Here is a 243793-nt window from a genome sequence, read left to right on the forward strand (position 1 = left end):
CTTTTACTTCACAACCAAGTCTTGTGACTGCTTCCTGAAAGCCTACATGGAGCACAGTCCCAATGTTCAGGCATGTTCTGGAGAGTAACATCTTTTGACCAAATGAATTAGCCCCTGTCATATTTCAGTATTTAGCATAAGAGTCAGAAATCTTGCCCTCGTGAGTAGTATCTAAGCAGTGAGGCAACACCGAAAAAGAGGTTTGCAGCTTTCATTTGTTAAAAGATGCGCCCATTTTCACAGACAAAGTGGAAAAGCTTGTAACTTTAATAGATTTGCCAAGTGGATGAGCATTTAGCAGGTTTCAAATTTTATAGAGGCTGCGAGAAACCTGTCCCTTTACCTCAAGGAAGAGAGAATTCAGTGGTAAGTGAGCTGATCTGTTCTTTTACATCGGTTACTGATCATATTGCTACCCACACAACACTGCCTTGTACAACATAACCAAAACCAACAGTTAGAATTGGCATACAGTGTGCATGAGGACGGCGGTGGTGAGCTGCCTTTTTGAATTGCTGCTGTGCTACATACCCCTACAATGTAGGTATTGTTTACTTTTCCTAAACATTATTTTTGTGTAATTGGATAAAACAGAAAAATATAGACATCATTCATCTGAACATCAAGAGTGAGGAAGAACGACAATCTCTTTCCTGCTGAAGCAGAAAGAAGTGATTTCAAGCACTATGTACAGCTATGCATTTATGGCATTGCTAAATGGCCCTTAAGCTGATTAGCACTTTGATTCGATTATTCTCTGAGGAAAGACTGTGCACTGCAGCATATCTGGGAGAAAGCTAGATTCTGCACAATTCAACATAAAACCTTTTACAGTAACATTGACAAATGTCAGGTATTTGTCCTTTAGTACTAAGCTAGTTGGTATTTTCAGTGAAGATGTACAAATTCATGAGCAATTAAAAACCTTAGTCTTCCAGAGATTAAAATTGTAATATTTTACAAATATAAACCATAACTGGTCAAAATGAATTACACTTTACACTGAGACACCCCATCTTATATATCTGTAATACAGGGCATTGGTGAGGCCATGTCAGAGTATAGTAAACAATATTAATTTCCTTATTTAAGGAAAGATTTAAATGTGCTGAAAACCATTTAGAGAAGGTTTATTACATTAATACCTGGAATAGCTGATTTTTTAATGAGAAAATATTGGACAGGCTAGACTTGTAAGACCATAAGACCATGCATTTGTGGAATTTAGAAGTGAGAGAGGAAACTCAATTTAATCATATGCAATCCTGAAGGATCTCGACAGGGTGGTTGTGGAGAGGATGTTTCCTCTTTTGAGACAAAATAGAACTGGGGTTACTATTTCAAAATTAAAGTTTCCTATTTGGGACAGAGATGAGAACGATAGCTTCCTCATAGAGGGTCATGAGCCTTTGGAACACTGTCCCTCTAAAGACAGTGGAAGCACAGTTTCCAAATATTTTTAAGGCAGAGGTTAATGTATTTTCGATAACCAGTGAATGAACAGTTATAATGAACAGGTGGGAATGGGGAGTAGTCAGATCATCCATGATCTTATTGAAAAGTGGATCAGGCTTGTGAGGCTTTGAGCTTATTCTTGTTCCTAATTTGTGCGTTCTATCAGTTATATCGTTACATTCATCCGCAACATATCCTTAAAATTCCACATATTTTCATTCATTTTGATTAGATTAGATTCCCTACAGTGTGGAAACAGGCCCTTCGGCCCAACAAGTCCACACCGCCCCTTGAAGCATCCCACCCAGACTCATCCCCCTATAACCCACACACCCCTGAACATTACGGGCAATTTAGCATGGCCAATCTACCTAACATGCACATCTTTGGACTGTGGGAGGAAACTGGAGCGCCCGGAGGAAACCCACGCAGACACGGGGAGAATGTGCAAACTCCACACAGACAGTTGCCTGAGGCTGGAATTGAACCTGGGTCCCTGGTGCTATAAGGCTGCAGTGCTAACCACTGAGCCACCGTGCCACCCCAAATGATTCTAAAGCATTAGATTGGTTAGCTGCCAAATACACACTTCACCTTGAGTTTTAAAAGCTATAGGAACATCTGTGTGCAACTTCACCATTAGTAAGCTAATGGACTGTGGAAAATACATCTGGGTAAGAAATCATCAAGTGGCCTTTCTTGATAGACTTTAATTGATAACAAAGAAAGGTCTATTTAAATTTGTCAAGAGCTATCTCTTTCCCCTTTCGACATTGGGTTGAACTGACTACTTCTTTTTCAGGCAGTTGTTGGGTACTAATGGAATATGATGGATTGGGCGTGAGACAGCTTCAAGCCAGGGCCGTATGAAACAGTACCAAGATAAGAACTTCTGCATGTGTCTTCCAAAATTTTGGATGCACTTGGATGAAACTGGAATATTTCAAATTACCATGATCAATTGCACATACAGTTTAATCCACTAAAACAAGTATAATTGTGCATGCTATTGAGATTATTTCCAACATGATGTTTTTAAATTAATGTGCAATACTGTTTGTACATTGGGCATGGTGAAATCATGATTTTTCTTGAGTCTTCTGTTATGATCCCAGCTGATACTATTATTGGACAAGTTGGATCCCAGATTGAAATCTGACCTGACCAGTGATGACATCAGCTGGGATCATGACAATCATCCAAGATTTGAATTTACAAGATTTAAAGAGGAATCCATGTCTTTATTTTCAAAGTAACGGGTTCTAGACGTAAAACAGCTGCATTGCAGGAAGTGGAAGAGCTGTCTGGAAATGAAACATTTCACAGTGTATTATTTGAATTATCCGTGACTAAAACTAAACTGAGAGAGGTAGCAGGTCTACGACAGTTTCACCGGATCTACATTCTCCTGAAATGTATAATAATCTTTCTCATCAGTGACAGCACTGGCAAGATTTGTGTCATTCACAAATCTTGAAATTACGCCTCCAATATCTCAATCCAGGTAACCAATACTTTTACAATAAAAATGATAACACTAGCACCGTCTGAGAAGTATCGCATTTTATTTAATTCACTCATGGGATGTACACGCCACAGACTGGGCCAGTATTTATTGTCCATTGCTAATTGCCTTTGAGAAGGTACAGATGAGTTGTGTTTTTGAACCGTTGATATCTCAGGAGTATAAGGACACCAACAGTGGTGATGGGAAGGAACTTCCAGCATTTTGACCCAGTGACAGTAAAGAAATAGCAATATACTGCTGTTAGGGAAGGGAAGGGCTTTGTGCTGGACAATTAATCTAGAGACCCAGGTAATGTCTGGGGATGCGGTTTCAAAATCCTGCCACAGTGGATGTTGAAATATGAATTCAATAAAAATCTGGAACTAATGATCTAATGATGACCATTGTCGATTGTCAGGAAAAATCCATCTGGTTCACTAATGCCCTTTATGGAAGGCAACTGCCATCCTTACCTGGTCTGGCCTCCATATGATTCCAGAACCACAGCAATGTTGTTGACTCTTGCCTGCCCTCTGGGCAATTAGGGATGGGCTATAAATGCTGGCCTAGCCAGCAACTTCCTCATCCTGTGAATGAATAAAGATGAAGAAAACATAGTTTCAAGTCAGGATGATGTGTAGCTTGATGTGGAACTTTCAGCTGGTGCGATTTTTAAATTCATTTATAGAGACTAGAATTTATTGTCAATCCCTCGATGCTCTTGAACCACCGCAGTCCATTTTATGTAGGACCCAGAGTGCTGTTAAAGCTTGTGGGGACTAGAGTGGGGGAGAGGGTTGTTGGGGGTGGAATTACAGGATATTGGCCAAGTAACACTGAAGAAAATGTAAGATATGACCATGTCTGAATGGTTGAACAGGAATTTTCGATTAGTAAAGTTTCCATGAATCTGCCACTCATGTCTTTCTCGATGGTAATGATTGTAAGATTGGAAGATGCTGTCAAAGGAGCCTGGTTCAGTTACTGCAGTGCATCTTGTAGACGGTACACACTGCTGCCACTGTCAATGGTGAAGGGAATGAATATTCAAGGTTCAAAATACTGCTTAAGATTCTAATCAATGTAAAGTGTTACTATCGAACAAACATGTCTGGGGACGTACAAGAAGTGGTGAACCCTGACGAACAGGGTGTTATAGAGCCAACAACAAGTAGGCAAATTTTATCCAAAAAGGACATTGTTATGAATCAGATTACACAAATTTGAATATAACCTCTTGTGCATTTAGTGGATCATATGAATACTTTAATCTATTGTCCTCTGGCACCATAAAATGGAAAGCATCAAGCTTCTTGAGTGTATTTGGTGCTGGCCCCAGCCAAGCAAGTGGAGAAGATTTCATCACTTTCCTGACCTGTGTCTTGTAGGTGATGCACAGACACTAGGGAGTTAGGAGGCAAGTCACCTGCCACAGAATTCTTAATCTCTTGACCTTTTCTTTAGTCAATGCATTTATATGACTAGTCCAATTCAGTTTCTGTCTACTTACCTCCAGCTGAAAAACCACCATTCACCATTAATCTTTGCTCTCTATCTCTTCGTCAGTTTTGTATCTATGCTGCCTTGGTCCTTTTATTCCAATGGTTTTGATTTTGCGATCCAATCTATTATGTAGTACTTTTGAAAGTCATATTTATCACCCGTATCAACAATTTCCATTACTTTATCAACAATTCTGTCAACCCACTCAAACATAATTTACCTTTTACAAATACACACCGGATTTCATTTTTAAGACTATACGTCTCCAATTGCCAATTCACTTCATGCTGCCAGACTTGCTGAGCTTTTCAAGCAATTTGTTTTTGTCACCAATTCCTTTCTGTCTGTATTATTGACTCAGAAAAGTTTCACTACTTTACTAGTCTGTAGATGCGTGATATATCATTCTCCATTTAATAAAGATAAGTAAGCGAGTAGCCTTGCTCCATGGAGGACCATTGACATATCTCACTATTTCAGAAAGAAACGTGGTTATACAGCTTGAGGGTCACTGCAATGCAAGTGTAGGTCACTGTAAAGAGGCAGACCTCCAGGAACACCACAGCCAGTGTGGGGAGTGAGCTACATTAGTTTAATTCTGAACCGTTCTCTAGCCATCAAGCTAACTATAATAAGTGCCATACTTCAGCCCTCTAGTAACACGTGTCTAAATTATTAGGATTGGAATATTGTCACTAGTAGGATTGGAATATCACTACTTTCTTTAGCAATCTAGGATGCATCTCACTCTGGCTGGTTGACTTTTCTACTCTGAGGAATGTCAGCTTTTCAAGTCAATTCTTTCTATTTTGATCCTGTCCAATGTTGCTATTGTCTCCTCCTTCACTGCTATATGGTAGTATCCTTTCCTCCAGTGTTTAAGGGCGCTTTAAATGTTGATTTTTTTTTGAATACTCAAGTCCAAAAGATCGATTCATTTGGAGAGATGAGGTGCCTAAACGTGTTTTATCTAAGAAAGGAAAGGAAGGTGGAACTTTTTTTACCAAAAACCCTTAACAAAAAAATACGGTTTAAGCAAACAGTCAAGCTTGTGGAAGTGCTGGGATTTACTGGAAGTCACATGTCTTCAGTTATCTGCTTGATTTACTGGAAAAAATATGCCAAAGTTTATGGCTTTGTTTTGAACGTCAACTGCAGTTGAGTTCAAGTGCAGCCTTCTGAAAAGAGAGAACCAGTCAGCTCTTCCATTGCTTTTCTGAGAAAACCCTCCTGGAGGACCCAACATGATAACTGAAATACTCCTGAAAATCCACTAAAGGAGATACTTGCAATGATGTTTTGTGATCTCCTTTGAATGATCCACATTTGAAGATCTCAATGACAAAGCTAGTGTATTGCGAAGCCTGTTTACATGCACTAGGATGCCAACTGAATGCTGTCTCCAGCATATTTCATACTGTATTCTCCTTTCCTTCAAGAACAAATAATTATTGGCCAAAAGATTATTTTCAAAATTAATCTCTGCAGAGAAAGTTCTTCTTGCCCCCATTAATTAGTGTATATTTTTATTGGAAGTATTTAGAAGAAAACATATTTACATTTCCCTATTTCCAATAGTGTGTCAATCAGCTTTACATCTTTACTGAATAAATCCTGACTTCACAATAAAGAAATCAATAATTCTGTTGTTTATCAAAGAAACCTAGTTATGAGTTTTTTTAATTTTAATTTAATATAGATTAGGAACATAAATAACCATATTGGTGACTTGTTAAAACAGTTAAATTGATGTTGGGGTCTGTGAATTGGTGGGACTACAGAATAACAGGACGTTTTCCAATCTCCTAGGAGCACAAAAGCTGACATTTCGGGACTAGACCCTTCATCAGAAAAGGGGGATGGGGAGAGGATTCTGAAATAAATCGGGAGAGAGGGGGAGGCGGACTGAAGATGGATAGAGGAGAAGATAGGTGGAGAGTGTGGGTGGGGAGGTAGGGAGGGGATAGGTCAGTACAGGGAGGACGGACAGGTCAAGGGGGAGGGATGAGGTTAGTAGGTAGGAAATGTAGGTGTGGCTTGAGGTCAGAGGAGAGTATAGGTGAGAGGAAGAACAGGTTAGGCAGGCAGGGACGAGCTGGTCTGGTTTTGGGATGCAGTGGGGGGAGGAGAGATTTTGAATGTTGTGAAATCCACATTGATATCATTGGGCTGCAGGCTTCCCAAGCAGAATATGAGTTGCTGTTCCTGCAACCGACGGGTGGCATCATTATGGCACTGCAAGAGGCCCAAGATGGACATGTCGTCTGAGGAATGGGAAGGTTCTTCTTTTTAACTTCTTATTAAACATGTAAACTATTGGTTTTTGTGTAACCAATTCGAGATTGATGAAGTTATCATACTACACAAAGAAGAAATGAACAATTGGTATCAACAAGATCTCCTTTGATCCTATGAGTTTATTCCACAATGGAATATTGGAAGATTTCTTATGATTCTTGAGATAAAAATGTTCCTTAATTAGAAATAGTTCCTTATGTACTTGCAAAGCTGTAAATTTATATAACTATCAGAGGTAGAGGAGCAGCCAACAAAATTTTCAATCAATTGTTAACGTGGAAGTAACCTCATCTGTATATCTGTTTCGTTTTATTTTTAAGCTTGAATATTAAAGGTATGGTGTTTTATTTTTTATATGCCATCTGAGACCCAGTCATTATTCCTGGCAAAAATCTAGCTTAGCATTCATATGAATGGCCATCTGCAAAGATATGACAGGCATACAGTATCAAGTCTTGTGTACATTCTCTACAGCATTTGATTGTATGTTCAAACAGATAATTTAAACTTTCATTAATAAGAATGATTTTCAGTACAAGTGAGAAGGGGTAAATCAGCTTTCTTCTTTTTAAACCACCCAGTTGGCGCAACAAGATTTTCAAGTCTTTTTAGCACACAATTGTTTCACACTTCAATTATTATATCTTTTTTTGTCAAAATTAATGATTACAAGATTGCCTTGAATGAAAGAAAGAGGAATGTCACTTACTAATCCCAAGAAAAATAATGAACTGTAATATTAAACACATACCAAGTATAGGTATAAAAGGAAAATTAAAAACATATAGTTGAGGAAGTCCTTTGAGATAGAGACATTATGCTTTAGCCTGAGACCACAATTGTCTTATATCCTCAACAGTAGTGAAGATTATAGATATCCTTAAATTCTGGATAGATGATGTTTCATTAATTTGCACTATCATTAGATGCAGTTTTGAGAGGCTGCGAGAGACACGTAAACAATGAGAGGCAGAGAGAGAAATTAAGACTTTTACTTTTGCTGTTACAAATCTATTATTCTTCTCTCCCAATCTCTGTGCCCAAAAGTTGTTTTCTGAAAACAGTTCCTTTACGTATCCCTGTGACTGCTTCACATTTTCTTTTCTCAGATTGAAAGCTGTTTGCAGATTACCTTTCTAAAGAGCGAAACTTCCAGCAAGTTGCACATCAAACAAATATGAATGACTTCTTCCAATCATATTCATGTTTTAATTTTAATTTAGACTGGGCTTGGTTTATTGATTGTTTCATGAATTAGTTCACCCTGTGGTTAGGCGATCACAATGGTAACTGTAGACAGTATTTCTCTTTCTTTAAAAAAAAGTCCATAAAGAGTTGTAGGAATTAGAAATCAGTTCAAGGAAGTCAAAGTTGATAGTCCATTTTTAATCACTATCATAACAGCACATTTGGAGTACTCAAGTGAGGTGGTGGCCTAGTAGTTATATAACTGGACTGTTAATCCAGAGACCCAGATAATGTTTTTGCACCCACATTCAAATGCCACCACAGCAGATGATGGAATTTGAATTCAGTAAAAATATCTGGAATTAAGAATCTAATGATGGTCATGAATTCATTGTTAATTGTCAGGAAAAAAAAACTATCTGTTTTACCAATGTCCTTTAGGGAAGGAAACTGCCACCCTAACCTGGTCTGGCCTACATGTGACTCCGGAGCCACAGGAATGTGATTGACTCTGAACTGCCCTTTGGGCAATTAGGGATGGGCAATAAATGCTGCCTGGTCAGCAACACCCTCATCTCGTTAATGAATGAAAAAAATCTCAACGTAATGTCATTTACTTGTATTCAAAAAGATTGAAGCTTTGAAGAAAGTTCAGAGAGAAGCAACATGGATGGATAGATAGACTATTTAATGTATTGAACTATGATTTTAGAATATAGAATGTGAAAAGAAATTATGAAGCCTGAAGGATTAGAATAGGAATAGATTCTAGCTAAAATAATTAACCTCTTCACAATAATGGTAATGTTATGGCTGTTGTTGGATGAGTACACTGCCACTCTAGTCTCACTACTCTACAGGTCACAACATAAAAGAAAAACAGTGTTTCCAATTAATAAATTGACCAGTTAAATGTTTTGTCTGTATCAGGTTTTAAAACATAAAAGATCTATCAACCAGGTTTCTAATGTACAAAATTATTGGTTTATTATCTAAATAAAACATATTCCATAAAATACATAACTTGAAAGTACGAACGTTTATCAATCTAAATATCTTCAAGACACACATAAAACACACATGCTTCAGAAAAAGAGCGTGACTACTCACACCAACATCCATTGATGAATTCTAACTCTACGTGTTCATCTCTTCATTAAAATGCATATTTGCATATGCAATATACTGTCAATATTTAAAAATAAGAATTATACTTTTTCATTTACATTTGTTGCACTTCACTGATACTTTTGTCTTTATTTTCAACTTATAAGGCTTTATTCACTGCAATAATGGATGCTCCTGGGTGTCAGCAAATGCAGCCAACACAAAATTTCTCTGCTAAGATTGACTTTTGAAAAAAAAACTTTGGCCAATGGTGTGTATTCTTGACAGTAAAAGAAAAATCTAATGATGTTCCAAAGTCTGTTGTTCTGGCAGATGGGCTAAAGACAGTGATCATACATGATTCTCTCTGAAGTCCTGCAGGCACAGCCTGCTCATGAAATGCAACCTTTCACTCATACTTGAAAAAGAATAAATAACTTTCATCCACAACCGATGTAGAGAATTTCGTTTTCTGAAATGGGAGATATTAGTAGGAAAGCTTATTCCCAGCTTTCGTCCAACTCAGCTTGTTCTATGCAAACTTTTCTTCAACTCAACAGATTAAAAACAAGAAGCTCTCTAAGACAACATTGTTTAAAATAGTCTCAGCAGTGGTTTGTAACAAATCAAGCAGTTATCACTGGTCATGTTATTTAAAGAAAGCCTTATTCAAAAGTTCTCCAATGTCCACTGGCCATTTTTTCTGAAAAAGGAAATCATTTTGGGTATTTCCACAAAATTTGAAATAAACAGATTTTGCACAATCCGTAAAACTTAAATCCTCCATACAACATTAAATATAAAGCATCTTTGTGACTAAATGAATATGTGTTTAAAATGGGATGGTGCCAAACACTCTTTAAAACTCTGGATGGTCACTTGCTACAAGCGAGTAACGGAAGTCAATAATTCCCATAATTTTTTTAAAAGTTAATTTCTAATCAATCTGCTCAGAGATGTTATTACAAACCCCTGGAGCAGGGGGATGAACCCATGCTTCCTGGTCCGGGGTTAGGGATGCTATCACTGCACCACAAGGGCTTCCTCACCCATGTTTTTAACTCATTGTTTTACCTGTGCATCACTTGCTTTGATTGTCAAACATAGAACACATCCTTCACTTGTATATCTGCTGGAGTTGCAACCATTATTTTCCCTATTGCTGCTGGCAATAAAAGCAAACAAATGAGTGGCACATAGTTCCTATTTAATTGACAGCAAACTAAGCAGCTTGGAAAAATAGATCTAATCATCTGTAATTGAATAGACAGATCCTAATTTTCTTTTCTCATTTGCATCATGCATTTTTTCAAGATAATGTACAACAAAACCTTTATTTCATAGAAGTAAAATACTGTGAACACAGAAAATCTCTACTGCTTCACTGTCACTGGGTCAAAATCCTAGAACTCCCTCTCTAATAGCACTGGGCATGCATCCAATTACTGCAGCAAAGTCAAAAACAGCACTTCAGCATCTCCTTCTACTCTATGAATTACCTTTTAGTCAAAAACAAAATCAGCAAGAATGTTGTCCAGGTCTGTTTAAGATGCTGTTTCGGTATGTGAGGATTTGTATTAAATATTGTGAAATCATCAGTGAACAGCCCATTTCTGACCTTACACAGGAGAGAAGTCACTAAGGATGTTCTTTAAAATGGTTGGGCCTAGGACAGTACCCTGGAGAATTCCTGTATAGATGGGACAGACATAATCATAAACATCTTCCTTTGGGCTACGTATGACTCTGTCTAATGGAGAATTACCACCTCGCACATCTCCCCCTTTACATTGACTCCAACTTTGCTATGGCTCTTTGATGCCACAAATGTTGCACCAATGCCAAGAGCAGTCACTCTTACCTCACGTCAGGTGAGTTTCTTTATGCAGACCTAGGTTGTAGTGAGATCAGGAGTGGCTCTCAGAGAAGCTAAACTGTGTGTTAGTGAGCGGATTATTATTATGTAAGTGCCATCTGATAGCATTATTGATGGTGATACATTCCATCACTTTGCTGATCATTGACAGTAGACTGAAGAGACATCAATCGGCCAGATTGGATTTGGTCTGTTTTTTAATCCATGAGCAATATTCCACATTGTCAGGTAATGCCAGCGTTATAATTGTACAACACTTTGACTTGGGGAACAGCTCATTCCAGAGCCAGTTCTTCAGTGCCATTCCTAAAATATTATTAGCATTCATTGCCCTTGGCACATCTATGCCTGTAGCTATTTCTTGATATCACATGGAATGAATCAAATTGCCTGAAGACTGGCTGTAATATGCAGGAAACTCAAGGAGGGGCTGAGACTAATCAGCTTCTCTAATATCTGACTGAAGGTTGTTGCAAATTCTTTAGTCTTGTCCTTTGCACTGATGCGCTGGACCCTCTTATTCCAATTAGTTGTTCAACTGGCCATCATTATACACCAGTCTGTGTGGCCGGGCCATGAGTTTAGCTCTGATCCACTGTTTGTGGCATCACACATCTGTTGCACAAAACTTCCACTATTTGGCTTAGCAGTAGTCACGTTTTGTAGTTTTCCCAGGTTGATGCTACATTTACATAGTGCAACAGGAACAGCAGCAGGCATTTATCTCGTACTATTCAGCGAACCCTGGTTGATCTCCAAATGATCATGGTGGAGCAGGAAAATGTGTCAGGCTTTATAGTTGAATAAAAACCTGCTGTTACTGAGGGCCATGGTACCTCATGGGTTGAATTGCTAGCCCAACTCAAAGTCTATCCAGTTAGCACGTTGCTACTACCACACAAGGCATGTTTTACAATTACCTGTAGTTCAAGCAAGAATATTCTGGAAGCAGCAAAAGATACAAGGCTTCAGCGAAAGAACAATGCAGTAGCATTAGTTTTGGATTGTTGTAGCAAAGTGTTTGCACAGATTCAAAGGTCCAAATGGAACCCTTCTGTTCTATAAAGGTATATAATTCAACAATTCTTCACTGCTCCAAAAACGATGCAGAATCTGAACAAAAAGTTAAGAAAGGCAGAACTTTTTGAACATTATCCCTTTTCATTGAGTCAATGGGAAAGATGATACAATTTACATAAACAGTCTTACACTGTTTACATTTCAGGAAGAAGAGTTTCATTGGGCATTTGCTTTGCAAAGGCATTGGTTATAATTCCATTTTATTTTTCACATTTAAATCATTGATCAAAGAAATTTTAAAACCAATGTTGGCTTACTACACTGAGGCCTGGAATTAGAAGATTCTGGAGATTAGAAGAGTGACTTGATTTAAGTTGATAAGGTCTTGACAAGATGGATGTGAAAAGAGTGATCTCTCGTATGGGTGAGTCAGCACTAGAGGGTACTGTTTTAAAATTAGGAGTTGTCCTTTTAAGACAGAGGTAGGAATTTGTTTTCTGTGTTGTGCAATTTGGCAACTTTTCTGGTGGCAGAATGGTTGAATATTTTTAAGTCAAAGGTACATGGATTGCTGTGAGGCAAGGGAATCAAGTGTTACTGGGGGCAGATGAAAAGATGTGGAGCACAAAACACAAATACATCAGCTATAATGGTACAAGCACTGTGGATGCTGGAAATCAAAAAGAAAAGTACAAATTGCTGGAGAAACTCAGAACTGAACCTTCACCACTTGAGACATTAGCTGATTTCTCTCCACAGATACTGTCCACCTGCTGAGTTTTTCCAATAGATCAGCCATGGTGTTACTGATTGGCTGAACAGGCTTGAGGAGCAAAATGACCTTCTTGTGTTCCAATTTCATTGTTAGCAAATGAGTGCCTGAACCATGCTGGAGTGTTAAACAGGATACTTTAAATATGCATAACTTCTAGGTTGCAGATGCATACTGAATTGCAAGATTGAATAGGTATAGAGATAGTAAGGACTGCCGATGCTGGAATCAGCTAACAGTGTGGAGCTGGAGGAACACACTGAAGGAGGGCCCTGGCCCGAAATGTCAACTTTCCTACTCCTCTGATGCTGTCCGGCCTGCTGTGTTCCTCCAGCTCCACAGTGTTATCATTAAATAGGTACAAGCTCTTTTCTTTATAAAAAGAGGTCAAGGTGTGACACAGGATACAGGTAAGACAATATTTCTACTTAAAAGGAAGTCCCAAATTTCAACAGGGCCACCTATAAATCTAATTGAGAAATCAGAAATAATTTGCTTACTCAGCAAGTGGTCAGAATGTAGAATTTCCAACTACATGGAGTGCTGTAGTTGAAATAAATAAATTTAAGGGGGCTAAATATGAAAGATGAAGGAATTGGTCATGCTGATAGGGTCAGTTAAATAGAGCGAGAGGACATTCATGTGAAGAACAAATGTTGACAGGAGCCATGTACGTTAAACGTGTGTCACAAACTCGGTGATATGTGATATTCTGAAGTGGCAGTATTACAGTTTTCTAGACCAAAATTTAAGTGGAAAACTGTATTCTTACTGAGAATACTATTCTCAGCCCAGTTTAAAAAGAAATCTTAAAGGTTCTGAAAGTGAGTTTGCTCGCTGAGCTGAAAGGTTCGTTTTCAGACATTTTGTCACCATTCTAGGTAACATCATCAGTGAGCCTCCGGTAAAGCTCCGGTGTTATGTCCCGCTTTCTATTTATCTGTTTAGGTTTGCTTGGGTTGGTGATGTCAGCACTTCACCGGAGGCTCACTGATGATGTTACCTAGAATGGTGATGAAACGTCCTGAAAACGAACCTTCCAGCTCAGCGAGTAAACTCACATCCAGAACCTCAACCTGAGCTACAAATCTTCTCAAAACTCGCTAAATCTTAAAATGGTATTTTGTAGTACTGTTTTCATTCAACGAACCAAAAAACTTCCTCAAAGTTAATTCAAAGAGAGGCAAAGTGGTAATTGTAAAATTGCAAATCAATTTGCTGTACAAAGATAGGAAATAATTCATTCCCGAATCAAATATTGTACCACAATGTACATTTATTATTGAATGCTTGGTACCTGAAAATCTAAAGCTGCTATAACAATCAAAGATAATAGCTTATTGGCTTATCAAATAATGCACCAAGCTTAAAATTTCAGTGTGGCACATCAGTAATAAGTTCTTAAGATCAATACAATCAAATCTATCAGGTGAAGGGAATTAATCCAAATTAGTGAAACTTAAAAATGAGTAAAGATTTGAATGTTTAGGTTTGGATTAAATATCAGCATAGAAGCAATTAATGCAAAATTTAAAAATAATTCATTCATGGTTAAAAAGTTAATAAATCATTGATACCTTCAAACAGTTGTGGATTAAATTTCACTTTGTGCATGCTCAACTGGCTTTAAAACTAGGCAGTAATCTGTTAATACTCCCTTTGCAAAGTATGTAATTATCCATCTCATCATTGTCCTTCAAGCTACCTCACAGAACAGTACAACATCAAACTATCTGTTAAATTAAATGTCATACTGTCAGTGGAGAACTGATTAATTTGCCCTCACTATCTTGTCATTAAGCTCAAGAAAATGCTTCAATCATTATGTTAAATACTTTAAAAAGTTACATTTTAGATAAATTTCATAAGTAACTAGTAGATAATCCATGAACAGCAAACTTTGTGTAACTTAGAAGGTAATTAGTTTATGGATTTTACTTGGTAATTTGGTTCCAAAACTTGAACCTAATCAGCACTTTCTTATTGCTGGCTGGTTTTCCAACATGCTTCCTACAAAGTATTGGCAGCAGAGTGAGATCAGCCTCCAGGAAATACCAAACTATTCAATAACTTCCAGGAAGTGAATGGTTGGAGTCCCATGACAGATGCAAGTGAAGCCTTGAGCACAGGAAGACAGGTTCTGGGTGTGAACGATTGGGCAGTAGAAAGGGCTTCATCTTCAGCACCAACAACTCTTGCGTATAAAGCGTGCAGATACTTTTCCCAGGTTGCTTGTAGTTATCCAAGATCTTTTCCATTCTGGGAACCACTGACAATTGGGAGGCAGTTGGCAACCCTTGGTAGCAAATACAAACAGAAAAAGAATAGTTCAGGTATATTTCATCAAAGTCAAAATTTTCCTTGACCGATTCTGCTCGATGTTGAGTGTTTCTGCCTTTGCTGTTTTCATTTCAAGATTTAGACTCTGTTGTACTGATTTTGTTTTGAAAGGGGTCATGCAGTTAGCCTTGCTTCTTGGGTCCCCTGTGCTAGGTAATCTACTGTAGATCCACCTGTTCCAACACGGTGGCTCAGTGGTTAACACTGCTGCCTCACAGCACCAGGGAGTCAGGTTCAATTCCACCCTTGGCTAACTATCTGTATGGAGTTTGCACATTCTCAGTGTCTGCATGCGTTTCCTCTGGGTACTCCAGTTTCCTCCCACAGTTCAAAGACGTGCAGGTTAGGTGGATTAGCCATGCTAAATTGCCTGTATTGGTGTGGTATTGTGTAGATTAGGTGGGTTATTGGGGGCTGGGTCTGGGTGGGAGGCTTGGAAGGTCAGTGTGGGTTTGTTGGGCCAAGGTGATCTGTTTCCACACTGTAGGGATTCTATGATCACAATCTCAGGGAATTTAGGTAGCTGACCAAGTACATAAATGTTTCATAAATATTTTTGAAACCTTAATTCCAACTCATCAGGTATTTTAGCATCACAGTATGTCTTATTCTGCCTTGTCAATAAATATATTTTCGACAGGGACCACCAAACAGCAGCCAGGAGCAGGCCCCTAAGCAAATTAATTCTTCTTCTCAAGCATCAAGGCAAACTGTTGCCCCTGTATCAGAGATTAGAAAAAAGTTAGAAGAATTCAAGTTCTTTTGGCTAATATGGCTTGGTTACTACATGGATAAATTTGCTGACCTGCCTGCAGGCTCTCCCGAACTAACTTGATTCTGTTAAACTGTCAACATACTGAGAAACAGTAAAAATTTTCAAAAGAAAGTAAGGGTTTGTTTTAAAACTATTATTGATTTCAGTGAAGAAATAAAAACACAATATCATTGTAAGTTGTTTTAATTTATTGCAATTTGGATACAGAGCAAGGAGGAAATAGGTTATTTATACTAGTACAGAACAATTTTCCTGATTAAAAAGAGTGGTCACTTCAAAACTAAAGTTTTGCTGCATTTAAACAGCCATTCGTGATAAGAATTAAACAACTTTTTAAACAGAGAACTATTTGTTCTTTCAGTACAACAAAACATACATAGAAAGAAAACACAGCACAGAAACACAAATATATAAAACGAAACAGAAAATCTTGTACAATACAAATGTTAACACCTGCTCAACAGGAAATCCACAGTATCCAAATTTGAATTCAAAAATGCACATTAGCATAATTACCAAAAGTAATTTTTTTTAAAAAACTCATACAGTATAAACTACCATGTTTGACAAAATTCAAAGCAACAGTCACCCTATTGGGTTTTTATTTGATTAAATTTATTGAACGCACTGCTGCAAGAGTATAAAAGATGACTGCATTAAGCACACACTCATTTCTATGCTTTTACTTTGATTAAGTTCAGCTGCAGTTTTCTAAAAATGGCTGAACTATATTGATCACCCATGTGTCTCAATGTTAGTACATCAAAACTGAGCACTGATTTACCAACTGTTTTCATGGATCAAGAGGTAACATTTACTATTAAATATCTAATCAGGTCTGTTTAAGTAAGGAAGATTAATTAAAAAGATACAGATCCATTCATATCTTAGCTGGATTCTTCTCGGTCAGTGCCCAGAAGGGTAGATTCACTTAAACTTTAAAAAGGACATCATTCTTCAAATGAATGTGTATTTCAAGTAGAGTCAAGTTAAATCATACAACTGGTTAGGGGTGTGGAGAGGGGTATATCAGAGGGCGGTCTGTCCGAAACACACTTGTTCTTTTTGTCCTTAAGAAGACCATTTCTTGGGTAGGTTGCTATTAACAGATGACATATCGTTAGATTAAATCATTTGCTATTCAGAATTATGAAGGATGGAAAACTGCATTAATATTTTAATTAAATTTGAAACTGTCCTAAATTTTGAAAATTTATAGGAAGAATAGATTTTTAAAAATTGCCCTAAAAGCAGTTTATTGAAACCTCCGGAGAATACCCATTAAAAATAACCATGCCTGTACAGGTTGTATTCTGCAAAACTGCATACAGAAAACATGCCTCACAAATGAAGAGTGAGAAATTCACATTACGAGGCACCAAGTGGAGAATGAAAAATATAGTATATCTTCAATCAAAAAAATTCTCATATCATTTCATAAAAAACCTCACATTATACTTGAAAAGGGTAAAGAATAAACCAGGCACGGTGCAGAACATCTCTAACAAAATGCATTATTGTTGAGAAACAGAATTTGAAGTTGTGTGAATTATTGCTATTTGCTGTCCTGGACGCATCTGAGGAATAATTGCCTTAAACAGGTCTGATAACAATTCCTGCACCGTCTGCCCTTCGGTGACTGTACCTTCACCATCACCATCACCATCACCACATTACCCTCAGCCCATCCCGTATTCAATTACGCATCCAATCTCTCTCTTCACAAACTCCCACTTCAAACTTGTAAATTAGTGAAGCAATATTCAAAGCAAGACTGGTACATCAGCCAAAAAGGTAATATGCTATAAATTTTGCTGTTTATGGATTGCTGTCAAAAACAGATGCTTAGATCTTTCCTTAAAATGAATACCAAACTTCAAAAGAAGGAATACAAGTTATAAGTAGACATTAATGATCTAACAGGAGCACTTCCAAGAGTTCACAAATTTAGAATTTCTTAACTAAAAATCACATTTTTGAATTTTCTTCTAGTACTGTTATTTTTGGTAGCTGGACTGGCTTCAATGCAGACACTACATCTGTGACTATAACAACAGGGCCTTCATTACTAATAGACCCATGGAAGTTCTTATTGGATATGGGGATCTGTGCAAATAATATCACAAAATGGATGCTGCTTCCTAATATTTCTGTCAAATACTATACATGTATCTGGAGATGGACTCAATAATTATAATCTACGGAAAACAAAGGATATGTGAATCAGGCAGGAAATTTAAGGTCAAAGATTAAGTGTGAACTTATTAAATGAAGATAATTTGCACGACTGTATGGCATATTCATGGAGCTACTTATGGTAGGATTAATATGGTTATTAAAGAAGTGAAGATGCTTCTGGGTATGTTTGTTTATCATTACTTTCTCGAAAAATCTTGAATTGGTCCAGGTATCTGTCAATTACTTCAAAAGCCATATGACATTTCCTAGCACTCACCTGAAAATAATGCTTGAGCCATTTATCATCTATTTACTGCAGGGATGCAAAACCAAGAATGCTGCTAGGTTTTCTACAGAAATATTTTCAATATTCCAAGTTACCACAGAGCAAGAATGATAAAGTCTCAGTTGTTTACATCAATTAAGTGAAACCATGAAATCTGACCAGACCAAAATGCCCTAGATTCTGCTTGCAATTTTACCTTAATTATATTCTGTGTAAGAGGGATTTGCCAGTGAGTTCCCACCTGGAATAAATTTAAAGTATCAGCAAAAAATGAAAAGGGTTAGATTTTCAAATCCAATCTTAAACTGGAGTTGCAAACTGCCTGCTGTCAAAATGTTCTCCAGATAAAGGCATACTCAAAGACTAGTCTAAATTCCTTTATGGGTAGATGGCAAGTTCATCATTGGATCCACTGATCATAATAGAGCAAAGAAACTCTTAGTTTAAAAAAAACTGCTCTGTGGGAATAGGTACCCAACACCTTAAAATGAACAAAAACAGGGATCAATAATTGTACTTAATTCTGAATCAAAGATTTTCTGAAATTTGGGTGACAGGCTATGAATAGCAACAGGTATTTGTGGAAAATGAAGTCCATTATCAATAAAAACTGCATCTATTGTGACTCAAGGCATGTCAAGGAGTTTGATCCACAAGCATTTTAAAAGAAAAGCACAACTATGTGGGAGAGAGGAAGACAGCAAAGAGGAAGATGACAGCTGATAGAATAAACTGAAGTCATGTGCATTCCAGATTGAAATTTTAAGTAGAGATCACCCCAGTGGATGCAGCATAGTATGAAAAGCTGTCTTTAATCCCCTATGGTAGGTGGGGTGAAGGGATAGCACTGGAAAGACAATTTCTTTTACCACCACTCAATTATTTTTGTGAAAATAAGCAAACACTTAGCATAACTGAATAAAACAAATAAATCATATGCTGAGAATGTTATAATATCCTTGGTTCTTTAGTGTTCTGCTAGCATGTTGGTTAAATTCTAATCTAACTTCAACATTTCTTTTAAACAACGTTTATTCAATATCATTTAGAAGTCAGCAAGCTCATTATAGCTAACAGTTGTAATTCATTAATAAATACTGGCTGGCTCTACACAATTATTCTAGCATTTCATTTTTAAAAGAAATTAATGTTACTATTCAATCAGTGAACCTGGCTGTGCAGTTCAGTACAAAGCTAGCCAATGTACCCATGTATACTTTATGGAGTAAAGCAACTTCTCTCATTCAGGAGACAAATAACAAACAGATTACTCAAAATGTGAGCCTGCAGTCAGCATTTAAACATGTGATTAGACAATTTAATAACAAAGAATCTGAATAGAACTTAATCCAATACAAGTAGCTGCATACAGATATAATAGGATTATAACTGGACAATGCTGATATTAGATTTATCAATGACTGCTATAATATTACGAAACTCCCATTTCTACTCTGCAAATTTGTTCCCAAATTTTTACCTAAAAGAAAATTACAACAAAACCCATCTGCCATGGCAACAAATAAAAATAATTTCACGCCATGGTCCTTCACCGTTACGGATCTTCGTAAGTAACTATTCAGAAATTGTTCTCCTGAAGCATATTTAAGATAGGCACAAGCATCTACTGGCTTTGCATTTTTAAGTACTGTTGTGGCGCATAACGTAGTTCTATATACTGGACCCGTACACAAATAGATCTTGAATAATTTGCCTTGAATAATTTGCCTCAAATAATTTGAACTTACATTTCACAAAGCAGGAAAACATGATTCTTTACAAAAAGGATTGAATCACTTTTCCTTTATAAAACAGCTGCAACAACTTGGATGTGTTTTGGTGTTTTTGTTTCCATCTTCTTTTAGTCAGGCTTGGAACCACGTGCTGAGCATGCCTTCATTACATTCCAACACATGCACGCAAGGAGCAGTCAAATGGGCTAGCACCTATTACACAAGCAAGGTGCTGAAAAGTATATAGAACTGCATTCTTTTGCCTACTGCAAACATTCAATTGTTACATGTATACTGCTGTATTACAACATTGCAATTCAGCACATTGAGATCGTAACATTAATACCCAGGTTCCCATGATCTGCAAAAAGATGAGCTATGGAGGTATCAAAGACTAAGCAATCACTATTCATGATTGCTGCTGCAACTCCGTCGTGGATGGACCTTGGAGTGGCCTCCCATGTGAGGCGTCTGCGGTTTCCATTCAGTTCCAACCTGTAGGCGAAGTTTTCGGCTTGCTTACGCGTGCCTATTAGAAGAACAATGGCAAAGAACTGTTGATGGCCTTCATACTTCTCTTGTTTCTCAAGCACCAGCATGAAGTGGTGACCAAAGCAGGATTGCATCATAACCCAATCTACAGCACCAGGAAGGTTGATATCAGTTGCCAGAAATACTATGTCCTCCCCTTGCAGAGTTGTAATGCTTTTGTGCGTATGCATGAGATGAGGCATGACGGCTTCCAATGATCCTTGCCACTTGCAAGATGCTCCTGGGCAAGGGCACATGTACGGTCGAAACTCACAAACCTCTTCATGTTCTGGCTTTTCCGTGTGGTGCAGCGACAAGAGACAACCAGCTGTAGCATACTGTATTTGGGCAAGGGGGACAGGAGAGAGACGGTGCAAAAGAGGGAAGAAAGGAGAAAAGAAGCAAAATCTCAATTAGTGTAACAAATACAAATTAAAGATGCACTACAGAAGAACAAAGTACACAATCTTCATATAAATGATAACACACGGATCGAAGTCTTGAATGAAATGTATGAATTAAAAAAATCTTCGTAAAGTCCAGGATTCAAACTTTTTAATTCAATTTCTGCTATACGGTTAATTCAGAGAGATGCTACCAAGTAGCCAATCTATGCGATCAGGTATGGACACTTTCTAAATTCAAGTACGTTGGTAACAAAAAGCTGAAGGCATTCAAGCTTCTTGTTGCATTCTGAAATTCCATTCATCAACATGAATCCTATATGTGCAAGGGCTTAATTTTATGCCAATTCTTAGTTGTGCAAGGCCAACAATACGCAGCGAAACTCAAAAAAGCAGCCTTCAAATTTTTAACCTGTCGAAAGTGACCATGAAAAAGAAGGGAAGAGAGGCTAATAACCTCTTAAATTTATTAAATTCCAACAAAATGGAAAAGTGAAATTTGCAGTCAGTAATCTAATAGCTACATATGGTAAACCTTTATGGTTCATTATTCAACATTTACATACAAATGAAAATCAAGAGCAACAGAAATGGGGACTTAAAAATGAAATAACTGTTCAAAGTTACAACATCCAAATTGCCAACATAAGCTAAAATCCAAGCAGAGAATTGAAAGCTTAATCAGTCTGACAAACAGGTCTCAAAAAGAGATACAAAGGGCCAGATTTCCCAAGAAGTGACAATTACATGCAGATTGTCACTGTGCTTCTTATTATTCATATAATGAAAGATCTCTATTTCTGACAGAAGATTCCAATCAGAATTCCCTCAAAATGCAGACTTTATTTTCATTCTGACAGACCACTAGTAGTGCAGAATAGTTGAGGGAAGGTAATCCACGTCCTCTTTTTTCTTACAGCAGTCATTTTGCCTTTTACTGTTATATAGTTCCAGCATCACTGACACCTGTGTTGACAGCTCTTATGAAAAGATAAACATAAAGTAAGTGTGAAGTCAGGGTGCCAGTCGGTCAGTTGCCAAATATTTAAGGGTAGGGTGCCAGGGAAGGTGGCTGCTGGGCAGTAAGCGATCAATTCTTCAGGGTAGATACTGGTGTACGGCAGTTAGAGGTGGCCAATGCATGGAGTTGTGGGGGAGCAGTTTAGGGATTTCAGATCAGGTTCTGGGAGACACAAGAGGTCTGAGGGAGCTGTGGTTGGAGCAGTGTGATAAGCTGAGGGCAGGAGATTTGGTTTAACAGTCATTCAGGATTTACATTAGCTATTTAATACTCTAACTTTTACTGAGTAATTGCTTAACTACAGCAGAACCCCAAGTTGTCCAATTTAAATTGAGACTCAGTAGGTTTCAGGCGTAGGGGAAAATGCCCAATTAAAAATTTCAATTTCCCTAGCAATTCCCTCAGTTTCTGCTACGCTGGAGATTCTGCAGGGTCCCCATCTGTACTCCCATCTACCATGCAAAAACAATTGTCCAGCTGCCAGAAATTCCTGGTCTAAAAGGGCAAACACTGGGGTACAGGGCATAGGAAAGCCTCAAGATTCACAGGACCCCTACAGTGCAGAAAGAGGCCATTTGGGCCATCTAGTCTGCACCGGCCTGCTGAAGAGCATCCCAACCTAATCCCCCGTTTACCATGGCTAATCCTAGGTTGCACATCGCTAGACACTACAGGGCTACTTTTAGCATGGCCAATCCACTGAACCTGCACACCTTGAGTTGTGGGAGGGAACTGGAACACCCTGCAAAAACTCATGCCAAGGGGAAAACTTGCGAACTCCACTCAGTCACCCAAGGCTGGAAGTGACCCTGGGGCCCAGGCACTGTGAAGAAGCAGTGCTAACCAGTGAGGCACAGTGATGCCAACACATAGGAACTCTCAAATAACAGGAATGAACCTACAGTCAGATTCTATGCTTGACGAAAGGCTGAAGAAATCTGGGCTTAGATCATCCAAAGGCCAACCTTAGAGATAGGGAGAGCAATTTTAAAAACAGACTAGATCAAAGCTCTGGCCTTGCCAGTTGTGAATCACTGGTGGTTTGACGGGCAGTGTCTAGTACTCCAGGGGAAAAAGACAATGCTAAAGCAAATGCCTGGCAACACCACCACTTGCAAACTCTGCTACAAGCATCATGTCTTCCAGAATTGGAATCACATTGACTTTGCAACAGCGAAGGAATGACAAAAGTGTGCAGCTCCGCCTAATGCGTACCTACTCCATACAGACTGCAGCGACTCAAGTAGGTGGCTTACGACAACGTTCAAGGGCATATTAAAGTTGGACAAATTTAGTGGCCTCACATCCGAAGAACAAATTTTAAAAACATATTTCAACATATATTAACATCTGTAACATGGCAGGTTGTTTGTTCCAAGCACAATGTAGTCCCAACATACATAGGGACACAACAAAAGTTAATTGTCTTGAATATATGATAAACTCTCGCAGTTCCTAATCAACAAGTCCACACTGACCATCAGAGCATCCCCACTAGACCCCCATCCTCCATAACACACATAATCTACTCATCCCTGAACATTTTGGGCAATTTAGCATGGCTGATCCACCACGCCTGCACATCTTTGGACTGCGGGAGGAAATCGGAGCACCCAGAAGAAAACCTCAGACATAGGGAGAATGTGCAAACTCCACACAGAGAGTCGCCAGAGGGTGGAATCGAACCTGGGTCCCTGGTGCTGTGAGGCAGCAGTACTAACCACTGAGCCACTGTGCTGCCCCTGTTATCTATTCTCTGAAACTGCTCAGATAGACTAGGAATCCATCTAAATCTTGTCCAAAACTTGCATTCGTATGGCACCTTTCACAATGCATGGTCACTACGCAAAATCATAGAACCCCTGCGGTGTGGAAACGGGCCCATCGGCCCACAAGTCCACAGCAAACCTCAAAGCATCCCACCCAGGCCCATCCCCCAAAACCCACCTCATCGACGCCTCCCTGAACACTACAGACAATTTAGCATGGCCAATCCACCTAACCTGCACATCTTTGGACTGTGGGAGGAAACCGGAGCACCTGGAGAAAACCCATGCAGACATGGGGAGAATGCGCAAATTCCACAGACAGTCACCCAAGGCTGGAATTTAACCCGGGTCCCTTGTGCAGTGAGGCAGCAGCGCTAACCACCGTGTGACCGTGGCGCCTGTAGGAAACGTGGAAATCAAATTGTAGTGTTTTATTGTTATTGGTTCAGAGATAGATAAATATTGGTCAGTACATACTGGAAGAGGGATGGGCAAACATCCTTAGTCTTCTTCTAAGTAGTGTCAGCTTAATCTGGTGGAGAAGGAAAGAACTGTGATTGGCCAATTCACTATGATTAATTTATTTGAGCCAAAAATGTGACATTTGATTTGTTTTCAGTACCAAACAGAGCTTGTGCAATATTTAGCTATATTGTTAGGTTTATAAAACATATCTGCTTGTACGCTTTATATGGTAATGTTTGGAGATTGGGCTCATTATATGCAAATTAACATTCACCTTAAACATGATACCACGCATGTGGGAGGGCAAATGCTCACATTCTCTTCATGATGGCAATTTATTTCAACTAAATATGTTAGTGAAGATCAAGGTCAGAATTCTAAGTTGTGTAAGGCCTGATCTAGACAAAATATCAAAAGGCTCTTTTACAAGCAAATAGCAGACTTCTCTGCTGGCTACCACAGAATCATAGAATCCCTACAGTGTGGATGCAGGCCGTTCGGTCCATCAAGTCCACACCAACCCTCAAAGAGCAGTCCATCCAGACACACTCCTTACCTTATTCCTGCATTTCCTACCCTAGACACTATTGGCAATTTAACATAGCCGATCCACCTAACCTGCACATCTTTGGATTGTCGGAGGAAACCCACACAGACAAAGAACATGCAAACTCCACATATTTCACAGTGAACAGTGCATTCCCTCTAGGAAGGCTGGACTTGATTCAGTTCAAAAATCAGCATCTACAAGAATAAAAAATTGTTCAAGAGAAACAATGTAAGTGGAAGCATCATGAAGTACATCCTCTGATCTGGCTAAAAATCTGATTTGAGAGGTACTTGCTAGAAGAGAAAATATTTTAATAAATTAGTATGCACAAAATTACCTACTATTATTCAATAGTGTGTTCCTCTTACCAGGACTTTATATTGTCTCTAAACTACCATTCAATTCTAGATTAACAAGGCTGTGAAACTGCAAGTTAAGTGCACACGTGAAATTCACAATTCCAGGCATCATCCTCTATCTGTCCCATGAAGCAATTTAATACACTGAATTATAATCTTACAAACAGCTTTACTGAATGTCATTCTTTATCCTTGGTACTCCACATAAGTACGACACTGTCTAAGTTTGGAAATGGAAAGCCTCTGCTTGGATACTGCAATGTCAGTCATCATGGCCATACGCCAAAAGTTGTTGACCTATGCTGCCGCCATACCTAGACATCAGCTATGAGTTCTACTTCATGTGTTTGCCTTACATGAGGCATCAACTGGAATACATTTTGACTCGTGCTCGGAATTTACAGCACACCTTCAGCCCTGTAATGTGACAACTGTGCACTTAACTAGGTACTTGGCAAACCACTGTTTTCAGCAATGATCCTATGCATAGTTAAACGTAGAAAAAGGGACAAAGTAACAATTTCTAATATAATACTTGTAGAAACTTGAGACATTTCTGACTTAGAGGGATTGTTAAAACAATATATGCAAATAAAGCAGGATAACTAAGTTGAAACCAGAGTTTTAAGACCACGCTTCAAAAATATACTATGAATGCAAATTGAAGCCATTCATCACTTTTTTATAATTATTTGAATCAAAACTTTTATGTTAATGTACCATTTCAAGTAATCTATTTGGAGGCTATCCTTGTAATTTTTCAAAACAAGAAATTCCAGAGGCCTGAGAGGATTCAGCTGATGGATGTATCACTTACAAAAATTAAGGATCCAAACGTAACCAAAAAGGGTTCAACTACAAGTTGGGATATTTCTCAGATTAGTTTTGTGCATTATGTTATCTTTCAGACATTCACTGGCGGACACGAACATCTCAAGACCCTTGAGAATGCTGAAAATGCAGAAACCGAGGCAAGATGCCTTAAGAGTAATCTAATCTATTCTTGTGCAGAATGCAAGCTTTGTGATAGTATGCTTGGTGACATCAAAAAGGTCAACTTGAGGTGCAAGAAATGTTCATTGTAACAAGCCCAAAACACTGCTACAGCTCATTTATTTTCAAGCATGTAGTACAATATTAGATCACGTGTACCTTCACCCACATGCAAGTTTCAGTTAACATGGCAGTTACGTTTACTTCAACAAATTTTTACAGTAAGTGTTGATAAGAACAAATTGTTTTAATTAATTATGCTAAAATAAAGTGACAATCGATAATAATTTTCACGTCACTATTACTAATACAGCAAGGCAGCTATGATGTCCCATAGAGGCACAGTATGGAAGCCAATACTATTTTTACTGACCAAAGATATTGAGATAATATTTTTATTTGTTACCAGCTTCACACAAAAAACAGCTCCACAAATCTTGCTGCCTGCAAGATGGCAGAGACAACATATTCCCTATATCCAATATTTTGTCCTAAAGGCCCATGCAAGAAAAAAACTGGGTTGTTTCAACTAGAGCTACCTTTACCACAGACTGCAAACTTAGAAGGAAAATTACCAGCAAAGACAAATTGCTTCTAGTTTTTGATTCTTTCTTCAAAAATAAAATGGCATCATAAAAATGTGACTTAATTCTACAATAATTCTCCTGGTAATTCTAAATATAGCACATTTTGTTACTTGGAAATTTTCACTTTTTAATAACAAATCAAGTCCTCAAAATCATAACAGTTGCAACAGTAATATTATACTTGAATACAAAGGAGACAGTGTCTATTTTTCTTGTTTGCTTACTACCTGGTGTAGTGGATTACATAAAAAAATTCCCTAGAAATGTGCTCCTAAGTGATTCCGTAAGATGAACAGGTCTCTGAGGAAAAGCAATGCTTTTCAAAATTATGTTTACTCGCAGTTTACCTGCCAGCTCCTTTCAAGAAGCTGACTACATTCATTTTATTCAGACACTGCTTCAATCGCGTTCTTAGAATGTAGTAGCAGCAGCACTAAAGTTAACAAAAATTAAGTTAGTGATTATAATAAATTCCCCTTTTTAAAAAGCCTGCCAACATAAGATTATTTCTCCAGTAATCACTGCACGCTGAAAAACGGTTAACTTGGTGCCTCCCTCAAAGCAGCCCAGTTGTGCACATACGATTAGCTTAGCAATATTTATTAGTTCAGTTAATGTCATTTCTGTTCCAGCTAAAAACAGATTTACGTCTCACTGCCTAAAGTACTGGCACCGGTTTAACTTGAGTGTTCAATATTGACATGGAACAAACAAAAACATACTGATTCAACTGCTAGTTTGCCCAACAACTTACCATATGCCTGTGCTTTGGACGCACTCTACATACGTGTGGTGCTGAGGACGATAGCAATCGCTTTGTTTTGTTGAATTGACATTGCAAATGCATAAGATCCAGCACAAGACTGAAACATTGAGCAAAGCAAAACATCACAACCATCTAATTTCATGAAGCTTAAAAAAAAGCTTTTTCGATTTACAAGAAAGAAATTCACATTTCCTTTCCTGGTAACATCCTTGTACTTTTGCTTTCTTCACCCTGTAGTTAAAGTAGAGGTTGGAATATATCTGCAGCAGTAAGGCAATCAATCGGGACTACAATATGATGTAATCATGTGATCATACCTTCAACAGAAAAGCCATCTAATTAGACCTCCCATCTTAAATGCGATATTCAGAATACTCTGGAGAATTCACTGTTGAATCCTGACTTCTGGGATTAAAAACACAAGTGAACCAATTCCATTTAGGTGGATCTTTATTGATACGCCACTGTTACAAAAGAAGTAAAGCTGCAGATAACTTTCAGTGGCTAGAAATACTGAATTGCCTTCCATCTACAAAATGCAAGATGTTCTAACAGCGTGACCTGATTAGAAGGAAGGGAAAAAAGAGCATCTACAATATACCTTGGTTAAACCCACTATCGTTTTAATGAGAGTTAACTTAAAGGCAAAATTTATTTAGTGCTATGATAAAGACAATTAAAAGCCTGACTGAATCTGAACAGGGGTCCTTTGGATTAAAAAAAAGCAACTTAAAGTGTAGATGCGTGCTGATCAGTGCACATTTACAGCTTGTTGTGCACTGCATTTTAATGGCATACAATGTCCGAATGAACTGAACTAATCAAAATACACTTTAGAATGTAATCAATGAAATGTACCAGAAGTAAATGTACCAGAAGTAAATACATCAGTCACAAGTTAAGAAGATATCACACAAGTCATTTCAAAATGCTTACGTTGGGGCGTACACACTTATACACAACGGAGGACACTGTACGCTTAACTGGAGGTGATGAGGGATCTCATTGTGCACAATCAGTGTTCCTACCTCTGGGCCAGAAGGTCTAGATTCCAGTCCCAGCCCAGGATATGATGGTCACTGAGGTGGGTCATGACATGCCTGAAAATGTGGTTGAATTTTCATTTCAATAGGGAGCAGGAAGATCAGCAAAGATGAAAAATTCATGGACCAAAACATAGCTACTTTTGTTCCAGTAACAGTAAATAAAACGCAAAGATATACAAGTGTATCAAAATTAATGGGGTGCCGCACTATCGCTCAACATATGACAACATTGATTTTTACTCTCACCTTGAAAGGAGAAAATGCTTCATTTACTTGAAACTATAATGCTAAAATAGCATATTCAAAACATGAAGCAAACAAAAAAGAGACAGTAAAATTTTAAAAAGAGGTTGTCAATCTCCAAGTTTTGAAAAATGGCAATTGTGACTTTTAACTAAGCAAACAAAGACAAGATGCAAGAAAATTGTATACCAGGACACCTAATCACCTTCCTTACTTTGAGCAATGCAGTTCAATGTTCAATTTTTGCATCACTGCTCCCTAATGTCACTACTCCAGGGATTAAGGAAATCACAAGAGAAATAAGGCAGCAATTCAGGATTACATTATTTGGCAAAAGAATCACACATTATACGAGGGCATTAATGTCCATTATAAAAGTACAGTTCCGACTTCACAAAGAAGATGCTGTGAGTCAGATTTATAGTATATCAATTTTTTTTATTCATGTGTTAAGTGTGAAAGTATTGCTACCATGGAGAATTAGAACCACCATTAGCTTTTGACTTAAGGTAACAGCGCTGAATTTCTCCAGATGAAGGCATCCTTATATGGTGAAGAAAACAGATAACTTATTATCACATTCTAAAATTAGCCATATGACATCATCAACCAATGTCCAAAACAAAGATGTCCAAGGCCTCTCAACAACAGAAATGAGCCTGCAGCACCCAACAACTTAAGGGGGCAAAAAAACAGCCGTTTCCAATGTTACTTAAGTAAGTCTCTCTTTTATAGAATGGCCTGGATGTCTACTTGAACATAGCAAAAAAAAACTGGCCCGAATACTATATTTCGTTTTTCCCCTAAAATACATACTTTATTCTCTTGTACTTCAAGATGGTGCCAGATCGTGGCGACAGACACTTGTCATTATATCTCCCTAGATTTATGAGATAATAAATCATTCATTCATGACTAAAAATGAATTCGCATCTAGGGGTAGGTCTACCGAAAATCTATAGCAGGAAAGACTGCAAAAAAAGAAATCAGGCACTGCGAACAAAAGCCATGCCAAATTCTGCACATATTTTAATGTGACATAAACTTGATACCGATTAGAATTTGTTGAAAATTCTACGCAGAATAATTTCTTGTCTTCAGGGGCGGCTGAGTGAGGAAAGATGGACTATTTCAAGAAGTCTAATTAAGCACAATAATCAGCAAGAATAAAGAACAACACGGTGGCTCAGTGGTTAGCATTGCTACCTCACAGCATTAGGGATTTACCTGGTTTAATTCCAACCATGACGACTGTCTGTGCAAGCTCCACATATTCTCTGGGTGCTCCAGTTTCCTTCCACGGTCCAAACATGTGCAGATTAGATAGATTAGCTATGGTAAATTTCCAGAATGTGCAAACTAGGTGGACTGGATTAACCATGGGAAACAGAATTACAGGGCTAGAGTAAGGGATGGGTCCAAGTGGTATGCTCTTCAGAGGGTCAGCATGGATTTGATGGGCTGAGTGGCCTGCTTCCACACTACAGGAATTCTCTGATGATTATGTGAATGAAAGTAACAGGTAACATTGGGATATGGGAGAGAATGCACAAATTGTCCTATCTGTCAAAAACTTTATAGTTTGTCAAATATTAAGATTCTCCTTCATGAGCATGTGCAAGGAGGATCAAATTCTCTCATATCAACGAGAGAACTGGTTTGAATAGAGCAAATTATTTTCACTGAAGACGAAACACAAATGATCCAACAAAAGGAATGGAGCACCATTGCCAAATGCAGTTGATGAGGTGGTGATCAGTTACTTTCTTAACCAGAGTCATTCAATACTTTCAGGATTTTTATTGAGAGGCACTGAAAGAATGGCAGTACAGTTCCAAACCAGGACTGAGAGAAATTGTGGTGGTCCTGTTGCCGTGGATCCGCTGTCCTTGTTCTTGCAGGTGATAGGACTGTATGTTCTGAAGGCAGCTTTGGAGAGTTGTTGCAGTGAATCTGGCAGATCATACAACTGCTGCCATTGAGTGTTGGCCTTACAGGGAGTGGAAGGTGAAGGTGTCAGATGGGGTGCTGACTAAGTGGAATGTTTTGCCCTGGATGGTATCAAGATCCTGAATTGTGTTAGAACTGTACTCATGTAGCAAAGTGAAGAATATTCAGTGACGCATAGATGGTGAACAGATTTTGGGGAGTCCAGAGGGGAGTATTTGCCAGAGTTTGCGGGTCTGACACGTTCTTGTAGCCAAACTATTTACATACTTCTCCAGCTCAGTTTTCAGTCAATGGTAACCACCACCACCCCCCCCACCCAGGGTTTTGACAGTGGGGAAGTCCATTGATGAAGCAGCTGAATTTGGCTGGGCTTACAACATTACCCAGAGGAAACTGTGCAGTGAAGTCCTAGGACTGAGATGGCTGACATCCAACAATGACTACAAATGTTCCTTCCCTCATTTCAAGCTGCTGACAGTGCTTGGCATGCAAGTAGTCCTGTGTTGTAGCTTCACCAACGGATCCCTGGTTCAACTCCTGGCATGCCCTCCTGCACGCTGACTTTGGACCAAGTTCAATGCATTCTTGGTGATGGAAAGTAAAAACTGACTCGACCCCAGCCCCCCCACCTCATTACCAAGTATTGTGTTGCATTAAACTATTCAGTATTTAACAAACAAAAGTCACTGCTGAAGCAGGTGAAGACAGTTGGTGGTTATGCCTACACAGCCCCAAGGATTTCCTGTATTGTTGACTATGATGGTTAGCCTGCAACAACCGCAGCCATCTTTGTCTATGTTTTAATTTAAAACTTCTTTGGTCTCAGGTATAACTCCAACCAGTGGGCACTTGCCCTCCCACCGACTGCCACTGAATTCAATTTTACTTTCGTTCCTTAATGTGGCAGTCTATTGAGTGCTGGCTTGATTTCAAGGCTATTCACACACAATTTCTTGCAATGAGATTTGGATCATAGATATCCCAGCAGAATCCAAGCTGAGCATTAGTAAGTAATTAAGTAGTGAGTAAATGTCACTCCACAGGACTGTTAGCAACTTTTCACCAATTTATCAGATGATTGAAAGTAGGAATTGGTTAAATTGGATTTGCTCTGCCTTTTGTGGACAACATCTACCTGGACAACATTCTACTGTCTTGGGTAGATATCAGTAATGTAGTTGTACTGCTTGGCTAAAAGCACAACTCTTTCTGCAGCATAAGTCTTCAGCACTAAAGCTAGGACTCGGCTGAAGCTCAAAACTTATCTGTACCAGCTACTTCTCAATCTTCAGTACAGTAAACTAAATTGATTAAAGATTGGTTTCTGCAACAATGAGAGACTTGAGATGAGACAGAAACACATCATCCATTTTTAACTCCTGGCCAACGGCATTTGCAAACACTGAAGCTTTATCACATGTGGGGCTGGACTGAAGTTGCAAGTGGGAACGTTGATGGAGGTTTCCCCCTTACGTTTAATTCTCCAACATCATTCTGAAAGCAACAGGACTGCAAAGCTCTGAGTTGATTAACTGAAGAGTTCAATCCGCCGAAGAATAATTTAGCCCTGTCTGTATCAAGCTGTTTTTATCATCATGTTTGTGGCATGTGCTGAAACATGTGTCAGTAGCATATTCTCAGGGATCCCTTCTGAGGCTCCTGAATGAACTTCAACTCTCTTCATTAAGCCAGAATTTGTCCCCTGACTGGATGATAATGATAGTGTGAAGAACAAACAAGGAATATAACAAGTTATTTGTCTACAAAATAAAAAAAGGTGCTCCTGCATCTTCTACTTGAATCACTATGCTCTGCATGATGAAATTGTTCCAAAGCCACAGAGTAGGAAGTTCCATGGATTCTGACTTCAGTCATAATGAAAGAACAATGACGTTTTCAAATCATGGCGCATGTGTTCCTTGAAGATGATACTACTTCGATGAACCTGCTGTCCTTGCCCTTCCAAGTGGTCATGGGTTTGGAGGTACTGTCTCCACAATGGCAATACAGGTGTCACTTGCGGCATAAAATGAAAATTAATATTCTAGCTCTACTTAAACTGACTAGAAACATCTTTACCCAAAGGGCATTCCAATGACAAATTCAGGTTACAGCTGAGCTACAACTGATCCATGACAAGTTCAATACAGGCTACACTCCTAGGAAAAGGCATTAGAGCCTGCATGGCGAATAATTTAAATTTTGCTGAATGCATGAAGTCATACATCTCACTTCACATATCACCTGCCTTGGAATAAAGATGTAGAGGCCAAACGCTCGTGCAGTAAAACATTAAATAATGTCTAACATGGCTTTCAGAAGAAATTAGCAACAGTAAAATCATGTTGTGTACTAAAGTTGCAAAATAAAAATTTGGCAAAGTCTTCTCATCAGCCACTACCAGCCATAGTTTGGAATTAAATATAGTACATATTAGATGAGTTTTGACACCAAAAAGTGAACAGGATGCAATTTCCTAATTTGGAAAGAGGTTGATTTGGAACCTTGTTAACTCAAGATGTACAAATAATTCAAAACTACTAAAAACATAAGCATTAAACCAAGGGAACAAAGGGAAATGTTTTGCCAGTGTTAAGTGGTTAACAAAAATTTCTACTTGGGAAAGAGGCCAGTGGTAGAATTTGAGGAGGAGGATCTGTGGAAATAGTAAGTAGACAGAGCGGGTGAAGATTCAGAAAGAAGCAGTGGTGTTAGAATAATAGCATTCCTGCTCATGACGGCTGTCATAATGACATCTCCCACCCATCAGAAACTCACAGCATTGTCAGGACAAAAACATTTTTTTAAAAAATGGTGTACTTAGCCTCGCTGGCAAGCTGTTTTTCAGGCATGCCCTGACAACACCATTGTTAACTGAACAATCTTTGGAAAATATGATTACAAAGTGCCATTCAAATTCCTTCTACATCTTATTTCATGATGACAGTTTTATGTCTTAGTGATCGCCAACCCACTATATCAATTATGCAAACACTACAGAACGACCACTAATTTTTTTAAGACATAGATTAGATTATATGGCAGAATCGTAAAGACTGTCAACAATGATGCATAGCAGTCTTCTCTCTCCAGTAGAATACTCAGTTAACATATACAACTATGGCACGGAATAATCTCCACTTTGAATGCAAAGACAGAGTTAATTTTACAATAAACTGTAGTAAGGAAGAGAGATTGTCCTGAAATGATTTTGAACATTAATATCACCTTTCCTTATGGCAAATATGATAGATGATAAATTCCATTATCTTATAAATTTTGCATTGTGTGTCTTCTGTAAGCCTTTTAACTTTATCAACAGCAGGTCATATACATTATTCCCCTGCTGACAAGAGGAAAGAACTACCTGTTACAATGTTTTACTGATTACCACTATGCTTTTTATACCACTTATACAACAGTGCAGGCTGTTAAATAAATTTATTACTCACTGTTATCACTTTCATAATTTATTCAATTGTGAGAATTGGGAGTGCTTGTCCAGGCTGTACTCAGTTCACAATCTAAGTTGATGGCCTGAAAATACACTTTTCAAATAATGTTAACCTTTGGTCTAAATTTGGCACTTTTAAGATGGAATTGGTGATAGCTTTAATTATTTAAGGATTTATGTCTGGTTATTGGTAACAAAACTGGAACCAGGTTTCTTTGTGAAACATTGCAAATATAGATTTTAAAATTCATGAGAATTGTTTTTATTTAATCTATTTTTCTAATCAACCTGTTCAGAGAAGATATTATATACATCTGAAGCAAGTGGAACTTTAACCTGGGCCTCCTGGTCCAGGTATAGGGCACTATCACTGCACCACAAAAAGGGCTGGGACACCCTTATAGATCAGAAATCTAAGTTACAGGGAAACATTGAAGAAATAATCAAGATAGGCTACAAGTCAGGCACAAGGCACAAAGATAAAACTGTCGCAGCAGCAGAAAACAAAATATCAAAGCATATTTCCCAAATCATAAGTTAACTAAGTTGATAAGCTTGAAAAATAGGACAAATAACATTACCATCTCATAAAACTACCAAGTCATTTTACGGCAAACACTAAGAGCATTCCCAGAATTGACAATAGAAAATTATGTTTTTGCGCAAATGGATAGAAATCCTGATTGGCTGGATGAACTGAAATCTGCAAAGTGTGAGGAAAAGCATTCTGACAATTTAATACACGAGATTCAAAATGAGACTGAAGAAGCCAGCTGCAGTTAAAGATAACGTAAACGCAAAATCCTGGAGAAGTTCAGCATATCAGACTGCATCTGTGGAGAAAGAACAGTGACATTTCAGGTCATGGGCCTTCCGTCACAACAAAAGTATAAGGCCTTTAATTCTGTCCAATAAGATGCAGAAAAACAAATTGCAATGCAACTGTTATTTCGGTTTTGAGGCCAACAATGATTGCCATGGACGGGTTCACAATCTCTTTGGAAATTTCAGGCAAACCAAAAACGGTTTCTCTCATTATGTTTCTCCTTTATCTACCAAGAATGCAATACTAGGATGCATCTTTCAAAAGTATAATATTTTAGGCAAATAAACGGAACATCAGTATGATCTAACTGAACGATGGAATAAGTCTGACATGCTGAATAGCTTCTTCCCGTGTTCCAAGGGCCACTCCCTTACACTTATAACAAATGCCAGAACTGTGTACTTGAATTGGATACTACAACTATGAACTTCCCGCTCATCTACTCTGCATAAGCTAGCAGTCAACTTCATAATCAACATCAGCAACTATGTCAGAAGGTTTGAAGCTAGGAGCATCTAATTTTTCCAGTGTCATATTTGGTATTTTTGAGTAATGTTCAGTAGAGTTCTGGGAAAAATTTCTATTAATAGTGTAATGTTAGATACAGCATATTGGGGCAAATACTTTCACTGTCGGAAAGTAAACTGGATCAACAAGCAAGGTGCTAATGATCTAGCTTTGATGTAGCTTCCTAGAAACTAAGTAATTCTTACTCCAAGAACCAACCAAAAACACATCAACTAACGAATTGGAAAGCCTTGATCCTTTTGTAACTGTGAACAGAGATACAAGGTCAAGGCTTAAACAAGCTGGCAAGGAGGGTCTATGCAGCTGTGAGGCTTTCTCTTTGAAAAAGAAAGTCTGTGAGGACTGCAGAAACAACTTAAGATAGTTTCCACAACTGTGGATTGGGATTTTGGAGTTAAGCACTCTGTGAAAGGAATGGCTGCCTTACTTTGTAGCTTAGACTGAGTGCCAACACCTGGTGAGATCTCTTTAGCTAACCTGTGACAGTTTGCAATGTCAAGGAATCAAATGCATGGTTCAAAGATTGGTGTGGGTGGAACAGCCTTCAGTTTGTGCAGAACCGGCACCAGTACTGTGACAGAAGTGAGCCATTTAGGTGCTTCATCTGAACTGTGCTAAGACCAGTACCCAGTCAAATCAAATACCTTGGGCAGTAAAGAGGATTCTAAACTAATTTTGTGGGGCAGCTATTTGGATTACAATACCTAGTGTGGGACAGGAAGAAACAGAGCACAGAAAAACTGTAGTAAATAGGGTCAAAAGTCAAAAAAAAAGGTTACAAGGGCAAAATTAATGGCTTTTACTTGAATGCACGCAGTATTAGGAACAAAACAAGTGAATTAATGACGTAAATACAGGTTAACAGACAAGATTTTCAAGCTACTGCAGAGATACGCTTACAAATAAATCAAAGCTGTGAACTAAATATTCAGGAGACCTTTCAAAAGGGCAGTAGGGTAGCATTACTGGTACGGAATGAAGTACAATTGCAAATAACAACTTCTGGATCAGAAGAGGCAGAATTCACATGGATGGAGGTAAGGAATAAAACAGAGAAAGAAGACACTCGTAGGTGTAGTTTATAGCCCTAACGTAGCTATACAATAAGACTGCAAAAACAAAATTGCGAAGGCACACAACAAATGCAGTGCAGCAATCATGGGTGACTTTAATCTTCGTGTAGATTCGGAGAGTCAGATTGGCACAGGAAGCCATGAGGAAAAATTCAGAGTGTATACAGATCAATTTCCAAGAACAAAATGCTGTGGATCCAACAAGGGATCAGGTGATTTTAGATTTGGTGACTTGTAACAAGGCAGGTGTAATAAATTATGTAAAAGATGCACTCATAAACAGTGGCCATAATATGGTAGAATTTAGCACTCAGTTTGAGAGGGAAGAACTTGCATTGGAAACAAACATTCTAAGCTTAAATTAGTACAATTACAAAGGAATGGGGTAAAGCTGGCTGGAGTGGACTGGCAAAGAAATGTAGCAGCTCATGTTTCATGGCTCTCAGCAAAGACACATTCTAGTGAGGCAGAAGGGCTTCAGGAAGGTGATAAGCCAACCACAGTTAACCTAGGAAGATAATGGTATCAAATGATAGGAAAAACATTCAATGCAATAAAGATTGGTGGTGAGGCAGAAAATTTGGATAAAACCAATAAGACAACCAAAGGGAGAAAATAAACTTTGAGGGTAAACTTACAATATATTTTAAGAACCTCTTACTGCCTATTATGTTAAATATATAAAAAGGAAGAGAGACACCAAAGTAAACACAGGCCCCTTAGAGAATAAGGCTGGGTAATAAAAATGGGGAACATTTAAAATTAAAAATGGTAGAGGACAGGAAATAAATACTTTGCTTCAGTCAACCTTGCAGAAAACACTAAATCTATCAGCAAAAAAGGTGGCAAGGAAATAAATTCAATAGCTATCACTGGAGAAAAAGGTTCTTGGGAAACAAATGGAACTAAAGACCAAAGGTTCCCTTGACCTGATGGGATGCATCTTAAGTTATTAAAGGAAGTAGCTACAGAGGTAGTGGATGTACGAGTAGTAATCTTCCAAGAATCCTCAGATTCTCAAAAAGTCCCAGAGGATTGGAAATCTGCCAATGTGTCACCTTTATTTAAAAGGGAAGGAGAGAAAAATATGTACCTATAGAACACTAAGCTTAACATTGGGAAACTGTTCCAGTCTATTGTACCGGGTGTAATAGCACAGCATTCAGAAATGCATGATATAATCAAGTAGTCAACATGGCTTCATGAAGAAAATCATCCTGCCTGATAAGTTTACTGGAATTTTTTGAAGAGGTAACAAGTAGCAGAGACATTAGGGGAAGGACTGATGTAATATATTTGGATTTCCCGAAGGCATGGATGAGGTACCACACATTAGGCTACTTCGCAAGAGCCTATGGTTTTGGAAATAGCTAGTCCTCTACTGATGCTAATAGACTAAAAGGAGACAGTTGACATATGGGGGTGATATTTTCAAGATAATGACCTGTAATTTACTAGAATGCCACAGGACTTTGTGCTGGGACCACAATTATTTACAACATATTTTCATCACTTAGATGAGGTAAGTGAATGTACAGCAGCTAACTTTGTGGATGACAAAAATAGGTGGGAAGGCAGGTGGTGAGGATGATATAAACAATCTATAGAGGGATGCAAAAAGATTGAGCATAAGTAAATTATACATTTACGAGAACAATGAGGAGGAATTTCTTTTCTCAGAGGGATGTGAACCTTAAGATGATGGACAGGCTTTGGGGAGTCAGGTGTTGAATTGCTCACTGCAGGATTCCTAGTCTCTGACTGTGTTTGTAGCCATGATGTTTTTAGGTCTAGCCAAATTCAGTTTCAGATTAATGGTAACCCCCAGGATGTTATTAGCAGGACATTCAGTTATGGAAATGCCATTCAATGTCAAATGGTGATGATTAGTCTCTTGGAGATAATCACTGCTTGACCCTTTTGTGATGTGAAGGTTACATACCACTGGTCAGTGCAAGCATGACCACTGTCCACTACAGAAAGACCTGGTCATGGACTGCAATGCTATCTGAGGAATCACAAATGGTGCTAAATATTGTGAAATCATCTGCAAACATTTCCATTTCTAAGCTGATGTTGGAAAGAAGGCCATTGATGAAGCAGCTGAAACTGTCATAGGCACTATCCTGACGAACTCCTGTAGTGATGTCCTGGAGCTAAGGTCTTCAACAATCACAGTCACCTTCCTCTGAAATTGAATACTGCTAGACTTATAAACATCATGGCTACAAACACAGATGGAAAAGGTAATCACAGGCAAATCAAACACCACTTAATAACCTGCTTGCTGGCAGATTGAGTCAAGAGCATTCAGCTCCTGACCCTCATTACAGCATTCATGCAAACATGGACAAAAGAACTGAATTCCAGAGATGAAGTGAGAGTGACTGCCTTTGACATCTAGGTTACATATGGCCAAGTATGGCATCAAGTAGCCTTAGCAAAACTAATCAATGGGAATCAGGAGAAATCCTCACTATGTCTTAAGGTACAAGTCAGAACTGTGATGGCTTACTCCCAATATATCTGTATGAATGTAGCTCTAGCAATATTTAAGATTGACACCATCCAGGACAAAGCAGCCTGTGTAACTAGTACCACATCCACAAACATCCAGTCCCCTCACCAGCAATGCAGCAATGTGTACACTCACAAGACGATCCACAGAAACTAACCAACAGTCTCAGACAGCACCCTCCAAACTAATGATCACTATCTTCTATCAGGCTAAGGGAAACAAATGCACTGGATTAACAAATACTAGCATCTGCACATTCTCCTCCAAGCTATACACCAGTCAGACTTGAACTACGTCACCATTCCTTCACACTGTAACCAGGTCAAAATCCTACTCCTCCATCCCTAATTGTGGGTGAGAAATGATCTGCAGCAGTTCAAGGCAACAGATTATCACTACCATCTAAAGAGCAATTAGCGATGAGCAATAATTGCTGTCCCAAATAGCATAGCCTATATCTCCTGAATGAATAAAAAAAAGCTTTCCTGACTGAACGTATGGTGTATGACAAAGTAAGTAACTCAAACTTACACAATACCGATCAATTCAAGATTGCAACACTGACCTTTAGCCTCTACACAACATATCACAAAACCTACATAAACACAATTCTCATCAAGGCCTCTTGGGGAATATGGAAAGTGGAAGCATGGGATTGCACATAGATGCTGAAGATCAATATCATAATACAAACCTTTAGGATTTACTGAACATCAGACGACAGTGGTATTGGTTTTCCATTTTTAATCTCCCATATGTTTTCGATATTTACTCCAAGGGACGAAACATCCTACTTCAAGGGGTTTACTAATTGATGTAGTCCTAGTTTTGCCCACTGTGATATCTACCACGGAAACAGGCCATAAACTAGGAATAGCAAACTTTCTTTTAACCAGCAGATTATAAAATGGAACTCTTGATAAACCGTCAAAAATTATATACTCTAAAAACCAAAAGCTTACCGTATTGCCACGATTTTTTGTGATGTCCAGGTAGTCAGTTCAGTGTGTGCACGAGAAGGCCCTCTGCTGCTAAGTGTTATGTAGGGCAAAGTTGCATTACTAGTTAAGTGATTTATGCTGTGAATACAGTATAAACATTGATGCGTATCCCCCCTGCATTACGTTTCTATTATTTAGCATGTCTTTTTACGCTGATTCTGCGGACCTCTTGATCACACAGAATATCTATCAAATAGCACAGTACTGGTCTCATAGGTGCAGGTTAACAAAAGGTTTGCTGTACTCCATTAACACCAGAATATATTTAGTTCTTACCAGAACTACCGTGTTTCAGTTGACAGTCTTCAAAAGTGAACTATGGAATCCGAATTGATGTAAAATTTAAAGCAATTGCAATCCCCCAATCACTCTGTTATCCAAAGAAAAAGCCCATTTTACAGAAAGAAAACCATAAGGTTGTAAAATTGGCAAGTACTGCTATACCACCTTTATTTTAAACACTGCTCATTACATAATACCCATTTAGAAAATGAATGCTTACATTCCACAATAAAACAAAATCTGTTGGTATATAATTCAAACCAATCACAAGCTTGATGGGTTCCCTAAAGCAGCATGCCAGCCAATGAGTCCAAATTTCAGTGAGGGAGAAAATATACACCATCTCATTTACAAGCAGCCTAAATTTTGCTCATTGGCTGAGTGTTACTTCTGCGGTGCGATAAGCCATCAACGAGATCTGTGAAAGACTCAGCATTACCAATTGGAAAAATAACACCAGCAAACAGAGGCAGAAGGAATCAAATACATGTTGGGTTTTGTTCTTCCTCATAGGACTGTTGAAAATCCTACACCAACAAGTAGGAGCGGCATGAGCAACACCCCAAAGAAAGGCAAATGTAACTAGTGTGAGACAAATCCATTATGAAAGATCTAAGACAAGACCAGACAAGGGTATCTAAACAGGACATTTGATCACATCCTTGTGGAATACCAAGAGGTCTATTTTACATTTACCTCTTGCGCCTCCAAAGGGTTAATTCTTAGTCCCTGCTATTTCTCATCCATATGCTGCCCCTTACCGTCATCTGAAGATATGTGAGAAAATTAATACCATATGCTGATGACACCAGCCTATACCTCACCATCACCTCTTCTCAACTCCTCCACTCAGTTACAAGCTTGTTCATCTGAAATCCAGAACTTAATCAGAAATTTCCTCCAACTAAGCATCAGAAATTACACTGTGCCATTGAATTAGGATTCAACCACCGCCCTAGATCTTTCAAAATTTACCCTCTACGGATTCTATCCCACTTTGTGATCAAATCCAACTGATATGTTTGTCCAAATTAAACTTGACTGACTACTGATCAGCCATAATCCACTGAACAGCAACGGAAAAATCAAGCAATAAATGGACTTTATTCTCTTCCTGTGTTTCCCACACCAAATCCATTTCTTGGAGACGCTGGTAGCTTCCTGGTGCTATGGTCTCATTTGCTCTGAGATCTCAGAAGCAAAATTAATAGCATCGATATCCTCTCACCAACCTGTTCAGATTTGTTATCACACTATCTCAGAGTGAAGGTGTGCTTGGAGCCAGACTCCTGATCTGGAGGTAGGGGCCTACCACTGTACTACAGCCCCTACCAATCAGCACTGATGCTGTAATTTCAGGTCACTTATATGCAGTGCAGATGAAGCTGCACTGGCTGGAAGGGAGATGAGAAAATTGCCAAATGGAACAAAAGTTAATCAGGCAACCAAGCCAATATTGTTAAGCCTTTCTGTGGCACAATATAATAAAACATATTTTCAATACAAAAAGAAAACATTGCAAATTCAGTTTTTAAACTCTTTCTGCAGCCAAAATAAATAAAGCAAAGTGATTGGGAATAGGGTGAAAAAAATAGAAATGCTACTGATGTGGTTTTCTTTCTTCACTTTCATGACAAGCATCAGCTGCTGTAAACTGAAATGCAGGTCAGTAAGAAATTTATCTTAATACCCATTTTGTGGTTGAACATTTTGAGGATGTTCAATTGTATTTTGTTCTCCTCACAAACTGCTAGATCAAGCAACATCCTGTTTTGAAAATCCCCCCAAAGAACTAAATTTAAAACCTGCCTAAAATTAAATTCAATCTACAACGCATCCGAAATAATGAAACAGCCAGTGAAACAAAATCAAATAGCACTGCCACAAGACCAGTCTGGTCTTCAATTAAATGATCACTACTAAGATTCCACAAATATGTACCTGACAAACATCACTAAAACGAAGCTTTGACATCTCACATCTAATCATGTTTGCTAAATGCGTCATAGAATCAAAGAATCCCTAGTATGGAAGAAAACCATTCGACCCACGGAGTCCACACCAACCCTCTCCAAAGAGGATCCTACCTCCTCCCCTATCCTTGGAACCCTGCAATTCCCATGGCTAATCCACTAAGCCTACACATCTTAGTCACTATGAGCAATTTAGTATACCAATCCATCTGACCCACACATCTTCGAACTGTGCGAGAAAACCATGTTACCCGAAGACACGGGAAGACTGTGTGGAGTTTGCTTGGTCTTCTGAGGCTGGAATCGAACGAGGATGCCTGGTATTGAGAGGCAGCAATGCTAACCACTGGACCACCATGTCACCCTATTCTATCCAAACACTAATAAGATTAAGTGTAAGGAAACATAGATAAATCTGATGAAATGCCAGCGGATAAGCAGTACTGTAGCAACTACATATACCCTCCGGTGATTTACGTAAGAGATATTGCTATTAAGTGACCTATTCTTTACTGCTCAACGAAGCAGTGAATTCAGAAGTTTCAATTACTCAGCTGCACACGCCAAAAGGAATACCAAGCAATTAAGTTCAGTTTTCTGCGATGCAATTGACTAATTATACCAGAGCTTTGGTCAGAAATGGAATTTATTAAGTCACAGATGCTCTCGGACAGCTGCATTTAGATGGTTTATAGGTATCCTTATTTTGTGCAATTCACTGTAAGGAGAGACTATCTGCTCACAATATTATCAAAAAGAAACTGGATAACTTACAGCATTTGCACATGCACAGTTGAACAATGAAATCATGAACTGCTGTTCAGGCTGCCTATTCCACTTCAAGGTTTGTTGATCATTGATGAGTTGAAGACCCATGTCCTTCAATCAACGTCCTGAAATCTTTAAATACTTCTTTATCCATAGTACCATACATTTCAATTTATAAAGTTGCTTTCAATTTCTTCATTTGTTACAACAGAAACAAATCTACTTTTATCCTAGAGATAATGGGAACTGCAAATGCTGAAGAATCCAAGAGAACAAAGTGTGGAGCTGGATGAACACAGCAGGCCAAGCAGCATCTTAGGAGCACAAAAGTTGATGTTTCAGGCCTAGGCCCTTAGGCTTTTCTGATGAAGGGTCTAGGCCTGAAACATCAACTTTTGTGCTCCTAAGATGCTGCTTGGCCTGCTGTGTTCATCCAGCTCCACACTGTACTTTTACCCTATTAAATTTAATGAAAACTAAAACTTAAAGCATTACGTTACTTTTTATCCATTTGAATTCTACAGCCTTGAAGCTTTTAAACACTCACTACCTCATGAGTAGATGAATCCTAATCAAATGACCAACTGTTTAGGTCAGAAATTTGAAGTGTACATAAGCTAAGGCAAACATTCACTTAAGCCGTGCAGAGTGCAGGATTCACATGACACACTCAAGGAGGTACACCCCAAATAAATTGATGTACACAAGTTCAAAAAAAATCACAGTTGCATTACGTAAATCTGCTCACTTTTGTTTCCTTCTACTTCCCACAATTTTCCATTAAAACATTTTGTTGTTCACCCAATCCAGTCTGTTGCTATCTTTATTCATTTTTCAGAGAATTTCACTCCATTACATCCTTGCTCATTTGAGGTTAAATAGGCTAAAAAATGATATTTGCTTAAAAGTCAAGCTTAAAGCTGAATTTAACTTTTCAAACACGTACCAGGAAGGCTACAATGTCCATATCTGACTAGACCACTGGAACCCATTCACACTATTACTGAGGCTAAATTATAAAGTAAAAGATCTCAGTATCTATTTGACCCACAAGCCATACAAATGGTCTGTTAATGTTTCCCAGCCTATTACAGGAATAAATGTATGGTCAGCAACCCACACTGCACAAGGAACAGCCCAACTATAAGAGAAAAATATGCTTCATCTCATCCAAAACAGACCTTCTCAGACCTGCTTTTTACATGAGATTTTCTAAAATTATACATTATTTATTGTCCATTCCTAAGCCTGGCAATATCTTAGGCTAGAGATATTAAATAATATCTAAGTACTAAAAAAAACTTACTGAACCTATTTTTCTAAGCAACTTGCTCAGAGATGTTATTATACACCTCTGGGCAGATGAGCTTAAACCCAGGTCTCCAGACCCAGGATTAGATCCACTACCTCTGCCCCACAGGAAAGTCTTAATATGGACATTTACATGCAGCATGAGCAGGTGAATGGCAGCATCTTAAAATATCTATAGCTGTTTAACATTAATTTTAGGACGCATTTTCTAAATGTGGCGCTTGGCCATTGGCATATTTACAGTATGATTATCAGTTTCCTGGTCTGCCTCAATGCACGCAGACTGTTTCAAAAGCTAGAATAATGATGAAACATGAACACTAATATGAAATTTGATATACCAAATGTATTTTACAACATTAGCCAATTTTTGCATGATTATTTGTAAAAACAGACAAATCTAAGCACTGGGCAGTGATGCAGGCAAAACTTTAAGCAACTACCCTAATTATTTATACTAAAATTCTTGAAGAAAATGAAATGTTTAGGTTGCATGCACCTACATTTGTAACATAAACTATTAAACCAACTACACATTAAAAATTAAAAACTATTTAGCTCTGCAGGTTTAAATAATATTGGGAGCTAACTTACAAGAAAGTTGTCAAAAACTATAAAATCCAAGCTTTGTACAATGAATTACCCTTCTCAATCTTAACATTCAATTTGACCATACGAACTCATAAGAAAGAGTGAGATTCTGTTCTAATATTCCCGATCAAGATGTCATTTTTTACATGAAAGCATGAAGTCAGAGAGAACACTGACAGGAGAGAGAGAAAGCACTCGTATTACATTTCAAGTTAAGCTGCAATATTTTTTAAACAAGTCAGTCATTCGTAATTCTGCACCATGTAAAAGTCTAGCTTTTCTTTTATATGGACAAATACATCAGTCATTGTCCAAACAGCAGAATGTTAAAGGAGCAAGCAAAAAAAAATTCTGGCCATTAATCTTTGATGCTTCTGGCCAAGGAAAGAATGCTGAACAAACCATTGATACAATAGCCTCTCTTCTGATTATGAGAAAGGTGACACTACTGAAAATACAGCACTCCTTTGGCTCTAGTCATGTCAACCCAGATTATGTTCTCAGTCCTCTAAGTGTGGCTTGAATTTGCAACTTGACTTAATCATGAGTGTTTCCATTGAACATAACTGGTGCAACTTCTGCACTCAGACAAATGACCAGGTTTGCTAACCACATTTGCTGGAACCAATAAGCTAGTCAACAGGTGGAATACCATGTCCAAAATTTTAAGACATTATTTCTCAAAAGTAGCAGCAAGGAAAAGATGGTGACATTTTAAAAGAAGGCAATACAGCCTAGGCGCACACATATATGGGATATTTAGCCTTAAAAAGATAGTATATAGGGGCCAAGTGAAATTCTGAGTTTCATATCTTGAATCACAGAATGAAAAAGTTACATTTTAATCACACACAATCTTATGCTGTTACTGCATCAAGTCTGGATACTTGATTATAGAAATAATTGGAGAAGAAATTGCTGGTTGCTTGGAAGAGAGAATAAATTAGTTTATTAACAGCACAGGGATAGTAATGCAGCATTTTGATTGCTTCCCATCATTCTTCAAATCTAGCCTTTAAAAATAATTAGCAAGATCAAATTTTTTGCCTAAGTGGAACCTCTTTACTGTTTGCCTCAACTAACCTTGAAATAATTTCCACTTCCTCACAATTACTTTGCAAAGTTTCATGTACATTGTTCTAAATTTTTTAGATGTAATTCTTACATAGTCTATTATTTTTGATCAAACCCTTGCCGAAGATTTATAACAGCCTATCCTTTCAAAATTTTAAACATTTCTCTCCTATAACCTTATATTGCCATTTGTCCCAACAAAAATGAGCCAATATTTAATTATTTATTTTTATTTGTAATTTTTAAAAAAAATATCAGACAGCATCATAGGGAATCTGGTTCCTGAAGTCCCAACACGTTCCAATAGTGTGGAATCTAATACTTCAAACAATAGTAGAAAAAGAGGTATTAAGTTTAATTTATGTTAGTTAATCAGTAGTTGCAATGCTCACATTAACAGGAAATTATTGCAAATCATGAATCTATCAGAAACTATTACCTGGACTTATGAAAAAATTGCTCAAACATTTTACTATGATGTGGATAGTACTGCCACACAGTGGCCGTATTGTTCAATTACATGTTGAAACTGCCCATTTGAGACAGTCAATCATAAATCTGTATTTAGAGCATGACTACAAAATGTGAGGCTGGATGAACACAGCAGGCCAAGCAGCATCTCAGGAGCACAAAAGCTGACGTTTCGGGCCTAGACCCTTCTTGTGCTCCTGAGATGCTGCTTGGCCTGCTGTGTTCATTCAGCCTCACATTTTGTTGTCTTGGATTCTCCAGCATCTGCAGTTCCCATTATCGCTTAGAGCATGACTGCCTGGCTCAGAGAACTCATGCTAAGGGCCTTGCAGTGTGATGGAAGTATTTGTGTCTCTACATCACAAGATTCAGATTCAAGTCCCAGATGCCCAGGATATATACCATAACATGACTGAGCAGGCTGATTTAAATATAACTACAGCCATTCAGCGACAGTACAGCCAGCCAAACATTTTCATCTCCTCCTTATTATCGTCGTTGTCATTGACATCATGTTAAAGCAACAAACATTCAAACTAGTGTGACCTCATTTTTGTTTCAGATTTTTAGTGTGTAGAAAAGATTTTCTAACAGATGAAGTTCATCTCACGTACAACTGAATTCTCATTAACCGTGGGACATATGTTCATCTAAAACTGCTCTCCAACACTTGCTGCAATCAAGAGCTTATTGTGTCTCTTAACCTGTGCAAATATTCTGCCTGACTACATTGTGAATGTAGGCAGATATTGACAACACGTGCAAGCCAAAAACGGTAACAAACTAGTTTACACATCTGAATGTTATTTGTAAATGTACACCTTTTTTGATGTTTGGAATTTTGACATTTTTCATCATCCTTTCATAACACTGCTCAGAGAGTCAGAATTGTACAGCACAGAAACTTCAACTTGCCCATGCCAACCAGATATCCCAGATAAGTCTATTCCCATGTGCCAGCATTTGGCCCATATCCCTCTAAACCTTCCTATTCATGTACCCATCCAGATGCCTTTTGAATGCTCTACTTGCACCAGCCTCCACCACTTTTTTGGGCAGCTCGGTCCATACACACACGACCTTCTGGGTGAATAAATTTCCCATTAAGTCCCTTTTAAAATTCTTCCACTCTCACCTTAAATATACACTCTAGTTTTTGGATCCCCCACCCCAAGGGAAAAATCTTGTCTATTTACCCTACCAATGCCCCTCATCATCCTATAAATCTCTAAGGTCACTCCTCAGTTTTCGACGCTCCAGGAAAAATAGCCCCAGCCTATTCAGCCTCTGCTTATACCCCAAACCCTCCAACCTTAGCAACATCCTTGCAAATCCTTTCTAAACCCTTGAAAGTTTCACATGATCATTCCTTCAGCAGGGCGACCAGAACTGCGCACAGTACCCCAAAAGTGGCCTAACCAATGTCCAGTATAGCCATAACATGATCTCCCAACTCCCATATTCAATGCACTGTCCAATTAAGACAAGTATACCAAATGACTTCTTCACTATTCTACCTAACTGCGACTCCAGTGTGAAGGAACTATAAACCTGTACTCCAAGGTCTTTGCTTCTGTGCATAATCCTCAATGTTTAATGTTTAAGAAGAAATCTGAACATCCAACAATTAACCAATGGAGCCAAGCTGCAATATTTCACTGCTCTTAAAGTCAGACTAATTATTTAATTCTTCTTGAAATAAAAAGGAAAACCAATAATTTAACACTTTAGTTTCTAAAGGAGATGTGCTATTATTTCTGTTAAACATTTTACTTCCATCTCTGCACATCATCTCACCTACAAATTTCCCATAGCCTCCAAAGTCTTTATGGTTTGTTCAACTTTCTGGGAAGAATGCCACGGCCTTTGTATGTTACTTGAGTACTCCAGCCAATCTCTCAGATAAGACTCTACGGGGTCCTTACATTACCTTTGAGCTATGCAACGAACAATCTGCTCTTATCAATCTCATGGCTGTTGAATCCTCAGATACCTGGCTGGGGTGCTGGCAGATATCCAGCTGTCTTCCCATGGCTAACCTTAATGACTGCTAAAGCTCTATGAGGACAACTGTAGGTGTGTTCCATTAGTAGCAAATTACAGCAGACCTCAGACTATTTTTTCCTCACAAATCACAAATGGACCTGCTTGTTTCCATCAGTAAATACAGATAAATGGTACAAAAAAATTCTACCCAAGATTGCAACCTAATCACTAGTGCCTTGGCAACATGGTACACTAATTCAACCAGAAATGGAAATCAATTATTTCATCTTCAACACGTTCCCTGATTCTGTTATCCATGTGATTAATTACTATTTGTAACAGAGTTTACAATTATTTAGAAAAACTGCTAGCTTTTAGCTTTTTCTATTGATATAACAATATAGACACCCTAGTTCCACCCAAAGGTCTAAAAATGAAGCACCTCCATTTTCAAAACAATTTTTCACTACCAACTCTGGCCTTGAAGACATACATTTGCTTTAAACTATAATGAATTGCAAGCTTGTTGGAGAAGCCTTAACCTCAGGGTCACTTACTAGTTTCTTAATTGGATGAGCCTATTGCATCTACAGTCAAAATTTTAATCCGTAAAATTAAACAATATGTTCTGAAAATCAAATGAACAAACTACATATTCAAAGCACCTTTGATAAACAGGAGGCAGTGATACAGAGGTCGTTTTCCTATTTTGCACCAGGTTCCAAGAACGTTTGTCAAAGTACAAACGGCAAGATACACTTGCTGCTGTACATCCATCTCACTTGAGGAAAAATTACAGCTCTAGACTAGCAAAGAAAAAATTTTTTACATTTTCTAAAGGTACAGTTTTATCATTATTATTGACTGTCACTGAAATATTAGCACAAGTTTAGTTAACAAAATTTGTTACGTAACATCCTTTTTATATTGCTAAGAAAGCATATCCTTTTTTGTACCAAATGGCTCAGGGATTGTTTCATTTTGCAGTAACTGAAAGCAAGACAATCTGAACTAAAACACATAGATAACAGCACAGCCAACTTTTTATTGACTGGCACCTATGGGTGTGACAGTTGATCAAATATTACAGGTTAATCAAGACGTACATGCAAGTGTAGCAAACCCTCACTGAAGGGGATGTGACTGTGGTACCTGGTTTGCTCCAGGACATGGTTGAGGAGTTTCAAGGCCGAAGAGATTACAAGAGAGTTGCAGTGGGAGAGCGAGCCTCTGAGGTTGGTCCGGAGGATAACTTCTTCAGATTAGGCATCCCTGGAAGAGGCTTCGCAGTGAGGTTAAAATTGTGATCAGAGGTAATGGGAACTGCAGATGCTGGAGAATCCAAGATAACAAAGTGTAGAGCTGGATGATCCGATAATAACAAAACAGCCACATCACCTTCCTCAGCACCTGCCTACGGAACCAGATCATCTTTGTTCGCTTAAAACAATTGCACCTCCCAGTTGCGAACCATTTCAACTCTCCCTCCCATTCCTTAGACGACATGTCCATCCTGGGCCTCCTGCAGTGCCATAATGGTGTCACCCAAAGGTTGCACGAACAGCAGCTCATATTCCGCTTGGGAACCCTGCAGCCCAATGGTATCAATGTGGATTTCACAACCTTCAAAATCTCCTCCCCCCCCCCCCCCCACTGCATCCTAAAACCAGCCCAGCTCGTCCCCTCCTCAACCTGTTCTTCCTCTCATCTACCCCCTCCTCCCACCTCCATTTCCTACCTACTAACTTCATCCTGCCCCCTTGACCTGTCCATCCTCCCCGGACTGACCTATCTGCTCCCTAACTCCCCACCTATACTCTCCTCTCCACCTATCTTCTCCTCTATCCATCTTCGGTCTGCCTCCCCCTCTCTCCCTATTTATTTCAGAACCCTCTCCCCATCCCCGTTCTCTGATCAAGGGTCTAGGCCCAAAACGGCAGCTTTTGTGCTCCCAAGATGCTGCTTGGCCTGCTGTGTTCATCCAGCTCCACACTTTGTTATCTCAGATTCTCCAGCATCTGCAGTTCCTATTACCTCTGAATTGCCAGAGATATGTTTTTCCATTCTTTTCAATATTCTTCCATTTGATTTGGTTAACTAAGACTTTTGAACCACATGGCCAGCTATCCACTGTGAACCCCTACAGTGCATGCTCTGACCCAGCTTGTACCCTTATTATTTGAATACTCAACTCAAGCAGTTTCACTGATTCTTTGTTCCCCCACACCCCTGTCAGGACTAATATTAATTGCTAAAATTTTATAGCTAGCAGCTGAAATGACCTCATGGCCTGGCTCCAACATAGCTCTAAGATGATGGACTGTAAGTCAGTGAGAAATACACTTTCATTTGGCACAAAAGTACTCCACATAAGCAGAAAGAAATGAAGAAACTATCAGGAAAAATCCTAAGAGGAATCTCAATGTCATAGAAAACACAGTCAAGCATTTTCTGCGCATGTGAAATGATTGGGGATGGGGATGAGCGAGGCCCATAAAGCAGACAAGAGTCAATGTGATGAATGTCAGATGAAGGAAGGTAAGCTTTTTTACAAGATGGTACTTGGACAGCTATGCAACACAGAAATATTGGGATAAGAATATGGTGAGCTAGAAGTCTGGATAAACAATCCAGTTGAGGAGAAGCCACCACTTCAGAAAAATGAAACCTGCTTTGAGAGGCAAAGCAAAAGAAGATCCTGCAATTGAGAAGCAGAGAAGGGGTGCTGTGTTAACAACCAAGCAGATGCTTGAGATAGCTGCTGTCTGTCGAAGTGGGAGAATGGGTGGAGCTCAGAATTTAGCAACAGGAAGTTGCTGAGTTGGGGACAGGTGGAATAGATGGGACTCGGTGGGTAGCTCTCCAGCCTCTAGGCCAGACTGTCCTCAAGAACACAATTGCTGATACAGGTAGCCCGATATGTTACAATGCCAGACCCCAGTTCAGAAAAAAATGAAAGAAGGTCAATGGCTGGAAAGGGCACCCAGCTGCGAAATCATGTGACAAATACAAAAGAGGATGATAATGAAGGAATGATCAACAAACAAATGGGTTTTCTAAGATACTTAATGCAAAAATAACTTCTCTTTGCTTTAATTATTAGTTGCATATTATGTTTGTTTTTTGTTAATTCAGAGATTTAGTTGCAAAAAAGCTTTAAAAATGTGAAATTCTCAGTTCTTTCTGTCTGCTGCTGGGAAAATTCATCCTTTTTTGAAAAGGTTATTACTGTCCACAGGGATCACAACTGCAGCCAAAAAGTTAAAAAAGTAATACAAACAAAAGCAAAATACTGCCAGTGCTGAAAATCTGAAAATAAAGTACTGGAGAATTTCAGCAGATTTGGCAGAGAAACAGTTAACATTGAGTCCAATACAACTTTTCTTCATAACTGAAAGGAGCAGAAAAAGTATAGTGATTCTCTGATGGTGAATGATGTGCCAGAAGCGAACGTCATATTTTTGCTTTACATCCCCACTTCAAATGAATTTCACATACTACATGACGTTGAAATCTTCTTGCATCACCTACACTTCCATGCCCATTTAGAGTCAGAGAGCTGTATAGAATGAAAACGACCCTTCGATCCAACTCATCCATGTCAACTAGATATCTTAAATTAAACTACTTCCGTTTGCTAGCATTTGGCCCACATCCCTCTAAACCCTTCTTATTCATGTACACATCCAGATGCCTTTTAAATGTTGTAATTGAACCAGCGTCCATCATTTACTCTGATAGCTTATTCCACACACGCAACACCCTCAGCATGAAAAAGTTGCCCCAGGGTCCCTTTTAAATCTTTCCTCTCTCTCTTATACCATCTAATTTTTGACTCCCTCACCCCAGGGAAAAAGCCTTGCCTATTCACCTTATCCATGCCCCTCATGATTTTATAAACTTCTGTTTTTGACACTCCAGGGAAACTAAACCCAGACTATTCAATCTCTCCCTATTGCTCAAACCCTGCAACCCTGGCATCATCCTGGGTTTTCCAAACCCCTTTAAGTTGCACAACATCCTTCCTCTCACAGGGTGATCAGAACAGCACACAATATTCCAAAAGTGGCCCAACCAATGTCCTGTACAAGTGCAACATGACCTCCCAATTCCTATACTCAATGCACTGTCCAATAAAGGCAAGCATACCAATTGCCTTCTTCACTATCCTGTCTACCTAGGAATCCACTTTCAAGGAACTAAGAAGCTGCACTCCAAGGTCTCTTTGTTCAGCAACACTCCACAGGACCATACCATTAACTGCATAAGTCCAGCCCCGATTTGCCTTTCCAAAACACAGCACCTCACATTTCTCTAAACTAAATTCCATCTGCCATCCCTCGGCCCATCTGAGCAAGAACCCCGTTGTACTCAGATAACCTTCTTTGCTATTCATTATTCCTCCAATTTTGGTATCACCAGCAAACTTACTAACCATACCTCCTATATTCACATCCAGACAGAGGTGCACCCACTGCTCCTTGGACATTTTCAATATTGCCCCTCCACCTGGAGTCCCGCTTCTAGCCTTTTAGTCGCACTTTATGTATTCTAGAGTCGCCAACACTACACCAGTTGCCCAAATTTCTCTGCTCACCTCACCCATTCTGATGCACCTCCCTCTGAACAACTACACTCTGTTCTTCTGAGGTATCTCAGGGGCAGCACGGTGGCTCAGTGGCTAGCACTGCAGCCTCACAGCGCCAGGGACCCAGGTTTGATTCCAGCCTCGGGCCACTGAGTACGAAATTTGCACATTCTCCCCTTGTCTGCGTGGGTTTCCTCCAGGTGCTCCGGTTTCCTCCCACAGTCCAAAGATGTGCAGGCAAGGTGGATCAGCCATGCTAAATTGCCCATAGTGTTCAGGGGTGTGTGGGTTATAGGGGGATGGGTCCGGGTAGGATGCTCCAAAGGGCGGTGTGGACTTGTTGGGCCAAAGGGCCTGTCTCCACACTGTAGGGAATCTAATCTAAAAAAAAGCCCTGACTCTTATCAAACCTGCTGAGCTGTTGTTGCCTGGTATGCTGACCACTACCCTGAAGGTGCTGAATTGGCACTCAATATTTCTTCCAATCTCCCTTGGATCATTAACCTACCACAGAACAACAAATGGTTATTTTCAAGTCTGTCACTGACCACAAATTCCCACCTCATAATACCACACAGCCCTCGACTACCTCCATTAAAAAATCCAAAAGGAACTGCACTGGCAAAGCCATCATTTCAAATTGTTCTGGCCCCACATGAACTTATTTCTCCCAACTTGATTCAAAATTCAAGTGTCCCTCTTCCCCAGTCCCATCCAGTCGCTTTCTACTTACATGTGTGATTCTTCTGGCACTTTATATTGGTTTCAAAATTTCCAGTTTCTGGCCCTAGCTTCCATCTCTTCACTATGGATGTGCTGTCTCTTTACACATCCATTCCCCATCAGGATCAACTCAAGGCTCTCTACTTTTGCTTGAAGCTAAGCCTGAATAGTTTAAATGCACTGACATCTTCCTTCATCTAGCTGAGCTCATTTTCACTTTCAACAAATTTTCCTTTAACTGGTCTAACTTTCTCCAAGTCAAAGGAATGGTTATGGGTATCAACTTGGGTTCCAGTTATACTAATGTCTCTGTGAAGTATGTGGAATATTATTTGTTTTGCTCCAACTTGGGCCTCACCCACGTCTCCTTCTTTAATCCACCCTCCTCTTCTCATCCAGATTTGGAAAAGTTCATTAATTTTATTTCCAGTTTCCATCTTTCTCTCATCTTTTGGTGAGATGGTTCATCTCCATCTCTTCCTTTCCTTGACATCACTGTTTCCATTTGTGAAGTTGGCCAATCTACCAATACACACTACAAACTCACCGACTCCCACTGCAAGCTAACTTCCTCACATCCTATTTCTAGCAAGGATTCCATCCCATTTACTCAGCTTCTCCATCTCTGTCCTATCAGTTCTAATGATGCCACCTTCTAAGAGGGTGCCTGTAACAAATCCTCCTCTTTACTCAAGCGAGAATTACTCCTTAGCGTGGCCGACAGGATGTTCAACCATGTTTGACATCTCTTGCATTTCTGCCCTCACCACTTCTCCTCCTCTCAATACAACTTTAGGATTGCCCATGCCCTCATTTTCCACTCCACTAGTTTCTCCATTCAAAGATTCATCTTCCTGTATTTCTGCCACCTCCAGCCACCAACAAAAAAGCATCTTCATCTTCCCCTTCCCGCCATTGTCAGCATCCTGCAGGGATAATTCTCTCCATGACACCCTGGTCTACTCTTCCATCACTCAACACTCCCTCATAGACCCATAGCCTATGCTCACGCAATTGCAGAAGGTACAACACTGGCCCATTTATATCCCCACCGTTCCAAGGCTCAAACTACACATGCCAAGTGAAGCAGCGTTTTATTTGTACTCCTTTCAATTGAGTCTACCAGATTTGCTACTGTATTTATGTTTTCCTTTTGCAGGTGATAACCCAACTTTCTAGAGGCTTGTCACTTCAATAACCATTGTGCTCATATGCTGACATTTCCAAAGGTCAACACAAGTCAAAGGCTCAACAATTCATTTTCCACTGAGGCACTTTACAGTCTCAAGGACCCAAAATTGGAGTTCCACAACTTCAGAGTATAAGCTCTGTAAAAAAAAATGAAATTGCTGGAAAAGCTCAGCAGGACTGAAGAAGGGTCACTTGACCCAAATGGTTAACTGATTTCTCTCCACAGATGCTGCCAGACCTGCAAAACTTTTCCAGCAATCTCTATTTTTGTTTCTGATGTACAGCATCTGCAGTTCTTTTGGTTTTTATAACCACTGTACTCCCTTTCTCTTACACCTGTCTCCCCCATAGCCCCGATGTCTCGATAGTTTCAGTCTCAGCACAGTGGACCTATTTTCCCCTTTTCATAGTTAACGCATGGAACTATTTTACACACCTATTGCTCTTTACTGTTGTCACCTCTGCCTTTGCTGTTCTGGGCATGAATCACCATCTGTCCCATTCGTTCCTTCTTTCCTTCTGTCACTAGTATTAAGAAAAAATTCCAGCACCTTTCAGTTTTGAAGAGAGCTAGGCTCAAAACATCAACTTTGCTTCTCTCTTCACTAACATTGCCAGATCAGCCGTGTTTCGTCAGCACATTCTGTCGAGGATAAGCCTGGGTAACAAGACCAAAACCTTAATTGAAGCAGGAATCAAAATGATGCAAAGTTAAATGCCAATCCCATCAATAGAGGAATTCTTGGGGAAATTAGTTGAACAACAGGGTCAAGAAAATTTTAACAAAGGAAAGTGCATCCAAATGAAATGGTCAAATGCCAATTACAAACTCACAGGAGCAAGGATCCCACTACTACATTTGTCCCAGCAAGAGCAATCTCACTACCCAGCACTCTGTCCACAGTTTTGTATTACTGCTTCAAAAATATTATCCATTTCCCCCACAAGTTATGTAATAGACTCTGCCTTAACCATTTTCTATGGGAAAGCAATTTCGGCTTTAACAAGTTTCTGCATAAAATGTCTCATGTGCTAAATGATTACCACATAACACAGCAGCACCCCACCACCCCCCGAAAGCAAAGTGTCTAGAATTGTATGTTTCTACTAAAACAAATGTTCAGTATTTATACCCAATATATTCTTATTTCACAATTTGTGCCTTCTAGGCCTCCAATTTGTTAAATTCAACATTTGCTGACTTTTTAAGTGATTACCTACTTGTACTCACAGTTGCAAGGAGATCATTCTTAAATCTCTGTATCAATCACACCCTTCAGCTTTGCTGTTGACTGCACGATCCCATTCTTTGCTCTTCCTCATAAAATGTAATACCACACACGTGCTCACATTAAATTGCCATCTGTCTTCCTTACAAAGCTCTCCTCTATTTATCAAAAACTCCTTAATTACACGTTAGTAAACTTTTAAAAACTATGCTCCCTAAACCCAAATCATCTGCACACAGACCAAGAACACACAGATTCGGCAAACTTCCACAGTACACTTACAATGTTTATATCCATGTAACATCCAAATACTACAAACCAATGTTTCAATCCACATTGCTACATTTCCTCATATACGATGGGACTGAATAGACATGCACAAGAATTTCTACAGGCATGGTTCTCCAACCATATTGCAATCAACAAACATACAGAACTGGACCCCATATACAAACCCTTACAGATAAAAACTGGAAATGACACCACTTGCCATAACCGATCAAACAGTATAAATTCCAAGTGGAGTAAAATAACACTTCAGAGGGCCCACTGATGATGTCACTTAGCACAGTGACAAAACATCTGGACGAGAACAAGCCAGCTCTCCGAGCAAGTCAGTAACCTCACCCACAACCCAAGCTACAGATCTTTCCCATTTAAAGTTTTGGCACTGAACTTCTTGAAAAAGTGTTATGACATTAATAAGTGCCTACTGAAAATCCATTTACGTTACAATCACAACTGTTTCTCACCAAACAACTTCGTCATTGCATTTCTAAATGTTCACAACTTTATCTGGAATATATGAAACTAGGAGCAAGCTCTTAGAATCTATCACAATTGGCATGTCCAATAAAAGAAAAATTCCAACCAATGCCCATTACCAATTGCAAACTCAATGCCAGCTTTTACGTCCTTTGTCAGGTTGCCATGTGGGCCTTTGTCAAAGGCCTTGCTGAAAAACGTAAGCTATTATTTTACTCTCTATCCATCACTGATGTCGTAATTTTGTTTACCAAACTTTGAGTAAATTTGGGCCACATTCCTTTTTCAGTCGTGAGGCCTCAGCTTTTACTTTGTAACTTGTTTTCTTAAACTGAAATTGTTCTCTGACAATCATTGGTTAGTTTCCCTACATTGGTCCCTTGAAAAGAAATCAAAAGACAATTCTCTGCTCGTTGAACTTGAAACATGCTGAGCTAAGCAGAAACCAAAAGACATTCAGCAAAGCATTCCCCAATTGTATTATGTTTATTCCAGTCTCAGGATAGACAAAAACATCCACTTTTGTCCACTTACTCTTTGATCTCCCCAAATTGTTTGCATCTTCATTTTGATGATTTATTTTTAAATGTACAGTAAGAACTGTAGCATTTTCCTCCTATTTGTGACTATCCACAAGCAGACGTCATTGCTTTCACTTTCCATACTTTCCAGAATTCTTCCAGTATTCTTTAATAGCAATTCAACTTCAACTTCTGTTTCCAAGTATTTCTACTACTGTTATAGAAAACAGTATTCAGTTCACAAGTCAATAAAATTGTGTTTGTGGAGTGTCATGCTTGCAAGATATTTCGCATATCAATAAAGGGAGGCTGACTGACTTCGCTTCCCAACTTTTGTCAAACAGAAAGAAAATAAACGTTGCTCTACGTGGTGCAAAGGCACTATGAAGATGGACAAGTTAACTGAATTCCTGGAAGATAATAGCCTGCACTGGGAACACCAGTAGAACACTAAGATCAATTCGGCATGATGCAACAAATTAGTAAGAGAGAACAAAAAGCATAAACCAAGAAAGGAACATTGGAATCTAGTTCTGAGGAAGGGTCAGTGGACCTGAAATGTTAACTGATTTTTTTTGCCCCAAGCTGCCACACCTGCTGAGCTTTTCCAGCAACTTCTGTTTTTGAACAGTGGAATGGATCAAAAATAAAGAATTAAAGAGCTGGTATACAACTTAATAACCAAGCATGTAACAAGATGCGACAAAGTTACACACTGATAATAATAAATTTAGTGATGTATCAAAATCCCAAATTGTAAAGGCACAAGACCTGTGAAATCACTGTACAAATTCAGCTGTATTTCAGGGACAAGCAATTATTAGATCCAAAGGCAGTGAATATAACAAATTAAACATAAATAACGTAAAACTCTCAATACGTTAAGCTACAATTTAAGCTCCACGTATGAAGTTGTAAGTATTCATATCTGCTTAGAAAAGAAAGTATTGAAACATTTTAGGGGTATTAGCTGCTTACAAGCGATAGGATCCTACAAAGCACACACCTGATGCAGGGTAGCGTGCAGTGCCTAAGTTTAACAAAACTAATTTCGAAAGTTGCCGGACGAATCTCTCGGCTTTAATGGACTCACCTTACATGGGAAAGGGATGGTTGAAGCCACCTTCTCCATAGCCAAGTTTCTGATGCTGGGGGTGAGAGGGCCCCTACAAGTCGGACAGCAGGAAAGTTTCTGCCGGCACTGGTTACATACCAGGTGCCCGGCCTGGCACTGCAGGATGGGCGGCAGCACATAATCAAAACAAACCGGGCACTCGAAGAGGGAAGTGAGTTCGGGCTGAGGCGGGCTGGATCCTCCCGCTGCTGCGGCCGCCGCGGCCGCTACCGCCGCGGCCGCTGCTGCTATGGCTGGATTGCCGTTTCCTCCTCCTCCTCCTCCTCCTCCACCACCACTACCACCACTACCACTTCCACCTCCTCCACTACCACTACCACCTCCACCTCCACCTCCACCAGCCGCTGCCGCCGCCACTGCCGCCGCCGTCGCCGTGTGCTTGCCCGCTTTCCCGCCGCCGGCTGACGATGGTCGGCTCATGGCTAACGACACTCCAGCCGACAATTCATTCAAGAGGACGGGCGAGATCGAGTCACTCTCAAAAACACAAGAACAAATCCAAAACAAAAATCCCCTTTCTTAAACGGTACGGCAGGTCGCACAGCTTCGTCCTTTCCTTGTTACTAACGCCATTATTATTATTATTATTATTATTTCTGAAAACAGCGTCCCTTCTCACGGCCGTACGTCAACATGGCGACAGCGCCTCTCCGTGCAACTGAATACCCGTGCGGGGCGGGGCTCAAACCGCCGTTACTACAGCCAATCAGGATCGAGCTCATGCAACAACAGAGTCTCTGAGTGGCTCGGAGCGGTTGTGGGAGGAGGGGGCCAATGGATGACGGCCCGTCGCGCATAGCCCTCTGGGGATTGTAGTTCATGAGGTCAAACCTTGCATTCCATTGGTTCTGCAGACCAACATGAAAGGACTCCAACTCACAGAATGCCTGGTCAAAGAGCCGCGGCCGCCCCATGTTTCAACATTGTAGTCATGTGCGCTTCTTTGACCCTTTTCTCATTGAATTGATGGTTGAGTGGTTTTGTGGCGCAGTGGTAGGGTGACCTGTTCAAGTTCCCCCCTGTTTCAGAGGTGTGTCATAATATCTCTCAACAAGTCATGTATAATGTCAGTCATTTGAAGTTATGTCTGATTTGGTGGGTTGCTGCATTTTAAGATAAAAGATATGCCAGACCTTTTGTGGACTGATGCTTACAGTATAAAACAATACAGTGAATAAAATTTAAAACAGTGATTATTTTGCTGATAGTGTCTAAAATGTCAAAGGACCCTATTGTCTTAAATAAGCTTCGCACGTAAACAAAATTACATGTGTATGACAACCAATTGATACAGTTGATTCAGTCATTTTTCAATTGCCAGTATTTTCAGCGTTACTTTTTTTTCAATAGTATAGGAGTTTATCCATGCAAAAGTCATTTGGGGCAGTACTACAATTTGTCGCTGAGATCTGTACGTACTCCTCCTACTGTTTGTGTATGAGCATGAAAGTCAGGACTATTTTTAAACGAGTTAATGGTTTTGAGATTAGATCGCTATTTCAGAAATAAGACATTACCAATTAACTGCTTAAACTGCAGTTTAAAAAAATCTTCAAAGGAATTTTCTGGCTTATGTCTGAATTGAATCTTCATGTTTGTTTAATCTGAAATTAGTTATAGCTGTGTTGTATAAGAAGGATGTTGTCCGATGTTTAGCTTTGTTGGAACATTCTGAGAACTACTGTAGGTTGGAATGAAGGGGTGATAAGTTTTACTAATCCTTTTCATTAAAAGAAAGGTATACTGAAATTGCTGGCATTTATTCACAGGCTCTACGGCCACCTCTTGACCAATACATGTATATTTTTGACTGTTTTAAAGTAATACAGGAGTTCAGTACATTTGTGTGTGACACTTTGATTTTTAAATTTTTTTTGTGTTTTTATAACCTCCACGATCTCTCTAGATCTGCTAAACTTCAGGATCATTTCTTCAGTGCTGGTCACCATGCCTTCAGCTGCCAGGGTGCTGAACTCTGGAATTCCTGCCCAGTATTTCTTTACACCTCTACCTTTGCGCTATCTTAGGGGTCTAGGCCTGAAACATCAGCTTTCCTGCTCCTAAGATGCTGCTTGCCCTACTGTGTTTATCCAGCTCCACATCTTGTTATCTCTATCTTCGAAGAAGTTCCTTTTACCTTCTTTAACTGACCTAATATCTCTCTACTTGATTCAATACCAAAATTTTATTTGATAGCTCTTGTGATGCACGTTGGCATGTTTTATTGAGTTAAAAAGCAGTATGTGAACACCACAGAAATAGCATTCTATAGATGTTCTTCTAATATCACACTAAGGCTGTTTATTGTGTATTTTCTACTGAAATGGTTTTGAATAAAAGGAGTCCTGGGATGTCCCAGCACTGGGGACCAGGCTGTTGAATAAGATAGTCATCACTAATAGAACTTGTTAGAATAGACTTGTCCTCTGGCTGATATGCTGCGATGTATTAATCATTTCAACCAAAATAGTGACTGAAGTTAACAATAATTGACATAGACATTGATCCATTCCACAGTCATTTCAAATTCATTATTTCTTCTGTACATCAAGCAGTAGAGACTGCCATTAAAGAAATTGCTTCGCAGTCTCAGCCTGCAGTTTTATTAGGACACCATTGGTAGTTTCAACAATTCCCTTTGATGTACTGCTTTGACAGTTGGAGAAAAGGTGGATCCTGATGTTTCCACTGATTGCTTTATTAGCAGAAAGTCCCAGGGGATTCATCTCCAGGAACCAGCTTTAATACTGAAAGTCGTAGCCTTAGCAACAATTATTTAAATACAGTTACGCAAGGGTCTAGACCCCAAAATGTCAGCTTTCCTGTCCCTATGATGCTGCTTGGCCTGCTGTGTTTATCCAGCTCTACACCTTGGTAGCACAGAAAACATTTACTTTTTTTAGAATATACTCTTCAAAGTCGCAATTAACCCTTGGTCTCATTCAACTGTCTCAACAGTTGGTCATTAGTGCTGATTTCATTACATCTACCTCTGACTTTAAATCCAGTGTTTCTCAGTATCAGTCACTACTTTCCAGGCAATTTAAAGCATTGCTTTCTTAACCTAGCATTTCTTTATTTGTTTGCAAAATGTGAGTGTGACCGGCTGGGTCAACATTTATTGCCCATCCCTAATTGCCCTGATAGGGTGATGATGAGTTACCTTGAACTGACGCAGTTCTTAAGGCGTAAGAACACTTCCAGCACCATTAGGGAAAGAATTCCAGGATTTTTATCTAGTGAAACTGAAGTAACAGTGATACAGTTCCAAGTTCAAGATGGCATGAGGCGGGGAGGGGAACCCAAAGGTGTCGGGTTCCCATGTATCTGCTGCCATTGTCCTTCCAGGTCATGGGTTCAGAAGGCACTGGCAAAAGAAACTACGTGAGTGTTTGCAGTGTATCTTGTAATCACTGCTCCCTGTGGATTAAAGAGGAAATGTTGAAGGTGGCAATTGTGATGCCAATCAAACAGGTTGCTTTTTCTGGATGGTTTCAAGCAGCATGGGTGTTGTTGGAGATGAAATAAACTCATCCAATCTCTGTGTTAAATAGCAAACCCGTTGATTTTTAAAATAGTGACTCCTAATTCTAAATTCTCCCATGACAAGGAAACATCCTGTCCACATCCATCCTATCAGGAGTGCATAGGATCTTATATGTTCCAATCAAGTCACTTCTCACTCTTCTAAACTCCAGCAGGAACAAGCTTAGCCTGTCCAAATTTTCCACATAAGGTAATCCATCTGTTACAAGTATTAATCAAGCAAACTCTGTTTGAATGCTTCTAATGCATTACATCCTTCCTTGAATGAGGACACCTGTATTATAAACAGTACTCCATATGTAGTCTCACCGATGCAGTATAAAACAGAAATATAACCTCCCCAATTTTGTGTTCAGTTCCTCTCCAAATGAATGTTAGCATTCTACTAGCTTTCCTAATTAATTGCTGTGCTTGCATACTAAACTTTTGCAATTTACATGCTAGGATACCCAGATCCTCCTGCCTCTTAGAGCGCTGCAATCTCTCACTGTTTAGATAATATATTGTTTCTTATTCTTCCTGCAAAATGTACTATTTCACAATTTCCCAAATTATACTCCAATTTACCAGATTTTTACACACTTACCGAACATATTTTTGTTTATCCTTCTTATGTTCTCCACAATTCATCTAAATTCAGCAATCATGCATTTGGTACCTTCATCCAAGTCATTCATATAGACTAAAAAATATTGAGGACCAAGTACTGATCCCTGTGACACACCACTCATAATATCTTGCCAACTAGAAAAAGTCCCATTTATGCCTTCTCTGTGTCCTGTCAGATAACCAAACTTTTGTCCATGGCAATATGTAACCCATATCATTGCTTCAAATATTCCTTGGGCAAGGATCCCCAAATCATTATGATTCCGAACAGTGTTATGATTCCAGCTGATGGTATCACTGGTCAAGTCAGACCACAGTCTGAAATCTGGCATGATGGATTTTATTTGTTTGTTTTTATTCAGCAAGGTTTTTTAATGTTGAAACACAAACACACAATGCTGCAGATTTGGTTTTAACAACAAAACCGAAGTTTATGACACAAAAGAGAAAACAAAATACAATAAACCAAGTTATTTAAATATTCTTATTTGAAAGATTTCAAAAGTCTCAGCAAAAATACAATCCCATCTTTGCAATCACCATCACTTTATAATCCTCGAGTATCAGAGACCACTTCTCTGTCACATCTTTAATTTCCAGTTTTGAGAGTTTGTTTTGCTTCATCCTGAGCTTAGAAGTTCTCATTTTTAACTTTGAATAGCCCCTTCATGGCTCTAACCAAATATTTCTCATCTAGGAGTCTCACATTAAAATGCTTACACTGAAATACCTTCCCTTACCATGTCTCCTAAAATATTGGCTGGTTAACTCATTAAACACCGCACACACACAGATGAAAACCTGCAAGCCGCGAGCCAAAATCCAAACTCTAAGATATATGATATTATTGTGTACATAAATCACAGACCTTAAATCATAACAGAATAACCCCAATATGTTAATAGTTCTGGGTGAGGAAGGCTGAACTGATTACCCTTCTTACTTCATTCCCTCTTTTGGTTGGTCACTACAGGGTTAATTTAAACAAGAATCTTTCCCTGGTGGGTTCCTCTTCCCAATTCAAATGTATTAATGTCTTAAAAGGAGTTAAGTAGGCTTATATGTTTTGCTACTAAATCTAAGAAATATAATGGGTCAGGATGAAGCAAAACAAACTCTCAAAACTGGAAATTAAAAATGTGTTAGAGAAGTGATCTCTGGCTAAAGACTGGTATCTGTGATGTTGGGGACCACTGGAGGATGGATCATCTACTCAGCACTCCAGTGGTCCCCAACATCACAGATACCAGTCTTTAGCCAATTGCATTCACCCCACGTGATATCAAGAAACAGTTGTAGGCACTTGATAAAGGTTCATGGTCTAACATTACAGTGAATGGAAAATTTGCCAGCTGGCAGGAAAACAGGTGGTATGCTTAAACGTGTCCTTGTCTGATTGGCAGGACGTGACAAGTTCAGTCCTGCAGAGATTTGGGCTGGAACCTCCACCTTTTATTATTTACATAAATAACTTAAATGGGGGAGTGGCATCTAAATTCACAGGTGACACCAAGATAGTTTGGATAATGTATTGTGAAGAGATTATCAAGAAGTTGTGGATGGATGTAGTTAGGTTGAGTAAATAGGAAAAAACCAACCAGTTAAGTATAAGGTGGGAAGAAGTGAAGTTGTTCTTTTAAGCAGGGTGAATAAAAAAGACAGAGTATTACATAAACAGAGAATGACTTCAGAATTCTTAGGTGCTGAGGGATTTAGGTATTGTATTGCATGAGTCACAAAATGTTAGTATGCAGGTATAGCATATAATCAAAAACTCAAGAGAGATGCTGTCCTTTATTATTAATAGGAATTGAACATAAATTGAAGTGAACATGACCAATCTGTGGAAGGGTCACCATACCCAAAACTTTGATTGTTTTTTTCCTTCACAGATGCAGCCACACTTGCTGAGCTTTTCCAGAATCTTCTGTTTTTGTTCCTGATTAACAGCATCCACAGTTCTTTCAGTTTTTATAAATGTACGGATGTTATGCTTCAGTTATACAGGGTATAACTTGAATACTGCATGTCATTTTGGTCTCCTTATTTAAGGAAGGATGTAAATACATTGGAGCTTGTTCATGGGAGATTTACTGGATTGAGACCTAGAATGAGCAGGTTGTTTTGTGAGGATAGATTGGGCAAGCTAAGCTTGATTCCCTGAAGTTTAGAAAAATGAAGCCTGACGTAATTAAAGTACATAAAATACTGAATAACCTTTATAAGATGGATGTGAAACACGTGTTTCCTCTTGTGGATGAGTCCAGAACTTAGGGGTACACTTTTAATACTGGGGTCATTCTTTCAGGGTAGAGAGGGGGAGAAGTTTTCTTCTCTCGGCTGCATTGTGCGACATTGGAATCCTTGCGTCAAGGCAGTAGAGGCAGGATGATTGAATATTTCTAATACAGAGGTGGATGGATTCTTGTTAGACAGTGGAATAATTTGGGGTAGATTGAAACAAAGCAGACTCAGCTCCAATCTTATTGAATGGCACAGCAGACTTGAGGGATTGAATGGTCTAGTTCTGCTCCTATTTGTGTTTGGATTTATTATTAATCCCTGCATGTTGCCTAAGACCAGGTCTAGTATAGCCTTATCTCCCGTTGGCTCTAGAATGTTATGTTCTGGACATTATCCCAGAAACAATCCTCATCTTGGCAATTTTTGCCCAACCAATTTTCCAGTCAGTATGTAGATTTAAATCCCCAATGAATGATTATCGTGCAACCTTTCTGACAAGCTTCTGTTATTTCTTCTGTTATACCTTTCTCTATTGTGTCTTACTGTTAATGATCTCTGTGCTCTTCAAGGGTAATATGACTGTCTTCTCTCTGCTACCTCCCACTCATTGTAACTCTGCTCCAGCAACCATCTCCCACTAGGACTCACGGTCTTCCACTCTCCATTGCATTCAACCTCTTGCCTTAATCATTTTCACCACCTACAGCTCACCAGACTAGTGATCCTGCGTGTCCTCTGTGCTTCCTATTTGCTCACTTGTGATACCTCACCACCTTGCCCCCACCTGCACCAGCACGAACAGTTGTGCCAGTTACTTTCATCTCACTCAGTGCCTCAGTTTGTGTCATTCCAAGAGAAAATGCTGTAAAAGTGGTTGCAGAGAATCAAGTTGGGTGGTGGGGTGCCTGATATTTGTCTCCATAACCTCTGAAAGAATATATTTTTAAAGTGCCTAAACGTCTACTCCTATGTCACAATTCATTCCCTCTCTTGTCTTCTGCAGGCAACAGCAGCACCCATAATGCCCATGAGCAGAACACACCGGAGACTTCCAGGCATCATATGCCCCTCAAGCTCTGAGGAAGAAACCACAGATCCCCGAGAGGAAGTAGCAGCAAGGTTGCCTCCTGCGCCCTCCATCACACCAGATGCTGACACATTGGCGAGTACTTCAGCTGGAGTAGAATCGGAAGCACGTTCTAGTAAACACATCACTAACACGTTTCTGCAGGTGGTTGGGGAAGAAATGTCCAAGTTGACTAGCATCTAAACAACTGCCAGGGAAGAATCGCTTGCTCAGGAAAGAACTCGATGGTATTGGCTATTAATAACTACAGCCAGTACAGAAGCAGACATAGGAATGATAGACAGATTTGTCGGAGGCACACGGGAAACTGAATTGAAGGTTGGAAGGGTCTACCATTACAATGTGTACTGTACTGACTCCAGTCTGTGAGCATCTAGCTGCCTCCTGGGACAGCTTGGTGGCTGTCAATGGGACCCAAGTTCAGCACACTCGCTGTCTGCTGGACATACGCACACGCAGACTTCCCTCCATCATTCTAGCCACTGGTAATCAGCCCCAGTGGGAAAGTGACAAGGAGACAAGATGATACCAGAGACACCCAGTCAGAGGAGGAGCCACATCCTGACCCTCCCCTAAGATTTTTCTTAGAACCTTCCAGATGTGTCTGGTCCCTCCACCTCCAACTTGCCTCAACCTTGAGGGGTTTCAAGCCATGGAGGGTGAATCTGTCGCTGGGCAGGAGACACTCAGCACGTCTGAGCCCACTAGCCACAAATGGACCTGGGGGTCACTCGCCATAGATCCAAGGCGAATGGGCTCTACTCTAGGACAGCCAATCTCCACACCAGGACTGCACCTGGATGTGATGGGAGGAAAAAAGAAAAACGAAACATTCTGAGGGCAAATAGGTGGAATGGGTAAAACATGTTCACTTTTTATCATCAGGTCCGTAAGCAACTGTCATGTTTGCTCCTATTAAGAATGAAGGTGGAGAGACTGGCCATACTTAGTGCCACACCCCATTGAATGATAGCTTTCCTTTCCAAATCACCCAAAACAACATGCAACTTTGCCATAATTGAACAATGGACCATCAGATGTTGGAACCTTAAGTTTTTATTAATCAACAGGAGAAACATAAAGATAAAATCATTAAACTGGATTTGCAGTTGGGATTATACAATGTATGCTGGCAGCATCAAAACATTTACAGTCAGTGAAGGATGACTTTATACAACTCAATTCCATTGAATAAGGTTCATAAAGAAGTCTTGCCTGTATTTCTTTTGCTGATGCTGCAGGATGTTGAAGGTGCTGCTCCATCTAAAGGACAACCTCATTTTCTTACTAAGTAGATTGCAGCCGCTCCCACAAACCCTCAGTATTCATCACAAAGCTTTATTGTGTTCTTTAGTTGCCTGGAGCAAGGAATTCAACAATTAGGTAGTGTCCTTAACACTATACTGCAACAAACTACGGGACATGATCTACCTGGCCACCAGATATGAAGGAGCCATCCCATGGGCCTTGCTGGCCCCATTGGAAGAAGATGTTACATTACAAATACAGCATGACATGTTGTTCAGACCTCCACCTTTGGTAGCGTTGCTGCCCCTTTCTCATCTGCACAACATTCCATCAATGAATGACTGCAGGTCATCTGCATCTTCTTCACATCATGAGGTTACTCATGGCAAAGCAGCCACCGGGACAACAGCAGCCTTCAGTGCCTGTATCCACTGGGGTCAGTTCCAATGATCCTGTGGGCAATATCTGAATCAAAGCAGCTCCTTAGTAATGTGATGGCTCAGCAGTCATAGCACACTCACGTAGTGTTTAAATAGCTTCCTCCAAACATTGGGTCATGGAGCTCTCTGACAAGGAGATCAATGAGATGCCTGTACATGGAGCTTGTACGTTGTTGGCTTTATTCAGATGATTGCTGCACAGTCTTTTGGCACAGAAGCAGTAGGAGGTTATATGTGTGGCAGCAATAATAAGAGCCTCTCCCCACAGCCCAGCCCCCACATTACTGACGAAAGGCAGCACTGCATATAGGGTAAATGGTGTGGATATGTTATAGTCCACATTGTGAAGTGAGCAGCCCTGTACCTTGCTTAGGCATTGGTACCATATGAGTGATTTTGACGTTTATAACTAAGGTGAATCTTTACAACTCATCTGATATAACTTGTGTTCCACACCTATTAGTGGGACTAATTTGCAATATGAATAATATGGTGAAGATTGCTTTGGTCAGGAAATTTAGTTGATACAGTAAGTTTATGCATGAGGTCCACATACAGAATGATGTGACAATAGATAGCTTTCAGTGTACTGCATGTGTGCCTGTATAATGTGAATACCCTTGAAGGGCCTCAGGTAACACACAGGTAGAACCCAGAGAAATAAAAAGCATTTACTCCATGCAGCCTGTATGTTGTTGCAGCAATTTTCTGTTCATTGCACACTTCCAATTTGCAGGAGGATGGAAGGCAACAGGCAGCTCTTAGTGTAACCAGGCTCAATCTTTAAATCAAGATGACCCCTTAAACGTTTATATCTTGCTCTGTCTGTCAATCCTGTTGGCATTGATCTTCCCCACATCCCCACTTAACTCTTTTATATAACTGCTCACTTTGCCACTTTACTCTATGAGCCGTAGGCATATGGCTTAGTCATGTTAAACATAATTATATACTGACCCCTCAAAGCCAGAGGTGGTGGCTGTCCGTGAAATCCCCTCCTGCAGTACCCCTTGCCCTCCCATGCTCTAATGTCTCGCACCTTCATGTTGAGCTGCCCCACTCCATGATTATTATCCCTCTGCATCCCAGCATGTTGTCTCCAGTCTCCACAGTTGACTTCCCCATCAACCCCACCACAGCACTGACCCATCATAACTCCCCTCCCTTTGTACTTCATTTTTAATATTTTTGCAAACTGACCTTTTAAAAAAGGCAATATGATTTTTGGCTATGATAGTGGATGAGTACTCAATGTGTTTGCTTGGCATTCCACCATCTGCTATATCAATAGATGATGTCAATCACAAATTTTATTTTAATCTTATATTTTAAATGTTAACATTTATCTTGTACAATCATACAGAATGCAAAGCGACTACTTAGGTAAAGTAACTACAACACACTCAAAGAGAAATTATCCTTGTAAGCTGGGAATTACAAGGTAGGCTTCAGGAAAGTTAACCAAAGTGTAAAAGATAGGAAAACTCTCTTGGTGTCATATCGAAGAAGTAGTAAAAAGTCTCATGCCTTCAGGGCTCAACTCCTCTTCTCTAATTTTCAAATTGCCTGAACTGCCAACAGTGATGTTAAAATCTTGGGTATGCCTACAGCTGAAGTTACAACTGTCACATGTTCCATTGCACTATTAAGACCTTCACCTTCAGATATGATAACACTTATTTTCAGTGTCATTTACCAAGTGAAGCAGTTGGCTTCATTGGGTTTAGTCAGCCATTCAAAGCTGTTTATCAAGATTTGCTCATTTTCTAGGCATTTATTTGTAGCAAAATAAAATCGTACGTTATATCGTATAATACTTACAACGTGTATACTGTCACATCATATATGAAGAAATTTTAAACTTTGTTACAATGTCATGCACATATAATAATTCTAGATAAATATAGTAACAAACTGAGTAACCTTCTGTACAAAAATAATCTGTTAGTCATGTGACTTTTCTAACGTATTTAACTAAAGCTTAAAGCCACACACTGAAAATAGTACTAAACCATGTTGCTCAACAATGCAAAATATTAGAATGTGATAAAGTAAATAAATAAGTCTAATTTTCTGATTGTTTGCATACAGTAACCATCAATTTAACATGAAAGCTTTTAAACAGGGATATTTAAAAAAACATAAATATATAGTAAAAATGCAAAGGTGTCAAAAATGAGCAAAAAATGTTAACTAAATGTAAAGTTCGCCTCCTGGCTGAATGAGTGATCCAATAAATGTTAGTATACGATGAAGTACTTTGAGAGCAAAACAGGTCTCCATTCATACAGCTTTGCCCTGAGGACCAGCACAAGATCTCTGGTTTCTTTCAATATCACGTTAAGAGAGACTAAGAACACTACAACATACTGCCAGGGGCAGCATGTTATTTCCTTTATAACATTAGTGCATTTCCTGTGCAATTACTGGTGGAAACGTTTGGCAGGTAACTGTTTTTTAAGAGGAGAGGTATGTGGAAGGAGACTGATTCCAAGTATGAAACATGAGTGCTATTGACGGGTAAAAATTTTCCAGGCTTTTCAAGAAGTGACAGAAGCTTTGCACTCTGGACACATTTAAAGGATGATGCTTCTGTACTCAAAAAGTTTCAATGTAACAGTATTTATAATAAATATATTACTGTTGATATTTAAATAAAACCAAGTTTCAAGTCACACAAAGTGTAATGAAGATTTCTATCATTGACACCGAGTATGGACAAAGCTAAGAAAGATGTGGATGCTTTGGAGAGGGTTCAGAGGAGGTTCACCAGGATGCTGCCTGGACTGGAGGGCTTATCTTATGAAGAGAGGTTGATTGAGCTTGGACTTTTTTCATTGGAGAAAAGGAGGAGGAGAGGGGACCTAATTGAGGTATACAAGATAATGAGAGGCATAGATAGAGTTGATAGCCAGAGACTATTTCCCAGGGCAGAAATGGCTAACACAAGGGGTCATAGTTTTAAGCTGGTTGGAGGAAAGTATAGAGGGGATGTCAGCGGCGGGTTCTTTACACAGAGAGTTGTGAGAGCATGGAATGCGTTGCCAGCAGCAGCTGCAGAAGCAAGGTCATTGGGGACATTTAAGAGACTGCTGGACATGCATATGGTCACAGAAGTTTGAGGGTGCATACATGAGGATCAATGGTCAGCACAACATCGTGGGCTGAAGGGCCTGTTCTGTGCTGTACTGTTCTATGTTCTATGTTCTAAATAACTCCATTTTGTGCAGAATAACAATTTCTGGAGACTGTTCCAAGGGAATGATGCATATGGTGATTGAGATGATATTAATAAATCTTTCAATTTTGCATCATGATGTATCCCAATTCTTAACTTGTTGCAGCTTTTGTCACATACTTTTTTTTAAATACAATATGAATTAAGGGTCCTATAATTTCAAGGGAAACAGCAATTTTTTTCAGGCAACACCTTGTTCAAAGCTATTTGACTCCTTGGTTTACTTATTTGGGTCTGGACTTTTCCTGAGCCAAGATAAGTTGGAAGCCCTTTAAAATGGCAGACTATAACAATTCTGGGATTTCTGTACCCATTCTAGGGACTTACAATTTTCAGAAGTGCCTTTCAAGGGTGTGGTCTGATTAGATCACAAATTCTTGGCTGAGAGCCCAGGCATCTATTGCTCTCTTTGAGCACCTGCTTGACCTTTCAGCCTTTCCCCACTTTCATTCCTTTTGTATAATGGTAAAAGGCCAAAGTTTACCCAGCTAATGAGATACAGTCCCGAGACAGGTTTTTCCACAGCACCCCCAATGATGCACCTGTTATCCACATGCTAGTTGCACTTGACATGCAGGACTAACCATGGTCTCATTCTGTAAAGGCATTGATCTCCTGGGACCAAATACCTGACTGACCATGGCCATTCATGAAATCAGACATGCCGCTTGGCCAACTCTAGTGCCAGCCCCTGACTGACTATATTTCCCCTTCATCCCATTAATGACTGTTCCCTTTTGACTTTGAGACATTGCCATTTGCCTAAAGCACATCCCATGCGTTTGAATGTAAACTGCTGGCAATGTACTGCAGCTGTGACATTAGTGTAGTACTGTGCTCTTCAGCGATATGTTCCATCTTTGAATGTTCAGAGCTCTGAACAGTGACAAGCTGCCTGACACTCCTTCAGCATGAAAATGCAATGCAAGCCACAGAAGCTGACAGCCTACAAGTTAGGGCTGAACAGGCTACGCACTACTAAGCAAGGCAGAGAGACTGTTAGACAAAGGGTGGGAGAGGACAGTACCAATAGAGCATACAGGCAAGTGGTGGTGAAGACAGTGTTGTTTAAAGGCCCAGAGAAACATGTGGTGAGCTATGGCAATGTGTAACCTCCACGATTCTCATTAGAAATGAAACCAACTACCTTCTCAGGGAAGGAGAGGAAAATTGCAAGCTGCATAGAAATAAGGCAATGGAAATGAAATTAGCTAATAAGAAGATGCAAATGATGAAAGTGAGGTGGCCCTCACTCATTACTGAGATTCCAAACTCGTTGTTCAGTCAGGTTTTTTTCTAGAAGTCAAGAATTTTCCATTTCCAAACATTGAAAGTTCATTTTATGCCATATTTTCTCAACTTTCTTGCCATTGCAATCTCCAGTCAACACAATTTTAAAAATTGCCATTGTTAGTGAGTTTTGAGAAGATTTGTAGCTCAGGTTGAGGTTCTGGATGTGAGTTTGCTCGCTGAGCTGGAAGGTTCGTTTTCAGACGTTTCGTCACCATTCTAGGTAACATCATCAGTCAGCCTCTGACCAAGCACTGGTGTTATGTCCCGCTTTCTATTTATCTGGTTAGGTTTCCTTGGGTTGGTGATGTCATTTCCTGCATTGGTGATGTCATTTGCTGTTCTTTTTCTCAGGGGATGGTAGATTGGCTCCAAATCAATGTGTTTGTTGATGGAGTTCCGGTTGGAATGCCATGCTTCTCGGAATTCTCGTGCGTGTCTCTGTTTGGCTTGTCCTAGGATGGATGTATTGTCCCAATCAAAGTGGTGTCCTTCCTCATCTGTATGTAAGGATACGAGTGATAGTGGGTCATGTCGTTTTGTGGCTAGTTGATGATCAACATGAACATCAACTAGCCACAAAATGACATGACCCACTATCACTCGTATCCTTACATACAGATGTGGAAGGACACCACTTTGATTGGGACAACACGTCCATCCTAGGACAAGCCAAACAGAGACACGCACGACAATTCCGAGAAGCATGGCATTCCAACCGGAACTCCATCAACAAACACATTGATTTGGAGCCAATCTACCATCCCCTGAGAAAAAGAACAGCAAATGACATTACCAACGCAGGAAATGACATCACCAACCCAAGGAAACCTAACCAGATAAATAGAAAGTGGGACATAACACCAGCGCTTCGTCGGAGGCTCTCTGATGATGTTACCTAGTATGGTGACGAAACGTCTGAAAACGAACCTTCCAGCTCAGCGAGCAAACTCACATCCAGAATTGCCATTGTGTATGAAACATTGGTTTGCTGACCGTCAAAGTTGTACATTGTAGTAGCAGAGTATCTATCAACTTAAGTTAAATTAGATGTCTCCTGATGGACCACACTCTCTCATCCTGGTACTCTCTCGTAGGCCCTACTACCAGGTTTGATATTACCAGGTTCTTGGGGTCCTTTCAGCAAAATGTCAAAATGCACTTCCAGGATTGCTTCAGGTACAAGGTATCATAGGCCACAGATGTGTTGAAATATGTATATTCTGTGTGTACACTGACTGGAATTGGTTTCCCTTTTCTATTGTGGAAAAAGATATATTTCTCACAGTCAAATATGACCAAACATTACCACATTCACTCATCCTTTAAGTATTATAAGCTGATAATGTTGAGAGAGGATAACTCACTAGCCAGATTAGTTTTGAGGGACTGAATACCCATTCAAAGTAGGACTCTATCATTGAATACCCATTCAAAGTTGGTCCAAAGATCACGCATCACTGATGTCATAAGCTAACTCTAATGACAGCGCCATCAGTTTGGAATGTTCCTTTAGAGTACCACAACACAGAATAGGTTCTTTAAATTGTCCGTCTTTTCAAAAACATGTGAGAGAACGCCGTTTGCAATTTGCAGATTTCAAGTGAAAATGATGAGCTTTATTTGCCTACAACATAATTTATTTCAAGAAACATCAGAAATTACCTCATTAAAAATAATTTCACCAGAAGAATAAAGGATATGATGAACAATCTCTTTCTCTTACTGCGATCACAATCTTTGCAGAATGATATTTCTTATATCAGTTATATTCAGCGAAATGAACACTGTGCCTTAAATTTCCTTGGATGTTATTTGACTGTCTGATTTTGCACTGTTACTTTGATAAGAGACTTCAGAATGTTTGACATGCTGTCAGAAATGCACTACGCACCTTTGATCTACTCATGCCAGTCGCTATTCACCTTCTCAAGCAGGAATGCTTTCATGAAGACTCCCAAGCCAGGATCAGTAAGAAGAGATAGCCCTGTCTCAAGTTCATGTCGTGCACTATGTTCCAGCCCTGTACCAGATTCCAATCCAACCCCAGGTTTTAGGTCTGCTCTGGGTTCCAGCTCCAACCTATATTCAGGTATAGTTAGTCTCAGCCCTTCCCTCGGTTCCAATCCAATGGATTCTGGACCCAAATTGACTTTCAGTCCTGACCCAGATTTCAGCTCTGTCCTTGAGTCATCCCTGCTCTGGGTTCCAGTCTAATTCCAGATTCCAGTCTTACTCTGGATTCTGGTCTAGCTCTGTGTTCCTGCCTTTCCTGATGTTAGAAATTATTGATATTCTGAGTACATGTAAAATCAGCTTACTTTAGGCAAGGGAATATATTAGCTCAGTAAGCTTCGTCCTGGATATTGCTCCAGGTTTCATTGTCATAGAAACAAAGCCAGTGAGATAATTATTCATACGTTATAATGGTTAGTCTGATGGACTCATGAATAGGCAAGGCTTCTGAGAAACTGTTAGATACTTAAACAACCAGAACACAAGGTAAATTAGCCTTTTCATTTAACCCTGCTTAATTAAGATGCAAGCTTGGTTGCAATAAGAAAAATCAAGTGCCAGAGAAGTATTTTAAAATAAGGCCACAGAAACCTGGATTGATTCAGAGAGGCAATTAAAATGAACAGGAATATTAATTTAAACTGTAAGGCAATGAACATTAAAAATTATCATGGGCAGTACCAGATTATAACAAGCTGAGGCTATAAGGTATGTTGAGTTTAAAAGGTTTTATGGCATTGTCAGAAAAATGTGCATGATTCGCAGAAGGAGGATAATGAAAATAGAAACATCAGAGCTCTATAACACATGCATTTGTACGTAGGTGAAAGCTCAATGAAAAGCAGTTATGTAACTGAACACGTATCTTATATTCAGCCTAATTGCATTATGAGATATAATCAAACGAAACAGCTTCATGATTTCTTATATAGCACGTATGAAAACTTTTAATCTACAGCAACACAGGAGACATTACACAGATCAGCACTTACTAAAGCCAATCAGCAACTTAACCTGCATCAAATTTAACACATTTTATTTTGAAGCAAAGCCATTGATGGTATCCTCAAATCAATAGTTATCCACAATTTATTTTTGAAGCTTTTCATCCACATAAATGATCTGTCTCCTGAGAAGTTTTCACTATTAGACTCAGATGCAGCAGCGATATTGCTTCTCTACATATGAATACCAATGGAGCCTTACCTTGAATGTTGTCTTTATGCAGGTTCCAGTGGCTTTAATGTCCTTTATCCTAATAATGTTTCTTGATGTAAGCCTGTAGATGCATTGTTTCTTTAGTGAGATTAACATCAACATCATCAGGATAATCTTGCATCAGAAATTTTACATCTTCAAACAGCTGTTTTTGAAACATCAGTATCAACCAAAAAACATTTCTATATATCATTTCTTTTTTATTCAAGTTGGTTTCAAGATTATCCATCATTGGAATAAAGAATTTCACTCAAAATTTGTCTCTTTGATGAAGACTTCATCAGTATTAGGTGCATTACTATCATTCACTTTTTAAAAACTCTTTTATTCACATACTTGTGGTGTACATCAAGCAAGTTAGTTTTGAGTTCACTTTTATCAAAACTTTCTTGGGTTTCTTTCAAGAAGTGAGAGAGTGATGAGTTCTGAAGAAGGATCGCTGGGCTGTTTTCTCTTCAGAGATGTTGCCAGATCTATTACATTTCTCCATAAATTTCTGTTTTTGTTTCACATTTTCATCATTCAAATTTCTTTGTTTTGTCAGTGTGATGTATCAATCTTTGCAATAGGCTCTAAGAACCAGTTGTGCATTCTATACAGTGTTGCTGATTTTGGAGACCAAAACAGAAGTTGCTGGAAAAGCTCAGCAGATCTGGCAGCATTTGTGAAGAAAAAAAGTCAGAGTTAATGTTTCAGGTCCAGTGACCCACCCTCTGAATGGATTTTGGAGAACTGGTCTAATAAATGTTATCAAAGTTCTACATGACCGCAAACTCCAATTCCTGCATATTATTCCCGAACATGCCAGCATCTCCCCGTATATCACCCTTACCACCATCATCAACATGGAAATCTTTAAGACCGTTAGCTCAACAATAAACCATAATTCTCAGCTATGACTGAAGTAGTTACTGCATGTGTTTCCCATTTACTGTCAGAGAGATATTTTGATATGGTAAATCAAGAACCAAAAGTGATTTGAATACTGTCTGGTATTTTGCTTGAAGGGGAGAACATGCACATTTGTTCCACAACAGTAAAACAAGTTGTTGCATCTCCACAGCAATCAACTGCAGCACATCCAACATGATTCAGTGAATGACCAGCACATGAACATCATAGCATATGCATTTTCTCTAACAGCTTTTGCTGCTTTCTGTTATACATTCCTGCCTGTCAGTTACATTATCATAAGACTGTCCTCTGCACTTCCTGATGTTAGCTTTATAGTCATTTCCTAAATAATCCACACCACGTTGCAAAATTAAAGTGTTCGGTGGGGAACCCATCAGCATTTTATCACATTACCTATCGTAACAATTAGTTGATCAGTGTGTGAAAGGTCTTGTGTAGAGACAACAGACAAAATTGAAGTATCCTATTCTTCTCAAGTTATCCAAAATAGACCCTTCTACTTCTTCAGCTGTAAGCTGGATGAGATCATTACATTTTCATGAAGACATGTATGGAGAGTTGTGGACGCTTTGCTACCGTAATGTTTTACATGGTTAGTAGGAAATATTTCAGACTTTATAATGAGTTTGATCAAGGTAAGAAATTTCCATTTGGGACAAGCCAAACTTGTCTCCCCTAAAAGCCAGTCCACATTCTAATGCGCACTCAACTGCAACAATGCATTCAAGTATGTGCCCCCAATACTCTGGCTGCTTTTTCATTTGTCCTTCCACGCACGAATCCAAGATTAACCACGTTGCCTCATCAACCATGCAAATCAAGTTTTTCTGTGTTCCTCAAAGTTCTCAAAATTTTGAATTTCAACAGTTTTGCCAATTATTAAACGACCAGTAGTCAATTCTGTTGATGATGTTGAAAAGAGTTCAGTTTATGAAGAGTTTATTAACCGCTCGCAATTGTATTTTTCATCATGATCTTTCATTGAACTAAGTCCTTTGAATGATATCTGATTTGGGTTTTGAATGATCACTTGGAATTATCAATTGTGCCAGTCCAATATTGACATTTTGAGAGGTCTTTCTGTGTCCAGGATGAAATACATCTCCAGACCAGACATTCCAGATACCAATTTCATTGGGCTTTATGTTTCACTGCACTTCTGGGATTTCAGAATATATGACATTCTCAGTCTATTAGGCGAACAAGTAAAGTCAAAGTAATAAATTCAATATGTAATTTCAATTATGTGATATATATTTCTCTGTTGCAGAATAATGGAAGTGTTTTTCACACTTTAATGGTTTCTGGAAAACAAATGTATTTTTAAAAGTGAAATATTTTAAAATTCAGGAAATATTTTTATATGTGTTATTGTTCACCAATGTGAGATGCAGGACCCTTCTGCGTTTCTTGAATGGAGGCCGGGAGTAAAGTAAAGCTTTCTGATTATCTTTAATAAGCAAGCAGGATACTGTTTATTTAATAATCATGTAGCCACATAAATACATCATTGTGATACCATGAAAAAATGTCTGGTTTAGACTCTTTTTCCTCATCTTCCTTATTTTTCAACTGAATATTCAAACTTGAAATGTAGTCCTTTCTCATATTTATGTGATGCCTTAAACTATCACTGACTAAGTTAATGCCGAAGTCCAGCACTGGTTGGAGACAGCATGAATATTCTGCAGAGAGTTGTAAATAAAATGGAATTAATCTGTAAAACCACAGGCACAGGATTTATTCAGTTAAATCAAACGAAAGATGGAAATCAAACCACAAAAGTCAGGAGATCATTCATTGTGCTTGTGAGAAAGCTGGAAGCTTCAATTTTAGCCACAGAAGACCGGAAACCTCAATTTGTCTGTCGAAGTGTGAGAAAAGTCTCCAGTAAGCTCTGCAAGGAAGCAGCAATATGATACTGCACTGTTAAAAGACTTTGAAACTGGTAAATAAAGCAGCATTAGCTTAAAAGTTTTTGAGGGAAGTGGAAGAAAGCAGCATTGTATTGGAGGAATTTAAGCCTCTCAAGTAATGAGAGTAGAGCATGAAAATTACTATGAATGGCAGAGATCTGAAATGAACACAATATTGGAGAAGGTGTAAAGCTGGATGAACATGGCAGGTCTATAGCAGCATCAGAGGAGCAGGAAGGCTGATGTTTTGGACCTAGACCCTTCTTCTGAAATGGGGGAGTGGAAGGGGATTCTGAATCAAATAGGGAGACAGGGGAAGGCAGATGGAAGACGGATAGAGGAGAACATAGGTGGAGAGGAGACAGACAGGTCAAAGATGCGGGTATGGAGCCAGTAAAGGTGAGTTTAGGTGGGGAGGTAGGGAGGAGATAGGTCAGTCCAGGGAGGCGGACAGTTCAAGGGAGTGGGATGAGGTGAGTAGGTTGGAGTTGGGCACTTGAGGTAGGAGGAGGAGATAGGTGGGAGAAAGGACACGTTAGGGAGGCAGGGACGAGCTGGGCTGGTTTTGGGATGCAGTAGGGAGAGGGAAGATTTTGAAGCTTGTGAAGTTCACATTGATACCATTAGGCTGCAGGGTTCCCAGGCGGAATATGAGTTGCTGTTCCTGCAACCTTCGGGTGGCATCATTATGGCACTGCAGGAGGCCCACGATGGGCATGTCATCTGAGGAATGGGAGGGGGAGTTGAAATGGTTCGCGACTGGGAGATGCAGTTCTTTATTGTGAACCGAGCGTAGGTGCTCTGCAAAGCAGTCCCCAAGCCTCTGCTTGGTTTCCCCGATGTAGTGGAGGCCACAACGGGAACAGCGGGTGCAGTATACCACATTAGTAGATGTGCAGATGAACATCCGCTTGAGTGGGAAGTCTTCTTGGGGCCTGGGATGGGAGTGACGGGGGAGGTGTGGGGGCAGGCGTAGCACTTCCTGCGGTTGCAGGGAAAACTGCCACCAAAGAAATTTTTCCCTCCCTACCCTGACCTGCTTTCCAGAGGGACCACTCTCTCCATGTCTCCCTTGTCCACTTCACAGTCCCCTCCAGCCCCACCAGCCCCACCACACCCGGCACATTTTCCTGCAACTGCAGGAAGTGCTACACCTGCCCCTACACCTCCCCACCCCTCACTCCCATGACAGAGCCCAAAAAGACTTTCCATATCAAACAGATGTTCATCTGCACATCTGCCAATGTGGCATACTGCATCTGCTGTACCCATTGTGGCCTCCTTTACATCAGGGAAACCAAGCGGAGGCAGAACACCTCCGCTCGGTTAACACTAAACAACTGCACCTCCCAGTTGTGAACCATTTCAACTCCCCCTCCCATTCCTCAGATGACATGTCCATCCTGGGCCTCCTGCAGTGCCACAATGATGCCACCCGAAGGTTGCAGGAAAAGCAACTCATATTCCGCTTGGGAATCCTGCAGCCTAAAGGTATCAATGTGGGCTTCACAACCTTCAAAATCTCCCCTCCCCCTACTGCATCCCAAAACCAGCCCAACTCGTTCCCACCTCCGTAACCTGTCCTTCCTCCCACTTATCCCCTCCTCCCACCTCAGGCTCCACCCCTACCTACTAACCTCATGCTGCCCTCTTGACCTGTCCATCCTCCCTGGACTGACCTATCTCCTCCCTACCTCTCCACCTACACTCACCTTTACTGGCTCCATCCCCTCCTCTTTTGACCTGTCAGTCTCCCCCGCACATATCGTCTCTTCTTTCCATCTTCTATCTGCCCTTCCCTCTCTCCCTATTTATTTCAGAACCGCCTTCCCCTCCCCCATTTCTGAAGAAGGGTCTAGGCCCAAAATGTCAGCTTTCCTGCTCCTTTGATGCTGCTTGGCCTGCTGTGTTCATCCAGTTTAACGATGTTATCTCAGATTCTCCAGCATCAGCAGTTCCTACTATCTCTGAAACAAAATTGGAGAAACTTGGTGACTGGAAGCATCTGTAGAGAGGGAATCATTGTGCACATTTTGAGTCCAAGATGACTCTTTTGCACTGAAGTGGAAAAATGATGGATTTTATACCATTAGGAAAGTTAGACTCTGAGGAGGATTACAGATCACAGGCATCACAGCACAAAAGGCAAAGCAAGTGGAAAGAGATTTGGGTCCAAAGTAGCCGTTAATATAATAATTTGAAAACTTCATAATTACAACAATTATCTAGGTAAGAATGAATTGCTGTGATGGCCTTGCAAGGTTTAACTGTCGAATCAAATGACATGCTCAAAGGGTAGAAGTAGCGAGTTACAAACTAATAATCTCTTCTATTTATGTATTCAATTCACTTGAAGTTTAGCAAGGTTTTTGCATAATTTCAAATATAGAACATAGAACAGTACAGCACAGAACAGACCCTTCAGCCCACGATGTTGTGCCGACCATTGATCCTCATGTATGCACCCTCAAATTTCTGTGACCATATGCATGTCCAGCAGTCTCTTAAATGACCCCAATGATCTTGCTTCCACAACTGCTGCTGACAACGCATTCCACGCTCTCACAACTCTCTGTGTAAAGAACCCGCCTCTGACATCCCCTCTATACTTTCCACCAACCAGCTTAAAACTATGACCCCTCGTTTTAGCCATTTCTGCCCTGGGAAATAGTCTCTGGCTATCAACTCTATCTATGCCTCTCATTATCTTGTATGCCTCAATTAGGTCCCCTCTCCTCCTCCTTTTCTCCAATGAAAAGAGTCCGAGCTCAGTCAACCTCTCTTCATAAGATAAGCCCTCCAGTCCAGGCAGCATCCTGGTAAACCTCCTCTGAACCCTGTCCAAAGCATCCACATCTTTCCTATAATAGGGCGACCAGAACTGGACGCAGTATTCCAAGTGCGGTCTAACCAAAGTTTTATAGAGCTGCAACAAGATCTCACGACTCTTAAACTCAATCCCCCTGTTAATGAAAGCCAAAACACCATATGCTTTCTTAACAACCCTGTCCACTTGGGTGGCCATTTTAAGGGATCTATGTATCTGCACACCAAGATCCCTCTGTTCCTCCACACTGCCAAGAATCCTATCCTTAATCCTGTACTCAGCTTTCAAATTCGACCTTCCAAAATGCATCACCTTGCATTTATCCAGGTTGAACTCCATCTGCCACCTCTCAGCCCATCTCTGCATCCTGTCAATGTCCCGCTGCTGCCAACAACAGCCCTCTATACTGTCAACGACACCTCCAACCTTCGTGTCGTCTGCAAACTTGCTGACCCATCCTTCAATCCCCTCATCCAAGTCATTAATAAAAATTACAAAAAGAAGAGGCCCAAGGACAGAGCCCTGTGGAACACCACTCACCACTGACTTCCAGGCAGAATATTTTCCTTCTACTACCACTCGCTGTCTTCTGTTGGCCAGCCAATTCTGTATCCAGACAGCTAAGTTCCCCTGTATCCCATTCCTCCTGACCTTCTGAATGAGCCTACCATGGGGAACCTTATCAAATGCCTTGCTGAAGTCCATATACACCACATCCACAGCTCGACCCTCATCAACTTTTCTAGTCACATCCTCAAAGAACTCGATAAGGTTTGTGAGGCATGACCTGCCCCTCACAAAGCCGTGTTGACTGCATTTAATCAAGCAATGCTCTTCCAGATGGTCATAAATCCTATCCCTCAGAATCCTTTCTAACACTTTGCAGACGACAGACGTGAGACTTACTTGTCTGTAATTGTCGGGGATTTCCCTATTTCCTTTCTTGAAGAGAGGAATTACATTTGCCTCTCTCCAGTCCTCAGGTACGACTCCAGTGGAGAGTGAGGATGCAAAGATCTTCGCAAGTGGCGAAGCAATTGCATTTCTCATTTCCCAAAGCAGCCGAGGACAAATCTGGTCCGGGCATGGCGACTTGTCAATTTTAATGTTTGACAAAATTTTCAGCACATCAGCTTCCTCTATCTCTATCCATTCCAGCATGCACACCTGCTCTTCAAAGGTTTCATTCACTACAAAGTTCATTTCTTTCGTAAAGACAGAAGCAAAAAACTCATTTAGGGCTTCCCCTACCTCCTCAGACTCCACACACAAGTTCCCTATGCTATCCCTGATTGGCCCTACTCTTTCTTTGGCCATTCTCTTATTCCTCACATAAGTGTAAAATGCCTTTGTGTTCTCCCTAATCCGTTCTGCCAAGCCTTTCTCGTGCCCCCTCCTGGTTCTCCTCAGACCATTTTTGAGCTCCTTCCTCGCCTGCCCATAATCCTCTAGAGCTGAGCTTGACCCTAGCTTCCTCCACCTTATGTAAGCTACCTTCTTCCTTTTGACGAGAAGCTCCACTGCTCTTGTCATCCAAGGTTCCTTTATCTTACCCCCTCTTGCCTGTCTCAGAGGGACATAGTTATTCATCACTCGCAACAACTGTTCCTTAAACAGTCTCCACATGTCTATAGTGCCTTTACCATGGAACAATTGCTCCCAGTCCATGCTTCCTAACTCATGTCTAATTGCATCATAGTTTCCTCTTCCCCAATTAAATATCCTCCCATTTTGCCTAATCCTCTCCTTCTCCATCGCTATGTGGAATGTGAGGCAGTTATGGTCTCTATCACCAAAATGCTCTCCCATCACAAGATCTGATACCTGCCCCGGCTCGTTTCCGAGCACCACTTCTAGAATGGCCTCTCCCCTCGTCAGCCTGTCAACGTACTGAGTTAGGAAACCCTCCTGAACACACCTTACAAAAACAGCTCCATTCAAATCTTCTGCTCGAAGGAGGTTCCAATCAATATTGGGAAAGTTAAAGTCACCCATTACAACAACCCGATTACGTCCGCACTTTTCCAAAATCTGCCGACCTATGCTTTCTTCAATCTCCCTGCTGCTATTGGGGGGCCTGTAGTAAACCCCTAACGAGGTGACTGCTCCCTTGCTGTTCCTAATTTCCACCCACACTGACTCGGTAGGCAGATGTTCCTCGACAATGGAAGCTTCTGTAGCTGTGATACCCTCTCTGATTAGTAGTGCTACACCCCCTCCTCTTTTCCCCCCTCCCTATTCTTTTTAAATGTTCTAAACCCTGGAACATCCAGCAACCATTCCTGCCCCTGAGAAACCCATGTCTCTGTTATGGCCACAACATCATAGCACCAGGTACTGATCCATGCTCTAAGTTCATCACTTTTATTCCTGATACTCCTTGCGTTAAAGCAAACACACTTTAACTGATCCCTTGGTTCCTTCCCAGGAAAATCCTTCCCACTAGCTGGTCTACCTCTTGCTATTGCCTCACCTGCATCAACTCTCACCTCCGGTATATCGCTCAGGTTCCCACCCCCCTGCCATACTAGTTTAAACCCTCTCGAACTACTCGAGCAAACCTTCCACCCAGGACATTGGTCCCCTTCCAGTTCAGATGCAACCCGTCCTTCTTGTACAGGTCCCACCTTCCCCAGAAGGCATCCCAATTATCTACATATCTAAAGCCCTCCCTCCTACACCAGCTGCACAGCCACGTGTTATGCTGCGCCCGCTCCCTGTTCCTCGCCTCACTATCTCGTGGCACCGGAAGTAAACTAGAGAACATTACTCTGTTCGTCCTGCTTTGCAGCTTCCATCCTAACTCCCTGAAATCACTTTTTATATCCTCAATCCTTTTTCTGGCTATATCATTAGTGCCAATATGTAACACGATTTCTGGCTGATCGCCCTCCCCTTTTAGAACCTTATACACCCGATCGGAGACGTCCCTGAAAGCTTTTAATATTTACCAAGCCTTTATTTTCTGGACATTTTGTGATGTGTGAATTTACAGAGGGGGTACTGAAGCTTGACACTTCATTTATGTCAATGATGATATGCTGACAGAAAGAAAGCAAAGCAGGAATCAAATAGAAGAAAGATGTCATCGTGTTGAATGTATTTGCAAAGTTAATCATGATTCTGAATGGATATTGAACTACTGTGCTGTTGTTTTGCTAGATCAGTGTTAGATTTAATGTATCTTTTTCACATATCTGTTTTAACTGCAATTCTGGGAGGCAACTATGGAGAGTTGCCTGGTCACTATCATGGCTGGTTATGGATTGTGATACTGCTCTGTGTAGCTGTCAAGATAGATTAAATGCAATAGTTCACGGTGACAAGGAACTATTCACCCACATTAGACTGCTGTTTTACAACTAATTAAATCTCATGTCATCAACAAAAATCTGGATTCTTATCTGCTCCCAGTATCTAAATCAACCTTGTATGTGTTACGATGATGAAAGACCTTAAACAAAATTGTAACAAACAGAATTTGATCTTTTTTGGAGTTACATTATAAAGAGCTCAATGTTCAGCCACTGGCCGGAATTTCCCTGAGGGCTTTTCAATGCCAATGTCAGGCTAGAGTGTGAGTCAGAACCTTGTACTGTGTGGGAAATAATCACACATTGTAACTTGTCCCAGAGAAGCCAGAAGATGGGCTTCCTGCTAAATTAAGGATGGTGGGTGTATTCCCACGACCAAGCATTCCTCTGCAAAAGTGGCCCAAGGCAGTTACAACAGGGGACCAGCGGCAGACCCATGACACAATTGTTTGCTTCCATTTGCCTTGAATTCCAGTCTCAGTGGAGTGTACCTTTAACATAATAATATGTCCATTAATAAAGATGATTTTAAGACAAAATATGACAAGGTCAGATGACCAAAAGCTTGATCAAAGTGTTTCATTTTAAAGAATGTCTTAAAGAAGAAGATTGAGGTTGAGAGTTTGAGAGATGTAGGGAAGGAGTTCCAGAATTTGAAACCTTGTCAATGTATGGCATGATCACCAATACTGGAGCAATTAAAATCAGCAATGCTCAAAGGACCAGAATTAAACTAGCAGAGATAAAGTCACGAAGAAGATATTACAGAGATGAGGGAGGGTAAGGAAGGGACTTGAATAAAAAGATGAGCATTTTAACATCTAGATGTTGCTTGAATGGGAGCTAATCAATGAGCATAGTTTGTGACTGGCAAATAGGCCATTGATTCTCTTGATTATGTCTGAGGTGGAAAAGATCAAGATTTGCATTCTTATCCCTGGCCAATTAAGTGCATCATCCTGCTGTCAGGGGTTAAGTCTTGTCCTATGGATATTTTGTCATAATTTCCCTGGTAACTTGTCTTCAGGCTGTGAGATCCTTCCTGTGCATGTACCTTTTTTTTCCCCAATGAAAGATTCCAGTGGCAGAAAGGGCTACCCTCCAAAGCAGACCTCCTCACTGGGGACCCCCAGTAAGCCAATCCTACCTCCTTCTCCTCTGGGATCTCAACGGCTGCTCTTCATCCTGGGCATCTTGCAGTGTCAACAATGGTCAATGCTGTCTGTGTCACTGCTGGATCTGAAGAGCTGCTGGTCCCACTGATTCACTGGAGACTAGATGACAGGAGACCCTTCATATTTGGAAATACCAAGTTAATTTTTTTCTTTATTACTAGTTTGTAATTAACCTAAATTCACACTCACTCTCTAATAAAGTAGTAAAGAAGTTGTGAGGCCTGGTTAGTCCAATCAACATCCAATTTGCAGGTTCCACACTATGGAAATTCCAATCCAATTTGAAATCCAATAATTGAGAATGCTGTAGAGATTGCTGTTTCTGGTACAACAAAATACAGGTCACTGTACAGATGGAGGACATGGAATGTATAAACACATCTTTGAAGTGACAGGACAAGTTGAGAAGCCTGTGAAAAAAGATACATGTAACCCGTTTGAGGTGTGAATACTTGACTTGCTGCTAGTTTCTATATGAGAATGGGGCAGTGCATTCCCTAAGATAAGTCTTTCTCCTCAGAGGTTAAAATGTGTCCCTTAGGGCTGGTGACTACAATTGCTGATGTTTGACCTGTGATGGGAATTAAAAGGAAATTAATAATTCCATCATCATTTGAGCTGACTTCAAAAATACATGGTCCCTTAATACTTTTCTGCCATGGAAAATGCAAATGAGGATATTAACATTTCCCCCTTCATGATTGAGATACAGATTCCTCTGACAATGCAGCAAGTAGCCAGAGTCAACTCTATCAATGTTCCTCCTTCACACCCTGACCCATCGAAGCTTCTTTCTGGAAGAAATGATGAAGATGTTATGTTTCCACACAGTATGGCATGTCTAATTCATTCTACCTCCTATATGAGGCAGAGAGACATGACACAATCACAAATTTAATACAGCTCGGACATTCCAATATAGGTCTGTGCTTCGTAAAATTAGAACTTTTGGGGCAGCACAGTGGGTCAGTGGTTAGCACTGCTGCCTCACAACACCAAGGACCCAGGTTCGATTTCATCCTCGGGTGACTGTGTGGAGTTTGCACATTCTCTCTGTGTCTGGGTGGGTTTCCTCTGGGAGCTCCAGTTTCCTCCCACAGTACAAAGATGTGCAGGCTAGGTGGATTGGCCTTGCTAAATTGCCCATAGTGTTCCAGGAGGTGTAGATTAGGTGGGTTACAGGGGAATGGGTCTGGGGGTGTTGCTCTGAGGTTTGGTGTGGAGTTGTTGGGCTGAAGGGCCTGTTTCCACACTGTAGGGATTCTATGATTCTAACTTACTCTTGCTGGATGGAGAAAGTTAATCGATCTGTTAGGGCATTACAACTACGTTTTGTAGATAACCCAGCAAACTGATGACCTCTGCTCACTTCATTCGGTTTCATTCAGCCTGGTGAGGGGTCTCTTTTTGTTATCCTGAAATGAAGAATCTCCCACCTGTCTTTCAACCAGCAGCAGTAAAATGGAGAATGGACAAACTTACTGAATGTTATTATCTTCCTGGCACGGCAGTGATAATGAGACACTGTTGGTTCAATAGTCAGCAGAATTACTGTTGCTCCACTGTTTCAGTATTAGCACTGGATTCAGCCTTTCCACATATATGATCAAATACTGATGACCCTACAGTCTGACAACAACCCACTGACAATAGCCTTCTAAATTAATGGCCTAAGGCCAATTTTGATTTCATAAACTAATCCCAATCATGCCAGATGTCCCAACCAAGCCCTACAATTTGCTCAGAAATCCATCTACACAATGCTAATTGCCTAGCCAAGGTTTTATTCAACATGATATAGTAACGATGTGGAGAAAACAAAGCATGTACTTCCCGATTTGCCTCTCTGGCTTAACAATAGGTATTAGATCCAGACCGCTCTACCCCGCACAGTCACTGAGCCCTTCTTTGATTGTATACATTATATCCATTCAGATTATTAATTGTTCTGTTTAAAACTATTAGTGTCTTTTGAAGGACTGAGACGATCAATGAGTTTACATTGCCATTGCAAAGTGGTTTTCTAGAATCACTTGTCAATCTTTCGCAACATCCCTGTAAGAAGCTGTTTCAGGTTTTCAGTTTAATAGTACATGGACTACAATATTCAGAAATCTGAAAGTTCTCTTTGCAAACAGGGCAACATTCATCTCCAACCAAAGTGGATTCATTGAGCAATTTTGAGGCAATGTGCAATGAACTAACACCTAAGAACATGAGAAAGGAACATTCTTCAATGTATTTTGTTTCACAATGTCCAATTCTATAGTGCAGGACTTAGCCATGATTTGTTATTGTAAGCTAGACAACTGATGAAGCCAGTTCTGAAGAAGTGTCATAGCGGACTTGAAACATTAACTCTATTTCTCTCTTGACAAATGCTTCCAGCCTTGCGACCTTCTCCAGTACTTTCTGCTTTTATTTCAGATTTCCAGCATCCATAGTATTTTGCTTTTATTTTATGCGGATATATAGCTTTTCCGAATGGTGGTGAATTGTACAAAAATCAGGGAAGCAATTAAAAAAGAATTTGATAAAGATTTTGATGCAAGTTATCTGGCAGAGATATATGGAATACCTTTTTCTTCATTGCATGCTGTCCCAGACAAGAATATAAAGCAAAAATATTGAATTGACTCTTTCTTTGGATTAAACTAACTGAAAAGGGAAGGGAGTGAAATCCAATAGTACAGCACCATTTCTAGCATAAGCAGCACTTCAGAAGCTTACATGCAGAATGGTACCACAGGAGGCAATTTGAAACAGTTAGAGTCCAGAGTCACTGAACAAGTTCAACCAAGATGTCACCAACATTGATCAGCTAATGCAAAGTTGGGATACCTAGGATGCAAGATGAACCCTGCTCTGTGCCTATTTAGAAGGCCACTTAAGTTGCAGCTTGGGTGTTAGTTACTTGTGCTCAACCAAAGTTGGTGGAAACACTGCGGTTGACTTACCTTCTGCCAACAGCCCAGGCATGACTTTACTACGTGATAGTACAATCCAGTTTGCTGGAGTGTGCAGAGGACATCTACATAGAAATGGAGAATAGGCAAGGGGACTGAGTCGGGAGCTACTTGTAGACACCTTGTATCATGGAATAAGAATGGTAACCAAATTTTGTGTTTGCCCACCTCATTTCAAATTGACACACTTAAGCAAAAACTAGACAGAATGAATTGCAAGCTCAACTTGTTGGATGTATTTTGTCCATGTTTGCCAAATAAGTCGGAAGTCCTGGAAGGCAGATCAAATCAGTATAGATTCCTAAATCTGTGATCTGACAGTCTCCAATATACACCGAGGGAAGAGTGCAGTTACTACCTAGCAATTTTATTACTCAGATACAGAAAAGTGTAGGGATTTCTAGGATCGCTTAGACCAGTTCAATTCTCATTGTACCAGGTGTTGCAGGAACTCCTTTATTCCTATGAATCACTTTCAGAACCCAATAGTTATCTCATTTATACAATATTTGATGCTCTCAGCATATAGAACTAAAGCTAACAGTGGGAGGTTAAATCGAGGAGTTAATGAAGGAGTTATGTGAAGAGCACTGTTCCTTGATTGCTGCATTCAGTAGCAGCAACAAGAATAATAAGAACAATGAGGGGCGGCACGGTGGCTCAGTGGTTAGCACTGCAGCCTCACAGTGCCAGGGGCCCAGGTTCGATTCCTGCCTTGGGCGACAGATGTGTGGAATTTGCACATTCTCCCCATGTCTGCGTGGGTTTCCTCTGGGTGCTCTGGTTTCCTCCCACAGTCCAAAGATGTGCAGGTTAGGTGGATTGACCATGCTAAATTGCCCATAGTGTTTGGGGTGTGTGGGTTATGGGGAGATGGGTCTGGGTGGGATGCTTCAAGGGGCAGTGTGGACTTGTTGGGCCGAAGGGCCTGTTTCCACACTGTAGGGAATCTAATTTAATCTAATACACATTAATATAGGGCCTATAGCATAACAATATGCTTGAAGGTCAATCACAGTCGCATATTAAAACAAATATGACACTAAACCAAATGACACATGGTGAGAGGTAGGCCTTAGGGAGTGGTTTAAAGGAAGAAAATGAGGTAGAGAGGTTTCAGAAAATAAGGCTTAAACATCTGAAGTCATGATAATTGAGAGAGTGAATTGATTAAGTAACCAAAACTCCACATAAAACTCCAGGTGTGGTCTCAGCAAGAGCCTGTACAATTGCAGCAAGGCATCCCTACTCTTGCGTTCAAATCCACTTGCAATATATTATTTGTCTTCTTCACATCTTGTTCCACCTACATGCTTATTTTCAGTGACTGGCCTATAAGTACAACCAGGCCTCATTGCTCCTCCACCTTTTGCATTCTAATGTCATTCAAATAATAATCTGCCTTCTTGTTTTTGCTGCCGACATGGATAAATTCACATGTCTCTTTCAGGGTTTTGAAGATATTAGTATGAAATCAGCTTTTGACATTAGCTCAATATGGATTTACTTTCTTTGAATAGCTTTTTATTGCAATATCTGAATTCAAAAACCTGCAGTAAATATACTTTAGAGGTCTAAATAACAAAATACCCATTTACAGTTCCTTATGGAAGGTGTGGGCTGATAATGGGTATAGTTCTAAGAAGACTAGTTATCCTCTGATAACGCACCCAAATAGCCACTTTCTATGCTGCAGTGTAGGTAGTAATGTTTAAACGATAGTCAAAGAGGCTGGCCTGATAATTTCCTCCCTCAATATTCAATGATGAATATTTCCCAGTCAATAACAGGGTTCAAGAAAGAGAACTGTGCCTAATTAATTCCCTTTTACATTTCAACCACCATGCCTTTACAATCACTCAAGTTTATTTTAGCTAACCTACAAAGGTCAGGTTTTGCAGTGTCCAGAACCACAATGGGTGAACATATATAGAACGTCATTGAGAAAGACCTGTTTTCATTTTCATGATGACAACAAAGTAACCATTTAATACATGAGGAGATGTACAGCCAAAGGCACAGATTCAATCCAGTATATGCTAAATATACACAGACTACACAAAATAATGTGATCATTTCAATGCCTGTCAGTATATTTATGTTGATAGCTAGTAGAATTCTGTTAAATAAATATAACAGTATACTAACAGATAAAAAAAGTTACAAAATGGCAAAGTCTGTAATTGAAACTTGTGTCTTGGATCACAGAGTGCATCCAAGTGGTTCTTTTCAGGTTCGGTTAAATGTAGTTAAGAGAAGGCTCGACAACAGCAATTTGCTCAAATACAAACATTTATCGAGTAATAATAAAGGATGACAGACGACAAAAGAAAGGAATATTTATTAAGTAAATAAAACGAAAAAGAGAAGAAAAAATAAAATAAGCCCTTCTGCCTTTTCGGGTCCCCTCGATCGACAGTTGGTCTGGAGGTTGAGGCTATTCCTGGCACTGTTCACGATCCCTGTCAGAGGAGAAGTCCAGTGACTTGGAACAAAACTCTCTTTCTATTATACAGTGCATCAAACAGTCAGTACAAAGAAAACAGATACAGTAGACAAAACTACTATGTAGTACAGAAAACACAGCTACAGAGAAAACAAGCTGCTGGTGCCATCTTCAGCCTGTAGAGAAATATTCACAGGACTTATCCAGCTTGTTGAGTTTCATCAACAATTACAGCCCTTCAGCTCATCCTATACAATCTATTTTCTGTCAAATATCATCATTGGCTTTTCAACTTTTGGCCCATCCTATTCATTCCACCCCGATGATATTTGACAGCTCATGTTACAATTAAAGATGCTGATGCAAATCAGTGATCGTTGTGCAAGAACGTATAACAAGATTATGTAACCTACTCTAGAAGGCTACTACTACAATAAAAACTACGATGAAAACATCTAGCATCAATACAAAAATAGAGTGTATCTTCAAATTATTGATTGCACTAGCCTTTGGGGACTGAGCCTTAAATATATATATACCCCACCCCTGAAGTACAGTCAAAGCCATGATGGAACCAGCAAGTCGTGCCACCTGAAAGAGGTGACCAGATTATTGTCTATATTCTTTTTCAGTTAATCTACTTATATAAATTCCTCCAAAATTCCACATGTTCCAGATTCAGTACCCTTAATTTGTGTGTTTTTTAAAAAATTCCCAGTTCTCTATCCACAGACCTGCACCACCTGTGTCTTAGCTCTGTCTGTTTTCACATACACTATCGGTCCTAGCACATTACAATTTCACCAACTGGTTTAGTCATGCAAATGCCCAAGAGGGCGTATCTGTTTGTCATCCCCTGGGCCCTTTCACTCAGTCCACCATTACTTCTCCGTATTCTTTCATTACAGTAACATTTTGGCATAATAGCCAATCGCCCTGTTTATTTTGATTGTAGTTCTTTTTACATCCCTTTTGCTAACACTACTTTCAGTGTTTTAAAGTCAGTTTCTCTGTGGATTTTGTCTCAGTGTCTTATTGATTAAACTATGGTTTTGTGCACTTCCAAGTCACACTAATCTTTTTGTCAATTAGGTGCACGTATCTGAGACCCATTCTTCAGAGCATGTTTTTACTGTCTCATGTTTGTTACTTCTGAGGTAACATTCACTTTTGCACATGTATATCAGTATTCCAAGACCATGTCATGCTTTCTTGTCTCTCATGTAACCTTATCAAATGACCTATGAGGTTTTACTTATCTCTCCATGTATGATCCCGATTCCTCAGATACTGGCTTGATCACCAAATCAGTTCTCTTAAAAGGAAAGACGAGGAAATATTCATGATCAAGAGAAAGCTATCAGTTTTGTGCTCTCATTTAAGCCGCCTTTTCACAACTGTAACATTTTAACTGGATTGCCGCTTCTATTTATTTTTAACGTCTGCCACCAGTCTCCACCCTTAATTACTTCATTTCACCCAATTTTGCAACTTAACTATTACCAATATATCTAATTCCAGACATCTCAAGAGATTTGTATTCCATGGAACACAATCTTATTATGTTTTAAAACAGAAGTTAAATATTTGTTTGATTCAGGCACAACGTACGTCGTTCTTTCTCTCAGATGACCTTCATTTTTTGTGAAGTTACTTGATGACTCATTTGTTGACATATCTCTATGTAAGTTTGTCCACATTCAATATTTTTTTTACTCCATTGAATTCACTAACCATTATCATGTATTGAAACCATTGAGATGGTGTGCATGCACTTTATCATTTCCCAGAATCTCTTTAAATTTTCAGGTAACTATTCCATTTAAAAGTTTTAGAATACCAGGGCATGTGAGTCGTAATATAGTCTTTGTCATGATGTGTTTAAGTGTACCCAGGCTCAGTGGTTTTGAAATTCCTGACAGTCACCACAATTAATATTTCTGCAGGACTTCCCCAACACTGAAATATATCATTGATGAATGGGTTGATGGTTTGAGAGTGTCTCATCCATCACTGGATTGCAGCATTGTAATTCTGTAAACTAATTCAGCCTTCAGTGTATGTAATTTCTAAAAAAAAGTAAACAAGATCCATCCATTCCACATCAAGCAGAATGGGTTAATTAATATTAATCTACTATGAATTCAATAAAGGGGATGGGGTGTAAACTCCTGCATGTAAGTGTATCATCTGTCTCTCCTCCTCCTTGAGAGAAAGAAACGCTAAATTTGCCTTCCAAAATTCCTTGCACACAGGGACTTACAATTTCAACATTCCAATTTCCTTATTACTTCATTGTTAACAATAAGTCAATCTTATCATCTGGAATTAAAGCTTTTTTCATTTTAAAATGGTATTTGGAAGATCACTCTGGCCCGAAAATGAAATTCCAAACATGGTAATTTCTGGAATTAAAATTTACCCATGTCTAAATACAACATGAAGCCAATTCCAAATGACAAATTTTTACCAAGTTTTACAAGCTAAACTTTTGAATCAACATTTCACAGATTTTTGCTTTACACAACCACTGATGGTTTCTTAAAAAGGATCCTACATTAACCATATGTGCTCCACACAGATACAGGCACACAACACTTTCAAAACACCAGACATTTTCAAAATGCAAACTAAAACTTCAAAGTATCCCCAGATCTTGAACTCCAGGGAACAAAAAGACACAAATGATACAGAATGACATTTATCAATCAACACTCCAAGGTGCATTCAAAACAGACCACAAAGAGTTAACACTTCTGCAAGGTTCTCTGCACTTGCACAGTGCAGAAACCTGGCCTCCAGTTCTCTCTTTTTCCAGTTATAACTATCCCCCCATCCTTCTGTGGGTCCTAATCGTGCTGGCATATTAGCCAGAGACCCAAATCCGGAGTCTGCCACATTCCACCCTGGAATACTGAAGGACTCCACAGCATCAGGTTGCTTTTTCCTGCTCTTACATCATTTTCCCAAAAAGCATCCTCATTGCCAAAAATGTCTTGGATCATAGAATGCATTCAAACGGTTCTTTTCTGATTTAGTTCAATGTCGATAAGAGAAGGCTCAACAATTTGCAAAAGAGAGGAACACTTATTAGGTAAATAAAAAGAATGAAAAAGAGAATGAAAAAAAGTGTCACTTCCTGCCAGCTGTGGGGGACCCCTTGATCAATGGCTGGTCTGGAGGTTGAGGTTGTTCCTGGCATCATTCATGATACTGGTCCGAGGTGAAGTCCAGTGACTTGGAATAAAATTCTCTCTTTCTTACACAGTGAACAAACAGCCAGCACACAGAAAACAGATACAGTAGACAAAACTATTGTGTAGCACAAAAAACACAGCTACAGAAAAAACAAGCGGTTGGTGCCATCTTCGGCATAGAAAGGAATGAATCACAGGACTCATGCAGCTTGTTGAGTATCATCAACAATTTTAGCCCTTCAGCCTGTCCTATACAATTTATTTTCTCATGCAGCTGTTGAATATCATCATTAACTTTTAGACCTTTGACCCATCCTATACAACTCATTGTATGAATAAAGTTACTAAAGCAACACAAAAAGAAGGAAATCAAGTTCATTTTTATTAGCTTCTTTAACACCTTCACTGTTGGCACGCACGGAGGTGTAAAGTGCACATACTCAGGTAGTCAAGATGCCAGAATATCTGATCAACATTCTGAAATACACAACCCTTGGGGTGATTGTAATTGGTTCCCTTTGAACCTTAGCAGCTTCCTCAATCTTCATTTTCACTGTTCTCTGCAGTTGATAGCTGGTGGCTGCTGTTTAATTCTATTTGGCCAGTTTTTTTTTGTCTGTCCCGATTTTACCAGCTGTGGGTCAATTTAGAATGTCTAATTTTGGGCATGTGGTCACTTTACTACAGGGTCATTTATGTCCTTTCAAGAGGAAGAATGTGAGCCTATTGTATGATTCCAGTCACAGTTGACAGTAAAGAAGGTTATCTAAGATTTCATAGCGATCTTGATCAACTGAGCCAATGAGCTGAGGAGTGGCAGACTGAGTTTGATTTGGTATTGTAGCTTAGTAAAACAAACCAGGGCAGGACTTATACAGCTAATAGTGGGGCCCTGGACTGTGTTGTCAAGAAGAGAGAGGCAGGTGTTCAGATACTTAGCTCTTTAAAAGTTACATCACAGGTAGACAGCAGGGTTAAGAAGGCATTTAGCATGCTCGCTTTCATTGCTCTGACCATTGAGTACAGGAATTGGGACATCGTGTTGAGGTTGTACAGGGTATCAGTGAGGCCACTTTTGGAGTACTGTGTATAGTTTTGATTACACTATTATAGGAAGGATATTATTAAATTGGAAAGGGTTCAGAAAGATTTACCAGAATGTTGCCGGGACTGGAGGGTTTCAGTTACAAGAATAGGCTGGATAAAGTCATAGAGTAATTTAGCATGAAAATAGACCCTTCGGTCCAACTCATCCATACCGACCAGATATCCTAAATTTGTCTATTCACATTTACCAGCATTTCACCCATATCCTTCTAAACCCCTCCTATTCATGTACCCACCCAGATGCCTTTTAAATGTTTTAATTCTACCAGCCTCCTTCATTTCATCTGGCAGCACCACCCGCTGCATGAAAAAATTGCCCTTTCGATCCATTTTAAATCTTTCCACTCTGACCTCTAGTTTTGGGCTCTGCTACCCTAGGGAAAAGACCTTATAGTTTTGGATGTGAGTTTGCTCGCTGAGTTGGAAGGTTAGTTTTCAGACGTTTCGTCACCATTCTAGGTAACATCATCAGTGAGCCTCCGATGAAGCGCTGGTGTTATGTCCCGCTTTCTATTTATCTGGTTAGGTTTCCTTGGGTTGGTGATGTCATTTCCTGCATTGGTGATGTCAATGACAATGATGTTACCTAGAATGGTGACGAAACGTCTGAAAACTAACCTTCCAGCTCAGCGAGCAAACTCACATCCAGAGCCTCAACCTGAGCTACAAATCTTCTCAAAACTCGCTAGCACCTTATAGTAGATCTCATATTTTCCAATGGGAATCTGAGTCGCAGGGTGGTGTTATGTGACTTTTATTTTCAGTACAGCTTCTTTCTCAGTCCAACAAGGCACACAAAAACCTTCAGAATGCCTTAACTTATACAGGTTCTTATCTTTGTAAGCAACTACAGCTGCACATTCTAACTTGGTTCAGTAAACTTGATTATACAGAGCTACTATTGTTCTACTTATGAACGCTATGTTAAGAAAATATTTTACCAAGTGCTCCAATTACTGTCAGCCATATTCTGCTGCATCAGCCATGGGCAGTCATTGGCCATTTTGGACCACTCAGTTATGGGTAGCACTAACACTTTGATCATTCACCCCTTCAATGCCTCTCATGATCTTATAAACTTCTATAAGATTGACCTTCAGCATCTGATGCTCCAGGGAAAATAGCCCCAGCCTATTCACCCTCTCCTCAAATCCTCCAGCCCTCACAACATCCTTGTAAAGGCTAGGACTTACTTCACTGGAGTTTGGGTGTTTGAGGGGTGACCTTATAGAAGTTTATAAAATCATGAGGAGCATAGATAAGGTGAATAGCAAATATCTTTTCCCTAGGGTCGTAAGTTCAAAACTAGGGGGCATATTTTTAAGGCCAGATGAGAAAGATTTAAAAGGGGCTTGAGGGGCAACTTTTTCAACAGGAGGGTGGCTCATGAGTGGAATAGACTACCAGAGGAAATGGAGATGCAGATACAGTTATAAGATTTAAAAATCATTTGGACAAGTACATGAACAGGGAAGGTTTCGAGGGGTGGCCTACCAAATGCAAACAAGTGGGACTAGTCTAGTTTGGGAAACTTGGTCAGCATGGATGAGTTGGGCTGCAGTGTCTGTTTCCATGCTGTATGACTCTATAAAATTGAACTAAATCTTGTAATTGCAAACTATAGTTAATTCTGTGAGAAATGTGAGAAAGGTAATTATATATGTACTTACTTTCTGGGATTTGCATTTTAAAATCAACACAGCATTTTCTGTGGAGGTCATTTTCAGTCTGAATCAGAATGATCTCAATTGAAGGTGATGGCCTACAATTTATTCTCATGACTGTTTTAATTCAGCGCAAGTGCCGTGCAATAGTACATTAACAGCTTAAGATAAGCACAAGGCTTTCTTTCCAAAGGGTAGAAGAGTCACACTAACCCTAGATTACATCAGCTGAGTTAAGGCCTCTTGTGGAATACAGCCTCAAAGATATTTTTATTCAGAACAGCGAAGGGCTTTTTTTTGCAACATATGCAATCACTTAATTGCTACAAAGGCTAAACTTTGAACTATAACATCATTGGCAATAATTCATAGAATCATAGATATTCATAGTACACAAATGCCATTCAGCCCATCATGTCTGTGCTGACTCCAGAAACAGCTACCCAGCTAATCCCACTACCCAGCCCTATCTCTATAGACCTATAATTTTCTCTTTCAAATGTTTATCCAGGTCTCTTTTGAAAACCCAATAGAATCTGCTTCCACCACTCCCACAGGCAGCACATTCTAAATCCTAATAACTCTCTCAGTTAAGAAGTTTCTCATCTCACTCCAAGTTCTCTTGCTGACAATCTTAAAATTGTGACCCCTAGTTACTAACATACCAATGAGTGGAAACAGAATATTCTTCTTTAGCCTGACAATATTGACAATAATTTTGAATACCTCAATAATGTCTCCTTTTAATCTTCTCTGCTCCAAAGGGCAAAAGTCCAATTTCGCTAATCTTTCCTTGTATCTAAAATCCCTGATTCCTGGTATCATTCTAGTAAATCTCCTTTGAACTCTCTTTGAACAGCTTTAATATTCTTCTTTACTTAAGGTGTCCAGAACCAATCACAATACTCCAAATGTAGTCTTACCAATGATTTGTAAAGGTGTAGTATCACTTCCTTGCTTTTATAGTCTATGTCTCTATTTATAAACCCGAGGATCTTAAAAGCTTTCTGAACCACTATTTTAACTTGCCTGGTCACCTTCAGAGAATAATGCAATTTAACTCTGAGGTCCCTCTGCTCTGATACTCCCCTTAAAGATGTACCTTGTGTACAATAGGCGACTAAAGAACCACCCTGGTTTATACCATTCAGATAAAGTTATATTGAAGCTAAAAATATCATATGATGTTTAAGCATTCATGAGGACAAGCCTCATCTAGTGCCCCTGAACTAATCAAAAGAGCGTAATTTTTAAGTCTTTCAAAGTGCCATAGGTGGGTACAATTCACAAGGTGCAGGGGGCTAATGGCAAAGTGGTAGTGTCCCTGCCTCTGAGCCTGGAGGCCCGGGTTCAAGCTCCACCTGCTCCAGAGATGTATCATATTGTCTCTGAACAGGTTGGCTAAGAAAACACCTGAGTTTCATTGACAGAATCTCATGCTGATTAATAGCAATCTGGCCTGTTTCCTGCACAGTGCTGTTCAAACTAGGCTAAACAGACTTTGGACAGCATGATGGTCAGCATTATGCCTCATAGCATCAGGGACCAGGGTTTGATTCCAGTCTCAAGTGACTGTCTGTGTGCAGCTTGTCTGTGTGGGTTTCCTCTGGGTGCTCTGATTTCTTCCCACAGTCCAAAGATATGCAGATTAGGTGGATCATCCATGCTTAAATTGACCATAGTGTCCAGAGATGTGCATCTTACATGGGTTAGCCATGGAAAATATAGGGATGAGGTAGGTCTGTGTGGGATGCTCATCAGTGTGGACTTGATGGGCTGAGTGACCTGCTTCCACACTGTAGGGATTCTATGGTTCCATAAAGGATCTATAAAATTTGAGTGTGCATAACATAAATTATAGATGAAATTTGACCTTCTTTTACATCATTCTGTCCAATTTTGAGTGAATTGCACTCCATCTTATGCAAACATAACAAGTTTAGAGTTTAACAATAGTCAATTGTCATCCTCAAAATACCTAAATAATGTTATCATTGCATGCATATGTTATTCCTCCAAATGATTACATGTAAGGTGACAAATCCATCTGTGCTTATCAATCCCTTATTATTTATAACATTTCTTTTTCTACTAAAAATTGCAACAAACATATGTGATGATCCTTTTGGAGCCTTGTGAAGCTGCCTGGATCGTTGAGGCCATCAGACCTACAACATAATTACTCATGAAAACAAATTACAGAAAGATTGGGATAACCCCTTTTTAAGCAATTTTATTACATTATCAATGAAAATAGATGATAGTACTGTGCATGTATATTTATCTAATCAGAATTGATTTATTTTATTATTTATAATTTAAATTAGAATTTCTATGATACTTTAATTTTTATTCATTTATTAAACACAGTTCTGATGTCGAGTAAGCATCTTCAATAACAATAATTAGTTGAAGTATGATGCTGGCATAAGTGCCTATCGATTAAAATTCCAAGATCTAATCAGCGAAGTAATTTTAGAACAACTCCCTTGTTTTCAAAATCAAGTCCTTGAAGATACTGAGATGGAGTTTTCACTTGTTCTCCAGTTGTAAAGCAAATCTTGTGTCAACTTAATATTAGTTTTATGAGAGGAAAGTTGAAAATTTATCTTTTGGCTCAAATAATACAATAGCTTCCTTTGTGTTGTATTTTGAAGACAACATCCCATTATGTGAATCCGATGTAGCCAATGGCATCATTAGCATCTTTTAAGACTAGCACCCAGGAGGTAAATAGCAGCTCGAGAATCCATCTCTTCCAGTGGGTAGTAGTGAATTTATTGACAGTAACATTGTAATGTCAGTAGAAACCCATCATGGAAAAATAATGCACCTCACAGTGCAGCTGTGTTATAGGAAGAATATTTGCAATGCAAGTGAATGCAGGAGAACAGAACTGTTAGTTCACTCTTCAAAAAGGCAGACAGCAGGAAAAAAAGTTAATCTTATATCTCATGGAATGCATGCAATTAATAGTTAGAAAAATATCAGTGTCCTATACTCATGATGATGGTTATAAAGTGTCAGTAATTGCATCCTCCTCTTTCATTCCCTCCCCAGGCAAACACCCAGAACCTTCCTCACACCATTCCCACAACATTCCTCACACCATTCCCACAACCTTTCTCACACCATTCCCACAACCCTTCTCATACCACCCTCAGCCCTCTTAGCCACATCATTTCCTAGCAGAGCCAAAAGGAAAAAGAAAACAAGGCTAAGTAATAAGTAATGCTTGTAAAATTATCACTCACCACTCATTTCACATTCCATGCACCAATCCAATTGCATTTTATATCCATCCCTGGAAAAAGCAAATTTAGATATAACTGCACTTTCAAAGCCCCAATTATCCAGAAGTTTGCCATGTTTCTGAAGCAACTGATGTACTAAATCATACTTTCTCCTCTATTTTAGACAAACCAGTTCCTGAAAAAATTACTCACAACTATACCCTCATGTCTACTCTCTTTGCTTAGACGAATGGGGACTCCAATAGTAGGTGGGACCATGATGTGATAGTCCCATCCATAGATCTAACAGATCCATTTGAGCTGATAGAGGAAAGTGGGGGCAGGAGTGGCTCACACATTAGTGAAACCCTAACTCAGAAGGACTATTTGAACTGACTGCTAAATCCAAACAGATTCCATTTTGCTGTAACAGGCCCTCAATCTGCAAAGTGTGAGATACCAAAATTTTAGTGTGGCTGAACCTCAGAGCTGCAGCCATTTACTAGGGGACTTGTTAGCTCATTTGGCTAAATCTCTATTGAGTGGAGATAACACTGTTGGCTTAATTCCTTCACCAGCTGAATTTACTGAATAGCTCTCTTTCTCTACATTCTCCCTCCCCAAGACACGATGACTCTCAGGTTAACCCATTTCTCTCTTAAATGAGAGACAACGGTGACTTTATTTAACTAGACAGTACTTTAAACATTAAAAAAAAAGGTACCTACGTCAGTGTGAGTTTAAAAGTAATAGTTTTACAAATTACGGTAGCTGTTGACACTTTCTCAAGGGTAATCATTCTATGAGATAAAATTACCTCAGGTGGGGTGTTCACAGGCTTGTAAGTTGCCCTTGTTGAAACCAGTCTATGAAATTAATGGATCCACAAAATCTATTTGATTACATTTCTGGATCCCTTTTGAGAGCTTGCGTGGAGACAACAGCTATCACACCAATCTGCAATACTTTCCAGACAAGAAACAATGCATACAAAGTTAAGACTAATTTCATTTTTTGTCCCAACCACAGCTTCTTGATTTCATAAGAGGTGAAAGGATGCACCTTGCTCCACAGCTACCAAAGCAGTCCCAGAAGCCACATCATCAATGAGGAAGCACGTTGAAGCAGCTCCCGTTGCCACTGAGAGACCCAGAATGTCAACTCTGCCAACCATTGTGGAGAAAGTAGGAACTGACAATGCTGGAGAATCTGAGATAACAAGGTGTAGAGCTGGATGAACACAGCAGGCCAAGCAGCATCAGAAAAGCAAGAAAGCTGGCGTTTTGGGTCGAGACCCTTCTTCAGGAAAAAAAGAAGGGTCTTGACCCGAAACATCAGCTTTCCTGTTCCTCTGATGCTGCTTGGTCTGCTGTGTTCCACCAACCGCTGACAGGTTTTATACTTTTGATTTCCCTGCAAGCTGCTCACCATCCTGGCTTGAAAATATATCACTGTTCTTTTACTGTTCCTGGAAATCCCTTCCTAATGGCATTGTGGATCCACCTATACCACATGGACTGCTGTGGTCCAAGTAGGCAGATCATCACTTTCTGGAGGGTAATCAGGGACAGGCAATAAATGTTGGCCAGCCAGAGATGACCACATCCCATGACTGACAAGAAAAAAGGATGCTGCACAGTTAAGATATGCCTGTTTGATATCTGGAAACAATTTTGGTCCTAATTGCTAATTACCATAATTTGATTTTGCCTGGACACTGTACCCTGTGCATTTAGTACCAAATTGTTGATGATATAATTTTCACGGAGCAGTATACGTGGACTCCTCACACCCATTCCCACCAGAGGCATGGTGTGTACTAATTGGCACTCTGAGGCATAGAAGCAAAGAAGAAGCAAAAATTTTCAGAGGTAACACTGGAGGTTCTGATGGATGAAAATCTGGACTGGAAGAGATGAGTGGTGCCTTTAGGGAAGAAGGCTACCTTACACATTTGCCTTTGAGCCCCTCTATCCTGCAGCAGTTAGTGCTGCTTTAGTTGGCCCATATTCCCAGCCCATTCCTCAATACCACTTGGGGGAAAATCTGGCAAGATGCCCATGGTTTCAGCACTTGCCTTCTCCTTGTGACTCTAATAAGGCACCGAAAACATTATAGTACTTTTTTTTAGATGAAACCCTCAGAGAAATTCTGAACATGGATTGCTTTAGTGTTGGTCAACTCTTGTCACAGTTTATCAAACATTCTCACAGTTCCAGTGGCAAGTGAGCATGAAATGGTGAATATTCCTTTCAAAGTTTGTATTAATACTGTCTGTACATCTAATAAGCATCTAATAAGCTTTTGGGTGATCATTCGAGTGCATGTTTCAACTGCTTCACCAATAAATGCTCAGTTAACCATTGGCTAAGTCAGCATTTTAGCTCAAAAGCTCATCTTGGCCATCCTCAGAGTCTTTTAAGTGCCTGAACACAATATTAGTATTATTCCTATAAGATTTCTGATTTTGCAGCAAATTTCCAATGCAGTTTTCAAACAACAGTTCAAATTCCCTTAAGGTTGTTCTGACAATAACAGCTCTTGAAGAGAACAAACTTTTTCCCCTCTTCTGAAATTAGTAACGATCTTTGAAGGAATCTCTTTGCTCACTGGCATAGCACTCACCGACTTTGAGACTACCTGGATGCTCACAGCCACTTTGCATTGCCTTGCCTTACCTTTTTATGTTCTGCCCCTTCAGCAGAGGTACTAGACTCATTTTACTTCTGTTTTGCCTTGCCATTTAGTCATGGTTGTCAACAAGTCTCAGTTAGGTCAAGGTGGAATAGCCTTCACTCACTCGTGCCCAGACCAGCAGATACAGGGGAGCCTCTGATACCTTTTCAGGTGCTTGGGCACAGTCGGTAAGCTGCTAGGGGCAGTTATAGAGTTGTACAGCATGGAAACAGATCTTTGGTCCAACTCATCCATGCCGACCAGATATCCTAAACTAAGCTGGTCCCATTTGCTAGGATTTGGCACATATCCCTCTAAACGTTTGTTCATATATGCATCCAGATGCCTTTTAAATGTTGTAAATCTACTAATCTTCACCACTTCCTCTAGCAGCTCATTCCAGACACACACCACCCTTCGCATGGAAAAGTTTCCCCTTAGGTCCCATTTTTTTATCTTTACCTTCTCACTTTAAACTATGCCCTCTAGATTTGCACGTGCCTACCCTGAGGAAAAAGACCTTGGCTTTTCACCTTATCGCTGTCTCTCATGATTTTATAACCTTCTATATAGTCACTCCTCAGCCTTCACTGCTCCAGTGAAAATAGCTCAAACCCTCAAATCCTGGCAGCATCCTTTCCTATAGCAGACAGGCCAGAACTGAACACAGTATTCCACAAGTGGCCTAATCACTATCCTGCAACATGATCTCCTAACTACTATACTCAATGCACTGACCAATAAAGGTAAGCTTGCTCAATGACTTCTTCACCACTCTGCCTACCTGTGACTCTGCCTTCAAGGAACAATGAACCTGAGCCCCACGGACTCTTTCTTCAGCAACATTCCCCAGGACTCTAAGTCTATAAGTGCTGCCATGATTTGCCTTGCCGAAATTCAATACTCAGAGTCAGGAAGCTCTATTCATATTGGGTGAGGGGCAGAATGTCTGTCAGCCCACGACCAGTTTTTCCGCCATGTGATGACTGTTTCCCTCCTGGAATGAAAGAGAGGAAAGTATCATGGTAAATGAAAGTGCACAGCATAGCTGTTACTTTTGCTGCCAGTGGAGAGATAACCTGAGCAAATGAATAGACAGTGCACACAGTATCCAGGGTTAGTGGTGTCAGGGTTTGAGGTGGGAGATAGTGAGTGGAGAAAAATTGCAGATAATAACAAGAGTGATAGGGCACATATCTTGATGGGAGGTAGACACAGTAGCAGAGATAGAATGAGTGTGGGGTATCAGACAGAAGAAGGTGGCACTTACACAGGCAGAGTGGAGAAGTTCATAGACCTTCTTCCTAAATTGCCAGACATTCATCCAGATGCCTGAGACTGTTTTTAACCTAACTGGCCATCTTGGACCAGGCTGGCATGGACTGATGTTGTGACCTGTATTGTTGGACCTGAGGGAATAGGAAGTCCCATTATCTCATCCAACAGCACCTTCAAAACTCTGCCAGCAATGTGGGGTCCCAATTTCCCCCGTCTCATGTGACTGGGACAAATGTCAGGAACCAGGCATGGCAGCTTTGGACATTGCTAGTCTGGTTGCAAACCAGGGTTTTAAAAATAGTGTAGGCACAAGGGATGCTAGTCTTTTGGTGAATATTTGGAAAATGGCGAGTTATTCCAAAAAATGCAAGCTAAGATGTGAATAGAATGCTGAAGGACACCATGGTGCGGGGTACAAAGATATAGCAAGAGATCCTGCTAGGCCTCACAGTGAGAAGCCCTTCAAAAACCTGCACTTAGTCAAATCTATTTGAGCTGACACATATTCCTTAGTTCTCCAATGCCTTTTTTCAAGAAGAATAACTCTGGACAGAGTGCTGATGTTTTGCCAAACATATTTTCATGTGTTCAAGTCCCCTCTAAATAGCTTATAATTCTATTCCACTCTTAATAATCTCTCACATCTTGAACATTTTACTCTTGACACAAGTAATTCTTGGATGCTGACTATGGCTGTGTCAATAATGCTGCTTAATGAACTACAGCTAATATGCCCATCACCTCAGCAAGTGAAACCACAGTGACGGCTGCTACCATTTTGTGTTCCAGTAATTTTAAGCTCCCGAATGCAATGGTTACCTTATAATAATGCAACAATAATATTTATTACAACGCAGCATATAAAACAGAATATCAAAACATGATCAGAGATGGATTTAGCTTTATTTGATACTGCATTTTTGTATTCCACTGCGTTCTTGTTGACACACAACTTGTAGATAAAAAATAAAAATGTTGATAATGATATTAGACAGCTGTGTCATATCTAATTCATCAACGATACCTACAATAAAATGAAAGGTACAAATTAGTATGTGTGTTCTACAGTCATGTTACAGAAACTCTGATGGGATAAAATGGCATGGTTGTACTGCCATCTACTACAATAGATAAAATAGTGCCAACAAATGTAGTATACCTGGTTTTCTCAACTATCTTTGATAAAGTGCCAATGAATGTTAAAATGCAAGTGTTTGTGGAATTTGGGTTGTATATTGTATATTAGTATGGATTTGTTAGAGATAAAATCGAAACTCGGCGAAAAGTCAGGTTAAATGCAGCATTTTCAAGCTAGCATGCTCTATGTATTGGAGTACAGTATCAATAAGATCTGTAGTCCGAAAGGTCACAATCACATTAACCATTCAGGCAACAAAATTATTTCACATGGGAATGGGTGACATAACAAACATCGCTCATTGCAATATCTAATGCTGCAAGTGAAAGGTGACTATGTAGTAAGGAAGTGAGAGTGCTTTCTCCAAACTGCCAGGATAACAGGAGCCAGGATTTTTAGCTTTCTGCAGTTACTAGGGTCTTGAAGCTGGATGTAAACATCTTTATTCCTCTCTGTCATAGTTTATGGCTAGCGTTCTTTTCCGGTGGCTAGAATGTCATGTGAAACAATCTATTTTACTGAATTTGTCTTTGGCAAGGGTGTGTTTATAGAATATTACTATTTTGAAATAATTAATTAGTAGTAGTCAATGTATATATATAATTTTGTTAAGTATTTCAATAGAGTTATAGTGAAGTCAATTCTTTTCTTTTCTTTTTGTTTTGTCTCTATTTTAACTGTAGTGTAAAAATAAAGTGTGTTTTGCTTAAGGTCAAGTACTTTGATCAATTAAATTGCATCTAGAACGCAACATCTTACACTTACCTTTAAAATAAGAAAAATATAGGATTAGACTATCATCTTAACATATTTTGAGGAGGTTTGGCTTCGATAAAATAATGTGCCGCATCCTTGATCACCCTGGGTGTCGCTATTGGTGCCAGCCATATAAGGGGCAACTCAAGAGGCAAAGGAGGAGGAAAGCAGGATTGGTCTTGAACCTCTTTACTCTGGACAGGCTGTTGAAGACTGTCTACTCAGCAACCACTTTGCATAGGAGAACTTCCTTTTACCATACTGGCCTACATTACCATGTAGTGTGATGTCCAATTCTTTGCCAAAGCCAGCAATGATAATCTTGTTGTAACATATTTATCCAAAAACACATCCAGTTACCCATCTATAAATAAACTTTATGCATTCCTTTAGGGATTATCTACCAATTGCATTCTCTGTTCTGCTGCTGTTTGCATAGTGGTACTTATGGCATTTTCTTCTCCTGCACACTCTTTAAGAAAAACAAACATTTACCCCACCGTTCTTACAAACTAATGCCCCACCTTCAACCTCCCATTCCCCTCAAGAACCTTTAAATATGCTTTTGCCTCCCAAATCCACTTACTTCTTTCCCAGAACTCCATATTTGCATTCCTCCCATCAGGTTTCCCATTCTGACAAAGGAATGAAATGGCCCTTATCAAAGTTGCAAATGGCATCTTATGTGACTGTGACAAAGGTATACTTCTACTCCTTGAACAGTCTACAGACCTTGACTCAGTTGATCTTCATCCAACATCTCATCACAGAAAACCAGACAGGGATTGCATTCATTTGATTCTATTTTTCACATGTATGCTACGTGGTATTTCATCATCATCTCACTGAATCCCTCCATTGCTACGAAATTGTCAGACTACTTCTCTGAAATCCAGCATCAAATAACTTTAATCGCCTCCAATTTTATATTTGGAAGACTGAAGCCATGGTCATAATCAGCATTCTGAACTTAATTCCTAACTAACAAGTCCATCCATCTCTTTGGCAACAGTGAGATTAAACCAGTTTTTTCACAAAACTTGTATTATATTTGATAATGAAATTAGCTTCCAACCTCATTTTGTGCCATCGCCAAGATAGCCTCAACAGCTCACCAGCTGCTCATTCAAGCCATCACTATCTTTTCGGATATACAACTCCAACACACTCCTGGTTGGACTCCCACATTTTAACAGCTATAAATTTGAGGTCATCCAAAATTCTGCTGACAACGTTAATTGCTCCACTATCTGCAGTCGTACCTGTAGCTGCCCAGGCAACTGATCTAATGATTTCACGTGACTCAATTTTAGACATTATTTCATAATGTTGCTGTGAAGCACCTTGGAATTTTGTGAATGGTGCATTATAGATATCAGTTGTAATGAAAAGCCACTGACTTACACTAGGGAGACTGCAGATGATCTTTGTAGTATCCCCTGCAGCAGCTTCACTTTGAGGGCCTGGCTTCAGACTGTGCCACTTTAGCAATGGTTGTCTGACTAAGAAGTTGGCTGACAGTTTTTGATAGCTCAGTTTCTAGTAAGTACAGACAAAGGACACCTAATATCTCATTGTTACATTTGAAGCACAGAGGAAGGCCATGGAATCCATGTTGTGCAAGACAAGCTTGATGCCATACAAGCTCAGACTGCTCCCATGTTGGTTTTGGATTTCATTACTGCATTCTTGTAGCAATCCAGCAATCTGATCTCCAACAGATTACTAGAATTAGTGAGAGTCTACCATTCATTGTAACATTGACATCGTATAGCATGAAGCTGCTCTCTTTTCTTAGCATGAAAGCATTCGTGCTTCCAGCATTACCACACTGCATTGCCTTTGCTATTGCCTCCCAGTCAGCCACCAAGCTTGCAGTCACACTGCAGAGAGATAATAAAATGTGAGGCTGAATGAACACAGCAGGCCAAGCAGCATCTCAGGAGCACAAAAGCTGACGTTTCGGGCCTAGAACCTTCAAAGTCACACTGCAGCTTTTGTTTTCCTCTCTTCCGTTATGCATAAGAATGCCTGCAATAGACTGAGAAGAATGTAATTGATTCTATTGTGATTGGATACAGTGCTTGGCATGTACAAATGTCTGGAAATAAATGGACGCATTGAGAGTAAATTTCAGGTTTGCATAATTACAAGGTGGGTAACGGTAAAGCGTAGTATTGAATATAAGGCCTGAGTTCTGACTTTTAGTGGCTACTAAAGGGCGAGATATAGGATTGCAGTACATTGAGCAACTTGAGACCCTGGTGATGCGGTGCATAGTAAATACTCTTTGAGGATGCTTTCTCTGACTGTAACTACCTCAATGAGGTCTTTGAATTTCTGTCAGTATTATTGTCAATTTCTCAGAAAAAACCTCTGTATCGTTTTCACATCCCCTTGAGGGGATTCCGAGATGGCTTCCAGTTGAGTTTGGAAACTTGGCCTCTCTCCTCCTATATATCTGCATGACTAAGGCCTCCATTGCCATGTCTATGATTCTGAAAAGCATCTTTTTGTCATGCTGCTGCATCTTCTTCACTGATTGCAGCATAGAACTCAGAAGTAGGTTCTTATCAGTTAAGGCTCTAAAATGTGATAATGGGAACTGCAGATGCTGGAGAATTCCAAGATAATAAAATGTGAGGCTGGATGAACACAGCAGGCCAAGCAGCATCTCAGGAGCACAAAAGCTGATGTTTCGGGCCTAGACCCTTCATCAGAGAGGGGGATGGGGTGAGGGCTCTGGAATAAATAGGGAGAGAGGGGGAGGCGGACCGAAGATGGAGAGAAAAGAAGATAGGTGGAGAGTAGAGTATAGGTGGGGAGGTAGGGAGGGGATAGGTCAGTCCAGGCAAGACGGACAGGTCGAGGAGGTGGGATGAGGTTAGTAGGTAGGAAATGGAGGTGCGGCTGGGGGTGGGAGGAAGGGATGGGTGAGAGGAAGAACAGGTTAGGGAGGCAGAGACAGACTGGGCTGGTTTTGGGATGCAGTGGGGTGTGGGGAAGAGCTGGGCTGGTTGTGTGGTGCAGTGGGGGGAGGGGATGAACTGGGCTGGTTTTGGGATGCGGTGGGGGAAGGGCACATTTTGATGCTGGTGAAGTCCATATTGGTACCATTGGGCTGCAGGGTTCCCAAGCGGAATATAAGTTGCTGTTCCTGCAACCTTCGGGTGGCATCATTGTGGCACTGCAGAACACCTCCGGTCGGTTCGCAACAAACAACTGCACCTCCCAGTCGCGAACCATTTCAACTCCCCCTCCCATTCCTCAGATGACATGTCCATCATGGGCCTCCTGCACTGCCACAATGATGCCACCCGAAGGTTGCAGGAACAGCAACTCATATTCCGCTTGGGAACCCTGCAGCCCAATGGTATCAATGTGGACTTCACCAGCTTCAAAATTGCCCCTTCCCCCACCGCATCCCAAAACCAGCCCAGTTCGTCCCCTCCCCCCACTGCACCACACAACCAGCCCAGCTCTTCCCCTCCACGCACTTCATCCCAAAACCAGCCCAGCCTGTCTCTGCCTCCCTAACCTGTTCTTCCTCTCACCCATCGCTTCCTCCCACCTCAAGCCGCACCTCCATTTCCTACCTACTAACCTCATCCCACCTCCTTGACCTGTCCGTCTTCCCCGGACTGACCTATCCCCCCCCTACCTCCCCATCTATACTCTACTCTCCACCTATCTTCTTTTCTCTCCATCTTCGGTCCGCCTCCCCCTCTCTCCCTATTTATTCCAGAACCCTCACCCCATCCCCCTCTCTGATGAAGGGTCTAGGCCCGAAACGTCAGCTTTGTGCTCCTGAGATGCTGCTTGGCCTGCTGTGTTCATCCAGCTTCACACTTTATTATCAAGGCTCTAAAATGTACTGTCTGCTTTTAAGAACTGGAGGCAATCTGGATGATGTGCTAGCCTGTATACTATTAGGTTCCTTGTTGAGCATTTAGCAGGCCACCCCAAATCAATCATGTGAGGTCCCATGCTATAATTATTTTATGTAGACTCTTCTTCATAACATCATGAAATGAGAAATCATTGAACCTGTCAGTGGAAAATAACTTTGTGCTGTCGCTGAAGTAAGGATTATATTCAAGTTGATCCTATGCAAAGCCAACCATAAAATTAATGGTTTTGATTCTCTAACCAAGGCATGATGAACTACTGTGTTCTGAACATGTAGGGAGCAAAACTGAATAGCCTCTGAAAATGAACGCAGAAATTGCAATATAACATCCCATCCTATACTTATACAAAGAAATACAGGCCGCATGCAAACTTCATACCAACTGATGATTATAATGGTAGCAAACAACCCAGCAATTGGCCAATAAATGGTCACTTTAGGGCATCTTCACTCCAGTGTTAGCAATTTAGCAGAGGCAAATAGTGCCCACATTTTGTGACTTGTTGGAATGAGGTGGTCAGGGGTGAGTGAGTGACCCTTCTGTTACCCTATGTCCAAGAAAGGCATCCTCCCTGCCCCTATTTTTATTCGTGATTATGCTCCTTGTCGGCTACTAATCATAGCCCCCATATCCCCCGTACCCCCATCTTGCCGGGCTCTGCCTTACTCGCCCTGGCAAAGCCATCCCAACTTACCTAAGCATTTGGCATGCTCTACAGCTCCTCAAGGGGGTACTGCGGTAGTCCCAGCAGTAGCCATCATTCCTGATTGCACTGCTGGTGGGATTGGTGGCTGCAGGCCCCAGATTGACCAGAAGATCTGTGAGATGGAGTATCTTCCAAATGAGGGATGAAACATAACTTCATGTGGTTAACAGTATGCATCTTTTCAATCTGGTTACGGCTTTCTGCAGAGACAAGTTCAATCTGACTTTTTGACTGGGATGTGGTGTCCACCTCCTGCAAGAAAATGTCCCATTTAAAGACTAAAAATTTCTACACTTCTAGCTTCATTACAGGAGTGGACTAAAAGCAGAATGCAGAACACTTTCAGACCATGCAAAAATACTTCATTTGACAGCATGTTCAAAATTAGGATTAATAAGTGTATACTTGTACACAAACATGAAGAACACAAGACCCAGATCCTCCTTGTATCTCAATCATGTTATAATAGTCACAGTGACCCTATGCAAAGTGTACACTGAAAGCAATTCATTTCAAAAGACTACTTGCATAAAAGATAAAATCATGTAAATTGCTTAGGAATATAAACAAACTAAAATGACCGGCTTCAGTTCTATATGACATCACAGGAACCATTTTAGAGTATTAGGTTTGTATGCTGCAGACAACAGTTATTTTAAATGTCACCTTTGAGGAAGTTTGTCTGTTTCTCTAGCTATTGCTTTGACTGATGCTGAGCTTCCCGTCTCTCTAGTTCAAGCACAGTCTGCAAGACATTATAACAGTTAGTAATAATGACAAATGTATTTTCACATTAACAACTTAATACAGCAGCAGAGACACCCTTTAATAGAATGAGGAATCTTTTTCACCATTCGTTTCTAAGTCAGTACGTTAGCATCACATGGGAACAAGCATGCACCAGTTCTTTTAAGCCATCCACTAAATCATACTAAACTGCCTTGAAGCTTCCGCACATAATGATTTCACTCCTATACCATGATCAGAATTTTTTGGCACAGCAGGACCTCAGACATCAGCCTCAAAGCCAGGCTCACGCCACATTGGCCACTTTTGGAAGCTCTGAGCCATAATATCTATTACCCTTCAGCGATAATTAGTTGCCATCAAGGCTTCCATCCCGATCCCAGCAATTAGTAGGTTAATACTTGGAAGACTGACCGCTGAGGTGTCTCAGCAGCGTGACAGAGGGCACACTGGTGTGACTGCGTGTGAAACAAAGCATGTCATGGGGGCAGGCTGCTGGCAAATGCAGTCAGTGGAGTGTGAGGTTGCAGGGAGAAGCCTGGCTTTAGTGACAGCAGGTTGTGGGTGAGGTTGAGGTGAGACAGAGGTGGCCACTGCCACCTGGTAGCCCCTCTAATGGTGACAGTAGGAAGCCCTTTAATGGTAACTAGGCAGAAGGGCGATCATTTTCCAGCACCGGTAATATGCCACGGCAGCAGGAATTCAACATTTATTCCACCTTCTGTCTTCTTGAATTATTTTACGGCACCTCGTCACTCTCTCCACACCTTCCAGAAGACTGATAAAAATCTAAACCCTCACATCAGATTACCAATTTTATTTCTCGTGTTTTCTTTTTAGGGATTTAGTTCTTACTTTTCAGCTGGACACATTCATTTAATAGATGGCCTTTGTGAGAATTAAAAAGCGACATTTTTAGCTGCTATTTGAATTTAAAAAGGTACCCGAGATATGGAGATTGTATTTATGAATTCCTGGTAGGACACTGAAGGCTGCATACAACAGAAAGATCAATTGTTACATATAATCTTGTGGTTATTAGATGGACACAATACCGTAGTTCTTTTGCTACTAGATTAGTAGAGAGAAGACTGAGGCTAATAATTCAGACCTGGAAATAGAAACATGGGTACATAAAAGCAGGAGTAAGCCATACAGACCCTCAAGCCTGCCTTGCCATTCTGTATCATGGCTGATCATTAACATCAACATCATCCACATATCTCTCTATGTAATCAAAAACTAAAAATCTAACAATTTCTGTCTTGAACTTGTTTACTGTCAGAGTTTCTACAGCCTGCTGGGGTAGAGAATACCTACAATTTAATACCCTCAAAAAAAAATCATCACTGTCGTAAATATTTTGCTGTTTATTCTGAGACTGTGAACACTCATTCCAGACCTCACAGCCAAGGGAAATGTCCTTTCTTCATTAAAACTGGCTGTCCCTTTAAGTATTTTGTAAGTTTTTATGAGATTGCTTCTCATGCTTGCTAATCTCTCATTATAGGACACTCCCACCATCTAGGAATCGATCCAGGAAATTGAAGAATTAGTAGACTGGATTAGATTCCCTATAGCATGGAAACAGGCCCTTCGACCCAACAAGTCCACACCGCCCTTTGGCGCATCCCACCCAGACCCATCCCCCTATAACCCACACACCCCTGAACACTATGGGCAATCTAGCATAGCCAATCCACCTAGCCTGCACATTTTTGGACTGTGGGAGGAAACCGGAGCACCTGGAGGAAACCCACGCAGACACGAGGAGAACGTGCAAACTCCATACAGACAGTTGCCCAAGGCTGGAATCGAACGCGGTTCCCTGGCACTGTGAAGCTGCAGTGCTAAACACTGAGCCAGCGTGCTGCCCATTTGAGCATTTTGAAAGCTGAACACTAATGCACAAAACAAAGAAATCAGAAACAAAGATAATGGGAACTGCAGATGCTGGAGACTCCAAGATAACAAAATGTGAGGCTGGATGAACACAGCAGGCCAAGCAGCATCTCAGGAGCACAAAAGCTGACGTTTCGGGCCTAGACCCTTCATCAGAGAGGGGGATGGGGGGAGGGAACTGGAATAAATAGGGAGAGAGGGGGAGGCGGACCGAAGATGGAGAGTAAAGAAGATAGGTGGAGAGAGTGTAGGTGGGGAGGTAGGGAGGGGATAGGTCAGTCCAGGGTATCAGAGATAATGGGAACTGCAGATGCTGGAGATCCTGGACTGACCTATCCCCTCCCTACCTCCCCACCTACACTCTCTCCACCTATCTTCTTTACTCTCCATCTTCGGTCCGCCTCCCCCTCTCTCCCTATTTATTCCAGTTCCCTCCCCCCATCCCCCTCTCTGATGAAGGGTCTAGGCCCGAAACGTCAGCTTTTGTGCTCCTGAGATGCTGCTTGGCCTGCTGTGTTCATCCAGCCTCACATTTTGTTATCTTTAAATCAGAAACAAATACAGGAATTGCTGCGAAAACTCAGCAGGTCTGGTAATGTCTGTGAAAAGAAAGCAGAGTTCATGTGTTGAGACCAGTGACCCTTCTAAGGGGAGGGGTCGGTGTGGGTGAGGGAGGGGTTGGGGGAGGGTGGAGGAGTGAGTGATTGGTGGAAAAGGAGCCAAGAGAAATAGAGAACAATTGTTGGACAGACAGTGGAATGGATAAAGGTCTGGGAGAATGAATAGCTGCTTAAGGGGACCATTAATAGCTGACAGTGGATTGGTAGCAGCCCATGTGATAATCAGGCCTGCTGTGTGGGGATTGGGGCAAGGACATTGGAGAAGATGCTACAACCTTAAAATTATTATATTAAGTCCAGGAGGCTGCAGGGGTCCCAAGCAGAAAATGAGATGCTCTTATTTCAGGTTGCGCTGAACTTCACCGGGGCATTGCAGCAAGCTTGAGACAGAGATGTTGGTCAGTGGTAAGTTGAAGTGGCAGGCAACTGGAAGATCAAGGTCATTTTTGCAGACAGAATGGTGTTCTGAAAAGAGGTTGTCTGTTCTACATTTCATCTTCATAATTTAAAGAAGACCACATTGTGAGCAATGAATACAGGAAAATAGCTTGAGTGAAGAATAGGTAAATCACGGTTCACCTGCAGGGTGTATTTGGGGCCTTGGATAGTGATGGGGGAAGAAGTAAATGGCTAGATGTGACATCATCTGTGATTGCATGGAAGGTAGTAGGAATGGAGGAGGAGTGGACCAAATGTCCCTGAGGGAACGTTCCTGTAGAAGGCTGACAAGGGAGGGGAATATGTGTCTGGCGATAGCAGCTCGCTGGAGGTGGTGGAAATGGTGGCTAATGATCCTCTGAATGTGGATCCTGGCGGGATGGCAGGTGTTTCAAGGAGCATCCTTTCACTGTTGTGGGAGGGAAGAGACGAGATGGGGGAAGAACTGAGCTGGGTCAGACACAGCTAAGAGCCCTGCCAATCATGATGGTGGGAATCCTTCATTGAGAAAGAACGTGGACACTTTGGAGGCCTTCTTGCCAAAGTTGGCATCATCAGAATCAATGTGATAGAAATGGAAGAACTAGGAGAGTGGAAGGAGTCCTTAAAGGAAGTAATGTTTGAAAATGTATAGTCAAGGTAACTGTGGGAGAGAGTGCGTTTGTAATGGATTTTAGTGGCCAGACTATCTCCAAAAATGGAAACAGAGAAATTGAGGAAGGGGAGGGATGAGTCAGAGATGGACCAAGTGAAGGTGAGAGCAGAGTGGATATTGGAAGCAGAATTGATCAATTTTTCCAATGCCGGATGAGAGAAGGAATTAGCACTGATGATGTAATCGATGTATAGGAAAAAGAGTTATGGGGAGGGACCTGGATAAGATTGAAAGAAGGAATGTACCATGTACCCCCACAAAGAGACAGGCATAACTGTGACCCATGTGGATACTCATGGCCGCACCTTCAACTGAAGAATGTGAAAGAAGTTGAAGGAGAAGTTGTTCAAAGTGAGGATGCACTCGGCCAGGTGGAAGAGAGTGGTGGTCGATGGGAAAAGTTCAGGCATTTTTTTTCCAGAAAGGTGCAGAGAGCCCTGAGACTATCCTGATGGGGGATGGATGTGTAAAACCTTTGTAAATTCATGGTAAAGAGGAGGAAGCTGGAGCCCGCGAACTGGAAATTCTGAGACCGACATAAAGTGTTAGATGAATCTCTTGCTGCCCAAAACAGTGATAAGGTCTCCCAGTCCTCACTTACCTCCACAACAGCAGCCACATACAAAGGATCACTAGCTGCCATTTCATTTACCTCCAGTGGGATTCCACCATCAGACATATATTCTACTCTTGTTCTTTGACAGCATTGCATGTAGACTGCCTTAGTCCATTCTTCCTCCATTCCCCACATCCTCATGGCACCTTCCCTTGCTATCACAGAAGGTGTAACACCTGTCTGTTTACTTCCTTCCTCCTAGTTATATAAGCCCCAGACACAACTTCTAGGTCAAGCATCAATTTACCAGCACTTCGCTACTATATTATACAAGGAGGTAGGCGATGGTCTAGTGGTATTATTACTCGACTATTAATCCAGGAACCCAGCCGATATTCTGGGGACCAGGGATTGAGTCCTACCATGGAAGATGGCGGAACCTGAATTCAATAATCAGGGAAAACAAATTCCTGGAATTAAGAATCTACTGCTCACCATGAAATCATTGCCTATTGTCAGAAAAACCCATGTAGTTAATTAATGTCCTTCAGGGAAGGAGATCTACCACTCCTCACCTGGTCTGGCCTACATGTGACTCCCGATCTACAGCAATGTGGTTGACTCTCAACTGCCCTCTGAAATGGCCTAGCAAACCACTCATTGTACAAAGCCTCAAATAAATGAAACTAGACAAATCACCTGGCATCGACATAGGCACTAGAAAAGACAACAGCAGAAACACCCCTGTTGACCCTGCAAAGTTCTGCTCACTAATATTTGGGGGTTAGTGCCAAAATTGGGAGAGCTGCCTCACAAACTCGTTGAGCCACAACCTGACATGGTCATACTCACAGAATCATATTTTACAGCCATTGTCTCGGACACCACCATCACCATCCCTGGTTATGTCCTGTCCCACCGGCAGGACAGGCCCAGCAGAGGGGGCGGCACAGTTGTAGACAGAGATTGTTGCTCTAGGAGTCCTCAACATGGGACCTGGACCCCATGAAGTCTCATGGCTTCGGTTTAAAGATGGGCAAGGAAAGCTCCTGCTGATTACCACATACTGTCCTCCCTCAGTTGAGTACTCAGTGTTGAACAACACTTAGAGGAAGCACCGAGGTTGGCAAGCGCACAAAATGTATTCTGGGTGGTGGATTTGAATGTCCACCACCAAGAATGGCTTAGCAGCAGTACTACTGATCGAGCTGGTCATGTCCTAAAGGACATAACTGCTGGACTAGGTCTGTGGTAGGTGGTTAGGGAACCAACAAGAGGGAAAAACATACTTGACCTCATCCTTACTAATCTGCCAGCTGCAGGTACATCTGTCCATGACAGCATCATTAAGAGTGACCATCACACAGTCCTGTGGAGAAAAAGTCCCGCCTTCACACTGAGAATAACTTCCACCATGTTGCTTGGTGATAATGCCACGCAACATGGGACAGACTTTGCACAGATCTAGTAACTCAAGATCGGGCATCTCTGAATCACTGTGGGCCATCAACAGAAGCAGAACTGTACTCCAGCACAATCATGGGCTGGTATAGCCCCCATTCAAGCATTACCATCAAGCCAAGGGATCAACCATAGTTCAATAGAGAGTGCAGGAGGGCATGCCAGGAGAAGCATCAAGCATACCTGAAGATGAGGTTAATTTGAATATCATCCAACCCCCTGACTCACATCACTTTAAATGCCTCCTCCTCTGATGCCATGTAACTTTATCTTCCCTTGTTAAACATAGCTGTCTTGTTTTTCCATTTCTACTTTAAAGAAATTTGTGTGTTTGAAAAGTCAAGCATTAATTCTTCTAAAGTTAAAACTTAGACAGTTGTTAGGTAATGGCTGATGTATTTTTCCAGTCCTTCACAGTCAATCTCCGCTTTGTTTTAATTTAAAAGTTAATATTGGTTAAGTGACCAAACAGCTTCCTGGTTGTAGTAAATAGCCAATTATTGCTCTGTATGGAAGAAATCTTGCCATCCTTACCAAGTATGGCTTAATCATGATTCTTATTGCATGGCAGCAAACTTGACTCAACAGCACATTGAAGTGATCTAAAAAGCCATGTAAAGCATTTCCCTTTAATTCCAACCAATTCTGATGGAGTTCCTGATGCCAAGAGTCGCTTATGACCATATGATGAGAGGCACAGTTGTATAAAGGAGGATGCAAGAAATGACTTGATGCAATCGCAACTCCAGTTTACTGTTTTTTGATACCACTAGGGACAATTTGCTCGTTGTATTTTTGCTGAATTAAGTTTAAATTTAATACAGTCATAATTCTAATAAGAGGGTATTGCCAAGGGGAAAATCTGGAATCTGTTGTCATTATATGGGGAAGCAACTCTGAATTTCTCAGAATAAGCAATATATTAAGTGAAAGCGAAGGAAGGACTTGTCGATCAGTGTATAGTGTGCCTCCTTCTGAGCAGGAAGATGTGGCTTTGACTTCCACTTTGGACTTGACGTCCACAGAAGATGTGCTTGTATTGTAATCATTCTATCATTCTGTAAATCCTTCCAATGTGCCCATGGCAGGCAATAAGGGTCAGAGTATCTCATCAGCCATTCTTGATATGGAGTGGCACGTCTCTGGTATCAAACTAGTGACATTCCATTAACAGCTATCTTTGGAAATGGACATTTTTATTTGTCTCATACATGACTAGACACGGGAAATCTTCTACGTCCAAGTAGGTGAAAGAGGAAAGTGATTTCTTCTTGGGACTAAGTCACCCAAACATTTCAACAACCCTAAAGAATGTTGTGAATATTTCATTATGTGTGAGGGGTGAACAAAGCAGAAGGAATTAACTAAATTTTGCTTCTGTTTACAAATACTTCAGATACAGAGGCCTTAAGTCCATGGAAGTCTGGGCAAGATGTAATGCAGGGTGAAATTATTACTTGCTGAAAGAGTGTGATATTCAGTGGTTACCAGCCGATGGGAAGCCCAAATTTGGTAAGGGGAGTGCATTCTTGAGACAGCTTGCTAGAGCATAAATGGGTCCAAATTCTTACTTTATGACCTATTTCATAAGGGAAAACATCATTTAAATTTCAAACAGTGCCAACAGGAAATACCTTGTAAGACATACTTTCGCCATCACCTGAACTTAAATTTGGCCTGAATATTTTGCTTTTAATAATACATGTTATAGGTTCCTCTAGCATAATGAATAAAACTTAATGTTGCTACATACCATGTCAGTAAGCCCTAGAGAAGCCAATAATGCCGCAGAGTCAAAGTGTACATGACAGAATTCTTTTGGCCATAACTTCTTTCCCTGTGGTGGATGTGGATTGTGACCTTCTGAAGATCTTCCTTGAGTATTTCCTGCTGCATGAAAATTAACATTGGTTGGATTTTCACGCAGGAAATCCTTGATATGCTGTATTGTCAGCTCATTTGTAGATTCCCACTGTCCTGTCTGGTGTAGAAGTTCTACGAAAGCCTCAAAACTTTGTTTTTTCTCATGTTGTGCATTATTGTAACGCAGTTTCTCAACTGATAAGTCATTAGCTGTTTTATCTGCTATGCTGTCTCTTTTTAACAGCGATGCAGGCTGAAAATTGTCCCCTGCAAAACCATATCTAACATCGTTGGTGCTCATGGAAATCAGAGGTTCTTCTTCATTTCCTATATCAAAGAGACCAACGTCTTCATGTATTATTTCCTCATCTTGGCTGACATTTTCTACCACTTCTGATTCCTCCTCTTCGTCTTCATCATCATCCTCATCAGCATGTTCTCGATCTCCTGGCACATCATGGGCTACCAGACGTATAATTAATTCCCTTTTATCATTCACATCTTTCAAAAGTTCTACTTTTGAAATTTCAGGGTTGAACAAATTTGTGAAGGAGTTTCTAGCGAGGACCTGTTATACACAAAATATGCATGAGATTTTAGTATTTGCAGCAATACTGAAACAGTGTACAAATTTCTTCCATTGTGCACCAAATGATAGAATACAATTATAGGTTGCTTATTTTTGCAGAAGTCCATTTTGCCTTTTGTAACCATGTTGTCCATGTGTGAGATGAGGAGCTAGTTCCACACACGAGTCCTTTATCTGTACCTCTATAATTTATTATCTGAGACAGCAAGAGCTGAAGATGCTGGAGTCAGAGTCAATACAGTGTGGAGCTTGAGGAACACAACAGGTCAGGCAGCATGAGAGGAGTAGGAAAGTCAATGCTTTGGACCCTTCATCATCGTTGTGACAGGTTCCAACCTGAAACATTGATTCTCCTGCTCCACTGTTAATTTACGTCTGTTCAGTTAACTACCCAAATCCTTCCTGAAAATCAGTATTTAATCTTGACTATATTCTTGGGCAGTGCGTTTCAATTCCTAGTTAATCACTGCTTAAGAAAAAGGCTTTACTCATGTTGGTTCTTTCACCATTCATGATCTTACAGTGTGCTCTTGTTCTTGAAACTTCTACCAATGGAAACAGTTTATCTCGAGTAAGCACAGAGTCTCAGTAGAATCTCCTTGATTTTGAACACCCTATCAGGAAAGAATATTAAGGAGAGAATTCAAGAGTTCAGTGCTTGGACAACTAATCATACAGCTATCAATGGTGGTGTATAAGGCTCATTCTTTTATATTCCTACAGGTACAGTCCCAACCTATACAACTGCTCCTCATAAGACAGTTCCTCATACTTGATTCTATGCCTAGTGAACCTTCTCTGAACAGCCTCCAATGTCAGTATATCTTTTTCAAATCTGTGCATAGTATTACAGTTGGGGGGTCTGATCAGTGTCTAGTATAGTTTTAGCAAAACCTTCCCTGCTTTAACATTCCATTTCCTTTGAAAGAAAGGCCAATATTCCATTTGCATTTTTATGATTCATGGACGACAATCCCAAATCCTTCCATAGCTTATTGCAATCTTTCTCCATTTAAATAATATTCATCTCCTCCGTTCTTTCTGCCAAAATGCATAACCCGACATTGCTATACATTTTATTCCATCTACCCAAGCTTTTACTCACTCTGTTAATTTATCTATATCCCTCTGCATTCACTCTTGTGTCATCCTCACCACATGCCTTCCTGCCTATGTTTGTGTCATCTGCAAACATGGCTATAGTGTTCACTTTCCCCATCTAAATCATTAATATATAGTAAATGATTGTGGACCCAGTTCTGAACTCTGTGGCATACCACATGTACCACCCTGAAAATGCTCCCGTGATGACAACCCTGCCTTCTATTAGTTTGCTAATCCTGTATCCATGCTAATAAGTATTTCCAAATCATGGGTTCTTATCTTATTAAGTAGCCTCATATGTAGTATTGTGTCAAACCTCTTCTGGAAATCCAAATACTTCACATTTATTGAGACTGATGCGGTTTTTCCTTTCTTTTCTCGATTTTGATTTGTGACTGTGAGCTGAAGCTGAGAATCAGACTTTGCGCATGTGAACTGGCCTGGAAAAATAATTGCAGCTTTATTATTATCCTATGAAAACAATAGGTTTTCCAGCACCAGGACATGTTATATTCAGGGACTGACAGCTTGTTGGACATTGCATTGGTCATCGGTTGCATTGGACGTTGCGAGGCCAATGCTGGCCAGACAACCATGGAAAATGCTGAAAAATAAAGAAAAACCAGAGATTGAATTGGTTTTGATTGGGTTTTTGGGCAGTAGGGTGTAGACTTAGAAGCCGCTGAGCTGGAAAGCTATGGTTGAGTTTCAGTCTCTCTGGTTTTATGTTCAGTTAAAGAATTGTTTAATGATCTCAGAAAAGAATCTCCATTATAAGAAATAAGTCAAAATTCCTCAAAACCTGCTGGACACTTTTGCATTGACCAGTGACTTTGGAATTCATACAAGCTACAATCCCACGTAATATAATGTATTGCTCAAGAATTCCATAACAATTTGGTATTCATTGTTGAAATGGTTATCATACTGGCAAATTACAGCTCTCTTAATTTCTTTTCATTGATTCCTTACCTGTACCTGTCTGTCTATGTATGTGAATGAGTGAAGCCTATGATCAAAGTTGCCTGGGTTTAAATCATAGACCTTAATTATATTACCCTGTTGTTTAGTTTTGTTTTCTTGAAGTGACAATATTAACAACATATTGTTTATTTTGTTTAGCTATAAACTTGGTGTCCAAAATCAGTTACTCATAAAGTGTGGTAAGGAACAATTAGACAATTTTGAAGGTTATTGAATACTTTAATTCCAGTATGTTACAAATTCAGTGTTAACAAGTCTGATTTAGTATCCCTGTGCTTTATTGCATCTGCTGATGCCCCCTTATCTATCCTGCTTGTTACCTCCTCAGAATTCAAGTAAATTGCTGACTCTGATTGATCATATTATATAAATTTAAATGGTCTGAAATGACATCATTTATAATAGTCTAACATTTCTGAATGACAGACATTAAGCTAACTGGCTAGTTGCGTGTTTTTGTTTCTTTCCCTTATTAAATAAAGATGTTACGTTGGCAGTTTTTCACTTCTCCGGGCCTTTTCAAAATGTGGAAGATTACTACCAATGTATCCACTATTTCTGTAGCTACATCCTTTAAAATCCTGAGATGCATCTCATCAGTTCCAGGAGGCTTATCAGTCTTTAGTCCCATTAGTTTTCCAAGCATTTTTTCTATCGATACTTATTGCATTTATTTCATTTCACAAATATTTAGCAATATTAGTAAACTATTAGTGTCTTTATCTTGAAATGTCAAGACATACAAGGTTATAGCCAAATGTTGGAAAATGGGATTACAATAGTTAGGTGCTTTGTTTTTGACCAGCATGGATGTGATCAACCGAAGGGCCTTTTCTGTGCTGTAGACCTCTACAACACTGAATGCAAGAGGTCAGAGCTTTTGAACGCTTGTAGGACTACAGGTAGTGACAGATATAGGGATGAATTATGCTATAAAGGGATCTGAACATGCGAATGGAAGTATTAAATGACTGGGGTCAACAGGGATAAGTAAGCACATAGGTGAGAGGGATTGGTACACTTAGGAAAGTGCATTTTGGTTGAATTCAAGTTTATAGAACGCGGAGGTGACAGGCAGGTCAGGAAAACATTAATATATTCATTTCTCAAAGAAATCTTTACCATATTCTCCTATCCAAGAAGAATTTAGAGACCTTAGCTAACATTGTTACTAAATTACCTATCACATGGAATTGTGAGTGTAATGCAATATTTGCTTTTTTTGAAAGATGTTGGACTGGAAATACAAGGTCTCTGTACTCATGCAGCATTTAGAATCTCCCACTGCCTCTTTGTAATGCAGCTGCTGTTACATTCATTGGAGACTTCCTTATTCGGATTGCCCATGTCCCACCTATGGGGAAGTATGCTAAACCATCATTTGTGAGTGATTTGAATGCCAATTGCTCACATTTCTAAGAACCTGTGCTGCTTGTTGTGTTCTTCACACAGATTCATTGCAAGTGTGACTGATGATTCCATGCACCACAGGGGTTATTGCCACTATTGTTGCAATGCAACAAAAACCCAGAGAAGTGGAGAAGCAATAGACATACCAGCAATCCCAAAGTTAGTAGTAACCTCCAGCGGAAGGCTCCACATGAAGAGATCACAGCTGAAGGGCTCCTCAGAATGTGCAGGGATACACTAGGATATTTCATCCTTGATGTCACTGCCAATGGATGAGTGAGTCACTGTGTCAGCACAGACTGAGGATGTCCTGGGACACTGTCACTGAATGAAGTCAACTGCTGGAATGTGACCGACAGCAAGAAGATGTAGACAGTCAGCCTACCTCAACTGCTGTCAAGGTGATAGCTGAATTAGTTTTTATACAACTGGGCTGTATCCTTCCAAGAAACAACAAGGGGTCTGGATGTAAGTTTGCTTGCTGAGCTGGAAGGTTCTTTTTCAGATGTTTCGTCACCATTCTAGGTAACATCATCAGTGAGCCTCCGGTGAAGCGCTGGTGTTATGTCCCGCTTTCTATTTATGTGTTTAGGTTTCCTTGGGTTGGTGATGTCATTTCCTGTGTTGGTGATGTCATTTCCTGTTCTTTTTCTCAGAGGGTGGTAGATAGGCTCCAAATCAATGTGTTTGTTGACTGCCAGACTTCTCAGACCTCTTGGCATCATGGTAGCCCACAAACCCACCAACACACTAAAACAGCAGCTAATGAACTTAAAAGACACTATACAGACAACAAGCAAAACGAACGTCATTTACAAAATATCTTGCAAGAACTGTGACAAACACTACATTGAACAAACAGGCAGAAAGCTAGCCACCAGGATACGTGAACATCAACTGGCCACAAAAAGACATGACCCACTATCACTAGTATCCTTACATACAGATGAGGAAGGACACCACTTTGATTGGGACAAAACATCCATCCTAGGACAAGCCAAACAGAGACACGCATGAGAATTCCTAGAAGCATGGCATTCCAACCGAACTCCATCAACAAACACATTGATTTGGAGCCCATCTACCACCCTCTGAGAAAAAGAGCAGGGAATGACATTAACACAGGAAACGACATCACCAACCCAAGGAAACCTAAACACATAAATGGAAAGCGGGACATACCACCAGCGCTTCACTGGAGGCTCACTGATGATGTTACCTAGAATGGTGACGAAACGTCTGAAAACGAACCTGCCAGCTCGGCGAGCAAACTTACATCCAGAACCTCAACCTGAGCTACAAATCTTCTCAAAACCCGCTAACAAGGGGTCTATATGGAATCTCTCAATTGCCCACCTACAAATATATCAAGGCTGTTACCAACGTACTTTGTGTCAGGACACACTGCTTCATCTCATTTCCCCAGGATAAAGTCAGTGTTTCAGACCAGGAAGTAGGTTTCAGCAACAAAGCTGGCTACTAGCAGGTGCAGGGCATGATAGAACGTACTAAACGTCACTTTAAGAAACCTGTTTCAATATGCAGCTGAGTTCATCATTAGAAACAGTTTCTATCCCATCAATGTGCAAGTGACCTGTGATCTTGAGTGCCACTACAAATTTGCAGGTAGACTGGGACCTGCCACGATGTCTATACCCTTAAGAATTCTTATGATCCTGTTGTGTCTGAGAGGCCAGAAACCTTACAAAGCTAGTTACTGGGGGAGAAGGCCTGCCTTTTGCAATCATGGCTGATTACTCTGTTACACAATTCCTTCATTGAGAAAGAGCATAGATACAATGCAGTCTTCGACAAGGGCAATGATAGAGCAGATAATACGCGCGCTTGCATCAGTTTGGGGAGATCCTTTGAGTACAGTCTGGACAACTGGTGCAGGCAAAGAGGGCTGTGATGGAGGCCGAAAAGCCAGGAGAACAGAAACTGTCTTCAATAGAGGACTCTGAGCAGAAGAAACGCAACCTTCTGCATGATAGAGCATAACAGCGTTTGGAGCTACAAGTCAGAAAGTATTACATTGATATCCAGCTCCTGTCAGTGGTGATTATTCGTTGACTGAAAAATTGTCAGTGTTTCACAGAAATGCAGCCCATTTCTGCTCCGAAAGGTAAATGCAGTTTCTGTTTGTTTTGTCTTCTGTTTAAATTTTGATGTTGGTGACTAAAAGCCACTGTTTTAAAGCACTTGAAGGCTTTGGTGTATATAATGATCCCACATTGAACGATGATAACATGCTGGACTGCATTGGAAAATAGTGTAAGAGTTGGCCCCTTGTTGAGGTCATGCTGAGTGTGATCGACTAGTCCTATCAGGGACAGAGTCAGGAATTTGCACAAAGCACATAAGGACTTGCCCAGCAGTTAAAGCAATGAGGCATTTAAGAGCTGTGCCATTGTAATCTTAAGAGTATTTATTTTTAAATTGTTCTTTTACAAGTTAACCAGCAGATCTAAGATGAAGGTATTAGAAGTAGCAATGATTTAGAAGGTTGTAAGATGGGATGTGGCTGACGATGGCTAAACTGCATGGTTTAGTGCCTAAATAGGTGTAGGAAAATGCATTTTGTATGTTCAATGAAGAATCAAATGTGGTACCTACATACTTTGAGAAGCATTTCCTTGTCATTGCTGTCCCATATTTTCATGATAAAAAGCAACTCTGGGCTGCTGATGCTTGTCTAGGTGTATGGCTGACAGTCAAAGTGATGACAGTGTCAGGGGTCCGAGGATCTCCCAGCAGTAGTGATTACTCCTGCCAACAGCAAGTGGTAGAACTGGGCCAACGTCAAACAACTGGGGTAACATAGGGACCTTCTGCCTAGCTAAAAGAGGTGAGTTTGGAATGATGGCCATGAAAATGCATTAGGCCTCAGAGAGAAAACCTTCGTGAACCTTGACAACAATTACAAATGGCTGAATAAATTGCAAAATTCAACTAATGTCTGAGAGGGGATAAACAGAAGTTGAAGTTCCTGTCTTCAGGTTCTTCTCAGCCACTTCGGAAGAGGTAGTGGAAGTTGCTGTTTAGAAGAGACAGAGCAATCATTTGTTGGTGGCAAGGCTGGACTCACCATGACAAAGGAAGGACAGAGAAGCATCATTCTGGAGGCATGTGGGTTGCAGCTTCTGCATGTGGGTAGGATGTGAGCTTCTTCATGGGATTCTCTTTATTCTCTACTACCGGTTATAACCATCCATGGACGAAACTGCACCACAGCAGTTGAAGACTCCGTCTCTAGAGATGAAGAAATCACTGTCATATAGGTCCCATGCCTCATTCTGCACCTCCATCAGCACTGTCACACCCAGACGCCCTGTAGAAGGTTCAGTTGTAGATTTAGGAGGACAGTGTTGAGAACGCCACGGACCCAGATCAGTTGCAAACGGAGGATCTGCTAGCCATTTCCCTAAATTGGCAGGACTGCCCCTGCTGAGCCCTGTGATGATAATGGATTTCTGGTTGTGGCCTCAGTAAGCCTGCCTGATATATAGCAAAGGTTAAGAGAAAACCTGTTGAAAATGCAAGAATTTATTTCTAGTTTTACAAAGCATGGAAGAGTCCATGTGCGCCATGAGTTCTGTCATGCCTCCGGTTTCATCCACAGAGAGGCTGGAAAACTCAAAAGAGAGCCAGGGAAAGCATTCAATGCATATATATTTGGACCTGTATTTCATCTCTCCAGCCAGGGCTTCGCTGCAATATTTGTTTGGCAAGAGGGGTGAAAAGATGCAACTGGATCTGCCTTTAGAAGTCCTTTCTTCTCAGGGAGAAACAGGGATACCATTGTGCACTCATAACAGGCAAGGGGACATCCCTGCACCAGTCCAATTAATCTTCAATAGGATGGAACTCTCAAAGCCACCTGCCTCCAGAGGAAACCTGCCATGGACATCCAAAGGAATGGAACATGACAATGAGTACAGTCTCTATCTCAACTACTGTTATCAGGGTCGCACCTTGATAAAGTGATAGTAAAAGTGTATTCTAACAAATGTGAACACCAGGGCAGAATGGGTGATTCATCTCTGGCTTTCCTGCTTTAAAATGTACAGTATTTTCTCCGACCATTTTTTAATAAGGGTCAGCACCTGTCATTGTATCATTGGTGGTCATGGCTCAGCCATGTTTAGTCCCAATTTAACTAAAGGAGATATGAACAAAAACATTCTTCCTCAATGAAGTCTACTGAATTTTCCAGCATTATTATTTTGAATGTTGATATGAATTGTTACTTCTGTAATGAAAATTCTATTGACCATGGTTTAAATTAGAGGTACAGCTGTTCCTTCTTCTATGCACTATTGGCCTATTTATTCTCAACAGGTTTCAAAAAGACATTAATAATCATGATCAAAGCACTTTAAACATAGTGCAGGATCAGAAGACAAGCTGTTACATGGGTACCCACATACCCGTAAGACATACTTGATACCAGCAATTACTAGCAAGTATGTCAAAGCTCCTCTCCACATTCTACTCTAGGTGATAGAGGATGTAGGTTAATTGTTAACTTGGCAATTGACAATGGTCTAAACCTCAAGAGGGTGATAACCGTCTGGTGATGGTTATGTGTAAGCATTATTGTTGAGGGTATCTTATGTATATATTTTTGTCCCTGGTATTCCTCGCACATATCTCCACAGCCTTGGCATTTCCCAAAGACTCATTTTTATATATGGCCCTCTCCTCATACTCTGACCAAATCTGCGTAATATGAGGAGGACAATTTTTTCCGCATACTCTCCCTTTGCTGCATTGCAGTGCCAAGTTGTGCGGTATGCAGCACACCACTATTTGTGACATCCTTTTAGGTGTGTATTGTCATGCCTGCATGGAGTGCCGAAACACCCTTTAAGAAGCCCAAAGATGTGCTCAATGATGGCTCTGTCAGACACATGAGCTGTAAGAAGTTGATTGTAATGCTCCTCTGCCTTGCTTTGGGGATGCTTCCCTCGTGTCATCAGCCTATATGCAGGAGATAGACCTTGACCTCATTTACCAGCTGGGCCTTGGTATTCGGGAAGCTTTGGGAGCTTGTAGAATTAATTTGGATGGAGATAAGTAAGTAACAAAAGAAAGAATGATGTCGCTAAGCAGATAGGTTACAGCCCCATGACAGTAGCTACACTTTAAGACAAAGCATAAATTATGAAACAGAAAATGGCCTGCAAGGAAGGTACTAAAGTACATAGCAAGAGTTTCATCAAACACTTAAAAAGGAAAATAATAACTAGTGAGACTAAGGAATTAATAAGGGAAGAAAAAGAAAGTGTTGGAAAAGGTTATAAGGGATAGGATTTATAATCATCTAGAAAAGAATAAATTGATTAGGGATAGTCAGCACGGTTTTATAGGATTTATAATCATCTAGAAAAGAATAAATTGATTAGGGATAGTCAGCACGGTTTTATGAAGGGAAGGTCGTGCCTCACAAACCTTATTGAGTTCTTTGTGAAGGTGACCAAACAGGTAGATGAGAGTAAACCGGTTGATGTGGTGTATATTGATTTCAGCAAGGTGTTCGATAAGGTTCCCCACAGTAGGCTATTGTACAAAATGCGGAGGAATGGAATTGTGGGAGATATAGCAGTTTGGATCGGAAATTGGATTGCTGAAAGAAGACAGAGGGTGGTAGTTGATGGGAAATGTTCATCCTGGAGACCAGTTACTAGTGGTGTACCGCAAGGGTCGGTGTTGGGTCCACTGCTGTTTGTCATTTTTATAAATGACCTGGATGAGGGCGTAGAAGGATGGGTTAGTAAATTTGCGGATGACACTAAGGTCGTTAAGGACTAAGGTCACTAAGGAGTTGTGGATAGTGACGAAGGATGCTGTAGGTTGCAGAGAGACATAGATAAGCTGCAGAGCTGGGCTGAGAGGTGGCAAATGGAGTTTAATGCAGACAAGTGTGAGGTGATGCACTTTGGTAGGAGTAACCGGAAGGCAAAGTACAGGGCTAATGGTAAGATTCTTAGCAGTGTAGATGAGCAGAGAGATCTTGGTGCCCATGTACACAGATCCTTGAAAGTTGCCACCCAGGTTGACAGGGCTGTTAAGAAGGCATGCAGTGTTTTAGCTTTTATTAATAGAGGGATCGAGTTCCGGAACCAAGAGGTTATGCTGCAGCTGTACAAAACTCTGGTGCGGCCGCACTTGGAGTATTGTGTACAGTTCTGGTCACCGCATTATAAGAAGGATGTGGAAGCTTCGGAAAGGGTGCATGAGGAGATTTACTAGGATGTTGCCTGGTATGGAGGGAAGGTCTTACGAGGAAAGAGGGACTTGAGGCTGTTTTCATTAGAGAGAAGAAGTTTGAGAGGTGACTTAATTGAGACATATAAAATAATCAGACGGTTAGGTAGGGTGGCTCGGGAGAGCCTTTTTCCTAGGATGGTGACGGCGAGCACGAGGGGACATAGCTTTAAATTGAGGGGTGAAAGATATAGGACAGATGTCAGAGGTAGTTTCTTTACTCAGAGAGTAGTAAGAGAATGGAACGCTTTGCCTGCAAAGGTAGTAGATTCGCCAACTTTAGGTACATTTAAGTCGTCATTGGACAAGCATATGGACATACATGGAATAGTGTAGTTTAGATGGGCTGCAGATTGGTATGACAGGTCGGCACAACAGAGGGCCGAAGGGCCTGTACTGTGCTGTAATGTTCTATGTTCTATGTTCTATGTTCTAATTGGCTGACTTAGAAAATACTTGTTCAATCTGTCTTCTTAATAGAAGACATAAAAAGCAAAAGTATAGGTCAAAGAAAATCAGTAGGGGCTGGAAGAGAGAGATACATAAAACAATTACAAGCACTATAACAAAAATATGTAGGAAAAGCAATAGGACTGAAGATCAATGAATCCCTGGGGCCCTTAAAGGAAGTGACTGTAGAGATAGCAGATACATTTTTTGAAAAATTAAAGATTCCCTAGATTTCAGAAAGGTCCCAAATAATTGAAAACCTGCAAATTTAACGCCAGTGTTTCAGAAAGTAAGGGATAGAAAATGAAACCCCAAAACTTTGTTACATGGTTGACTCTAATACAATAGGTTAAAACTCAATAATTATACAACTCTTAGACTTCCATCACGATATTTTTACAAGTAATTCCTACTGTTTTTACAACCTCTGTACAACAATATGTTTAGTATTTTGTGATCTTCTGTGCTAAATTTTATATAGCTTTGAGTTTATAGGAAACTTTTTCACACTATATCATTTATTATTTTCATTAACGAAATAGTAATATACCTTTATAAAAAATATCAAACCCCGTGCAAAGGACAAAGCATCATTTAACAAAGTACTTTAAGAAGAATATTATTGTTAATGACGAGTAAGCATCTGATTTAGCAGAGAATTGAAACATGACTCCAAGGCCATCAATTATTAGGCCTTGACTGCACAAGCTTCCCTGTTCTTAAACAAAAGGCTAAAGAACATTTCAAACTATCCTCAGTAAAAAAGTCATGAAGTGACAACAATAAAAATTAATCAAAGGATGGATCCATGAATAATTGACACCTCAGGGAACCAGTCATGGCAGGTGGCATCATTCAATGTCAATGACTATTAAGAGCTCACTGGACATTGATGATGCATCGCTTAAGCCAGTTAACAATATGGCCAATCAGAAAGTAATGATGTAATTGATCATGTTGTTGGTTGTGGCTTGGAAAGAGTTAATAAGCGCTACTGAGAAAGCAGCAAAAGAAGCAGTAGCACAATGAAAGTGATTTTCTTTTCTCTGATTTGCACTGGATATTCTATAAGCATGGCCTTTCAGCTGCACATTTCCTAACAAAAAGCTTTGATATTGAGTGAACTGGCTGGATCCTATCCCAATCAATCTCCTTTCATTCCCCACGCAGGTCTTCTACCACAAATCCATTTTGTTCCACTTGTCCTTCCTTTGGAAAGGGGGTTGGGGAAAAGTCTACTGGCCATCGAGCTGGCTTAGTACTTCTGATGTCACTAAAGACTTTGCTTGTCTCAAGAGGATCCCAGAAAAGACCACAGGAACCTTAATAGCAAAATGCATGTAAATGGAGTGAAGATGTCAAGAACGTGTGCTCAGTTCGGTCAACTATGCAGAGTGCCATTTCATTAGGTCTCTTGGCAAGCATAGTAGGGATTTTAGTTTCTATTTTGATATGCAAATAAACATTTGAAATTTAAAAAAAAAAGCAGTTGCTTTCAGTGATCAGAGCGTGGATGAAGTTTGAAAGTAAGGACTCTTGAAATGCAGTGCAAGTGTCCCTAAGTTTGAGCCAGGAGATCTATATACAAGCTCCACCTGCTCCAGAGGTGCATATTAACATCTCTGAACAAGCTGATTACAAAAGAACTAAAGGTTGTAAGTAAAGTTACCTTGGTGTCTGAGTGGAAACAGGAGAGCCTGGAGGTGTTGGAGAGAGACCAAAGCCTAAGTGTCAACTAACACCTTAAACTGAACCAGAAAGCAAGATCTATTTTAAACCTAGAGAACTAAGTGTGGAGCTGGATGAACGCAATAGGCCAAGCAGCATCTTAGGAGCACAAAAGCTGACATTTCAGGCCTCTAGGCCTAAAACGTCAGCTTTTGTGCTCCTAAGATGCTGCTTAGCCTGCTGTGTTCATCTCGCTCCACACTTTGTTATCTCGGATTCTCCAGCATCTGCAGTTCACATTATCTCTATTTTAAACCTGAAAGGTCGCAGGCCCGCTTTAATTGATATTGTTCATAACTTTAAAAAAATTCCTTTGTTAATGCATCAAACTGTCTCCTGCTGCTTTATTGGTTTGGACCTTAGATGAGCAAATTAATATTGTGATTCAAGTTGCAGCTCTGAAGTCTCACGTAATACATAGAGGAGCCAATAGATCTAGTGTATCTGGTTTTCCAAATGACATTTGATAAGTTATCCTATAAAGGTCACTGAACAAGATAAGAGCTTGAGGTGTTCAGATAATATTTTAGCATGGATAGAGAATTGGCTAAATAAGAGGAAACAAAAAATTGGAAGAAATGGATTATTTTTAGATTAATGATCTACAACTGGTAGGGTTTTGTATTGATCAGTGCTGAATCATAATTATTGATTATCTATATTACTGATTTGGAGAAAAAGACAGACTATTGCAATTAAATTCACTGATGATACAAAACTGGTTAGGAAAGTAAATTGCAAGCAAGGTACAAACAGCCTGAAAAAGGATTATAGATATGTTGGGCTGAATTTTTCCACCCCTCAACTGTGATCAGTTTGGGCATTATGGCAGGATTGGAAAAATGGGGCTGTTGACATTGATGGAATAAAAATGTCCAATTTTGCACTGAAGGTTTGAATGGCAAGTTGAGAATCTCACTAATGAACTGTAAAAGACTTATTTCCATGTATTAATGTGTGATTATTATCCATTCTTATCTCCATTATATACAATTTTCTATTATTCAATGCAGTGGAGAGAAAGTACAGTGACAACTGCTGACATGAATGTCAGAATGAAATTATCTCAGGTCAAAGGGCCAGTTCTCTGCTGTGTGGCTATATAACTCGGTGAGCCAGTGCTGTTTCCAGCTGCTTTGTACACTGGGGCAAATGCACATCTCGTGGATTGGAACAGGGTACATCTCAGAGTTTGTCGCTTGCTCTTTGCACTCTCTGTGCACTCACTCTGTGCCCATCTGGATGTGCGCAGAATCCCTGCCTTGCCTTACCTTGCCTTGTCATTTTGTGTATTACCACATCAATCAGAATTAATGTATTTCTGTTTTATTTTGCCTCTTAGTGCAAACATGAAGCAAGGCAGTATGTCACGTTTGCACGTAATGATCAGTCAAAGGAACAGTAAGACTGACTTATGACAGTACGCTGCATCAATGTCACACCTGCAGCATGTGCCAGCAGTTTATGTGCCAAACACATGAATGTGCTTCAGTCAAACAGCCATATGTGAAGGTTTACGGGGAGTAGTCCCCAGAGAATTCAGTTACTGAGGGGGATTGTAGACAGTTTGGGAGAACTGGCATCATCCATTCTCAATCCAAGGGCTTGAATGTAGTCAGTCAGGCACTTGGAATGATCAGGGTCAGGGGTTTCTGTATGAATACAATGTGGAGTGTGGGCCATGATCAGTTCTACAAGTCCAGAACAACCACTTGGAAGATTGGTGATAAGTCAGTTGTGTCTGTGCTGCTAAGTCATTTGGGGGTAGGCTATGTTTAATATTGAACAATGACAAGGTGTTATATTACACCAGGTATTAGGGAATGAACAGCACTTCCTTAGACAGACTTCTAAGATGTTAAGGCATCAAGGGTAGGCACTCTTCAATCTTGTAGCTACGTTAACTATGACAGTCAATCAGACACATGATGATGTAAAGTAGCCACAGGTATGAAGGTCAAATGCACACCCACCCACATGCCCTCAGAAGCCTTTCTTTTTTGATTCTTTCTCTCTGTGTGCACTGTTAAGGACAACTTATAGCTGAATGACCTGATGTATAACTAGACTTTAATTACTGTGCCCTTGGCAGAACACCCAGAAAGTTCTGATAATAGCAAATACTTCTGTTGCTGGCGAGCACAAAAAGAGTAGAGTTGCCCATAATAAAGACGTGGTACATGTATAATAAGGTGTGCCAGCAGAGAATTGCATGAGCTAACTTGCTGAAGTTCAGGGAGGGGAAACTCTCCATGAAACCCTCTGAAAGTAACAATTAGCTGATTTTTGTTAAATCTTAGCCCTTTACAAAATGGGCAAAAATATGCAGATGGAATGTAATGTCAGAAAATGTGAAGTTGTCGACTATGGCAGAAACAGTAAAGAAGCAGCATGTTATTTAAGTACAGATAGACTGAGAAGGACCAGGGTGTCCTTGCATTGAACTGAAAAACAAAATAGCCCACAAATACATCAAATAAATGGAAAATTGGTTTTCTTTGCAAGGGAGAATAAAATTAGGGAAGCTTTGCCATAACTGTAACAAAAGCAGCTGAAGGAGATATTGGGCATTGATAGGACTACACCAGGAGTGCAATTTTACTATTCTTAATGAAGGAAGGGTATATTTGCATTAGAAGCAATGAACAGAAAGTTGACTTTGCTCATTCTGGGATCAAGGCATTGTTTATTTGGATAAGACTGACGAAGAATTGCCTCTCTGCACCTCAACTGTGCATTTGACCTTCATGCCTGTGACTCCATGTCCTAGTAACTCCATTCTGTTTGTTTTTTACACAAGTAAGTCTCTAAGGTTGTTTCATTACTCTGTGACTGTAGAAGGGCAACATATGTTGCGAGCTTTTGCAGTCCAGAATTTGATGACGTCAGAAAGTGAATTAACACCGGAGCAAAACAGGTTGATGGTCAACCTGCAAATCCTTCAAATAAAACTATGGCAGGCAGAAGAGTGGAGAAATCCTGGTCACCAAGTCTTGATACAGAATGGCCCAAGCTTACAGTCTCTGGTTTCAGGCTGGTGATCTGTTTCACACAAAGCAAGCTGTGGAAAACAGATGTAAGAATGTGTTTTGTCTCCCTTAACCACCACTCAGCATGGGAAACCTCCTATGCTTATGACAAGTGAAAAACCGCCAACACTTAAAAATACTTCATTGATAGGGAGGTCAAAATTTGTTGCATCTGACGTGTCTCAAGAGTTACACCTACAGAACAGAGAAAACATTTTTTCTGAAGAATGGTCTAGGCCCAGAACGTCAGTTTTCCTGCTCCTATGATGCTGCTTGGCCTGCTGTGTTCATCCAGCTCTACACCTTGTTATATCAAAAATTTCAGTCAATTCACTTTTGGCCCTGACCTTCAGTCTGGAGACAAATTACATTATTAATGACCTCATCTAGTATCTATACAACTGCAACTGAACTTTCTAGGCTTCAAACTACAAGGGCTACCCATCGCAGAAGAATAATACATTGTCCTCGTGAAATAGGCAGGGAAGATTTTTCCTAACAGTACTATATAGGTGAATGGCAGAACACCATGACATTGAAAAAGAGGCAGAGTGGGATTTCCATTGTCTAGTTAATAGGACTCACTGGCAATTCATCCAAAAAATATCAAAATGCAAACACAGCTGCAGATCAAGGAAATATTCAACTGCATCCCTGACTGCCTATATCAGGCTGCTACTGGGAGCCTCAGGGGTTGCTCCAATTTGCCTTATCTGCACAGCTGAATAAGAAAGCATTTGTTATTTTGTGATGAACCTGGTGAAGCATCCAAGCATTTGAATAGAAGGTAAATTTCTCCAATAATTCGCCACTTCGTGTCTAATTTGTAGCCAGGTATTAGGGAAAGTGTCAAACAAAGGTAAGTCATTTTCACAATGAATGGAAGAGAAATAAAATCAACAGCCACCACTATATGTCTCTGCCTCCCAAACCTGTTCTTCCTCTCACCCATCCCTTCCTCCCACCCCAAGCCGCACCTCCATTTCCTACCTACTAACTTCATCCCACCTCCTTGACCTGTCTGTCTTCCTTGGACTGACCTATCCCCTCCCTACCTCCCCACCTATACTTTCCTCTCCACCTATCTTCTTTTCTCTCCATCTTCGGTCTGCCTCCCCCTCTCTCCCTATCTATTCCAAACCCTCACCCCATCCCCATCTGTGATGAAGGGTCTAGGCCCAAAACGTCAGCTTTTGTGCTCCTGACATGCTGCTTGGCCTGCTGTGTTCATCCAGCTTCACACTTTATTATTGATGAGTGATAACGGGGAACTGCAGATGCTGGAGAATCCAAGATAATAAAATGTGAGGCTGGATGAACACAGCAGGCCCAGCAGCATCTCAGGAGCTTTTGTGCACAAAAGCTCCTGAGATGCTGCTGGGCCTGCTGTGTTCATCCAGCCTCACATTTTTTATCACACTTTATTATCTGGGATTATCCAGCATCTGCAGTTGCCATTATCTCTGATCTCAACAGCCATCACTGTCAGTTTGAGAACAAAGCCCTGGAAGTTATCACCAAGGAATGGTAGGTAGCGTGCAGAAGATAAAAATCAGGACAGTTTTGCATTATGATAGAAATTATACGTCATTTTTGTTTTGGAACATACCTCTTTTCGTTTTACATCTAATCTCCCATAGTTGTCCAAAGAACCTCTTCTAGAAGTCACGTCTTTGTTAAAACTGACATGTACTCCTTTCTCAGGCTTTACAAGTGATTCTGGATGTGCTACTGATGCCTTACGAAGCGCCTGCAGGTTCTGACCAGTGTGTAACAAGCTCATTTGCTGAAGCATCTCAATTGGCTCAGTTTTAATTGAAATAACAGATAAGTGGTCTGAGATGATCTCTGGATCAACTTTCAATTGTGTTTCTCGTTTATGTGGGACAATCTTCACAGGTACAGCTTCCTTCTCAGGGCCAAAAATTGCACTAATTGTGGTTTCACTGAAAACATCATGAAGCACATCTTCTGCTTCACTCGAGGTTGTGTGTGATGTTTCTTCACTTGAATAGGAGTCAGATTTAGGTTGTGTACTGATGATTGTATGATCCGAGGTTATCATGCGAATTGGTGGTTCAATTGGAATATTTTTTTCTATTTTACTTTTGCCAGCATTACCATCAACTGGATGTTTATGTATGGAGCTAGCGGCTGACTCAAGGCTGCTTTCTAAAACTTGAATTATATTTGTTACAATTTTCTCTGAAATTAAACTTAATTGAGAGGCGCTTGGTCTGTGAGATAACAAGCTGGGGGATTTCTGTAAAAGTGTATCAGCAATTTGTGAACAAATGCTAACCAAATCTTCCCTTGACAATGCTTCACCCAATGAATGAGAACTTTCACTCAAAAGGTCATTTCCACGTAGAGCTGCTGTTTGCTGCTGAATTGGTTTTTCATATTTGAATGTCTTGGAGCTCTGTCGATCCATATGAGGCCTACTTGATAATATATTACTTAGAACCATTTGAACTAAATTTTCTGCATCACTACTTATGCTTGAAGATGTCTCCTCTGTTGTTGAAGAAGAAGAAGAAAGCTTCTTATCTGAAAATTTTTGTGCAATGGTAGAAGTTTTACCCAGACGGCTAATTTTTCCAGAAGCCTGTGATTTTGTCGATTTTTGCTTCTTTAAATTATTTTTGAGTAAAGCAAGTTGTTTGTTATCTTTACCAGATGATTCAGATGATGAAGGTATAAACAATGAAGAAGTTGAAGATTCAGAGCAATGTTTTAATTCTTGCATAACGTCGGAAACAATTTTTTCTGAAAGCAAATTTAATTGAGAAGAATGTGAACTCTCACTTGCTTTGTCAGATAGTTCAGGAAAAAGGGATTCTATCATTTGTGTAAAAATGGAAACTAGTGCTTCTGTTAACAGCTCCTCAGACAAATCATCAAGCGCAATTGAACTTTCAACAGAATGTAGTTTATCATGTTCTTGTGCCTCTGAGGTCTGCTGTTCTTCAGAAGCAATACCAGCCCAAACATTACACAGAGCTGATTGAACTAGACTTTCTGCTTCACTGCTTCCTGTTGAATAAATATGTTCTTCAGTTGAAGAGACAGAGAGTTTTCTGTCTTCAAAATGTAGTGGACAAGTGCAGGTTCCACCATATGAACTAGTCTTTCTTGAAACTGGTGGTTCAATGGCTGATAGTGTACATACACTCTCTTTGTCAGAAAACAGTATCGGACTGCTTTCTTCATCGGGATATTTGCAGACATCAAACTCTGAAGGCTTGAATGAACAGACACATGGTGCCTCAAAACTGCTTTCAAATCCTTGGTACATAGTTGAAATAATTGTATCTGAGAACTGTGAAGTACATGAACTGCGATCAGAGACAACTGGCTTTGGTAAGACTGAATCGGAAACATGCGACAAAGCTTTTTCACCTTCCATGCACAATACCTTATTGAGTCCATCAATTGACATGAAGTTTTCATCATAAAGTTCTGTATCACAAACTGGTGGCATTGTAGCCCATGATATAATGGTCTCTTTTCGAGTTAGTGGACACACAGTATCATTGCTAACATCATCGGGAGTTGTATACTCAACTTCATTAACCTGCACGTCTTTTTCTATGTATTGTGGTCGTGGCTTGTCAAGAAATGAGGCCTGTTTTTTGCATTCTGTAAATTTCTGTATTATCTCTTTTGTTATTAGTTCCAGGAAGAAATCCTGCAGTTCTCGCCTTGTGATATCATTTTTAAACTTATTTGCTTCTTTTGTCCCACATAACTGGTCTAATTGACTCAGATATATACTATACTTCACATACTCAGTGATAGACTTCATCACATGGGGTAACAATATGACATTAATATTTTCATCCAACTTATGTCCTGAACAGGTCTTCTCAGCTTCTTTTTTCTGACTCTCACAAACTGGTTTTCCCCCACAGGTCTGTTTTTCACCTGAATCAGTCCGTGAGGGAAAGGAACATGTGTCAAATTCATCAGTCATTCCACAAACAGTTTTTTCAGCTCTTTGATCAAATGGTGATTCTGAATGTTCAGAAACTATAGTATTTGAACACTGGTATTTCTTTTTCTCTTCTAAGATGAAACGTACTAAATTACTTTGCATATCTTCATTGACTGAAATGGGTGCTTTCGCAAATGGACATACTCCACCTTCTTCACATGATTGCTCAGACTTGAGTACTGAATTAATTACATTTTCAATCAGTGTTTCAGACATCTTTGTCAACCCAGATATACCTGGCTCATGATAACACACTTCTGATGATTCCTCAGTCATGCTATCTGCCATTGATGAAATGCTACTTGAGCATACTTTTTGACAAACTGATTCTTGAGGTATACTGAATGAGATTCTCTTTTTACTTGTCTTTGAGCTACAAGATGAATGTTCACTACAGATTGTTGGAGCAGAAGTATCCTTTGAACTAATATCGATAATGGATATTTCACTGCTTGTTGTTTGTGATTGGCTCAGTTGCATTTCACTTACAAATCCAGGACAACTAATAACATGCTGAATTTGTTCCAGAATAAAGTGGATGAGGTCGTCTGAAATTAAGTCAAAATATGATGCAATATCTTCTGTTCCAGAATCAGAGAATTGTATTTGGTGTTCTATAGGCTTTCTGAGAACTACCTGATTTTGCATTAGTGATTTCGCACAAAGAATTTTCTTGGCTTGTTTAGTTACATCACTTACAAAGTTAAGTGAAGTAAGAGTACTGGCAAAAGTGTTATTGTGACATGTCTTCTTCGGATATAGTTCACAAGTATCGCTTACACTTGAATCCTGAGCTTCAAATGAATCTTCACAAGCATATTTCCTTTCCACCTCTGCAACAACAACATTAACAAGTTCTTGAGAAACATCATTCACTTCACATTCAAGTGGTATGAAACTTAATGTGGAATCTATCTGTTTAAGTAAAATATTAACAGTTTTTAAAATAATATCTTGCAAAACATCTGGAGTAATTAAAGCCTCAAGATGCCTTATATGAGATGAAATTATTTTTCTTTCGCCATCAATAATATTTGTAATTTCTTGGGAAAACTTTTCATCATTTAAAAGCTGCTGTAAGGCAAACTTAATGAGTTCCTCTTTCATACGTCTTGCGGTGTCTGTTGTCTTCGGCTCTTTTAAATCTTTTGCGTCAGAAACTAGCATCTCAGTTTTTGTTTGTAATATTTCATGAAGCCGGTTTGTAACTTGATCCCCAAATGTTTTGAAGTGCTTTTTTCCTTCAGGAGCTGTGCTGGCATTGTTCGCTATTTGGCCTGGTTCAGGTTTTAGTTCCTTATGAGATGTTAATGACTTCTTTATTTCATAATAGATAGCATTTAAAAAATCTGGGGAAGTTAAGCCCAACTTACATGACTGAGAAACTGAGCTTGCCATATCACTGAACAATTTTGTAAAGCACTCTGTGAAATCTGATGTAGTTTCTGATGACTCTGATGATTTAAAGGGGCACAATTGCTCCTTGTTTATCTCAGGATTTTGTTCAAGTGAATGCAGTGAAAGGCCAATGACTTTTTTGATGTGGTCCATAACAGATTTTGTGGTATCTTCTGAAACAAGGTCAAGGCAAGAATCGCTTGAATTACTTAAAGAGCTTTCATGGTCAATCTTTTTTTGCCCCAAAACCATGTCTGAAATCTCACATTTAAGTTGAGTTGTAAGCAACTTTACAAGCTTTTCATCAAATGCTTCTCGAACATGTTTATCATCTTTTAATTCAAGTTGCTGCATCGCAGATTCCTCATCATGTGTATCCTTGAGAGGTTTATGAGGTTTACTTTTAACAGCAATTTTCTCTGTTTTGTCATCTTTTATTACCTTTATTTCTTTCACCTTTTGGAAAACAGGAAGTCTGTCCCCAGCTTGATTAATGGGAGGTTTTTTTGAAGTACTGGTCTTCTTTTTTGTCATAGATTTTTTTGATTTTGGAATCGCTTCTGGTAAGCGTTCTGGTTTGTTTCCTAATTTTTGACTTTCTGTTGACAAAGATTTTGTGGGACTAATTGCAATCTTAGTCAAAGATAATTTGCGTGGTTTGGCCAGTTTTTTTATAATAGTTTGTGGCAAAGCAGAGCTGCCTTGAGATTTTGGAAATGCATCATCTGGAATTAATTTGGATTCTTCTAAACGTGTTGGCTTTCCTTTGACGGATACTTCAGTGGTGGGTGTTGGCTTTTCCTTTACTAATGACGAGTCTGCTGTTAATTCAGCCATATTTTCATTTGGCAACTGTACTTTAAGTCCTAAAAGATCAGTGATCGCCTTCATTATTATAATAAAGAGCCTCTCATAGTCTGAGTTGGATGTTGTTGATCCAATTGGCCCATTTTCATTTGGTTTGCTTTCACTGGCATCAGTGATTTGAGCTATTCTGACATGTGAATCAGCTGTGATGTGACCTTGAAACAAAAGACACTTATTTAACAGTTTTCTAACTAACTCTTCAGCAACTCTCGTTATTAATTCCAAAGACGCTTGAGAAAACATTGGTGTACCATGGGGCAGAGTGGCTGCAATTTGCTTAGCTGATTTTAAGTCACTGACAATGTCTGAGGCAGATATTAGCCCTGTTTGGGGCCTTTTTGTATCAATCTTCACACGTGATGATGAATTGGAAGCATCCAAAATCATTTTCAAAACTTTGTTAACAATGTCATTTGAGACAAGATTGATATCTGGGCTTGATACTATCTTGTTTAATTTTGCTACAGTTGAAGGAGACTTTATCCATATCAACTCGATGTGTAATTTATTTGATGCGATGGCATCTGCTATTGCTTTTGCTGCGTAAAAAGATTTATCTTGGTTTTCAGCAGGAACTTCTGAGGCACCCATTATAGGAGGCAGAATCTTAGATGTCATCAGATCAACTTGGGACAAATTGCCAGACACAGACCCTTTCTTCACAGATGCCATCTTTCCAGTTGAATCAGTGCTGCTAAACTGCTTATGGTGGGAACCTTGAATCAAATCATGGTCACCTTTTCCTGTTGAAGAAAAAGAGATCAAATGTTTCAACCAATATGCAAACAATGGTACTTGAAATCGCATGTAAAAAAATTGTGAATCAAATATTAAAATCAAGCAATTAAAAACATTTTCTAAACAACATTATGAAAGAAGCTTCTCATCTGAAAACAGACTGACCATGTAATGCATCCAACTCAATGCAGCTTGTGGGCTTGGGAGTGCTCTGGTCAATTACATCACTCTATGGTAGTGGCAACCTTGGAAATGGGGCTTATTCACGGAATGTGGGGTGTCATAGTTATTGCCCGTTTCCCTTGAGAAGATGGTGGTAAACTGCCTATTTGAACTACCTGCAGCACTGGGGTGTAATTATACTCATAACGCTGTAAGGGATTTCCAGAATTTTGCCCTCACAACATCGCAATAAGCAAGTAAACTGTTTTGTCCTGGATGTTGTCAAGCCTCTTGAGTACTGTTGAAATTGCACCCACTCCGCCTTGTATATAAAGGGCATGCTTAGGGGAGTCAGGACGTGAATTACTCACCTCTGGAGTCCAAGCCTCTGACTTGCTCTTAGAGCTACAGTATTTATTTATGTGGTCTATTTCAGTTTCTACTCAATGATAAGCCCCAGGATAGCAGGGTATTCAGTGCTGTTAATGCCATTGAACATCACAAGGAGATAGTTAGATTCTCTCTTGTTGGAAATGGTCATCGACTGAGAGGTTTGTGGTGTGATTGTTTCTTGTCACTTCTCACCTCAAGCCCAGAAGTTGTCCTAGCTCTGCTATAATTAGACACTTGCAAAATTCTTCACTTTTTTATGCCAGTCTTCATAGTAGAGGACAGTAATAGCACTCCAAACCTACTAAATATTCAAGTGGTTACAGAAGGGAGGAAGGAAGTTAACAGGCTAGCTATCACTCGAGAAAAAGCATAAAGGAAACTAATGAGGCCAAAGGCCAATAAATCTCTTGACCTGATGGGTTGCATCCAGGATTTTAAAGAGAGTAGCAACAGAGAGAGCGGATGCATTGTTAGTTATCATCCGAGAATCCTTGGATTATGGTACTGTCCCAGAGAATTGGAAAACTGCCAATGTAACACCTTTATTCAAGAAGGGAGAGAGACAGTAAAGACAATTATAGGCTAGCTAGCTAACATCTGTCACTGGGAAAATGTTAGAGTATGTTGTAAAATACGTAATAGCATAGCACACAGGAATTTGTAAGTTCTCCCCATGTCTGCATGGGTTTCCTCCTACAACTCAAAGAGCTGCAGGTTAAATGGATTGGCCACGCTAAATTGTCTTTGGTGTCCAGAGGTATGCAGGCTAGGTGGATTTGCCATGGGAAATGTGGGGTAATAAGGACAGGGTAGGGGGCTGGGTTTGGGTAGGATGCTCTTCAGAGGGTTGGTGTAGACTCGATCGGCTTTTCTGTCTTTCTGCTTTGTAGTGATTCTATGATTCTGCGAATATATAACATAATCAGTCAATGTCAGAAAAGCTTAATGAAGGGGAAATTGTGCCAGAAAAATGTATTATAGTTCTTTGATGAGGTGACAGGTAGGATAGATAAAGAGGAACCTGTAGATGTAATATACTTACACTGCCAAAAGTCACGTAACAAGATACTGCACATAAGATATTAATAAGATTTGAGCATAGTATATTAGCTAGAATATTGGCTAACTAACAAAAGATGGTGTTGGGATAAAACAGAGTGCATTCTCAGGATTGGAACCTGTAACTTCTAGAATGCCTCAGTGATCAGTGCTGGAGCCACAGTTATTTACAACATATATTAATAACGTGTATAACAGAATGAATATGCTACTGCCAAGTTTGTGGGTAACAAAAATAATGTGGAATGGCAGGTAGTGAGGATGGAAGGATGACAAGTTGAGTGAGTTGGCAAATGCATGGAAGATTATAAAATGCAGATAAATGTGATGATGTACACTTTGGTAGCAAAAACAGGAAGATGGATTATGACCTGAATACTAATAGATTAAGAAAGAGGGAAGTGCAATGAGTCATGTAAGTCCTTGTACACCAGTCACTGAATTGGGGTAGATTAGCCTAGTTAGCTTGATGGCTGGTGTGCAAGACAGAGTGATGCCCAAAAGCATGGGTTCAATTCCTGCACTGGCTGAAGTTACCCTGAAGGACTTTCCTTCTCAACCTCTCACATTACCTGAGGCACTGAGACCCTCGGGGTTAAAGCACCACTAGTTACCTCTCTCCCATGAGAAATTGGGACTATAGCAACTTTTACCTTTAGTCACTGAAAGTAAACATGCAGGTGCAGCCAGCAGTGAAGAAGGCAAATGGTACATTGGCCTTCATAATGAGAGTATTTGAGTACACGAACTAGAAGGTCTTGCTGTAATTTTACAGGGCTTTAGTGAGACTGCTATTTAGGAATTATAAGCAGTTTCGACCTCATTATCTGAGGGAGAATACTCTGACTATTGAGAAAACGCCATGAAGGTTTACCAGACTGTTTCCTGGGATGGCATGAAGAAAGACTGCATCAGTTATGATTATATATGCTGGAATTTAGAAGAATGAAGGGGGATCATCAAAATAGCCATGAAATTCTACGAAGATGAGACAGCACAAAAACAGGGAAGATGTTCATGATGACTGGGGAGTCCAGATGCAGGCATCGCAGTCAGAGGATAGAGCATTGTTAATTAGGATGGAGAGGAGATATGTCTTCTCATAGAGAATGGTGAGCCTGTGGAATTCTGCTGCCACAGAAAGAGATTGAGATCAAAGAATTGGATATTTTTAAGGAGCTATACATATACATATTTCTTAGAGTTAACGGAATCAAACGGTATAGGGTGAAAACTGGAGCAGGTTCGTGAGTTGGAATGATCAGCCATAATAATATCGAATGGCACAGCAGACTCAAAGGGCCAAAATCAAACCTGGATCCCATGATAAATGCCTATAGTTTGTTTTCTTATTGCTATTAGATTTCAGCCTTTATACGTATCAGATTCTAGAGGCTATCTGTTGCTAGTAGCTGTTATCAAACTCCTCCAATATGTTCACTTTCTAGGTCACTTACATCACACACGTTTCCTGAGAGAGCCAAAAATACTGAATAACATTCAAGAGCAATACACTTGGAGGTGGCTGTGAGGATAGGAGGACATGGAGACATGGCATACTGAAACTTATGAATGTTATTGCGATGTCATGTCATATGGAAATGGAGCCTGTGTCAATAAGATTCCAAAGAGTTATCATCTTCAACCTTCAGTGGCATCGTGACTCAGTGGTTAGCACTGCTGACTCTCAGCACTAGGGACCCAAGTTCAATTCCAGCCTCAGGTGAACGTCTGTGAGAGTTTACACATTCTCTCAGTGTCTATTTTGGTTTCCTCTGGGTGCTTTGGTTTCTTCACACAGTCCAAAGATATGCAGGTTAGGCAGATAGGCCATACTGAATTGCTTATACTGTCTAGGGATGTGTAGGCTACGTGGATTAGCCATGGGAAATGCTAATAGGGTTAGGAGGGGCGTTGGGTGTGGGTGGGATGCTCTTCGGAGGGTTGGCGAGGACTCAGTGAGCAGCTTCCACACTGTAGGGATTCTATGATTCCCTGGAATATAGTTTTGATCAATAAAGCCTGTTAAATGTTCCACCACATGAGTGCAGACCTGATCTTACAACAGGCAGGTCCCACATCTATCTCAGCTGGAACTGCTATTGGTATCAATCTGATCCACATCAGACTTCCAGTCAAATAAGATAACCAACACCCCACAAATTCCCAAGCAAGGAGTGTGAGTTGCTGAAGCAACATACACTTTGCCATGCATGTTGTAGCCTGGAGGTTTGGGTAGTCATGATAGAGGCTCCCATTTCTTTCTACCAGATGATTGAACAGACATCACAACCAGTCACATCGCCTGCCACTAAGATATGTTGGAAGGATTTAAATGTTGATCCACAATCTGTTTGGTCAGTTTAAGATCCTACCTTGGCCACTAGATCTTCAACTGAGACCAGAATCCAAAGCTTCTGGATCAGTAACAGCGACACTACTTATTGTGTCACAAAACCTTCTGTTTAAAATTAATTCCTCAGCATTAAGCCCAAATTTACATTGTCCTAAAATACTCAATTACAATCGCAAACAATAGTGAATCAGAAAGCAGCTTATTACAGTAGTTATTTAAACAGTTTAGTCTCTGTTATCACTCAAATCTATCCAAGCTTGATGTGATGATAAAACACAAAAAGTTTTTCATACAAAAGGTTAGAATGCAGTTAAATAAAGTGAAAGTATAATCAGTTAAATTAGTAAAAATTTACACCCTAATGACTTCCAATTAACATTGAATAATTAAATTTTTTACATTATCTTCAGCTCAAAGCATTTATAGTTCCAAACTTATTTTTAATATTCAGACAGGTAGGTGTTTCTGCAGCCATAGCAATGACTCCTGGGTGGGATATTGCCCCCCTGGTGCCAAGGCCAAGTATGTTACAGTGCGGCCTCAGGACATCTTCCACAGGGACATATGATCTGAGACAGGTGATCCATGTTGGTATTGATGATCTAGGTAGGAAGGGGGTGAGGTCTGAAAGCAGATTTTAGGGAGGTAGGAAGAAAGTTAAAAAGCAGGACCTCAAATGCATTAACGTCAGGAATAGTCCTAGTCCCACATGATAGGAATAGGAGAATTGTGCAACTGAACCCTTGGCTTGAGAGCTGGGGTAGGTGGGAGGGCATCAGGGTGGGTTCTGGGGCAGATCAGACCTGGAAAAGATGGACATGTTGCATCTTGGCAATACCAAGGCTAACATCCTCAGATGCAAATACACTGCCACAGAATAGAGAGGGTTTAAACCATATTAACAGGGCAATAGGAATCTGAGAGTGAGCTCAGATTGGAGAGAAGCAAACTAAAAACAGGTAATGGAAAGGCAGTCAGCAAACTTAGAAGATAAAGCAAAGATAAACATCAAATAGGATGAGGATGGAAAATAACATCATAAAGGCAAATTTAAAGGTACTCTAAATGCAGACACATTCGTAACAACATTGATTGTTTGAAGGTAGAAATTGGGGTCATTAGTTATGATTTAATTGCCATTATACAAGGTACTGGAGACTGGGAGCTGAATGTCTAAGAATATTTTTGATATAGGAAGGATAGGCAAAAAGGAAAAGGAGGTGAACTATCACATGTAATAAGGATTGAGAACAGTACATGACTGCAAGAAAATCTTAGATCAAATGGTTAAGATATAGAAACAGTTTGAATAGAGCTGAGGAACAGCGACAGAGAGCAAATATTGATGGAATTTGTTTATAGGCCAGAAAACAGTAGTTGTATTCTAGGGCATGGTTATAAATCAGGAAGTTAGAGATGCATAAAACAGTCATAAAGCAGTCATAATGGGTGACTTCAATTCACATATAGACTGGATAAATCAAAGAAGCACTAATGCTGTGGAAGATGAAAGCCTGGAACGTGTACGAGATGTCTTTTGAAGCAGTAGATTAAAGATCAGGCTATTTAAATGTGGTATAAGATAATGGGAAAGGATTAATTAATAACCTTACTTTAAAGTTCTATGTTAAAGGGAACTAATGACTATAATATGATAAAATTCGATACTAAGTTTGAATGTGGGATAGATCATTCCAGAATTAGGATCTTAAATTGGAACTAAGGAAACTGCAGATGTTTAGGGAGCATGTTCATTATGGTTGATTGGGAAAATGCCTTAAAGGATTTGACAATAGTTGGGCATTGACTAATATTTAAAGAGTTAACATGTCATCTACCACAAGAATGCATTCCTCTAATCACAAATATCCCATGAGAAATCAAACATGGCTAACAATAGAGGTTAAAGATTGCTTGAAATCAGATGAAGTGCTTTATAAAGATGCCCGTACAAAATGGCAAGCTTGAGGATTGAGAGCAATTTAGAATCTAGTAAAGGTTGACCAAGAACTGATAAACAAAAGGACAAGAAAATATGAAGTTGAGCTACTAGGAAACATAAAAGTGGAATGTAAAATCTTCCTTAGACACATAAAAATGTAAATTTAGCACATTTAGTGCTTATTATCGATGGAGAACAGGAAAATGGCAGAGGAATTAAATAAATGAGGAATTAAACTCATTGAGGAAGATGCAGAAAATCTCTCAGAAATACTAGGCAGCCAAGAAATTTGTAAAAATGAGGAACTGAAAGAAATTGGTATCAGTAAAGAGGAAAATCTTGAAAAATTAACTGGATTAAAGGTTCCTTGGACTAGATGAGATGCAACCCAGAGTGCTGAAGGGCATTGTTATAGGTATCATGATTGCATTGGTGGGTACAATTCAAATTGTAGAGATTCTGGATAGGTTTCAATAGACCGAAAGAAAAACCCTAGCCTAAATGTTTAAGAGATGGAGAGGGAGAGTGAGAATTACAGGTCTATTCGTTTAACATCAGTAGTAGGACAAATGTTATAATTTTTTTTATATTTGGTCAGTTTGAAAATACTTGTAGAATGGGCAGAGTCAAGATGGATTTGTGAAAGGAAACCATGTTTGAAAACCTGTTGAAAGTTTTGATATGTCACTTGTCGCATTGATAAAGGAAAACCAGCCAATACGGTGTAATTGGATTTTCAGTGAGCTTTGGATAAGGTCTCAAACAAGAGGATTGTAAACAAAATTAGCAGAATTGGATAGTCTAAATGAATGACTAAAAACATGTCAAACATACTTTATATTATTAAGTGTGAAATTATCCAATATACGACTCAACATACGACTCATTGAAACTGTACGTGGAATAATATATATGGTTTTGGTCTTCTTATTTATGGAAGGATATACTTACCATTGAGGGAAATAAACAGAAATTCACCAAGTTAACCCTAGGACTTTCTTACAAGGAGAGATTGAGGAAACCAGAGTATAGATGATTGAAAGATTATCTTATTAAAACTTAAAAATTGTGACAGGTTGGAAGTAGGTATAATATTTCTTCTGGCTGGTGAATATAGAATCAGGGGCCATAATCTAAGAATAAAGGGTATCCTATTTAAGACTGAGGTGAGGAGGAATTTCTTCACTCAGAGTTTGGTGAAACTTTAAAATTCTCTACGTTAGAGAGTCATAGAAGCTCAATGTTCAAGACATGGTGATAGAGAATGTAACTGTGAATAAAAGGATTCAAGATTAAAAAGGAAGAAGTCTCAGATAGATTATTGTTGCTTGAAGTTGAAAAGCGTTGAGTCCGGATGAGATACATCCAATGATTTTGAAGTAAGTGAGGGAAGAAGTTATGGGTGTGCTGGCCCTTTTGTCTTCCCTGGGCTTGGGGGAGATGCCAGAAGACTGGACAACTGGAAACAAAATGGTCTTGTTCAAGAAAGTTTGTAAGGATAATCTCAACAGCTAGTTAAAATTTGGCATGGGGATGCAACTGGAAACAATTATTTAGACAGAATTAGTAGTCGCATGGATAAAGATGGGTGATTAGGAACAGTCAGCATTGATTTCTAAAGGGGAAGTTACATTTAATTAACAAGCTGGAGTTTTCCAAGGAGGTAACATAAATGTTTGATGAGGATAGCACTATTGATTTTGCACACATGGAATTCCAGCGGCATGTGAAATAATGCCACAACACAGGCTTGTGAGGAAAGTTATGGGTCATGGTATAAAAAGTAATAGCAGCAACATGGATACAAAATTGACTGATTGACAGGTAACAGTAAGTAAGGGTCTAGGCCCGAAACGTCAGCTTTTGTGCTCCTAAGATGCTGCTTGGGCCTGCTGCATTCATCCAGCCCCACACTTTGTTATCTCAGTAACAGTCAATGGATAGTTTTCAGGCTAGAGGAGGATTGTTGTGAAGTTCCCCAGGGATCAACACTATATTAATGCTATGAATCATAGTGCACAGGGAACAATTTCAAAGGTTGAAGACGACACCAAAATTGGAACAGTTATAAAGTGCAAGAACAAGTGGAACTTGTAAAGGGCATTGACAGGTTGGTGGAGGTGGTGGATAAATGGCAGATGAGCTTCATTGCAGAGAAGTGTGAGGTGATGCAGTTCAGTAGAAAGAACATTGAAAGACCATGTAAAATGCAATTCTAAATAAAGACTGTGCAAGAACAGGAAGACCTGGATGCATACGTGTGTAGATCATTGAAGGTGGAAGAACAGTGGAGAGAGCTATTAATAAAGCATACAGTGTCTTCAGCATTATTAATAGGAGTACAGAGTACAAGAGAAAGGAGGTGATTTTGAAATTGTATGAGACATTTGGTAGACATTAGCTGAAGTATTGAGTACAGCCATGGGCACCACATTTTAGAAATGATGTGAATGCAATGAAGAGAGTGCAGAAGTGATTTACATGAAATGTTCCTGAAATGAAAAAATTCAACTATGAAGATAGATTGAAGAAATTGGGGCCTGAAGCGAAGAAGGCTGAGAGGAGTTTTGATGGAGGTTTTCAAAATCATTGGCGGGCTGGATAAAGCAGATAGGGAGAAGTTGTTCCTGCTCATGAAGGGAACAAGAACAAGAGGGCATAAATTTAAAAGCATGTACAAAATTAGCAAGGGTGATGTGAGAAAAAAACTTCTAATACTTCAAGTAGTTCGGGCGTGAAATGCACTGCCTGGAAATGTGGTGAAGGCATGTCCAACAGTGGCATTCAAGAGGATATCAGGTGATTATGTGGGTAATTATAGCTTACAAGGATCAGGGGGAAAAGCAGAAGATTAGCACTGAGTAATGATGGTTGTTTGAAGAGCTGGCATGGGTATGATGGGCTGAATTGCCTTCTTCTACACCATGACACTCTGAGATTCTGTGCCAGATATCAATAGATTTCTGGAGGCTGGGGGCATCAAGAAACATAGCTGTTGCAGGAAAATGATATTGAGGTAGATGATCAGCCATAGTCTATTTGAATGGCCTACTCCTGTTCCTATGTTCTTAACTTATTTTGATTCCTCACAATCATTTATTTGTAGAAGAATGCTTACATGTATGCACCTCCTTCTTTTACGAATAATGAGGATATTTATACCCATTTGCTGTTAATAAACTGCTGTTAGTGCGACTCAACAATCATAAGTTGAGGGCTGCGCTCATTGTAGAATGAGTTATGGCAAGATTCTACTCTTCCAGAAGATAAGCAGCTCCTCGTTTAGAGGCCTATTGAAAAGCCACTTTAAGGAAGTAATAAAACAAACTTTGTCATTTCCATGATCAAATGCTTAGCAACCTATACATTCAAAACTAAAACCATGTACGTAGGAATACAGTGTAAAATTGGGAAACCATGTGACAAGGCAAAGCTGACAGTACAGGTCACTATCAAGTTTGAAAAGAGGGTAGATGAGAATTAAAGACTATAGACTAGATTTGTCAAACTTGAAAGTTAAAAATCTGAGAATCATAGAAGGGAATGTAAATAAGTATCAAAAGATTTTCCACAGTTTCAAAATCCTGGAAAATATTGAATTGAAATGGATGTTTCAATGAATATAGTTTAACATTGTGAATCGGCAGAGAGATAAATATTTAGTACAGTGTACTTGCATGCTGTGAATAAGAAAGGGGAAAAAAAACTAGAATTGAAAAAAATATTAAGAATGGTTTTAATAAGCAAGGACAAATGAAAAAGGTTGTAAATGGGATTGGATGCTTGAGGCAAAAGTAGACAATAACTCATGCAGCCCAGGAGTCCAAAAGCAAAAGGTAGATGAACTTCACCAGATATGGAATAAATATTTAGTTTTAAACTTGTGTGATGCAAAGGTAAGAGGAAGAAAGATAAACAATAATTTTGGACAGCATGATGTCACTGAAAGTCTTGGAATCAGCTTTAAGAGATGTAAAAATGTGAAGTGAGAACAGCAAAGACAATCAGGATAAATTATCCACAGGTGAAGAAAGAATGAAGTGCGGGTAGCCTCTGTACTGGCTACATGTGTAGTTCACTAGTTGTAATATTTTATTTGTTGTAATTTAACTACTAAAAACAATCAAACATTTTGAATATTTCCTCACTTTAGCTTAATTTTAAAACTTAATTCAATTGGTATTTTACTTATGCGTGAATGTCATTCAAGTACTTCAAATTGTCTTTATGTCCCACGTTTTATGCTTTGAACTTAATTATTGTCTGGACTTGACTACTCAAGGTACCAAAATAGTTCTTTCCCTCATTCAAGAATTTAATTAAAAGCCATTTTATTCTACGTTGCTTCTTTTGATTTAATCTATGCAGTTGGTTTATGTTGTTTTTACAGAACTAAATTATCTTCTATTGAGCCCCCCCCAAATATTTCTTAAGTTTTTAAAATATACGTGTGTTGGGGGGGCGGGGTGCAGGGGGAATACCTTTTCCTGAATGCTGTTGACTTCTCTCTTCATGTGCATCTGATAAGCCAAATCTGTCCAAAATGACGCCCACAATCATTTGACATAGTGCTTTGATAGCTTCTGGACTAAGCTGTAACTGGTATGGGACCTTATCAGCAGCTGATGTTTTTAAAAGTGATTTCATTTCTTTGCCTTTTAGAGATTTTGATTCTTTGTCTACTCCTGGTTTTGAGTCTTTCTCTGGTTTTTTCATGTCCTTGTCTGTTGGTTTCTTCATGTCCTTCTCTGTTTGTTTCCTTGCGTCTTTCTCAGTTTGTTTTTTTTCCTCCTTCTCCGCTTGTTCTTTTGACTCCTTTCCTGCTTTTTCTTTTGCCTCCTTTTCTACTTTTTCTTTTGTCTCCTTTTCCGCTTTTTCTTGTGCCTCCTTCTCCGCCTGTTCTTTTGCCTCCTTCTCCGCTTGTTCTTTTGCCTCCTTCTCCGCCTGTTCTTTTGCCTCCTTCTCCGCTTGTTCTTTTGCCTCCTTCTCCGCTTGTTCTTTTGCCTCCTTCTCCGCCTGTTCTTTTGCCTCCTTCTCCGCTTGTTCTTGTGCCTCCTTCTCCGCTTGTTCTTGTGCCTCCCTCTCCGCTTGTTCTTTTGCCTCCTTCTCCGCTTGTTCTTGTGCCTCCCTCTCCGCTTGTTCTTGTGCCTCCTTCTCCGCTTGTTCTTTTGCCTCCCTCTCCGCTTGTTCTTGTGCCTCCCTCTCCGCTTGTTCTTGTGCCTCCTTCTCCGCTTGTTCTTGTGCCTCCTTCTCCGCTTGTTCTTTTGCGTCCTTCTCCGCTTGTTCTTGTGCCTCCTTCTCCGCTTGTTCTTGTGCCTCCTTCTCTGCCTGTTCTTTTGCCTCCTTCTCCACCTGTTCTTTTGCCCCATTCTCTGCCTGTTCTTGTGCCTCCTTCTCCGCCTGTTCTTGTGCCTCCTTCTCCGCCTGTTCTTTTGCCTCCTTCTCTGCTTGTTCTTTTGCCTCCTTCTCCGCCTGTTCTTTTGCCTCCTTCTCCGCCTGTTCTTTTGCCTCCTTCTCCGCTTGTTCTTGTGCCTCCTTCTCCGCTTGTTCTTGTGCCTCCTTCTCCGCTTGTTCTTGTGCCTCCTTCTCCGCTTGCTCTTTTGCCTCCTTCTCTGCTTGTTCTTTTGCCTCCTTCTCTGCTTGTTCTTTTGCCTCCTTCTCCGCTTGTTCTTTTGCCTCCTTGTCTGCTTGTTCTTTTGCCTCCTTCTCCGCTTGTTCTTTTGCCTCCTTCTCCGCTTGTTCTTTTGCCTCCTTGTCTGCTTGTTCTTGTGCCTCCTTGTCTGCTTGTTCTTTTGCCTCCTTCTCCGCTTGTTCTTTTGCCTCCTTCTCCGCTTGTTCTTTTGCCTCTTTTTCTGCTTGTTGCTTTGTGTCCTTCTCTACTTGTTCTTTTGCCTCTTTTTCTGCTTGTTGCTTTGTGTCCTTCTCTACTTGTTCTTTTGCCTCTTTTTCTGCTTGTTGCTTTGTGTCCTTCTCTACTTGTTGCTTTGTGTCCTTCTCTACTTGTTGCTTTACGTCTTTGCCTACATGTTGTTTTAAGTCCTTGCTTGTCTGTAGCTTTAACTCTTTGGTTGTTTGTTGCTTTTTGTCTCTGACTTTATGTTGTTTTGTTTGTAGTTTTTTCTCTCTGCGACGGCATTTTCTTGGTATGGTTTGTGTCCCTTTCGGCTTTCTTTCAGGGTGAAGATCAGAAGTGGACGTTTCCTCAGGTTTCTTGAATAATTTCTCTAATAAGGTCCCTTCTGGAATGTCTTTTGGTTCATAGGCCAGTTCCTGTTCATTAAGATCATGTTGGGTAGGTATCTTAGAATCCCTCCTTGGGAACTTTGCATCTCTTTCAGAATCCTCAGCTTTAGCTTTTTGCTGTGCCACATGGCCTGCCTCAGGTTTCTGTCGTCCTGGTGCACCTTTGATAGTTGAGATATCACCATCTTCCATTTGTGGATAAATCACCATTCCAGGAATATTCACAGCTGGGAGTGTTTCACCTTTAGGTGCAGAAATCGCCTGTTCACCTGCCTTTTTATGAGCTTTAGGTTTTCTTTCTGAGATCTCCTTAGATTTTACTTTCTTCTTCAATTTTAGTTTTTTAAAATCATCAGCTGTTTTCCCACTAAGAGCTTGCAAAATAGCAGACAGAATTTCATCTACTAAAATAGCTTCTTTTAGCAGAGACATATCGCTTCCACATTTAAGTTTTGCAACAGCTTTCTTTTTTACTTCATTATGTATTGCTTTCAATATAGTAATCACTATGTCCTTTGCCTGCACACTAAAATCTATTTCTGGGTTTTCACTTGGTGACTCAGGAGGATCCGTGCATATAACTGGTATCATTTTTGCTGATGTGACAGTCTCAATCCTTGTCGAAACATATTTATTCATGTCTTCGATAACATTGAATATTTCTGAATTTTGGAATTCTGATGTGTCTTCAGATATTTCTGATGCAGCTCCCAAACAGATTTCATGTGAATAACAACACTCTTGTTCTACATTAATCAAATGAAGGTCATCACATTTGTCATTTTTTGGTTCCTTTTCAGATTTATGAATGTGTTTATTTTTGTCTGAGATGTTGTCTTTACTATGTAAACTTGAGATGGCTGGTTTATAGTTTAAAATAGTTGTAATGACTTCATTTGATATAATACATCGCAGTTTCTGAAGAATATTATTTGTAATATCTGTAGCAAGACAATGGACTTTGCAATTAAAAATCAACTTCCTGGAATTCGCAGATGTTTTCTGAGTACTGTGAAAACCCGTGAGGATGTATACGAGTTCTGGGTAATCGGCTGTTAATTTCTCTAGATGTGCCCGTAAAATCTTTTCAGCAGCTGGAAGTATTTGTGATCTTGAAACACCTAGGACATCTTTAGTACTTTCCTGTCTCTTTTCCGAAGGTTTACATAGAAGTTGCGAAAGAAAGTTGAGTGAGGGAAGTAGTTTCATAGGTGCACTTAGTGGATCCTCATTGACTGATGTAATGACATCATTGACTATTTCATCAGCCATGTCACTGGCCTCTGAGGGAGAAACTTGATCGTCACTATTCTCATCCAAATTTTGACTTTTTGTGTCATATTGTTTCTGTGTGGTGATTTGGCTTTCAGTCAGACCTTGACCTTCAATAGAATCTTGTTCTTTAGCAATATCACCTTGACCTCTGGCAGCATCCGGGCCTTCATCTTGGACTTTTGTGACATCTTGTCTCTCAGCACTTCCAGTAGTATCTTGGTCTTTTGCAGTATATGGGCCTTTGGTGGTTTCTTGGACTTTAGTAGCTTCACCTTCAGTGGCTCCTTCGGTTATCTCAGAATCTTCAATCTTGACACCATTTTCAGTCTCCGAAAAGTCCTCACACTCTGTGGAGTAGCTTTCACCAGATTCAACGCTTTCACCAGATTCGCCGCTTTCGTCAGGTTCTTGGCCCTCAGTAACATCTTCAACTTCAGTAACCTCTTCGTCATCACCAATGTCTTCACTTTCACCTGCAAGTTGGCTCTCATCAGCATCTTGGCTTTCACCAATGATTTGGCTTTTATCAATGTCTCCACTTTCAGCAACATCTTGACCTTGACCAGTGACTTGGCTGTCAATAATGTCTTTGCTTTCACCAGTGTCTCCACCTTTACCAACATCTTGGCCTTGACCACCATCACCAGTGTCTTTGCTTTCACCAACACCTTGGCCTTGACCAATATCACCAGTGTCTTTGCTTTCACCCATGTCTCCACTTTCACCAATGACTTGGCTGTCAGCAATGTCTTTGCTTTCACCAGTGTCTTCACCTTTACCAACATCTTGGTCTTGACCAATATCACCAGTGTCTTTGCTTTCACCAGTGTCTTCACTTTCACCAACATCTTGGTCTTGACTAATATCACCAGTGTCTTTGCTTTCACCAGTGTCTTCACTTTCACCAACATCTTGGTCTTGACCAATATCACCAGTGTCTTTGCTTTCACCAGTGTCCTCACTTTCACCAACACCCTGGCCTTTACCAATGATTTGGCTGTCACCAGTGTCTTGACCTTCACCAATGCCTTGGCTTTCCGTTTCAGCTGCTTCATCAACTAATTCAATTGTATCAGTTTCAATTTCTTTTTCAGAAACTTCAACTGTTGGCTGTTTAGTCTCCTCATCACTACTTTCAATCATGTCAGTTTCAGCTCCTTTCTCAGCAAATTCAATTGCATCAGTCTCTACTTCCTTTTCAGACACTTCAAGTAGTTCAGTTTCAGCTCCCATTTCGGTAATATCAATTATGTCAGTTTCAACTCCCTTTTCAGCATATTCAAGGCGTTTGACAGCAATTTGGCTTTCTGTGAGATTTTGGTCATGAGTGAGATCTTGACTTCCAGTGAGTTGTCGGCGGTCACCAGTACGTCGACGGTCAGAAGGATGTCGACGGTCAGCATGATCTCTGCTTTCAGCATGACCTACTGTCATATCTTCATATTTTTGAATGGCAGGATAGATGGTGCTGGTCAACACAGTCACTACAAATGTTATGATATTCTGAATTAATTTGTTGAGGTCTTCTAGAGTCACCTAAACAAGTGAAGGAAGGGCTTATTAAAAATTAAACAGTATTTTACACTTACTTAGAAATAAAACATGTATGACAAATGATACTTTTTCTTTGTACCAGCTGAAAAAGAGCTACTTAGCTAAATTCTATTTTTAGGCTCTTGATCCATAGTCTAGTAGATTGTAGCACTTCAAGTACAAATTGTCATGAGTAAGGGTGTCTGCCTTGGCCACCTTTCAGTGACTTCCAAAATCCAAAAATTCCCCCTACCTCACATGTTCTGGATAAATGATTCCACCTCAAGCGCCCTCTAATTTTTCTGCCAACTAGTTAATATTTTTGCTATGTGATTATTGGCCTCTCACTGAGAGAAATCCGTCCTTCATACACATTTATTCTAGATCCCTTATAATTGCATGCAAATCTGTTAATTTTTTCTGCAACTTCCTCTGTTCCAAAGGAAAATAATCACAGTTTAGCCACAGGTAATTATGTTTTCACCAACATCTGTGTACATCTCTTCTGCATTCTTGCTGTATTAAAATAAATGTTACTTTTATATCTATAAATATATCATAGCCAGTCATTTAGCTTTTCCAGCACAAATAAAACATACCATTAAAATTGTGATCAGGAGTGGGTCATATGATCCCTTGCACCTGTTTCATTATTAAATAAAGTTTAAATTAATTGTATTCCTGCCCTGTCTGCACATCCTTTGATCCCCTTAGTATCAAAAATTCTATCAACCTCAGTCTTTGAATGCAGTCAATGACGAACATTCATACCCTCTGAGACTGAGAACGCCAAAGAATCACAACACCCTTTATGAAGAAATTTATTCTCAATTCAGTCCTACATGGGCACCTGTCATTTAGTGGTAATGATATCTATTTATATTTGTATTCTCAGCCATGATGACAGCCTTTTAGCAGCTACTTTGCTAAACAATTAGCAAAATAAAAGAAAAATATTGAAAACTGGCCCAGAGCTAACACCGGAAGTACTAACAATGGATAATTAGAGGGAACCAAACTCAAAAGCTACAAGGAAAGTCAACCTCACTGGGTACTGCGATCAGACGGTGTGTTGACAATTGTTTTGATTGGTCAGTAAACAATTTGGGCTAATAAATATTCATTTTCCAATTCCAAAATGAAAACTGATTGGAAAATCAGATGGGAAACTTAATATGAAACACAGCTTAGGAGCAGTGAGAAAAGACAACAATGTTCTTCAAAGCTGCAGTCCCATGAATAGAGCATGTGGCTACAGAGAGATACACAGCAAGCCTTTTAAAAGTCAACTATAGATTTAAATAGCTGAAAATTGTGATAAAGAGTTGTATGCTACATTTTGAAGACTTTTATTACAGAGTTTACTACATCAGTCAAATGATATGGTCATAAATAATATGGAAGAACCACTAGGATATTTGAACAATATTTAAATATTAACTTCATTATTACCACCTCAATTACATAAAATTATATAATATCATCATATGCACAATCTACATACCTTAGGTTTTGCAACCTTCAATTTTGGTTTTTCTGTAAGCACTACTGAATGACCTTCAGGGAGTATTGCACATTCACCTATAAAGAAAACAATTCTCAAACATTTAATTGAATTAACATACTTGAAGCAATTTCTTCTAATGGCAAATTCTCCAGATAAACCAGAAATGATGATGATTTACGATGAACTTTCCAAGGTAAATCCAGCAATCTACTCTCAAACTGGTTTCTTAAAAATGACAGAATCCTGTGCCTTTGGAAGAACTGAAGGACCTAGAGTGGATACCATGTATCATATTGTCTGTGCCTTTCCACTGGTAAAGTACAGACTGGGACCAGTGCGAATTGGCAATTGATTAATGTTGATCAAGCTTCCCTTTGTAATGGGTAACTTAGAGAGCGAACGTCATGGATTATTCAGGTGTGTCTAAATGTCCTAATTTTCAGGGGTTTCTGCAGGAGCCCCTAAATCACATTGTTTTTGTCATTTTTGCCTGAGATGTGGGCACCACTAGCTAAGCCAACAGTGTCTTACCACTCACTAAGTCGCTCTTTAATTCACCTCTGTATAATAGGAGACGTTTGCAACCTCCATGTTTATTTCAAATTAATATTTCTTCCTTCATTAACTCCCCGGAAGACAAATTGTATCATCAGCAGCATTAGTGACTGACTTGTTCCAATGTTTCCAAATAGCTTAACTTGAAACATAAAAAAATTCTCTCCTTTCGAGGAAAAATATTTGGAATTTCTAGTGTTCCATCTCTCTATTGATATTTGAAGGCAAATTTGCATGACTGTTGTGAGTCATCTTGTCCTTCTTAGTCCATTTATTTTATTGGAAAAATTGTATTTACTGCAGTAGCATTACGGTTTTAATACCTATTTTCTTTCTCAATGCCCCTTTTCTGAAGATTGATTAGAAATTCTTACTACTGCAATTGGCCTCCCAATTATTTTTCAATAATCACTTTTAGTAGAGCCAAACATATTGCAGTGGAAGCATGTAAGTTTCTCCATATCACTTTTTGATTATACCCATTCTCTTCCATTGTGCTGGTGTCCTCCTAGTTATTGTTTAAAACTTGTATCTCTTCCACTCATAGATTTTCTAATCCTCCAAGTTGTGAATTCTTATATGACCATCTCCCCATCTGCCTGCATGAAGTTTCACAGGCATCTGCCAGAACTGCTGCTTCTCTGGTCATTGACACGTGATGCTCAAGTAATTAAGTTTTTGGGTATTTAGGAATTTTATTGTTGAATTCACCCATAATGAAAATTTCCCTTAAGATCTCCAAACTTTTCTCTACCTATTGTGATCAAAATTGTTGATCCTACAGCTTTTCTGTTTCCCTTACAATTGCTATAAATGTTTGATCAGGTTTCTGTTCTATAGTCCCAGATTTTAATTGACAAGCTTCAGGAACAAGCTGAAAAGCACCGCAAGATAGTAAGAACTGCCTATGCTGGAGTCTGAGGTAAAAAAGGTATGGAGCTAGATTAACACAGCAGGCTAAGCAGCATTAGAGAAACAGGAAAGCAGACATTTCGGGTCAGGACACTTCTTCAGAAAATAAATCTGAAGAAGGGTCTCGACCCAAAACATCAACTTTCCTGCTCCTCTGATTCTTCCTAGCCTGCTGTGTTCCTCCAGCTCCACACCTTGTTATCTCAGAAGCTATTGAGTTACCTTTTTAAGAATTTCATAATCTGCAGATTAGTCTTTTGAGAAATCTGCATACCTGTCAAAATACTTTGTAACACTGAGGTCCAAGCATCTTTTGGCCATTTCTTTCATTCAAATACCTTCTCAGGTTAGGTTAAAAATCTTTTAATTCCACAATCAGTAAACTAGGGCACCAAGAGTAGAATTTCAGTTAAATCGCATCCCTCAGTGGAATCAGAATCACTCACTGAACTATGACCTTTTCTTCCCTTCTTCACTCTAAGATTTTCGTTAACCAAACTATGTTGACTAATTTTTTTATTGCTTCAGAGTTCAAACTTTTTAAATTCCGTATTCTTTTCTATCAGTCTTTGTTTTTCTTTATCCTCTCATTCATATCCATTTTTTCTTCAGTCAAGGTGCCTTTCCACTGCTGTTTCCCATCCTTTTTGCCATTCAAGATTTTTCCTTTCCCCTTAAGTCCATAAGACCTTGTGACATAGGAGTGGAAGTAAGGCCGTTCAGCCAATCGTGTCCACTCCACCATTTAATCATGGCTGATGGGCATTTCAACTCCACTTCCCTGCACTCTTCCCGTAGCCCTTGATTCCTTGTGAGATCAAGAATTTATCAATCTCTGCCTTGAAGACATTTAATGTCCCGGCCTCCACTGCACTCCGTGGCAATGAATTCCACGGGCCCACCACTCTCTGACTGAAGTAATGTCTCCTCATTTCCGTTTTAAATTTACTCCCTCTGATTTTAAGGCTGTGCCCACGGGTCCTAGTCTCCCCGCCTAACGGAAACAACTTCCCAGCATCCACCCTTTCTAAGCCATACATTATCTAGTAAGCTTCTATTGGATCTCCCCTCGACCTTCTAAACTCTAATGAATACAATCCCAGGATCCTCAGCAGTTCATCGTACATTAAACCTACCATTCCAGGGATCATCCATGTGTATCTCTGCTGGACATGCTCCAGCACCAGTATGTCCTTCCTGAAGTCTGGAGCCCAAAATTGGACACAGTATTCTAAATGGGGCCTAACTAGAGCTTTATAAAGTCTCAGAAGCACATCAACTGCTTTTATATTCCAACCTCTTGAGATAAACGACAACATTACATTCGCTTTCTTAATCACAGACTCTACCTGCAAGTTAACCTAATGAGAACCCTGGACCAACACTCCCAGATCCCCTTGTACTTCTGCTTTACAAATTTTCTCACCGTTAAGAAAATAGTCCATGCCTGTATTCTTTTTTCCAAAGTGCAAAACCTTGCATTTCCTCACGTTGAATTTCATTAGCCATTTCCTGGACCACTCTCCTTAACTGTCTAAATCTTTCTGCAGCCTCCCCACCTCCTCAGTACTACCTGTCTGTCCACCTATCTTCGTATCATCAGCAAACTTCACCAGAATGCCCACAGTCCCTTCATCTAGATCATTAATATATGAAGTGAACAGCTGCAGCCTCAGCACTGAACCCTGCGGGACACCACTTGGTCACCATTCCGAAAAAGAGCCTTTTATCCCAACTCTCTGCCTTCTGTCAGACTGCCAATTCTCAATCCAAGCCAGTAGCTCACCTCGAACACCATGGGCCCTCAACTTACCCAGCAGCCTCCTGTGAGGCAATTTATCAAAGGCCTTTTGGAAGTCTAGATAGATAACATCCATTGGATTTCCTTGGTCTAACCTAATTATTACCTCTGCAAAGAATTCTAACAGGTTTGACAGGCACGACCTCCCCTCACTAAAACCATGCTGACTTGTTCTAACCCGACCCTGCACTTCCAAGAATTTAGAAATCTCATCCTTAACAATGGATTCTAGAATTTTACCAACAACCGAGGTTAGGCTAATTGGCCTATAATCTTCCATCTTTTGTCTTGATCTTTTCTTAAACAACGGGGTTACAACAGCAATTTTCCAATCACCTGGGACTTTCCCAGACTCCAGTGACTTTTGAAAGATCACAGCCAAAGCCTCCGCTATTTCCTCAGCCACCTCCCTCAGAACTCTAGGATGTAGCCCATCGGGCCAGGAGATTTATCAATTTTTAGACCTTTTAGCTTTTCTAGCACTTTCTCTTTTGTAATGCCTACCATATTCAACTCTGCCCCCTGGCTCTCCCTAATTGTTGGCATACTACTCATGTCTTCCACTGCGAAGACTGACGCAAAGTACTTACTGAGTTCTTCAGCTATTTCCTTATCTCCCATCACCAGCCTTCCAGCATCAATTTGGAGCAGCCCAATGTCTACTTTTGCCTCTTGTTTGTTTCTTATGTATTGAAAGAAGCTTTTACTATCATTTGTAATATTACTACCTTGCCTACATTCATATTTGATCCTCTCCTTCCTTATTTCTTTCTTTGCTATCCTCTGTTTGTTTTTGTAGCTTTCCCAATCTTCTGATTTCCCAGTGCTCTTGGCCACTTTATAGGCTGTTTCTTTTTCTTTGATACATTTCCTGACTTCCTTTGTCAGCCATGGCTGTCTAATCCCACCCCAGGTAATCTTTCTTTTCTTTGGGATGAACCTCTGTACTGTTTCCTCAATTACACCCAGAAACTCCTGCCATCATTGCTCTACTGTCTTCCCCGCTAGGCTCTGCTTCTAGTCGATTTTTGTCAATTCCTCTCTCATGCCCCTGTAATTACCTTTATTTAACTGTAACACCATTACATCCGATTTTGCCTTCTCTCTTTCAAACTGCAGACTGAACTCTACCATATTATGATTGCTGCCTCCTAAGTGTTCCCTTACTTTAAGATCTTTTATAAAGTCAGGCTCGTTACAAAGCACTCAGTCCAGAATAGCCTGCTCCCTTGCGGGCTCCATCACAAGCTGTTCCAAAAAGCCATCCTCTAAACATTCTATGAATTCCCTTTCTTTGTATCCACCGGCAACATTATTCACCCAGTCCACCTGCATATTGAAGTCCCCCATGGTCACCTTGACCTTGCCTTTCTGACATGCCCTATCTATTTCCTGGTGCATCTTGCGCCCCTGGTCTTGATCACTGTTAGGAGGTCTGTACATAACTTCCATTATGGCTTTTTTGCCTTTGTGGTTCCTCAACTCCACCCACACAGACTCCACATTCTCTGACCCTATGTCATTCAGTGCCGTAGATTTAATTTCATTCTTAACTAACAAGCAACCCCGCCCCGTCTGCCCACCTCCCTGTCTTTTCGATAAGTTGTGAATACTTGGATGTTTAACTGCCAGTCCTGAATTCCCTGCAACCATGTTTCTGTGATGCCTACCACATCATAATCATTCAAGATGATTTGTGCTGTTAATTCATCTACTTTGTTGCAAAGACTACGAGCATTTAAGTAAAGTGCCTTAATGCTAACTTTCTTATCATTATTAGAGATATTGGAAATCCTAAGATGTTTTAAGCTATCCTTCCATTTTGCTATATTCCTAGTCTTCCTCGAGCTTAAACCCACCTGTACACACACTATCCTGTTGCTTATCTTTCCATTCCTTCTCCCATTTTGTCTGCTAACTCTAATCTTTTTACTTCTTTCTCTAAGACAATTTGTTTTTTTTTAATTTATAGTTGTAGATTCTGTAATTCTAGCTATTAAATCCCAAGCCGAATTTCCATTCTTCTAATTCTAAATATTGCATCATCAGTCTAAGCAATTCTTCCTTATAAGATTCAGTTTTTATTTCTATCTTCAAGTTATCTGCTAAATCACTTGCTTTAGCTTTAATTAAACTTTCCATATAATCCACTTTTATACCTTCCACTCCCAGAAAGCTCTTTGCAACATTCAACATCATTTTTAAGATCTGCGCAGTAAACTTTACCACAACATGAATATCTTATGTCCAGTATCTTCTTATACCTATTTCCTTAAAAGAGACATAGCCCCCTTTTAAACTCAATGAACTGCAATTCCAGCAAGACACCACTTGTTACAATTTCATTTGATGTTACTGATGTTGGACAAGTCAGATCCCAGTATGAAATATAGTTTGGTAGATCATATTTTACTTGTTCTTAATTTAACACAGCAATCTTTCATTGAAACGTAAGCACACAAAGCTGGAAATTTGGTTTTAACAGTAAAGCAAAAGCTTATTACACAAAAGAAGTAAAATAAAACAACCCAAACTATCTAAATATATCAGTTTGAAATAATTTTTAAATACACTGCATCTACTCACTAACATCATCACTTGCTCCTTTTCCTATCAAATTTGTAGGTCTGACTTACACATTTCTTCTTGGTTCTTGTCTTCTGAGCCATGGAGCCTTTTCTTTGAATACGCACACGGCTGAGAGCTTAGATTTCCTCAGCACTGAATGACCAATGCACATTTCAAATCAACTGTTACTATTCTGAATGATTCACAAACTACAGTCTTTCACTGAAGTAACATGGGGTGGCATGGTGCAAAGCACTGCTGCCTCACAGTGCCAGGGACCCAGGGTTCTATATGAGGCTTGGGTGACTATTTGGATTTTAAACATTCTCCTCATGTCTGCATGGTTTTCCATTGGGTACTCTGTTTCCTCCCACAGTGCAAAGATGTACAGGTTAGCTGTATTGGTCATATTAAATGCCACATGGTGTCCAGGAATGTGCTTGCTAGGTGGATTGGCCATGGGAAATGCTGGGATAGGGTGGGTCTGGGTGGGATGCTCTTCAGAGGGTCAGTGCAGACTCAATGGGCTGAATGGTCTCTATCTGGAAACATTCTAGTTTAAGGTAATGTTTCCAGAAATACTGACCTAATTAATTTTTAACGCCTTCACAAAAATAAGTCAATTCAACATGCCACTAATTTAAAATCTAAATAATTGAAATTCAAAAGATTTAAGACCTAAATAAATGATATTTATACAAATATCATACATCTTTCACTGCAATGTCATAAGCCTGAGGTTGGTCGAAAGGAAATGTTATTTTTCAGGTGGTCTGCACAAGTCAACATTTTCATTAATCACGCCAAAGAATCATGACCAGCTAGTGTTTATAACAATATTTTGTGTTATATACCTGTCATACTAATTAGGAATATGGATTCTGTTTACCTGAAGATCTCTGGTAGATTTATTTACACTTACGCTAATATATGGAGTACAGAATAATCTCTAAACACAACCTGTGTCTCAGTGTAGAAAGTCTGTCACCTGTAGTCATAACATCCACATACTTCCTTAATTCATTTGTTGAGTTCTTAAAAGAACATCATCCTAAAGATGACAAAACAGCAACATTTTTTTCAAAGATAGCTCTTGTATGCTATCTTAAAAAAAGGTAATAGCAACATTAATTATACTGAGGTAGAAATGTAAAATTTACAAGTACAGAAATCAAAGAGTCTTCACATTACTTTGGTGATTTGACAAATCTGTGGTGAACTCTTCTGGAATTGTGGATTTTGCTGCTGGATCTTCTTGGTCTACAGACATGTCATCATTGTGTTCATTGTTGTCATGGTGTTCCATCATGGTCACCACCTGGTTGTGTTCTTTAATGTTTGCTCTGTATAATTGGTGTATTTTACGCTTGCCTTAGCTGGCTTCTTTTGTTCTTCTGCATTGTTCTGTTAGGTGACATGAATTTCATCATCCTACGATCACTGCATATGATTAGAAATGCACAAGTCTGTCATGATCCAAATGACTGATGATGATATTGTGTTCCACATCATCTAGCTCACACTTAAGCTTTCCTTGTAAACGAACACTGCAATTTCTGGGAAGTTTGACTGAAGAACCCGCATTATTAAAAATGGCATTACCTTTGTACTTCCTGTGATGTCAAACCTGTCCAGGTACAACAGAAGTAAACATGGACTAATTCAAAACCTGTATTTTTTTAATATCTTCTACTGCCATTGGAATCTTGGTGACACAACATTGGTGAACCTTGGTGAATCTAGAAAAGTGGACATGTGGAAGGCTGACTCAGCCATGATCCTATTGATGGCAAAACAGGCCTGGGAAGCTGAATAGCCTCTACCTCTTCTTATTTCTTGTAGTCTTATGGTCTTACATTGGGTAATGATAATTTTGAGAACTGGATATGCTGATAGTCCTGCTGCAGGTAGTTCACTCATGACCACCTGGTAAAATATCTGTGGTTTTCTTACCAAATTACCATTGCTGTATTGCATTGTTGCCCTATGCAAGGGATTGGCAACTCATTGTATGCAGTTAATTAGGAGTTACTGGCTGTAGTATTGAGCTCAAACAATCCTGATACACGTTCTTCAGCTTTTGGATTGGAAGAATATTGACAATCTTGGTGTTTTGAATGTGTGTTTGCCAACTTTGAATGTGTGGTGCTAATAGTGGCAAAAGGTGCCACTAGTTAGTTGACTTCATCCATTCATATTTCACCACTGTGGAAATCCAGTTTGTCTTCTGATTGGAAGTTGTTCCACACTGGGTCTTGACTTGGGCCTGACTCACTACGAACTATGTGTATCAGCTTATGTTTATGTAGGTCCATGGTACATTCTTTGCTGTACTAGTCATGTTGCTGTGTCTGTATAGTGTTTTGATGTATTGAAACCTCTGTCTGTATCTTTGGAGCTAAATTCTTGCATGGGCAGACTCAGTAAAAGTTTGCATCAAGTACCATGCACAGTTCTTCGAATGCAGGGCAGGTTCATGACAGGCCACACAGCTTGGTGGCTCTTTGTACTCTGACTACAACGTCAATTCTGTTTTCTGCACCTAATCCTTAAAGGTGCTGCTGTCCACCAACAATATTTTCATATTTTCTGCCCTCTGTTTGCAATTATCAATGTTATTTTTTTATTTCTAAGAGGTCTTATTTGAATGTTTCGATGAGTGTTAATGCAAATACTATCTCCATTATCCACTGCATCAGTTCAGCCCCTGAAAAGTCAAATTCATTGTCCTTGTAATGGCATCTACTGATAAGTTGATTATTCATTCCTGTGACTTTTGCTTGCCGACATCAATTTTAAGTGATTAATTCTTAAGTTGACACTGACATGCAACTGGTATTTGACTACTTTCCATCACTTTGTGGGATTTTTCTTGTCCTCTTCAGATGAGCCTGAAATATTGACACGATGTAACACTTCATTATCTGTTATGATTATGTTCGCAGCTTGCCTAACTGTTGCTACAACTGCTTGGTCTATAAAGTACAGTTGTCTTCTTTTGATTAAAACGATTGAACTTGCTTTGAAAATCCATGGACATCCAGTTCATAATGGGGAATGTGACATTCCTTTAGGGTCTTCAGCACTCTGCATACTGTTCTTTTTCTAATTTTTGGCATGAAACTTGTATCAGGGTGTGCCTGAACTCACAACAGTCATTCAAGTTTGAAATAGTTGTTTATTGGGATAGGTTTGAATCAGCTGGCTGCCTGCATGAACTTGGCCAACTTGAAGATACAGTTTGTGAATGCAGCAACATCTAGTCCTCATGGCCACCAGAACAGAAAACCAATCTCCAGGTAATAAGACTGCAAGCAACTACCTTCACGACCCGTTGAAAGTTCACCACATTGAGGGAGCGTTGCGACAGCATTCATGCATAACTTTAGAATTCATCTACCTAGACTCTGGAAGAAAAAGGAATTCCTTCTTCACCAGATCTATGCTGAAACAAACTAATCATATGACTTATAAACTGTCGCTTTGTTTATAACTTGTAAAAAATACACTATCCTCTTTAATTGTATTTTCCTCAAATATGTGACTGCGTGTGGGCAGAGTGTGAATGTAGTCGTGTCATGCTCCTTCTGTCCGATGTGGGAATTCAGGGTCTCTTCCAATCTCCCTGACTCCTTCAGATGCTGGATGTTTGTCCAGATGCAGCTCCTGTCTGACCGCACTATGGCTCTGGAACTGCAGCTGCATTCATTTTGGAACATCCGCGAGGCTGAGGGAATCATAGGTAGCATGTTCAGTAAAGATGGTCACACCAGAGATAAAAAGTACTGAGGAAGATAGGGAATGGATAACCACCCGACAGAGAAAGAGTTGGAAGGTTGTACAGGGGTACCCGGTGGTCATCTCCCTCCAAAACAGATTTACCATTTTGGATATTGCTGGAGGACATGGCTTATCCAGGGAAGGCAGCAGCCGCTGGGTTCATTTGATTTGATTTGATTTGACTTTTTGTGGTCATGTGTACCTATGTACAATGAAAAGCTTTGTTTTGCAAGCAGTACAGGCAGGTCTTGGCACACAATGGCATACAGTTCACAGGGTGCTTAGAGCAAGGCATGCGAGTTACAAGTGCACAGCAGGCATGCAAAGCAAGGCCAAGATTATTTGACATTACAGAGTCTATTCAGCAGTCTAGCAGCAGCAAGGAACATGTTCTTGAACCCGTTGGTGCGTGTGTTCAAACTTCTCTATCTTCTGCATGACACCTGGCTTTGCTGCAAAGGAGGGCAGAAAAAAGAGTAGTAGAGCTACAGTAATAGGGGAGTCAATTGTGAGGGGAATAGATAGGTATTTCTGTGGCCACAAATAAGAGTACAGGATGGTATGTTGTCTCCTTGGTGCAAAGGTAAAGCATGTCTTTGGGTGGCTGCAGGACATTCTGGACAGGGAGGATGAACAGCCAGCTGTCATGATTCACATAGGCACCAATTATGAAGGTAAAGATGGGATAGGGTCCTACAAACTGAATTTAGGGAGTTAGGAGTTAAACTAAGAAATAAGATGTCAAAGATAGTAATCTCAGGATTATTACCACTGCCACTTGCTAGTTAGTGTAGAAATGACAGTCTAGCTGAGATGAATATGTGGCTTGAAGTATGTTGCAAGAGGGAGGGATTTAAATTCCTGGGACATTGGAACCATTCTGGGGGAGGTGGGACCAACACAAACCAGACAGTCTGTTCCTGAGTAGGACTGGAACCAATGTCCTGGGGGACTGTTTGCTCGTGGTCTGGAGGAGGGTTTACACTAACACAGCAGGGGATGGGAACCAATGCAGGAAGTCAGAGGGAAGTAAAGTGGGGACACAAAGAAAAGGCAGTAAGGGGAAAAGTGAAAGTGGAAGGCAGAGAAACCAAAGATAAAAATCATAAAGGGCCACATTATACCATGATTCTAAAAAGGCAATAAATGTCAAAAAAAATGAGCCTGACAGCTCTGTGTCTCAATGTGAGGAGCATTTGTAATGAGGTGGACAAACTAACTGTGCAGACAGTTATGGATTGATATGATGTAATTGGGATCACAGACACCGGCTCCAGGGTGACCAAGAATGGGAACTCAATATCCAGGGGTATTCAATTTTCAGGAAAGAGAGACAGAAGGAAAAGGTAGATGGGGTACCGTTGCTAGCTAAGGAGGAGATTAACACTATAATAAAGAAGGGCATTAGCCTGGACAATGTGGAATCTGTATCGGTGGAGCTACAGAACATCAAAGAGGAAAAAACTGTTGATGGGACTTGTGTGCAGACCACCAAACAGTAGTTGTGAGGTTGAGAATAGCATCAAACAGGAAATTAGAGATGTGTGTAGTAAGGGTGCAGCAGTGCTTTTAGGTGACTTCAATCTGCATATTGATTAGACTAAACAAACAGGTAGCAATGCAATGGAAGAGGATTTCCTGGAATGTATGAGGGATAGTTTCCTCAATCAATATATCGAGGAACCAACTTGATCAAGCTATCCTAAATCCGGTATTGTGTAATGAGAGAGGATTTGTTTGCAATCTAGTGTGAGATCCTTTGAGGAAGGGAATTCTTCACTAACATGGAGAGCGACACAATTCAATCTGACATTAGGGCCCTGAACTTAGAGAAAGCTAACTTTGAATGTATGAGATATGCATTAGTTAAGATATGCTGGCCAAGGATACTGAATGGGTTGACAGTGGATAGGCAATGGCAGACATTGAAAGAACATATGGATGAACTTCAACAATTGCACATTCCTGTCTGGAGTAAGAGTAAAACAGGGAAGGTGGCTCAACCATGGCTAACAAAAGAAATCAGGAATAGTGTTAAAGTCAAAGAGGAGGCAAATAAGTTGGCCCCAAAAAAGCAACAAACCTGGGGACTGGAAGAAATTTAAAATTCAGCAGAGCAGAACAAAGGGTTTAATTCAGAAGGAAAAAAACAGAATATGAGAGTAAGCTCGTGGAAAGCATAAAAACTGACTGCAAAAGTTTCTACAAATGTATAAAGAGAAAAAGACTGATGAAGACAAATGTAGGTCCCTCACAGTTAGAATCAGGTAAATCCTTGATGGACAATAAAGAGATGGCAAGACAACTGAACAAATACTTTGAATCTGTCTTCACCAAGGCGACAGAAATAACCATCTGAAATGGGTACAGTTGGTCAAGCATGAAGGAAGAAATGAAGGAAATCCTTATTTAGTCAGGAAATGGTATTGGGGGAATTGATGGGATTAAAACCTGATAAATCCCCAGGGCCTGATGCTCTGAATCCCAGAGTATTTAAGGAACTGGCCCTAGAAATAGCGGACATGTTGGTGATAATGTTTCAGCATCCGTAGACTCTGGAAGAGTTCCAATGGACTGGAGGGTAGCTAATGTAATCCCATATCTTGAAAAAGGAGAAAGAGACAACATAGAGAATTATAGGCTGGTTAGCCTGATATCAGCAGTGGGGAAAATGCTGGAGTCAATTATTTAGGATGTAATAACTAAACATTTGGAAAGCAGTGACAGAATCAGTCCAAGTTAGCATACATTCCTGACAGGAAAATTGTGCTTGACAAATCTTCTGGAATTGTTTGAGGATGTGGCCAGTAGAGTGGACAAGGGTAAATCAGTGAATGTTCAAAAACATCCCACGCAAGGGATTGGTAAGGCAAATTAAAGTTCATGGTATCGGAGGTAATTTATTGATGTGGATAGAGAACTAGTTGGCAGATGAAAAGCACAGATTTGGGATAAATGTGTCCTTTTCAGAGCAGCAGGCAGCAACAAGAGGGGTACTATAGGGTTAGTGCTGGGACAACCGCTGTTCACAATATACATTAACGATTTGGATGAAGGAATTGAATACAATTTCTCTAAATTTGCAGATTATCCTCAGCAGGATGTGCTGTGAGGAAAATGCTAAGAGGTTGCAGGGTGACTTGGACAGGCTAGCTAAGTGGGAAAATACTTGGAAAATGCCAAACAATGTGGACAAATGTGAGATTATCCACTTTGGCAAAAACAGGAAGGCAGGTTATTATCTGAATGGTGGCAGCTTAGGAGAAGGGGAGGTACGATGAGACTTGAGTGTCATGGTGGAACAGTCGCTGAAGGTTGGCATGCAGGTGCAGTAGGTGGTGAGGAAAGTTTAATGGGCATGCTGGCTTTCATAGCAAGATGATATGCATCTCAGATTAGGGATGTCTTGCTGCAGTTATATAGGGTGTCGGTGAGGCTACATCTTGAGCATTGTGCGCAGTTTGGCCTCTTAGTCTGAGGAAGGATGCACTTGCTATTGAGTGAGTTCAGCGGAAGTTTGTTAGACTGATTTCCAGGATGGCAGGACTGACATACAGCCTTTTTCCTTGTTCTCTGTATCTTTCATCAGTCAGAGAGCTCTGGCCTTTGTTCACCCTCCTTTTTTCACTATGGAAATTCCCTGACTCCTTGAATATATAAGTTCCTGCCAATCTGTGAATACACTTTTTCCAAGACAGACCCATTGCAGATATCTGAAATTGGCTTTTATTCTAGATTGCTCCTTCTTCTTTAGACCAGCTAAAACTTATGATATTATGGTTATTATTCACAAAATGTTCCCTCCTGACACTTGATTAATTTGACCCAATTCCTCCTTAAGAAACCTTCTTTGTTGAGCCAGAAATATTCTGATCAGGAAAATTCTCTAGAACACAATTTAAAAACTCTTTCATCTCTCTGATCTTCATAATATTGCTATTCCAGTTTATGTCATGATAAATTTTTAAAAGACCTGGCTATTGAAACATTTGACACAGTGGTCTTAATATTCCAAATTCCCCATGGCTCTGTGAAAGTATGAGTCTAAATATATTCAAATCCTGATTGCCTTCAGAGCATCCTCTCTCTCCAGCACTGTAATATTCTCCTTAATCAATACAACTGTCTTCCTTTATTTGTTTCCCTTCCTTCCCTGACTACCTTGTATTCAGAAGTACTTAGTATTCATTCCTGCACTTTTTAAATCAAGGGCTTCATTATAACCACCCTATTACGTCAGGTAAAACATGAGCAAAGGAGACTCCCATGATTATTATCAATTACTCTCTCTCAGGAGATGAATCAGTAATTATGCATGTTGAACATCATGTGAAGAAAGAATTGAAGGTAGTAAGGCTGTTGGTGCACAATTAAGGATATCATCAGTATAAAGACAGGACTTTGTTTAAAGTTTTGGAGAAGATTTGTAGCTTGACTTGTGGGTTGTGGACTTGCATGCCGAGCTGGTGTGTTCAATTGCAGGCATTTCGTCACTTTGCCAAGTAACATCGTCAGTGCACCTCTAGTGAAGCACTGGTGTTCTGTCCCACTTGTTATTTATATACCACCATTTTCTGGGATGGTTGGCATCACTTCTGGTTCTGTTTTTCAGTGGTTTGTATATTGGGTGCAGTTCAATGTGTTCGTTGATGGAGTTCCAGATGGAATGCAAGGCCTCCAGGAATTCCCTGGCATGTCTCTGTTTGGTTTGTTCTATAATGGATGTGCTGTCCCAGTCGAATTTGTGTCCTTTTTTGTCCGTGTGTATTGAGGCCAGTAAGAATTGGTCATGTCTCTTGGTGGCTAGTTGGGGTTCGTGTATCCTTATTGTCAGTTTCCTTCCAGCTTGGCCTATGTAATGTTTCTCACAGCCCTTGCATGATATTTTGTATATTATGTTAGTTTTATTGGGTTGTGGGCATGGGATCTTTTGTGCTCATCAGTAGCTATCGCAGGGTCGTAGTTGGTATGTGGGCTACTCTGATACCAGTCTTGTGGTCATCTCTGATATGTCTCTGATAGCACAGTAACTGTTGGTGGGGACTTCAAAATTCATTACCAGGTGTGGCTAAGTAGCATCATTATTATTTGAACAGTTCAGGCAATAAATGATAGAATGGACAGGCAGGGTTTATTTCCACTGGAGTTTATAAGAGCAAGGGGCGACTGATTTGAGGTGTATTATAACATCAATAGTCTTGTTAAATTGGAAATGGAAAGGATGTTTCCTCTTGTGTGTTAGTCCAAAACTCAGGGCAAAAATGAGAGGTAATCTGCTGAAATAAAACAAGTTCTGAGGAGGTTAGACATGGTGGGTGCTGAGAGGATATATCCTGTAATGGTGAAATCTAGAGCTAGGGGGCAGAGTTTAAAAATAAAGGGTCTGTTATTTAAGATGAAGAAATTTATTCTGACAAAGGATTGTTACATCTTGGAACTCTTTTTCACAGACCAGAGGAGGCTGGGTGACTGAATATAGTCAAGATTGAGTTGGATTCATTTTTATTTGACAAGAGAGTTAAGAGTTATGGCAGACAGACAAAATGTTTTTAAGGCCACAATACTCATACTTTTTATGATCTTATGGAAAAGAGAAATGAAAAAAAGCGATATTCATTGAGGTACTTGTGATCATAGGAGCTCTGGGCAGAGTGGATAGGGAGAAACTATTCATATTAATAGAAGGGTCAAGAACTAGAAAGCACAGATTTAAGGTAATTGGCAAAAAAATGCAATGGTGACCATGAACAACAACCTTTTCATCCACTGAATCATTAACATTTGGAATGCACTTCCTGAAAGTGTGTTGGAGGAAGATTCTATTGAAGGATTCAAGTGGGAATTGGATTAGTATCAGAAAAGGAAGAATATGCAGGGAAACAGGGAAATAGTGGGAGAGAAACAATGTGTGAATTGTTTCTTTACAGAGTCAGCATACTTACAACATGCCAAATTGTCTCTTTATGTGCTGTAATCATTCTATAGTTACATCAGATTTGTCAGAAAGTCAACTTGTGAAGTAATTTTCAACAAAGAACAGTTATTCAACAAGTTTTTAGTGAGCAGTCCATTTGTTAATATTCTGCATCAAAGTGAGCAACTGTCTGAGAAAGAAAGCTTGTTTCTTTTCCCCCCTTCTAGTAAAAAAAATGAAGGCAATCAAATCAAGTAAGCAAGGCCATAGCTCTGATACAGGCAGTATTCTAGCAGGGATTTAGAAATGTAATAGTATAGAGTTTGTTGATAAAAGCACAGTTGTCTTCAAGATTATCCTGCATTAGGAAAACATTTCACATGACCTCAAGAATGTCAACATATTCAGCATCAGAAAGTGGAATGGATCCAAAACCTATATGACAACTACTGATGAACAAGTTGTCTCTCCATTGCAGGAAGAGTTTTTAAGAACCGTGCCATTAAATCATTTTACACCCTCATAAACAAAATTCCATCATGTCAGCCAATGGATTTAAACTAAATTAATAACAGAAATTAATCAATCAAAAAAGCTACTTTCAGCACTAGGAACCATCACTGGTCCTCCTAAAAACCCAACTGGTTTACTGATATGAGCAAAAACCTGGTGGCTTTATTTTGTGTCAGAGTGCTTCCTGTTTAATGCCCATACTGGATAATAGGTATGCTGGCAAGGAAAGAGAAGGGAAAAAGATAGTTGGTGGGGAATCAATTTGTCATTGTGTCAGCACAGAACTTCAAAGGACTTGGGAATGATTGAGAGCATGTGGGGTTTAAAGTGCAATGGAAAAGAGCAGATATGCATCACAGGTATGAGTGGCCATGGGAGGTGGATATAGTGGCATAAACTGGCAGGAGACACAGTGAGACATGAGGGGAGGTGTACAGGGGGATGTGAATAGGGCATGGAAACCGAAGGAGAGAGAGCTAGAAAGATATTTCCTGTTCTAATCTTTATTTCAAATCTTTCAGCACAATGCTTCTGCCCAGCTCACTATGGTTGAACTAGGCAATTTCTTAGACTCCTCCCAGGTCGCCTGTCCTGATTCCTAATCCAGCCCATCTCCTTGGACTGAAAGTCTTAAATGTGGCTCATTATATAGATTGGATTTGTAGAGCCTGGATTTCTCCCAGTTGTGTGGCCCCAACTTGGGAATGAAAATTGGAGTCAAAATATTCAGTAAGAACTAAAGCTACACCTGCCTCTATATATAGACTACCTTTTTAGTCTTGTATCAATCCTACACTTTCCTTGGATTATCATCTTAATGTATTGATAAAATATCATTGGGTTTACTCTGATTTTACTTGTCAATATTTTTTCATATCAGCCATGATACGGTACTTGAGATAGGGGGCATGTAGTATTGATGGATTCAACAAAATTTTATTATAGCTCATGGTATTTACACATGTACACTAACAATCCTGTGTGATAGGGCTCAAACTAAGAAATTCAGATGTACTGTAGCTTACTTCCCTCAGCATGTCATGCCATAAGAGAACAAAGCTCAGTAAAATGGAGAATGTGAGCTTTGTACCATTAGGTTACATGCCATGATTTGATAATCATTTGATAATCATATCTCTTAAATGTATACTGGAAGACGTGCGACAGCATACTTCTTTCTCAAAAGAAATCTGAAATAGATATACATCATTGAACATTGGCACTTATTGTCAATTCAACAATTACACAGACATGTAAAAATTTAGTTAACAATTCAAATCACAATATGATGTTTTACAGGATATACATTTGGGTACTATTGTCTAGAGGTACACACTTCATTTCTTATACTTATGTGGTTTTGGAATGAATTCAAATTCAGGATTTGAGATGTGCTTAAAATTGTTCAAGTTCAAATGAGCATCTAAATTACTGTAAATTGTCACAGGTTTTGAAGGCTTAAATAGTACACAGTTTAGGATCTGTAGTAGAATAGATGCAGGAATATGCTTTTACTTTATGTTCTATACATTTTAGGAATACCATTTATGACAGAGTAATACATTGCTGATGCATTTCCAATAAGGTATGTTTGTTGTCTGGTAGTGCAACTATTTATATCAGTAACCTTGCACTTATAATAATGATTTTTCATAACCTTAATATGCTGAATTCTCTACATGAGAATGATGATGTTTTTGTAGATAGCAAAACTACTTTTTGGCCAATATTAAAGGTGCCTTTCAATAATACTATAGAGTGTACTGACTAAATTGGTAACTACAAGCAGTTAGCTTTAACGATCAAAGAAGTTAAACAGGATTCATAATTTAATCAAATCTTGAACACTTTCAGGCATATGTTTTTCAACTACACACTGGTCACAATCTGGGAGAAACTGTTCATTGCAAATGGCACACACTCTGATCATATTTGTGTAGAAATATTACATCAGATCATGAGCACTTCCTGTGAAGATCAAGGCAACAATTAAACAAAATGATCATCTCATTCTTGTAGGTGAATCCTACAGGATCAGAAACCCTTGTTCATTTTTATCAATAATAAGCTCATTGAGGTCAAATTTAGCTGACCAACTCATGTTGTAAAATGGTTGGCTACAGACCACCGTATGGTCCAAAACCCACAGGAGACCCTTCCAGACACTGTATGCATTTCGTCAGGGTAATGTGCTCCATATGCCCATCTCTCCTGGGCTCTGCATTACAGTTTCCAAAACTTCTGGACTGGTATCCAAACCCTGGACGAGTATCAGAAGTTGCCTTTGACTTAGTGTGCCAGGACCCCCGAGCAGAGGTTATCCCCTTGACTGAGGCAATCTGATAACTATGATGAGTTTCCTTTCTTTGTGACAATGTTAAACAGCAAGACAGGGCAGAAGTAGTTTTAGCCTGGTATCTCTGGCTGAGGGGGTTGAAGCACAAACAGGCAAGGCAAGGCACTACAAGGGTGTGAGATACCAGGTAGGCTCTGAGTGACTGCACAATTTGATGGCAAGTGAAGAGCCTGGGGATGCAACTTGGTCCAGTCCAGGGTGTGGGTCTCTGAGCATGCAGTTTCCATGCTGCAGCATGACAAATGATAGTCGTTGTTGCACCAAGGTGCAGAGTTGAAGTGCGGAAGCGTCCTGTAAATGGGTTGGAGATATGCCATGAAAGTTCTTAACGTCTGTTACGTGTTGGATGTTGACGGCTATGGATGAAGGGTCCATGTGGCTGGTGCCCATAGAGCATGCTGGTGCCTGGTGACTAACACAAAGGTCCTCCAGAGCAAGCAGTGAGCTGAATTCACCAGGTACCCACTCAGGTTTCTGGCTTGTTTGCTGAGTTTAGTAAGATAGAAAGCTGAATACTAATGAGGCGAGCTGGGCTGTCAACAAAGTGTTTAACAAGCTTTAATCACCATCACTGGCAACCCATTGCTTCTTCAGAAGAATCTCACCACGCCAATTGTGAAAAGCTTAAAAACGTGGTATGAGATACTCCCAACATTGAGATGAACTTCTCATCTGATTCTACCACCAAGTTTGCCATAACGCATGTTGCTCAGAGCCCCTAAAAGATTCTGCCCATAGTGGCAGCTAATTAAAAAGCATTGTAAAGAAAACGGAATTAGATACCACATTAAGCACAGTGAGCTTGAGACTGTGAGCTTTATGCCATTAGGTCGCATTGCCACAACATGGTGGTGACATCAGGGGTGCACTCCTTTGGGAGAATCACAAACCTACTTGTTTTTCTAATTTCTTTATTGATTTCCCCTCTTCACTGGTCTATACTCCTTGGGGTTTTCTGTAGCAATGAAATAACACCTCAGCTTAGTATAATTGGCCTTGCCACAGTTTAGAACTCTCACTCTTGTTCTAACGTTCTCCTTTTCCATAATAATATTCAAACCATACCTTGCCACTCCTTCCATCTGCCTGGTTTCATTTTCTGAAACTAGTGTTTAGATTTCTAGATTTGCTTATCTTTTGTGGGATTTGCAACATACTGGCCATAAGTGTTCTAATATGCTCCAGGAGATCTGCTTTCAATTCCTTTCACATACAAACTATCCCAATTAACAATGAGTTAGTTAAAATTCCTACCACTGACTGATTTCACACTTCTCAGAAATTTGTCTATAGATCTGCTTGACTTTGTCCCTCTGACTGTTTGGAGGTCTATAGTATTCTCCCTTTTTTGTTTCTTGGCTCAATGCAAATGGCTTCTACATTGATCCTTCCAACATACCTTTCCCTCCTCACTACTGTAATCATTTTTTTTTACCAAACCCATTCTTCCTTTTTATCATCTCTCTACATCTTCAAACTCTGCACCAGAAACGTTGAGATGCCAATCTTATCCCTTAAGCCATGTTTCTGAAAGATGTCACGCTGCAATAATTCTATAGGTGTCCTAAAGCTCATCTGCTATTTTTTTGCTATTCTCCTCACAATGAAGTAGACAACCTTGAGTACTGCCAAACTATTTTATATTTTCAAACTTTTGTCTCCTCTGCCTTCCAGACTCATACACTAATTTTCTGCCCTCTATTTTCATTTCTGATTTTGTCCCAACTGAATCAACCCTCAGGTCCCCATTCCTTGTCAAACTAATTTAAATGCACCCTAACAGCACTACCAAAATGCAAGGAACTCAGTCCAAGTTCCATTCAGGTGCAACGTGTCTGGCCTGTAGACAGTCTATTTCCCCCAGAGCTAATCCTAATGTTCCAAGAAGTCCTCCCTCCTGCACCAATCTTCTAGCCATGCATTCATCTGACTTATCCTCAAATTCCCAAACCAGCCTTGTTCCCAAATTCTGTCTGCAGGGCTACATCCCTCTTTCAGCCTATGCCACAGCTCCCCTCTCAGAGATATCATTGACCCTAGAATGAGGAAAGCAACATATCATCCTGGATCATATTTGCAGATAAAGCAATGCTTTTCTGCTCCCCCAGCTACTGAATCAACTAGCTCTACGAATCTTTCAATTTTTCTTTTATTCTGTCATATAGATGAACCACCCATGGTGTTGTGCTCATTGCTCTGGCTGCACTCATGAGATGAACCATTATTCCTGTCAGTATTCAGAACCGAATACTGGATGGAGTATGGGATGTGCTTGAGGGAAGCCCTGTACTATCTACCTGTTCTTCCTTGTATCCTAGTCACATCACAACATGAAAATAATTATATTCCTCTTACTTTGATATGTTATCTAATGTAATGTAATGCAATTAAAGAAAAGTTCCCAAGTTTATTTGCAATGGCAAATAATAACATGGGTCCACATTTTGTTGACATAGGAGAGATCCCACCACCAGGATAAAATACTACCACCTTCCTGGATCTTGGAGCAGCAGTTTGCTGTTGTTGCAATTAACTGACTACCGCGAAGGCTACTGTCCAAAAGAGAATACCCCCTTTCAAAGGTTCTCATCTCTAGAATGGCATGGAAGCATGGAAGACAGATTCCATCTGAGCATTTTTCACAGCTCATCACTTCCAGGAAAATTCAAACCGTACCTTTTAATCTATTATAACATCCTACCTCTGTGTAGCCGGGCCCACTTCTCATCTAGGCATCTTGGATCAGGTTTGCCTGGTTTTTTAGAAACCCCTGTTTAAATAAAAGACATGGTCATACAATGGAAGACTTGAAACACGACAGAACATCAGCAAAATGTAATCCCATATTAAGTGAAATAGCACATCACTTGTCTTAATGCTATGTCATAAGTTAACATCATTGTACAGCAACTCATTCACTGAATTCATGTTATGATCATCCTTTTTTCTGTATCTTGTGAGATTTCTTCGGCTACCATTACTGCATAGCTCTAAAGTCCAGTTCTGGAAAATCACCTTGATTGTATTGACTTCAAACTTGCTCAACATTTTCAGAGATTGTTGGCACTGGAATAGAATATGTACTCACGGAAATTAGGGCACATTCCATTTCCACCAGGATTCCATTTATAACAGCTGTATTCCATCTCCAGTCAGATCTTTGGTTCCTGCAGCCTGTCTCTCAATGAATAATAGCGAATAGTTTTTTTTACACTGGATGGAGATGTAGAATGGGGTTTCCAAGCAGTCAGTGTTACGAGCATTTCTTTTTTAGGTCTACATGAATGACATGTGTGTGCAGGACACAATTTCTACATATGTAGATGACACAAAACTTGAAATTTGAGGCATATATGATAGGCTTCAAGAGGCAAATAACAGATTGGTGGAACAGGTGGACATACCAAAGATGTGCAGGTTAGGTGGTTTGGCCGTGCTAAATTGACCATAGTATCCAGGGATGTGCAGGCTGGATGGGTTAGGCATAGTAAATGCAGGGTTACAGAGATAGGATAGGGAGGTGGGTCTGGGAGTTATGCTCTTCAGAGGGTCAGTGTAATCTCAATGGGCCAAATGGCCTGCTTTCACACAATAGGGATTCTGTGGTTCTATATGGCAGATGAAGTATAATAGAGGAGTGGAAAGTGAAACAATTTGGCAAGAAGAATGAGGAAAAGCAAAATAAAATAAATGACAGAATTTCAGAAGATGCAGGAGAAAAGACCAGTGGGTATATGTGAACAAATCTTTGAAATGTCAAGGCACATTGAGAAAGGGTTAACAGGATATATGCGGAGTTTATTAATGTAGACATCTAGTAAAAGTTACAGAGAATTTTTAAAAAAACACTGATTTAGCCCCAATTATTTTTGAATTCATTCATGGGATGCTGACATCACTAGCTTGGCCAGCATTTATTGTCCCTCCCTGACTGTCATAATTCAGGCTTAATGGTGTCAAAATACTACGCTGTAGCTTTGGAGTGTAGATCAAACTGGCAGAGTGGCAGATTCACTTCCATGAAAGCGATTAATGAACCAGAGACTGGAGCCTCTACCACCACGATACACAGTTCCAGACGATAATATGTAGGTAAAATTAAACATTGCCGCAGCAACTCCATGGCTGGTTGGTGAGCTGGTAAAATGCTTGTCTGAATCACAGTAGTGCCAACAGTATGGGATTTCATCCATTCTGGCTGATGCATACTTTGGACCTGACTCATTGCCTGACCCAGGATGGAGGTTATTGTGTTCTGGGTTTGAGCAGCCTTCTGGCAGAGAAGTTTACAAGAAAACATCCATCCCTTGTCCTTCCATTTTCTATCTAAATCTGTGACTTTTCTGATGCCTTAAGTCACTTTCAATGTTACCTTTGTCATGGCCCTAAGAGTTTCCTCTTTAACATGGACCTCAATCCTTCAGCACCTCTTTCATCCAGCAGGATGGCTCAATTGCTGTTTTGTCCTTGAACAAAGCCTAACCAGTCTCTATTCATCATCACCCTTTGCAACTTCACTGAACACGTTCCCATTTTGAACAACTTGTCAGTCGACTCCACACTTCCTCGAAATAAAATTTATTGCCATGAGTGCCTGCTTGGGTCCAAGCTGTTTTTTGTGATATGAACACATCTGTAATTTTAATCTTGAACAGAAAATATTGTCAAATGATATGAAAGTGCAAAATGTTAGAAACATTCATCAGTAAGTCGCAAACTAGCTAAAAACAAATTGAATAGCTTATTCCAATGTTACCCAGCAACACTCCTTCTCCCTAAATGCCCTCTCTTTTTTTCTGACAAAATGATGAAAGTATTGATGCTTCATGGTCTGGCCAAAAACTGGAAAGTTCCAATGACATTTTTTTCCAGTTTCTGTCCATTCATCTTCACTTAGTTCACTTCTGACTCTTCACTTTCCTAAGCTTAGCCTATTACTGGAAATGGAGTCAGTTATCATATAACTTACAGACTCCCACAGGAACTTTAACTTCCCTACTCTTCCTCACACCCTCTCCTTTCCACTCTGCCAGGTTTTCCTTCTTTGTTGCATCTGTTCAGATTTTGCAACTTCAATACCAGTACTTCTGCTAAGTCTTCCTTTACCCTCATCCAAGTATTCCCTTCCCTATCCCCCAGCATGGTTTACTGGGCTCCCTACCATGTCCACTCTATTAAGTATTCTGCACTCAGCTTTTTCTATCTCTCACAAAACCATGACAGATTCTCTTCTCCCAGCCTTCTATCACACCCAGCCTCTATATTCAATTAATGATCCACTGTCATTTTGGCCACCTCCATCTTAAGATCAACATCAAAAAAATCTTCCCCAACCCTATTCTTCCAGCATTCTGAAAAGGCCATTCTCTCCATGATGCCAGAGTCCATTCTTTAGTTACCCCACTACCATGTCCCTTTCTTGCAGTACCTTTCATGCAACCACAGCTGATGGAACACCACATCTTTTACACCTTCTCTTCTCAAAATTCAAAGATTCAAACAGCACTTCCAAGTGAAACAATTTACTCATATGTACTTTTTAACTCTTTGAAGGAATGATGGTGTTGTTACCAAAACCAGCATTTGTTGCCCAATCTGAACTGCCCTTAAGAAGGTGATGCTAAGTCACCTCCTTTTTTTTGCTGCGGTCAATCTGATGTCATAACACCCATGGTGGTGTTGGGAAATAGTTCCACAATTTTGATCCAGGTGACTTTGGAGGAATCGCAATATATTTCCAATTCAGGGTGGTGTGTAGTTTGGAGGGGAACTTGCAGGTGCTGCCGTTCCCATATATCTGCTGCCTTTTTCCTTCTAGTTGGTAGAGGTTATAAGGCTGGAATGTGCTATCGTAGGAAGTTGGCAAGTTGCTGCCATGTATCTTGTATTTGGTACACACAGTTGCCATTGTGTGTTGGTGGTAGAGGGACTGAATGTTTAAGGAGATGGTGGATGGGGTGCCGATCAAGCCGGCTGCTTTGTCCTGGATGGTGTCGAGCTTCTTCAGTTTTGTTGGAGCCACACTCATCTAGGCTCATTTATGCTTGCTAGAAGCGCTATTCACTTGTAAGTAGGGACCATGTTCTCTGCAAGTAAAAGCAATAAGTTTAAGCATTGTGCATTTTTGAATTATCAGCAAGCTTGGGGAGTCTATTGCTTTCCCTTGTTTTCTCCACAGCAGTGCCTTGGGCCAATCAATCAGCTTGCCAATGTATTGGCAATGTTTTCTGCTTGTTGTGATCATTTGAAAAAAGCTCTGGCAACAATCTCACTTTTCATTTTAATTTTAAACAGAAAATATTCTCAAATCAATAATAAAGGTGCTAAATATTATTCGCACTGCAACTATGAAAATTCACCAGTAAATCACATTAGCTAAATACAAATCAAAGGGAATTTTTTAAATACAGAGACATAGTTAACTGAAAATAGTTTAAACAAATCATCATGCACTTTATTCTTGTTGATGGGGACTGAACACTAAGTTAGGGAGTGGGAACCAGAACTGTCACCTCTTCTAGCACGGGGATGACCAATTCTCTCTCTGCGTTCAGCACCTTCCCCTCTGCATCGATCGTACTCTTCTTGTCGCTCAATAAACTCATGCAGTTTTTTAATTTGGTGATCCATTTTTCTTTCGAATGATTCTTGTCTCTAGCAAAATAAGGCATTAAGATACAATACGGTTTTATTGTATTTGGAACCATGATATTTTATTTACTGAAGTAAACATGATACTCTATGAATTACTTGATTATTCAGAAGCACCATCATTTTTTTTCCATTTCCTCCCTCTCCACAGTTGTCCAGCCATTGGACATGGATAATGAATTAATGCGCTAGATAACTGTGATATTTGGTTGTTTCAGGGATCAACGTTGAGCGATTTGATAAAAAAAAGTTTCTGTTCTTTATTCCTCTGCTGCAGTTATCCTTGCCAAATCTAATAAACTGGATTTCAAATTAATCTGAAGTGTAAATGTCAAACAAGATAGCCATTTGGATTTGGATTCTTTATCCATGTGATCAAAATTCTATTACAACCATGAGCTACTTTTTCAAGGCTCATATTCTATCTCTACCTTATCTAAAAGCTCAGGGATGGGGGCAGTCCACCAAGGGCAAAATTGATGCCCCACAGGTCGGCATTTTTGAGGTGGGATTTTGTCCCTACTATATCACAGGGCCTTGCTTTGGACAGCTGCCAGCTAATCAGAGGCCAGTAACTCCACAGCACTTCAACACAGGTGTGTATGTTTTGATCTGGATTTGTGTACGTGACTATTTTGCCAGAGAAGAAGTTGGCATTTTTGCCAAGAGGGTGAGAGGTTTGGGGAGCTAGAGATGCAGAGGCCATGGAGGAGGACAATCTGCAAGATTAGAGAACAGTAAAGTCTTGAGAACAAGCACTCAGCTGGGCCCACAGCACTGTAGGGAACCTGTTAAGATGGCTGCTTGTTCTGAATTTCTTCTCCTGTAGCAACAGAACAAGGCCCTTAAGTGAGCGTTAATTGATCCAGTGGAGGCAGAGGCAACAGGCAGGTGATGGACAAACTATTCATTGGAATTGACAGGGCACCTCAAAGGCATTACCTCTACTTCCCCAGACTGAACTCCATTCACTGTTACACTGCTAACTTGACCAAGCTGTTGACAATTGCTGTAATCTACATTTTCTTCTTCTTCAATTCCCTGGAAAACTTTCATATTACTTCCAAACTTCTCACTTATGCCAGCTACATTTTAACTCTGCATCATCAACATAAACCGTGAAAATCATTGAATCATGTAAAGACTTTTGGAGAGTGCAAGGTCTGACCATTATCCTTTGCTGTCTACTACAGATAAACAATGGCCCAGTGGTGTTATTGCTATACTGGGAGTTCCACTTTAATGTAACGATGCATTCCTGAGAAACAAATCACTATAGAAAATTGTGCTAGAAAAATAATGGGGCCTATGGGAAAAGGGAGGGTTAGGGACTCTCCAACAAAAAAAATCGAAATGTCTCAAAAATCACTCAAACTCACAAAGGACAGCATAGTTTGAACAAATGTTTAATTCACATGAATTAATTAAATAATGGTAAATTTATCACCTTATCTTGAAAAAAATCTCAATATGACTTGATGGGGGAGGAGGTTCTGAGGTAGGTCTGTTGGTAATGCAGGTCTGAGGGTGGTCATCATCACTATCATCATCACCTTCAAGTGCAGTTATGCTTGCAGCATTAGGGCAAAAAAATAGCTAATCCAGAAGTGGATGGCTGTGGTTCATCGTCTTCTGACAGTTTCTTCGGGGTTGGCTTAAAAAGACATCCAGTTTTTGCTGCTGTACACTTTCCCTTGTTTCTGAAGAAGTTGTTCATAGATCTTGTCTGGCACCCTTACTTGACAAGCTGCTACCCTGCTTCATTCTGCATTGTAATCATTGTCCTCTAACAGCTGCAACTGCTTCTCAATTTCCCTCCAGATAGAAGACAAAATAGAAGTGGAAAGTTCTCGTGGTACTGCAACCTGGACTACTTCTTCTTCATCTCCAGCTTCCACTAACACCTCAGTGGCAAGTTGTTGTAGATCAATTGTAGAGTGGGTCTCAAGCAGCTCTTTAACATTCTCACACTCCACTTCTTCAAATCCAGCTTGCTTTGCAAGATCAACACAATGCTTTTTGATCCTTGGGAGCTCCTCTGACAGATCAAAGCACAGAAAGCACAAGGATCCTTGATGACAGCGTGGGGACTCTTTCGGCTTATGCTCAGGACAAAGCCCGTGAATCGATCATGTGAAGTCAACGTTGGAATCATGTTATAACCAACACAAAGTTCGTGTTTTACAAATACCATTCCCCTATTCATCGATCGCATTATAGCCAATTCGTGCTGCTGGAGGACACATCATACGAGAACCTCTGTACTGTTAATCCAAAGACTCAGGCAATGTTGTGGGGGCGCAGGCTCAATTCCCACCATGGCAGATGGCAGCATTTGAACTGAATTATAAAAAGTCTGGAATTAAGAGTCTAACACTGACCGTGAATCCATTACCAATTGTTGGGAAAAGCCCATCTGGCTCACAAAGTCTTTCAGGGAAGAAAACATAGAAACATAGAAGATAGAAGCAGGAGGAGGTCATTCAGCCTTTCTAGCCTGACCCACTATCCTTCATGATCACTGTTGATTACCCGACTCAATAGCCTAATCCTGCTTTCTTCCCATAACCTTTGATCCCATTCACCCCAAGTGCATGAATAGTCTAGTCTCCTCAGACATACATTCAATGTTTTGACATCAACTACTTCCATGGTAATGAATTCCACAGGCTCACTACTCTTTGGATAAAGAAATATCTCCTCATCTCCGTCCTAAATTGTCTATCCCAAATCCTCAGACTGTGAGCCCTGGTTCTGGACACATCTACCATCGGGAATATCATCCATGCATCTACCCTGTCCAGTCCTGTTAGGATTTTATAAATCCCTATGAGATCACCCCTCATTCATCTGAACTCCAGCAAAAACAATCCCAACTTAGTCAATCTCTCCTCATACATCAGACCTGCCATCCCCAGAAACAGCCTGGTAAATCTTTGCTGCACTCCCTCAACAGCAACAGCATCCTTCCTCAGAAAAGGAGACCAAAACTGCACACAATATTCTAGGTTTGATCTCACCAAGGTCCTGTACAACTGCAACAACATGCCATTGCTCCTGTACTCAAAACCTCTTGCAATGAAGGCCAGCATGGCATTTGCCTTCTTTGCCACCTGCTTACCTTCAGTGACTGGTGCACAAGGACACCCAGGTCCTGCTGCACACTCCCTTCATTTACAACCATTCAGGTAGTAATCTACCTTCTTGGTTTTCCCTCCAAAGTGAATAACCTCACATTTATCCAAATTATACTGCGTGTGCCATTGATTTGCCGAGTCTCCCAACCTGTCATGATCATGCTGAAGGCTCTCTGTACCCTGGTCACAGTTCACCCTCCCACCCAACTTGATGTCATCTGAAAACTTGGATATGTTATATTTTGTTCCCTTATCCAAATGCTTAGTATACATTGTGAATAGCTAGGCTGCCAACACTGACCCCTGTGGCACCCCACTAGTTACTGCCTGCCAATTTGATAAGGACCCATGCATTGCTACACTTTGCTACCTTTCTGCCAACCAGTTTCCTATCCATCTCAATACACAACCCCCCAATCCAATGCATTTTACACTTGCACATTAATCTCTTATGCAGGGCATTACAAAATGCTTTCTCAAAGTTCAAATAAACTACATCAGTTGGTTCCCCCTTGTCAACTCTACTAGTTACATCTTCAAACTGCCCACGTTACCTGGTTTGGCCTACAACTGACTCCAGATTACAGCAATATGATTGATTCTTAACTCTCCTCTGGATAACTACAGATGGGCTATAAATGCTGGCTTAGCCAGTGATGCCCTTATCCAGTGAATACATCTTTTAAAAAAAAACACGTTTGAATGCCACTTGTCCCCGATCCCAAGGCTTCTTAATTTTTCTGACTAGTCAGCTATGTGGAACAATGACAATGGCTTTACCGAAATGCATTTCACAGAATTATAGAAAGGTTACAACACAGAAGATGGTTTTCTGGGGTTTTATGCCTATATTGGCATTCTAAGAGCAACTCAGCTATTCCAGCTTCCCACTCTTTTCTAATAGCTCAGCATCTTTTTTCACCTTCAACTAATGATCCAATTCCTTTAAAAAATTAAACCTGCCTCCATTACACTCTCAGGCAAAACATTCCAGACCCTAGCTACTTAGTGTATAAAAGTTTTTCCTCAAGTCATCATTAATTCTTTTCCTATTTACCTTATATTGCGGTCCTGGTTCTCACCCTTCCACCAATGGGAATCAGTATTCTCCCTATCGACTATGTCTGGACACCTTGTGAAATCTCCTGTCAACCTTCCCTTCCACAAGGACAACAAACTGAGCTTCTCCAATTTAGCCACATAACTAAAGTCTCTCATGCCTTGAAGAATCCTCTGAATTACCTTCTGCACACTTTTGAATAGCTTTGCATCCTTCTGAAAGTTTAGCTGTAAATTTTAGACACTGTACTCCACATGCGGCCACACCAGTGTTCTATAAAGATTCATTACAATTTCCTTCATTTTGTACTCTAAGCCTCAAATCATAAAGACTTGGATCCTAGTTGTTGTCAGCCTTACATCTTGTGAGATGAAGTTTGGTGGTCACCATTCTTTTTAACATTGCCCGATGAGGTTCACAAGCCCTACTCTGGCATGGCGGTCTCTGCCATTTCTTTTGCAGATGAAGAGAGTGGGCTGAAAAGATGCACAATTCGTTGGCCTCTGTTTTTCTGGATTGTCTCATCAAGGTTACGCAAATCACAAAATCACCAAGAAATAGCCACATTTCAAAGCAGAAAAGAACCAGAGCAGGTTCAAAAATTTGAGTGCTTAGGAAACATAATGTCTGCATCTGGAAAATGCAACAACTAAATAACAGTAAGAATAACAATGGGAAAGATCATATTTAGTGAAAAGACATGGTTGCTAACTGGAAACCAAAATAAACTCAAAAAGCATTTGATTTGGAGTATGTGGCTCTGAGAAGTGAATATTACTGAGGGAGAAAACCAACTTGCTGGGCAAAACAAAAACAGATGATGAGGTTAAAATAGTATCAGAGATAATGGGAGCTGCAGATGCTGGAGAATTCCAAGATAATAAAATGTGAGGCTGGATGAACACAGCAGGCCAAGCAGCATCTCACTCCTGAGATGCTGCTTGGCCTGCTGTGTTCATCCAGCCTCACATTTTATTATCACAGATGATGAGGTGCTGTGGAATGTGAATGAACAAAGAAATTTGTTAAACAGATAGCCTTTGTTGGACATATTTTAAGGGAAAACAGATTTGTACAAAACGTTATGGAAGGAAAAGATCACAGAAAAATAGGAAGAGGAAGAGATATCAATATTGAATGGGTTGAAAATTTAAGCAAGTTTAGCAAATGAAAAGAATGACACAGGATAGGGAGATTGAAAGGCTACATTGAACCAAAGATCTGCCCTCAGACAGGGTGCTCACGACAATGATTTAATCTCAGTCGCCTGAGCTTTTCTATTCCGCCCTTTTTGTTTGCTATATATGTTATCATATCTCTATAAACAAGAAACCTCAAAACAAATGAATGATGTTTTAAAAGACCTCAAAATGAAAAGAAGGAAGCCTCCAAAAATCTAAAAGTAGCCCTCAAGTAAATTAAGCTAAGCAATTTATTTTTCTCAAAAACAACACTTAAAAAACGTCAACCCTGACTGGCAGTTTCTAATTCACACAATCTCTTCACTGGCCTTTGTTTAAGCATATTTCCAAGCTTTTATATTCAGTCTGATCTGTTATATTATCAATATGAAATTTACCGTTGCAACGTTTTTCTACATTATCTTTATCATAATCTGTCTCTTCATCAATGGAAATCCAGCTATTGTTCCCCTGGTTTTTCCTTTCAACAAAATCTATTACAATTGTTTCTCAGCTATCTCACCTTTAAAGGCATTCATCCATCACAACTCGTCTGCCAATCTCTGGTTCCAATTTACCTGAGCCAGATCTACATTCACTGTGCTGAAATTGACTCTCATCCAAGTAAATATTTTTACTCTAGATTGCTTGTTGTCCATTTGTATGACTAACATGACTTATGATACTATGATCGTTAGTCACTAAATGTTTCTTCACTGACACGTGATCCAATTTGAATTGCAATTGCATTGTTTTTCATTCAGTATCACAAGATCAAAATCCTGAAACTTCCTCCCTGTGGGAGTACGTACCAAAAATGGGCTATGGTTAATAAATGCTGTCCCAGCCAGCAATGCCCTTATCCTGTGAATGAATTACTAAGAAAATGTGGTTCCAATCAACACTTAAATCTTTCTTTCTTAATTTTATTTTAATTTTTATTTTACTTGATTTGACACTAATTCACCCACTCTAATTCACTACCCTTCTCAGTCATTTCTCTGTTTCTTTCTCATCAGTGTTGTCCCTGGTAGTCATAGAAGTCCCAAATACACTATTGCCTGTTGAGCCAAAGGATGCAAAAAACAGTTTCATTGACAGAATACAACATGAAATGCCAGACTCCAGCCTATTTTTTGGCTTAATTTATCACCGGTGATCCTGGACATTTTTTCAGCACTCTAAAGTGCTTCTAAGGTTAGCTAAGGCTGATGCTTTCAACCTGGGGTTTGCTAGGGTCTATATCCCTAAGCGTCTGTGACACATTGTCAACAGGTCTGCTAATCTAGCATCTTTCTGGAATAAGAACTTTTAAAAAATTGATAAGTGATTTTAAAAAAAGCCCAAAGTGCTATTCCTGGCATATACTGGTAGCATATTTATTGAAATTGTTCTGAGGAAGGGTCACCGGACCCAAAATGTTAACTCTGTTTTATCCTCCACAGATGCTGCCAGACCTGCTGAGCTTTTCCAGCAACTTTGTTTTTGTTCCTGATTTACAGCATCTGCAGTTCTTTTGGTTCTTATTTAATGAAATTGTACACTCCTGGTATGGGGAGCAGCATAAGATGACAGAAAGGAGTAAAAATAAAAAAAAGATGTTGATGCTACCGATACTGTGGATGGAGAATAGGAAACCCTGCCCTCTTCTTATCAACTGGCTACATTAGCGATTATTGGCAACAGGTTATTTACATGCAGCTCTGAAAACTGGAAAGTAATTCCTTTGGAATTTACAGCCAAAGCCAAGTCCATGGTCAGTAAATTAATCTCTGAATTGGGAAACAGAAGAAACAAAGCTAACAAAGTGGACAGTAGTGGAGTTTGACAGTGCTTAGAGCAATTACTCAAGGGAAGGATTATAATTCATAAAGCAGATGAGCTAAAATGCACAGAAAGACGCTTGGAAGTATGATCTCATAGCTATTATTAAAACACTGCTAAAACAGGACAGGAACAACAACCCATCATTCTCTTTACGGAAGGGAATATATGCAATCATGTAGCTAAGGAGAAGTATGAAGTTTTGGATGGGATAAACAGACCAAGGGAAAAAAATAATACTTTTGAAAGTGGATAAATTGGCTGACATAGATGAAACATCTTCCAAGCTGTTCATAAAATTGAGAGTTGACACATCCTTTCTGTTTACAGATTTGATCCAAAGAATTATATGGAGAATTGTTAATATTGTATTCTTTTTTAAAAGGATAACAGGATAGGTGGAGTAATTACAGGTTAATCAGCCTGATCTCGGTGGTAGGAGATTTACTGAAAAAGAACTTTCATTTGGATAGACAAAATTAGTGAAGGACAGACAGCATGGATTTGTTAAGGGAATGTTGTACCTGTTGGTATAAGTCGGTCAAATTTCTTGAGGTAACAATTAGGGCTAATGACACAAACACATTTGATGGAGTCCATGTAGATTTTAGCAAGGATTTTTACAATTTCCAATATACTGGAGATTGTTTAGAAGAGTTAAACTTCAAGGATACCAAGCAGAATTGACAAGTTTGATCGAAAACTGATACATAGGCAGTAAACAAGGGTAATTGTTGACAGAGATAGTAGGAACTGCAGATGGTGGAGAATCTGAGATAACAAGGTGTAGAGCTGGATGAACACAGCAGGCCAAGCAGCATCAGAGGAGCAGGAAAACTGACATTTTGGGTCGAGACCCTTCTTCACTTTCCTGCTCCTATGCTCCTGTTCATCCAGCTCCACAGTTTGTTATCTCAGTAATTTTTGACAGTTGCTTTAGTGCCTGGAAGACTATTTCCAGTAGGGTTATACAGGGTTCAATGTAAAAGTTAATTGTTTGTCACAGTCAGTATATAAAGGATTTCAACAGATGTATAAAACATGGTTAAGAAATTTTCACAAGATTTAAAAAAAAAGCAGTGTGGTTGATTGTAAGTAAGAAAGCTGTAGACTGCAGGAAAACATAAACGGGCTGATCAGGAAGGCAGAAAAGCGTCAAACGAAATTCATTATGGAGAAGTGTGAGGTTATCAGTAGGAAGTGCATACATGGCAAGGGAATGAGCAAGAAATGGTAGAATAGTGAGAAGTGTAGAGGGAAAGCAAATATTGGAGAGCATAAACACAGGTTCCAGAAGGCAACAGGATAGGCAGAGAGGCCCGTCACAAGCCATGTGGGATTTCTTTCTCGATTAGCCAAGGTATAGTTCACAAGAACAGTGGATAATTCTAAAACAATATATTATAGTAGTTAGGCTGGAGCCAAAGTACTATGAACAGTTCTAGTCTCACTGTTACACTGAGGATGTGATTGTGAAGGACAGTTTTTGTACACCTTCTTGATATGCTATGTCAAGACTGGGAAGTCATAGCTCTGAGCAAACATTGGATAAGATGGGATTATTTTTAGAACAGAGGAAGCGGAGGGAGATTTGATTGAGATGTATAAAGTTATGAAGCATCTAGGTAGAATTGGTGGGAAGGACCTATTTTCCTTAGCTGTGAGGTCAGTGACCTAGACGTACAGCTTTAAAGTAATGGAAACAGGATTAGAGGGGAATTGTGGCAAATTCCTTTCCCCCAGAGAATGAGAATATCAATTCACTGCCTGAAAAGGTTTGTTAAATTATGGAAATAGTTTGTATTGATGCTGATTCAGAACATCTTTATGTCCTTCAACTCACATTGCTACCTTTTAGAATCACTAAAGAAACAAATTCATGCATTGGAACACACCTTTCTGGCTCTCTCTTCCTTTGCCTTCCGTCTTCTTTTTTCCAGATTAAATTCACTCTTCACATCTTCTTCAAGTCGCATTAAAACGGACCTGTCCTTCATATTCAATTCCTGATTAATACAATAATTTGGAAAATCAATATTATTTAATGAGCACTTGTGACCGTTCAGCTGTATAACTACATTAGAAATGAACAACGTGGCAAACAGACAAATGTGGAAGGTTTCAGTTTGAAAAAGCATGAATATATATTGAAACAAAGATACAATATTGCTTAAGATAATGAAATGTGAGGCTGGATGAACACAGCAGGCCCAGCAGCATCTCAGGAGCACAAAAGCTGACGTTTCGGGCCTAGACCCTTCAAGTTTGATGTGTCATATATGAACTTAGTTCTGCCATTGACACCTACGTATCTAACAATCTGCTTGCCTACTTTTAATCCACCAAATCTGCCCATCCCTGAACACTATGCGCAATTTAGCATGGCCAATCCACCGACCCTGCACATCTTTGGATTGTGGGAGGAAACCGGAGCACCCGGCAGAAACCTACACAGACAGAGGGGGAGCATTCAAACTCTACATAGTCACCCAAGGCTGGAATCTAACCTAGGAACAAAAACAGAAGTTGCTGGAAAGGCCCAGCAGGTCTGGCAGCATCTGTGATTAAAAAAAATCAGAGTTAATATTTTGGGTCCGGTGACTCTTCAATTCTGACGAAAGGTCACCGGACCCAAAACATTAACTCTTGATTTTTTTTCTTCACAGGTGCTGTCAGATCGGCTGAACCTTTCCAGCAACTTCTGTTTTTGTTCTTGATATATACAGCATCCACAGTTCTTTCGGTTTTTATTTGGATCAAACCCAGGTTCCTGGATATATGAGGCAGCAGTGCTACCTACTGCACCACCCTTTCTTTTTAATGGAATCTCTACAGTGCTGGTAGAGGCCATTCGACCCATTGAGTTTGAACCGGCCGTTTGAACAGCATTCCACACAGAACCACCACATCCCCATAATCCCAGATTTACCATGGCTAAATCGCCTAGCCTGCACAGCACAGGGCAATCTACCTAACAATTTGTTAACTGTTTTAACCCATGGTAGACTAAAAGGTATAGGAAAATGATGAAATTCACTTGATAAAATCAGCATAATGCTGTTCACATGCTGTCCTACAATATTTCCACTATTATCATGATTTCTAGTGTGCATTGATTATTGCAAGCCTCTCTTCAATGGCTAGCAGAGGTCAAACAGTTTTGTCAATGCAAACTTGCTTTTTAGGCAACTCCTGAATTAGCAGATATTGCTACTGAATGATATCCTGCTTACGAACTCTTTAAAACAATGACATAGCCTGCATTTAAATTCCTCAGGGACATTGGATGAACAAGTTACCACGACACTGCTAGAAAATATTAACCATTTTTGGCAAGCTTGCACTCAAAATATATTTTAAGGCAATTCATATATAAGAAAATGAACCAGGCATGTCAATATGCAGCAACTCCTGAGCAACTTCCAGGCTTGGGTTCGTGAATGGCAAGTAACATTTATGCCACACATGTGCCAGGCAATAGCCATGTCCAACAAGAGAGAATCTAACCAGCATCACTCAACCTTCAAATAGCATTTGAATAGCTGAATACCCCTCTATCAACATCCTGGCAGCTGCTATTGACCAGAAACTGAACTGAACTCACCATATACATATTTCAGTGACAAGAATAGGTCATAAATTAGGAACTCGATGGTGGGTAACTCACCTTCTTATTCCACAAATCCTGTTCACCATCTAAAAGGCATAAGCCTGGAATACAATGAAATACATTTCACTTGCCTGGATAGATTCAGCTCCGACAACATTCAAGAAGCTTTACACCATGCAATACAATGCAGGTCACTTCACTAGAACACCATCCAACACCTTGAACATTCACTCCCTTTATCACTAACACATTGTGGTGTCAGTATATACCATCTACAAGATACATTGCAGCAAATCACCACGGTTTCTTCAACAGCATTTTCTAAATCTGTAACTTCTACAACCTAAAAGGGCAAGGACAGCAGATGCAGGGGAACACAACCACCATTCACGCACCAACCTGGATTTTGGATCTACATCGCTGTTCCTTTTCTATCTAAAGTGTCAAAAATCTCCAGCTCCTTGAGAAACTGTAGCCAAAGGACTGAAGCAATTCAAGACAGCACACCATACCGCATCTTGTACAGGACTATTAGGAATTGGTGATAATTATTGGTCTAGTCAGTGACACCGACCATCCCTTGAATTAATTAATATAAGTACTACCCTATTCATGGAAAATGATCATAGATTCCAAAGTGATAAAAACATCAAAAATTATTAACTCCTTCTAACATCATACAAGGCATAGAATGTCATTCCATTATTTTGTAAAATGAACCAAAGCAGAGAAATGCAAAAATCAATGTTAGAACCGCTAAAATGATCCCTGGCTAATTGTGCACCACTTTTCATGCTACTGGTGTGAAAATATATGTACAATTTCTAACCAGACTTCATTATTCTCTTCTTAACTTTTTATAATAGGATTACAAACATGCAATCTTTGTATGCACACCTCTTGCTGAATTTGGTGTACCAATTCTTTAGCCTTTTGACTATCTTTGCTTGAGTCTGCCAGAACCGCACAGCATTTCTGTTCTTTTATCAAGTTTTTGATCTTTTCTTCTGTTTGAATCATATTGAAATACCTTTTGGAAAAAGATAGATTTGTTTAGATAGCTAACTGTACCAATTCAAAAATATTGTACAAATAGTAAATTCCTTTCTTAAGTATAGTTAATGTTACAATTGACAACAAACGTGATCACCAATGTTTACATTGCAAGGTTATTTAAACAGTAATAAATGGCCAGGTATTTTTTTAATTGTGAAATTATGTTAACTAAGAGATTTATTTTGTGAAACATGAGGACAACTTTCCTGGATGTCTTCAGCGTATCATGGATCAATGAAGGTTTCAGAAGACAGGAACAAAGTAATCCAGAAACTGAAAATGCACAGTACATCACGCAGATCTACATTTAGAGAAACAACTCATTTTCCAAAGAGTTCTGGTACAAGCTCATCCACCTGAGACACTATCTGCAAACGCTGCCAAACCTACTGAGAATTTGACAGTTTTGAGAGAGTTGTTTGAAATGCCAGGCGAGGCATTTGTGCTTTTTCAAAGGTAGAAGTAAAGTCAGAACAATTCCATCACTAAGTGACAGGAGATACACTTGAACCCATGATAGGTGGAATATAGAGCATAGGTTGGGGTTAAGACCAGATGAAATCTACAAGGTTGTGCAAAGAAGGCTATGAATTGATTTGCAAACAAAGACATATATTCAATTTAACAGACTGAAGGTCAGGCACCTGGCAAAAGGAGGAGAAGGGTACTGAGTTGGATGATCAGGCAGAATTATATCAAATGCTGAGCACTTTCAAAGGGCCAGCTCCCATTCCTAGATAATGGGAACTGCAGATGCTGGAGAATCCAAGATAACAAAGTGTGGAGCTGGATGAACACAGCAGGCCAAGCAGCATCTCAGGAGGACAAAAGCTGACGTTTTGGGCCTAGACCCTTCATCAGAATGGGTCTAGGCCCGAAACGTCAGCTTTTGTGCTCCTGAGATGCTGCTTGGCCTGCTGTGTTCATCCAGCTCCACACTTTGTTATCTCAGCTCCTATTCCTACCTTTCTTTGCTGCTATCTTTTAATGTTTCCCTCAGCAAGCAGACATGGTATTAAGATCATCCACAAGGCAGCACCTCTGACAATGCAACATTCCCTTTGATTTTCAGTCTGCTAAAATATCAGACTCAATGTTGGAATAAGACAAGAATTCATGATTTTCTTTTGTGCAATTAGAGAGAGGGCTTCTTTGTGGAACCATAACAAATTTCTCTAAACTTTTTCAAAGCTATTCCATCAGTTCTATTTTGGTTTACTACAGGGCACTCACTCAGAAAGGTGTTCGCAAAGAGTCTACTAAAGTAATTAGGGTAGGGCCACCCTCTAGGTAAATAGGAGGGAAATAAGATTGGAGTGGAAGTGTCAGATGGTAGTGCTGACATTTTGGTCACAACAAATTTTACTTCAAGGAAGAAGCACACCTTGAAAAAGGAGATGCTATTTATCCTTAATACAACTTTTCAATAATGACACCAATTGACGCCTAGTTTTTCTTATTAGTTAGTAGATCCCTGTGAAAGTGCTTTAGAAAACCACCTTTTCTGTTCTGCAACCACAAGATACAGTTGTTTCGGGAAAAAAGTGGAGAGTTAAGCGGAAGTACATGCTCCATGGGCTGGATTTTGATTCTCACATGAGGACAAGAATGTGATCAGATTGGCAAATAATTTTGAGTCAGCTGTTGGCTGCTTCCAAAAGCCATTCCATTTCCAAGCCTTTTAGTCTAAGTCAGTTCAGATGTGGAATGGATACCAACCTGCAAGCAGCAGGTCGTTTTTTTTGATAACTTTAAGGCCAATTGGACTGTAAAACACTGTGACTTCAAGGCACCAAAAAAAAAGTCAGTAACTTAGAGGCAGACTCCAAGAGATCAACTCCAAGAGGATCAGAGCTCCAGGATTCCTTTGATAACTTCCCTTCTACTTGTCCAAAGCTAACACTGCAAAATACACTTTGGAAATGATACCTCTATTACCCTGAATAATGGTGATCCAATGGTTGTGATTATGTTTTATCATCAACATTTTCAAAGTCACTGTCAGGGCAACTCAAGATGGCAACACAGACTCTCAGAGCCTTACCTACAATATCAGGCTGCAGTTCCTTTCATGTTGGAAGGCCTCCAATTGCCTCTCCAGTTTTAAGAGTTCTCCATTATCCTTAACTGGGGGCATACGCCTGGCCATTACATGGCCAATTCAGGGAAAACCACTATGAGATGCCTGAACCTGGTGTAGGGTCAGGGCCCTCACTTGAACCCAATGCTATATTCCTGCCCCAAAACACAACATGTTGTCACCTTGTAAGTCACCGTCCCGATTAACTTAATGATTTTACAATTTACTGAAAGAGTGTAGAACTGAAAACAGAGATGCTTTAATTACTGCTGTATGTGTTCTAAGTGGGTTACTACCATAAAATAGCTGTTCAGTGTGTTCAAACAAGCATTTTCAGACACCTTAAACCTCTCCCAGGCTGTTTCACTAGCTATCCAACTGGTAGTTGTCAAATCCCACCTTAAGTGTTTCGTGATGACAAGTTTCCAGCATGGAATCTTGGTCACTGCTAGTACTGGGAGAATTGGAGACATGATCCAGCTGCAGCCCTCCTAACAAGTGTGGTCTGTGTAGTACACAGATTCGCACAGCAACGTCAGTAAACAGAGCTTAACAACGTGACCAGGAAGGAGTTGATGTTTGGATAATTAAGGATGATTTAGGATTAACTATACCTAAGCATGCAGGTGATGACCTAGTGGTAATATCACTGGACTGTTAATCCAGAGACCCAGATAATGTTCTGTGGATCCAGGTTTGAATCCCTCATTACTGAATTTGAGATCATCAAAACAAATCTAGAATTAAGAATCTAATGATGACCATGAATACATTGGCAATTGCTGAAAACAACACATGTGGTTAACTAATCTTTAGGGAAGGAAACTACCATCCTTATCTGTCTGGCCTACATGTGACTCCAAACCCACACCAATGTGATTGATTCTTAACTGTCCCCTGGGTCATTAGGAATGGGGAACAGATGCTGCCAAGCCAGTGATGCCCTTGCTATATGAATCAACAAAATAAAAAGGGCTACAATGATTAAATTAGGGGGACCAATTGTAGAGGTTAGGCTATTATTCCCTGAGTATAAAAGATGAAAGAGTGATATGATCGAAAGTGTTTAATGTGGCTCGTGGATTTGACAGGTGAAACCTGTTTCTTTTGGTTGGACAAGGACATAGGGGAGGGTGCATAATATGAAAAATAAGTTAGACAATTCAGGTATAATTTCAGGAAGCATGTCTTTGCACAAGATATCTATACTTTGTGTGTTATTATTCTGGTGAATCCGTGCTGCACTCATCCTTTATCAACTTTACTGTGTAGTGCCCAAAGCTAAATATCACACACTGAATGGGGTAGAACCAAAGCCTCCTACAACAAGAGTGAACCTATTAAGCAAATATTTAGCAAATACTTAATGGGATCTGTCTAACATTCTTAATACATGTCACTGACAGTCATGGCAAAGGAACACTTACTGAGTTCTGTTTTTGTCAAATCTCTGTATGAGTTTACACCTTCATAGCTGTGGACAAACTAACAGTTCCTATCTTGAATATGTAATTCTTGCTCCTCCTATTTATTTTTTGCTTGTGGGGATTTAAATGTAAAGTAAAACAGCAGTGCCTCAAGTGAGCGCTTAGTGGAGAGAATATCTGTGCAGCACAGATTTGGCTCAGCTCTGTTCATCCACTGTATTTTGTCCCTTGGGCAGGTCACAACTCGATTGTCAGTCATGAAATTCTTGAGCCAGTAACTAGGGAAAAGAAACTGAAGTGATTTGCTGTTGCCTTCCTCACAGACTGCATCTTAACCTAGATAGGCTTTAATAACCCTCATCTCCATTCGCCATGTAAGGAGATTGACCTTTATCCATTGGGAGCAGTTGTCCTTTGACGGAGTTATCCGGACATACTTGAATCTTTCACCTTCTGACTTGGATGTGGGAATGCTACCACTAAACCAATAGCTCATACTGCCAGAGATAATGGGAACTGCAGATGCTGGAGAATCCAAGATAATAAAATGTGAGGCTGGATGAACACAGCAGGCCAAGCAGCATCTCAGGAGCACAAAAGCTGACGTTTCGGGCCTAGACCCTCCATCAGAGAGGGGGATGGGGTGAGGGTTCTGGAATAAATAGGGAGAGAGGGGGAGGCGGACCGAAGATGGAGAGAAAAGAAGATAGGTGGAGAGAGTATAGGTGGGGAGGTAGGGAGGGGATAGATCAGTCCAGGGAAGACGGACAGTTCAAGGAGGTGGGATGAGGTTAGTATGTAGGAGATGGGGGTGCGGCTTGGGGTGGGAGGAAGGGATGGGTGAGAGGAAGAACAGGTTAGGGAGGCAGAGACAGGTTGGACTGGTTTTGGGATGCAGTGGGTGGAGGGGAAGAGCTGGGCTGGTTGTGTGGTGCAGTGGGGGGAGGGGACGAACTGGGCTGGTTTAGGGATGCGGTGGGGGAAGGGGAGATTATGAAGCTGGTGAAGTCCACATTGATACCATTAGGCTGCAGGGTTCCCAAGCGGAATATGAGTTGCTGTTCCTGCAACCTTCGGGTGGCATCATTGTGGCACTGCAGGAGGCCCATGATGGACATGTCATCTAAAGAATGGGAGGGGGAGTTAAAATGGTTCGCGACTGGGAGGTGCAGTTGTTTGTTGCGAACCGAGCGGAGGTGTTCTGCAAAGCGCACCCCAAGCCTCCGCTTGGTTTCCCCAATGTAGAGGAAGCCACACCGGGTACAGTGGATGCAGTATACCACATTGGCAGATGTGCAGGTGAACCTCTGCTTAATGTGGAATGACATTTTGCGGCCTGGGATAGGGGTGAGGGAGGAGGTGTGGGGGCAAGTGTAGCATTTCCTGCGGTTGCAGGAACACCAGTTACAAGCTGGTTGCCTGAGATGGAGACTGAGAGATCCAGGAAGGTGAGGGATGTGCTGGAGATGGCCCAGGTGAACTGAAGGTTGGGCTGGAAGGTGTTGGTGAAGTGGATGAACTGTTTGAGCTCCTCTGGGGAGCAAGAGGCGACGCCGATACAGTCATCAATGTACCGGAGGAAGAGGTACCGGAGGAAATGATGTCCATTTCAAGCCCACCGACTCCCACAGCGACCTAGAATACACCTCCTCCCACCCACCCTCCTGCAAAAATTCCATCCACTATTCCCAATTCCTCCGCCTCCGCTGCATCTGCTCCCACGATAAGACATTCCACTCCCGCACATGTCCAAGTTCTTCAAGGACCGCAACTTTCCCCCCACAGTGATCAAGAACGCCCTTGACCGCGTCTCCCGTATTTCCCGCAACACATCCCTCACACCCTGCCCCCCGCCACAACTGCCCAAAGAGGATCTCCCTCGTTCTCACACACCACCCCACCAACCTTCGGATACAACGCATCATCCTCCGACACTTCCGCCATTTACAATCCGACCCCACCATCCAAGACATTTTTCCATCCCCACCCCTGTCTGCTTTCCGGAGAGACCACTCTCTCCGTGACTCCCTTGTTCGCTCCACACTGCCCTCCAACCCCACCACACCCGGCACCTTCCCCTGCAACCGCAGGAAATGCTACACTTGCCCCCACACCTCCTCCCTCACCCCTATCCCAGGCCCCAAGATGACATTCCACATTAAGCAGAGGTTCACCTGCACATCTGCCAATGTGGTATACTGCATCCACTGTACCTGGTGTGGATTCCTCTACATTGGGGAAACCAAGCGGAGGCTTGGGGACCGCTTTGCAGAACACTTCCGCTCAGTTTGCAACAAACAACTGCACCTCCCAGTCGCGAACCATTTTAACTCCCCCTCCCATTCTTTAGATGACATGTCCATCATGGGCCTCCTGCAGTGCCACAATGATGCCACCCGAAGGTTGCAGGAACAGCAACTCATATTCCGCTTGGGAACCCTGCAGCCTAATGGTATCAATGTGGACTTCACCAGCTTCATAATCTCCCCTTCCCCCACCGCATCCCTAAACCAGCCCAGTTCGTCCCCTCCCCCCACTGCACCACACAACCAGCCCAGCTCGTCCCCTCCACCCACTGCATCCCAAAACCAGTCCAACCTGTCTCTGCCTCCCTAACCTGTTCTTCCTCTCACCCATCCCGTCCTCCCACCCCAAGCTGCACCCCCATCTCCTACCTACTAACCTCATCCCACCTCCTTGACCTGTCCGTCTTCCCTGGACTGACCTATCCCCTCCCTACCTCCCCACCTATACTCTCTCCACCTTCGGTCCGCCTCCCCCTCTCTCCCTATTTATTCCAGAACCCTCACCCCATCCCCCTCTCTGATGGAGGGTCTAGGCCCGAAACGTCAGCTTTTGTGCTCCTGAGATGCTGCTTGGCCTGCTGTGTTCATCCAGCCACATTTTATTAGCTCATACTGCCAGTTTGGTCAGTCATGTGCTACTTTGCCATTTCTCATTTTTTTTTATGACTATACTCCAGTAAGTGTGATTTAGTTCCCAATTACAGTTTGGGCAATAGCTGTATTCTGCTAAACCATCATCTTTGCTGGTAAACCATTATTGGTCACTTCTGATGGTAAATTTAGTACATCTGGAAGTCTTTAAAATGATACCTCAACCATCCGTAGCAGCATCATATTTAACTCTTTCTCCTGCCTGAAGAAGGAGCAAACTTTTATTGCCAGTGCATGGGAAAATTCTGCATATAAGCCACATTGGGTGGAGTAAATTTTTTTGTCTTATGGCAACACTTTGCATCTGGCAGTTCCATAAAAGAAAACCTCAGGGAAGCAACAGCCTAAAGTAGTAAAGAGAAAGCATTTGTTTAAAGGATGGGATTGTGCAGTTCTTTGCAAGTGTTCCAGCTAATGTGATTTTTAAAATTTACTTTGGGATAGTGTACTTTCCAAGCCAATATTTCCTTAAGTCAGAGATGTGGGCCTTTGTTTTTGACCTATTACAATCTGTGCAGTTAGGGTTCTCACACAGTGCTGTTAGATAGGAAGGGAATCTAGGATTTTGACATAGTGAAGATGAAGGAATGTTAATACATTCCAATTCAGGGTAGTTGTATGATTCTGAGGGAACTTGCAAACGTTGGTGTTCCCTGATGCCTGCAGCCTTTGCTCTTCTGGGTGACCGAGGTTGCAAGTTTGAAAAATGCTGATCAAAAGCCACCTGAGTCTGCCCCACAAATTGATTCAATCTTGCTTCATACTGGGGTGGGGGAGTTATGTTTGTTTGGTTGTGGGAGTTATCAATGGAAAAGTAGGTAGTGAAATGTGGCCTGTAATAATGGAATGAAGAAATGACATGGAAATTGGAAACAAGCTGAGGGTGAAAAATAACCAGGGAAAAGAAGTGAGTACCAAGGTGGCTGGTGTTTGCGTTCATTATCAGAATGAAGAATGCTCTTTGAGCAACAATGTCAAAGGACTTTTTTTTAAATGAGAGTATCCAGGGTATTTGTTCAATGAGTGGAGGAAGAGAGACAGATGTGCAGGTCAAGTCTGTGCATGCTGTTCTCACTCCATAATATAAACATTAACAGTGCAAATAAGTGCAACCCTTTGGTCAACCTAGAATCAGATGGCTCCATTTTAGACAATACATAGATTATACTTAACGAGCTTACTATTTTAGCCATTAGCCGAAGATGCGAGTCCATGTAGCTGCTACATTTCTGTGTCACCACATTCTCTTTCTTATCTGAGTAACTGAATTGGACATTAATGCTTAATCTGTTAGCGAATTCTAATGATCAAAGTTGTACATGATAAATGTCCACATGTTCAGCATTACTAAGGCAGCAGTTTTGACTTAAGCTGCCTGTTAGCTAAATAACATCACTGGCTGCAATACTGGCATTTAAGTGAGATGTAATGTTCAACCTGAATCTCCATTCAAGTGTTATTGGCAGTCTGTAGAACTAGCGTTCACCACCCACCCCTCCCACCCCACCAAATCCATTAGTTTCCCACCCGATTGATTCGGTTCAATTCCTTATTTGAATGTGTAGCTCTGTCTCTTCCTAACCAAAATGTGCCATTGTTTAGATTGTATGGTGAGTACTTCCAGAGGGCAAATGTGCCATGTGGATCATCAAAATGCCATGACAGGCGGGGAAGATTTATCTTGGTCGCGAAGTTCACAATAGGTTACTGTAGATATTTAGCATGTTAAAACCATTACAGAATTTGAGATACACATTAACCTGAATTCATTTGAATATTGGAATCACTTGGGAGGTGTGGTTTGGTGGTGATACAAGGAATGGGATCCGAGAAAGTACAAATCATTTAAATTATTTTGTTCAGCGCCTTGCATTAACATAGTAAAACACCTCCAAAGCATTTTACAGGTGTGTGACCATACAGAGCTTGACTCTAGGTCTCACAAAGGTATTGTCAGTATTCACCATCAGCACTCATTACAAACTGACAGCAACTTTTGGAGTGCACAATGCAATCAAACACAGTCAAGCAGAAGTTAGTCGCCGGTTTAATTTTTCTGCATGGTGCAAGCTTTTGGAAATCCTCAGGTCTACTAGAAGCAACCAGAAATAACTGAACTGATGAAAACTTTCCCTTTGGCTTGTTCTAAATACCCTTGAAAAAGTTGCACCATGTTAAATAATGTGCAACTGTGATTTTCGCTATGTCCAAAGTCCATAGTTACTACTGAAGAGCCTCAATGGCCCAAAACAAAGGTTTGTTTGTGCAGAATGACAATTTTCTTCATTATAATGAGTCACATTCCTCTTTTTAAATAAGTTTGCTATCTTAGCTCCTTTCTGAATTCCACAAGGATGTCCCAAACTTTATTTCTGTCTGTAGAATGATATTGAAATCTGTGGAGGACAATCACTGTTTCTGACTTCATGGGTTGCTATCAATGAGAATACTTCAAGGTGACTGGCTGCTTACCACATCTGATAATGTCATTGTTATACAAGGCCTCGAGATTCCCTTGATTCAGAACCAGATCAAAATGCCCTTAGCAGAGGGGAAATCCACACCACAGATGTTGTTGGAGCTTTCTTTGCTATCAGTTTTGAGATAATGTATATGATTTAAGGTAAGATCTTAGGCTTCAAACTGGGTTCCTGAGTCCACATTAAATGGAGATTGAGAATTGGCCAGTCTAATAGTCAGGACATATGCTTGCAATCTATTTATAGATGATGGGAAAGCTGTCCAAGCTAGAAGGCAAAGCTGTTCCAGTACAGCTACAACATTGATGCCTACCCGACAATTTGAAAACTGCCCAGGTATGTCTACCAGCCCACAAAAAGCAGAAAAAATTAAACCTGGCCAATTATCATTCTGTTGGCCTTTTCTCAATTATCAGAAAAGTGATGAAAAGAGTCCATAGAAAGATTTTTAAAAGATAAAGGGGCAATTTTGTTTTTTTTTGCACAGAGGGTGGTTTGTGTGTGGAATGAACTACCTGAGGAAGTGGTGGATATGGGCACAGTTACATCATTTGAATGACACTTCGCTAAGTACATGAGTTGGAAAGGTTTGGAGGGACTTGAGCCAGGAGCAGGCAAATGGGACGAGTTTAGTTTGGGATTATGTGTGGCATAGACTAGTTGGACCGAAGGGTCCGTTTCCATATTGTCAAAAGGGCCATCAAGGGGCACAAATTCATCAATCTGAATTGATTCCTGTCTTCAGTCTTACAGGATGGCATATTATCTTACTGGTACATATTATAGGATGGGATCTACCTATTTTAATAATGTCTGTCCATGATAAATGTTATTAAGATGCCTGGTGATAGTAAAACTGGGAAAATCATATTCCACAATGAGGCCAGTCTTGTTAGGTCATAAGTTTATTTTAGCAGCTGGTCATCATGATGGTTAGTCACTGTACAAAAGAACAACACTTTGGGGGCTTTGATATGGAAACGTACCAATAAAGACTGATAGGGAGTGGCAGTCATAAAAAAGATGATACTCTGGAGGACTGTGAGCCAATATAGGTCAGTGAGGATGAGCATGAGAGGGATTTGTTGCCGGAAAAGACATGGATGAGAGAACTTTGAATAGGGTTACATAAGTCTACAGAGAGTTGAGCCTAGAAAGCGTTGAAATTCTAAGGTCTGGTAGTTAAAGATATGCACACGGGTTTCAGCAGCAGATGAGTTGATACGGAAGCAGAGACAGGCAACTGGTCAATTTCATGGCACTAACTGGATCCCAAGCCCATGTTCCAGCAGCAATTCAGTCACTTCCTTGGAGACAGCCTCCTAATTTGCTCACTTATAGGCTCATTATTCAATTAAGACTGGGGGATGGGCTCCCAGTGTTTCAGACCAAACAGAAGGTCTGAAGTCTCAGGCGTGCCAATAGCATAGGTGGGAGCTACTTAGGCAGCCAGAAGACAGCTACGGGCTGAAGTTCAATAACAAAATACTGTACCCAATCAGGTGGGGCCTTTCCCGGTAGATCAGCAGAAAACCCTTTGGTGGAATCATTAGGGCTGCAGGGTTGCAGCATCCCTGCCCAAGTGACTTCTGTGTGTCATAGAGCCACAGGCTTCAGTGGGTAACCGCCCCACTGTCAGGTCAATGTGGAGCCCAAATTAATGGCAGCTATCTCCCTAGCATCCTTCAAACTGTGAGAGACAGTGTAAATACAACCTTAATACCTTGGTAAGGTTTGCTGAAGAAACTAATTCTGGAAGGGCAGTGCCTGCCTCAAGTGACACACATATAGTTGTTTCTTACATTATTGTGTAATGATCTCTGCTGAGTCTAGTTTTGCAGTGCTGGCATCTGCCTTGGAGCTTTGGGCAATAGATCATTGTGGGGACAGTCTTCCTCCAACAGCTGGTGTTGCCATTTGCATTGATCATTAGCTAGGGTTTTCCTATTTATGTTGATTTGATGTTGACAGCTTTCATGTGCAGGGAACAATAGTAATTGGGAAGGGCAGGAAATTGACATGGCTAAAATAAGATCAGCCAATACCATGTCAAGCAGCCTAAAAGAGTCAAACAACTTACTCCACTCCTAATTTATGCTTTGACAGCATTAGAGCTTTTGTCGCCCCTCGTCTCATTTTATAGGCTTCCCCCTATTGTGCATTTTTGGGATGTGGTAATTTTCCAATCTGTTCCACGTCCAGCCAGTGAATCCTTTTTTTTTGCTTCATTAATGCTTGATATGTTGCCATTGAACAGACTGCTTCATTGTGACTTTTTCATTTTTAGGTGATGCTAAGGATGTCTTTTGGACACCGGAAATGGGCTAGGATTAGACTTGAGCTTCTCTTTTCCTCTCTGTGGAGTTTCTTTTCTTGATAGAATTACCTTATCCAGAGTCCACTATCATACAACAATGCTGAGGATACAGATCATTTACATAAGTATCTTGATCCTGCATTAAGAGGATACTCAATTTCAGAAATCAACTTTCCACCACGAGGAAACAAGCAATTATTCACATCCAAAGTGCTTCCTGCTTCCACCTGAATTTCTCTCGTGGTGGGCAGGACAACATCAGCAACTTGTTTGATCATGGTTAATGAACAAGCGACTATTTAACAATAGCTATTTGACAAGGCCCTGCCCCATTTCCACCACCAGTGGCTGGTAAAATTCAGTTTATTATCACAGAGGTGAAACTATGCTGCCTTTATGATGGAGAGCACATGGAAATGGAATTCCATTGAGGATCAAACTCACACCCCTGCCCTCCCACTTTCACCACCATGTTGAATTTTGGTCATGCAGTGGCATACACTTTTCTTAAGGAAGGTAAGTTTACTGAATCTTAGCCATACAAGGCCAGCATTTTTCAGATGGCCGAGTTTTCTGACCAACCTGCCACAAAAATAATTGTTGGAGAGCAGATTCCTGCTGAATCTTGGTGCCCAGTGTTAATTGGCTGGAGATGAAACTTCTGCCCATCACTCAGAAAGAAGTGCAGTTTTCAGAGTTACTGTTGAATCTTTGATTGGCAAATTTCTAGCCCCAGCAGCACCAAAAAGTGCAATGGGCAGGAGTGGGACTCTAAGTAGTCCCCACAGTAAGTTATGAAGTCCACAATTAGGTAAGTGTGTAGGTCTCAGAGTGGTTAGGGGAGGTGAAATTTAGATGTGGAGGGGAAAGGGGGCTGAAACTGCTGGCAGAAAGCAAGGATCATCTGGAGGCTCCTCACTTTCAGGGTTTCCCCGTCTTTCTGCTGAACACCTCCCATCAGTCTGAAAGTTGAGGCCAATAAATTGAAGAAGAAGGTGGTCTTTAATTGGTCAGTTCAGGACCTCAACTGATGTTAGACCTCAGGTAAAACAAAGGCTACTTTGTCTAACCCTTTCCAGTCTCAGCATAAAGCTGCAGGGAGAATGGCGGAAAGGCTACTCAGGGAATCTTACAGCACCGTTCTCACGCTTGCAAACCTATCAGAGGTGGAATGTCAAATTCTGCCAAAAGATGGTATTCAGCAACCATTTCCACTTGGTGTTTTCTGGCCACCATCAATTTACCGTCATCTTCTCCAGAACAATCACAGGTGAGCAATAAATGGTGGTTTAGCCAACAACACCTAACTCCCACAAATGAATTTGAAAGAAACATTCCATGCCTTTGCTCCCTGATCTCAATTCCCATCTGCAGCTGTTTCTCTTGTGTGCTTCTAAGCCTCCCGTTAGCCCAGATCCTCCTTCCACAGTCTTTTGCAATTCCAGTTCCCTTCATTGCTCCTCATCTTCTCTGATCTTGATATGAATCAGTAATTTAAAAATTGTTAAACATCAGGACCACAGGAAATAATTGATGATTTTTGCCTACTCAAGCACCAGATTAGCTTCGACCCCATCAGACAATCATCAACAGTTCTGCACTTAAAAGAACGGTACACTAAGATAATTGGAGCTCTTTAGACAGAAATAACACGTAGCAGAAAATAAGCTTATTTAGAATGCTTGAAGAGATTCTCTGCAGTCAAAGAAGAAGATATGTCAATTATTTACCTGTCCCTCAGAGTCTTTTTACTTATATTTTTCTTGGATTCATTTGTGAGCCATTCCTGCAGATCAGAAAGGCTTATCCCCTGAGCAAAACCTTGATCTTGAAGATTCAGTAATTGCTTTGCAAGTAGCCGCTGGGGAACCAAAATACCTAGTTATTTTTCCATTTTCCAACATGCTCCCAACATGAATTTGGTTCAAAAACATTTGATTATTCACCTGTTCTTGTGCATACTTCCTTTCAAAGTCTAATTTGATACTGGTTAAATACTGTCTATACTGATTAAATTCCTTCAGGGTGCAAATAATCTGAAAAAGAAGAGAAATAACTTACTAATTAATAGATCCAATGAAAAATCATTGGACTTGAAACATTAACTTTTTATTACTAATTACAGCTGTATTTTCCAACCATAATGGAATGTAGTTTATCATTGGTGAGGGAATTGCAAATATTTGCTGCCAATTCTATTCTTTCTACACAATGTTTATGAGGAATAGAATTGAGATTCAGAAAAAAAGTATTATTGTTAGGAGATGCTAGACTAATAATTTAGAGGCCCAGCCTCTGTGCACAGATCTCTGGACCCTGCAGTGTTCTTACTGACATTTAGGAGTTTGTGGCAAAATTGGGAGAAATGTTCCATAGCCAGTCAAGCAACAGCCTTATATAGTCATTCTCCCAGAATCATACCATAAAGACTATGCCCCAGACATCACAATATCACTATGGCTTGGTATGTCTTGTCACACTGACAGGACAAACACATCAGGTATACTGGGGCAATCGTGTACAGTCGGGAGGGAGTTGCCTCACGGGTCTTCAACATTGACTGTACGCCGAGAAGTGTTGTGGTATCAGGGCACACACCTTGGGCAACATGGGCAAACACCTGCTGATTACCACCTACTTGATGAAATAATAGTCCTCCAGGCTAAATACAAACTGAATGGCACACTTAGTATGAAAAGGGCACCCAATGTACTCTTGGGGCATTTTCATGTCCATCACCAAGACTCAGTAGCAATTAGTCACTGCTGACTAATACATTCCTAAAGCGCTAAAGGGCATGCCTACTAGATTGGAACCGCAGTAGGTGGTTAAAGAACCAACAAGAGTGAAACATATACTTGACCTCATTCTCACCAATCTACCTGTAATCATATGAACCTGTCCATGACAGTATTGGTGGAAATGACTACTGCACGGTTCTTCTAGAGATGAAGACCTACCTTAACATTGAAAAATCCCTCCAACATATTGTACAGCACTATCACTATCACAGTGCTGAATGGGAGAGATTTCAAACAGATCTGCAATATAAGACTGGGCATCCATGAGATTCTGTAGGCCATCAGCTAAATTGTATTCCACTGCAATCTGAACCTTATGGCCCTGCCTATTCCCCACTGTACCATTATCATCAAGGTAATCAATACTGATACAATGTGATCAATCCTAATACAAAGAAGACTGCAGGACAGCAAGCTAGAAACAGCACAATGTATACCTTAAAATGAAGTGTCAATCTAGTGAATCTATGAGACAGAACTACTTTCTCGTGTTCACAGTTCCCTGAGAGCTGCCACCCTGGTAGATAGAGTTGTTAAGAAGGCGTATGGCGTGTTAGCTTTCGTTAATAAAGGGATTGAGTTCATGAACCGTGAAGCTATGTTCCAGCTATACAAAAGCCTGGTAAGGCCACATCTGGAGTATTGTGTTACGTTCTGGTCACCTCATTACAGGAAAGATGTGGAAGCGTTAGAAAAAGTACACAGGAGATTTACCAGGATGTTGCCTGGAATGGAGGGAAGGTCTTACAAGGAAATGTTGAGAGAGCTCGGGATTTTCTCTGTAGAACAACGAAGGATGAGATGTGACTTGATCGAGGTGTACAAAATGATCAGAGGTATAGATAGACAGCCAGAGACTTTTTCCAAGGGTGGAGGTAGCTTTTACGAGGGGATATAGTTTTAAAGTGAAAGGAGGTAGATATCAGAGAGAAGTCAGGTAGGTTCTTTACTCGGAGAGTGGTTGGGGCATGGAATGCATCGCCAGAGAAGGTTGTGGAGTCAGCCTCATTGGGGGCATTTAAGCGGCTATTAGATAGGCATATGGATGATAGTATAAGGAGGTTAGATATACCTTAGGTTCAGGGGAAAAGTTCGGCACAACATCGTGGGCTGAAGGGCCTGTACTGTGCAGTACTGCACTCTGTACTTGCATGCCAAATACTGTAAGCATCATGCAATAGGTGGAACTAAGTGATTTCACAATCAATGCTTCAATCCTAAGATTTGCTGTCCTACCACAACCAGTCATGAATGGCTGTGGACAATTAAGTAATTCACTAGAAATGGAGGATCCACAAGCATCCCTGTTCTGACTACGAGGGGTCCAATATCAGTGCAAAAGACATGTCTGAAGCATTTGCAATCATTTTCAGTCAAATGTGCCAAAGAGATAACCCATCTCAGTCTCCTTCTGTGGTCCACAGATACGAGTCTTCAGCTAATCAAATTCACGACACTTCAGACATGGGTCTAGGCACTAGATACTGCAAAATTATACAGCCTGACAATATTCTGATGACTTGTGCTCTAGAATTAGCCACGCCTATAATGAAAGTATTCCAATATAGCTACAACACTGGCATCCACGTGGCAATGAGGAAAATTATTCAAGCATGTTCTGTACTCAAAAGCAGAACAAATCCAACTCAACCAATTACTGTCCATCAGTCTACTCTCAGTCATCGGGGAAATGATAGAAGGCATCATTGACGAGGCTACCAAGTGGCATTTGCTCGACAATAGGTTGCTCACTAACATTTAATTTGTGTTCCTCCAAGCCCTCTCAGCTCCTGGACTTATTTCAGCCCTGATCCAAATCTAAGAAGACCTGTACTTAAGTAGGCATAACTGCCCTTGGCATAAAGGACACTTTTGACCAAATGAGATGACAAGGAGCCTTAGCAAAACTGGAGTCAATGGGAATCAGTGGGAAACTCTCTATTAGTTGTTTTCATACACGAAGTATGTGTTTGTTGCAAGTCAAATATCTCAACCACAGGACATCTGGTGAGGCAATGACCTAGTGGTATTATCATTGGACTGTTAATCCAGAGACTTAGGTAATGTTCTGGGGACCTGGGTTCGAGTCCCACCATGGAGACAGTGGAATTTGAATTCAACAAGTATCTGGAACGAAGAGTCTGACCGTGAATCAATTGTCGATTGTTGGGGTGAAACTTATCTGATTCACTAAAGCTCTTTAGGAAAGGAAACTGCCGTCCTTACCCAGTCTGGCCTACATGTGACTCCAGTCCCACATCAATGTAGTTGACTCTTAACTGTCCTCTGGGCAATTAGGGATGGGCAATAAATGCTGGCCTAGCCAGCAATGCCCTCATCCTATGAATGAATGAACAAAGGAGAAAAAAACTCTCCCTGCAGGAGATTGTTGGTTTTGGTTTTCTAATCAACCTATTCAGAAATGTTACAATATGCTTCTGGAGCAGAGATAGGTCACTACCATTGCATCACAAGGGTCCCTGAGATTGTTAGCTTAGTGCCCTAGGCTTAATCATGTTCAGCTGCTTCAGGAATGACCTTCCCTCCACCATTAGGTCACAAGTGTGAATGCTGACTAATGACTGCATAACATTTAATGGAGGCAATGGCCTTGTAGTATTATCACTAGACTATTAATCCAGAGACCCTAAATGTTCTGGGGACCTGAGTTCGAATACTACAATAGCAGATGTCGGAATCTGAATTAAATAAAAATCTGGAATTAAGAGTCTGCCAATGACCATGAATCCATTTTGATTGTTGAAGGGGAAAAAAACCCATCTGGTTCCCTAATGTTCTTTAGGGAAGGAGAATGCCATCCTTACCTGCTCTGACCTACATGTGACTCCATACCCACAGCAATGTGGTTAACTATTAACTGCCCTCTGGATAATCAATGTTAGTTGAGCCCTCATCCCATGAATGAATGAAAAAAAAACAGGACCATTTGTGAATCTTCAGATGCTGAAGTCTATGTCCAAATACAACAGGATTGAGCTCTTAAGTCGCAATCGATCGTGCCACATAAAATACCCAGTAGTGACCATCTACAATAAGAGAAAATCATCGGTCTTTGACAGTCAATGACATTACTGTCACTGAAACACCTGCTACCAATACACGAGCATTAATTTTGACTAGAAACTGAACTGTGGCTACAAGACTAGATGAGATTCCAGTAATTCTGGGTGAGTGATTCAGCCCATAACTTTTCAAATCCTATCCTTGCCATAATGAGCTCAGTCCCAACACAATCCAAGAACCTTGATACCATCCAGAACAAAGCGGCCATTTGGATAGTTATGCAAACGAGCAGCAGTAACATTTTCCCCCTTCTCCAATGATTCACAGTGATAGCAGGGGTACCATCTACAAATGTCCTGCGAGTTCTACTAGTTAGAAAAACAAGGTTAGTAGATGGGAGCACCATTGGCTCCATTCTGACTTAGAACAAAATCACTTTTTTTGATGAAAAAGCCTGGAACCTGGATCCTAACAGCACTGACAGGATAACTACACCTCATGGACAGCAGCAAATCAAGGAGGCTGCATCTAGTACCTTCAAGAGTAAATACAGAAGGGGCATTAAATGCTGACCTAATCTGTGAAATCCATATTTCATTAATGAAGTTTTTAAAACCATGCTGGGCACATTTAAATTCAATTAAAAAATCTAAATTGCCTTTTAGGGAAGGAAATCTGCTGTTATTTTCTGGACTGGCTACATCGCATCCTGTAATAAGTGTAACATTACACATATCGGAAAGAGTTGATTAAAATATATCTACGACCAACTAAAGCTACTTGGCACTACATTTTTGTGAACTCACGCAAAGTGACATTGATGACACTTACTGACATTCAGGCACTTCAAAGAAAGTCTGGGTTGCCTGTATGTTTTCTAATGTGCCTACCTTTTGTATTACTGGATAAAACCTCACATATAAATAAAAGGGAGCTTAAGAGGAAAAAGCTGTCAGGACTTTAATCAATTTAAGGGTAATTTCATCTAAATCATGAGATTGGAGGCCACAGATGCAATAGTGCAACAAAATTTGAGGTCTAATAGGTTCAGGACCTTTATTCTACTTACTGTGTCTTTATCCTTATCAAAAGGAGCACGGCATGATTTTTAAAAAATTTATTCATGGGATGTGGGTGTCTCTGGCCAGGCCAGCCAGCACTTATTGCCCATCCCTAATTGCCCTGGAGAGGATGGCGGTCATCTGCCTCCTTGAAACACTGCAGTCCTTAGGGTGTGGGGACACAGAGTGCTGTTAGGAAGGGAATTCCTGGATTTTGACTTCGCAGCAGTGACTGGACAGCAATATCGTCCTAAGTCAAGATGGTGTATGGTTTGGGGGGATCTTGCAGGCAGTGGTATCTCTAAGCATTTGTTTTCCTTCTCCTTCATTCAAACTTTGTTCACAGAAATTCCTCACTGTGGCAAGTTAGACACATGTTCATTCATCACCTCCAGATTTAACCCACTTAAACCCTTAGTTGTTGGTCCACGATCAGACATTCTCCACAAACTCCAGCTCATGCAAAACTCTTCTGATCGTACCCAATTCCAAGGCAAAAGTAGTTAATTTACCACGTCTTTCTTCTGATCAGCAGTTTCTTGAATTCCTCGTAGCCATTTCTTCTTTCTAAATTTTGGGGTTTTTAAGCTATAAATTGAATGTCACCATCAACTAATACACACCACCTCCTCTCTTTTTACTTTTGCTGATGATTTTGGTTTTGGCTTCTCACCTTTATTCTCATTTTTTTTAAATAAGTAAGGCAACAGAAATAAAACAGGGGTGGAATCTTAAAGGCACCTAAATGACATGAGCTACGGTGAGGTTTGTGGTAAAATCGAAAGAAAAGTCTGACAAGGCCTACCTCGACGTCAGGAAGAACTTGTTGCATCTTTTATGATTCTGCGGACTAGATGTGGGAAGGTTCTCTGTAGGCAGCAGAGAATTGCTAACTTAGACAGATTATAGCTTGTTAACTGCCATGTAAATGCACAATTCCCTATATTAATATTCAGCTTCAACTGCACCACTTATTCGAAAGGACCTCCGTGTTGGAAACTGGGCACCAGTATCTCAGGGCACATTCTATGGTCAATGGCCAGTGCAACTCACAGCCGTAGTCATTGGCATTCAACATGTGCTAACCTCTAAGAACTCACATGGTGTATCCCTGATTAATTTTTACAATGCCTCTGTACTTCAGTACTACACCTTGGGCTGCACCGTTGTAATGCTCAGAGATAGTAAGAATTGATGACGCTGGAGTCAGAGATAATACAGGGTGGAGCTGGAGGAGCAGAGCAGGCGATGCAGTGTCAGAGGAGCAGGAAAGTTGGTGTTTTGAGTTGGGAACCAAGGGTCCTGACCCGAAACATCAACTTTTCCGCTCCTCTGATGTTGCCTGACCTGCTCTGCTCCTCCAGCTCCACACAGTGTTATTACCATTGTAATGCTGTGCAAGGACACTGCACTCAGGGAACTCTTGGGCTAAGCTAGACTGCATCTCTGAGCTCTTCACTTCCTATCTTAGCACTCAGTCTCTCTGGTCCACCCTGGATGATTACAACATTTTTGGTCTTGAAATTGATTCTGGTCAGCAGAGGTTTGCATGAGTTGGAGTTTGTGCAACATGGTAAATATTGGACTAGCAACTAGAGTTTTAACGAGCCTGACATTGTCGGGTGCCATCATCTCTTCTGCCGGCCCTGGGGGACGAAGGCGTCTTGCCTGTGTACCACTTATCCAGTAGAAACTACAGGTCCCTACCCAAAAATGAGATACCAAATCTTCCCTGTTTGCCATGTCCATGTCAAATGTCAGGAACTGTCTGGGTTCGCTCCAGGCTGGCAGTGCTTGTCCAGGTGTGCAACATCCTTTTAAAGACAATTCCAGAGATACTGGAAAAATCAGCGACATACCAGCAGTGGTGAGTTCTTCCAGGAATGGCACATGATAAGAGGGCTAAAATCAGATGAGACAGAACCTATACAGTGGCATTGGTATTTAATCAGGCATTTTGGTAACATACAGTGAGAAAGCCTCACTGGGCCTCACTGCAAAAAACTCGTCAAAAACTTGACAAAACTGGCACTTAGCCAAAAAAAATGTAGGATTTTGTCCAAATGATGATATTGGTACTACAGTCAAAAGTTAACCTAAACCTTTATTCAAGTCATCAGAGTCTTTATTGCTCTGACCTATATTTATCCCACAACCGATAAAGTGAAAAACAAATATTCTGTTCATTACCACATTGCTGTTTGTGGGGCTTTGCAGTGCAATTCTCCATTACTAAAAAAAAATTGGCCGGACTGCACTTTTGGGAATTCTTCGGTGGTAAAATGCATTGCGTGAATGAAAATTGTTTGTTTCTTTCTAATGATATTCATATTCGATAATTATCATTCCTCACGTCTTCAGGAAGGAACCAGGCATGAAAGCAACCAAAGAATAATTGTTAGAAACAGTACATATAGAAAAGCACTTGTGATTTTTACAAAATGAAGTCAGAACTCTTCAATTCAATTAATGATTTATGTATTATTGTTACCATTACCTCTAATCCACATATAAAATCAAATATAAAAGTAAACAAAATGATGCCCTGCACTGAGGATGTTACATAGTTAAAATCTGCAACGCTGTGACTTTTCTATAAGATACATTTGAAAAAAAAACTATAATTCAAAATTAGGACAATTTAACCTACAGTCAGTTACCTTATTGTTTTCTGTAATAAGCCCCTGATTTTTTAACTTTTTCAGTATGTCTTTACGCCTGTAGTAACCACTTAAATAAGGATCATGAAGGCTCTGATAGTTGAGTTTTAACAGGTGCAAGTTGGGGTCCGTGAGGTTGAACTCACAAGATGGTTGGTGAAGCTGTAATTAAGACATTAAGCAGTTATGCATTGTCATGAATACTAAACTTTACAAGTTAGTCACATTTCAAAATATCCACTTTAGCAGGAGTAAAAAAAAATCTGCAGAGGGGCGGTGAACATTTATAAACACCTCACTTCATGGCAACATGATCAGTTGCCATGCAGTAAGAAAATTAAACAAATACTTGGTTGCTCAGTCATGGATGTAGCTGCCAAAACACACCTGTGCCCCAAAATGAATGCCCAATGACTATCACACATCTACCCACTGTGTGCACATTCTTGCCTGGAGGCCATGAGGTATCACAGCCCTGTCCCTGTCATCAGTCCTTCACCAAGACATAGTTTTACCTAATGGAAGCCTGCACCCAGCATTGTTTATGATGCAGGAGACAGAAAGGACAGCAGATGGGTTCCACACCATCTTGGAGGTTGGAAGCTGAAATCAGTGGCATGGGAAACCAAAATAATTAGGGTCACTTTCTTATTGCAACCTTTTTTCCATCTTTACAGCCTTAGGACTACAATGCTGCCTACTCTGTGGTTAAGAACTTCTGGAACCTTCCCCTTGAGCTTACCATTATGGGAGGCCCTTGGGCAGAGTGTTAATTCTGAATGACATCACTCTCAGGGTCAATGTAACAATACTTTAATACAGATGTTAAGGATTTTCAGGCTGTAGACAGAGGGTCAATATTATTAAGCAGGAAATCAGCAAATACCTTCTTGGACATTTAACCAAAGCGATCACTGATCTCTGAACAAGAAAATAACCAACAGGAGAGCGTATCAACTAATTGAGGAGTAAATTGGCTCTCCTTTTATCAGTGTCCTCAGTTGGCCACAATATAATTTTTTTGTCCTTTTATCATGCAGCCATACCTCAGTCCAATTAAAATATTGTTAATTCATTCACTTGAAACAATAAATGCTTGTTACAAGGTTTTCTTGAGTGAAAGGAAGATCAATTTTATTACTTATTAATACGGAGTAAAAATAATAAAGATTTACTAGGATGTTGCCTGGTATGGAGGGAAGGTCTTACGAGGAAAGGCTGAGGGACTTGAGGCTGTTTTCATTAGAGAGAAGAAGGTTGAGAGGTGACTTAATTGAAACATATAAAATAATCTGAGGGTTAGATAGGATGGATAGGGAGAGCCTTTTTCCTAGGATGGTGACGGCGAGCAAGAGGGGGCATAGCTTTAAATTGAGGGGTGAAAGATATAGGACAGATGTCAGACGTAGTTTCTTTACTCAGAGAGTAGTAAGGGAATGAAACGCTTTGCCTGCAGCAGTAGTAGATTCGCCAACTTTAGGTACATTTAAGTTGTCATAGGATAAGCATATGGACGTACGTGGAATAGTGTAGGTTAAATGGGCTTCAGATCGGTATGACAGGTCGGCACAACATCGAGGGCCGAAGGGCCTGTACTGTGCTGTAATGTTCTATGTTCTAAAGGCACAACATCAACACACACACACACACACACACACACACACACACACGCACGCACACACAGGCAAGTATAAAGTTAAAAAGGGAAGAGTGTCTAGTACCAAAAAGAAAGATAAAATATGAAACTTTAAAGTCTTTAGAATGTAAATATGCCCCACTTGCTTTCTGCATTCTCCTCACAACAACTTAGATATTTTTCCTTTCAAATACTCAAGGGGGAAAACCTGGCTTTACAGCAATGTAAGGTCAGGAAGCCAGCAATTAGAAAGAAACATTGTCAGTCGGTGAGATTTTGATTTGTCTGCTTGAGGTTGGATTTGCCAATGTTAACGTTCAACGATTGTCAATCCAATTTCGAAGCAAATGAGCTGCAACTGCTGCATTAAATTAAAGAACAAGTTGTTATAATGAGGCAGAATGATAGTCAAGCTCAGGATTTTAATCATAACAAGCTCTGAATAAAAGAATTAGAGTTTTACTTCTGTTTTGACTTACCTTTTCACCCAGTGTCGTTGTGTACAGCAAAACGCCACTACCTGGAAGCAAGGGAAGCTTGGCCCCAAGCGGCAAATTCAGAAGTTGTTTTGATCCTGCCCCCATGATTGCTTTACTGCTCATACACTGTAAATAAAAGAAAAGGTTGATTTATTCATGGATGAGGTGAACTTGTAGTCTGAAATTTTGTACATGGAGTTTGCTTTCACAATTTGTACAAAGCCAGAGGGGTAATTTAAGGTAACTTCTATAAGCTTTACTACAATTGATAAATAACATAATAAGTTTATGAGAAGAAAATTCTAAAGATATACTAATAGTATAGTGTTACCTTGTTTTTTTTAAGTGACAGATACACCCACATAACATGAGATATTTGAAAGTGCTTCAAATAAGTCAACTAGTGCTTTGATTGTGGCAAAAGTGTTAGGACACTTTTTGTTCTTCAAAGGTAAAGTGGGATCTAAATTGCATATCTGATCCATTGAAATTCACAGATGTAGCCTGAACTTAACACTGTATCCAATGGATGACATTTTCAGAAATTCAGCACCTCCTTATCACCGGATTCATGGAATTGGTATGATAATGGAAACAAAAGCCCCGAGAGAATACATTGTTACAAAATATTTATTCGATGCAAGAAAGGAAGTCATGGTACCCATCCATCACTATCAACTTAGTAGCTTTTATTTTTTTCTCCATTGATACAAATACAATATTTGTAAGATTGTTACTTTTTGGAATTGCCTCTTCAACTTAGGGTAAAACAAGGATGAAAGGTATCCTGAGACCTGTTCAAAATTCTATCTGATAATAAGGTTGTATGTCTTGGGTTTTGAAGGTTAAAGATGGTTGTTTTACTGGGACGAGATGCAAGATGTTCACAACTTTAAACAATAGCAAAGAATTGCTATTGATCTGAATAGATTGTTAGTCATCAAGTCTTACACAGTGGAACAGGAATGTCATGGTTTATAATGGATTACACTTTAAACTCTCTATTTAATTTCAATATTGAAAGGAGTTGTGGTATAGGGGATAACATTTCTACTGGGATATGAGGCCTATGTTCTTCATTTTGCCATGGAGATGAGAGAAGAATTCATAGTACACTATTGTAGTGTTGGTTTGCAAGAATCTGAGAAAGAGAAAAAGAGTACAAAGATAGAGATAACAAGGTGTAGAGCTGGATGAACACAGCAGGCCAGGCAGCATCAGAGGAGCCGGAAGGCTGACATTTCAGGTCTGGACTCTTCTTCAGAAAGGGAGAAAAAAAAGGGTCCAGACCCGAAACATCAGCTTTCCTGCTGCTCCGATGCTGCCCTTCTTGCTATGTTCCTCCAGCTCTACGCCTTGTTATCTCAGACTCCAGCATCAGCAGTTCCTACTATCTCATAAAGATAGAGGTAGCTAGTTCTGTTCCTAAAGCAGAGAAAATGCTTTCTTTCTTTATCATCACGCAGAACGTAGTTGGGGGTTTACATTTGGATTGAAGGGATTTTGGTTAGCTTTGGCTAGAGGGAGAAATCTCCAGGGTAACTCTCACAATAGAAGTCAAGATTGGGGATTAGAAGCTAACCAACCAGGCTTGGAGAAAAGGAAACTGGCCAGTGGAAGCAGACAAAAATTTTAGAATGTCTCCAGGAGAAGAAAGTATCCACTTAAGAGGGAGAGTGAAAAAGTAGAAACACGGAGTAAGGTCGGTGGGGGGGAAGGTGTGCATGGAATATTTGGCTGTCATAAAAGTTAAAAGAAGGAAACTTTACTGTAGTGTAAAAAATGTTTCCTACTCAACAGTATTTAGACAATTGTTACAGAGATAGTAGGAACTGTCGATGCTGGAGAATCTGAGATAACACGGTGTGTTATGAACACAGCAGGCCAAGCAGCAGAGGAGCAGTAAAGTTTGACGTTTCGGGTCTAAGAAGAAGGGTCCTGACCTAAAACATCAAGGAAGAAGGGTCCCAACCCCATACCTCAAACTTTCCTGCTCCCCTGATGCTGCTTGGCCTGCTGTGTTCATCCAGCTTCACACCGTGTTATCTCAGTATTTAGACAATATTGTTTTTGGTTTATTTGTATGTAAAAGTCTTAAAACTAAAAATCTTGTGTGATTCTGCCTGTCAGAAAGTTAAATATTATGTTTAAAATGGTTAGTTTCTATGAGGGCAAGATCATTCTCTCTTCAAACAGGCTACAGCCAATCCCGAATTAAAGCAAAATATTGCAGGTACTGGAAGTCTGAAATAAAAACAGCAAGTGCTGGAGAACTCAACAGATTTGGCAACATCTATGAAGATAGAAACACAATGTTCTGAATAGTCATACTGGAATTAAAATGTTAATTTTGTTTTTCTGCTTCCAAAGATGTTACAAGATCTACTGAGTCTCTCCAGCATTCTCTGCTTTTGAACTAATCCTAAATCTGGATTAATGTTCTATAGTTGACCAATATAAGATGAATGAGAACATCACAATGAATCTTCAGTAATCTTTTGCAATCAATTGCTAATAAATTAGCATCACTAATAAATTAGTGATGTTTTTAAACAATATAAGACATGTATTTACAGCACTCCAACCATGTGTAAGATTTTTGTGCATTGGAACACAGAATACACTAAAGGCAATAGTTTCAGTTTTGTGAGTCACTGCTAACCGGAAACAGAGAGTGTTTCTGCTATGGTTGCAGGCAGCAAAGGCAAGCAATTCACTGCCCCATAGTTACCACACTCACAGGAGTAAAGCAAAGACAAGCAACAAAATGGATTACAATAGACTGTCAGGGTAGAGAAAGGTAAAAGAGGACATGATGAAGGCTCTGGGGTTAACCTGGTGACCAGGCGCAGGCAAATGCTGACAGTATCAACCACGTTAATAAAGTGTGAGGCTGGATGAACACAGCAGGCCAAGCAGCATCTCAGGAGCACAAAAGCTGACGTTTCGGGCCTAGACCCTTCATCAGAGAGGGGGGTGGGGTGAGGGTTCTGGAATAAATAGGGAGAGAGGGGGAGGCAGACTGAAGATAGAGAGAAAAGAAGATAGGTGGAGAGAGTATAGGTGGGGAGGTAGGGAGGGGATAGGTCAGTCCAGGGAAGACGGACAGGTCAAGGAGGTGGGATGAGGTTAGTAGGTAGGAGATGGAGGTGTGGCTTGGGGTGGGAGGAAGGGATGGGTGAGGGGAAGAACAGGTTAGGGAGGCAGAGACAGGCTGGACTGGTTTTGGGATGCAGTGTGTGGAGGGGAAGAGCTGGGCTGGTTGTGTGGTGCAGTGGGGGGAGGGGACGAACTGGGCTGGTTTTGGGATGCAGTAGGGGAAGGGGAGATTTTGAAACTGGTGAAGTCCACATTGATACCATTGGGCTGCAGGGTTCCCAAGGGGAATATGAGTTGCTGTTTCTGCAACCTTCGGGTGGCATCATTGTGGCACTGCAGGAGGCCCATGATGGACATGTCATCTAAAGAATGGGAGGGGGAGTTAAAATTGTTTGCGACTGGGAGGTGCAGTTGCTTGTTGCGAACTGAGCGGAGGTCTCCAAGTCTCCGCTTGGTTTCCCCAATGTAGAAATTATCTCTGATGCAGTATCAATCACCTGCTGAGTTCCCTGCCAACACTTGCCATTCCCTGGCTGTGAGGTATAACTGGGAATAGCTGGAATAATGTCCAAGATGGGCACAGTCAGTATCAGATTGATGGTTAAATGCATTGTTCCAGATCTACTGGATGTTATGACATTGGAAGGGCAAATGCATGAAAGCATCTGTTTGCGAACTTTAGCTGCATTTCATTTGCAAGCATTTATTTGCACATACAAAATGCATGCAGAGTGAACATGCCAATCCATCAAATGCTGGTCAAAGACAAAATGCACTGTGCTATTGGTGCTAGTTCAACAAACATTGTGATCTCAGTGATGCAAAAGATGTCAACAATACCTCAGAAAGGAAGTGAAAACTGGCAAAAGTGCCCATCACCTGCAGAACTTCCAAAGGAATCAAAGCATGAGGAGAACATCAGTGTGTCTCATAAGTGTGATGATGGACTCTAATGAATTCAATGGTAGGTCTTTTGATGGATGTCAGTCTGGGACGGGAAGGGTGTCTCAGCACTTCAAGATGTGTTGGTCACTCAGCTGGCACTGCACATTCACCACTTTTGGTATGCATTCCATGACTCAGGGCTGTTGTGGCGCAGACAATAGGTTCCACAGCTTGGACTGATCTGGGGTATGTTCTCTAGTACAGTCCAGACAGAGAATTCCACGGACTCCTGGTTTGCCATGTTCTGCAAAAAAGTGGTGTGATAAATTCTGAGGAGCTGGGGGAATGGGAGCATGCATCTGAGGCAAGTTTGAGGACATTGAGCTGGAGCTCTCTTTGTGGGTGACAGTGCTTAGCTGCATTGGACTGTACAAGGCAGACAGGACTCGATTGATACCTAATTCAAGTAGATGCTAACTGGGTGCAGAAGGCCATCATGGACTGTTAGGGTCATGATTTCAGCAATTGGTCTGCATTATGGAGGTGAACTACAGCATCTGTTCTTTTTCTTTCTGAGCTCTTTTGCTGGCTGTCAATAGAAGCTCATGTTTGGAATTTTCCTATTGCTTGCCTGTATGTGATGGTTCCCAATTGGACAATTATAAGATGCAGGTATCCAATGGGCATTGAGGAAAGAATAACAGTGAAATTATGAAAGCATTTTGAAGGGGACTAAAGCCCAGGTAAACTGTGTAATCTGGCAGTTAAAGTGAGAAAATAGGATTGTATATGCAAAGGAGTATCAGCCATGTGCTGTCAGCAGTTTGGCTTTTTGGTTGCTGTGTTATTATGCTGCCAGTCAGGGGCAAAACTAGATTTCAAATATCTGGGTGTATAGTGGCCTTCCATTGATGACACAAGTGTCAAGGATGCCAGTCTTTTGACAGATGTTGTTCTGTGAATGGCATATGATAAGATGGAATAGAGTCAGACATGAGGAATTTCACGAGCAGGGTAGGTAGTTAGTGAGGTATGTTTGGTAGGATGCAGTGAAATCTAGGCATTGTGGAGGGAATCACTCCTAAAGACTTGTCCCAATTCTCACTTGGCCAAAATTGGAAGATTAAGCCTGTTAAAAATTGATGAAGATACAGACAGCAGCACTTACTCCTCACAGACAACTTTTGTCACACAGGTACTTTACAGCATTAACCCTTTCAGGCCCTTCCACCCTTATACAACATGGGTTTCCTTATAAATGTGAAGTTATGAACATGTCATGGAAAATACTGACTCAGATGTGTGATAAAATCTTAACGTTAGAAGGTATCATTTTTGGATACAGGAATTATGTCTCAACCTGCATAATGTAAATTTTACAATGTCCTTACAACAGCAGCAAACATGATTTTCTGTACTCATAAAACACCATACTAATTGCCATGGAAAATAAGAAAAAAATACACCAAAGCAAAGAATTAGAAACACAGAGGTGAGAGATGAAAGACCTAGTCAGGATATTTGACAGCTATGAAGGGACGTTACACCTGCAGACTGAGAGAGAAAAGCAAAGCAAAGTATATTGCATTGTAAATGGTTCATTCAATGTGTCTTACACAGTCACAGGTGAATGCCATTATAATTATGTAACTGCTTATTCCTGTAAGAAACGGTAGCATTTGATAACTTCGACTGAATGTGCACAGTTGTTAATATCCTCTCAAACCAAAGCGTTTGTCTCTTCTACATTAAGTCAATTAGATTAGTATCTAAAATAATTAGATATAATCGGCAAGGAGTAGTGGGAGATAAAGATTATATAAACATGGAGGTCAAGGTGTAGGTGTTGGCTTATAATATTATTTCACCATTATGTCTATATGTCACTGGACAAGACAATGATTTAGCTGCCTCATAGAAATGCAACTGGTTTTAGCAGAAGTATCATAAGCAAATAAATTACTATCCTATTTCCTGTTTCCAAGAATAAGGGGTATTTTACAGGTAAATAACTTAGATAATCAGAACAGGATGCTACATATTTAGGTAAGTTTCTAACATCAAAGTACAGTTGTCTCACCGCTAGGAGAACCGTCAGGGTAGTTCTGATCAAGAACCAAGCCAAAAAGTGTAAAATAAAACACGTTGGTAGTTTGGGAAATGTGAAATTTGGACCAAGGTAAGTGCTGATGTTCAGAAATCGATGTTCATTTTATACTTGTCCACATGGACTTCAGATTTCAAATTTTCAAGGCGGTGAGATTTGGGTCATCTACCACCACTTTTGCCCCAAGTAGGAGTTACAGAATATGAATTAAGGCATACAGGATGAGGGACCATGATCTTTGAACATCATATTGATGGTTTCATCAAGTTTCCTTGTAAAATTGATGCAATTCTTCTCCAACTTAGTATATTAACTGTAGGTTAATATTTAAGTAGTGGGATTTTAATTCTCCCTATTAAAACCTAGAATCAAACTTTATGAAGTAACCTGTTTATTCTGTCAGTTTTGGGAGGGCTAATTTTGTTGATTTTCATAATGATTTTAAATAACTTTGTTTGAATATATCTTACATACCCTCAAGCATGTCAGAGGTACAGGAGGAATAGCAAAGCAGGCTATCTTTAAAGATAAAGTTTTGATTTGCTGAGAAAATGGCTACTTTCTATTAAGTTGCATGTTTTATAATTGTAATTTGGGTAATAAAATGAAATTTTGGATGCAATTTATTTGTTATCAGTCGATATTTGGATCAGTCTCTTATATATTTCAAAGAATTATATAATGTAACATAAATTATGACACAGAACAAATTCAGCCAAAACCAGTCAACGCTGCTACTTACATAAACAATAATCTTACTTTCACATGGGCAGAGGTCTTGATTCAATGATCTGCCCACTTTTCCTTATCTGTTTATTAAATCTTTTCTTCAACCACTGATCTAACTGATTGATGATTCATTTACTAATTGTAAAATTACTGTCCAAAACCCCATAGCCCTCTGCGTGGCTAAATAAGAACTTTCCCTCCATCTGACTTAAATGTCTTGCATTTCTTTAAAGATTTTTGACCCCACCATTCCTGAAAACAATCTGTTTCTATCTGCTCCAACCGACTTCTTCAGAATGTTGAGCAAATGTGTCATGTCACCAGGAAAACCCACCTTGAGTTTTATTAACCAGACACCTTATTCTGTAAAGGGGTTAAAATAGTATCAGAGATAATGGGAACTGCAGATGCTGGAGATTCCAAGATAATAAAATGTGAGGCTGGATGAACACAGCAGGCCAAGCAGCATCTCAGGAGCACAAAAGCTGACGTTTCGGGCCTAGACCCTTCATCCGAAGGGTCTAGGCCCGAAACGTCAGCTTTTGTGCTCCTGAGATGCTGCTTTGCCTGCTGTGTTCATCCAGCCTCACATTTTATTACCTTATTCTGTAAATATAGGTAAAGCTTTAGTTTACAAGCCAGGCCTTAATGGGACCCTTTCCCGGACAGGCCTCTTATATTCTTGTACCTCTGATAGGGATGAAGGAAATGGGTCAAATATGCTGATCAAAAGGCCTATTAATTAACTTATTGTTAGCTAGATTTATCTAAAACATGGAGACTAACATTATGAGTTTTCTCCTCACAAGCAATTTCATTGCCTACCCACTTTATGGATTCAACGTTCCTCTTCTTCTTTGAGTTCTCTGTCTAAATGTCGATCCAAAGAGCAGTGCTACAGTTGGTAGGACAAGTAAGGTGCCAACTCCAGCTGGTATGGGGATCAAACCCTCTGCTATTCACACTGATCTGATCACACCCACCATCCGAGCAGCTGAGCCGACCAGCCAAGGCATCCCTGCTGATACCTCAACATAATATACTTTTACATGCACGTTGTTGCCTGGAGCTTTAGACAGACATAGTAAGAGCTCTAATTTCTTTCCACGGGACGTATCTCACATGGCAGCCAGGAATCTAACATGCTTTTATTGCTTCCCATTGCCATTGGAAAGATTTGTAATGATCAATTTAAATTTGTCTGGCCAGTTTATCGGCACATCTTTAGCCATCACGTCCAAGAGTGGGACTTGAATCCAGAGCTTCTAGTTCAGACACAGGAATGCTCCCATTAAACTACTAGACCTCCTCGGTCAAAATTAGATTTTTATATGGAGATAGCAAGATCTGCAGTTGCTGGTGTCAGAGACAACACAGCGTGGAGCTGGAGGAACACAGCAGGTCCGGCAGCATCAGAGGAACAGGAAAGTTGACATTTCAGGCTGGGGCCCTTCTTCAGAAATGGGGAGGGGGAAAGGGAGTGAGAAATAAATAGAGAGAGGAGGGGTGGGGCTGGGGAAGATAGGAGGGATGGTGTTAGATGACTGCAGGTAGGGAGAGGTGGGGATCAGTCAGTGGGATGGGTGGGGTGGATAGGTGGGAGAGAAGATGTACACATTGTATCAGGTCAAGGAGGTGGGGATGAGAGGGAAGATTGGAAATGGGTTTGGGTTTGGTGTTGGGCAGATTTTAAAACTTGTGAATTCCATCTTTAGGCCATCAGTCTGTGGGGTCCTGAGGCAGAATATGGTTTGCTGCTCCTCTAGTTTGCAAGTGGTGTCATTTTGACATTGAAGGAGGCCCAGGATGGATATGTCACCCAGGGGTGGGAGGTGGAGATAAAGTGGTTGGCAACTGGAAGGTGTTGACATTTTTCGCATACACAGCGTAGATGCGCTACAAAATGGTCTCCAAGTCTATACTTGGTCCCACAGATGTAGAGAAGACCACGGTGGGAATAGCAGATACAGTAAACCGAGCAAGTTTTGAGAAGATTTGTAGCTCAGGTTGAGGTTCTAGATGTGAGTTTGCTCACTGAGCTGGAAGGTTCGTTTTCAGATGTCTCATCACCTTTCTAGGTAACATCATCAGTGTGCCTCCGGTGAAGCGCTGGTGTTATGTCCCGCTTTCTATTTATCTGTTTAGGTTTCCTTGGGTTGGTGATGTCATTTCCTGTTCTTTTTCTCAGAGGGTGGTAGATGGGCTCCAAATCAATGTGTTTGTTGATGGAGTTCCGGTTGGAATGCCATGCTTCTAGGAATTCTCGTGCGTGTCTCTGTTTGGCTTGTCCTAGGATGGATGTGTTATCCCAATCAAAGTGGTGTCCTTCCTCATCTGTATGGAAGGATACTAGTGATCGGGGGTCATGTCTTTTTGTGGCTAGTTGATGTTCACGTATCCTGGTGGCTAGCTTTCTGCCTGTTTGTCCAATGTAGCAAGACTGTGGCAAACACTACATTGGACAAACAGGCAGAAAGCTAGCCACCAGGATACGTGAACATCAACTAGCCACAAAAAGACATGACCCCCGATCACTAGTATCCTTCCATACAGATGAGGAAGGACACCACTTTGATTGGGATAACACATCCATCCTAGGACAAGCCAAACTGAGACACGCACGAGAATTCCTAGAAGCATGGCATTCCAACCGGAACTCCATCAACAAACACATTGATTTGGAGCCCATCTACCACCCTCTGAGAAAAAGAACAGGAAATGACATCACCAACCCAAGGAAACCTAAACAGATAAATAGAAAGCGGGACATAACACCAGCGCTTCACCGGAGGCACACTGATGATGTTACCTAGAAAGGTGATGAGACATCTGAAAACGAACCTTCCAGCTCAGCGAGCAAACTCACATCCAGAACAGTAAACCGAGTTGATGGATGTAACATGCTGAACGTGTGTCTGATATGAAAGGTTTATTTTGGGCCTTGAATGGAAGTGAAGCGGGGAGGTGTTGGACAGGTATAGCACTTCTTGCTGTTGCAGGGAAAGGGGCTGGGTGTGCTGGGGTTATATACTGTAAAATCCACTGTTCTATTTCTTTTTATGACCCCATCCATTTGAGGTATTACATCAATGTCTCATAGATCTGAATTCCGAACCACTACACCACATTACCCAGCTTTGTCCCAATTATTGTACAATTATTACTTTTTGACAAAAAAATGCACCGTTGCACTGAAATTCACATGACATTTCAATACCCTGTCTTAGTAACCTCTTGTAAAATCTTTCATTCCTCAGAATTAACAACTAAGCCTGATTTGTAATGTCATTGCTTGACCACAAAGGAGCACATCCTGGCCAGGGCTGGATGAAACCACAAGGACTGGCACGCAGGGCGGCGGTAGACTTCCGGCTTGTGTACACTGTCATTCAACATCTTAAAATGGCAGAGCTCGGACCGGACATTGTGTGCCAGTTGGAGGATGCTCAGGTGTGTGGTGGCATCCCGGGTGCGCATAACCCTGCTCGGACAGAATTTCACATTGGCCCCTGGTTCCCGTACCTCCCCGGCAGACCGTGCCCCACATCCTGAGCCACCTTCACTACATAGATGGAATGGATTTTAAGAGGGGTGAAAAGGCAGGTCCTGTACAGACTGCTGCTGCACACTCTCCACATCTGCTCCTTCATCTACCCCCCAGACACACCTTGGCGTGGCCATTTACCAGTAGGCAGTGGAGATATCCAGTGGAGGGCTCTGTATGTGGGAATCCTTCCCCTTTCCCTTGGGTATCTGGAGTGAAGGGATTTGCACGCTGCAGTCCTCTGCAACCTTAGACGGCAGTGGTTCACGGATTCCAGCTGCTGTGGCGTCCCGTGGACCATGTGCATGTTGGGTGTGGGCATTTGCACTCCCTTTGAGGTTATCTCAAAAACCTTCTCTGCTTTCGGCTGCACTTCAGCCCCCGCACTCCCGATCGTTGGGCACCCGGTGAGGAGGGAAGAGGGTGCGTGGGTGGGAGGGAGGATCTCCTCGTGGGTCCGCTCCTGGGCCTGGCCAAGCTGGCCATTAACAGGGCCCGGCAGCGGGCCTTGGAGGGGTCCGTTTTGCTGACTATGAGAGATTAGAAATGTTGTTTCTGCAGATAATGATGAATGGTGGGATGTTGCAAAAGAAGACCATTACATAAATAGTCACAAGATTTAGTAGCAGAAGTTTATTATTAACCAGAGATTAGGTTCTGCAAAGGCGGCAGTTAGCACGATCACGGGCAGAACTTCTCCTTTCCAGTCTAACCAAATAAGGAAATAATAAATAAGGGGATGGGGCTTTAGGCCGGCAGAAAAGGGAACAATAAACAAGGGCCGCCCGATAGCATGGAGAATGATAGGATAAGAGAGGACCAATGGGACCAGGGAGGCGTGATTCCGCAACTTGTAAACTGTATAAGAATGCTTAACATGCTTTGTAGTGTGTGCCTGTATAGCAGACACCCTTTCTTGCGAGATAAAATTGTCTTGTTTCCAAGGCTTTGTCTCAGGCTGAGTTTGTGAGCAGGTACTATTTCTCACCATTGGGGGCTCATCCGTGATACGACACTCCGACCGCTCGACACTCTTGGGATGACGGGGAAGGTGCGCCTCGCCGATTTCGGCGATCTCCAATGCCCTTGTTTGTCGTTTGCGGTTTCGGCGAGTGCGATCTGGACTGGGAGACCCTCGAAACAAGATGGGTAGACGCGGCTGGTCCGGTCGGGTAACTCTTGTGCACAAGACCCGGGTCAGGAAAGGTCTTTAAAGATCTGTCCGGGCGACCGGGGGATTGGTGGCGGGGCGGGGGGGGGTGTGGTTGGGGGGGTGGGGCAGCGGTATTTGCTGCAGGTATTGCCGCAGGACGGGAAGAGTTGTAATGACCAGGTAACTCCGTGCACGGACCAAGGTAAGAAAACAGACCTTTAAGTATTGCCTTGGTGATCGGGGACGTACGGGAAGTACGGGGAATTGGCAAAGCATAAAATAAAGTATATAGCCGGACAAGTAAGGTGTCTGCCTGATTCTAGCACCCAGCCTTAGACCGGTTGTTAAGAGGGGAAATCCCCCACGCGAAGGTCAGGACCCTGAAGTGGGTGTAGAAGAAGGCGACACCGGATCTCGATAAGATTAATTAAATTAGCAACAATGGGAGGCAAGGGGAGTTGCCTGAGTAGCGATCGATCTAGAAATAACGACAAAGTGGAACATATTCCGCCCGACAGCCCTTTGGGGAGAATGTTGAGCAGTTGGGAACACAGCTCCCGGACGCGGGAGAAAGACAAGACCACAATGATAAATTATTGTTGTTTTGTTTGGCCTCAAGAAAGCATTAAGGTACCTGCTATTTTTTGGCCCAAATATGGGTCCGACGAAGATTGGTTGTGTCAATATCTAAATATATACGTCAATCGGAAAGAACCGTTCAGTCAGAAAGAGTCAGATTATGCAGCTTGCTGGATAGGAGGTGCGAAGGTAGGACTATATCCTATGAGTGCAGAAGGATCGGGGGGAGGACAGGGAAAGGACGAACAAGAAAAATGACATGGGGATCCCCTAACATGTTTGCCGCCACCATATCCCCCCCCTTCCCCACTGATGGCCGTGAGTAGCCTCTACAACCAGCCCACGGCCCCAGAACTAACCCCAAACACCTGAAAAAGAGATGGGCTCTGAGGTAAAAGACGCGGAGCCTAGAGGGTCCAGAATTACACGATCTGCCACACGTAAAGGAGGTGCAGAAACAAAGGAAAAGGAAAAATTATACCCTTTAAGGGAGGTCCCAAATGGGGATGGTGACATTGGGTATGTGAACGCTCCCTTAACCAGTAGTGAAGTTAGGATCTTTAAGAAAGAAATGAAAAGTTTAATAGAGGATCCGGTCGGACTGGCCAAACAGTTCGATCAATTCCTAGGACCCAATTTATATACCTGGGGAGAACTGATGGCAATTCTAGGAGCTCTATTTTCGGGGGAAGAACGAGATATGATCAGGAGGGTGGCCTTACAGGAGTGGGAAAAAAGGCACCCACCGGGACTAAACGTAGTCCCCGGCCGATCAGAAATTACCGAATGCTGAACCTCACTGGGATAATAATAGAACAAACAATAGAGGATCAATGCGGGATCTGAGGGAAATGGTAATATTGGGAATTAAAGAGGCAACAGGCAGGATGTTACCATTGCGGAAGAGTGGGACATTTTAAGCAGGAATGCCCGGCGTTAGCACGGGAAAGGGAAGCAGTCTCTCCAACGGCCTTCGATGAGGATTGGGGAGTCAGAGGTTCCTTCCTCCTAAGGCCCACCGGGGACCCTTGATAAATCTAAAGGTGGGACCTGAATGGGAGGAGGCAGTATTTTTGGTGGACACCGGAGCGGCACGGTCATCCCTAAGTTTTATACCTACTAGTGTTAAATTGACTAACGAATATCTCAGGGTTTCCGGAGTAAAAGGCGAAGGATTCCCAGTGCCTATTTTTGAGCCAACCCTAATTAGAAAAGATTAATAAGAAAGTAACGAGAGGGGGGCCAAGAGGGGGAAGAAACCCTGAGGTAAGACCTTTTCAGAGAATACAGGTAGACTACATGGAATTACCCCCAGTAGGGAAGCAAAAGTACTTATTGGTCCTGATGGATCGTCTAACTGGGTGGGTGGAGGCATTTCCAAAGTCCTCGGTAGCGAAAACTCTTTTAGAACATATAATTCCTCGATATGGAGTGGTGGAAAGTATAGATTCAGACCAAGGTAGCCATTTTACCTCTAAGATCCTACAAGAAGTAATGGTGGGATTAGAGATCTCTTGGGAATTCCACACTCCTTGGCACCCGCCTTCCTCTGGACGGGTAGAGCGAATGAATCAAACCTTAAAGAAGCAACTGTCTAAGCTAGTCCTAGAGACTCGATTACCATGGACAAAATGTTTACCTATCGCTTTGCTACGCATTAGGACTGCACCTAGACGTGATACTGGCCTCTCTCCTTATGAAATGATGTTTGGATTGCCTTTCTTGGGTGGAAAAGGGGAATTACCAACTGTAGAGTACAATGATAAGTTTTTAAAGAACTATATTGTGGCGCTCGGTTCTTCTTTGTCTGTCCTTAGGAAGAAGGGTCTGTTGACCCAGACACCTCCACTTGAGTTCGCAGTACATCGGATACGACCAGGTGATTGGGTCCTGATCAAAACCTGGAAAGATACCAAACTGCACCCAAGCTGGGAGGGACCATTCCTAACCCTCCTGACTACTGAAACAGCCATCCAAACTGCTGAAAAAGGGTGGAGTCATCACACTCGTGTTAAGGGTCCGGTGGAAGCTCCTTCCCCTCTGGCCGAGTGGCAAGCTCATCCTACAGACAACCCTCTGAAAGTCAAGCTGAGCAAAAAGAATGAACAGAACTGATATGAGAGACTATCAAGTGTTGGTTAAAATTTTTGAATTGTAAGTGTTGCGCGAACCCACGCCTCCCGGGTATTTAAAGGGTTAGGGAATAGACAGATAGGGGTTGAGAAGCTGAAATGAGCAGTCAGCTTTATATTGTCACGATAATATTGGCGCTAGTTGCCAAGGGGGGTGGGAAAATTCATTTTACCGCTTTATGTCAGAATTATGCTAGAGTAACAGGGCGTACCGACTGTTGGGTATGTGCTGCCATCCCACACCATGGAAAATCTGGAATCCCTCTCACGGTAGTACCATTTACCAATAGAGAGGTGTATGAGGTACAACAATTTGACTTGGGCTCAAATGATACCAAATGGAGATCTGAAAGGGGTGATTATAAATTCGCGGGATGGTTCCCAGGACCAGCTCCAAAAACCCCACGTGCTATCGATGGCCTTAGGGTTTCCCCACCAAAAGGAGCAGTCAATACCACTTGTTTCTGTAATCAGAATGACAGTGCACCCTTTCAGTTAGGAAACTCATTTTGTGTCTCCACCAGCCAAGCCACTGGCACAGCCATACCCCGAATATTGAATGGAACATATTGGCTGTGCGGCCAAAAGGCCTATCCCTTTATCCCCGGGAAAAAGTACATTCGTGTGACCGAATGCATAGGAATGCATGCATGTTATGATGTTGTACAAACACTGCCTCAAAGCCAGAAAAGCTGGGGTGGCTGCTGCTGCCTCGCCTACATAATTCCCCATCTGAGGCTGTTAGATAAAACCCCAGAAATAACTCAGAATGAGCAGGGAGGAAAGCGGACACCCCGGAAAGTAATCGAAGGGGATCGCTTCCTCTGGACTTTGATACCTATGTATGAGACTGCCCGAGCAGGAAGAGAAATACAGAAGTTGGCGCCTTCCCTGGAGGAGTTGGCCAACAATACTGCCGATGCTTTGGCCGAGACCCAATCCCAAGTGGCGGCCATAACGACCGAAATGATTGCCACCAGGCTAACGACTTTTCAGAATAGGATGGCGTTAGATTATATTCTGGCGGAGAAAGGTGGTACCTGTGCACTAATTGGGGAAGAGTGTTGTACATACATACCTGAGGTTTCCCATAACATTACTGATATCTCCCAACACGTGCGAGACAAAATTGCCAAGATAAGGGAGGCCGGTAGCAGATACCAGAATGAAAAAGGCTAGGAATGGGGGAATTGGGGATGAACTGGTTGGGGAAGATGGTTGGTTAATTTGGCCATCAATGGATTATTGATATTAGTGGGTCAGGTGGTGGAGTTTAATGTCTTCAATGGATACTGAACCGATAAATGACATCTCTCGGGGAACGAGCCCAAGTACATCACCAGATGCTTTTACAATCAGCAGATAGTATGCAAACAGAAAGTCAAAGAATGCTACTAGAGTTCGAAAAACGAACATCATAAAGAATGATTTAAGGGCTTACCGTGTACAAGATTGTGAACCTCAACGCCAGCAAGCGTAAGAGTGCAGGAAATGGGAAAATGAATTAGAAAAGGGGCTTAATTAGTGCAGAAACAACAGTTTGAGAAAAAGAAAAAGGGGGAATTGTGAGAGATTAGAAATGTTGTTTCTGCAGATAATGATGAATGGTGGGATGTTGCAAAAGAAGACCATTACATAAATAGTCACAAGATTTAGTAGCAGAAGTTTATTATTAACCAGAGATTAGGTTCTGCAAAGGCGGCAGTTAGCACGATCACGGGCAGAACTTCTCCTTTCCAGTCTAACCAAATAAGGAAATAATAAATAAGGGGATGGGGCTTTAGGCCGGCAGAAAAGGGAACAATAAACAAGGGCCGCCCGATAGCATGGAGAATGATAGGATAAGAGAGGACCAATGGGACCAGGGAGGCGTGATTCCGCAACTTGTAAACTGTATAAGAATGCTTAACATGCTTTGCAGTGTGTGCCTGTATAGCAGACACCCTTTCCTGCAAGATAAAATTGTCTTGTTTCCAAGGCTTTGTCTCAGGCTGAGTTTGTGAGCGGGTACTGTTTCTCACACTGACCATGCTATGCCCGAGCACGCAGTGTCCACCACTCCTCTCGATACTTTTAGGGAGAGATAGTGTCGCGGGGTGGGGTGGAGTGCTTCATTACCCCTTCCGACTCTATTTTGTTTCGATCGCCCCTTCACTCCCCTGCCCGAAACACGGGGTTGCTTCCGGATGCTTGTCGAGAGTCAGAACCATTCCATCTGCTGCTGCCTCACAGTGGGGAGGGCCTGCTTCCCGTGCCAGGATTACCTGGTGCAGTTAGATTTAGTCTCAATCTCCCAGAGAACGCGTGTAGCAGACACCACAAACCGCACTGGCGCTGTTTAACCCCCCTCCCGGATCTGGGCAATTAATTTGTCTGGTCACTGATGAACGTCCGCTTTCAGCTTTCCCTTAACTCTCGGTGGAAGGCCCTCTGTGCTACTCACATCTCTTTCCTCGGCCGTGCGGAGGGCCGCGTTCCTGGAATAGGAGGAGAGGTAGGCTTTCATCTCGGCGGTGTGAGGACACTACACTGAGAGAGTCTGAACGGGAGGGTTGAGGTGAGGCGAGGCGTTCGCTACTTTCTACTTGTAACTCCGAAAGTCCTTTCCTTTTGGGAGGAATTTATCTCCACGTGCATTGGTTGCTAAGTCGCTGTTTGTCAGCCGTCAGGGCAAGACGTTGTGTTCACCGGGGACAACTCAGACCTGCTCACCAGCCCCGGCCATATCCAATAATTAATCATTAGCAAACAGCACCTTGACAAGGCAAATGTTTACACCGTCACCATAGAAACTGCAGCAAAACCAACAGCAGAAACATCGCGAGGTCTTGGCACTCGAGGTAAACACACTCCATAGCAACGATGACTAAAAGAAAAGAGAAACTTTAAATTCAGAGATGACACGGTATAGAGCTGGATGAACCCGTGCTGCTTGGCCTGCTGTGTTCATCCAGCTCTGCACCTCGTTATCCTAGATTTTCCAGCATCTGCAGTTCCTGCTAACTCTGAAACGACTTTAAATTCATTATGCTTGACACCCCCCCCCCCCCAACACACACACCCCCCCAGTCCAGGTGTCAAGCACTTTAGAGCTAATTTTCTGAAGAAGGGTCCAGGCCCGAAATGTCAGCTTTTCTGCTCCTCTGACCTGCTGTGTTCATCTAGCTCTGCACCTTGTGATCTCTTACAGCTAATTTTGATGTTATCACTGCTAACCATTATAAGAAACGTGGTTGCCAATTTGTACACAGCAAACTCCTACAAGCAGCAATGTGATGACCAGATAATTTGCCCTTTAATGTTAACGAAGGAACAAATATTGGCCAGGCCAGCAACGGTCAGCTCCCCAACTCTTCCTCGAAATAGTACCACGGCATTGTTTCCAGCAGACGGATTAAATATTCCAAACACAGAGCAGCATCTCCAGATCACAGCTGGGCAAGATTCACCTGTCATTACCAACACAACTGGGTGTCTCCCATTAATAATGTAAAGTTCTTTTTAATATTGCCCCCAGTTAAAATAAGAAGAGTGGAAATGACAAAGCAGAAACTGCTGGACATACTGACCAGCCAAATCAGACTCTGAAAGAAATCAACAATTGTACATCACCCTTTACAAGAACACTGAGAGAATCAGAGAATCCCTGCAGTGTGGAAGCAGGCCATTTGGCCCTCCGAAGAGCATCCCACCCAGATTCACCCACTATCCCATCCCTCTAATCCTGCATTTTCCATGGCTAATTCACCTAGCCTGCACATCCCTGCTGCCACCTAATCTGCACATCTTTGGAAGGAAACTGGAGCACCCAGAGGAAACCCATGCCGACACAAGGAAAATGTGCAAACTTCATGCAGACGCTCACCTGAGGGTGGAATCAAATCCAGGTCCCTGGCACTGTGAGGTAGCAGTGCTAGCCATTGAATACTGATCAGTCTCTTCATTTTCAGAACATTTTTTGTGATTATTTGTTTTCACTAACAAGAAAAATACAGTTTAAAATATATAAACTATCCAGTAAATAGTAAGTGCTAAATATAAATTAGATTGAAGCCAAATATACATTTTAACATACAGTAGGCATAGTGACATACTTTAAGACAAAACAGTAGTAACAGTGCGCTCTGGTGTTCGTTTTGCATTAGGAGGGACAAGTAGACCAGAAAGTAGAACATTCTTATTAATTTGGATCAAACATGGTTCATAAGGGTAAAGTCATTGTAGTCATACTGGGCCACGGGATTGCTGTATCACGAGAGAGAGAAATGACCGGTGGTGATATATATAACCTGAGGGTCACCATACCTCAGGTGAGAGAAGAGATTCAGCAGGAGAATCCTTCATGGTAGTCGCAGCCAGTGCGGAACTGAACTCATGTCGTTGCCATCATTCTGCATCACAATCCATCTGTCCATTCAGCCAACTCATCATTATCAAAAGTGAATGCAATTAGCCAGTTGGACTTTGGAAAATACATTTTCCTCTCTCTCTTAGGCAGAACCCCAGGACTGAGGATAATCTGCTTTCACTCCAATTAAATGAGTTCTGAAATAGCTGATAGTTCTGATGTGCTTTTTGCAGAATTCACTTCCTGTATGAGCCTAATCCATTTTGAATGGTCACAGTCTAGGGTCTTACATGAATTAGCGGGAATGTTTGACCACTTCAGAATTCTTTGAGGACAACCCTAAAGCATTTCCACTGTCTTCTTTGAGCCATATCCTGCAAGTAAGTTCCAAATAGTTAGCCAGTAATCTTGTGTTAGGAATATGAACAACACATTTTCTGAATGATGAGCACCTCGATACTAGGCAAGTTGGCTTTGGAGATGATGGTGATGTTGAATCACATTTCTTGCTAGCTGATTTGGATGATCTTGCGAAAGCACAACTGGAAGTACTTGTCTATTATGCTGAGGCATCTGGGTTTCTGAAGCATATAAAAGGATGGAAATTACACCTGCCAAGTCAACCATTATATTAGTCTGAGGTGTGAGATCCTCCAATGCTGTTTTCCTCAGTTGCTCATATGCTAGGCTGCCATATTGGAAGTGAGAATGAATCTTGTCAGCGACATCTGCCATCATTAGGGCAAACTAGGCTGTAAGATATGAAACATGGTCCACATGTCTGGGATTTCTCCATTGATTTCAGCCAATTAGGGGATAGGTTTTACTGTGGGAGCTGATTGGAACAGCAACTTAGTTTTCTGGGTGTTTAATGGAAGATTCATTTCTTAACATGCTTCAGAGAAGGAGTCGACAATGATCTTGATTTCTGAGTGAGCATAGACTGTACACTGAAGCTGTGTGACTGAAGATGGGGTTGCCTTGCTTTTGGTTTTGGATATAAGGTGATGTAGGATGAACAGTTTCAATTCTGTTTGATAGATTATCTCCATGCCTGCAGGTATTTTGCTGGAGATGAAGTGCAGTATTGTAATGAGGATATGAGAATCTGTGTTAATTGCACCAAATGTCACTGGCCCTTCTAACTTATAGGTATCTATCTTTGCAACCTTAAGGCGCACTTGCGCACCACATCACACGCAAGTAATGTAAGAGAGCCTAAGCTGCAAAGGGACATGGGTCTGATTCCCTCTCTGCCTGAATGCCAAATAAAATGCCAAATTCTGTTATATACAGTGATGCCTTTTTGTGGATGATGTGGGGCTAGGTAGAGAAGAATTCAGTGCTCATGTGATTAGTTAGCTCAGTTGGCTGGATGGCTGATTTTGAGTGACAGTTCCCACAATGGCTGAGCTTGCCATGAAGGATTCTCCTTCTCAGCCTATCCCCTTACCTGATGAGTGAGTTAAACCACCATCAATTGTCTCTCTCTCTCTCTCTTTCTAATGAGAGAGTTGCCCCATAGCCTAGTAAGATTATGGCAGCTTCATTTTTACGGTCTGCAATTACCTCTTTGTGAGATGTGGTGAAACATTTATTGAAATAAACATTCCTATAATCCCGTGCCAAATGCCAAAATGAGCCATTCAAAGCCCTCCTTGTAAGACCGCACCAATACCAAAGAAGGGGTGGAAGTTTTAATCCTCATTATGATTTCCTTTCAATGAGCAAGGCACAGTGTCAGCACAGGCTCAGAATAGCTTGGAACAGTGGCTCAAATTGCCTTCTTCTTCTGCAAGGTTCTATGTATCTATCTTGATAAATCTGCAGAGCAGGATCAGATGGATTGAAGGTTACTGCCAGTGATAAGCCGGATGTCAATTCTATGATGCACATCAGTACACCGATCATCATGTGCAGAACATTGGAATGACAGGGCATGTATGCAGCCCAGATGTTCGAGAAACATTGGCCTCAAGAAGCCTGTATCAAGCTGTTGGAATAGGTGGCCACGCGACAGATTAAAGTTAATGCAGAGAAATGTGACAATGATGAATTTTATTAGGAAGAATTCAGAAAAATACAAAGATAAATGGGACAATTCTAAAGGCGGTGGCGGTGGTGGTGGAGGGTGGGGGGCGCAGTAAGGTGGCAGGAGCAGGGGACCTGAGGGGAGATGTGCAGAAATCGTGGAAGATGGAATGCAGCTATAGAGATTCTGGGCTTTACAAACATAGGCATACGGTATAAAAGCGAGGAAGTAATAGTGAAACTTTCAAGGCACTGGTTTTGGCCTCAATTGAATATATTTCACTAATTTCTTTTCTCCTTACTTGAAGAAGAAAGTGAAGACAATGAGGGGTACAGCAACAATTTGAGGATGATTACGTCTGGTATGAAGACAGATTAAAATGACAGATTAAAGCTGGCATTGTTCTAACTAATGAGAAGTTGAAGAAATTAGACAGAGGTTTTTAAAATACTGAGGTGTGTGGACAGTATAGGTTGGAAGAAACCATTCACTTTGGTAGAAGGGTCACAAACCAGAGGAAGCATTTGAAAATTCTACGCAAAACATCTTTTATAATGTAAGATGGTTAGGATTTGAAACACACTTCGTGAGAGTGTTTTGGAGACTAATTCAATTGTAACAATCAAAAACGAATGAACATTTGCAGCTGTCAAGCAGGACAAGAGGGTGTGGTGAATTGAGTTATTTTTACTGTTCTCTTCTGTCGGATAAGAGAAGTGGGTTTTATTTGCTTTTCATGCTTCCTTTTCCTTTCTTTCAGAAAAAACGCTGTTGTGTGTTTTTCATATGTTGTTTGTGAAGTCCAATTTAAATTAACTCATCAAATTCTTTAAGTTTAAAACAAAGTTTGTACCACAGGATCTCAGACACATTGTGGCAATGGTGCATTAGTTGTAAGCTGGAAAATTGATTCACTCCACTGGCATAACAAGGTGTGGGGCTGGGTGAACAGAGCAGGCCAAGCAGCATCTTAGGAGCACAAAAGCTGACGTTTCAGGCCTACACCCTTCATCAGAAGTGGGGGAGGGGAAGAGAGTTCTGAAATAAATAGGGAGACAGGGGGAGGCGGATCGAAGATGGATAGAGGAGAAGATAGGTGGAGAGGAGACAGACAAGTTAAGAGGCAGGGATGGAACCAGTAGAGGTGAGTGTAGGTGGGGAGGTAGGGAGGGCGTACGTCAGTCCGGAGAGGACGGACAGGTCTAGGGGGCAGTATGAGGTTAGTAGTTAGGAAATGGGGGTGTGGCTTGAGGTGGGAGGAGGGGATAGGTGAGAGGAAGAACAGGTTAGGGAGGGGGGGACGAGCTGGGCTGGATTTGGGATGCATTGGGGGGGAGGGGAGATTTTGAAGTTTGTGAAATCCACTTTGATATCATTGGGCTGCAGGGTTCCCGAGCGGAATACGAGTTGCTGTTCCTGCAACCTTCAAGTGGCATCATTGTGGCACTGCAGGAGGCCCAGATGGACATGTCGTCTAAGGAATGGGAGGGGGAGCTGAAATATTCTCAACTGGGAGGTGCAGCTGTTTAGTGCGAAGCGAGCGATAGTGGGATCGGATTGCAGATGGCTGCCTGTTTGAAGGTTATGTGGAACAGTCCCTCTTCCGCACCTACACTGGCCCTAAACCCCATCTCTTCCTCCGTTACATTGATGACTGTATCGGCGCCGCCCCTTGCTCCCAAGAGGAGCTCGAACAGTTCATCTACTTCACCAACACCTTCCACCCCAACCTCAAGTTCACCTGGACCATCTCTAAAATCTCTCTCACCTTTCTGGACCTCTCAGGCAACCACCTAGAAACTGGTGTCCATTTCAAGCCCACTGACTCCCATAGCTACCTAGGATACACCTCTTCCCACCCACTTTCCTGCAAAAATGACATCGCCTATTCCCAATTCCTTCGCCTCTGCCACATCTGCTCCCAGGATGAGGCATTCCACTTCTGTACATCTCAGATGCCCTCGTTTTTCAATGACCACAATATTCCCCCCCGCAGAGATCAAGAACACCCTCGACGATGTCTCCTGCATTTCCCGCAACTCATCCCTCACACCCCATTCCCGCAATAACAACCAAAAGAGAATCCCCCTTGTCCTCACATACCATCCCACCAACCTCCGGATTCAACGCATCATCCTCCGACACTTCCGCCATCTACAATCCGACCCCACCATCCAAGACATTTTTCCCTCCCCACCCTTGTGCACACTTTCCGTGACTCCCTTGTCCGCTCCACACTCCCCTCCAGCTCCACCACACCCAGCACTTTTCCCTGCAACCGCAGGAAGTACTACACTTGCCCCAACACCTCTCAACCTCATCCCAGGCCCCAAGAAGACTTTCCACATCAAGCCGAGGTTCACTTGCACATCTGCTAATGTGATATACTGCATCTGCTGTACCCGTTGTGGCCTCCTCTACTTCGGAGAAACCAAGTGGTGGCTTGGGGACTGCTTTGCAGAACACCTACGCTCGGTTTGCGATAAGCAGCTGCACCTCCCAGTTGCGAACCATTTCAACTCCCCTCCCATTCCTCAGACGACATGTCCATCCTGGGCCTCCTGCAGTGCCACAATGATGCCACTAGAAGGTTGCAGGAACAGCAACTCATATTCCGCTTGGGAACCCTGCAACCCAATGGTATCAAAGTGGATTTCACAAGCTTCAAAATCTCCCGTACCCCCACCACATCCCAAAACTAGACCAGCTCGTCCCCGCCTCCCTAACCTGTTCTTCCTCTCACATATCGCCTCTTCCCACCTCAAGCCACACCCCCATTTCCTAACTACTAACCTCATCCTGCCCCCTTGACCTGTCCCTCCTCCCTGGACTGACCTATCTCCTCCCTACCTCCCCACCTACACTCACCTTTACTGGCTCCATCCCCGCCTCTTTGTCCTGTCTGTCTCCTCTCCATCTATCTCCTCCTCTATCCATCTTCGATCCGCCTCCCCCTCTCTCCCTATTTATTTCGGAACCCTCTTCCACTCTCCCATTACTGATGAAGGGTGTAGGCCTGAAACGTCAGCTTTCCTGCTCCTAAGATGCTGCTTGGCCTGCTGTGCTCATCCAACTCCACTCCTTGTATTCTTGGATTTTCCAGCATCTGCAGTTCCTGTTATCTCTCACTCCACTGGCAAATCATAAGTTTCTTTTGAGAAGTTGGACTTCAAAGAGACAGTGAGACCTTAGGTAAGAGTTTAGCTAAGACTGGAGAATGACATTCAAAATTTTAAGCCTTAGAATTCACAGGTAGTTCAAACAAATCAGCAATTCTAGTCAGATGACTATAACTTGGTTTTGAGCTATTTAGGTAACAAGATGGATTTGATTTTGCCTTATCAGAAACCATTGTGTTTTGTAGCAGATAACTGTGGAAAAATGTGAACGTTAATAGGATTTGAGGGTCTCCATTGTTCATAACTATTGGAGCTAGACGTCTCATCTACTAATCTTTTGTGTTGTCTTGGCTGCAATGTTTATTAAAAATGCAGATTTGGAGTAAGTGTGGGGTAGCAGGGAGAAAATGGTGACACTTACCCTTACCGAATGGAAAAGGTTGTTAACCTTCTTCCTGCGCTGCTAGGCATTTCTCTGGTCCCTGAACGCTGCACTGACACAGGTGGTAACTTCAGGCCAGGCTGACAGGATATGGTGCTGCAGTCTCCTCTGGTGGTCATTGAAGAAATAGGACAGCCTTTCTCTCAATCAATCAATCAATCCTCCATGGTCATGAAGAAATCGGACAGACTTATTCTCAATCAGCCAGTCCTCCAGGTCCATGCTCATGAAGTAGGAATGTCAAATTCCCTTTCTCAGCTAAAAACCGAAAGAACTGCGGATGCTGTAAATCAGAAACAAAAACAGAAGTTGCTGGAAAAACTCAGCAGGTCTGGCAGCGTCTGTGAAGAAAAATTCAGAGTTAATGTTTTGGGTCTGGGGTCCCTTCCTCAGAACTGAGGAAGTTCCCTGAGGAAGGGTCACCGGACCCGAAACGTTAACTCTGATTTTTTTCTTCACAAATGCTGCCAGACCTGCTCAGCTTTTCCAGCAACTTCTATTTTTGTTCGCTTTCTCAGCTGTTTGCTTTAGAATTGTGCAGCAACAAATTGTGAATAGCCATTCCTGCTTGCTGTGTTTGAACCGGTTCACAGCTGGAATCAAAATGTGGCATGGATGGCACAAATCTTGGCAGCAGTGAGTAATACTGCTGCTGGCGAGTGCAAGAGTGGCCCCATAGAGGCATGATGCATACATAATGAGATGAACAATGGAGAATTGCAACAGATTAGTCACTGGAGCCTCTTGGAGAAAAGCCTTCCTTGAAATCTCCCTAAATTGACACTGCTTTTTTTAAAAAATTCAGGTCAGTATCTTTCATTAGACTTTTAAAAATACTAATTTGTCACCTCATGAACAATGCCTGCTAAATCAAATCTTCAACAGCTAATAACTTTAAACTCACTTGTATTAAATATGGTTACTACTTTTTGATTATAATGATAATAATGTATATAAACTAAATGTGCGAACTATCGGTTACAAGGACAAAACGATGTGGTTTCAACTTGTCCATGATATGATCAGGCTACATTAGCTTTCTGAGCATTTTTTCAGTCTGCCTCATTATACCTTCAACTTCAGTGTACTTTGAGATAATATAGTCCTTAGTTTTGAAATTGTTTTCATGATTCAGGCATTGTTAGTATATGGCATTTCAATTTCCCTTGCAAGCAAACTATTTTGACAAAATAAAAAAAATGTTTTGTTAAACTTACACTCTCTGGTGCATCTCTTGAGCATCATTTGAGCTTCAAAACATACCTTGATACAATTTCAGCAAACTAATATTAATTGGGTCTGATTATCTATTACTGGTTGTTCAGATGAATAATTTTACTGACTCACTGTCATGTTCACCTGGATATCTTTAAATTGTCATCATTTAAATGAGCAAATGCTAGTGTGTAAAATTTATGCCCTGTTACCTTGGTAAATGTGTTTAATTCCCAACTTTAGTATATTTAATAACTATGGAGAGTGTAATCTCAACAGATATACTTTCAGGTCTTTAAATGGTGGCCACAATCCTGAGTTAAGCTATTCCAAGTAATACTAATCAGTTAGTGGTGTGTACTGTCTCTGTAGTTGATAAACATTCAAGCAGAAAGGAACACG

General features: G+C 40.6%; 3 protein-coding genes across 5 annotated transcripts; all 3 read right to left on the bottom strand.

Moving 5' to 3' along the window:
- Positions 1-16011: 16011 nt before the first annotated feature.
- siah2l (seven in absentia homolog 2 (Drosophila)-like) lies at positions 16012-59377 on the bottom strand. Its single transcript, XM_059651473.1, has 2 exons — positions 58689-59377; positions 16012-20907 (listed from the first exon to the last, which is right to left on the bottom strand). The coding sequence occupies exons 1-2, from the start codon at positions 59148-59150 to the stop codon at positions 20356-20358; spliced, it is 1014 nt and encodes a 337-aa protein (XP_059507456.1). The 5' UTR covers positions 59151-59377; the 3' UTR covers positions 16012-20355.
- A 45927-nt stretch (positions 59378-105304) lies between these two features.
- LOC125458993 (uncharacterized) lies at positions 105305-165312 on the bottom strand. The gene is made up of 7 exons (XM_059651259.1): positions 165195-165312; positions 158165-158241; positions 152091-156663; positions 136307-141702; positions 119024-119701; positions 111558-111636; positions 105305-105404 (listed from the first exon to the last, which is right to left on the bottom strand). Exons 1-6 carry the CDS (start codon positions 165310-165312, stop codon positions 111586-111588), a joined length of 10893 nt encoding a protein of 3630 aa, XP_059507242.1. The 3' UTR covers positions 105305-105404; positions 111558-111585.
- On the bottom strand, positions 156578-234948 carry LOC125458878 (fibrous sheath-interacting protein 2-like). Of its 3 annotated transcripts, XR_009446710.1 has the most exons (11): positions 234679-234948; positions 218008-218133; positions 215893-216054; positions 208293-208382; positions 208077-208207; positions 194927-195059; positions 192315-192425; positions 183079-183220; positions 179268-182652; positions 158165-158241; positions 156578-156663 (listed from the first exon to the last, which is right to left on the bottom strand). XR_009446710.1 is itself a non-coding variant. In XM_048544666.2 (9 exons), the coding sequence occupies exons 1-9, from the start codon at positions 234739-234741 to the stop codon at positions 182627-182629; spliced, it is 984 nt and encodes a 327-aa protein (XP_048400623.1). In that variant the 5' UTR covers positions 234742-234948; the 3' UTR covers positions 179245-182626. The 3 variants fall into 3 exon arrangements, 2 of the variants coding, with proteins under 2 accessions (XP_048400623.1, XP_048400622.1); XM_048544666.2 differs by lacking the exons at positions 156578-156663; positions 158165-158241 and having other exon boundaries at positions 179245-182652; XM_048544665.2 differs by lacking the exons at positions 156578-156663; positions 158165-158241; positions 179268-182652 and having other exon boundaries at positions 183035-183220.
- Positions 234949-243793: the final 8845 nt, after the last annotated feature.

Source organism: Stegostoma tigrinum, chromosome 15, assembly GCF_030684315.1.
Source record: "Stegostoma tigrinum isolate sSteTig4 chromosome 15, sSteTig4.hap1, whole genome shotgun sequence".
Taxonomy (NCBI): Eukaryota; Metazoa; Chordata; class Chondrichthyes; order Orectolobiformes; family Stegostomatidae; genus Stegostoma; species Stegostoma tigrinum.

What these genes read in the sequence shown, in the direction of transcription:
- LOC125458878 (XM_048544665.2), bottom strand. Translation starts at nt 234,741, where the DNA reads ATGAAAGCCTACCTCTCCTCCTATTCCAGGAACGCGGCCCTCCGCACG. An exon ending in TACACCAAATTCAGCAAGAG is followed by an intron (nt 192,426 to 194,926) that starts GTGTGCATACAA and finishes TGTATTAATCAG; the next exon opens with GAATTGAATATGAAGGACAG. An exon ending in AGGAAGAGAGAGCCAGAAAG is followed by an intron (nt 183,221 to 192,314) that starts GTGTGTTCCAAT and finishes TTATTTTGCTAG; the next exon opens with AGACAAGAATCATTCGAAAG.
- siah2l (XM_059651473.1), bottom strand. Translation starts at nt 59,150, where the DNA reads ATGAGCCGACCATCGTCAGCCGGCGGCGGGAAAGCGGGCAAGCACACG. An exon ending in CCATCCCTTTCCCATGTAAG is followed by an intron (nt 20,908 to 58,688) that starts GTGAGTCCATTA and finishes GCCCAAATACAG; the next exon opens with TATGCTACAGCTGGTTGTCT.
- LOC125458993 (XM_059651259.1), bottom strand. Translation starts at nt 165,312, where the DNA reads ATGATGGAACACCATGACAACAATGAACACAATGATGACATGTCTGTA. An exon ending in TGAAGGTTGCAAAACCTAAG is followed by an intron (nt 156,664 to 158,164) that starts GTATGTAGATTG and finishes TCACTTGTTTAG; the next exon opens with GTGACTCTAGAAGACCTCAA. An exon ending in CTCTAGGGCTTACTGACATG is followed by an intron (nt 111,637 to 119,023) that starts GTATGTAGCAAC and finishes AATGTCTTGCAG; the next exon opens with ACTGTGCTTGAACTAGAGAG.